Source organism: Phocoena sinus, chromosome 4 (assembly GCF_008692025.1).
Source record: "Phocoena sinus isolate mPhoSin1 chromosome 4, mPhoSin1.pri, whole genome shotgun sequence".
NCBI lineage: Eukaryota > Metazoa > Chordata > Mammalia > Artiodactyla > Phocoenidae > Phocoena > Phocoena sinus.
Genome location: NC_045766.1, coordinates 98,480,594 through 98,759,972, shown reverse-complemented (window position 1 = coordinate 98,759,972; position 279,379 = coordinate 98,480,594). Strand labels below are relative to the sequence as shown.

The following is a 279,379-nucleotide window of genomic DNA, read 5'->3' as shown; positions in this document are numbered from 1 at the left end:
GGGCAGAAGACCTAAATAGACATTTCTCCAAAGGATATATGCAGATTGCTGACAAACACATGAAGAATGCTCAACATCATTAATCATTAGAGAAATGCAAATCAAAACTACAATGAGATATCATCTCACACTGGTCAGAATGGCCATCATCAAAAAATCTAGAAACAATAAATGCTGGAGAGGGTGTGGAGAAAAGGGAACACTCTTGCCCTGCTGGTGGTAATGTGAATTGGTACAGCCACTGTGAAGAACAGTATGGAGGTTCCTTAAAGAACTAAAAATAGAACTACCATATGACCCAGCAATCCCACTACTGGGCATATACCCTGAGAAAACCATAATTCAAAAAGAATCATGTACCAAAATATTCATTGCAGCTCTATTTACCATAGCCAGGAGATGGAAGCAACCTAAGTGTCCATCATCGGATGAATGGATAAAGAAGATGTGGCACATATATACAATGGAATATTACTCAGCCATAAAAAGAAATGAAATTGAGTTATTTGTAGTGAGGTGGATGGACCTAGAGTCTGTCATACAGAGTGAAGTAAGTCAGAAAGAGAAAGACAAATACCGTATGCTAACACATATATATGGAATCTACGAAAAAGAAAATGTCATGAAGAACCTAGGGGTAAGATGGGAATAAAGACACAGACCTTCTAGAGAATGGACTTGAGGATATGGGGAGGGGGAACGGTAAGCTGTGACAAAGCGAGAGAGAGGCATGGACATATGTACACTACCAAACGTAAGGTAGATAGCTAGTGGGAAGCAGCCGCATAGCACAGGGAGATCAGCTCGGTGCTTTGTGACCACCTAGAGGGGTGGGATAGGGAGGGTGGGAGGGAGGGAGACGCAAGAGGGAAGAGATATGGGAACATATGTATATATATAACTGATTCACTTTGTTATAAAGCAGAAACTAACACACCATTGTATAGCAATTACACTGCAATAAAGATGTTAGCAAAAAAAAAGTGCTATTTTCTCAAATCTGCCACCTCTGTGTGACTCCTCACCCAAACATATTCTAAGCCTTTTATCGCCAACTCTCTCATTGCACCTTCCCACTTTGATCACAGTTCTCACTGGTGATCTGACCTCATCCTTTTGGGAGTGAATATTTACTGTTGATTTCTCACATCTGCCACTTCTAGGACCCTTCTGCACATCCTGTTCTCACAAACACCTGCAGCACTGTTGTGGCTTCCTGAACTAAAACTTATGACTTCAGATGCCCAAAACCTTTATTATCCGGGATACTTAAAGGAAGAGAGTAGAGGAGAAAAAATCCAGTAATAATAGATGTCATATGGAACACACTAAAATGTTTACTTCCTAAACGTGAGGAATACCCCTTGAGTGCAAAAATCATATCATTTGTCTGCTAAAGAGGGTTCAGGAATAGGGCTATGCTGACAGAAGGTCCTTCGGGAAACATTAGCTACATAAGTGCAAAAAGACTCACGAAGACAACCTGAAGTGGATGAAGGTTGGATTGGATTTTGTGACTACTGAAAAGAGAGATACTGGGCTTCCCTGGTGGTGCAGTGGTAAAGAATTCACCTGAATGCAGGGGACATGGGTTCGAGCCCTGGTCTGGGAAGATCCCGCATGCTGCGGAGCAACTAAGACCATGAGGCACAACTACTGAGCCCGTGTGCGACAACTACTGAAGCCCACGCGCCTAGATCCCGTGCTCCGCAAAAAGAGAAGCCACTGCAATGAGAAGCCCGAGCACCGCAATGAAGAGTAGCCCCCGCTCCCCGCAACTAGAGAAAGCCCGCGCGCAGTGGCAAAGACCCAATGCAACCAAAAATAAATAAAAATTAAAATAAATAAATTTATTTTTTAAAAAAAGAAAAGAGAGATACTGCTTTAGAAAAAAATATCAAAATCACTCAGCCTAGATTGCTATCCTGGTCCTTTCTCACCTACAGGAAATTCTTGCAAATGGATGATCCAGAAATCTCCAACTCAAACAACAACGATAAATACAAAAGAAGAAGGAGTTGAGTTATCAAGCAGGGTGGTTCCTCCTGGAGACTCTAAGGGAGAAACTCTTTCATGCCTCTCTCCTAACTTCTGGTGTTGCTGGCAATTCTTGGCATTCCTTGGCTTGTGGAAGCATCACTGCAATCTCTGCCCCCATCTTCACATTGCCTTCTCCCTGTGTTTCTCCCCTTCTGTCCTCTGTAAGGACATCTGCATTGGATTTAGGGCCCACTCTAACCCAGCATGATTTCATTTTGATCCTTATCCTAATTATATCTACAAAGACCCTTATTGCAAATAAGATCATATTTTGAGGTTCTGGGTAGACATGAATTTGGGGGGACACTATCCAACCCACCACAGCATCCATAAAGCCTCTTTGCAACTAAGACACTAGCACCCCTATTTATCACCTCTAAATTGATTTGTTCCTCTTTTATCAAATACTATGTGACAGGCACTGTTCTAAGCATTTCACAAATAATAACTCATTTAGGAAGATGGCGGAAGAGTAAGACGCGGAGATCACCTTCCTCCCCACAGATACATCAGAAATACATCTACACGTGGAACAACTCCTACAGAACACCCACTTAACCCTGGGAGAAGACCTCAGACCTCCCAAAAGTCAAGAAATTCCCCACGTTCCTTGGTAGGGCAAAAGAAAAAAGAATAAACAGAGACAAAAGAATACAGACGGGACCTGCACCAGTGGGAGGGAGCTGTGAAGGAGGAAAAGTTTCCACACACTAGAAGCCCCTTCGCGGGCGGAGACTGCGGGTGGTGGAGGAGAGCTCAGCCACAGGGTGCGGAAGGCAAAGCGGAGAGATTCCCGCTCAGAAGATCGGTGCCGACCAACACTCACCAGCCCGAGAGGCTTGTCTGCTCACCCGCCGGGGCGGGCGGGGCTGGGAGCTGAGGCTCGGGCTTTGGTCTGAGGGCAGGGAGAGGAGTGGCGGCGTAAACACAGCCTGAAGTGGGCAAGTGCACCACGGCTAGCCAGGAGGGACACCGGGGAAAAGTCTGGACCTGCCGAAGAGGCAAGAGACTTTTTCCCTCTTTGTTTCATGGTGCGCACGGAGAGGGGATTAAGAGAGCTGCTTAAAGGAGCTCCAGAGACGGGCGCAAGCCGCGGCTAATAGCGTGGACCACAGAGACGGGCATGAGACACTAAGGCTGCTGCTGCTGCCACCAAGAAGCCTGTGTGCGAGCACAGGTCACTATCCACACCCCCCTTCCAGGGAGCCTGTGCAGCTCGCCACTGCCAGGGTCCCGTGATCCAGGGACAACTAACCCGGGAGAACGCATGGCGCGCCTCAGGCTGGTGCAATGTCCCGCCGCTGCAGCCGCACGCTCGCCCCGCACTCTGTGCCCCTCCCTCCCTCCGGCCTGAGTGAGCCAGAGCCCCCGAAGCAGCTGCTCCTTTAACCCCGTCCTGTCTGAGCGAAGAACAGACGCCCTCAGGCAACTTACAAGCAGAGGCGGTGGCCAAATCCAAAGCTGAACCTGGGAGCTGTACGAACAAAGAAGAGAAAGGGAAATTTCTCCCAGCAACCTCTGGAGCAGCGGATTAAATCTCCACAATCAACTTGATGTACCCTGCAACTGTGGAATACCTGAACAGATAATGAATCATCCCAAATTGAGGAGGTGGACTTTGAGAGCAAGATATATTATTTTTCCCCTTGTCCTCTTTTTGTGAGTGTGTATGTGTATGCTTCTGTGTGAGATTTTGTCTGTATAACTTTGCTTTCACAATTTGTCCTAGGGTTCTGCCTGTCCATTTTTCCTTCTTTTTTTTCTTTAACTTAAAAAATTTTTTTCTTAATATTTGTTTTTTATTTTAATAACTTTATTTTACTCTATCTTACTTTATTTTATTTTATCCTCTTTCTTTCTTTCTACATTTTCTCCCTTTTATTCTGAGCCATGTGGATGAAAGGCTCTTGGTGCTACAGGCAGGAGTCAGTGCTATGCCTCTGAGGTGGGAGAGCCAACTTCAGAACACTGGTCCACAAGAGACCTCCCAGCTCCACGTAATATCAATTGGCAAAAATCTCCCAGAGATCTCCATCTCAACACCAACACCCAGCTTCACTCAATGACCAGCAAGCTACAGTGCTGGACACTCTATGCCAAACAACCAGCAAGACAGGAACACAACCCCACCCATTAGCAGAGAGGCTGCCTAAAATCATAATAAGTCCACAGACACCCCAAAACACACCACCAGACGTGGACCTGCCCACCAGAAAGACAAGATTCAGCCTCATCCACCAGAACACAGGCACTAGTCCCCTCAACCAGGAAGCCTACACAACACACTGAACCAACCTTAGTCACCAGGGACAGAAACCAAAAACAACAGGAACTACAAACATGCAGCCTGCAAAAAGGAGATCCCAAACACAGTAAGATAAGCAAAATGAGAAGACAGAAAAACACACAGCAGATGAAGGAGCAAGATAAAAACCCACTAGACCTAACAAATGAAGAGGAAATAGGCAGTCTACCTGAAAAAGAATTCAGAATAATGATACTAAAGATGATCCAAAATCTTGGAAATAGAATAGACAAAATGCAAGAAACATTTAACAAGGACCTAGAAGAACTAAAGATGAAACAAACAGCAATGAACAACACAATAAATGAAATTAAAAACACTCTAGATGGAATCAATAGCAGAATAACTGAGGCAGAAGAACGGATAAGTGACCTGGAAGATAAAATAGTGGAAATAACTACTGCAGGGCAGAATAAAGAAAAAAGAATGAAAAGAACTGAGGACAATCTAGGAGACCTCTGGGACAACATTAAATGCACCAACATTCGAATTATAGGAGTTCCAGAAGAAGAAGAGAAAAAGAAAGGGACTGAGAAAATATTTGAAGAGATTATAGTTGAAAACTTCCCTAATATGGGAAAGGAAATAGTTAATCAAGTCCAGAAAGCACAGAGAGTCCCATACAGGATAAATACAAGGAGAAATATGCCAAGACACATATTAATCAAACTCTCAAAAATTAAATACAAAGAAAAAATATTAAAAGCAGCAAGGGAAAAGCAACAAATAACACACAAGGGAATCCCCATAAGGTTAACAGCTGATCTTTCAGCAGAAACTCTGCAAGCCAGAAGGGACTGGCAGGACATATTTAAAGCGATGAAGGAGAAAAACCTGCACCCAAGATTACTCTACCCAGCAAGGATCTCATTCAGATTTGATGGAGAAATTAAAACCTTTACAGACAAGCAAAAGCTGAGAGAGTTCAGCACCACCAAACCAGCTTTACAACAAATGCTAAAGGAACTCCTCTAGGCAAGAAACACAAGAGAAGGAAAAGACCTAAAATAATGAACCCAAAACAATTAAGAAAATGGGAATAGGAACAAACATATCGAGAATTACCTTAAATGTAAATGGACTAAATGCTCCCACCAAAAGACACAGATTGGCTGAATGGATACAAAAACAAGACCCATATATTTGCTGTCTACAAGAGACCCACTTCAGACCTAGAGACACATACAGACTGAAAGTAAGGGGATGGAAAAAGATATTTCATGCAAATGGAGATGAAAAGAAAGCTGGAGTAGCAATTCTCATATCAGACAAAATAGACTTTAAAATAAAGACTATTGGAAGAGACAAAGAATGACACTGCATAATGATTAAGGGATCGACCCAAGAAGAAGATAAAACAATTGTAAATATTTATGCACCCAACATAGGAGCACCTCGATACATACGGCGAATACTAACAGCCATAAAAGGGGAAATCGACAGTAACACATTCATAGTAGGGGACTTTAACACCCCACTTTCACCCATGGACAGATGATCCAAAATGAAAATAAATAAGGAAACACAAGCTTTAAATGATACATTAAACAAGATGGACTTAATTGATATTTATAGGACATTCCATCCAAAAACAACAGAATACACATTTTTCTCAAGTGCTCATGGAACATTCTCCAGGATAGATCATATCATGGGTCACAAATCAAGCCTTGGTAAATTTAAGAAAATTGAAATTGTATCAAGTATATTTTCCAACCACAACGCCATGAGACTAGATATCAATTACAGGAAAAGATCTGTGAAAAATACAAACATATGGAGGCTAAACAATACACTACTTAATAACGAAGTGATCACTGGAGAAATCAAAGAGGAAATAAAAAAATACCTAGAAACAAATGACAATGGAGACACGACAACCCAAAATCTATGGGATGCAGCAAAAGCAGTTCTAAGAGGGAAGTTTATAGCAATACAATCCTACCTTAAGAAACAGGAAACATCTCGAATAAACAACCTAACCTTGCACCTAAAGCAATTAGAGAAAGAAGAACAAAAAAACCTAGTTAGCAGCAGGAAAGAAATCATAAAAATCAGATCAGAAATAAATGAAAAAGAAATGAAGGAAACGATAGCAAAGATCAATAAAACTAAAAGCTGGTTCTTTGAAAAGATAAACAAAATTGATAAACCATTAGCCAGACTCATCAAGAAAAAAAGGGAGAAGACTCAAATCAATAGGATTAGAAATGAAAAAGGAGAAGTAACAACTGACACTGCAGAAATACAAAAGATCATGAGAGATTACTACAAGCAACTCTATGCCAATAAAATGGACAACCTGGAAGAAATGGATAAATTCTTAGAAATGCACAACCTGCCAAGACTGAATCAGGAAGAAATAGAAAATATGAACAGACCAATCACAAACACTGAAATTGAAACTGTGATTAAAAATCTTCCAACAAACAAAAGCCCAAGACCAGATGGCTTCACAGGCGAATTCTATCAAACATTTAGAGAAGAGCTAACACCTATCCTTCTCAAACTCTTCCGCACTATAGCAGAGGGAGGAACACTCCCAAACTCATTCTACAAAGCCACCATCACCCTGATACCAAAACCAGACAAAGATGTCACAAAGAAAGAAAACTACAGGCCAATATTACTGATGAACATAGATGCAAAAATCCTCAACAAAATACTAGCAAACAGAATCCAACAGCACATTAAAAGGATCATACACCATAATCAAGTGGGGTTTATTAAAGGGATGCAAGGATTCTTCAATATACGTAAATCAATCAACGTGATAAACCATATTAACAAATTGAAGGAGAAAATCCATATGATCATCTCAATAGACACAGAGAAAGCTTTCGACACAATTCAACACGCATTTATGATAAAAACTCTCCAGAGAGTAGGCATAGAGGGAACTTCCCTCAACATAATAAAGGCCATATATGACAAACCCACAGCCAACATCATCCTCAATGGTGAAAAACTGAAACCATTTCCACTAAGATCAGGAACAAGACAAGGTTGCCCACTCTCACCACTCTTATTCAACATAGTTTTAGAAGTTTTAGCCACAGCAATCAGAGAAGAAAAGGAAATAAAAGGAATCCAAATCGGAAAAGAAGAATTAAAGCTGTCACTGTTTGCAGATGACATGATACTATACATAGAGAACCCTAAAGATGCTACCAGAAAACTACTAGAGCTAATCAATGAATTTGGAAAAGTAGCAGGTTACAAAATTAATGCACAGAAATCTCTGGCATTCCTATACACTAATGATAAAAAATATGCAAGTGAAATTAAGAAAACACTCCCATTTACCACTGCAACAAAAAGAATAAAATATGTAGGAATAAAGCTACCTAATGAGACAAAAGGCCTTTATGCAGAAAATTATAAGACACTGATGAAAGAAATTAAAGATGATACAAATAGATGGAGAGATATACCATGTTCTTGGATTGGAAGAATCAACATTGTGAAAATGACTCTACTACCCAAAGCAATCTACAGATTCAATGCAATCCCTATCAAACTACCAATGGCATTTTTCAGAGAACTAGAACAAGAAATTTCACAATTTGTATGGAAACACAAAAGACCCCGAATAGCCAAAGCAATCTTGAGAACGAAAAACAGAGCTGGAGGAATCAGGCTCTCTGACTTCAGACTATACTACAATGCTACAGTAATCAAGACAGTATGGTACTGGCACAAAAACAGAAATATACATCAATGGAACAGGAGAGAAAGCCCAGAGATAAACCCATGCACATATGGTCACCTTATCTTTGATAAAGGAGGCAGGAATGTACAATGGATAAAGGACAGCCTCTTCAATAATTGGTGCTGGGAAAACCGGACAGGTACATGTAAAAGTATGAGATTAGAACACTCCCTAACACCATACACAAAAATAAACTCAAAATGGATTAAAGACCTAAATGTAAGGCCAGACACTATCAAACTCTTAGAGGAAAACATAGGCAGAACACTCTATGACGTAAGTCACAGCAAGATCCTTTCTGACCCACCTCCTAGAGCAATGGAAATAAAAACAATAATAAACAAATGGGACCTAATGAAACTTCAAAGCTTTTGCACAGCAAAGGAAACCATAAACAAGACCAAAAGACAACCCTCAGAATGGGAGAAAATATTTGCAAATGAAGCAACTGACAAAGGATTAATCTCCAAGATTTACAAGCAGCTCATGCAGCTCAATAACAAAAAAACAAACAACCAAATCCAAAAATGGGCAGAAGACCTAAATATACATTTCTCCAAAGGGTATATACAGATTGCGGACAAACACATGAAAGAGTGCTCAACATCATTAATCATTAGAGAAATGCAAATCAAAAGTACAATGAGATATCATCTCACACTGGTCAGAATGGCCATCATCAAAAAAATCTAGAAACAATAAATGCTGGAGAGGGTGTGGAGAAAAGGGAACACTCTTGCCCTGCTGGTGGTAATGTGAATTGGTACAGCCACTGTGAAGAACAGTATGGAGGTTCCTTAAAGAACTAAAAATAGAGCTACCATATGACCCAGCAATCCCACTACTGAGCATATACCCTGAGAAAACCATAATTCAAAAAGCATCATGTACCAAAATGTTCACTGCAGCTCTGTTTACCATAGCCAGGAGATGGAAGCAACCTAAGTGTCCATCATCGGATGAATGGATAAAGAAGATGTGGCACATATATACAATGGAATATTACTCAGCCATAAAAAGAAACAAATTTGGGCTTCCCTGGTGGCGCAGTGGTTGGGAGTCCGCCTGCCGATGCGGGGGACGCGGGTTCGTGCCCCGGTCCGGGAGAATCCTGTGTGCCGCGGAGCGGCTGGGCCCGTGAGCCATGGCCGCTGGGCCTGCGCATCCGGAGCCTGTGCTCCGCAACGGGAGAGGCCGCAGCAGTGAGAAGCCCGCGTACCGAAAAAAAAAAAAAAAAGAAACAAATTTGAGTCATTTGTAGTGAGGTGGATGGACCTAGAGTGTGTCATACAGAGTGAAGTAAGTCAGAAAGAGAAAGACAAATACCGTACGCTAACACATATATATGGCATCTACGAAAAAAAATGTCATGAAGAACCTAGGGGTAAGACGGGAATAAAGATACAGACCTACTAAAGAATGGACTTGAGGATATGGGGAGGGGGAACGGTAAGCTGTGACAAAGTGAGAGAGTGGCATGGACATATATACACTACCAAACGTAAAATAGATAGCTAGTGGGAAGCGGCCGCATAGCACAGGGAGATCAGCTCCGTGCTTTGTGACCACCTAGAGGGGTGGGATAGGGAGGGTGGGAGGGAGGGAGATGCAAGAGGGAAGAGATATGGGAACATATGTATATGTATAACTGATTCACTTTGTTATAAAGCAGAAACTAAGACACCATTGTAAAGCAAGTATCCTCCAATAAAGATGTAAAAACAAACAAACCAAAAAAAAACAAAAAAAATTCAATAACTATTCAGACAACTTCTATTTATCCTTTTTTTTTGAAGTTTTGAATTGTATTTTTTTTTTATACTGCAGGTTTTTATTATGATCAATTGTATACACATCAGTGTATACATGTCAATCCCAATATCCTAATTCATCACACAACCACCCACACCTCCGCTTTCCCACCTTGGTGTCCATACATTTGTCCTCTACATCTGTCTCAATTTCTGCCCTGCAAACCAGTTCATCTGTACCATTTTTCTAGGTTCCACACACATGCGTTAATATACGATACTTGTTTTTCTCTTTCTGACTTACTTCACTCTTTATGACAGTCTCTAGATCCATCCACGTCTCAGCAAATGATCCAAATTCGTTTCTTTTTATGGCTGAGTAATATTCCATTGTATATATGTACCACAACTTCTTTATCCATTTGTCTGTCGATGGGAATTTAGGTTGCTTCCATGACCTGGCTATTGTAAATAGTGCTGCAATGAACATTGGGGTGCGTGTGTCTTTTTGAATTATGGTTTTCTCTGAGTATATGTCCAGTAGTGGGATTGCTGGATCATATGGTAATTCTATTTTTTGTTTTTTAAGGAACCGCCATACTGTTCTCCATAGTGGCTGTATCAATTTACATTCCCACCAACAGTGCAAGAGGGTTCCCTTCCAGTATTATTATTGTTTAAGACATTTCATATTCATTTAGATTTACCCATGTATTTATCCTTTCTGTTGTTCATTATGTCTTCTTATTTCATTTTGCTTTCTATCTGGAACCATTTACCTTCTGACTAAAGAATTCCCATTAGTATTTCTTTAGTGTAAGTCTACTAGTGAATAATTTTTTCAGTTTTTTTCATGTGAAAACATCTTTATTTCACTTTCATTTTAGAAAGTTATTTTTCAGTGGGTGCAAAATTCTAGTACAGTTATTTTCTTCTAGCTCTGACATTAGTTGTCACTTTGATGTTTGTGGCCTACTTTCTTTTGTTGAGAATTCAAGCATCAGTTTTATTGCTGCTATTTTAAAAATCATACATCTTTTTCCTCTAGCTTGTATTAATATTTTCTCTTTGTCTTTGGTTTTGAAAAATGTTACTATGATACACCTATATGTATGCTTTCTCTGTATTTAATTTAAATGATGTTTATGGTTTCCTGAATTTGTGGCTTCATGTTTATTATGAACATCATTTTGATCTTCAAATTTTATCTCTGCTTCATCTGTCTCTTCTGAATTTGTTTTGGTTTGTTTTTGGTAGGATTTATATTACATATATGTTAAATACTTTCACTATTTCCCATATATCTCTTATGCTTCCTCTTTTTTTTTTTTTTGTATTTTCCATTCTGTTTTTCTCTCTGTGCTTTGTACATAAGATTTTCTCCCAAGGTATGTTCCAATTTACTAATGCTCTCCTAAATTGCTTCTAATCTACTGCTCTTAACTTTTTAATTTTAGTTATTATATTTTTTCAGCTCTATAATTTCATTTGAAGAATTTTTATATTTTTGAGTTTTATGCTGAGATTTTCCATTTTGTGATCTTATTTCTGGAACATATTAATATGTTATTTTAAAGATCACATATAATAATTCCAATATTTGGATCTCCAGTAAGTATATTTCTATAATCTGTTTTTCTTTTATTTTTCAGTCATGTGGTTTTGCCTCCTAGTAATTTTTCATTAGCAGCTAGAAAATACATTTGATAAATTGTAGTGATATTTTAAGACTCTAGATAATATCTTCTAGAGAGCATTCATTTTTGTTTGGTAGTTAGATAAAAGGAAGATTAATTTTAATTAAATCAAGGATTAAGTTAATTTAATGTCTAGCCCTTATAGAGTTGTAAGTTAAAATTGGAATGGTTGCCTGAGCCTCTCCTTGGTTGGCCTGAAGTCCAATTTTTGACCACCAGCACTATAAGACTGCTAGAAATTTTGCTCAGCTTCTCAGCCTCCTGGCTTCTACTTACAAACAGACAAACATCTAAAAGGAGAACTTAGGGCCAAATTGGGCTCACTGCTCTATTCTTGCATTCTGTCTTAGCCTAGGTTCCCTAGAAAATAGATCCTGAGGTAAAGGTTAAGCGCTAATTTTTAACAGGGAGGTATAACTCTGAGATAGTAAAAGTAAAGGGAAAATAAAGTGGGTAGAAAAGGAGGAAAAGGAAATATAAGCTAGTGTATTACTGCAGATGACCACAGCTTCATGAAGAGAGGCTCACTGTATAGAACCACTTTGTCTTGGAGTAGTCTGATAGAGGGATAAAGAGAGAGGAATTTATTCAATGGCTCCCTCTATTTACTGGCTTAACTTTCATTGGTCAAAATTTACCCACAAGACATTAACTTCTATGCATTCCTGATGTTTCAACTGGTCTCTTCAGACCCACCAAGGAAACTGAATCCCATACCCTACAACATGTTGATTCTTCTAACTCCAGAACTAGTGAGAGTAATCAGATCCTTGATGGGTATGGCGGGGCCTGGTGCCATAGCTGCAGCAACTCATACCACATCAGGAGCAATGGAGTCTATGTGGAGACTAGCACTCACCTTGGGGGAGGCTGAAGCAGCCTGCAAAGCTTGTTGAAGAAATGGTTGTGACCTTGTGTCCACAGTAAGTTTGAGGACCTGGAGAACAGATAGGGCCTAGAAGATTTAAGGAGGTTCCTCAATGTGTCCAATGCACCTTCTCCTGGGAATCTTGACCTATCAAAGCCCTTAGTAGCTTCATAGTTTCCAAATGTCTTTAAGCAGTGGTTTTATGTATTGTCCAGCATTTCTGATTCTCAGGGGAAGGTTTAATCTGCAACCAACCACTCCACATTACTAGAAAAGAAAAAAAAAAAGGCACTGCTATCTTTTAAAGATCTTATAATAGTAACATATAATGTTAACCACAGGCACAACTGACACCCAAATATAGCTAAAAAACTAGTTGACATCAGCTGCAGAGTAAAACTAGTGGGACACCAAGAAGCCAGGTTCTCACTTGTTAGATATAAATCACCCCTCACCTCTATGTTGACTCCTCAGATAAGTTCAGTTGATATTTTCAAAGTCAACTTGCCCTTGATTTCCTCAGATTAGTCACTGTTAGTATTACTCACCCATTGGAAAGTCCCATCCTCAGGAAACCACTAATCACGGGTGGGGCCATAAGAGAAGGGCACACAATATACCAATTATATCATCTCTGAAGCAGAGGGTTCACAAGTGCCTTTATTTTTTTTCTGAATGCATAAATTCCTTTATTGAAAATATTGGGTTAGCACTGTAGTACATATACTCAATATCCATAACTCAAGGGCCACACATTTCTGATTGGAAAATACTGTTTTAAATAGAGAACACAGCATCTGGATATGCTCTCACAAGTATAATATCATGGACTAAACTAGGTAGGAGTGAACTATATGCAAAATGACCATTTTGTTAATAGCATATGTTTGCAAATGGCATAAATGGTAAATGTGGTCATCATGAGACATTCTTGGTGTCTCACACCAACACATAATTTAACAGGCAGATTAAGGTTAAACTGCCAATAAGTTGTTAATTAAGAGTTCTCAGTAGGAGAACTTGGGTGAAAGTACACCCAGTCTATAGATTTAAGATTTTATAGCATTCATTTAAACTTGCATGGAATGTGAGTGGAGTAAAATAATTGTTGATTTGACAGGAGGCCACTTGGCAATTTGTTTGTTCTCTTTTATATATACTCTAAAATAAGAGAATATCTAGCTAAAGGAAATATTCTGTCAGCTTAAGGCCAACATTCTAAGAACTGTTTACTTCTTTAAAATGTTATATAAACACTACTTTTCATTAATTTTTCCTTTCAAAGATCACTATGTGTTTAATTCTGACTGCTGCAAAAACTCAACTCACACTAATCATTATCTCTTCTTCCTTTTCCCAGCTAAAGTCTATCTCTGGTCTAACCTACAGTCTATAATTCAACTTCTTGTGACATACTCTAAGAATTTCAGGATCTCCTCATCTGCTGCTGTTCCAAAACATTACTGACCTATATGAACCCTGTAATTTTTAGCCTCTTCCAAATTAGGCCAAAGATTTTAGCTCTTAATTAAACCTCCTTATAGAAATTTACCATTGTATCTTTTCTATATTTTTATGTAATATAAAAAACAGGAAGAATCAGTGGAAGGAGCTCATTAGGACCACTAAATAAAGGTCTTCTCTTATATTTGCTACCTTCTCAGGGCACTTAGATGCCTCTCTTTAGAAAAATGTCACCCTTTGGAGAATGGTAAGAGATGCATGCTTAATCATACAGTTCATGGAAATTGAGAAATGTTTCATTAGCTTCATCCAAAATAACAATAAGTTTACTACAAAGGTTTTAGGATAACAACCTTTCTCTACTTCCTCCCAATCTGTCATTGTCACCACCATGGGTCATCCTTGCCACAGCAATCTGAATATGTGTGGCCAAAGGGAAATGATGACTTTTCCAAAGGGAAGAGGACCTTTCTTCAGTAAAGGGAACATACACGGCTCTGGTTTCCTGCTAGAGCTTAACGTATAGGCCCCATTCAACATCAAGAAATACTGTATCACAAAATTGTGTATGCAGTTAAAAAACTATGTGTGCAGTATGATCTCAGTTATACAATATGTGTGTCTATAAAACATGTATGCATGTATGAGGATATATAGTAAAGTGTTAACCAATTATGAATCATGGAATTATGGGTACCAGCTAATTTCTATGCACTTATTTGTGTTGTCATCATTTTATTTATTGGACATGTAATATTTTTTTCAAAAAACTTAAAAAAAAAACTGTTTTGTCAGATGTTGTGCTCTTCTAGGTACGTAAGTCAGTAAATAAACATGAAATGCATAGAACAAGCAAATAGCTTGTTCTCAACAAATGTTAACTATTATGGATACAGCACAGGAAATTAAATTTAACTTTTTCATGAAATGCAATTTTAAAATATCTATATTTAAAGGCATGGGTCTTAAAAGAGTGTACAGATCTACAAAGGAACCAAGTAATCTACTAAAAGTGCTTGCCTCCTTTTTTATTTTTTTAATTTAATTTAATTTTATTTTATTTTGCCACATTGTGCTGCTCACGGGATCTTACTTCCCCCACCAGGGACTGAACCCAGTTCCCCTGGAGTGGAAGCCCAGAGTCCTAACCACTGGACTACCAGGGAGTTTCCACTTGCTTCCTTTTTTAGAATGAGGTATAACTGAAACAGGAAAAAAAGACTTATAATGACTATTAGGCAGAGGACTATAAGAGATTTGAAGTCAACAACTCTTTAGCTGTGAGTGCTGCCCCTCACTGGCTAAGGTTATAATCTGGGTAAAAAATAATGAAAAAATATTTGGAGAGAAAAATGATGAGCAAAAGAAGACTAGAAGAGGGAAAAGAGGACAGGAACGGAAAGGAGAGAAAAAAGTTAGATCTAATTATAATGATTAATAGGAGAAAAGAAAACAATAAAATGAATAACAATTGGAGGGGACTTCCCTGGTGGCACAGTGTTAAGAATCTGCCTGCCAATGTAGGGGACATGGGTTCGAGCCCTGGTCTGGGAAGATCCCACATACTGCTGAGCAACTAAGCCCATGTACAACAACTACTGAGCCTGCACTCTAGAGTCCGCAAGCCACAACTACTGAAGCGCACGCACCTAGAGCCCCTGCTCCGCAACAAGAGAAGCCACTGCAATGAGAAGCCCGTGCACTGCAACAAAGAGTACCCCCACTTGCCGCAACTAGAGAAAAGCCCGCGCGCAGCAACGAAGACCCAACATGGACAAAAATAAATAAATAGATAGATAGATAGATACATAAATAAATAAATAAATTTATTTTTAAAATGAATAACAATTGGAAGAGTGGCATCTACATAGACCAATTAATGTTACAAATGTCAGGCCTTCTGCTAAGTGTTTTATAAGAAGTATCTCATTTAGTTTTTAAAATTGAAAACTAAATATAGAAATTGGTATTAAATTGTCCCTATTTAACAGAGGAGAAAACTAAGATTTTCAGGGTTTAAGTGATTTTTCCCCAGATCATGTATTAGACCTCTTTAATGAGGTATGTCCTGTCCTTTTGAGCTTCACTTTGGCCTGATTTGTCTTCTTGGGGTGTGATGTCCCATCTTCCCAAATTATAAAATAAATGAACAGAATATCTGTCCCTTGTTTGATGTCCTCTATATTGTCACTATTTTCTATAATCCTGTGAATTAAGCAGGCTTAATAGGGCTCAAAATAACTTAATGTGAAGACAAATGCAAAGATCTAACTCTAATACCATATTCATATTTTCCAAACTAAAACTTAAATCATTAATTCTATGACATTATACTTGCAAATTTATTACATATAAAATTTTACTAAAGTATAAAGAGAAAATCACAGAATACTTTTTTGAAAAGCATCAAATTAAACAAAATGTGTTTGGCACCAAAATTTTACTGTTGTCACCATAAATGCTTGACATCTGCATCATCACTCACTTAATAAGGAATATTTTCCCCAGAAGAAAACTAAATGGGAAGAGTGTCTGCTGTGAAGTTTTATACTTTTCCCAATATTTGGATAAAAGAGTTCTGGATTGACAGTCAGAGTCTGGGTCCAGGTTTTAGCTCCTGCTCTGTCAGTTGTGCAGTCTTTGCCCCAGCCCCTAACTTCACTGGGTCTTAGTTTTCTGATCTGTATAATAAAGTTTTGAGCAATATGTTTGGAAAAACCCTATAACTATATAGCTTATAAAAAAACAAGGCAGGAAATTACCAATGGCATTTTTCACAGAATTAGAACAAAAAATTTTACAATTTGTATGGAAACACAAAAGACCTCAAATAGCAAAAGCAATCTTGAGGAAAAAAAAAAAACACGGAGTTGGAGGAATCAGGCTCCCTGACTTCAGACTATACTACAAAGCTACAGTAATCAAGACAGTACGGTACTGGCACAAAAATAGAAATATAGATCAATGGAACAGGATAGACAGCCAAGAGATAAACCCACACACCTATGGTCACCTAATCTATGACAAAGGAGGTCAGAATATACAATGGAGAAAAGGCAGTCTCTTCAATAAGTGGTGATGGGAAAACTGGACAGCTACATGTAAAAGAATGAAATTAGAACATTTCCTAACACCATACACAAAAATAAACTCAAAATGGATTAAAGAACTAAATGTAAGGCCAGACACTAAAACTCTTAGCGGAAAACGTAGGAAGAACACTGTTTGACATAAATCGCAGCAAGATCTTTTTTGACCCACCTCCTAGAGTAATGAGAATAAAATAAACAAATGGAACCTAATTAAACTTAAAACTTTTGCACAGCAAAGGAAACCATAAACATGACAAAAAGACAATCTTCAGAATGGGAGAAAATATTTGCAACTGAAGCAACTGACAAAGGATTATTCTCCAAAATAAACAAACAGCTCATGTAACCCAATCAAAAAATGGGCAGAAAACCTAATTAGACATTTCTCCAAAGAAGACATACAGATGGCCAACAAACACATGAAAGGATGCTCAACATCACTAATTCTTAGAGAAATGCACATCAAAACTACAATGAGATATCACCTCACACCAGTCAGAATGACCATCATCATAAAATCTACAAACAATAAATGCTGGAGAGGGTGTGGAGAAAAGGGAACCCTCTTGTACTGCTGGTGGGATTGTAAATTGATACTGCCACTATGGAGAACAGTATGGAGGTTCCTTAAAAAACGAAAAATAGAACTACCATATGACCCAGTGATCCCACTACTGGGCATATACCCAGAGAAAAACATAATACAAAAAGACACACGCAACCCAATGTTCACTGCAGCACTATTTACAATAGCCAGGACATGGAAGCAACCTAAATTCCCATCGACAGATGAATGGATAAAGAAGATATGGTACATATATACAATGGAATATTACTCAGCCATAAAAAGGAACGAAATTGGGTCATTTGTAGAGACGTGGATGGACATAGAGAAAGACTGTCATACAGAGTGAAGTAAGTCAGAAAGAGAAAAACAAATATTGTATATTAACTCATATATGTGGAATCTGAAAAAACTGGTATAGACAATCTTATTTACAAAGCAGAAATACAGACACAGATGTAGAGAACAAACATATGGATACCAAGGGGGAAAGGGGGGAGTGGATGAATTGGGAGATTTGGGATTGACATATATACACTATTGATAGTATGTATAAAATTGATAACTAATGAGACCCTACTGTATAGCACAGGAAACTCTACTCAGTGCTATGTGGTGACCTAAATGGGAAGGAAATCCAAAAAAGAAGGGATGTATGTATACGTATAGCTGATTCACTTTGCTGTACACTAGAAACTAACACAACATTGTAAAGCAACTATATTCCAATAAAAATTTATAAAATAAATAAATTAATAAACAAAACAAGGGCTTCCCTGGTGGCGCAGTGGTTGGGAGTCCGCCTGCCGATACGGGGGACGCGGGTTCGTGCTCTGGCCTGGAAGGATCCTGCATGCCACGGAGCGGCTGGGCCCGTGAGCCGTGGCCGCTGGGCCTGCACGTCCAGAGCCTGTCCTCCGTAGCGGGAGAGGCCACAGCGGTGAGAGGCCCGCGTACCACACACAAAAAATAAATAAATAAACAAAACAAAACAAGGCAGGAGCTCTCCTGTGATAAGAACTAGATCATAAAGAACTCTAAAACTAATATTTTAATGTCTCTAATACTTTGTTAAAATTTTTTTCCACATGTTTAATCATTATTGTTGACTTTTACTTGGTGCCATAAATGATAGGAGATAGGAGTAGCCAAGATGGTGGAGTAGGAAGACACTGAGCTTACCTCCTTCCACAGGCAAACCAAAATTACAACTATTTACAGAGCAACTATTGATGAAAAAGACTTGAAAACCCACAGAAAAGATTTTCTGCACCTAAAGATATAAAGAAGCAACCACAATGAGACAGGTAGGAAAGGCAAAGACATGGTATAGTCAAGACACTTACCCCCAGGTGAGCAACTGAGAAGCAGGAGGATAATTAAAACTGGAGAGGTTCTCCACAAGGAATGAGGAGTCCAAGCCCCACATTGGGCTCCCCAGCCCAGGGTTCCTGCACCAGGAAGGTGTGCACCCAGAACATTTGGCTTTGAAGGCCAGAAGGGCTTACTTTCAGGAGAGCCAGAGGGTGTAGGAAGTAGAGACACCACTCTTAAAGGGTGCAAACAAAATCTCAAACACAGGAAGGCTAAACAATAAACATAAATAAGAATAAAAATTCAAACATAAAAGTAAACTAAACAGCTAATCGATCACTGAAGAAATCGAAGAAGAAATTAAATACCTAGAGACAAATGAAAATGAAAACATGACCCAAAATCTATGGGACACAGCAAAAGCAATTCTAAAAGAAAAGTTTATAACAATTGAAGACTACCTCAGGAAAAAAGAAAAATCTCAAATAAGCAACCTAACCTAAAGGAACTAGAAAAAGAAGAGCAAACAAAACACAAAGTTAGTAGATGGAAAGAAATCATAATGATCAGAGCAGAAACAAATGAAATCAAGACCAAAAAAAGAAAGAAAAGAAAAAAAAAAGAAAAGATCAATGAAGCTAAAAGCTGTTTTTTTGAAAAGATAAACAAAATTGATGAACCTTTAGCCAGACTCGTCAAGAAAAAAGGAGGGCCCAAATATATAAAATCAGAAGTGAAAAGGGAAAACTTACAAACAATACCACAGAAATACAAAAGATCTTAAGACATTACTGTGAACAACTATATGACAATAAAATGAACAACCTAGAAAAAATGGACAAATTCCTAGAAATGTATTATTTTCCAATCTGAACTGGGAAGAAATAGGAAATATGAACTAATTACCAGTAATGAAATTGAATCAGTAATTTAAAAAAAAGAAAAAAACTCCCAGTGAAAAAAAGTCCAGGACCAGATGGCTTCACAGGTGATTCACCAAACATGCAGAGTCAATACCTTTCCTTCTCAAACTATTCCAAAAAATTGCAGAGTAAGGAATGTTTTTGACTCATTCTATGAGGTCAGCATCACCCTGATACCAAAACCAGACAAAGATATCACAAAGAAAGAGGATTTCAGGGACTTCCTAGTGGTCCAGTGGTTAAGAATCTGCATTTCAATGCAGGGGACACTGGTTTGACCCCTGGTTGGGGAACTAAGTTCCCACATGCCACAGGGCAACTAAGCTCACGTGTTCTGGAGCCTGCATGCCACAGCTAAAGAGAAGCCCATGCACTGCAACGAAAGATCCCACATGCCGCAACTAAGACCTGATGCAGCCAAATAAATAAATAAATATTTTTAAATCGTGTTAAAAAAAAAAAAAGAAAGAGAATTACAGGCCAATAGCACTAATGAACATAGATGCAAAAATCCTCAACAAAATACTAGCAAACAGAATCCAACAACACTTTAAAAGGATCGTACACCATGATCAAGTGGGATTTACCCTAGGGATGCAAGTATGCTTCGGTATCCCCAAATCAATCAGTGTGATACACCACATTCATAAACTGAAGAATAAAAACCACATGATCATTTCAATAGATGCAGAAAAAGCTTTTGACAAAATTCAACACCCATTTATGATAAAAACTCTCCAGTAGGTGGGCATAGAGGAACATATCTCAACATAATAAAGGTCATATATGACAAACCCACAGCAAACATCTTTCTCAAGGGTGAAAAATTGAAAGCATTTCCTCTAAGATCAGGAACAAGACAAGGATGTCCACTCTCAGCACAATTATTCAACATAGTTTTGGAAGTCCTAGCCATGGCAATCAAAGAAAAAGAAATACAAGGAATACAAATTGGAAAAGAAGAAGTAAAAACTGTCACTGTTTGCAGATGACATGATACGATACATAGAGAATCTTAAAGATGCCACCAGAAGACTACTAGAGCTAATCAATGATGTTAAATTTGCAGGATACAAAATTAATGCACAGAAATCTCTTGCATTCCTATACACTAACAACGAAAGATCAGATAGAAAAATTAAGAAACAATCCCATTTTCACCATCACAACAAAAAGTATAAAATACCTAGGAATAAACCTACCTAAGGAGGTAAAAGACCTGTACTCAGAAAACTATAAGACACTCATGAAAGAAATCAAAGATGACACAAACAGATGGAGAGATATAACATGTTCCTGGATTAGAAGAATCAATATTGTGAAAATGTCTATACTACCCAAAACAATCTAGAGATTCAATGCAATCCCTATCAAATTACCAGTCACATTTTTTACGGAGCTAGAACAAAAAAATCTTAAAATTTGTATGGAGACACAAAAGACCCCAAATAGCCAAAGCTGTCTTGAGGGAAAAAAATGGAGCTGGGTAAATCAGACTCCCTGACTTCAGACTATACTACAAAACTACAGTAATCAAGACAATATGGTACTGGCACAAAAACAGGAATATAGATCAATGGAATAGGATAGATAGCCAAGAGATAAACCCACACACCTATGGTCAACTAATCTATGACAAAGGAGGCAAGGATATACAATGGAGAAAAGACAGTCTCTTCAATAAGTGGTGCTGGGAAAACTGGACAGCTATATGTAAAAGAATGAAATTAGAACACTCCTTAGCACAATACACAAAAATAAACTCAAAATGGATTAAGACCTAAATGTAAGACCAGACACTATAAAACTCTTAGAGGAAAACATAGGAAGAACACTGTTTGACATAAATCACAGCAAGATCTTTTTTGATCCACCTCCTAGAGTAATGGAAATCAAAACAAAAATAAACAAATGGGAACTAATGAAACTTAAAAGCTTTTGCAAAGCAAAGGAAGCTACAAACAAGACAAAAAGATAACCCTCAGAATGGGAGAAAATATTTGCAAACAAATCAACGGACAAAGGATTAATCTCCAAAATATATAAACAGCTCACGCAGCTCAATATTTAAAAAACAAACAACCCAATCAAAAAATGGGCAGAAGACCTAAATAGACATTTCTATTACAGATAGCCAAGAGGCACATGAAAAGTTGCTCAACATCACTAACTATTAGAGAAATGCAAATCAAAACTACAATGAAGTATATCCTCAAACCAGTTAGAATGGGCATCATCAGAAAATCTGCTAACAACAAATGCTAGAGCAGGTGTGGAAAAAAGGGAACCCTCTTGCACTGTTGGTGGGAATGTAAACTGATATAGCCACTATGGAGAATAGTATGGAGGTTCCTTAAGAAACTAAAAATAGAATTACCATATGATCTAGCAATCCCACTACTAGGCATATACCCAGAGAAAACCATAATTCAAAATGACACATGCAACCCAATGTTCATTGCAGCACTATTCACAATAGCCAGGTCATGGAAGCAACCTAAATGCACATTGACAGATGAATGGATAAAGAAGTTGTAGTACATATATACAACAGAATATTACTCAGCCATAAAAAGGAACAAAATTGGGTCACTTGTAGAGACATGGATGGATCTAGAGACTGTCATACAGAGTCAAGTAAGTCAGAGAGAGAAAACAAATATCGTATATTAATGCATATATGTGGAACCTAGAAAAATGGTACAGATGAACTGGTTTGCAGGGCAGAAATAGAGACACAGATGTAGAGAACAAACGTATGGACACCAATGGGGGAAAGTGCAGGGGAGGTGGTGGTGGTGGGATGAACTGGGAGATTGGGACTGACATACATACACTAATACGTATAAAATAGATAACCAATAAGAACCTGTTGTATAAAAAAATAAAATAAAATTCAAAAATATTAAAATAAAGACTACCTTTCTTTTTTTTCTTTTTCTTTTTTTTTTTTGGCCACACCATGCAGCATGTGGGATCTTAGTTCTGCCACCAGTGATGGAACCCGTGCCCACTGTGGTGGAAGCAGGGAGTCTTAACCACTGGACTACAAGGTAAGTCCCAAAGACTACTATATATTTTTTTAAATAAATTTATTTATTTTATTTTATTTTTGGCTGTGTTGGGTCTTTATTGCTGCACACGGGCTTTTCTCTAGTTGTGGCGAGCAGGGGCTACTCTTCGTTGTGGTGTGCAGGCTTCTCATTGTGGTGGCTTCTCTTGTTGTGGAGCATGGACTCTAGGTGCATGGGCTTCAGTAGTTGTGGCACGTGGACTCAGTAGTTGTGGCGCATGGGCTTAGTTGCTCCACGGCATGTGGGATCTTCCTGGACCAGGGCTCGAACCTGTGTTCCCTGCATTGGCAGGCAGATTCTTAACCACTGCACCACCAGGGAAGCCCAAGACTACTATTTTTAAACTCTTTCATTTTTATTTCATTGTATCAATAGATTGAAAAAGTGGCCACAAATGGTATCCATCCTGCACACGTGTCCCTTTGCAAAGGTCACTTTGCAGTGATTCCCATGAAGAGGTAAAGTCTATTCTTCTAAACCTCGAATCTGCACTTGACCATGTGGACAATGGGATGGTAGAAATAATTACACAAGCAGAGACTTGAAAAGTAGTTGTACGTTTTCAAGTACAACTTGATTGCTCCCTTGCTGCTCTTGGGAACCCTGGAACCACTGCATGTAAATAAGCCTAAATTAGCCTCCTGGATGATGACATGTGGCCCAGTACCCATATGAGAGCCAGCTAACTACCAGATATGTGAGTGAGGCCACTGACTGCCCTCTGACCAGGAAAGCATAAGCAAGACCACCTGAGACCAGCAGCAGACCTTTGCAGCTGAGTCCAATCCAAAATGCTAACCCACAGTATCAGGAGCTGGTAAATAAATGATTGCTGTTTCAGGCAAGTTAGTTTTGGATGGTGGGCTACACAGTAAAAACTAACTGATAGAGAAATTAGCACCTAGAAATGAGTTGCTATAGTAAAATGGGTTGCAAAAACCCAAAACATGTGGCCTTGGGTCTCTGAATTGGGCAGACACTGAAAGAACTTTAAGAACCCAGAAGCAAAAATGAGAAAGAGGGTGAGCAAACTATTAGTGGTAGCTGGAAAAACAGTGAGGAAATTACTATAACAGGCCAGAAAAATGGCAACATGTATCATGTACTTAAAAACAATTGGCACAATGGTTGCCTGCAGAACTTTGCAGATTTTTTAAAATACATATTGCTAATGAACTTATGGACCTTGCCAAATGATTTCCTGGCAAAATGCTGAAAGTGTCAATTGGTTTCATTTAGCTGCCTAAGAAGAAAGAATTTAGAGGAAATATACAGGAAATAGCAGTTTCTCATCCCTGATCTCTTTAGCCAGAAAATCCTCCAAGTGAAAGAAGCCTGAGGTGAAAGATCATATCAAGGTGTGGCTATTAAAGCTTTATTAAGATATTTGAAAGAATTAAGGTGGCATCCAGTTGATCCTCTTAACTGTAAAAAGGTGGGGTTGTCTAAGAATATTAAGGCTGTTATCCCACAGATAACAGACTGACACACCCACATAATTCTCTTTCTAAAGAATGTGGGTGTGGCTTTCCTTGGACCTAGTAGACTCCAGTCAGATTCAAAGGAAAACCAAAAAGGTTTTTTTTTTTGTTAACATCTTTATTGGAGTAAAATTGCTTTACAATGGTGTGTTAGTTTCTGCTGTATAACAAAGTGAATCAGCTATATGTATACCTATATCCTCATATCTCCTCCCTCTTGCGTCTCCCTCCCATCCTCACAGTTTTAAGAGTTGTACTGATGAAAGCACCACATAAAGGACTGAAGAAATTAGATTGCTCAAATTACAAAATATGAGTCCTTCCTTACAGAAAAGTCTCAGAAGACAGCCAAGAGCTCAGAAGGTAGAGCTAAGAGCCCTGGAGAACAATAAAGCAGGGAGATGAAACTAGACCTAATCAAAAAATATTTCCTGCCCCCAGGATGGGGAGACTAGCAACCCATGTCCTGGATTTCAGAATTGTTATAGACCAGCAGCTGCTATGTGTTTCAGATCCTTCCCCTTTCTGATGGCAGTGTCTCCTGTAATGATCCTGTCCCTGCCCAGTCATGTATATTACTGGGTGTGTTGAGGGCAGATAATCAGTCTTTTTTGGTTCACAGGTTGCCAGACAAGAGGAGCCCCTCTGAGGATCCTCATCTGATCTGATTTAGATCACAAGATTCCATACTAGCCTGATGCCATAGTTAAAGGAGATCTTGAGGGTCTTACGTATGGAAGGAATGATAAAATTATTTTGTTCAAAGGACAGACTGCTAGATTGCAAAAATGGCTATAATACATTGTAGCTTCTTCCACGAAGAGATGTTTATTTCTCCACCCTTTGAATCTAGACTGGTTTTGTGACTTATATCACCATTAGTGTGCAACAGAATTGATGTTGTACCAATTCCAGGGCTACAGCACCTTCACTCTCTCTGATCATGTCAACCATGTGAATATACATGGGCTACCTGCTGCATGACGACAGGTATGTGGCCCAGTCACCATTGTCGCTCCAGCCAACAGCTGACCAACACAGAAGCAGTTTTTTAGCTGCTCAGAGACACTCGAGGAAGTTAAATGAGCTAGTTGAGAAGAGCACCCAATTGATCCCAGCCCAAATTGCTGACCTAAGAATTGTGAAATAAACACATGGTTGTTATTTTAAGGACATCAATTGGAGGTAGGGGAGGTTGTCACGCAGCAGTAGGTAAGTGACACAGACACCTAAATGTCACAGAGCCATTTATCGATGTCCTGTCCTTTCTCCTCTGGTCTTCAATTCTCTCTCTGCCATGGATCAATTGTGCATAAATCGGTGGGTCTGTTTTGGGCATTGCAGTCTGTTCCAGTAGTCTATTTATCTGTGTCTACACCAGTTCGACACTATGTTATTCAATGTAGCTTGATATCTGATGAGGCTAGTCTCCCACAACACACCTTTTTCTTCTTCCTTTTCTTCTTCAAGAGAGCCTTGGCTATTCTTAACCTTCTGTTCAATTCTGTAAATTTTAGATGAGTTTATCGAGTACAATAGGAAAAAAACACTCTGCTGGGATTTTTTTTATTGAAATCTTATTAAATCCAGAGGTAAACTTGGAAGAATTGGCATTTTTTAAAATTGAAGTACAGTTGATTAACAATGTTGTATTAATTTCTGCTGTACAGCAAAGCAATCAGTTATACACATATATAAATTCTTTTTTATATTCTTTTCCATTATGGCTTATCCCAGGACATTGAATATAGTTCCCTGTGCTATACAGTAGGACCTTGTCCATCCACTCCCTAAGTAGTAGTTTGCATCTACTGACCCCAAACTTGAAGTCCATTCCTCCCCCACCACCCACCCCCTTGGCAACCACAAGTCTGTTCTCTACGTCTGTGAGTCTCTTTCTGCTTTGTAGATAGGTTCATTTGTATCATATTTTAGATTCCACATATAAGAGATATCTTATGGTATTTGTCTTTCTCTTTCTGACTTACCTCACTTAGTATGATAATCTCTAGTTGCATCCATGTTGTTGCAAATGTCATTATTTTGTTCTTTTTTATGGCTGAGTAGTATTCCATGGTACCACATCTTCTTTATCCATTCATCCATCAATGGACATTTAGGTTGTTTCCATGTCTTGGCTATTGTGAATAGTGCTGCTATGCACATAGGGGTGCATGTATCTTTTTGAATTATAGCTTTGTCTGGATATATGCCCAGGAGTGGGATTGCTGGATCATATGGTAATTCTATTTTTAGTTTTCCGAGGAACCGCATACTGTTTTCCATAGTGGCTGCACCAACTTCATTCCCACCAGCAGTGTAGGAGGGTCCTCTTTTCTACACACCCTCTCTAGCATTTGTTATTTGTAGACTTTAATGATGGTCATTTTGACTGGTGTGAGGTGGTACCTCATTGTACCTTTGATTTGCACTTCTCTAATAATTAGCGATGATGAGCATCCTTTAACGTGCCTATTGGCCATCAGTATGTTTTCTTTGGAGAAATGTCTATTTTGGACTTCTGCCCATTTTTTGATTGGGTTATTTGTTTTTTTGTTGTTGAGTTGTATGTGTTGTTTGTATATTTTGGAAGTTAAGCCCTTGTCAGTCACATCACTTGCAAATATTTTCTCCTATTCTGTAGGTTGTCTCTTCGTTTTGTTTATGGTTTCCTTCACTGTACAAAAGCTTGTAAGTCTGATTAGGTCCCATTTGTTTATTTTTGTTTTTATTTCTATTGCCTTGGGAGACTGACCTAAGAAAACATTGGTATGATTTATGTCAGAGAATGTTTTGCCTTTGTTCTTTTCTAGGAGTTTTATGGTGTCTTGTCTTATATTTGACTTTACTTGTGAGTTTATTTTTGTCCATGGTGTGAGGGTGTGTTCTAACTTCATTGATTTACATGCAGCTGTCCAACTTTCCCAGCACCATTTGCTGAAGAGACAGTCTTTCCCATTGTATATTCTTGCCTCCTTTATCAAAGATTAATTGACCGTAGATGTATGGGTTCATTTGTGGGCTCTCTATTCTGTTCCATTGATCCACATATCTGTTACTGTGCCAATACCACACTGTTTTGACTACTGTAGCTTTGTAGTATTGTCTGAAATCTGGGAGGGTTATGCCTCCTGCTTTGTTCTTTTTCCTCAGGATTGCTTTGGCAATTCTGGGTCTTCATGGTTCCATATAAATTTTAGGATTATTTGTTCTAGTTCTGTGAAAAATGTCATGGGTAATTTGATAGAGATTGCATTAAATCTGTATATTGCTTTGGGTAGTATGACCATTTTAACAATATTAAAGGAACTGACTTATTTTTGATATTGATTTTTCCTATCTACAAACATCTCTCTATTATTGAAGTGTTCTTTGGTCTCTTCTAATAAATTTTTACGTAATTTCCCACATAATTTTTTTTTTTTTTGCAGTACGCGGGACTCTCACTGTTGTGGCCTCTCCTGTTGCGGAGCACAGGCTCCGGACGCGCAGGCTCAGCGGCCCACAGGCCCAGCCACTCCGCGGCATGTGGGATCTTCCCAGACCGGGGCACGAACCCGCGTCCCCTGCATCGGCAGGCGGACTCTCAACCACTGCGCCACCAGGGAAGCCCTCCCACATAAATATTTTGTACATCTTTTTAAGATTTATTCATAAGTACTCTGTATTTTTATTATTAATATAAGTTAGATTAAAAAAAGTTTTTCCAACTGACTATCAAAGTGAAAATGACTCATTAATTGTAATAATTTGTGGGCATTTGAATATTTTCTATTTAGGAAATAATCTAAAGAAAATAGCTCTCTCTCTACCCCTTATGATTGACAATGGATGAGTCCAAAACAAGATTTGCAAATACAAGAAGAAAGAGAGGGAAGAAAGAGAAATAAAGCCAAAAATGTCCCCTTCTTTCATTACAAGTTTGTAAGTCTGAAACAGACTGAGTGGAGGCAAGGAGTAACTACTTAGATAAGAGTACGTAGTTTTGATATTACACTTGCAGGGAAAGAAGGCAAATTATTATAAGACCAGATGAAACTTTTATTTTCTAAGAGCAGCTGTAGGATTCCTGGCACAACAGGACATTTGCTATCCTAAATGTCCCAATCAATGAAAGCAATTTAAGCTAACAAAGAAGACAGTCAGATAGCCAACAGGCACATGAAAATATGCTCAACATTGCTAATTACTTAGAGAAATGCAAATCAGAACTACAATGAAGTATCACCTCACACCTGTCAGAATGCCATCATCAAAAAGTCTATGAATAATAAATGCTGGAGAGGGTGTGGAGAAAAGGGAACCTTCCTACACTGTTGGCAGGAATGTAAATTGGTGCAGCTGCTATGGAAAACAGTATTGAGATTCCTTAAAAAACTAAACAATAGAGTTGCCATATGATCCAGCAATACCACTCCTAGGCATGTATTCGGAAAAGATAAAACTAATTTGAAAAGATACATGCACCCTGATGTTCATAAGAGCACTATTTACAATAAACCCGAGACATGGAGACAACCGAAGAGCCCATAAACAGACAACTGGTTTAAGGAGATGTGGTATATATATATGTATACACACACACACACACACACAAACACACACACACACACACACACACACACACACAATGGATTATTACTTAGACATGAAAAGGAATGAAATATTGCCATTTGCTGCAACATGGATGGACCTAGAGATTATCATACTAAGTGAAGTAAATCAGACAGACAAAGATATGATATTATATTACTTATATGTAGAATCTAAAAAATAATACAAATGAAACTATTTACAAAACAGAAACAGACTCACAGACATAGAAAACCAACGTATGGTTACCAGAGGGGAAAAGGATGGGGGAGGGATAAATTAGGAGTGTGTGATTAACAGGTACAAACTACTATACATAATATAGATAAGCAACAAGGATCTACTGTATAGCACAAGGAACTATATTCAATATCTTATAATAACCTATAATGGAAAATAATCTGAAAAAAACTACATGCATATAACTGAATCACTTTGCTGTACACCCAAAACTAACACAATATTGTAAATCAACTATACTTCAATTAAAACAAAAAATTTAAGCTTTATGAAAAAAAGTATAAGATATATTTCATGTTTTTCTGAGATGGCAAGGAAACTAAAGTATCCATAAACACCAACATCAAAGTAAAAGTGGGAAACCTAAGAGGAAAGCAAGAACCAAAACCAGCATTTGTCTGAAGGCGTCTCCAGAAACCCTGGTGGCTTTGAGTTTCGGTTTTCATGTCTGGCCAATTCTGGTGATAAATGATAAAGCTCAGGGACCTCCAAGACTGGGAGTCTAGTTAGATCACCCCGTACATTGCTGAGGCCCTGTGGGGCAAATAATGGCCCTCCAAATGTGTCCATGCCATAATCTCCTATACCTGTGAGCATGCTGTTACACGGCAAAGGGGAACTACAGTTGCAGAGGGAATTAAAGTTGGTAATCAGCTGACTTGAAGATAGATTATCCTGGATTATCCAGTGTAATCATAAGGGCCTTTTAAATGTGGAAGAGGGAGACAGAAGGCCGGAGTCATAAAGGGATTTGAAGATGCTATGCTGCTGACTTCAAAGATAGAGAAAAGAGGGCTTCCCTGGTGGTGCAGTGGTTGAGAGTCCGCCTGCCGATGCAGGGGACACGGGTTCGTGCCCCGGTCCGGGAAGATCCCACATGCTGCGGAGCGGCTAGGCCCGTGAGCCATGGCCGCTGAGCCTGCGCGTCCGGAGCCTGTGCTCCGCAACCGGAGAGGCCACAACAGTGAGAGGCCTGGGTACCGCAAAAAAACAAAAACAAAAACAAAAACAAAAGATGGAGAAAAGGGCCAGGAATCAAGGAACGTACATGGCCTCTAGAAGCTGGAAGAAACAAGGAAACAGATTCTTGCACACAGACCTCCAGAAGCAGTGCAGCACTGATGACATTTTAATTTACCTCAGTGAGATTCATTTCAGATTTCTGACCCCCAGAACTGTAAGATAATAAATTTGTGTTTAAATCATGTAGTTGGTGATTATTTGTTACAACAGCAATAGAAAAGTAATACAAACCCCAAAGGGATAATATATTTCCAGAACATTTTCAATATGGGATTCTGAGGGAAAATTATGGCTATGGAGATGACAGAATGATTTCTATAATAAATGTTAAAATGAACACAAACATACTCAACCCATTCAGGAGTTTAACAAACAAAAACAACTTATTGAATTGGATTTAATCAAATTAAAAGCATTATTTTCCTCTGGGAAAGGTAAGGCAAGTTTCATTAACAATTACAAGGCTTCCCTGGGGGTGCAGTGGTTAAGAATCTGCCTGCTAATGCAGGGGACATGGGTTCGATCCCTGGTCCGGGAAGATCCCACATGCCGCGAAGCAACTAAGCCCCTGCGACACAGCTGCTGAGCCTGCGCTCCAGAGCCGGTGAGCCACAGCTACTGAAGCTCACACGCCTAGAGCCCGTGCTCCACAACAAGAGAAGCCACCGCAATGAGAAGCCCACGCACCGCAACGAAGAGTAGCCCCTGCTCACCGCAAGCCAGTTCACACTGGCTGTCACAATCCTGCTTTCTTTGGAAGCTTTGCGGAGGGTAAGGTGCATGGGGTATGGGTTTCAGTCCTCTATGAGAAAGACATGAGACAATATATTGGGCTTAATTTGGGCTTTTTACTGATAGCTAAGCCTGCAATAGGTTCAACCAGAGTTATCAATAGAAAAGAATTTTAGAATCATGAAAACTTCAAGCTGTAGGAAAGCTCATAATACCATCTTTCTAATTCCCTGATTCTTGGGCATAATGTGGCATCATTCTTGTTTTACTTTTTTATGTGTTTATCTATTGATGAAGCACTTAGAGTTTATTTATTTATTTATTTATTATTGGAGTATACATAGTTGATTTACAATGTTGTGTTAGTTTCTGGTATACAGAAAAGTGATTCAGTTTTATAAATACACACACACACACACACAATTTTTCAGATTCTTTTCCATTATAGTTCATTACAAGATATTGAATATAGTTCCCTGTGCTATACAATAGGACCTTATTGTTTATCTATTTTATATATATAGTAGTTTGTATCTGCTAATCCTAAACTCCTAATTTTTCCCTTCCCCCAGAGTTTAAATAATTTTCCCAAAGTCACTTTCAAAAAGTGGGCTTTTCTAAAGAATATGAAAATTTCCCAATTAGCCACTCTAATTGAAATTAAGACTGATATATATTATATTTCTAATATCCATCATATTAGAAAACTGAGAAAAATTTAAAATATTTACATATATTTAGTTATTAATTCGATTAGAACAACAAAAATAAGCCCATTACCTGTTATCATAATGTACAATTTTGAAAAATAACTATCCTTTCCAAAACAAACAAAAAATAAGACAGTTCAAAGAGTGAACTGTTTTACAGTTTTGCAAATCTCTTTAATGTTTAGCTTAATAGACAACTAGATTCTCATATCTGTACTTGCATTCAATCTGCTTCTCTATACTGTTTTGGCTGAAATAAATGTAGAAAGTCCAGTCATACACAGAGGAGTAATTGACATAGAAAGAGGTATTTAATAGCCTTTTCAGACAATTGATGGTATTATTCTTTGCTACTACATCAAAACTTGACTCATCTTGAAGAATGGTTTCAATGTGGAACCTGAAACAATCTGTCGAATGTTATAACTCATATTTTAGGTTCTTTTTTCCCAGTCTCATATTTTATAACCCCTCATGTATGTATGTCCATATATATGTCATATATACGTGTCATAAATATATATATCTCATATACACACATGTGCATGTAGCAGGCACTGTCCTAAGCTCTTTATAGGTATACCTGATTTAATTCTCACAACAGCCTTATAAAGGTAGACATCCATATCTCCATTTTGTAAACGGAGAAACTAATGTAAATAAAAGTAAAGTCTCGGGACTTAACTGGTGCCTCAATGGTTAAGAATCCGCCTGCCAATTCAGGGGACATGGGTTCAAACCCTGGTCCGGGAAGATCCCACATGCCATGGAGCAACTAAGCCCGTGCACCACAGCTACTAAGCCTGTGCTCTAGAGCCTGTGAGCCACAACTACTGAAGCCCACACGCTTAGAGCCCACGCTCGGCAACAAGAGAAGCCACTGCAATGAGAAGCCCGCACACCACATCCAAGAGTAGGCCCCGCTCACCGCAACTAGAGAAAGCCCACGCGCAGCAATGAAGACCCAACGCAGCCAAAAATAAATACATTAAATAAATTAAAAAAAAAAGTCTCTTCTCAGAGTTTGCCAAGGTCACATAACAAGTAGTCTTAGACCCAGAATATGAATCCATTATGCTGTTGACCCCTACTAATACTACTTCCCTTACTACGGATGGAGTAAATACTAGAAAGTAAGTGATTATATCAAACATATGTCATCAACCCCATTTTGCACCTAAGGAAACTGGGATCTAGACAAGCTAAGTGAGTTACTTAAGGTCACAGAGGTTGTTAGAGGCCCAAACTGGGAACTATTGCCTTCAGTCTTCTACAATTCAAGAAATCCACAACACAGTAGTCACATAAAAAGGAGACTACAATTTCTTTGTTCATCTATGTTAGGAATAAAGTGGCTAGTATAAATGGGAAGGGTTTTCATTTTCTTCAGAAAAATATATAGACAAATTCTATTTTTCGTTCACTGTTTTGGTCCAAAGTTATTGGATAAAAATTAATATTTTATAAGCACAGGTTTGTACACATAAACAGGCACATAGAAACTGGCACTTTAATTCTAAATTTTTATTTAAAGGATTTAATCACAGCAAAAAAAAGTCTACGTCACTCAAGATTTCTTTATTAATGAGTCAAAATAGACAAAATCTAAAACAACTAGAAGAGTTTCATATATGTGCTACAGTCAGATCTTTACAATTTACTTTCACTGGTAAAGTCACCCTTTCTGTCAGAGTCTCTAAGTGAAATCTGGTTCTATCCTGAGCTTCTGAACACATAACCTCCTGGGCAGTGCCTTGTATTGGGTTGCTAGAGTCTTTCTTGAGATTATTTTACATCTGCAAATCATCTAACTTTCCCCTGATGAGCAATAGTTAAAGGCCCTTTATAAAGTTACTGAAGGGACTTCCCTGGTGGTGCAGTGGATGGGACTTTGTGCTCCCAATGCAGGGGGCCAGGGTTCGATCCCTGGTTGAACTGGTGCCCCTGGTTGGGGAACTAGATCTCACATGCATGCCGCAACCAAGAGTTTGCATGCCACAACTAAGGAGCCCACCTGCTGCAAGTAAAACCCAGTGCAACCAAATAAATATTTTTAAAAATAAAGGTACTGAAAACAGATCAGAATGAGCCATTTCCTTCACTTAACGCCCTTTAAAGCTACCACATGACCAAGAATCTCCAAATTCTCTACACATTATTCATGGTCCTCATGATTCTGAGAAACTAATAAACTGTCTTCATGGACTCTCCCTTGGCTCTCATGGGCCACACAAGGTGGTTCACCATTCTCTCTAATGACCTTGTCATGACATACACCACTCAGCTCTTGTTCTCTCTTCTCCTCTCACTCCACTCCCAGCCAGTCTTGACTAGTGGTGAATAATACTCACTTCAGTGTACCATGACCTCAGAAACATGCCCACAATAAGCACCCCGCAACCATCCCCCCTTCTCTTCCTTGCATTTATAGAGAAGCATATCCGTGCCTCTTTCGTAGCATGAATTACTATTAAATTTGCTTGTGTGCCTGGAGCATGAGCTCTGTAACAGCAGAGATCTGTTATTCATCTTTACTTCCCCTGCACAAAGATTAGGGTCTGACGTGAAATAGGGAAGTCTGCAGAACTATTTGGTGAAAACTGTGTTTGCTGGCTTGATCCACTTCATAATGTTACATTTCTTCCAAACTGAAGGTTCTTAGTCTAATAGAAAGAACGAAGCCTGGGATCCATTCTCTGGTTTGCTAGACATAGGACTTTAGGTAAATTTTTTAACCTTTCAGCATCTGTTTTCTGTGAGAGTTTTGGAAAAGTAGTAGATAGTATATTGAAAATATATAAAGTACCTATCATTGTGACACATCGTAGGTGTTCAATGGAGTGTGGCTATTATTTACTTTGTTCCTGTGGCCCCTGATGGTCACACCCCTACTAAAGGTTGTGTGTGGGCACGTTACACACCTAGCTGGAGAGAGGGCAGCTATCACCTGATCAACACATGTTCTTTAGAAAATTTCCTGGTCCTAACTTCTCACTAGGATCATTTACTAATCAATGACACTATTTAATATTGCCATAATCCCTTGTGCCCTTATTTCAGTGATAGTCATAACCTACGGAGGTTATATTTTTCTTTCTTTGTCTGGAGATTTCTTGTTCTGACACGCTTGCTATTTCACACTGAAATTATTCTGTACATGTATAAAAGAATCAAACTTTAAAATGAAGGGGGCTTCCCTGGCGGTGCAGTGGTTAGGAATCCGCCTACCAATGCAGGGGATACGGGTTCAATCCCTGGTCCGGGAAGATCCCACATGCCGCGAAGCAACTAAGCCCCCGCGCCACAGCTGCTGAGCCTGCGCTCCAGAGCCGGTGAGCCACAGCTACTGAAGCCCACACGCCTAGAGCCCGTGCCCCGCAACAAGAGAAGCCACCACAATGAGAAGCCCACACACCGCAACAAAGAGTAGCCCTTGCTCACCGCAACTAGAGAAAGCCCGCGCCCAGCAATGAAGACCCAATGCAGCAAAACATAAATTAAAAAAAATATACATATAGGGAATGTTGTCTTTTCAGAACCAACCCTTAAGCACTGACTAAATGATGAAATTTAAATTTTCTTATCATTATAAATGCACGGTAGCACTCTCTCTATATATATATCTCCCAGTCATAAAAAGTAAATAGGTTTCTTTGCTTTGAACTGAGAGATACTTTGGTTAAAAAGCATCAGTTGTGAGTAAACCTTACTTGCTTTCACAATACAAAGAACTATCTGGGCCTCCATTAGTTTAGATGGTCAGATAACTGATCACAGGTTAAATGTTGAGGGCAAGAGAATGACCATTTATTGTAGCCGCCAGACAGAGAAGAGCGCCTGTCACGAAACAGATAAGAAAACTCTATGAACAAATGCATCTTCTCCAGCACTCAGCTATTACCAAGCCCAGCAGGAATTTGGACCTAGGCTTGGCTGACCCCAAAGCCCGTGATCCTCTTACCCTTGCCTCTCCCTGTCTCTGGAAGGCAGGATGCAGTATGTGAGTGGTCCTTCTAACGTGTTGTCCAGCTGCCATTCCTCATATCACAAAGTACAAAATCTATAACCCATTCCCCTTCTCACTACAATATTGGTAACCCAGTTTGTCACTCTACCAGAACTACAGAAGGAAGGGAGGGCTTAAAAGAAGTCATCCCCCCAAAGAAATTTCTATTATCTCAAGTATATTTGGAGCGAACTGGAGACTAGAAAGGCAGGTAGTTTCTCGTACATCTATAGATAAGAGTGACCCTGGTAAACCATTTCCTGAAAACAATTTTTTGGTGCTGATCTGAAAGTGAGTGGTTCTGTTTGGTCTCGTGATGGTTTGTGGGTGGTTGGTTTAGGATGGGATGAACCATTTTTTCTTTTAAATTTTTATTTATTTATTTTGGTTTCTCCGTGTCTTAGTTGCGGCATGTGGGATCTCCGTTGCAGCATTTAGGATCCTTAGTTGCAGCAGTATGAGGGATCTTTTTTTAGTTGCAGCATGTGGGTTTCTTAGTCACAGCATGCGGACTCTTAGTTGTGGCAAGAACGTGGGATCTAGTTCCCTGACCAGGGATCGAACCTGGGACCCCTGAATTGGGAGCACGGAGTGTTACCCTCTGGACCACTAGGGAAGTCCGGGATGAACAATTTTATGGTTAAGGGTCTGTGGGTGAAGATCACTGCCTTCACCCCTCCTCAGGCTTGTCAGACCGGCTTGTTGGAAGGGATGAGCCTGTCAGTTGCAGGCAGCAATCTTCAGGCTATATGGACTGTAGAAGGGATTTGAATTAATCCATTATTTCCCAAACTTGACCTCCCTCTGACCAACTTCTGTCTGGCTAACCGTCTAATTTCCCTGGGGGTTTTCCTTTTTTAACAAAACAACTTTGTTTTGATTTAGCCTAGGACTAGGCTTGGGTTTTAGGGAGGAAACGTCTTTAAACAACTTGCATTTGAAATGAGGAAGTGAAAAAAAAAAAATGACGAGGCAAAGCCAGCCGTTTCCTACAAACCCTTGATAACGTGCAGCAGTTCATTGTCCTTCTGCCCCAGTGGAAACGGGCTTCCGCGCTTGCCTTGTCTGCTGCTTTTCCAGCCTCCCTCACCTGTCCAGACAGCTGTAACCTCCCCACTGGTCATCACCCCCGCAAGGTAAGATTCTGAGATACGTGTGTGAGCTCTGGGACAACTCGGTCTTTACTCAGTTTTGAGCAAAGCTACACTTTTCTTACAATGGTTGTGATAGGTGACACTTTACAAATACTGCCTCCTTTAATCCTCATAGCTCCCCAATGAGGAAGACTGTATTATTATCCTCATTTCACAGAAGAGGGAAGCGAGACTTAAGCCGTGTGTCCAAGTCATTTTTCTGATTCCAAGACCTGTTCTCTGAACCAGAGGGTTTCAAAATGTCTTCCCATCAGCAGAGTGCTGGTTAGGAACAGAGATTTCCAGGCAGCCAGCTCAGAGATCCTGACTGAGTAAACGTGGAGTGAAGCCCGGCAATCTGTTTTAACGTCTCTGATGGAGGCAGGATTTAAATCTTTCCAGTGATGTTCTCCGCCTTTATATGGCCTGCTTGGTACAGCCCCTTCACACTTCTCAGCGCTGATTCATCACTCCCGCCGGGTTCTCAGAGCACTCTGCTCTCACGGCTAGTATGTGTTAGCTTACTAACAGACAAGGCCACGGTGTGTTAAAATTTGCTGGTTTTAGTTCTGTCTTCCTGACTAGTTGGGAGCTACTTGATGCCGGGGATACTGTTTCTTTTTGACTTCCTCTTCCTGAATTGCTTCTTCCACTGATCTTTACATAGCTGGGTTCTCCTTATTATCGGGGCTTCAACTTAAACGTTTCCTCCTCAGAGAACCTTTTATAATGACCTTAAGAATTAATTCAGCTCATGCAGCTCAATATTAAAATAACAAACAACCCAATCCAAAAACGGGCAGAAGACCTAAATAGACATTTCTCCAAAGAAGACATACAGATGGCCAAGAAGCACATGAAAGGATGCTCAACATCACTAATCATTAGAGAAATGCAAATCAAAAGTACAATGAGGTATCACCTCACACCAGTCAGAATGGCCATCATCAAAAAATCTACAAACAGTAAATGCTGGAGAGGGTGTGGAGAAAAGGGAACCCTCTTGCACTGTTGGTGGGAATGTAAATTGATACAGCCACTATGGAGAACAGTACGGTGGTTCCTTAAGAAACTAAAAATAGAACTACTATCCGACCCAGCAATCCCACTACTGGGCATATACCCTGAGAAAACCATAATTCAAAAAGAGTCATGTACCACAATGTTCATTGCAGCTCTATTTACAATAGCCAGGACTTGGAAGCAGCCTAAGTGTCCATCGAGAGATGAATGGATAAAGAAGATGTGGCACATACATACAATGGAATATTACTCGGCCATAAAAAGAAACGAAATTGAGTTATTTGTAGTGAGGTGGATGGACCTAGAGTCTGTCATACAGAGTGAAGTAAGTCAGAAAGAGAAAAACAAATACCGTATGGTAACACATATATGTGGAATCTAAAAAAAAAAAAAAAAAAAACGGTCATGAAGAACCTAGGGGCAGGACGGGAATAAAGATGCAGATGTGGAGAATGGACTTGACAACACAGGGAGCGGGAAGGGTAAGCTGGGACAAAGTGAGAGAGCGGCATGGAAATATATACACTACCAAATGTAAAATAGATAGCTAGTGGGAAGCAGCCGCATAGCACTGAGAGATCAGCTCGATGCTTTGTGACCACCTAGAGGGGTGGGATAGGGAGAGTGGGAGGGAGGGAGACGCAAGAGGGAAGAGATATGGGGATATATGTATATGTATAGCTGGTTCACTTTGTTATAAAGCAGAAACTAACACACCACTGTAAAACAGTTACACTCCAATAAAGATGTTAAAAAAAGATTATATCTCAATAAAACCAGAAAGAATAAATTAAAAAATAAAATAGTTAAAAAATAGAATTCAGAACCCCACCACTCATTCACTGTCGTATCACCCTATTTTCATATAGCGTAGAGCACAGAGATTTGCATAGTAGGTGCTCAATTAGAACTAGATTATCCAAAGCCAGATTAAGTACATGTGTAGGACACCAGGAAAAGAGGTACCCTGTTTTATTTTTAAATAGAAATCGACATATAATTATATATTTTTTCTTTTTCTTTTTTTTTTTGCGGTACGTGGGCCTCTCACTGTCGTGGTCTCTCCAGTTGCGGAGCACAGGCTGTGGACGCGCAGGTTCAGCGACCATGGCTCACAGGCCCAGCCGCTCCATGGCATGTGGGATCTTACCGGACCGGGGCATGAACCCGTGTCCCCTGCATCGGCAGGCGAACTCTCAACCACTGCGCCACCAGGGAAGCCCTATAATTATATTTTTAAACTGTAGAAGTCATGTGGAAAAAAAAAAAATTAGGATTTTCCTGGTCTCTCTTCCACTTACATTATGGCTTAAAATTATTTTTATATAGAATTACTTATTGAAAATGAGCTCCATAACATGTGGAGTCTTTGAGTCTCTAAAGGTTTTAAACTAGCACTGGTATGTGTTTAACATCTTTGGTTTCCAAAACATTTTGAAAATAAATTGGGCAGGTATTATTATTCAGTCCCATGCTGAAGAGGTGGGGAAAAAAAAAAAAAAAGGAAGAAAAAAAAAAAGGAAGAAAAAAAAAGGGAAGAATAAGCACACAAAAGAGGATGTAGCATCAGATCTCACAGGTTAAAGGCTCAGTCCTACAAGAGTGCCCCTTCCTCCCCACTTCAGACAGCAGTCACCAAGTCCCGGTTGTCACCTATGCTTCTGATCTATAGATTGGAGGTTCCAATGACCCCCTCCTTGGGTTTGGTTTATTTGCTAGAGCAGCTCACAGAACATTTTACTTACTAGATTGCTGGTTTATTATAAAAGGATGTAACTCAGGAACAGCCAGATGGAAGAGATACATAGGGCAAGGAATGGGGAAAGGGTACAGAGCTTCTCCAAGCACACTGCTCTCCCCAAATCTTCATGTGTTCACCAACCTGGAAGCCCTCTGAACCCCATCCTGTTCCGTTTTTACAGTAGGCATAATTGATTAAATCATTGGCCAATGGTGACCGAATTCAATCTTCAGCCCCTCTCCCCTCCTGGGAGGTCTGGGGGTGAATCTGAAAGTTCCAATCCTCTAATCACAGAGTTGGTTCCCTTGGCAACCAGCCCCCATCCTTAGGTTAGGTCTAAAAGTCACCTCATTAACATAACAAAAGACGCCTTCATCACTTATCGCTTAGGAAATTTGTGCCAGAAATGGGGACTAAGACCAAATATATATTTCTTATTATAAATCACAGTATCACACCTGTCAGTGAGGCCCCAAATGCAAGGGCATCAAGAGTACAGAAAATAAGAAAATATAGCTTATATGGTTTAGTCCTGTAAACTCCAAAAAATGACTGAAACATAGCTGCAGGCTTCTGGAAATCCTCACCTTCTAACTGGAAGAGAGCCTGAGAGAAGTGGGAACACCTTGTCTTCTTCCATTGTCTTAGACTTTGTAATTAAATTTTGACTTGACATTCTTCCCTTGACTTGGGAATGACAGAACAAATTTTCTTGCTCTGTCCGTTTTTAAAAGAAAGGATTCTTGTAAATGTGTCATACTTTACCAGTATTCTTAATAAACTTTGGCAAGGATGTGGCACAGAATGAAACTACTCTTTTCAGATGTAAATGCAGGCATAGGTCCTGTAAAATCTTTAAAGAAAAGTGATGGGAGAAGAGAAAACATGTCTCTGTTATCTCTGAGGAGCTGTCCCTTTCCAGAACCTAACCTGGGCCAGTAAACTGTTCCAACTCATCCTGATTGAAAATAAGAATGAGCTGGAGGGGATAGAGGTGGAAATGGAGAAGTGAGAAACTTAAGGAGATTGTAAGGTTATTTAGGAATATATGGTCCAAAAGGACGTTTAGCAGAAATCAGAGGGACAGTTCTCTCTTCCAAAAGGGAAATAATCTTTTGCTCCTGTTGGCATATTTTCCTGAGTATCTCTTGGTTGAATTTCTGCAATAGCAAAATAATCAGTTTATCAATATGTAGTGGGTTTAGTGCATTACTTAGAAATGTTGATAGCACAGACTCTTAGACTTGTGGAAATTTTAGGAGTTAGAAAATTAATCCTTCACCTATGCAGGAATTCTGAAAAAGTTATATTGTTAATACAGGCAAGTTATTCCATCACTAGACACCTTGTGGTGTTAATTTAAATGGCTGGATAAGTACCTAGCCCTTTAATGATATGGTTTGATCCAAAAGATAAAATTGAAGATAAGTAGAGAAAAAAATGAACCAAGAAATGTGTCTAACAGAATCTCCCACCTGAAAATCAGGTCAGTAATCTTAATTTAAAATTAGTTCTCAAAGCCAACATTTCGATAAACCATAGAGAGACCATGCTTCTTTTCTTTTCTTTTTTTAAAATTTCTTTATTGCATTTATTTTATTTTTTGGCTGCGTTGGGTCTTTGTTGCTGCCCGCGGGCTTTCTCTAGTTGCGGCGAGCGGGGGCAACTCTTCGTTGCGGTGCATGGGTTTCTCATTGCGGTGGCTTCTCTTTGTTTTGGAGCATGGGTCCTAGGCGCGCGGGCTCCAGTAGTTGTGCATGGGCTTAGTTGCTCCGTGGCATGTCGGATCTTCCCGGACCAGAGCTCAAACCCATGGCCCCTGCATTGGCAGGCGGATTCTTAACCACTGCGCCACCAGGGAAGCCCCCATGGTTATTTTCTGATGAGAGCCTGGATTGTCAGGGTTCTAGACTGCTAGTTGTATATGCGGGATGATTTTGGGGCTGTAAGAAGGAAAAATGTGACTGACTTTAACACTGAATGTATTTTAATATATTACATATTAATATAATGAAAGACATACTTTATAACGATTCCAGGGTCAGATCATTTAGCAGCTGGTCCACCTCATCAAGGATCCACCTTTCTGTCTTCTTGTTCTGCCTTCTCCAGATGCTGGCTTCATGTCCCTCAGCTGGAAGAGGGACAGAGAGAGCACTCCCTTTCCTCATTTATCTTCTGAAGAGACTAGGAAAACTTTTCCAAAGGCCCTCCTCCCTTATCGCATTGGCGAGAATCGTGTGGCATGCTGGTTCCTAACCTCCTCAACCCCAAAGGCAGTGGCTGCCATGGTTGGTTCAAACCCATCCTGATTTACACCCCTGGGACTGGGAGAAGCCCAGTCTCCCTTAAAGTTTATGGCCAGCCAAGTCCTTAAAATCTTTGGGTTTCTATTGACAAGGGTACAGGGAAAAATGAATTTAAGACAGACCATTGCATCAAGAAGGCAGTGTATTTGACAGTCAGTGGAGCACAGAGTAGGGTTTATATGATTCCACCCACCCCATTAAAGGAATCCTTATTATTCACAAGTTCTTTCAAATATTGAGATGAATGCTGTTTTTGTCATTTCACTTGGGCTTGGATATTTTTCCGGATAGAAGAAAATAAGCCTAATTTCTTTCTGTTGTGTCAACTGCCCAAGCAACAGGATTTAAATGTAGCTCTCACGTGACTCCTAACTCTTTTCCTAAAGTTCCTAAGCTAAATTCGCCCGTTCTGCTCAGCCATACCTTGTGGTTTCCAAATCTTTCACTATGTCTTCTCACTGTACATCCCTTATCTCTCCTCAATGAACTACAAGAAACTCAACTTTCAAGACATAGCTCTGGAAAGCCTTTCCAAATTCCGCATGGTTGTCGGGTGCTCCACAGTCAACATTTACTGAACTCTACATGCCAGTCATTATGCCAAAGGCTTTATCAAGAACCTCACTTAGGAATCCCCAGGCAGTCCAGTGTTTAGGGCTCCATGCTTCCATTGCAGACGACATGGGTTCAATCCCTGGTCAGGGAAGTAAGAGCCCGCATGCCATTGGCGTGGCCAAAAAAATAAAAAAAGAATCTCACATAATCTTCATAAGAACCCTATGGGACTGTTATAATTTTATCTCAGTTTCATAAGTAACAAAACTGAGGCACAGAGAGATTAAGTAATTTACGAGGTCACACAGTATATAAATGGTGAGGCCAGGATTCAAAACCAGATGATTAGACTCCAGGGTCCTGGCTCATAAGCATTATATCCTACAGCCTCCTATGCTCTTATCGGCATCTCCAGAGTTCTTCTCGCCCAGTGCCTGGCACATAGTGAACACTTCACAAATGTTTGCTGAGTGAATGAATGATTCATGATTTTTCTCTTCTATAGAATATCATTTATCAATTTCCTCCTGAAAATGTGATGCCCAGCATTGAAAACACTACTCCAAGTGGTTTTTGGCCAGAACAAAATAAATGGCACATGTAGGAAGCCAGATAATGTCTCCACCCCGTACCCCCCAAAATTGTCCCCAGAAACTGTGAAAATGTTACTCTAAATGGCAAAAGGAACTTTACAGACATAATTAAGGAGATTGAGAGGGGAAGATTATCCAGGTGGGCCCAATGTAACTACAGGGTCTTTATAAGAGGGAGGCAAGGAGGGTCAGAGTCAGAAAAGAACATGTGTTGAGAGAAACAGGTGTCACAGAGAGACCTGAAGATGCTACGCTGCTGGCCTTGAAAATGGAAGAAGGGCCACAAACCACGGAATGCAAGTGGTCTTTAGACACTGGAAAAGGCAAGGAAACTGATTCCCCCCTGGAACCTCCAGAAGGAATGCAGCCTTGATGACATCTTGATTTTGGACTTCTGACCTCTAGAACTGTAAGGAAATAAATTTGTGTTGTTTTAAGCTAATAAAGTATGATTTGCTGTAACAAAGCTTAGCAGCAGGAGGAAAATAATACAGCATAGATACTTTTCTTGATGTAGTTATGTTTCTATTAATAACAGCTTAGCAGTGTAGCCCTCTTGATATTAGGCACATTGAGTTTTCAGACTGCAGGCAGATTAATCTAAAAATATAGATTCTCTCTTTTCATTTTTTTTTTTAAGACTCTTAGTTGGCATCCGTCCCCTTCATGTGGCCCAGACCTCCTGTCTTGTCACCACCATCCTAGTACCTTTTGTTTGCTCTCATTGATGCTGTGTTAGAAGTTTGTTTCCCAAGAGGCCCATTCACAAGAAATAACAAATTCCCGCACATCCTTGGGACTGTGTTCTCACCACAAAATCTAACATTATGTTACTCGTTTGGATGTAGTCAGAATTTTTTTTTAAAATCTAAATTTCTAAAATGTCTGTCTATGGAAGAGGAAAAGAAGAGTTATTTCAAGTTAAGCCATAAAAGCATCTCAACCTCTAAGTATTTTGAATCCTGATAATCAGTGATAGCAGATTTCTGACTTCAAGTTAATAGATTCTTGCATTTAGGATATAAAATATTTATTATTTTATTTTGCCTGCCCATCTAAATTTGTATTTTATTACTAACCCATGCCTTGTTATTCCTCCTATGAATCAGAGATATCATCTGTCTTGCAGTCCTTTAATAATGACTTTAACTTGAGCAGTTGGTATATTTAACTCCCTAAACCATGCTTATTAAAGTGTGGTCCTTGGACAGGCAGCATCAGCAACTTCTGGGAGCCTGTTAGAAATAAAAATTCTCAGGCCACACTCTAGTCCTGCAGAATGAGAGACCCTGAGGCGGGGCCAAAAATCTGAGGCAATAATTAGGGCTTGGAACTATGTTAGGTGATGGGGTCAGAGTGTGAGACCTCTACAGACCTTTTGGAAAAGTCATTCATATCTCAGTGACTAAGAATCCTTGGGTAAGATTCTCTTCTGGCAAATTCTAAGTACATGCATGTCTTATTTTAAGCAAAGGTAACACTAGAAAAGGAAAACCTTTTGGAAAAAAATAAGGAAGATTATTTTCTGCATAAAGCAAATTACAAATATCATGTTCCCGAATGCTCCCAGGAAGTTGTTTCCTCTAGTTCCCACCACGCTGTTTATGTCCAACAGTTACAATACCCTGACAAATAGTGTTTGTCTACGTGTCTGCTCATCTGCAATCATCATCAAGGTGGAAAATCTGTTCATTCACCACTGTTCTCTTTGAACTTAGCCAATGCATGACACATAGAATCTCAGTAAGTGTTTGTAGTCTTAATGCCTATCTCCCTCATATCATTTCTCAAGGCAGGAATTCCAATGTCTAGGATTCTGTATGCCTGATGCCTGGAATGCCATAGTGCTGGGTATATAGTAGGTTCTCGATAAACATATAAATGAATAAATCAATGAAATCATGATGTATATATCCAATTCCATTCCCCCTATTAACATGATCATTTCACATTGTGATGTGCTATGAAGTCTTAGTAGAAATAAGTAGGCGTGGGTTGGTGCCAAAGGAATTTCTGTTGCACTAAGATTTTGATTGCCAAAACATTGGGCATTGCACAAACTACTTCTGTAGAGATGAAGAAAAGCCAGCTAGCGAAAAGATAGAGGATTTCAGAAATTAACCTGAATTTTGACCAGAATTCGTCTTATTATATCTGAACCAAAACACACGTTATTGAAAAAAGACTAATTGTATTAAGTACTAACAGTAACATATTAAGAAATGCTGATAACCGTATGGTTCCTAGAGCAATAGGAAGCAATTTTATATTAAATCTGTCACGGCAAGTTTGCCATACGATTTTTTTTCTAAGAATATTTCTCGTGAAGTAAGTGACATTCATGTCCAAACTTATAGTCATGGTTGATTTTTATGAAAAGATCCCAGCCCTTGGTTTTCTAACTGGATATACAGAGAATCAAATCTACAGCAATTTTGTCTCCTGTTAACTGGTTTGGGGAGATAGAAGAGTAGATTATAATAGAATACTGAAGAAGAGTCTTTTCCCCCACAAAGACAAGCTGTTTTTTTTTGTTTGTTTGTTGTTTTGCTGTACACGGGCCTCTCACTGTTGTGGCCTCTCTCGTTGTGGAGCACAGGCTCCCCACACGCAGGCTCAGCGGCCATGGCTCACGGGCCCAGCCGCTCCATGGCATGTGGGATCTTCTCAGACCGGGGCACGAACCCGTGTCCCCTGCATCGGCAGGCGGACTCTCAACCACTGCGCCACCAGGGAAGCCCTACAAGCTGGTTTTAAATTTGTTTAACCACTAAGCAAATTTAAACACCGTTCTTTATTGTTGTTTTTATCTGATCCTTTGATATGCTAATATGTATTGCTTGTGGCTTGGAGGAGGGTTAGAACTCAATCTTATTTGCCTCAGATCTTGTATTCTTTTTTTTTTTTAATTTTATTTATTTTTGGCTGCTTTGGGCCTTCGTTGCTGCGTGGGCTTTCTCTAGTTGCGGCGAGGGGGGCTACTCTTCCTTGCGGTGCGCTGGCTTATTGTTGCTGTGGCTTCTCTTGTTGCGGAGCATGGGCTCTAGGAGCGCGGTCTTCAGTAGTTGCAGCACTCGGGCTCTAGAGCACAAGTTCAGTAGTTGTGGCGCAAGGGCTTAGTTGCTCCAGGGCATGTGGGATCTTCTCGGACCAGGGCTCGAACCCATGTCCCCTGCATTAGCAGATGGATTCTTAACCACTGCGCCACCAGGGAAGTCCTGAATCTTGTATGCTTGGAACTCAGATTAGCATCTCCCAACAACACAGTTTGGGAACGGATACTCAACTCCAAAAGCAAGTATTTAATTCATTGTGAAATAACATTTATAAAGGGAAGAACTAAAAAGGCCCACAGAACACTGCATCAGACTCTGTTTCTACCTGTTAGGTCACTCCTGGATGGATCTTTATGTTTAAGGACAGTAAGAAGAGCATCATTTCTACTAGGGAAAAAAATAGAAATGATAATGAAATGGAAACGTTGGTGTTTAGCTTGAAGATAAAGAAAAATTAAAGACAGAAATGGATCATTATTTTATCAAAATCCAGAAACTTGGGGATTAAGTTATATCTGTGCACTTTAGTTTTTTTCTGTGTATGTCAGTCATTTGAGGGATTTCAGGACAAAAGCATTAGGTTCCTCTCTCTCTGCCAAATGAATGCATGTGCCAGGGATCAGGACCCACCCAGACCTAGGCTTGAATCTGGTTTTGTTCCTGTTTTTGTCCTCTTCATGCTATCTCAGTAATATTTAACTCCCAGGTTTGCTATCATTAAATGTGATCATGAATGCCAAGTCCCTCCTTAGGGCTCAAGAAATGTTACTTTCTTTCTGCTTCACCTACCTCTCTCTCCTGTCTAGGGTTTTGATTCATTTGGGGCTGCCGTACTCTGCCTTGTGTTATTAGGTGACTGTTAATAAGAATTTGTTTTAGGGCTTCCCCGGTGGCGCAGTGGTTAAGAATCTGCCTGCCAATGCAGGGGACACGGGTTCGAGCCCTGCTCCAAGAAGATCCCACATGCTATGGAGCAACTAAGCCCGTGCACCACAACTACTGAGCCTGCACTCTAGAGCCCATGAGCCACAACTACTGAGCCCGTGTGCCACAACTATTGAAGCCCGCGTGCCTAGAGCCCGTGCTCCACAACAAGAGAAGCCACAGCAGCGAGAAGCCTGCCCACCGCAACACACTAGCCCCTGCTCGCCGCAACTAGAGAAAGCCTGTGCCTAGTAACAAAGACCCAACTCAGCCAAAAATAAATAAATAAATAAATATTTTTTAAAAAAAGAATTTTTTTTAAACCTCTTTATGTTTCCCCATGAATCCCTGCTATAAATATTCATCCCTCCTCTATCTCTAGAAGGTAACCATGCTTTGGTGTTCTGTTGTTCAGTGAGTTTTCTGTTACAGGATAAAAAGACAAAAGTTACCAAATCCCTAAAAGATGACTGAAATATGTTTTCAAAAGCATAGACTGATGGAGGCAGAGAAGGTGGAGTCCACTGTTGTTCTCTGTTTGGGTGGGGCTGGGAGTCAGGGTGTTCTAGAGAGAAAGGGAAGAGAGGCCTAAGCAGAGTTTGGAGAGATTTGCCTAATGTTGGGAAGTGAAAGAGCAAGATGTGGGTCTCCAGGATATGATCACACAGAGAGCTGCTCTAGGTGGTGGGATGTCTTATGGGGTGGCCCTGGGTATCTAGGCTAGGGGGTGGTGGTGTTGAAATAAACACCATGTGAGAGGGAAGCACAGGTGAAATGGAGATGAAGGGCTCAACAAGATGAGGTTTGAAAGCTCTTTCAGGACACTGTTAATTATTAGAATATAAGCTCCAGGAGAGCAAGGATTTTTGCCTGTTTCCTCACCGGCAAACTGTATTCCTAGCACCTTCAACAGTGTCTGACATATAGCAAGCACTTAATCAATATGCATTTGATGACTGAATGTGGAGTGTTAATGACATGAAGGATAGAAGTTCAGGTAAGATGGGAGAAAAGAAGGAGAGGTCAAGGATGACAAGCATTATCAGTAATAATGAGTCAGTTAAGAGAAAAGGCTGGTTGGTGTGGAAGACTAAAACATTGTTTTCTATTTGTAGACTCTGCTTTTTGTAAAGTACTTTGCATACAGTGGGTGCTGATAAATGCATGATGGACGGGATGCTCAGCAAGCAGTTGGGAGTACACGATTGAGAATTAAGAAAGTAGTCGGAGCTAGAAATGGAAGACTCCCCAGTCCCTCTGTGGAAGTGGTGAGTGGGTCCCAGAGAGATCTCAGATATAGAGTAAGAGCGGGGGGGCAGGGGGGTGACAACTGCAAGGACATGCGCATTTCCTGAAGCAATGTACAAATGAACTTATGAATCATCTTGGAGTTAAGTACAATTTAGGGACAACTTCCAAATATTTAGTATTGGATTTTTATTGCTTTCCAGTCTGTGGATTAGAATTTTATCTGAGAGAGTCTCAGGGGCAGGACTCTTGGTGTTAAGGGACCCAGGAAGATTCAACGGTATTCAGCTTTTAAATCTATAGACAGTAAATGTTTTATCAGTTACACAAAACTTGGGGGATCCAACGTCTAGGATTTGGCTTGGTTAAAATGCATTGATTTATCTTGTAATAGGCACAGAGGCATACAATTAAATCCTGCTTACTCCCATCCCTCTCTCCAAGCAAAACCAAAATTATATGTGCTTCTTTTCAGTCCCTTAGGCAGGGATTCAGAAACCCACAGTTTTATGGAATAATACTAAAGTGATGGTGAAGATGAAATGTATCAGTATTTGCCACTTCTGAGGCACTGCAGACCGTTGCTTGGATGGTCAGTATATCACCATGTGTTAATAGACTTGTAATAATTAACAGTCATGAGCAGGATTTGAAAAAACTGCTGCCAATCTGAACACACACAAAATAAATTAAAAAGCTGACAAGAAGATACAGTAAAAATGAAAACTGTAGTAAAACAGACTACTAGTTTAAATCACTGGGAAACAATTGTCAGTTTTAACCCTTCATTTACTTCTACTTCAGATGTTCATAAGTGGTTCCTGTATCTAGAGGTTTTCATTACTGATACTGGTCCTCTTTTATTCATAATGTCCTGTAGTGTAGTAAACTATTCCTAGCGAGGAATAAAAATAAAGAATTGAAGTACTGGGTATGCATGCTTCCAGGAAGCCGCTGAGCATGTTTTCTTTGTGATGACCCTGATGCCATTATAGCTACTGCTTCTACTACTATAATTACCTTAAAAATGGGATCTGTCCCCCCAAGTGACTTCAGGTGTGAAAGAGAGCAGACTGACCTGGGAGGAATGATGGCTAGGGTTCTGATGAAAGGTTTCAGTAACTTACTTTCTGTATATCCCTGGAGAAAACATTCTGGGTTTTTGGAAACTGGAAATGACTACAATTCCATTTCAGTTGACATTTTGATACCCATGCACAAAAGGCTAATTAAGCCTTCACAAGATTCTCATTCAATTAACCATGGTTGTGTTTTCCCAAAATGTCCCACTGTAGCATGTAATTGATTTTCTCACATTCTTCACCTCTTGAATAGAAAGGCACTATGTCATGGGTGTGAAGAGTTTAATATGGGTTCAAAGTTTAGATTTGGGCCCTTGGACAAGCTGTGTAATTTCTCTGAGCCTTAATTCCTTATCTGGAAAATGGGAATAACGATATTTAGCTTACGGGTTTGCTATGTGTGGTAAACAATGCAGTCTATAAAATCACCTAGCATCTGGCAGGAGTATAATATGTCACACTAGAGTTGTCAACTTTAATAATATAAGCAAAAACGAGTTTTTTGGGGAATAGCCAGAAGAACTGCAATTCTGTATACACAAACCATGGCAGACCATAGGCAAATCCGAAGAACAAGGAACGGGAACCTGCTTTTATAGCGAAGGGTGAGTGGGGGATTGGGAAGGGCTATTATAACCAAGGAGTCCATTGGAGGAAGCTGGGAGTTCAAAGTATGGAGGCTTTTCATGGGTTGGGCTGCTAGTTTATGATTGGCTGGGCTGGCCTTGGGCAAAGAGAAGTTTTCTTCTTCCTGCTGGATAGTAAAGTATGCAAGACCTTTCTGTTTGGAGTAATTGGAGATGCATGGCAGATCATGAAAGCTCCCACTACAGGCCTGTTCTGCCTCGAATTTTAGCTGAAGTGTCTTTAATTAACCCTAGTATATCCAGCGGTTCCACCTTGCCCTTCTTTTTTCCCCTACCCTCTTGAATCCCCTATGTTTATCTTCAGCTGTGGTGGCGGAAAGCTGGGAGAGGTTCCTAGTTATGCAGGGGCCGAGGTTCCTGGGGGACTCTCTAGAACCAACTTGGTATCCCACCAGTGTCTCTCTGCTTGACAAGTCAGTCTCTTACAAACATTCTTTGGTGATGTAGAATTCCCTTCAAGTTTGAAATTAGATGAGTTCCTTTTAATTCAAAGGTTGAGAATAATAGAAACCTAAAACACTGTCACTATCAGGGTTCTGATGAAAATGGTGTATAATCCTCCCTTTACAACAGAGTAACCACAGACCCCCCCACTCCCCAACAAGCAAAGTTCAGTTTGATATGTTTCCAAGCAACTGCATGTAAAAATTCCTAAAACATAAAATGCTTTGAAATTTCTACTTTTTTTTTTTTTGGTTACAAATGGCGCTTATTGTGAAAATCAAACATTCTGAAATGAATAATTTAGAAAGGAAAGTCCTCCCATGAATGCATCCTCCAGAGATAGCTAATGTTCATGTCTGGTGTGTATCGTATCAGATACTTTCTGTTTGTGTACTAACATAAGCTGTACTATAAATATCATTATTTCTATTTTTTGTATATCTAACAGTAACAGGATCCTACTAGGCAACTTGCTTAGCAACTTGCTGTTTAAATTTAATAATATCTTGGACATTATTCCAAGTCATTAGATATAGGACTAACTCATGGTTTTAGTGACTATACAGAAATCTACAGTATATGTGAACCCTATTACTCCAATCCCTTACCAATGGCTGTTTGAGTCATGGTGTCTCTCCATTATAAGCAATATCTAAATGGCAATTCTTAAACACAACTTTGTATAACTAGGCAAAGATATCTACAACAAAAGTTTCTATCAGTGGAATTTCTGCAACAAAGTATATAAATGTTTAAAATTATAACTGATTTTGCTAAAATATCCTCCAAAAAAACCTGACCAATTTGCATTCTCACAAAAAGCACAGGAAAGTACTTATATCTCCACACTAAGTTTTTTTTAAAGGTTTTTATATTTTTTTAAATATTTATTTATTATTTGGTTGCATGGGGTCTTAGTTGTGGCAGGCGGGCTCCTTAGCTGCAGCATGTGAACTCTTAAGTTGTGTCATGCGTGTGGGATCTAGTTCCCTGACCAGGGATGGAACCAGGTCCCCTGCATTGGGAGTGTGGAGTCTTATCCACTGTGCCACCAAGGAAGTCCCCACACTGAGTTTTAATAATCATTTTTACCAATAAGTGCAAATGATACATAAATTTGATTAGTGAAGTCAAGACTCTTCAAATTTACTAGAATGTAAGCTCCACAGGGGCAGAAATTATTGTCTGTTTCCTTCACAGCTATATACCTGCTCAGAACAGTGCCTGGCACATAGTAGGTATACATATTTGTTTAATTAAGTAATGTTTATTTTTCTCTTCAGAGTGCTGCTTGTTCATGTAGTTTGCCTATTTTTCTATTAAATTCTTGGGGTTTTTTTGGTCCCCTAAGAGCTCTTGGTATAATAAGTAACCATTTGCTGTGTGCTGCAAGTATTTTTTCCCAACTTGTCTTTTTATTTCTTGGTGCGTTTTGCCTTTAGAAACTACATTTTTATGAGTTCGAATGTATTAACCTTTTTCTTCAAGCTTCTTTCATGCCTAGTTTTTTTCCACTGCACAATAAAAACAAGATTCACATAGGTTTTCTTCTTGTTCTTTCAACATGGGCTTAAGGGTTTTGTTTTGTTTTCATCTGATATTTCTATTTGGTGTCTACAGATTGGAAAAAATGCATTGTATAGAATAAAGAGCACACAGGTAGGGAATCGCCAAGTTAGAGAGTTCAAATTTGTACCTAAACACTGACGCATTTTTATTTTGGATTTTTTTTTTACTCTCTTTCCCCAAACACATAAAAATAACTTTGTTAGTGCCTTTTTAAAAATTACAAATATTGCTCATGTACATTATAAATACTTCAAGTTAGATAGATTTAGGGTAAGCAGCAAAAATCCCCTTCTTTCTCTACCCCTATAATTCTAGAAGAAATCTCTGTCAACATTTTGGTGTGTAGGCTTCAGGACCTTCTCTTATGTACTCACAAGTACATACACACATACCAGTGGTCCTTTATTTTTCTGCTTGATATAAATGAATCACACTGTATGTGTTTTATGAATGTAGAACTTCTAAAGCCAATATACTGTAGCTGTCATCATATCAGTATATGTATATATACATATTTATAATAGCTTTGCAACAGTTGCATTCATTACTAGGATATACTACCATAATCTAATTAGTCACTTTCTATTCGTGGGCATTATTTTCCTGTTTTTAAACATCACAGGCAATGCTGCTGTGACCATCCCCATACATATTTTTGTGTTCCTGTGTAATTAGTTCTGCAGGATGGAGTTCTAAAAAATGGAACTGATTTGAAAGGTACACGCATTTACAGCAGACTGGAGTTTGCGAAATGCAGAGAAGCCTTTGTGCCACTCACAGCCCACTGTAATGACTCCACCTTGCACTCTGCCTCAGGAGTGCTATAGAAAATAGCTTTTTGCTTTTTGTTTTTTAAGCATGAAGCTTTGAACATGAAAATATAAAATAGTTAATTATTTGAGTGTAGGTTTATGTACATTTTGCCCAGCAATTCCACTTTTAGGGATCCATCCTATAACAACACTCCCATGAAGTGAAGTAGCATAAGTTCAGCTCCATAAACCAGTTATGATGAAAGAAAGTTGTTAAAAATGTTAAGTATCATTAATGCGCTAAGTGAGTACTCTGAGTAAAGTGACCCAGATATTTTGTCTCAATTATCAGTCATGGGACTGGAAATTAGGAGAGCATCTCCACAGACAGATGGTAAGGGTGAGACATCTCCCTTCTCTCCTCTGAGGAGAGAAGGGACAGTGGTCCAGGCTTCTAACATTTCTCAGGATTGAATAAGAGCTCTGAGCAAGCTGCTCCAAGATACAGCAGCTTTGTACACTGCTCCCACCCCCTCGCCCCGCCCACACACAATTCGGGGAGGTGTCCTACCATCTGGCGGTCTGTGCAGGGAGCTACCCAGCAACCAGAAGGGCCAACCTCTTTTCGTTGTCGGGGTAACTAGGAGTCAGGAAGAGATCTCAGTTCCTTTCCCTCCTGGTCCTCATTCCTAGATCACTTGGCTTGAGGCCAGAACTGCTTTCCAGGGAGATAAGTCAAGGAACTTTAGCATAACCACCGAATTGCCCTCTAAAAAGGAAGTAGTACTTTACACTTACTTGAATAGCTTCCTTGCCACCTTTGCTGGAAACTCACTAATTGACTCTTTAATCTTTTTAGTTTTTGCCAATCTGATTTCTCATTACTGTCTAGTTTTTCTTACACAGTGTTATTATAAAACAGACACTAAATTTTTTGCACATGTTTGTGGACTATTTGTCTTTCTTCTGTGAATTGCTTGCTTATGACCTGTGTCCTATTTTTAAATGGGTTGTCTTTATTGATCCATAGGAATTCTTTATATATATTCTGGATATTAACCCTTTTTAATAATACTGCAATTGTTTTCCATCAGTTGCCTTAATTACGGCTCCCACCACATAGATATTGACATGCTCATGTGCTTAGAACTTTCTGAACCCCAGTTCCACCTTCTCCCTTCCCTCCCTCTCCAGCTTGTGGAAGGAGAGTAAATGCAGTTCCTGACAACTACTGGGCCACTAAGACCTCTGAAACCTTGACAGGACTAGTAGAATAAGGAGAATAAGGAGAATAGGAGAATAAGGAGACACTATCATTTATGAAGTGGCAAATAAGCTTTCTGGTAGATGTGAATTCCTTTTTCATGAACTCACAATACTGGGGAAAACAACACAATGGTTATTTATATATGCAAACGTGTAGCTGAGCCCTTGCTCTGGAATGGAGATTTGGAGAAGATTGGGCTCTGCTTGAAAGTACTAAACTGCCATTTGCTAAAGCAATAGTTTTTCTACACTGTAAGCAGACTCATAGCTCTAAGTTAGGATTTAGACTCCTTACACACTGGCTTATTATTTTTGAGATGCACATGTCCTCGATTTTTTTTTTTTTTTTTTTTTGCCACACCACGCGGTGTTTGGGATCTTAGTTCCCCGACCAAGGACTAAACCCATCCCTGCAATGGAAGTGCGGAGTCTTAACCACTGGACTGCCAAGGAAGGCCCTGCACATGTTGTTTAAATAATTGCTTGCAGGAGATAAAGACAGGGCTGGCAGGATCTTTACGTAGAGTTGGAGGAAGGATTGTATATAAAAAGGGTTAGCTTGGTCAAGCTCAGTCCTGAGTCAGATATTGTTTAAAACTGAACACCCCAAGATTTGAGAATGTTACGAAAACTTTTTTTTTAAATTATTATTAACTTATGAGGGGATATTGTGCGAAAGTGGCCTCTTTTCACTTTGTGGGTATCTCCAGTCCTGGGGTTCATCTACTATGATCTGATGTGACTTGCTGACAGCACACCCCTACAAGTAGGTCTCTTCTGCATGGAGTAGACAGTCCTACATCAATCATGCCAAGAAAGCCTGCACTTGGGACGGGGCATGAGAATTTGGAAGGCAGGCTGTATACTGGGGTGAAGAAGAAATACTACTTTCTTGAACCTTACTCTAGACTGTGATTCTACAGAGTGCTGAATGGTACCCCAGGGTAGTGCGGGGAACCTGGCTTTCACCTGTCCCTGGATACCCTGGGACACATCCCATGAGACAATATCATTTTAATTCAAAAAGATTGCACCATCCATAATCAAAAAACAAACCTAGCAAACAAGGCCAGCCCTATGTGTACAATGCCTAAATATTATGATTTCAGGGATCTTTAAAAGACCCTGCATGTCCCAGTAGTCCTGGCCCTTCCCTTCCCACCTTATTAGAATAAATCTTCTACACAAAGGCTGAGTTATAGTTACATTGTGAAAACATCCCTCCCCCCGCAAAAAAGTTACCAAAAACACTATCCCAGAGACGGCTACAAATTCACCCTGTTTAATTCTTTATCACCCTCCACAAGAATTCAAAATTTTTACATAGTTGCAATAATGTGCCCATGCAATAATGTATCCTGCATAGTTGCAATCATATGCCCATGCAATAATGTATCCTGCATTAAAAAAAAAAAAAAAGTTTTACAGGTCAAAAGCCCTTACACCAGATAGTTACATAGTGATATGACATTCCGGAAAGAAAAATGATTTTGGTTTCGGGCACTTTCATTCGAATCACTGCTCCAAAATAGGTGGTATGACCTTGGGCACATTACTTAACCTCTTGACCCCATTTCATCATTTTTAGGTTGAGATTATTCTGGTTTGCAGGATGAATGAGAGAAACAGACATGATACATGGAGGGTAGCTGACTCATGGTGGGAAAGGACTGGCAGCTAATATTCCTACTTCCTGGATTGATGTTTCTTTTGAGATGAGCACTGTGCTGAGAATTCTCTATGTTGTCATCTATTTTAATCCTCCTAACAACCCCTGAAGATAGGTTGTACTATCTCACTGTAGAGGCGGCCAAAAGGAAGTATACTGAGGTTAAGTCACTTGCTCAAGGTCACACTGCAGGCCAAAGGAGGAGGTGGAATTTGAATTAGGTTAGGGTGAACAGTTCCTTCTTGGTCACTGACTATGAAGAAGCACAAATGTCACCTAAGAACAGTGGATTGCCTCTCCCCTTAGCACATGACGTTACAGATTCAAAAATCCTAGGAAAGCCAGAGGGGAGGAGGTATACCACTGCTTTAATTCTGAAAATCATGAACAAGAGAAGGGTAATAAACTCAGGAGAACCTAAAAGAGCAAAGTAACCTCAAGAAAAATGGGCCCAGATGGACAAATTCCCTAAACATCTTTCACGACTCTGATGTCTCAGGAACCACCTTTAAAATGACAAAATCTGTGTGGGTTCCTTCAAAGGCAATTTGTAGAAAGGGAAAGGGATAGGAATTTTCTGAACCCTCTGGGTTTTTTGATAGGAGAACTGGGAAAATAACAAGTGCTGCCTCCTAGGGCTGTTGTTAAAATTAATACAAATACCAGAAGGTCCGTCACAGACGGAGGACTTTGTTTCAGTGCCTGACACATTACTCACTTTGAATTGCACCCAAGTCTGTGGCTCTTCTCCCTGGGGTCATTTGATGGCATGTGATTTATATCACAAACACTGAAATTTAAAAAATATTCAGAGGGAAGAGATATGGGGACATATGTATATGTATAACTGATTCACTTTGTTATAAAGCAGAAACTGACACACCATTGTAAAGCAATTATACTCTAATAAAGATGTTAAAAAAAAAGTATTCACAGCTATCCAAGTATGAAGACGCTTTTCTCAAGGGAGACCTACTTTAATAAGAAAAGAAAATGCACGTCTCACCTTTGTTCTTCTCCCTAAAGTAACGTTTCCTCCAAAAGATAAAAAGCACTAACACATTTGTCCTTGAAGGGCCGAGCCCAGGAATTCTGGTCTCTCTGAACACCCTCTCCCTTCCTGCTGGCGACCAAACCGCCTGCCCGGCCTCGTGTCACAGAAGTCCCCCCACGCGCCAAGCAAAAAGTGTTTACTTCTGCCGCCTGCCAGCCCGGCGGGGAGGGCGGGGGAAGCACCCGAGGTGCCCCTCACTTTCGCCCCTGCAGCTTTCCAAACAAACCAGGGCGGGATGGGAGTGTCTTCTTGGCTGTGGAACTTGATCCTCCTACCTTGTCCTGAAGCCACCCGCCGCTTTCCCCCGGCCCCCTTCGCGGTGATTTTCCTGTTCGGGACGCCCGGAGAGGGCGCGCGGCTGGTGTCCGCCCAGCCGGAAAGGTAGGGGCTCGGCCGCGCTCCCACCTAGCCGGCCCGGGGACGGGGAGCCCCACCAGCTCCCTCCGCATTGCACCTTCCTCCGCGAACTCTAGGGCGGCCGCGGCCACCACGCATCAGGCGCAAGCCGCCGAGCGGGAGGAGCTTCTCCGCGGCTCCGGAGACGCTAGGCGCTTTCGCCGGAGATCCGAACCCGGGCGCGGCGGGCAGCGCACGCGCCGGCGGACGCCTGGGACTCCGGGCGGCGCCGCGCCCTTCCCCGCTCCCCCGCCGGGTCCGAGGGAGACTGAATCCTTCCCGCGCCGCCCCTTGAACCGCGCCACCTTCCTCCGGTTACCGCCGGCCGCAGGCTTCGGCGGCTCGATGCTTCAGGCGCCGCGGGAGAGGCAGCAGCCGGCTGGAGCGAGCGGCGACGAGGGAGCCGAGAGCAGCGGGCCTCCGGCCCCGGAGCCCGGCACGCCTCTGCGGTCTTCGCGCCGGGGCCTCGGCGGGTAACTCTCCCCCGTCCGCTTCGCTGCGGGTTTGTATCGCCGGGGGAGGGAGGTTGGCGGAGTGGAGAGATCCGCGGGCTTTGCAGCCCCTGAGGCTGAGGATCAGGGGCCGGGGGCGCGCCTCCACGCACCAACCCCCCCTCCCCCCAGGAGCCTGCGTGCGCTGGTCCCGTACCCCCGGGTTTAGGGTGTAAGGGGCGCTCGGCCCCAGGTGCTCTCCCGGGAGGGGCGGGAGGGGCGGGAGGGGCGCTGGAAGCTTGCGCGCAGGGAAGGCCGACTGGGGTGATGGGCGCTTTCCTCACTATTGTTTGCCTGTAAAAGGGTCTGTACGCGAGCAGGGGCGAGAGGTCTGGAAGGTTCTCCCGTTTTACCTTAGAAAATTTTGCTAGAAACCCTTCTTCCCGTTACGGTGGAACTAGACCTAGCAAACCCAGCTCCGAGGCAATTTGGAGGAAAGGGCGGCGGTGAGAAAATTTCCGTGACCTGGGCTGCCGTTAGTTTAGGGGGTAGGCGAGAAGACGCTTGTGGTTTTGAGGCGGATTGTTTCCGAGCTCCCTGGCGATCTCTACCCCTGTGTGCTGTTCTTTTGGCTTGAAAGAAAATCTATCAAAAGCTATTTTCAGAAACTAAAAACAAACCCAAAACAGTTTTTTTGGGGAGGGTCTTCAGTAGAAGGGCGGGGAGAGAGGTTGGGGACGGGGGTGGGCGTTGCTGTTCAAAGATGATGGTTCAGAAACGGTTCTTGGGAGTGGTGATGAGAAAGACATCTTGCATGCCAGCATATCAGAAACTACGTAAACTGCAGATTCTAAACAGCAAAGTCGCATGTGCTTAAGAGGAGCGCCGCCGGGGGTAGATAGTTAAGCAAATTGCTGATCGGCCAGAAGCCTCTCGCCCTCTGGCCCCAAGTTCACAGTAACCTTCTGGTCTCTGATAGCAGCTTTTACAAGGCTAGCTTGGATATTTGACTTTCCGGTCATAAAACTTTCTCTCCCGGCTGCAGGCCATGAAACTATCTTTTTATTTATATGGAGATGTTAAATATTTAGGAGGATCTGGTCAGGGTGGCAGGTTATTTTCCGTTCGAAAGCATGCTGATTTGACATTTGTAAAGTGATTCGTTTTCGTTTCCTTTTCCTTTCACCTACGACTGCTTTTAAATACGAAGATCTGCAAAGAGCCACTCTTAGATTGTTATCTATTGATAGTTTGTCGTCTCTGAATAAGGCTAATTGTCCCGGAGGCACTTTAGATAATGGCAACTTTGGTTTATGAGGAGAGAACTCTTCTAGAAACTGTTTTCCTGTTCTGGCTTCAAACTGTCCTTAATCCTGGAGGGGGAGGGGAGGTCTTCATTGGTTGCCCTTGGGGCTTCTCTTGAGCAGTATTTTTATCAGCTTCACTCTGATTGCCAACCCGCAGATTGTACCGTGTCTCCGTATTATGGTGCAATAAAGCAAGACTGCTGTTTTGATCTTTTCAGTAGATTTGTTAGAAGTACGCAATTTATTCTTATGCCCCGAATCAATACAAATCTTCGGGGCTCAGAAAAGAATAGAGGAACAGTTTTGGCAGAAGAATGCCATTAAATGCTATTTTATTAAATCTATGCTATTTTATTAAATCTTCCCAACCACCCTATGAGACAGGAATGCTTAACCTTATGTTATAGTTAAAAAAACGGAGACTGCCCAAGGTTAAGTGACCTAGAATGGATCACAGGAAGGTCACTTCACCTCTGCCTTACACCATTCCAGGAAGCCTCTGTAGCAGACGTTCTTCACCAATTCTTCCATTCATTTGCATATCTTTCTCCTTTGCCTTCCACAGTGCTCATTTATATACCCCCTGATCGGAACACAGATTAATTCCTTTTTTTCAGAACTATTTATTAATAGTATTAGGCAGAAATATATACAGAAAACATACTCTGAATAATGGCTACACATATAATTTTCAGCAGATACTTACAAATATTCATGTCTCCCTTTCTTTTGATTAATGTTTTTTTAAACATCTTTATTAGAGTATAATTGCTTTACAACGGTGTGTCAGTTTCTGCTTTATAACAAAGTGAATCAGTTATACATATACATATGTCCCCATATCTCTCCCCTCTTGCATCTCCCTCCCTCCCACCCTCCCCACAGATTAATTCTTAATTACCCCTCATGCTTGGCTTCTTGAGCAGGTGCTCTGCATACTTTGTCTTTCCTTCTGATTAGCTCCAGACTTTCAACAATTAGTTATCCTCTATCTTCTCCACACCTTTGACATGGCCCTTGGGTGTGCTGTGTCTGGCCAGGTTTACAAGGTCATGTTATCTCCATTGGTTTATGTTCTGAAAGTTCTTTTCATTCTGAATACGTGTATATTCTCACCGAAGTTCCTGCTCATCCTTCTTGCCTGGAAGAAATCTTGCCAGGGCTACAGCCCTACCCTCACAGCTGAAATGAATCTCTCCTGTTTCTCCCAAATACAGTGGACAACAGCACACACCACGATTTCCATTCGAACCCTGATAAGTTAGAAATAAAAAGTAGTTTGGAGTGAGCTTGATGTATGGAACAGGCTGTCTGCCTTGGACATTACAGTGTTTCAGTAGAAAACTGTATTTATGATTCCATGTCAGGGTGTTAGAAGCACAGTTCCCTCACCACAGTGGGGTAGCAGGCGTTCTTTCCCACGATGGTGACTGAATTGGTGGAAGTGTCTCAGACTCGGTCAGGAACTTGGCTGCCATACAGTCAGGCTAAGAAGCGATAATATTATGGGGGTGAGGTTATGAGGGTAAAAGTGCGGAGCAGTAGGATCTGAGTCTCATCCATATTTCTTTTTCCTTTTCTTCTTTTTTTTCGCAGGGGTCAGATCTTTTGGTCATCCAGCTTCCCATTTACTGTCACAACCTTCTGCATCTGATCAGGGCTTTCCTCTTCCTGGACCATTGGGAAAAGGCGAAGGAAAGCACCCAACCCTTAGGAGATTTTCTTACCTTCAACACTGGAATGCTGAGTGAAGAGGATCTCTTCTTCTGCATTCTCTCTTCCCCCTTACACTTGAAACACAGTGGGCCAATGCCATCATTTCATCCAGTAGCACAGAGTAATGCTGGTCTTTGAAGGATTCTTTAAACATTGATTTACTTTTTATGTGGTTGGGAATGGAAAGGTCTGTGGGAGATGAGGGAATAAGGCCTCCAGATGAGGAAATGGAAAGGAAGCTGGAAATTTCTCCAAGGGAAACAGCGTTACTCTCGCCTTCATGGGTTGTGGAAGCAGGCCCAGAGTTGGTGTAGCTGTGGGTCATGGTCACTATGCTTTGATGGGGCAACGAGGGAGCAGAGAGTGGTTTTGCAGTGGCTCTTGCGTGACTTTCCACAGTCATCTATATGGTGGGACTTGAGATTTAACCAATATTTACTGCGTACCCACCATGTAATAGATGTTCTAGGTAGGTCATGCGGCGTTGAACAAAACAGATGAAGCTCCCACTCTTACAGAGCTTGTGTTTCTGTGGGAAATGGAATCAATAAACCAGATACAAATAAATGGAAAAACGTTTTTCAGATAGAGATGAGTGTTACAAAGACAATGCAATGTGGGCGCGTGCCAGACAGGGCATGGGGGAAGCCAGTTTAGAGCAGTCAGAGAGCTGCTGTGAGGAGGGCATATTTGAAGTGAGATGTGAAAGAGCAGAAGGAAGAGCATTCTAGGCAGAGGGAACAGCAACTGCAAAGGCCCTGAGGCATAAATGAATTTGGGATGTCTGGAGGACTTGTAGATGGAGAAGAGTGCAGAAGGGCAAGAGAGGAGATGAAGTCAGTGAGGCAGGCGGAAGACCGCTTATGTGAAGATTTTAAGTCCTAGAAAGGAGTTTGAATTGTGTTTTTATTAGAATGGGCTGCCACTGGAGACTTTCAATTAGAGACTCAGTCTTCACCTGGTGGGCAATGGGCTTCCCTGTTTCTCTCTCTCTCTCTCTCTCTCTCTCTCTCTCTCTCTCTCTCTCTCTCTCTCTCTCTCTCTCTCTCTCTCTCTCTCTCTCTTTCTCACACACACACACACACACATTTTCACTCTCAGTTTTTCTTCTCCCCATTAATTGTCCATCACTGATTTCCCCTTCTTTGCCCTAGGTTAGAGCACAGGCATATCCACACTGAAAAGCAGGGCTCACAGGACTGTGGACAGTGTTCCTCTTACCCTCTGAAATAAATCCATATACTCAGTTTCAATTTCAAGCATGAAACTCCCCATCACTAGCTCTGATTTCTTAGCCTCTCTCCAGACTGAATATCTAGTTGTCTCTAAGTCTCTGGATTGGCTGGTGACATCTGAAACTAGATACTAAGAAGTATCTAGTCAAATCAATCATAGTTGGTATCTTTTGCAAGACAATGATTGTCCCAAAAGGGGATATTCTGTGTAACAAGAAGGTCTTGCCTTTTCCAGAGCTCCCACTCTCTTTCCCCAGCCTATGCAGTCTGATATGAGAGGTAGTTTCAGTGGAAATGTGCAGGACTCTTATAATAGTTGCCATGGGACTAGACTATGCCTCAGAAATTTCATTTCTATTGTTCTTTGTAGATGATCTTGTCAGTCTTAGAGTAACACTTAAATCATGAAAGCTTATGTCCAAGTCGATATCTCCTAGTAGCACTGGTTTATCAGAAATGAACAGAAGCATTTTATCAGTTATCCTTTGATTCCAGGATAGCTCATTATTGCCAGTACATAACTCTCTGGGGAAGCTTGGTATACTCTTTAGAGAGAAAATTGCTTTTGAGATTATTTAGCCAGATGCCCTGCTCATTTATTAATTTACATACTTAACATACGTAGTATAATTTACATACTATTTCATATATAGCACAACTCACTTTCAGCTTTTCGTGTCTGTTTCTGTCTGATGTAGTGGCATAAAATCTGGAACACGTTTCTATTTGAGAGGGCAGCAATTATGTCTTGTCTTGTTCGCCCCTGTGTCCTCGGAACCTGGTGTGGTGTCCAGAACACTATAGATGGCCATGGATTAACTCACAATGTGAATATATTGGCTCAGCTGTAACATCTTTATAACTCTTAGGATTATAACTATTAGTATCATCAATTTGTCATCTCAAAAACTTAACACGTTGGAGAAGACAGGTGAAAGGTGAATTCATTACTGTGGATTAGTCTATATTAATTAAAACTCTTCTGGTTTTGAAACTCTTCTTTTTGAAAATAATATAGTATACTTAGGCTGACACGTAAGAGACCGGTATGTGAATATTATCAGGTGGATATTCTCAAATTTGTTTTCGTGTACAGTAAACTTTCAGAACAGTTTCATAATTCATAACTTATGATAATTTGAGTTGGGTTAGTCAGTTAGCTGGGTATGTGATTACATTAGTGAGGAAATAAGTGTGCCAAGAGCATGGATAATGGAATCATTTCCCTCTTTAATAGCCCAGTGTCTCACATCCATGATGTCATGCCCTTTAGGAGGCAGAGATTTGCACCGCTTGAGTTCCAGTGCTTATTATGATATTTCTTAGGTTTCTGTTATGTATCATTTTACCTAACTGGAGACACACACAGCTGCCCTGGGGATAAAAAGCTCTCCTCATTGAGATTGCCAGAGCTGGGAGGAGTCCCTGCCTGGCAGAGGGAACTGAGAGGGGCCCAGCTGTGGGCTTTTGCTGAGACTCATAGTGACAAAGTTTCTCACAAAGAACGGTGCCTTCAGAGGGCATTTTCCTGGTTAATACAGATATTCAAGGACATGCTGTTACATAAACAAAGCCTTCTTGTCTTCGAGCTGATTTTACGGAGTCTCCCTCCCCCTACCCCATCATATTTTAGTCCTCAGAGAAGTTATCAGCCCACTGCTTCAGACAGCTTGGAGGAGTTTTCTTCTTAGGAAAGATTCTATTGCAACTATTTAGGCCAGCACCATAGAAGGTGCTGCTTTTATTAAAATAATAAAATAAAATATGTATAAAAATACAATATAAAGTATAACAAATGAAATAAAATAAAATGAAATGCTTTTATTAAAATCTGTACAACCCTTTAGTATGTAAGAGTCCTTCATGTATTAAGGGATAGAAGAGGCAAAGGTAAGGGAATATGTACATTTTCTATGTTCAGCCTAGAGCCAAAGAATAAAAGATCAGATTATTTTTTTAATTCCCTGACTTCTTTTTAGGGATAATATACAGCTAATATAAAATTAGATAATGTAATATATAATAATTATTATAATATAATAAAGATAATATAAAGTTATAAACTGCACTTAAAAATTGAGAAATGGGTTATCCAGTTGCATTTAGACAAGAGCAATGAGATGATAATCCAGTTGCATTTCAACTGGATTTTCAACTTCTTTTCAGCAACAGCAACTAATTTAATTTATAATTTTATTTAATTGACAGACTCTGCAAGTTAAAGGAACTCTGTTGTAAATGTAAATGATCTTTGTAAGATGAAGAATACTGCTTTCAAGATACTTTTGATATTTGGAGCCAATATTTCAAGTATATGTCAAAAGAAGTTAGCTAATCACTCTTGTTTGATCCCAGCTATGCTACAATTAAATTAGAAATAATTGGATTTTTTTCTTAAGCAGGATGTTAAGGGATATGTGTAATTTCTGATCATGAAGTACCTGTAAATGTTTCGCAGGCCCGGATTGTTTTTGGAGGACAAAACTGGCCCACCTATTGCAAAACAAAAACAACTCCCTCCACCAACTATTTTTACAGAATCGGTGTGTAGGGCTCTTCTGCTTTAACCATAAGTAATATAATCATATTCTTATAAAAAGCTTCTACCCAAGTTCTCTACCTATGACCACCAATATTCCTGTCCACACACCTTTTATAATAGCATTCCTCAAGCATGGGTTTTATTATGGAAATTTTTTCTGCTCAAAAATCCAGAGAATTTCTCCCACAGGTCTTTGAAGTTTTCTGCCATCTCCTGTTGCTAACTTTCTTTTCACTCTTCCATTTGCACTGCAGTCACTGCAAGCCTCCTGGCGCTGCAGCTTGCTAGGGTCCTTTGACACTTAGTGCCTTTCTCCTTCCACTCCACACTCCCCCTCCCCCATCCAAGCCAGGTGATAACCTGCCTTCGTTTCCCAGCTTCATGGCTAACAACTGCACGACTGTGAACGCATTGCCTAACTTCTGTGAGCATCACTTTCTTTATCTGTAAACTTGAAATAATGCCCACATCACAGTTATGATAATTAGAAAGAAAACACGTATAAATAGTTCAGCATAGTTCCTGCCAAATATCAAACATTTAATCAATGTTGTTACATGACTATTATTATTATAACTCTATTATTATAGCTGTTCTTCCTCGAATAGTTAAAATTTGACTTTCTCCAGAAAGTCTTTCTGTTTGGCCTTCTCTAGCTCTAATTTTTTCTCCAGTCTGTGTCCTCTTAGACCCTGACTTCACTTTGGACTCTATTAATCTAGTCATGTTGTATTTCTTTAATTATTTTTCAGTGAACAGCAACAAATATTTGGGCACCTATCATGTGCCAGGCACAGTGCTATTTACAACATAGAGATCCATGGGCATGCAGTGGAGGGATACAGTGTGTGTGTGTGTGTGTGTGTGTGTGTGTGCGTGTGCGCGCGCGTGCGCACACACACACAGAGACACACACCACACGGGCTTCAGGTGAAGATGGGGCGTGAAAATCTGTTGGTTGAATAGCACTGTGAGTTTTTCAGAATAAGCTAGGGTTAAGAAGTAAAAACTACTCTATTCAGATGTCCATTAAAAAATTAACATCTTTTCATCTTTTTCTATAGTATAAAAAATGATAGTTATAGTTTCTGTATTCTTTTTTTTTTTTAAAAGAATGATATTGGAGGACAACTTCAGATCACTTCTTTTTTTAAAAAATTAATTAATTAATTTATTTTTGGCTGTGTTGGGTCTTTGTTGATTGGCTCGGGCTTTCTTTAGTTGCTGCGAGCGGGGACTACTCTGTTGTGGTGTGCAGGTGTCTCATTGTCGTGGCTTCTCTTGTTGCGGAGCACGGGCTCTAGGTGCATGGGCTTCAGTAGCTGTGGACCGCAGGCTTTAGTAGTTGTGCCTCGTGGGCTCTAGAGTGCAGGCTCAGTAGTTGAGGCTCACGGGCTTAGTTGCTCTGTGGCATGTGGGATCTTCCCGGACCAGGGCTAGAACCTGTGTCGCCTGCATTGGCAAGCGGATTCTCAACCACTGCTCCACCAGGGAAGCCCCAGTTTCTGTATTCTTGAAAAAGCTTTACATGTGCTTTCTTCCTTAGAAGCTCCTCTGTCCTCATCCAAATACAGGGTAAAGGTAGAAAAGGAAGTCTTCCTTGAAGAGCAGAATCCCACTAGACCATTCCAGTTTATGGCGGGGAGGGCAAAGGATGGGAGGGAACAATCCAGGCAGCAGGAACAGCATGATCAAAGGCACTGAGGCATGAAACTGTGTTGAGTAGGATGGAGAACTGTGCAGAATTTCGTGCTCATAGAGCATAATGTTCAAAATCAAGCATTTTGGGAGATGATGCAGTAGAGAATGTAGGGGTCAGCTAAATCAGACTCAGAGCCCTATGGCCTATATGTTTACATCTCCCTATAAGGATACGCAGTTGGGTAGGTCTACATAGACAATTTTAACAAATTTATATATAACAATTTATAACAGTCAAATTCTGCACATTGCTTCTAAAGTTGCACTTGGATTTTACATGTGGCATGGAATACATATCTTCCATTTGCTGTTTTCATAAGAAAAATGATGAAAACATTAGTTACCTGTAATATATAATTGATATCAGAGCTCTCAGTTTTTAATAACTTAAGTGTTTGAAAGATAGAAATGTGAAGGAGTTACCTGGTGGCCTAGTGGTTAGGATTCCAGGTTTTCACTGCCATGGCCCAGGTTCAATCCCTGGCTGGGGAACTGAGATACTGCAAGGCATGTGCAGTGCAGCCAAAAAAAAAAAAAATTGTGAAGTATCATTTGAGACTTCTGAAGCCTGGGTTTCTATATGAAAGTTGAGAGTAGAGAGGAACTTCAACAGGACAGAGACATCCAAGAACAGACCAGAGAGAGGATCATTACAAATTCGTAGCCTTGAAACTTTCAGTACCTCCCTAATACATTTCACACCCAAGAAAGCCACAGCTTCGTCTTCTATAATTATGTGATTGATAATTTGTGTGTATAATTTGATCAATATTTGATTTTTGTTTCTTTGTTTGCATTGCAGTTAATGTTTGGCTTCCTTTTCTCCCTCTCCACTCCCTTTTTTTACCCCTCTCCTCCTCTCCCTCCCATTTTTTTTTTTTTTTTTAAACATCTTTATTGGGGTATAATTGCTTTACAATGGTGTGTTAGTTTCTGCTTTATAACAAAGTGAATCAGCTATACATATACATATGTTCCCATATGTCTTCCCTCTTGCGTCTCCCTCCCTCCCACTCTCCCCATCCCACCCTTCCAGGCTGTCACAAAGCACCGAGCTAATATCCCTGTGCCTTGCGGCTGCTTCCCCCCAGCTATCTACCTTACTACGTTTGTTAGTGTGTATATGTCCATGACTCTCTCTCGCCCTGTCAAAACTCACCCCTCCCCCTCCCCATACCCTCAAGTCCGTTCTCCAGTAGGTCTGCGTCTTTATTCCTATCTTACCCCTAGGTTCTTCATGACATTTTTTTCCCTTAAATTCCATATATATGTGTTAGCATACGGTATTTGTCTTTTTCTTTCTGACTTACTTCACTCTGTATGACAGACTCTAGGTCTATCCATCTCATTACAAATAGCTCAATTTCATTTCTTTTTAAGGCTGAGTAATATTCCATTGTGTATATGTGCCACATCTTCTTTATCCATTCATCCGATGATGGGCGCTTAGGTTGTTTCCATGTCCTGGCTATTGTAAATAGAGCTGCAATGAACATTTTGGTACATGACTCTTTTTGAATTTTGGTTTTCTCAGGGTATATGCCAAGTAGTGGGATTGCTGGGTCATATGGTAATTCTATTTGTAGTTTTTTAAGGAACCTCCATACTGTTCTCCACAGTGGCTGAACCAATTCACATTCCCACCAGCAGTGCAAGAGTGTCCCCTTTTCTCCACACCCTCTCCAGCATTTATTGTTTCTAGATTTTTTGATGATGGCCATTCTGACTGGTGTGAGATGATATCTCATTGTAGTTTTGATTTGCATTTCTCTAATGATTAATGATGTTGAGCATTCTTTCATGTGTTTGTTGGCATTCTGTATATCTTCTTTGGAGAAATGTCTATTTAGGTCTTCTGCCCATTTTTGGATGGGGTTGTTTGTTTTTTTGTTATTGAGCTGCATGAGCTGCTTGTAAATTTTGGAGATTAATCCTTTGTCAGTTGCTTCATTTGCAAATATTTTCTCCCATTCTGAGGGTTGTCTTTTGGTCTTGTTTATGGTTTCCTTTGCTGTGCAAAAGCTTTGAAGTTTCATTAGGTCCCATTTGTTTATTTTTGTTTTTATTTCCATTACTCTAGGAGGTGGGTCAGAAAGGATCTTGCTGTGATTTATGTCATAGAGTGTTCTTCCTATGTTTTCTTCTAAGAGTTTGATAGTTTCTGGCCTTACATTTAGGTCTTTAATCCATTTTGAGCTTATTTTTGTGTATGGTGTTAGGGAGTGTTCTAATCTCATACTTTTACATGTACCTGTCCAGTTTTCCCAGCACCATTTATTGAAGAGGCTGTCCTTTCTCCACTGTACATTCCTGCCTCCTTTATCAAAGATAAGGTGTCCATATGTGCGTGGGTTTATCTCTGGGCTTTCTATCCTGTTCCACTGATCTATCTTTCTGTTTTTGTGCCAGTACCATACTGTCTTGATTACTGTTGCTTTGTAATATAGTCTGAAGTCAGGGAGCCTTATTCCTCCAGCTCCTTTTTTCGTTCTCAAGATTGCTTTGGCTATTCGGGGTCTTTTGTGTTTCCATACAAATTGCGAAATTTTTTGTTCTAGTTCTGTGAAAAATGCCAGTGGTAGTTTGATAGGGATTGCATTGAATCTGTAGATTGCTTTGGGTAGTAGAGTCATTTTCACAATATTGATTCTTCCCATCCAAGAACATGGTATATCTCTCCATCTATTTGTATCATCTTTAATTTCTTTCATCAGTGTCTTATAATTTTCTGCATACAGGTCTTTCGTATCCTTAGGTAGGTTTATTCCTAGATATTTTATTCTTTTTGTTGCAATGGTAAATGGGAGTGTTTTCTTGATTTCACTTTCAGATTTTTCATCATTAGTATATAGGAATGCCAGAGATTTCTGTGCATTAATTTTGTATCCTGCTACTTTACCAAATTCATTGATTAGCTCTAGTAGTTTTCTGGTAGCATCTTTAGGATTCTCTATGTATAGTATCATGTCATCTGCAAACAGTGACAGCTTTACTTCTTCTTTTCCGATTTGGATTCCTTTTATTTCCTTTTCTTCTCTGATTGCTGTGGCTAAAACTTCCAAAACTATGTTGAATAAGAGTGGTGAGAGTGGGCAACCTTGTCTTGTTCCTGATCTTAGTGGAAATGCTTTCAGTTTTTCACCATTGAGGATGATGTTTGCTGTGGGCTTGTCATATATGGCTTTTATTATGTTTAGGAAAGTTCCCTCTATGGCTACTTTCTGGAGGGTTTTTATCATAAATGGGTGTTGAATTTTGTCGAAAGCTTTCTCTGCATCTATTGAGATGATCATATGGTTTTTCTCCTTCAATTTGTTAATATGGTTTATCACATTGATAGATTTGCGTATATTGAAGAATCCTTGCATTCCTGGAATAAACCCCACTTGATCATGGTGTATGATCCTTTTAATGTGCTGTTGGATTCTGTTTGCTAGTATTTTGTTGAGGATTTTTGCATCTATGTTCATCAGTGATATTGGCCTGTAGTTTTCTTTCTTTGTGACATCCTTGTCTGGTTTTGGTATCAAGGTGATGGTGGCTTCGTAGAAGGAATTTGGGAGTGTTCCTCCCTCTGCTATATTTTGGAAGAGTTTGAGAAGGATAGGTGTTAGCTCTTCTCTAAACGTTTGATAGAATTCACCTGTGAAGCCATCTGGTCCTGGGCTTTTGTTTGTTGGAAGGTTTTTAATCACAGTTTCAATTTCAGTGCTTGTGATTGGTCTGTTCATATTTTCTATTTCTTCCTGATTCAGTCTTGGCAGGTTGTGCATTTCTAAGAATTTGTCCATTTCTTCCAGATTGTCCATTTTATTGGCATAGAGTTGCTTGTAGTAATCTCTCATGATTTTTTTTATTTCTGCAGTGTCAGTTGTTACTTCTCCTTTTTCATTTCTAATTCTATTGATTTGAGTCTTCTCCCTTTTTTTCTTGATGAGTATGGCTAGTGGTTTATCTATTTTGTTTATCTTCTCAAAGAACCAGCTTTTAGTTTTATTGATCTTTGCTATTGTTTCCTTCATTTCTTTTTCATTTATTTCTGATCTGATTTTTATGATTTCTTTCCTTCTGCTAGCTTTGGGGTTTTTTTGTTCTTCTTTCTCTAATTGCTTGAGGTGCAAGGTTAGGTTGTTTATTCGAGATGTTTCCTGCTTCTTAAGGTGGGCTTGTATTGCTATAAACTTCCCCCTTAGAACTGCTTTTGCTGCATCCCATAGGTTTTGGGTCGTTGTGTCTCCATTGTCATTTGTTTCTAGGTATTTTTTTATTTCCTCTTTGATTTCTTCAGTGATCACTTCATTATTAAGTAGTGTATTGTTTAGCCTCCATGTGTTTGTATTTTTTAAAGATCTTTTCCTGTAATTGATATCTAGTCTCATGGCATTGTGGTCGGAAAAGATACTTGATACAATTTCAGTTTTCTTAAATTTACCAAGGCTTGATTTGTGACCCAAGATATGATCTATCCTGGAGAATGTTCCATGAGCACTTGAGAAAAATGTGTATTCTGTTGTTTTTGGATGGAGTGTCCTATAAATATCAATTAAGTCCATCTTGTTTAATGTATCATTTAAAGCTTGTGTTTCCTTATTTATTTTCATTTTGGATGATCTGTCCATGGGTGAAAGTGGGGTGTTAAAGTCCCCTACTATGAATGTGTTACTGTTGATCTCCCCTTTTATGGTTGTTAGTATTTGCCTTATGTACTGAGGTGCTCCTATGTTGGGTGCATAAATATTTACAATTGTTATATCTTCTTCTTGGATCGATCCCTTGATCATTATGTAGTGTCCTTCTTTGTCCCTTTTAATAGTCCTTATTTTAAAGTCTATTTTGTCTGATATGAGAATTGCTACTCCAGCTTTCTTTTGGTTTCCATTTGCATGGAATATCTTTTTCCATCCCCTTACTTTCAGTCTGCATGTGTCTCTAGTTCTGAAGTGGGTCTCTTGTAGACAGCATATATAAGGGTCTTGTTTTTGTATCCATTCAGCCAATCTGTGTCTTTTGGTGGGAGCATTTAGTCCATTTACATTTAAGGTAATTATCGATATGTATGTTCCTATTTCCATTTTATATATTGTTTTGGGTTCGCTACTATAGGTCATTTCCTTCTCTTGTGTTTCGTGTCTAGAGAAGTTCCTTTAGCATTTGTTGTAAAGCTGGTTTGGTGGTGCTGAACTCTCTCAGCTTTTGCTTGTCTGTAAAGGTTTTAATTTCTCCATCAAATGTGAATGAGATCCTTGCTGGGTAGAGTAGTCTTGGTTGCAGGCTATTCTCCTTCATCACTTTCAGTATGTCCTGCCACTCCCTTCTGGCTTGTAGGGTTTCTGCTGAGAGATCAGCTGTTAACCTTATGGGGATTCCCTTGTGTGTTATTTGTTGTTTTTCCCTTGCTGCTTTTAATATGCTTTCTTTGTATTTAATTTTTGACAGTTTGATTAATATGTGTCTTGGCGTGTTTCTCCTTGTATTTATCCTGTATGGGACCCTCTGTGCTTCCTGGACTTGATTAACTATTTCCTTTCCCATATTAGGGAAGTTTTCAACTGTAATCTCTTCAAATATTTTCTCAGTCCCTTTCTTTCTTTCTTCTTCTTCTGGAACCCCTATAATTCGAATGTTGGTGCGTTTCATGTTGTCCCAGAGGTCTCTGAGACTGTCCTCAGTTCTTTTCATTCTTTTTTCTTTATTCTGCTCTGCAGTAGTTATTTCCACTACTTTATCTTCCAGGTCACTTATCCGTTCTTCTGCCTCAGTTATTCTGCTATTGATCCTATCTAGAGTGATTTTAATTTCATTTATTGCATTGTTCATCGTTGCTTGTTTCATCTTTAGTTCTTGTAGGTCCTTGTTAACTGTTTCTTGCATTTTGTCCATTCTACTTCCAAGATTTCGGATCATCCTTACTATCATTATTCTGAATTCTTTTTCAGGTAGATTGCCTATTTCCTCTTCATTTGTTAGGTCTGGTGGGTTTTTATCTTGCTCCTTCATCTGCTGTGTGTTTTTCTGTCTTCTCATTTTGCTTATCTTACTGTGTTTGGGGTCTCCTTTTTGCAGGCTGCACTTTCGTAGTTCCCGTTGTTTTTGATGTCTGTCTCCAGTGGCTAAGGTTGTTTCAGTGGGTTGTGTAGGCTTCCTGGTGGAGGGGACTAGTGCCTGTGTTGTGCTGGATGAGGCTGGATCTTGTCTCTCTAGTGGGCAGGTTCACGTCTGGTGGTGTGTTTTGGGGTGTCTGTGGCCTTATTATGATTTTAGGCAGCCTCTCTGCTAATGGGTGGGGTTGTGTTCCTGTTTTGCTAGTTGTTTGGCATAGGTTGTCCAGCACTGTGGCTTGCTGGTCGTTGAGTGAAGCTGGGTGCTGGTGTTAAGATGGAGGTCTCTGGGATATTTCCACCGTTTAATATTATGTGGAGCTGGGAGGTCTCTTGTTGACCCTTGTCCTGAAGTTGGCTCTCCTACCTCAGAGGCAGAGCCCTGACTCCTGGCTGGAGCACCAAGAGCCTTTCATCCACACAGCTCAGAATAAAAGGGAGAAAAAGTAGGGAGAATTAGTAGAAGTATGAGTAAAGAAAGAAGGAAAGGAGGAAAGGAAGGAAGAAAGAAGCAAAGAAGGAAAGAAAGGAGGGAGGGAGGGAGGGAGGAAGGAAGGAAGGAAGGAGGGAAAGAAGGAAAAAAGACAGAAAGAAAGATGATACAGTAAAAATAAAATAAAGTATAATATAGTTATTGAATTAAAAAATATTTAGAAAAAAAAAAAAAAGGGACGGATAGAACCTTAGGACAAATGTTGGAAGCAAAGCTATACAGAGAAAATCTTACACAGAAGCATACACATACACCTTCACAAAAAGAGGTAAAGGGGGAAAAATCATAAATCCTGCTCCCTGAGACCACCTCCTCAATTTGGGGTGATTCGTTGTCTAAAGGAGGGAAGGAAGGAAGGAAAGAAAGAAAGAACGAAGGTAAAGTATAATAAAGTTATTACAATTAAACTTAATTATTAAGAAAAAGAATTTTTAAAAAAAAGTCATGGACGGATAGAGCCCTAGGACAAATGGTGGAAGCAAGAGTATACAGACAGGATCTCACACAGAAGCATACACGTACACATTCACAAAAAGAGGAAAAGGGAAAAAAATCATAGATCTCGCTCCTAAATTCCACCTCTTCAGTTTGGGATCATTCCTTGTCTATTCAGGTATTCCACAGATGCAGGGTATATCAAGTTGATTGTGGAGCTTTAATCCGCTGCTTCTGTGGCTGCTGGGAGAGATTTCCCTTTCTCTTCTTTGTTCTCACAGCTCACAGGAGCTCAGCTTTGGATTTGGCCCTGCCTCTGCGTGTAGGTCGCTGGAGGGCGTCTGTTTTTTCGCTCAGACAGGACGGGGTTAAAGGAGCCGCTGATTCGGGGCCTCCGGCTCACTCAGGCCGGGGGTTGGGGGATGGGGGTAGGAGGGGCACTACGTGCGGGGCGGGCCTGCGGCTGCAGAGGCAGCGTGACGTTGCGGCAGAGGCCGGCGTGATGTTGCACCAGCCTGAGACCCGCCGTGCGTACTCCCGGGGAAGTTGTCCCTGGACCCCGGGAACCTGGCAGTGGCGGGCTGCACAGGCTCCGCGGAAGAGGGGTGTGGAGAGTGACCTGTGCTCGCACACAGGCCCCTTGGTGGCGGCAGCAGCAGCCTTAGCGTCTCCCGCCCGTGTCTGGGGTCCGCGGTTTTAGCCGCGGCTCGCGCCCGTCTCTGGGGTTTGCGCTTTCAGCCACGGCTCGCGCCCGTCTCGGGGGCTCGCGCCCTCAGCCGCGGCTCGCGCCCGTCTCTGGGGTTCGCGCTTTTAGCCGCGGCTCGCGCCCGTCTCTGGAGTTCCTTTAAGCAGCGCTCTTAAACCCCTCTCCTCGCGCACCAGGAAACAAAGAGGGAAGAAAAAGTCTCTTGCCTCTTCGGCCGGTGCAGGCTTTTCCCCGAACTCCCTCCCGGCTACTTGTGGTGCACTAACCCCTTCAGGCTATGTTCAAGCCGCCAACCCCAGTCCTCTCCCTGAGCTCCGTCCAAAACCAAAACCCGAGCCTCAGCTCGCAGCCCCGCCCGCCCCAGCGGGTGAGCAGACAAGCCACTCGGGCTGGTGAGTGCCGGTCAGCACCGATCGTCTGTGCAGGAATCTCCCCGCTTTGCCCTCCGCACCCGTCGCTGTGCACTACTCCGCGGTCCCGAAACTCCCCCCTCTGCCTCCCGCAGTCTCCGCCCGCGGAGGGGCTTCCTAGTGTGTGGAAACTTTTCCTCCTTCACAGCTCCCTCCCACTGGTGCAGGTGCCGTCCTTATTCTTTTGTCTCTGTTTTTTCTTTTGCCCTACCCAGTTACGTGGGGAGTTTCTTGCCTTTTGGGAGGTCTGAGGTCTTCTGCCAGCCTTCAGTAGGAGTTCTGTAGGAGTTGTTCCACGTGTGGATGTATTTCTGGTGTATCCGTGGGGAGGAAGGCGATCTCCGCGTCTTACTCTTCCGCCATCTTCAAGGTCCCCCCCCTTTTTTTTTTTAAAGAAGATGTTGGGGGTAGGAGTTTATTAATGAATTAATTAATTATTTTTGCCGTGTTGGGTCTTCGTTTCTATGCGAGGGCTTTCTGTAGTTGTGGCAAGCGGGGGCCACTCTTCATCGTGGTGCACAGGCCTCTCACTATCACGGCCTCTCTTGTTGTGGAGCACAGGCTCCAGACGCGCAGGCTCAGTAGTTGTGGCTCACGGGCCTAGTTGCTTCGTGGCATGTGGGATCCTTCCAGACCAGGGCTCGAACCCATGCCCCTGCATTAGCAGGCAGATTCTAAACCACTGCGCCACCAGGGAAGCCCTCCCCGCTCCCATTTTTAAGGCAACATTCAGTTTGTTTTTTTTTTAAATTAATTTATTTTATTCTATTTATTTTTGGTTGTGTTGGGTCTTCATAGCAGTGCGCAGTCTTCTCATTGTGGTGGCTTCTCTTGTTGTGGAACATGGGCTCTAGGTGTGCGGGCTTCAGTAGTTGTGGCTCACAGGCTCTAGAGTGCAGGCTCAGTAGTTGTGGTGCACGGGCTTAGTTGCTCCATAGCATGTGGGATCTTCTTGGAGCAGGGCTCGAACCCGTGTCCCCTGCATTGGCAGGCAGATTCTTAACCACTGAGCCACCAGGGAAGCCCCATCAGTTAGTGTTTGATACATCAATATGTTATTTAGAGCTTATGCAATGTCTGATGTTAAATGTCTGAATTATATTTAATTCTAGAAAATCTAATGTGTTTTTATTACAGAAATATGTTTTCTACAAAGTCTGAGTGGTGTCCAGTGTAGTTTAACTCTGTCTTTTGGTGTTGATTTCTCTTGCTTAGGAATTAAGCAATAGGACTGAAAACTCCCTAAACATAAGAGTGTAAAATTCCCGGAAGAAAATTAGATGCGAAAGAAAAAAAAACACTGGAATTTACTTGAGGTGTAATTAGCCTGAAAATGGAATGTGTGGGAGGGGTCCGCAAGGAGGCTAGGAAAACAGAGGGCAGATCAAAAAGTGTCTTACTGCGTTTCCAGCACTACTGAGGGAAGAATGTATCCTTATTATAGGTCTGTGGTTATCAAACAACTTTTCTTATCACCCAGGGATTTGCCTCTAGAAGTTGTCAGTCTTCCAGTTTAACTATATGTACTCCTTGGCTCTTATATTTTTCTCATTATAAGTGAATTACTTTGGCATTTCCATTTATACACCAGCTCCTGGGAGCTGAACATCTCAGGTAAACTGACCACTCAAATGTCTGAACCAGCACAGATGAGCAGCTAACTCTTGGGTTGGGGCTTCTCCCAGGTAATGCCTTTTTCTGAGGTTCTGCCTAGGCTGCCAACACCTCTATTTCTTGGACAGCTCCAATTTCTCTCTCTCTCTCTCTCTTTTTTAAAGTAAAGTTCTTATGGAAATATATTGGACATACAGAGGAATACACAAACCATCAAAGTATAATTTGATACGTTTCCTCGCAGTGAACACACCCACGCTACGTGCCTCTGGATGAAGAGCTAGAACATTACCTGCCCTCCAGGAGTGTACCATGTGCTCCCACACAGTCACTGCTCCCCTCCTTGAATGTAACCACCATTCTGACTTTTTTTTTTTGTGGCCTCTCCCGTTGCGGAGCACAGGCTCCGGACACGCAAGCTCAGCGGCCATGGCTCACGGACCCAGCCGCTCCGTGGCATGTGGGATCTTCCCGGACCGGGGCACGAACCCGTGTCCCCTGCATCGGCAGGCGGACTCTCAACCACTGCGCCTCCAGGGAAACCCTCTTTTTCCTTTTAATTTGAATTAACACCCAGGTATTCTGAATGACTCTAGAGCATCAGGGTCCCTCTGGCTGAGAGTACGGACTAGGCATCAAGAAGGGTGTTATAGGTTCAACTGTGTCTCCCTAAAAAGGCACGTTGAAGTTCTAACTCCCAGTACCTCAGAATGGGAACTCATTCGAAAATAGGGTCATTGCAGATGTAATTAGTTAAGATGAGGTCATGCTGGAGTTGGATGGACCCTTAGTCCAGTGTGACTGGTGTCCTTATAAGAAGCATCTGTGTGAAGACAGACAGAGAGCACTGTGTGAAGGCAGTGGATTGGAGTGATGATCTATAAACCAGGGAATGCCAAGGAATGCTAGCAAACCACCAGAAACTAGAAAGAGGCAAGGAAGGTTTCTCCCCTACAGGTTTCAGAGGGAGCATGGCCCTGCCAACACTTAGATTCTGGACTTCTAGCCTCCAGAACTGTGAGATAATACACTTCTGTTATTGTAAGCCACCCTGTTTGTGGTACTTTGTTGTTGCAGCCCTAGAAAATGAATGCAGAGCATCTGCGGCAGGCCTGGTGCCCTGACCCCTCTTCTCTCTGTCCCCCAGAGTGCACCTGATCCTTGGTTGTGGAATTGCCCTGGTTACACCCTTTTGAAGCTGCTCCTGTCCTAGCTCACAGAGTGCCCTGTCTTGCCCCTGGTTGTTCCACGACTGTGTTGTGGAAGACAAGGTTTCATTACATTCGTATGACTTTTTCTTTATTTCTTCACTCTGCTCTTCCCTAGTATTTTCAGACTGAATCAGTTTGGTTTCCTGACATACCCCAGACCAAGCTTTGTAAATCAGCCCTCTCTGCTTTCCCACCATTGCGTATCTGGGTCTCTGCTGAGGTGTCTGTAATCCATCCTCCCAGACCCAGACTGAGCCACCGTCTCCGTCTAGTGTTGTCCTCAGTTCCTCTGATCCACAATCCTCTCTGATAGGAAACAAAAAGAACTTTATTCTTTAAATGAAATCCCTATTTCCAATAGTATGGCATGCTGTAAATAAAGGTTTCATTTTGTTGTACTTACGCATATCAAAGGCTGGTTCTCGTTTCAGAAAATAAAAAAGCCCTCAGATCAAAAAGCAGCTCAACAATTAGGCTTTAGTTAGTAATAACGAACGAGGCAGAGCCTATTCGATGATGGAGTATTTTTTTCTTCAGCAAAGGATTGGTTTTAGACTGCCTGACAGTAACTTATCGATTTCTTATTCTGGGCTGAGTTTCTGGTGTGAGGGGAATGATAAGGATGGGACTGTTGTTAAGTCCCCAGGGTGACTTCATAGACTCAGGCCACTTCCTTTGTTCTTTTGTACTGTTGCTTCAGGACCTAGGGATTCTGGTGGCTTTTGTCTTAAACGCTCTTAGTACAGACTCTCCCTTCACCTTATACGTCTGTAGCCTAGGGTGGTTACAGAGTGCATGTGCCTTTTAACTGCCCCTGCTTTTTGTTCAGAGGCCATTGTTTACTGCTAGTAACTACTGGGGAAGTCTCCAGACATTTTAAAATATCACAAACATGGGGAAGTTTCAAAAGTTTAAGCATTTCAACTTTTCGTTCCTGGCTTATTGGTGATTCCTTATTCTCTTGCTAAGAATCTCTCAACCTCTAATTTCTGCTGTTCATACAATATGTTTTGCCCTTTGAGGGAGAATGCAAAAAAGTTGCATGTTTTAGGCTTCTCTCTGTGTATTCTCTATAATATACATATTATTTAATTGAAAAATAATAAGAGAGTACACTTTGAAACTACAGGTAAGAGGTTAGAATTAGGCAAAATGTTACGTTCGGTATGTTTAATCGTCTATGTTTTTATGGACTTGCCTTTAGAGCATCTGTGTTGTCAGCTCAGACAGTCCTTGTTCCTTGAGATCTTGTGCCATGTGATGGATGAGTAATACGTATCTGTGTTGGATGGATGGATGGACAGATGGACAAGTGGATGATGGAGCTGCTCCATTTGCTTGGCCTGTTATTTCACTGAACTACTGGTAGGATGATTTTCTGTTGAGTTCAGAGCTGCCTCCTGAAGCCTGGGTAGGTTTTCCTAAGCCGAGGGGGTTTTCTTGGGCTGGAGACCAGGGATCTAGAGGAAGTGATATCTCCTTGACTCTCGCCTGTGGAATGTGCTAAAACATTTGGCTAATTGTGACCATGGAGTCAAACAGTCTGACTCCATTGTGATCCCCAGTGCACTGGAGTTACTTCTTTCAATGGAAACCCAGATTTCTTTTTTTATTCACCTTCTTGGGGATGGTGTACAATTCTTTGGAAATCTGCTAGGAGAAGAGATGTTTCTTCCCCCTCCCTTCAAAGAGAATGCTCTTATTCAAATTTCCTTTGCTCCTTCTAGACTAGGTTTTGTTTTGCTTAGTTTTGTTTTTGGCTGAGCTGCGCCTTGCAGGGTCTTAGTTCCCCAACCAGGGATTGAACCCCAGTCTTGGCGGGGAAAGCGCCAAGTCCTAACCTAACCGGACTGCCAGGGGATTCCCGAGACTAGGTTGTTTTATAGTGTAAAGAATGCAGCCATTAGTAAACATTTATCTATATTTTAAAACATCTGCCTTTTGAGGTTTTCTCAGATTCTTTATAGAAAATGATGCTAAAGGGATAGGAAACCCATAGACGTAGACTTGACTTCAGTTTATGCTGGATGATAAACCTTGTTACAATGTCCTTGAGCTAAAAATTTTCATTAACGTAGATAGATCATTGTGTATAGTCACACTGTTTATGGGTCTAAAGACTTCAGGGTGAAAGACCTGGCATTTCATTGTTTTGCTTAATTGTCCACTTTATTTAGCATTGACTCTGGCTCATAGTAGGCACTTCCCAATCCCTCAGTTCTAAAGAGAAATTTAGTTATCTTTCTGTGGGGTTGTACCTTGGATTATGTTCTGGCCAAAACACTGAACAAAGCATTCCAGAGAGACCTTTGGTTTGTTTATCTACTTGCTCAAATGCTCTAACTTTTCTGCCTAGTCAGTGTGGTTATCAGAAAAAGAAAGTGATTGTAAGAAGGCTATTTTCAGCATCCACTTTTTCTTCAGTGTGTTTTGTTTTCAACAGGATGATCATAGATTCACCTTACCTAGAAATGTACTTTTTTACTTAAAATACTATTAACTAATACTATTAACTTCCCGTTTTCAGAGAGTCATGGTATTTTAAATATCTACGTAGTTTTAAACAACTTGAATGATCAAAGTTAATGTTTTAGAAAAAAGACTCTATGCAAAAGTGAAATTTCAATTTTAAAGTATTTCTAGCAATTTGTAAGTTTCACTGTCTTAGTAAACTTTTTTCTAGATTGGAAAAAAAAAGATTTTGCTCCAAAATGACATTTAGATTAGCAGTTCTCTGAAAACAACCTAAATGTCTCTGGTAGGGAATGGAAAGCTTTGTGATATATTTGGTTGATAGGATACTCTACAGAACTTAAAAAGAATGAACAAGACCTTTATGCTTCAATATGGATGGACCTCAAAACCAAAAGTGTAGCGTGAAAAACGCAAATTTCAGAATAGTATGTATTTGTTATGTCAATGTTAAACATTACTTTAAACAATATTACATACCACATAATGTTTTTGAATGCATGTGGGTGTGTACACATGTGTGAATAAAAAGTAGATAAATTTGTGATAGTGGTTGCCTCTCAGAGAAGAGGAACATGGTAAGGAGGGGAACATAAATCTCCATTAAAAAAAAATTCCTGAGAAGATATGGCTATTTTGGTTAATGGGTTCATGGGCATTTGTTATATTAACATTTGGACTTCTGTTAATGGGTTTTTTAAAAAAAATATTTATTTATTTGGTTGCGCTGGGTCTTAGTTGCGGCTCACCTGCTCCTTAGTTGTGGCACACGGGCTCCTTAGTTGTGGCATGCAAACTCTTAGTTGAGGCATGCATGTGGGATCTAGTTCCCTGACCAGGGATCGAACCTAGGCCCCCTGCATTGGGAGTACGGGGTCCTAACCTCTGCGCCACCAGGGAAGTCCCTGTTAACATTTTTGTAATGAAAAAATTCCATGTAATATTTCCTAATGAGATAGATTCCAACCTAGGAACCATACATTTATGAAGACTCTGGGAATAGGACTGAAGCTATTCCAATACATCTATATTTCACAATATTATTCTGTGAAAAATGAAAATTGACAGAATGAATCTTGAAGATGAGGAAAGCTCCAAGTTGATCTGGCTCCTGGAAAGCTAGAATAGCTTACAGATTCAGAATAATCTGAATTATTAGATTACTGCCTAGATTACTGCCTACAACTGCCTAGCCAAACCCCTTGTTTGACACCTAACTTTGAGACCTTGGACAAGTTAACTTCTCTAAGCCTCTCAGTTTCCTCATTTACAAAATTAGAATAACAGGCCCATCTCAGCACTGTTGTGAGGGTTCTATGAGTTCATGCATGTCGTAGGGCATGCAACAAAGATTAGCTCTTATCATTTTCATGCTTACTCCTATTATTGGCAACCTCAATTCTTCTGGTGAACTGTTCTCATTTTCACTTCAGAATCTTCGCAAATGCTGTTTCTTCTGACTGGGATGCTTTTCATTTCCACCCTGATTTCTTCTGGTTAACTCCTTCTCAGAGGAGTTCTCTGAATTTTCTCAAATTCCTCTGAGAAGCTCCCTGTCCTTCCCCACCTGGGTAAGTTTCTTGTCAGACCACAATTGTAATTTAATACTTACTTATATAGTAATAACTCTAAGTACTATTACTTAATAGTAATAAAACTACTTGCTAATTTCTGCTTCTCTCCTGGATTGTAGACTGTTTTTCTTCTTCACTTCTGTATCTTCAGTGCCTATGACAAGGGCTGGCATTAGGAAATTAATTATTGACTAAATCAGCAAAGTTATAGTAGAGGTAAAAACTTTCAGAGTTAATTTTACTAGGAAATGAATTGACTCCCTTTGCCTAGAGGATTCATTTAGCTGGTATTCGGAAGTAAATCTAGGACTATATGATTTAATTAAAAAATATGTATCCCATGTACTGGTTTATTTGTAATAATAATTAGAAGATACCCCAAATTAAGATTCACATCATATTTGTAATTTGACTTTGGAGGGTCATCTGATGGATAGTAACATAAGTATCATCACATACTTTCATTTACTGTGGAAAGCAGGAACATTTCCAATTGCTTTAATCTTAAGATTTGATACATGCTCATCTGATCCTTTACCCTCAAGCTAACTGACTTTTTTAAGAGTAGCAAAAGAGGAATTAACAAACAGGAAATGATATGTCTCAAGGAGCAGAATAAGCTAGGTTCATTCAGAATAAACTGATGTAATAAGTAGCTTGAAAAAAAGGGCTTTTGTAAGTCAGATGGAATGTTACTTATAACTTTTAAGCAAACTATAAAACAGTAAACCCTTTGGAAGGAGAACTTACAGAGTAGGAGGAAAGACAGGAAACTGGTTCCTTCTTAGTTGTGGGTTTATTTACTCTGGGAGAGAAACCTAAGAAGGCTTTACAGTTTGAGGAAGGTCTGTGTGTTCAGATATTATCATATTTCCCCAGGAAAGACATCACACAGAATTTTGAACTGATTAAAAGCCCAAATTTATGAGATAAGTAGGGAGCTGAGCAAAATATGAACAAGAAAGAAACTTTCAAAGCATTGAAAGAATTTTTTGACCCAGATGGGGTGGTGGGGAGGTGAAATTTCAGGGCTAGGAAAATAATGCAAGGCCCTATGTTGAAAAAGAAGACTACAAATGTAGCCTTAGGAGTCTACCCTCGCCACCTTTGGAGGCAAATGATTTTGTAACAAATCACTGGGAAAAATTACTTTATAGCCATATTTTGTCTTATCCTACTTCTCTGTTAACTATTGTATACTGAAATCATAAGTAACTGCATTTTTTTTTTTTTTTAAAAGAACAGATTTATTTATTTATTTATTTATTTTTGCTGTGTTGGGTCTTCATTTCTGTGCAAGGGCTTTCTCCAGTGTGGCAAGCGGGGGCCACTCTTCATCGCGGTGCGTGGGCCTCTCACTATCGCGGCCTCTCTTGTTGAGGAGCACAGGCTCCAGATGCACAGGCTCAGTAGTTGTGGCTCACGGGCCTAGTCGCTCCGCGGCATGTGGGATCCTCCCAGACCAGGGTTCGAACCCATGTCCCCTGCATTAGCAGGCAGATTCCCAACCACTGCGCCACCAGGGAAGCCCAGTAACTGCATTTTTAATGCTGAGCATATACTCATTCATTCATCAGGACACGCTTATTTGGTTTCAGTTATTTACCAAGCTTGGAGTAAAAGCATCATTTTTTAATCCTTTTTTAATTGAAATGAAACATGTATTCTTTAAAATTGGACAAAATTAGTTATTGTTCAAAAGTTTCACCTGGGGGGTACTGGAAGATACCACCATACACCCTTTTTATTTTTAATTTGAAGGTGTGTGCCTGCACAATTCTGCTAATAACTACTTTACCTATTTATTCATCATCTGCCCCCAAATCAGGGTTGGAGTACTTTTGAAGCCATATGGTTAGAAGATTGCACTTTGGGAAACACTGGTTTAAATAACATTCTAATGCTTGTAACCAAGCTACATCAGCATTGGCACCACCTGGGAACTCGCTAGAAATGCATATTCTTAGTCCCCACCTGCCCTACCGAATAAGGAGCTACATTTTAACAAGATGCTCAGGTGATGTTAATGGACATTAAAGTTTATTAAGCATTACTATCCAAAGCCCTCCCAAGTGGTTTTAATTAATTAATTTTTTCCAAGTGGTTTTTAAAACAGAGTTATCTTCAGTAACAAATGACTCGTTATCCAGCAATGGAACCTGTATTATCTTTAGGCAACCTAAGCAACTTCTTCCGTGTGGAGCTCAGAGTCCTTGAATATTGCATTCACTGGCCTTGGCTTAACTCCCTGTAGCATTCAGTACCAGGCTAATGCCTCTTTTTCATGAAGGCCATACAGACATGAGCATAGCCATTTTTGTTTTCCTTCCTTGATTTAAGCTTCTCCAGGTGTAACTAAATCCCCATCCCTCTAGTTGTTCCTGGTGTGACATTGTTTGGGGTTTCTTTACTAACCTTTCCATTTCAAATTTGTGATTGCTCCTTTACTCCAGCTGGTAGTAGCTAGTAGTAGGTTGAAGATCATAGGAACCCAGGAGTTGTACTTTCTATACATTTAGGGAGAATGATTTTGAGGCTCAACTTTATCATTACCCATAATTTCCTTAGGTTCAAAATTCTGTCTTGTGGTGGAGACTTCTAATTATAATAATTGCCACTAAAGAGCACCGCTTTGCCTTTCTTCTAGTTTCTAAATGCAACAACTGCTTAGCACTTCAAATGCCGGGGTCAGTCAGCATATACAGATATATGCTGCATATAGATATATATGCATATAGAGATATATGAAAATAAGCATTTTCTGTTTCTCCATAAATTTTAAACTTTTAAGAAAAAAAGTCCCCTGTAATCCACAATTCAGCACATCAACTGATTTCTTTTTTTTTTTTTTTTCTGGTATGTGGGCCTCTCACTGTTGTGGTCTCTCCCGCTGCGGAGCACAGGCCCCGGACGCGCAGGCCTAGCAGCCATGGCTCACGGGCCCAGCCGCTCCGTGGCACGTGGGATTCTCCCAGACCGGGGCACGAACCCGTGTCCCCTGCATCGGCAGGCGGACTCCCAACCACTGCGCCACCAGGGAAGCCCGATCTATGATTTTCTTAATTAAGCATAATCACTTTCTTATTGTAGGACATCAGTTCGTCAGTGGGTTCTGAAATAAAATATTGGCCATATTTTTGTTGGTTTTGTTTTTTGATATTTGTTTCCTAAAATTTTTTTTTTAAATGACACTTTCTACTAACCCAAGAAATACAGAGCATGCAGTTTTGTTTGTTTTGTTTGTTTTTGTATCAGGATTATTTAGTCTTGTGTAAGAAAAGCTATAGCAGGAGCATTTGAGATTTTTTTTTTCAAAATTTTTTGGAGAAAGTAGCCCATGGCACATTGTTAAAGTAGTTGCTGTTCTAACTTGTCACACTTCCTTTCCCCTCACTTCCTTCTGGATATTTTTGTTCTTCTTGACCTTCCTCCACATTCTCCTGTCTCTCTCCCTCCCTTTCCTCTTCAGAAGGTTTTCCAGCAGCTCCTTCTCTCAACTCTGCATTGAACAATAAAGCTGTGTGTACGTGTGGAGAGAAGCTGAAAAAGAAGACAGATGGTTCTTTCATTACCGGGTTGTTCTGGATTAATTGAGCTGGATATGTTATTTTTTTCAAGGAGACTAAGCTGGATCGCATGCATAACCAGTCATGGGCTACAGTCATGTAATATATGCAGCCGGTTTTGCTGTTGGATTTTTGTTTTTGTTTTGTTTTTGGTAATTACATCACCCTGCAGAGCATTTTGGGACGGGCCAGTAGTGAGTTTACTAAAGTAGTATTTTCATTCAAAGTTTTTTTTAATGGCTTAAGATTTTTCTCGGGTAGCCGAACCATCCTTATAAGCATGCTACCTTTGTGTTTTATTTCAGCACTTACAAGTGAAGAAGCAGCACGACCTTTTTGTCTTGGATAATTTCTAGTGGAGAGGCTCCAAGAATTTAGCAGCAGCCTCCTGGGCCTCCGGCACCCTTACCACATTCTACATCCTCAGGGGACAGAGGGCCTTTGGGAACAGACCCCTAAAAGAGTAGGTAAGCAAAGGCAACAGGACTGTCTTCTCAGACTTCCTAGCTGTTAAGTTGGAACACTTGAAATATTTTTATACAGTGTTTCCCTCTGGCAGGTGACTTTACCCTCTCCTTCTTTGTATACAGCTGCCTGTTAATTTATCTCTTACTAGTTTAACAGGTGACCAGAGGGCCTATGAAACTACATATTAGGTAACCAGTGACTCTTTAGCATATCCCAAAATTGAGCTATGAAAGTTTTCATTATTATTTTCATTCTCAGTCTAAATGGGCCTTTTTGGGACTGTTCTAAAACAACATGGAAGTGAAAGAGTAAGTAAACTGAAGTTACAACTAGAACGTTACATGCATCACAACTATTGTAGCAAGTGCTGTTAACCAGTGTTGTTAGAACGAATTCTAGTTCCCTCTCTGTCTTTAATGCTACAATTAGTAATAATTTCATTGAAGTACCTTAATATAATTTGTGTGTATATTCTCCTTACTATGCCTGGAATCCCATGTACAAATTTACACCTATTTATAAATTCATTCTGAGAAAGCTCTGGAGCTCAAATGTCTTCTAGGAATTAGCTCTATGTTTTACCCATGAATCCATAGCCTTTCTGATTTGTTGAGGTTCATCAGAGAACAGTTATTCTACTAGCAAATTTGTTACTGCTAGCTACTGCTAGTTACTAGAAACTACTAGTTACTACTAGCAACTGCTTTGTTTGGAAATCATTTTATGAAGGACACTTATTGACTTACAGTATTATGCTTTAGTACTGTTGGTACATCTGGGCATTTACAGTGGTTTTGGGATTTAGTCCTTGGGAATCTCTTGAGCTCTTCATTGTTCATACCAAGATTTTGAGTGGATTCAAAGTCCTTCCCTAGTGTCCTGAGGCACTGGTCTTGCAGAACTTTTGAGCACTGTGAATGTAGGCTGAAGGTAAGGCTGGATCTTCAGGTTTCTTACTGCCAGAAACATCTTAATTGAAGGAAATCTGGGCTATAATCATCTTGGAGATTTCTGGAACTGCCTTTCCTGTCAATCTATACATCTGCTTGCGTCAAGAATATGGAAATATTTTGAGTCCTTATAGCCTAATGGTGAAGAGCATGGATTCTGGTATGTGCCTGGGTTCAAATCCCAGCTCCATCACTTACTACTTGGGTATCCTTGGGTACATTATAACTTCTTTGTGCTTTAGTGTCTTCATCTGTATGATAGGAATGACCTTTCTTAAGGGATCATTTTGAGGATTAAAAGAATTATATACGAAGAGCATTTAGAAAAGTTTCGTCACATAAGTGTTCAGAAAATTTAACCTAGTTGTATTGCCGTCGGTTGCACTGTTTTTTCTTCTTCCTCCATTCTCTAGTCTAGGGCTAACAGGTATTCAACTCTTCATCGTTAACTTGTTAGATGTTGCTGACTGACCCTGGCATTTGCTTCTGAGCCTAGAGTACCATATTTGAATCCTTCTCAACATTTTTTTTTTTTGCGGCACGTGGGCCTCTCATTGCTGTGTCCTCTCCCGTTGCGGAGCACAGGCTCCGGACGCGCAGGCCCAGCGGCCGTGGCTCACGGGCCCAGCCGCTCTGCAGCATGTGGGATCCTCCCGGACCGGGGCATGAACCTGTGTCCCCTTCATCGGCAGGCGGACTCTCAACCACTGCGCCACTAGGGAAGCCCCTTCTCAACATTTTAATGGATCCAAATCAGAGTGTAAGGTGAAAACTATTTGCCAACTCAGATTATTTGTAAAGTTCTTGATTTTCTTTCTTGCTTCAAGACATAAATTTGATATGCTGATTACAAACCTAGGTTGTTTGGTTTTACTAGGACTCAGAGCAGTTTTATTATGAAAAGCATAGGAAGGTATGGCTTCTATAGCCAGAAATAGGGTCTAAGATGAGTTTTGCTAATGAATTACTATTATCTTGAATGCCTTTTGTTTTACATTTAGAAGCAGATGGGTAAGCCTTCCTATCACAGATACTTTGAAATGTTTAAATAAATGTGGAGAAATAATAGCTAGCGTAGTAATGGAAGCTTAATTTTCTTTCTTTTTTTTTTTTTGGCTCTTATTGTACACTGTCATGAATTCTTCAGTATCTTTACCAGGATGTTATGAAGTTAGTTCTGTTTTTTGTTTTTAAAATAAATTTATTTATTTATTTTTGGCTGCATTGGGTCTTCATTGCTGCACGCGGGCTTTTTCTAGTCGTGGTGAGCAGGGGCTACTCTTGGTTGCAGTGTGCGGGCTTCTCATTGCGGTGGCTTCTCTTGTTGCAGAGCACGGGCTCTAGGCACGTGGGCTCAGTAGTTGTGTCTCACAGCGCAGGCTCAGTAGTTGTGGCACACCAGCTTAGTTGCTCTGCAGCATATGGGATCTTCCTGGACCAAGGCTCGAACCCATGTCCCCTGCATTGGCAGGCAGATTCTTAACCACTGTGCCACCAGGGAAGTCCCCTGAAGTTTGTCTTTTATTGAAGCCTTGGTGTATGGGCAGCTTATACTTTATTAGTTTTAAAAGAAGAATTAAAAACAAGATTAGGAGAGTCCTTACCACGTGCCAGACATTTTTCTAAGTGCTTTATATTTACAACTTAAATAGCTCTATTAGGTACTATCTTTATTCCCATTTTACAGGTGAGGTATAAAGAGGTTAAGAAACTTCCTAGGGTCATACATCTAGACAGAGGTAAAGCTGAGACTCAAACCCAGGGTGTCTGATTGCCAAGCAGACAACCTTAACACCTAATTGCGCTGCTACCTGCAGAGAAGAAATTACATGAAGAAGATGAGAAGGAAGATCGAAGGGCCAAATTAAAGAAGTCTTAAATGCCAGGCTGAGTGATTTTATGTGTATTTGGCAGACAATGGGATAACACTGAAGGTTTTCCTGTGGGGTGGATGACAAAATGAGAGCCGGGCTTGCTTTGAGGAGTTTATGCCGGTGCAGCACATGGGCTGATTTAAACGCAAGATAGATTAGAGATCATTGCTAGTAGCTGAGAAGTAATGAGAACATGGGTTTAGGAAATAGGATTAAGATAAGAGCTTGAGGGCTTCCCTGGTGGCGCAGTGGTTGAGAGTCCGCCTGCCGATGGAGGGGACACGGGTCCGTGCCCCGGTCCGGGAAGATCCCACATGCCGCGGAGCGGCTGGGCCCGTGAGCCATGGCCGCTGAGCCTGCGCGTCCGGAGCCTGTGCTCCGCAGCGGGAGAGGCCACAACAGTGAGACGCCCGCGCACCGCAAAAAAAAAAAAAAAAAGATAAGCGCTTGAGAACACCTGTATTTAGGTGTGCCAAGGAGGAAGAGAAAGATTTAGAAGCTCAGGCAGCAGTCGTGAGACGCAGTGTCACCCGAGGGGTGTTTCAGGAATTGAAAACCATAGAGATTTGAGAGGATTGGAGTGAAATGAAGACTAGTGGGTTATTGTTGTATACCCATGATGAGCCTGGAATCATGCTGGAGGAAAATCCACGTAAAAATGTTCTCCTGCACTGCCTACTCTGCTACTTATGAGTGAGGTCACCTTTGGCAAGTTTTTACTTTTTTCTAAATCCTGTCTGCTTCTTCTGTAATGTGGTGACATAAGACCTTACTCTGTCTAAATGCCCTGAACTCTTGCAGTCTTTCCAGCTCTAAGATCTGTAATTCCTGGGTCCCAGGTGTGAATAGCAATAATGGGAAATGTTGTGAGTGAGTGGTGATTCAGTTGGCCCTTTTAGGTGAATCAGAAGGCGATGCAGGATGAAGTGTGTGTCACGTAGATGTAATCTGTATATTTTCTCTCAAAAATAGCAGTGGTGATACTGGTAGTAGATGGAAGGTGAAAGGATAAGGCTGTAAACAATATAGGAATGAAAATATCCAGGGAATTTACAGAGAGACCACAAATATCCCCTAGAATGATGATGGAAATTTTTCTGAAAGCCACTTATTTTCAAAGAGAGTCTCACTAGTTTGTTCAGGGAAAATTTTGTTGATTGGAAATTTTAAAAATTCAAGCCCAAAAGACTCTTAAAAGAGGTAGCATGGAACTTAGAATGAGCTTTCACTTCCTCTCAACAACTGTTTTTTGTGGAGCCCTGATCCTCTCCATGGGCTGTGATTCCTCTTTCTTCTGACCTTCTCCAGCAGTGCTTCTCAAACACACAGATCACCTGGGGATCTTGTTAAAAGGCACATTTGACTCAGTAGATCAAGGGGTGGAGCTGAGACTCTGCAGCTCTACCAAGTTCCCAGGTGATGCCAATACTGTTACCAAATGCAAGTTCTCGTGCCTAACGCACTGTGAGGCCAAATAAACCGAAGTGTCAGAGTTTGGAGCAGAGAAAGGTTTATTGCAGGGCCAAGCAAGGAGAACAGGTCCTTGTGTTCAAAAACCCCGAACTCTCCAGTGGTTTTGGGGGAGAAGTTTTTAATAGGCAAAATTTGGGGTGAGGGCTGCAGGGTGTGTGAATTTCTTCTGATTGGTTGGTGAGGTAACAGGGTGGTGCTCCAGGACTCTTGTGCTCAGCCTGAAGTTACCATCCTCCACCTGGGTGGGGGCCTTAGTTCCTGCAGAAGAATTCAAAGATATATTGTTGTGTATATTCCTTGAAGAGGAACCAGGACCCTGCCCCAAGTCTGCACTGTTGTTTCTTGACTGCTCCTCCCTTGTCTCCGCATTCCCTCCCTTCCCTAATTAGCAACTGTTTGAATCTGCCCTTTGGAACTCAGGGAAGGTCTAGGAGGCAGAATGAAGCCTATTTCCTACAAACAAATGGGGGACACAGAAAGGTTTTGTACCAGGGAGGGACCCACAGGGTCGGGCTTGGTTTCAAACCACTGCTGGTTTGTGGACCACACTCTGAGGAGCAGGGGTCTAAAATATTTAATTTTACTTCCCACAACAGATAATCATAGTCATCCTGGAACAGTGTAACTTCCTTCACCAGACTGTGAGCTCTGTTTGCCATGTCTTTAAAATAGAGTACACATGCTTAATGAATGCTCAATAGTAATAGATGAATCCATTCTTACCCCTGTCAGTGATCTGTATTATTCAGTGGTGTCAGTAATTTGAATTGTTACAGATAGGGGCTTTTTCCTTTTAACTGAGCAATCGAAGCAAATCTGTTATTCAGAAATAGGCACCGGCATGTAATATAAAATTTTCATATAAAGTTAAAAATACATTTACTATATGACCCGTGAAAACACATGCCTACCCAAAGTCTTGTGCTTGAATTTTCAATGTAGTGATGCCAAAATCTCGGCCTCTGTGCTCTGGTGCCAAATTGAATCCTGGAGACATTTTGGGTGAAATAAAAAAGAATAGCTTTATTGCTTTGCCAGGCAGAGGGGAACGCAGAAGGCTGGTCCCCACCTGGGAGGATTTGGTGAGGAGTTCTATAGCAGTAGTTCAAGGGTGGGGTTGCTGATAAGGATCAGGGTGTGTGCAGGTCCTATACTCCTTCAATCTAGCCTCATGTGCTCTTCTGTTGAGCTTTGAGGTTATCAAACTTGTGATCTTCTCTCTGGAACATCTTGCATTTTGTGGGTGTTTTAGTTCTACAGAAGAGCTTAAAGATATTGTTATGTGTGTCCCTTGAGGCAGAACCAGGACTCTGCTCCAAGCAGGCTGCACCACTGTTTCTTGACTGTTCCTCCCTTGACTCTGCACCCCCTTCCTTCCCTGATTAGCAACTGTTGGAATCTACCCTTAGGAACTCAGGGAAGGTCTTGGAGGCTAGAGTCTGTTCCCTACAAACAAGGAACAGGGGACACAGAAATGCTTCCATGCCCAGGGGCTCCATAGGGCCCTGCTTGGTTTCAGTAGCTGTACTTATAATAACTAAAACCAAAAAGTAACCAAATGTTTATTAACTGGTGAATTGATAAACAAATTGTGATCGTGGTATAGCCATACAATGGAATACTACTTAGCAATGTCAACTGATTTTAAAAAGTGCACAACCTAGAAGCTGAGAATTATGTTTTATTCAGTGCCCTTTCTGAGGACTGCAACCTGAGAGACAGCACCTTAGATAGCTCTGAGGACCTGTTCCAAAGAGGTAAGGGAGAAACCAGGATATAGAGGAGTTTTTGCTGAAACAAACATACAGATGTAGTTGAACATCAAAAGATTACTGCTAAAAAACAGACATCTCAAGTTAATGATTTTAGTACTTTTCTATGTGTGGGAAGATGCAAAGTCTGGACTCATTGAAATTATTCCTTTGATATACAGCTTAACTGTCTAGGGCCCATATCCTGTTTTTCTCCACCTCAGGGTGCACTGTTGGGGGACTGGGGGGGTGTTGAGGGGGCGGTGGCTGCAGTGGCTGATGGTTTGCTGGTGGGCAACATTGCTGTTTGCTGAAATGGTAGGCAACCTTTTTTTCTTTTTCTTTTTTTGTCCACAGTAATAAAAAGGAAAAAGGCATGAATTCCTGGTAGAAGTAACAACATGAACAATTTCTTTCAAAAACATTATACTAATATAAATAAGCCAGAAATAAGATACATACTGTGTGATTCCATTTATATGAACCTTTAGAGAAAGCAGAACTATGGTGATAAACAGATCAGGGGCCAGGAACTAGGGGAAGAGAGTTGGCTGCAAAGAGGGACAACACAGGAACTTCCAGGCTTGTTGGAAATGTTTAGTATGATTTTGGTGATTGTTACACACCCTTACAGATTTGTCAAAACTCATGAAATTGTGCACTTAAAAGTGGTGGGTTTTATTATAATTTTCTTCCCTCTATACAGTTAATTTTAATTTAATTAATTTTTTAAAAGTTTATTTATTTTTGGCTGCTTGGGGGCTTCATTGCTGCGCGCGGGCTTTCTCTAGTCGTGGTGAGCGGGGCTACCCTTCACTGCGGTGCGCGGGCTTCTCATTGTGGTGGCTTCTCGTTGCAGAGCACAGGCTCTAGGCACGCGGACTTCAGTAGTTGTAGCACACGGGCTTAGTAGTTGTGGCTCACGGACCCGGTTGCTCCACGGCGTGTGGAATATTCCCAAAGCAGGGATCAAACCTGTGTCCCCCGCACTGGCAGGCAGACTCTCAACCGCTGCGCCACCAGGGATGTTCCACAGTTAATTTTAAAAATTGGCCACCGTCAGTAACCTGTTAACAATATCTATTACTCTTTAGAGTCTATCTTATCAATAGGGCATTAATCTAAGAAATAGAGAAAATTTCCACTCTGGGAAAAGAAATGGGTCTCTGGGAGAAAATATGAATAAACAGTAGGACCATAAGAAGTTCCCTTAAAAGCTTCTTTGTGTATTTTCAACGAAGCTGAGGCTAAAGGGAGAGATCTTGAAAACAGGAACTTCAGTTCATTTATTTTTAACGTCTAATATAGTGTGCTATTAGCTGAATGATTTTAGTCTGTCCTGCTGTGCTATTAAGGAACAAAATTCTGCTGAAACATCATTTCTCTTCTTTTTATATTCTTTGCAGTGAGCATACCCAATTTTGGGGGCAGGATTTGGTCATCTGCTTTGGCAGTGACAGCTTAGCTTTTATTAGCTGAAAAGATCTGTCTACATAGGCTAAGGATGAACTCTGGGAAAAGCATTGGCTTTCTTTTATTTATTTTTTAAATTTTATTTATTTAGTTTTTATACAGCAGGTTCTTATTAGTTATCTATTTTATACACATCAGTGTATACATGTCAATCCCAATCGCCCAATTCATCACACCACCACCACCACTCGCCATTGCCACTTTCCCCCCTTGGTGTCCATACGTTTGTTCTCTACATCTGTGTCTCTATTTCTGCCTTGCAAACTGGTTCATCTGTACCATTTTTCTATATTCCACATACATGCGTTAATATATAATATTTGTTTTTCTCTTTCTGACTTGCTTCACTCTGTATGACAGTCTTTCTCTACGTCCATCCACATCTCTGCAAATGACTCAATTTCATTCCTTTTTATGGCTGAGTAATATTCCATTGTAAATATGTGCCACATCTTCTTTATCCATGCGTCTTTCAATGGGCATTTAGGTTGCTTCCATGTCCTGGGTATTGTAAATAGTGCTGCAGTGAATATTGGGGTGCATGTGTCTTTTTGAATTATGGTTTTCTCTGGGGATATGCCCAGTAGTGGGATTGCTGGGTCACATGGTAATTCTATTCTTAGTTTTTTAAAGAACCTCCATACTGTTCTCCATAGTGGCTGTATCAATTTACATTCCTACCAACAGTGCAAGAGGGTTCCCTTTTCTCCACACCCTCTCCAGCATTTGTTGTTTGTAGATTTTCTCATGATGCCCATTCTAACTGGTGTGAGGCGATACCTCATTGTAGTTTTTTTTTTTTTTAATTAATTAATTAATTTATTTTGGGCTGTGTTGGGTCTTCATCTCTGTGTGAGGGCTTTCTCCAGTTGCCGCGAGTGGGGACCACTCTTCCATCACGGTGCGCGGGCCTCTCACTGTTGTGGCCTCTCTTGTTGTGGAGCGCAAGCTCCAGACGCACAGGCTCAGTAGTTGTGGCTCATGGGCCTAGTTGCTCCGTGGCATGTGGAATCTTCCCAGACCAGGGCTCGAACCTGTGTCCCCTGCATTGGCAGGCAGATTCTCAACCACTGTGCCACCAGGGAAGCCCCCTCATTGTAGTTTTGATTTGCATTTCTCTAATAATTAGTAATGTTGAGCAGCTTTTCATGTGCTTCTTGGCCATCTGTATGTCTTCTTTGGAGAAATGTCTATTTAGGTCTTCTGCCCATTTTTTGATTGGGTTGTTTGTTTCTTAAATATTGAGCTGCATGAGCTGTTTATATATTTTGGAGATTAATCCTTTGTCCATTGATTCGTTTGCAAATATTTTCTCCCATTCTGAGGGTTGTCTTTTTGTCTTGTTTGTAGCTTCCTTTGCTTTGCAAAAGCTTTTAAGTTTCATTAGTTCCCATTTGTTTATTTTTGTTTTTATTTCCATTACCCTAGGAGGTGGATCAAAAAAGATCTTGCTGTGATTGATGTCAAGCAGTGTTCTTCCTATGTTTTCCTCTAAGAGTTTTATAGTGTCTGGTCTTACATTTAGGTCTCTAATCCATTTGGAGTTTGTTTTTGTGTATGGTGTTAGGGAGTGTTGTAATTTCATTCTTTTACATGTAGCTGTCCAGTTTTCCCAGCACCACTTATTGGAGAGACTGTCTTTTCTCCATTGTATAGCCTTACCTCCTTTGTTGTGGATTAGTTGACCATAGGTGTGTGGGTATATCTCTGGGCTTTCTATCCTGTTCCATTGATCTATATTTCTGTTTTTGTGCCAGTACTGTATTGTTTTGATTACTGTAGCTTTGTAGTATAGTATGAAGTCAGGGAGTCTGATTCCTCCAGCTCTGTTTTCTTCCCTCAAGATTGCTTTGGCTATTTGGGTCCTTTTATGTCTCCATACAAATATTAAGATTTTTTATTCTAGTTCTGTAAAAAATGCCACTGGTTATTTGATAGGGATTGCATTGAATCTGTAGATTGCTTTGGGTAGTATAGTCATTTTCACAATGTTGATTCTTCCAATCCAAGAACATGGTATATCTCTCCATCTGTTTGTCACTTTTGATTTCTTTCATGAGTGTCTTATAGTTTTCTGAGTACAGGTCTTTTACCTCCTTAGGTAGGTTTATTCCTAGGTATTTTATTTGTTTTGTTGCAGTGGTGAATGGGATTGTTTCCTTAATTTCTCTTTCTGATCTTTCATTGTTAGTGTATAGGAATGCAAGAGATCTCTGTGCATTAGTTTTGTATCCTGCAACCCTACCAAATTCATTGGTTAGCTCTAGTAGTTTTCTGGTGGCATCTTTAGGATTCTCTACGTATAGTATCATGTCATCTGCAAACAGTGACAGTTTTACTTCTTCTTTTCCAATTTGTACTCCTTTTATTTCTTTTTCTTCTCTGACTGCCATGTCTAGGATTTCCAAACCTATGTTGATTAATAGTGGTGAGAGTGGACATCCTTGTCTTGTTCCTGATCGCAGAGGAAATGCTTTCAGTTTTTCACCACTGAGAATGATGTTTGCTGTGGGTTTGTCATTTATGACCTTTATTATGTTGAGGTAGGTTCCCTCCATGCCCGCTTCCTGGAGAGTTTTTATCATAAATGGGTGTTGAATTTTGTCAAAAAGCATTTTCTGCATCTATTGAGATGATCATATGGTTTTTCTCCTTCAGTTTGTTAATATGGTGTATCACATTGATTGATTTGTGTATATTGAAGAATCCTTGCCTCCCTGGGATAAATCCCACTTGATCATGGGGTATGATCCTTTTAATGTGTTGTTGGATTCTGTTTGCTATTATTTTGTTGAGGATTTTTGCATCTATACTCATCAGTAATATTGGTAAGTAATTTTCTTTTTTTGTAGTATCTCTGTCTGGTTTTGGTATCGGGATGATGGTGGCCTCGTAGAATGAGTTTGGGAGTATTCCTTCCTCTGCAGTTTTTTGGAAGAGTTTGAGAAGGATGGGTGTTAGCTCTTCTCTAAATGTTTTTTAGAATTAACCTGTGAAGGCATCCAGTCCTGGACTTTTGTTTGTTGGAAGATTTTTTTTTAATAATTTTTTAAAAATTTACTTATTTTTGGCTGCGTTGGGTCTTTGTTGCTGCGCACAGGCTTTCTCTAGTTGTGGCGAGCAGGGACTACTCTTTCTTGTGGTGCATGGGCTTCTCATTGCAATGGCTTCTCTAGTTGCGGAGTGCGGGCTCTAGGTGCACATGCTTCAGTATTTGTGGCTTGTGGGCTGTAGAGCGCAGGCTCAGTAGTTGTGGCACATAGGCTAGTTGCTCTGCAGCATGTGGGATCTTCTCAGACCAGGGATCGAACCTGTGTCCCCTGTATTGGCAGGCAGATTCTTAACCACTGCACCTCCAGGGAAGTCCCGTTGGAAGATTTTTAGTCATAGTTTCAATTTCATTACTTGTGATTGGTCTGTTCATATTTTCTATTTTTTCCTGGTTCAGTCTTGGAAGGTTATACCTTTCGAAGTATTTGTCTATTTTTTCCAGGTTGTCCATTTTATTGGCATAGAGTTGCTTGTAGTAGTCTCTTATGCTTTGTATTTCTGCGGTGTCCCTTGTTACTTCTTTTTCATTTCTGATTTTACTGATTTGTGTCCTCTTCCTCTTTTTCTTGATGAGTCTGGCTAATGGTTTATCAATTTTGTTTATCTTCTCAAAGAACCAGCTTTTAGTTTTATTGATCTTTACTATTGTTTTCTTTATTTCTATTTCATTTATTTCTGCTCTGATCTTTATGATTTCTTTCCTTCTACTAACTTCGGGTTTGTTTGTTCTTCTTTCTCTAGTTCCTTTAGGTGTAAGGTTAGATTGTTTACTTGAGATTTTTCTTGTTTTTTGAGGTGGGATTATATTGCTGTAAACTACCCTCTTAGAACTGCTTTTGCTCCATCCCATAGGTTTTGGATCATTTTGTTTTCGTTGTCATTTGTCTCTAGGTATTTTCTGATTCCCCCTTTGATTTCTTCAATGATCTCTTGGCTATTTAGTAACATATTGTTTAGCCTCCATGTGTTTGTGCTTTTTACGTTTTTTTCCCTGTAATTGATTTCTAATCTTTTAACGTTGTGGTCAGAAAAGATGCTTGATATAATTTCAGTTTTCCTAAATTTACCAAGGCTTGGCTTGTGACCCAAGATGTGATCTCTCCTGGAGAATGTTCCATGTGCACTTGAGAAGAAAGTGTAAACTATTGTTTTTGGATGGAATGTCCTATAAATATCAATTAAATCTATCTGGTCTATTGTATCAGTTAAAACTTGTGTTTCCTTATTAATTTTCTGTCTGGATGATCTGTCCATTGGTATAAGTGAGGTGTTAAAGTCACTATTATTGTGTTACTGTTGATTTCCTCTATTATAGCTGTTAGCAGTTGCCTTATGTATTGAGGTGCTCCTATGTTGGGAGCATATATATGTATAATTGTTATATCTTCTTCTTGGATTGATCCCTTGATCATTATGTAGTGTCCTTCCTTGTCTCTTGTAACATTCTTTATTTTAAAGTCAATTTTATCTGATATGAGTATTGCTACTCCAGCTGTCTTTTGGTTTCCCTTTGCATGGAATATCTTTTTCCATCCCCTCACTTTCAGTCTGTATGTGTCCCTAGGTCTGAAGTGGGTGTCTTGTAGACAGCATATATATGGGCCTTGTTTTTGTATCCATTTAGCGAGCCTGTGTCTTTTGGTTGGAGCATTTAATCCATTCACGTTTAAGGTAATTATCGATATGTATGTTCCTATGACCATTTTCTTAATTGTTATGGGTTTGTTTTTTTGTAGGTCCTTTTCTTCTCTTGTGTTTCCCACTTAGAGAAGTTCCTTTAGCATTTGTTGTAGAGCTGGTTTGGTGGTGCTGAATTCTCTTAGCTTTTCTGTAAAGCTTTTGATTTATCCGTGGAATCTGAATGAGATCCTTGCCCGGGTAATCTTGGCTGTAGGTTCTTCCCTTTCATCACTTTAAATATATCATGCCACTCCCTTCTGGCTTGTAGAGTTTCTGCTGAGAAATCAGTTGTTAACCTTATGGGAGTTCCCTTGTATGCTGTTTGTCATTTTTCCATTGTTGCTTTCAATAATTTTTCTTTGTCTTTAATTTTTGTCAGTTTGATTACTATGTGTCTTGGCGTGTTTCTCCTTGGGTTTATCCTGCCTGGGACTCTGTGCTTCCTGGAATTGGGTGGCTATTTCCTTTCCCATGTTAGGGAAGTTTTTGACTATAATCACTTCAAATATTTTCTTGGGTCCTTTCTCTGTCTCTTCTCCTTCTGGGACCCCTATAATGCAATCGTTGGTGTGTTTAATGTTGTCCCAGAGGTCTCTTAGGCTGTCTTCTTTTCATTCTTTTTTCTTTATTCTGTTCCACGGCAGTGAATTCCACCATTCTGTCTTCTGGGTCACTTATCTGTTCTTCTGTCTCAGTTATTCTGCTATTGTTTCCTTCTACTGTATTTTTCATTTCAGTTATTGTATTATTCATTTCTGTTTGTTCTTTAATTCTTCTAGGTGTTTGTTAAACATTTCTTGTATCTTCTCGATCTTTGCCTCCATTCTTTTTCCAAGGTCTTGGATCATCTTCACTATCATTATTCTGAATCCCTCTTCCCTGTCTCCACTTCATTTAGTTGTTTTTCTGGGATTTTATCTTGTCCCTTCATCTGGTACATAGTCCTCTGCCTATATATTTTGTCTTTCTGTGAATGTGGTTTTCGTTCCACAGGCTGCAGAATTGTAGTTCTTCTCGCTTCTGCTGTTTTCCCTGTGGTGGGTGAGGCTATCTAAGAGGCTTGTGCAAGCTTCTTGATGGTGGGGGACTGGTGGTGGGTAGAGCCAAGCACTGGCTTTCTTGAAAGACTGAAAGAGGAGATGTGTGTATACATATAGGAACTAGCTGCATAGCATGGTATAGCAGAAGAATTGGGGGGAAGAAGAGAGAAAGAAAATTATGCATATTCTTCTTCCGCTATGCAGAAAGGAAAAGACTATGTATTTAGAAATCAGCCAGAATGTATACAGTTGGTCCAATTTGTTGAAACTATACTAATAGCTTTTCCAGGGAGGAGGTACGTAAATCAAATTATAATTTTCTATTAATTTACTCAGATTTTTTCCCCTTAATTTGTATTAAATAACAGTAGCTCAGAACTTCAGATTTAAATTTAGCTTTTTTAGGTGGTGTAATATTGCATACTGAATTTTACATGTGCTATTTTTATTTTTAAATTTTGGCCTCTTGAGAATTTTCAGGTCCTTCTAGTAGAAATCTGATCAACCAGACTAATTCCTTAAGATTTATCTCTTTAATTGTGAAATGAACAGTTTTTTCTTTTGTATTTTAATGTTTCTAAGTATATTTTAATCAATGCCTACTTTAATGTGTATCATTCCCTTGCTTAACAAGGTATTAAGTAACTATATTAAGTTCATGCTGTTATAGTTAAAAAATACAGTGATCATAGTTCTCCAGAATGTATAATTTAGAAGTTTCCCATAATATACAATATAAAAACCCAGAAAGATCTCTTGAGTGGGGATGATAGCACCCCTGTTTTCATCATCGTATGTGAAAAGGGCTTAGTGCAGTGCTGGGCATTTTGTAAGTACTTAATAAAGTGTGCTATTGTTTATATGATCATCAGCACCAGAGGGTGGAGGTCCTTAGTATATAAATGAGGCTTCTGGACACATTTGGATCATACCATTAATGATAAGGATCATTACTTGAAAGAGGGGTAATAACTGACTTAAAGAGGACTGAGGCCTTTCCATCCATTGCTGCGAGGTCCTGTGTGTCTTCTTTAAGGTTTGGGCTCTATGGAGACGGCTAGATCTAGGAGGCTTAGGGGACCCGTGGGTCTGGACTAAGAGACTTAGACATTAATGCATAGGTAGAGCTGCAGTTCATGCTCACAGGGGCATGTGATTGCAGAGAAGAGTCATAAGCTGAGCAGTAAATACGAAGAGGAAGGAAGGCCGGATGTAAGATCTGTTGCCAAGTTCAGACAGTCTCAAGTATGTGTCAGTGTGAGCTGAGGTCTGGTGGAGACCTGAATGAAGAAGAGTCTCTCCCAGGGTTGAATGGACACAGGCTGAGAGCAGGGCCACCTGGTAAGATTGTGGAGGTGAACCTTGAACAGGGGCACCTGGCTGAGAGGCAAGTTGTGGTTGAAATCCTGCCCATGCCAAGCTATGTGCCCACAGGGCTGTGTGGAGCCAGATTGGGTGTCCTTGTCTATTTTGCACAAAGATGCAAGTTATCGAGTATTTTTGTTGAGCAGAGGTATGCTGGATGAGAGAGGAGACCGAACAGCAGCAGAGCAAGACCTCTGTCACTGGGGAAGCAGAGGGTATCGAGGGATAGAGTGGATGAGTACACGATGTAGGATCCTGGTTACTTAGGATTGGATGTTTGCTTGCTGAGCTGCTGGGGTAGCTGAGAGAGAGAAGAATGAAGACCTTGGAAAACTAGGATGTAATTCAGGGACCCGGCAACGGGAACTCAGGCCAGGTGAATGACATGTCCAAGTGTGGGATCAGTAGGAACCTGACCAAACTGTTGAGCTGCCGCTGGAGGCTTCTCAGGCTCCCTTTCCTTTGGGCCAGGATCAGGCTCAGAGGTTGGGGTGGAGCTGAGCCTACAGATGGGCACCGGGGTGTGTCTGCAGCTGAGCCTAGAGGTCACTGGGTGGAGAGAGGCCGGGCAGGCCGGGTCCGTCTTGAACCATGTGTGTGTAAGCATGTTTCTTTCTTGGAGCCATGTGATATTGACTGAGATACCCACCGGGTTTTTGTGCTTAGAGAATAGAATGATGTTTGTAGAATTATTGCTGAATATGCTTTTTTCTAACTGGTTGTTGGAAAAACAAGCCTCTTTAGGTTTGAAAAAGCATTAGAGAGTCTAAAAATAAGAATCTGACCATTTTCAAGTGTCATGCCATAGGGTTTTTGTTTTGTTTTTATAAGCAATGCTATTATGGTTGCCCTGGGGCTCAAGAATGTGCATTGAAATAGGAATCCTCCAGTTTGATTCTTAAGCATACTGAAGTTTTGAGGATCACTGCTCCAGGGCACTCAATAGAACTATGGAGGAAAAACAAAATGGATTTACTGAAATCCAAAATAGGGTGGGGAAGAACAAGGGTGTGAGTAATAGGGTGTTATTTCAGCAGTCTGTGACTATAAACTTTATTTCCATTTTATCAATTCCTAGAATTCATACCGCTTAGGGAGCTGGTAGGATGGGCAGATGAGACATTCTGTCACGTTCAGTCTGTTATCAGAAGGCTGGACCTTGCACCAATTTGTAAAAGCTCACATCTGGAGAGCAGCAGTACAGTGTGTGCACTCTGGTCTGAGAGATATGGGTTTGAGTCTGTTCTGCAGTTTATTAGCTCAGGTAAGTTAATATTCCTCTCAGAGCTTCAGTTTTCTCCTCTGTGAAATGGGAATTGTAAGTTTACTATTTCCCTCACAGGGTGGTTGTGAGGATTACATGAGATAATACACCGAAAGCATCTGTCGGGGGGCCTTGAACGATGCTAAGCACTGCAATATCTTAATGATTCTAATCAGCCATTATTCATTACCATGTGGTAGGCATTTTGGATAAAAAATCAATACAAAGCATCTAGTTATGAGATCTGTAACTACATTCAACGATTATCCACGTAACATCTTCTGTGTGACATGTATTGTTAGAAGTAGATAAACAAATGCAAATAAAGTGATTGACAAATCCTGCTCTCATGGAGTGGGGTCATTATCGTAACATCTGTTATGGTCTCCGTATTTCAGTACATTCCTCGATGGTTCTCTTGAGAATCCTAGAGCAGTGATTCTCAAACTGTAGTTTGGGTCGGCATAAGAATCAGACTGGAGTGTTCTTGTTTCAATACACTTTTCCAAGCCCTAGAGACTCAGATGAAGTAGGGGCTCAGGAACGTGCATGTTAACAAGCCCTCGGCTGGTGCTGACCCTCGGAGCTGCCATGTCACTTTGGGGAACCCTGCCCTGCAGCCCTCTCGCTGCAACCCATGTCTGTATTTGCCCTTTGGGAACTCTGCCCATCAACAGCGCACTGTCAGGAAGTTGTCAATTAGAATTTTCTCTTTTGGGTTCCCCTCATGTATTTTGTCTTGATAGACAGGATGACACCAGGAGTAGAACTGTGAGAAAGAAATGGTCAGGCTTAAGTCTGTTTCTGCCTCTTAGACTGTGTGAGCTGGGACAACTCACTGAATTGCAGAAACTTTCATTTCCCTCATTCATCAAGAAGATGATGCCTGCACATCTGGTTTTTTTTCTTTTTTTAACATCTTTATTGGAGTATAATTGCTTTACAATGGTGTGTTAGTTTCTGCTTTATAACGAAGTGAATCAGCTCTACATATACATATGTCCCCATATGTCTTCCCTCTTGCGTCTCCCTCCCACCCTCTCTATCCCACCCCTCTAGGTGGTCACAAAGCACCGAGCTGATCTCCCTGTGCTATGCAGCTGCTTCCCACTAGCTATTTATTTTACATTTGGTAGCGTATATATGTCCATGCCACTCTCTCACTTCGTCCCAGCTTGCCCTTTTCCCTCCCCGTGTCCTCAAGTCCATTCTCTATGTCTGTGTCTTTATTCCTGTCCTGCCCCTAGGTTCTTCAGAACCACTCTTTTTTTTTTAGATTCCATATATATGTGTTAGCATACGGTATTTGTTTTTCTCTTCCTGACTGACTTCACTCTGTGTGACAGTCTTGCACATCTGGTTATCAAGCTTGTTTTGAGCCTTAAATGAAGTGATGGACATACAAGCCTTTTATGAACTTATAAAATATACTGTTATTATTAAAGAAAAGGAAAACCTGTTGCCAAGATTGAGCTCACTTTGGCATATGCAGATTATTCATCTATTGGGTTATGTATCATAATTGGGGAAGAAATAAACATTTGATCTCTGCCAATGATTCCTGCTCTCCCTTGACACCCTCTACTCACACTTTCGGTGAATAATTGCTTTATGGCTTAAACTTTGTGAAGGATGTTTTAGGGACTCTGGTCTTAGCAGCATCTGCAGCTAAGAAGCTGATATGTGTTGTTTAATGTCAAGATCTTGAAACTTGTTTGTTTTGGTAACTGAAGCGATATTGAAGGGACTTTTTTTTTTTCCTCCCCTTAAAGCAGGCACTCTGTGTTAAATTCTTACTGGTGTTCCTTTGAGTCTTTTGCTCAAAGCAAAATGGTTGTTTCACTTATAGACTTATAATTAGAGAATTCATTTATTTGTGGAAGTTTTTGCTGTGAGCGAGCAGAGGACCTCTACGTGTTTATCACAAGGATATCCTGGCCGGCCCCAGTTTGCTTTGCAACTTGAATATGGATGCTTTGAATTGCCCATGACATGTGAGAGTGGTAAAGCTTCCAAAATTTTTCTCAGGTGGTGTATGCAGTAGCTCTTCACAAGTAGGTTCATTTTACTTTTTTTTTTTTTTTTTGCGGTACGCGGGCCTCTCACTGTTGTGGCCTCTCCCGTTGCGGAGCGCAGGCCCAGCAGCCATGGCTCACAGGCCCATGTGGGATCCTCCCGGACCGGGGCACAGACCCGGTGTCCCCTGCATCGGCAGGCGGACTCTCCACCACTGTGCCACCAGGGAAGCCCTCATTTTGCTTTTTGAAGGAAAAAAATGTTTTCTCACACTTCTTTGTCTTCAGCTAAACCACAAACTGCTGAGGAAAAAAACAACATCTCGCTTAGCATACTTTCGTGCTCTGTAAAGTGATATATAAATTTCCCAAAGAATATGTTTTGAGGGACAGATAAGCAAACTGAACTGTAAATACTGAGTTCTTTCCCTAGGCTTTCATATGCTATCTTACCTTAGATGTAAATATGTTTTAAAAAAATTTCTGATACTGATAAGTGGCATCCTTGTTGGGTGTTTGCAAAACTGATGTTACTCTGGGTGGAGTTTTAAATATTTAATCTGAGGATTTAAGCAGATTGTTTGGTGACTGTTTTGGCCCATGGTTAAATGTCTTCCAGGACAGTCTTAAGCCTGGTATCAGTAATTTCTAAAACTTTCTCTGTCCAAGTCTAACTTGTGGATTCTAGAACTTCCAAAGTGTCTGAACACCCCTGATATCTGAGGCTGTCCAATGTACAACAAAAGAGGCTTAATGATAGTGTATTTTCAGCTGAGTCACAGTATAGAAAGAATTCCATTGTGTTCTCTGGAGTCTTTTATATTTATCCTACATTCATGTTTGTGTGACGCATGAATGAAAAACACAAAAAACGTTTTGCAGAGGCCAGTTCAGTCAAAGGGCTGAATGAGCCAAGGCCAGGCCACACCAGCTCCCTATGTCCTGCCATCATGAATCATGACTCGTGGCCTCTGGCCAAAGTGTTTAATATTAGCACTTCTCTCACACGTGAAGGGGAGGAAGCAGAGCTAGCATTTGTTGAACATGTCATAAGGGCTGGGCTCTGGGCTAGCTATCTCGCTGTCTTTGTTTCCTCAATTAACCAGTTCAGTGATGTGTCCCAACATCTCCCATGCCTCACTGTCTTAGACTTTTACTCTGATCATCCCAAACCTTAATTCTCTCCATTACTTGGATTTTACCAATTATTTCTCAGGAAGCACAGAACCATACTTTTTCTTTTTTTTTTTTCCCCCACTAATGATCATGCAATTTATTTCTTGCTTTTTACCAAGAATTTAAGGTGATTTCTAAAATAATGCACAATACATCAAGACATATATTGCAAATGGGCAAGGAAGACAGAGAATAAAGTGGAAAGGGAAGCACAGGCCTGAGGTGATCTACGAGTCCTCTCTATGTTTACTCCCTTTGCCAGCAGAGGAAGTGGCCTTTCCGCCACAGCCACACCCAACTGACTCTTTCTGTCAGACCAGTAAGAATACTGCACAGGCTACATTAAGGGCAGGCCACGTTTCTCTTTGGTTTTCTCAAAACCCATGCATTTTATTGTATAGAAAAAAAGCACAGCTGGCTTTAGCTTTAGAAAACAAACAACCATAAAATATACAAACTTATTCAGCACATATTTTTGTGTCCTAGGTTACGCCAGACGCCCATCATTTTGGCCACTCTAACAGCCCAAAGAGGTTGGCTGTGTGTTCTCACTCCTGAACGTGTGAGAACAGTCAGGTTGGAAAAGGGGAGACTGATTTACCTAAGGCCCCCCTCCAAGCCAGGAATTATGTGGAGTTGGGCCATGATTCCTGTCTTCTGATTTCTAACCAGTGTTGACTCTTCACGGGGATTATGTCTGCTAAATTAGAAGTATGTGTAAACTAAAATTTGCTCATTTAACACATTCATTTGCTTCCTCTTGACAGTCTTCATTTCTAATTAATTTATAATAGTGGCACATGGGGGTGGTGGCTGCCTTAATTGCAGTGAGAAGCAACAGCTGACACCAAGGGCGGTGTGCTCAGCAATCTGCATGGGATAAGCCCTACAGTTTAGGGTCAACTCCAAACAGCCCCACACCCTCATTAGCTCCAGAGGGTCTCAACCCTAATGGAGCCCAGAACGATTATTACATTAGTTACAATGACCTCACATGATCCACACAGCTTCATTTATGTTTAGTAGATTATACTTAAGAAGGCAATGGAGCTCTTTAAGAATCTAACCAATCAACTCTACTTCAATAAAATTTAAAAAAAAATAAAAGAATCTAACCAGACTCACACGTTCGACACTGCATTGCCCCAATTGAGGTTAATAGAGACGGACGGGAGTGAGCCGAGTGGTACATTCAAGTATCTAGATGGACCAGAAACTTGATAAGAGATGCAAAGAAATAGTATATCTGTTTAAGCAACATGCATTGAAATAGAAGATCTAGTATAGAAACATATATTAAATTTGTCTTTTGCATTTAATTACATGTAGAAGTGAGGACATACTCATTTCTGCCTTTGAAGCAGAAGTGGGAACTAAAAATGTTTTAGGCTATAAAAAATATATTTTGTAAAGGGTTTTTTTTTTGTTTTTTGCATTTATACTCTAGAGAGGATGGTGTCCAGGTTTGTGTCTGTCTATAAATGTGCAGTGAACTATACTGTCCATTTAGTATAAAAACAAGCAAATAATTAGCTAAATTTACCTGTGCTGTGATATGGTGCACCTAAAAGTGTGTAAAAAGTGAGGATGTGGGAGGACTTCCCTGGTGGCACAGTGGTTAAGAATCCAGCTGCCAATGCAGGGGACACGGGTTTGAGCCCTGGTCCGGGAAGATCCCACATGTCATGGAGCAACTAAGCCTGTGCACCACAACTACTGAGCCTGTGCTCTAGAGCCCGCGAGACAACTACTGAGCCCACGCACCACAGCTAGCTACTGAAGCCTGCATGCCTAGAGCCCATGCTCGGCAACAAGAGAAGCCACTGCAGTGAGAAGCCCGCGCACTGCAGCTAGGGAAAGCCCGTGAGCAGCAATGAAGACCCAAAGCAGACAAAAATAAATAAATAAATTAGTTAATTAAAAAAAAAAATTGAGGTTGTCGGAAATATTTTTTAGTAGCTTTTTTCCCCCAGTTTTTTAAAATGAGAAAATGACTTTTAGCATAAATAGCATTTAAAAGTCATTTCGAGCAATGACAAAACAAAATGTTTGTTTACATCTTAAGGCATATATTCATTTTCTCTTGAGATAGAGAAAATAGGTATTTTTTAATATTTCTGAAAAAAGTTTTGGATTTGAAATAGATGTGTAAAATTTTGTTCTGAATGAATTGTTTTCCTATCTGACATGGGAAGGTATTGGTCTAAACATGAATCATGTTGTGTTGATTAAAGAGGATGAAGAGAGACAGAAAAAATATTCACCTTCTGAAAATTTAGTAGGTGTTTCCAAAATAACAGGCTGATGTCAGTTTCTTATACTCTTCTCTCTGTATGTTTATTCACTAATGCTTGCATGTAAGCCATTGTGTGAATCACCTGTATAATGATCTTGTCTTTCCCTTGGCCTTCATCCCCTGTGTTTCAGGTGGGCCAGCCATGAGAGGGTACCTTGTGGCCATCTTCCTGAGTGCTGTCTTCCTCTATTATGTGCTGCATTGTATATTGTGGGGAACAAATGCCTATGGGTAAGTTTTATTTTTGCTGTTTAAAAATGACTACCAAACTGGTGTTTCACATAGACCTGCAAATGGTATTAGAGGGACCTATTAAAAAAAACAAAAAACAAACCCTGTAACGCTTTGAACCTTTTCTAGCTTTTCCATTATAAATTGGAGTTTTACCATTCTAGTATCTTATACATTACATCTAACAGTTTAAATATTGATAAACAACAACATCTTTTTATTGACTTTTCAGTGAAGCAGTGGTGTTGACCGTCTTTGGGGCATCACATTCTTATTTATATAATTCATCTTTTTGAATTGATGGAGTAATTCTTAGACTCAGTGGCACTTGATTCTTAGAGTCTAAAATGCTTGGATAAGAGACTTTCGATAAAAGGTAGACACTACATATGGTTCCTTTTGTTTAAAAATATTTGGTGAATAATGATGTATGTGCAATTTGAAATGACTTCGACTTGAAATGTCACATATAAAATTTGAAGAGGCACAGGTAGTTTTATTAAAGAGAAAACTTCTATAATAAGATTTTTATCATTTTTCCTTTTTTTTTCTATTTTGAAAAGTACTGAGTTTGAATGAATTAATTGCAAATAAAAAATTAGCTACAGTTTATAGCCTGAATAGAAATGACTAGAATAAATACCACACAGGACTTGATTTCCTTGCATTCATCACAAAGCATGTGACAATCTAGAAAACTTCAAAATCAATTATATTTCTTTGAAAAAGGAGTAACAGCAGTTACTGATACATCACAACTCGTCAACTTATAATACAAGCTTCCTGACATGCATTTCCTGAGTGAACCCAAATGATCATTTTTTCAAACAAGGACATTTTGACAAGTTGAAGTGAAGTAAAACAGTTCATGGCTTCTAAGCAACAGGTTTTGTTTTTTAAAAACCAAAAGAAAATTCAGAACAGCACTGTAATAGGATAAATTAAAGCTATGCTACCACATACAAAATTTTCCTAGAGTCAATTGAGTATAACACTTTTCGAACCAAAGGAAAACAAATCAAGAGATTAAAAAAATGATTCTGTCTAATCTAAAATCTACTGATTTCTACAAGTGTCACAAAGGGTTTGAGGTAGCGCAACTGTTTGTACTTTCCTTGTGGTATGTTTAAAAAAAGGGGGTGGGGTAGGGGGAGGGGAGAGGAAATGTTTTCTTGCTTCTGAAAGCAAAGAACTTATTGGAATTAGAGAATAAACTGACCATGCAAGTATGTCCCTCCACTTGGCTGTCACTGGTACTCATCTGCCAACCAAACATTTCCTTGCGTCCCACTGTGGCAACTGTCCTTTTAGGATTCGGGCCCACAGTTAAGGCTGGTCTGTTAGATTAACAACAACAAAAAAAGAGCACTGTGGTCATTCAACCCTTTATACCTCCCTAAATTTCTTAACACCTGCATAAGTCCAAATACAGGAGAGCTGATTAAGCATTTCTTTTTCTAAAAGCAAATCGAGTCACTCTCCTTTCTTGTTAATTTATGCTTTTTCTCATGAGAATGATTTTTTTCTAGAAAAGTGAACAGATGAACCACAGTTTATATCTAAAAAAATAAACTTGCCAAATGTTGCTGATACTAAAAACAGATTAGTTATCATGGGAAGAAAATTAGATAATCTAGATTAAATTGCCTACTCAAAGGTACATATAAAATGTTTCGTAGCATTAAGTTTTTGTTATAGTACTACACTCGGGAGAAACATTAAGGAAAAAATCTTTCCCGATTCTCTTCAATGTGGTTAAAAACAAAACACCTCGTACATAATGGTAATTAATATGAATTTGTTTTTACAAAGTATTCTAATTTACCAAATTTCATATTTAGATGGGGGTGGGGAGAGAGGCTCTCTTGTCCCTCTTCCTAACTTTGCAAATCCTTGAGCTATGCTTTGCTAAACTACCATTCACACCAAGTGTGAGACCATCGTTACCGTGCTACTCTATCAAGAACATTCTAAGATATTTTCTATAATAAAGATAAATAGAGAAAATGTTAATATATATGTTGCTGTGTTCTACAATGTTTGCAACAAACTGTAAACTAACATAGTTTGAACCAACAGTACCCTCAGTTATACAAAACAATTTTTCAACCCTGAGGATGGGTGATTCAAAAACACTAAAGGCATCAAATTAGACTATGTCTATTTCTCCTCAAAATATATTTAAAAAACTCAGAATTCAGAAGTCTGGTACTTTTGGAAATTCCTTTGCTTGAGTTTCCCAGAGTTTTGCTCAGAAATTGCTACTATGTATTATAAATGTTTAAAAAAATTCTTCATCTTAATGCAAATGACCAGAGCAGAAAAACTGACATGGACAACGGGTTGGAAAACCCAAATCACTTCGCTTATAAATGTATAATGTAATCCTGGAGGACAACTGTTAGTCTAGAGGTATCCTATTTCCTATTGTCAGTCCTTTGGTGAGGAATCAAGTTTTGATGACCTTTAAATCCTGAATGAGTGGTGAGTATAGGATGTCAAAATAAACCACATAAAAACTTCCTGTCTTAGACAAAAGTTCGGTACTTTTTGCCAGTGTTTGAATAGTAGATCCTAGATCATGTTTTTAGGTTTTGTTTTGTTTTGCTAGATTAAAAAAATGATGCTTCTGCATTTAACTTCATCACTGGTTGATTGTAATGCTCTTTATGGAAGGAAGTTAGGCAAATCATTGTAATGCTCTTTACGGTCACTGAAAAAACCCAATGCCAGGTGGGTCGGTTTGGACACAAGTTTTGAGGTTTTGGACTTAAATAATGAGCCATAGATCTTAGAAGTCTGATTATATACCACATGAGGATCCTACTGCAGGCATCTCTCCCTCCATCTCTGCCCCTTTTGTCTCTGTCCTGTACTTAGTAATGGAAGACAAGAACAGAAAAGAAAGCACGACGTTTACTAGATTGCTAAATTCCCTGCAAATCCTATTCTTGGTCACAGGGGAAATGATAAAGAAGACAATGAAAAGGGTCCAAATTCAGCACTTTTTTCTTGTCATCAGAATTTGAGGAACGTTCATGTCACTCCTAAGCTAACACATTACTCCAGACACAGAAAGTATCGTGAAATTACCTTGGATGCTGGTAATTACCTCGGAGCTGGAAATTACCTCGGAACTTGCTTCCTTAAAAACTGTTTAAGACAAGGAATTGTCTTTTTTTAAGAAAAAACACCCACAGTCTTCACAATATCCCCAAATAGTTTGTTTTCTGGTTTAATAACCTTAGAAACCAAGTAATATCTTATACTTTATTTTGTCCTCTGACTATAATTTGGTTTTTGTGGCTTGGTGTGCTGGCCCACCATATTTATGTACCTTCCTCACATATAAATCTAGATTTTTTTTTTTTTTTGCCATTTGGGGTATTTACAAAAGATGATTCTCTGCATCTGGCCTCAGAGTTCAGAAAGCTAGCAGTTTTAACTGTGGATTTTGTACCAAAAAAAGTTTAAAATTGAGTCAATCCATGAAGGGTTTAGGCTGTTTCTCTTTGAATCCTGTGATTGCAGAAGAAAATTGATTCGTTTTCTTTTTTAGATTAATGCTCCACACAACTGATGATCATTAATAGTTTTTTTTTTTTGCGGTACGCGGGCCTCTCACTGTTGTGGCCTCTCCCGTTGCGGAGCACAGGCTCCGGACGCGCAGGCTCAGCGGCCATGGCTCACGGGCCCAGCCGCTCCGCGGCATGTGGGATCTTCCCGGACCGGGGCACGAACCCGTGTCCCCTGCATCGACAGGCGGACTCTCAACCACTGCGCCACCAGGGAAGCCCTTTAATGGTTTTTTGTTTTTTGTTTTTTTTAATGGTTTTTTATATTAGGCTGTTTGCTCTTTCCTGGCTGAGTCTGGGTCCTGCTGCCCCCTGTCCCCTTCATTTGTTTTCATTGTTGTGCTCTGTCTTGTATCACAATACGCTTTGAAATTGTGGAGACAAGTGCTCCATTCAGGGGACACACAAGCGCCTGACCTGTGCCAAGAATAGAGGGGAGTTAGATTTGTGACTCTAAATGGTGGGATTTGGGGCGTCCCCGGGGCACGGGCAGGGGCTACGCAACCTGCTCGGGGCAGTGTCTCTGTGGCGTTTGCTGCCCATGGGTGTCCCCGCGTGTGGCACGGAGGACCTACATAGCCGTGTGCATTTTTCAGGCTTTTAGGAACTTCTAAACTGTGAGTCTGGTCTTGGCTTCCACAGTGTGATGATCCCAGTTCTTCTCAAAGGGTCCTTTGAGTCACTGCTCTTGGACCCTTCTGGGTCACTCGTTACCTCAGCCTTTTCCAGTCTCTCGCTTTGCATCCATGAATCCTCAAATGTGTCCAGGACTTAGGAGAAGCTTCTGTCATACGTCAGGGGCTGCGGTGAGCGTTTCTTTTCCCTGCCTGAGAAGCCTCTCACTGGTGGCACCGCGTGGGCTCCCAGAGCATTTTCTTCCCTTTGGGCCGTCTTCCTAGTTCTGGTTTCTGACTGACGCTATTTTTGTCTCATAGGGTGCCACCTGTGGAAATGAAGAAGAGAAATAAGATCCAGCCTTGTTTATCAAAGCCAGCTTTTGCCTCTCTCCTGAGGTAAAAATACAAAAGAAACCGTGGCACACAAAATGTTCAAAATGTGTTTGTAATCATTCTCCACACTTGTTTGCTTTTTTTCATGCAAATCTTAGCAGTGTAAGTACATAATATGGTTATCCTACATTTAAGGAAGAGCTTGACTATTCTGTGTCTTTTTGTGCTTTTAGTCAGAACTCTGCATATATTTTAAGAAAAGGCATTGAAGAACTCAGTCAGACCAGTATTCTTTTCACACAGGTGAGATTAGAGAGGTCTGTTTGTGTTTGATCATAAAAGAGTGCACTGTCCTTTTAGGGTTTTCTTTCCCTACCCTTGTTCCCATGTTATTTTCCACCCTTGTTATTTTTATTTAACTTCTAGGTTAAAGTTTACAGTAGATATTTTCCTTTCACAGACTTTTAATGAACTACATAGAACGTAGATAATAATTGTTCATTATGGTTGTCAGGACTTGTAGAGAATTTACTCTTCCATCCATAAACATTCTTTTTCTTTGTCACCACTGCTTTGATAGAGTGCTGGTCAAATGCTTCCAGATTAATAGAAATCAATGACAGTCGGGTCTGGGCATGTTGAAGCGTGTAAAGCACATACAAGCTTTTCAGCATTTTATCTTTTAAGGATCTAAAATTAACATTGTCTTTTCTTATTTTCTTTTATCGTATTACTGTATCTCTCCATGACTGGTTCTTAACCTTTTGGGGCTACAGTTCCCTTTAAAAATCAGCCACCCTTCTGGAAAACTTTAGATACATAAAATATTTTTACATCTGACTACAGGTGTGCCACGGCTGCTTGTAGTCAATCTGTGGGTGTGTGTCCAGTTAGGATCACTGCAAAACTAGAAGAGTGATGTTAAACTTGTTTTTTTTTTTTTTTTTAACCATGACCCATAGTAAGAAATACATTTTGCTTTGGAACTTAGTATCCATACATATTTATAATAAAAAAAAAAGAATTTTTACCTTTCCTACTCCAGATACCCTGTATCCTGTTCTATTCACTTTTTAAAAATGAGCTGACCATGACTCGCAAAATTGACTTCATGAGCCACCCGTGGGTTGCAGACTGCAGCTTCAAAGTGCTACTCTAGAATCAAAGTACTCTTCAGCTTTCGAGAGAAAAGGCATTTTCTTTCTGAGAAAACCCAAAGGGGTTAGAGTATTTATGAAAGATTGCTCAGCAGGTGTGTAAGTCTGCACATTTGTCAGTGAATAGTATTCCCTGGAGGCAGAGCTCCCTCCTTTGCAGTAGCCAGTAGGAGAAGCTCTGCTGGGACTCCAGATAATAGTTACTTCACTTTTTATAGCTTCGGTTTCTTTGTCTCGTCGACTGAAGAAAAAAAAAAAAAAGCACAGCCTAAAAGTTGAGAATGTTTTATTTGGGGACCTTACGGAGGACTGTAGCCTGGGATGGCAGCCTGTCAGATAGCTCTGAGGAACAGTTCCAAAGAGGTAAGGGAGGAAATATTGGAGTTTTTGCTGAAAAAGACAGACATGTAGTCATGTTGCAGGAAGGGAGACCCCTTCCAGGGTCCTAGAGTGAGCTGTTGTGTAACACTCTGAAATGTATTGTCTGAGGAGACACACGTGCTGACAAAGCAAGAGACGTTATTGCAAAGGGGCGCCGGGCGGAGAGCAACAGGGTAAGGGAACCCAGGAGGATTGCTCTGCCATGTGGCTCGCAGTCTCGGGTTTTACGGTAATGGGGTTAGTTTCCGGATTGTCTCTGGCCAGTCATTCGGACTCAGGGTCCTTTCTCGTGGTGCACGCACCACTCAGCCAAGATGGATTCCAGCGAGGAGGATACTGGGAGGTTGGTAGGACACGTGGACTGGCGTCTCCTCTGTCTTTTTGACCTTTCCCGAATTCTTCCGGTTGGTGGTGGCTCATTAGTTCCGTGTTCCTTACCAGGACTTCCTGTCGTAAAATAACTCATGTAAATTGTTACTGTCTTTGCCTGGTCAGGGCAGGCGGTTTCAGTCAGTGTTTCCCTTAACTGTCAGGTATCAAAAGATGACTGCTAATCACAAAACAGCAGACATCTCACGTTAATGATTTTAGTGCTTCTCTATGAACAGGAAGATGCAGGAGTCTGGGCTTATTGAAATTATTCCTTTTGATATGCACCTTAACTGTCTAGGGGCAGCATCCTGTCTTTCTCCACCGTGTATCCCCCTCGGGGGGTACCATCTGGGGCGGCTGCAGTGGGCTGAAGGCTTGCTGGCCTCAACATCCTTTGTTTACTGGAATGGCAGGCCACATTTTTTTTTTCCACAGTCTAAATTGGTTAGTAGAATTTACCTTCCTTTCCAGGCTTTTGTAGGAGTAACAACAGCAAAGATGATCATTATAATGTAATATAACATACTGTAATATAATACGATGTAATATATAATTATTACAGATAAGGCAGATACTTATTGAGCCCCTACTCTGTGTGAGACATGGAGTTATCGACTAAAAAAGAAAAGCACAACCAAAAAGTTGAGAATTATGTTTTATTTGGGATGTTACTGAGGACTTAAGCCTGGGATACAGCCTCTCAGATAGCTCTGAGGGACTGTTCCAAAGAGGAAGGAGCCAGGATTTGTAGGAGTTTTGGGGAACAAAAAAACAGGGAGTCGAACATCAAAAGATTACTGCTGGACTTCCCTGGTGGCGCAGTGGTTAAGAATCTGCCTGCCAACGCAGGGAACATGGCTTCAAGCCCTGGTCCAGGAAGATCCCACATGCCATGGAGCAACTAAACCCGTGCACCGCAACTACTGAGCCTGCGCGCCACAACTACTGAGCCTGCGCTCTAGAGCCCACGAGCCACAACTACTGAGCCCATGAGCCACAGCTACTGCGCCTGCGCTCTAGAGCCCATGCTCCGCAACAAGAGAAGCCACTGCAATGAGAAGCCTGCAACGAAGAGTAGCCCCTGCTCACTGCAACTGGAGAAAGCCCATGTGCAGCAACGAAGACCCAACACAGCCAAAAATAAATAAAATAAATAAATTAAAAAAAAAAGATTACTGCTAATTAAAGAAAAAACAGACATCTCAAGATAATGAATTTACCCCTTTTCTATGTGTGGGAAGATGCAAGAAACTGTATTATTGGAATTATTCCTTTGATACGCACCTCAGCGATCTGGGGCCAGTATCCTGTTTTCCTTCCTTCTAAATTCCCCTCAGGGTGCACAGTTGGGGGGCGGCTGCAGTAGCCAAGGCTTGATGGGCTTCAACATCCTTTGTTTACTGAAATGGCAGGCCACGTTCTTTGCCACAGTGCTTAACAGTTATTTCATTTAGAAATAAAATGTAAGTCACCTAGTACAAGGTCTGACTGGCAGTAGACGTTAATCATCAGTTACCATCATTATCACTCCCACCAACTCCGAAGAATAGCGTCCTTTATTGCTTTCACCTCAAGGTGCAAAGTCATCTGTGGTTTACTTTCCCAAGGAAGCCTCGGAAGATCTTGAATCTCCTCTCAACCTTAAGTCAGGTGACCTGACACTTCCTCTTCCCAGAGCAGATGCTAAGCTTAGGGATTAACCCTGATACAGATAATGACCTTTTGAAGTTGGCTGGACCCCTGAGGCTGCTAACACTTGTCACAACTGAATCTAGCACACACGCCCTTCTCGAGTAGGAAGGGCTAGTTTCTCACCTCTTTGCTTAGTCTGAATATGGTATAAGTTCTTAGCTCAGCTCTAAAGATCTTGCGCTCCTGTGACTTGCCAAGGTTAGTGGTTCCTGGGTAGCAAAGCCAGGATCAAGCTGAAGCTAATTTGTCCCTACTCTACTGCTGTTTATTTTCATTTTGTCATGCAGCCTCTGAAACCCCAGGGGCGCTCTGATCTCCACCTGCAGTCTTTCGACTAAGGAAGAACAAAACTGATAAGGCCGGAGAGAAGGGGCCATGTGTTGGGGATGGGATAAGGGTTAGCTTGACTTGCTCTGCAGTACCTAGTCCTGGTAGGTGGAAATGGCATTTTAATATGTGCTTTACCTCTTCCTTATCTCTCTCTCTCTCTTTTTTTTTTAAAACCCCACATTTATTTATTTATTTTTTTGTCTGAGTCGGGTCTTCGTTTCTGTGCGAGGGCTTTCTCTAGTTGTGGCAAGCGGGGGCCACTCTTCATCGCGGTGCACGGACCTCTCACTATCGCGGCCCCTGTTGTTGCGGAGCACAAGCTTCAGACGCGCAGGCTCAGTAGTTGTGGCTCACGGGCCTAGTTGCTCCGCGGCATGTGGGATCTTCCCAGACCAGGGCTCGAACCCGTGTCCCCTGCATTAGCAGGAAGATTCTCAACCTCTGCGCCACCAAGGAAGCCCCCCCCCCTTTTTATCTTGATGTGGACGTTTTCAAAGTCTTTATTGAATTTGTTACAACACTGCTTCTGTTTTATGTTTTGGGTTTTTGGCCCGGAGGCATGTGGGATCTTAGCTCCCTGACCAGGAATTGAACCCGCACCCCCTGCATTGGAAGGTGAAGTCTTAACCACTGGACCACAAGGGAAGTCCCTGTTCCTTCTCTTTAATTAAAAAAAACTTACTTCTTTCTAAATCATAGTGGTCCCATAAAGAATTAGTTTGGAGTTGAAATTCATTCAGTCATTTCTTAAATGTATGTTGTCTGCCTACTCTGTGCCAGGAGCTAAAAGTGAGGGAAAAAACAGAAAAAACAGAGGCGCCTCATCAAACATTGTTGTCTGAGAGAGTACCCGAGTGGAGCAGGGGGGCAGGACAGGCAACAAGAAGACAAGTATCCGTAGTTTTTGTTCTTGAGTAAATTTTAATTTAATGACCTTAGGGAAGAGTTCAGTTCTAGCTACCTCTAACTTTCAGTGTGTTTTTATTTTCACAGCTGACAACAGCTTTATGGTACCTTTTCTTCTGGGAGTGAATCAGCATCTGTACTTTTACTTTCCCTTATTTCTTCCTTTGTCTCTTCCCGTAGATGGCTGTCACTGGTGTTTGCTGGTTTTTAAATTTTGTGCCCCCCCCCCCACTCCCCACCCAAAGCTGTTACATAATTTTGGTTTTACTACTTGGAAGGCGTTTCCCTTCCGGGTGTGTAGTTCCAGTGCACATCCCATTCTAGGTAATATTTAAATAGTGTTTAAGATGATTTTTTTTTTTTTTTGCGGTACGCGGGCCTCTCACTGTTGTGGCCTCTCCCGTTGCGGAGCACAGGCTCCGGGCGCGCAGGCTCAGCAGCCATGGCTCACGGGCCCAGCCGCTCCGCGGCATGTGGGATCTTCCCGGACCGGGGCACGAACCCGCGTCCCCTGCATCGGCAGGCGGACTCTCAACCACTGTGCCACCAGGGAAGCCCTTTAAGATGATTTTTAAAGAATCTTAAAAATAATTATACATTCATGTATAGTTAATACAATAGGAATGACATACTACAGTTATTTACAGTTGTGATTTTAAAAACATGCAAATATTATACACATTTGGGAAAATCATTCTTTATCCTTTTCTTCCAGGTTTCATCAGTTTCACCCTTTTCTGTGTGCAGCTGATTTTAAAAATACTGCTTCCTTCTATGGTAGCGATAAGTTTGATTTGCCCTATGGGATAAGAACATCAGGTCAGTAATATTATTCTTACCCTGCTCTATTAATATGAGTGGTGTTTGATGTGAATCACATGTTTATATAATTTTAAGGCGTTTTAATCTTTCTGTTTCATAATGATTCCTAAGGATATGATTTGGGGATTGGGTGAAAGGAATTAAATTTTAATACATAAATCCCCATTCATTTTGAGTCAGTGTGGAATAAAAGAATGAAAAAAGGTAGACTTTTTTGTTTTTGAGAAACTGCTTTTCACTTTTGTTTTGCCACCATATTATTCATGAGTTCCAATGCCTTACTTTATTCCAATTCAGAATTAGTAAGACAACCCTATGGGTTAACTTCCTCCCTATTTCCCATTTCACCTCTTTACCTATGAGTTTTATTTTATGTCATCAGCACATTCTAGGTCCTTGGTCAATCTTTTAATTTAATCAGAGGATATTTTATTTTTGCTAAATTTAGAGAGGATTACTCCATTTACTAATGATGAAACGATTTTCCCTCTGCTTGTTAACAGCTGCTTTGCCTTGCACAATTTTATATTCTAGATTTTGAGAGAACCTGAAAGCCTAGGAGGTGACAAGCCTATAGTTTCCTGAGTTAGACTTTTCTTATTCAGCTGATCCTGGGTGTGTGTGTGTGAGTGTGTGTGTGTGTGTGTGTGTATGTTTAAAATACATTGCAGAGAGTTTGATAATCTAATAGGTTTAAAGTTGCAGAATATTGATTTCTATACCAATGTCAGTTTCACAATCATCTGATATGATTAATTTTTGCTTATGATTGTTTTTAGATTAAGCATCTTATTTTTCTGGGGTTTTTGGAGAATGTCCTTAGAGCATTTACCATCTTGAGTGTGCCTGTTAAGTAGTGCTGGCTAACTGCAGTTGTAACATGAATTTTCACCACAGAATAAATCACAGGTGGCCATGCCAGTTTGAAGTGGGTTTTGGGGAGGGCAGTGGATAAGGTGGTTTACTGTGTACCTAAGAAGTCATGATTGCTTTCATTCCTAATACTCCATTTGTTTTCTAGCCGAATACTTTCGACTTGCTCTTTCAAAACTGCAGAGTTGTGATCTCTTTGATGAGTTTGACAAGTGAGTTTGTTTTCTTCTGTTTTACTTCTCTGTTTTAGTTTTAGCTAAGTTGATTCAAAACATGTACCCCAGTGTAAAATATATTCACTCAGGAAGATTCCATATCATTTGTGCATAAATAAAATGCCTAGGAGTTATTTCTATGACACTTGAAGTAAACAGACTACAAATATAGTTTAGAAGTTGCATAATTAGTTGGCTCAAAAGATTGCAGACAGTCTTGATGATGTGCCATGCTAGTCCCAAGTCAGGACATTTTTAACTCACGTTCATCTTTTCTAAGTTGTTGTTACTGAAGAATTAATTCATACGCCCTGTTAATCAGCTCACAGCCTCCTTCCGTGGCATGGTTCCCATACCTTCCCATACGTCTTCTAAACTGCTCCCTCATGAGGATCTTTTCTGTTTCACTTGAATGTTGGATTTCAGAAGCAGCTCTCTTCCTTTTATTCAGAATTACATTTGAGGGAAGTGAACAGCTTGCTTAGATACACATTTTCTGACTACAAAAGGCAGTTTCGTTTTTAGAAAAATTTGGTGTCCATTTAACCCCTTAGGGATTGAGTTGCCAAAGACAGACTTCTTAGCACGTCAACTTATTTTACAGAGGTGGACTTATTTCACAAAGTTTTAAGCTGTACTTTAGAATTTGGCCAGTTGTCCAGTGGGATGAGAAGGGTGATCTGCAGCTGTGAGGCCTCCATTAAAAAGGAAAATGGCAGAATTCCCCCTCTTATCCAAGAGAATAGAGGTGCTTTTTGGTGGGTGCAGAAATGGGGGCAGCAGACGGAGGTGTGAAAATGGAGACAGTTTACAGAACAGAGCTGGAGGAGCAGTGCTAGATTTTGTCTGAATTCACCTAAGTTTTCTCTGTCAGGGGCCCAGATTATTGAGGTGTAGATTATGTAATAATGTTGGTTCATTTCAGTTTGTACTTTTTATAATTTAAAACTATGCCATCAAACTAATCGATTTCAAGTTTTGATTGCATATCCACAGCAACCATATATATTCTTTTCTAACCAAAATTTATATAGCTCTCATCTGTAGGATATTGCTTTATGCAGACCTTTGGCATGCGTGCTTTTTATCAGTTCTTTTTTTTTTTTTTTTTTTTTCGGTACGCGGGCCTCTCACTGGTGTGGCCTCTCCCGTTGCGGAGCACAGGCTCCGGAGGCGCAGGCTCAGTGGCCATGGCTCACGGGCCTAGCCGCTCCGCGGCATGTGGGATCTTCCCGGACCGGGGCACGAACTCGCGTCCCCTGCATCGGCAGGCGGACTCTCAACCACTGCGCCACCAGGGAAGCCCTCTCTCTAACTTTTTACAACCACCCTGCAAAGTATGGTCGATGATCTCCATTTTTTAAATTGAGAAACTGAGGCCAGGCAAACATATATAGTTTGTTAGAACTGGTAAATGTCAGAGCCAGGATGTGAACCTGGGTGGGTCCATCCAGGGGTGGATGTTTGACTTCACAGTGCTAATGATTATACCTTAAATAATTGTAGCAGGTATCTGCAAAGATTTTTAAAAAATCCTTGGCCCTGTAAATGTGAGATACTGTCAGGATTCTTTTTTTTTTTTTTTTTTTTTTTTTTTTTGCGGTACGTGGGCCTCTCACTGTTGTGGCCTCTCCCGTTGCGGAGCACAGGCTCCGGACGTGCAGGCTCAGTGGCCATGGCTCACGGGCCCAGCCGCTCCGCGGCATCTTCCCGGACTGGGGCACGAACCCGTGTCCCCTGCATCGGCAGGCGGACTCTCAACCACTGCGCCACCAGGGAAGCCCTGTCAGGATTCTTGATGGGACGTGACTGGAACTTTTGTTCTTGCCTGTTTTTTTTTTTTTTTTAATTTTTATTTATTTATTTTTGGCTGCGTTGGGTCTTCATTGCTGCGCACGGGCTTTCTCTAGTTGCGGCGAGCGGGGGCTACTCTTCGTTGCGGCGTGCAGGCTTCTCATCGCGGTGGCTTCTCTTGTTGCGGAGCACGGGCTCTAGGCGCGCGGGCTTCCGTCATTGCCTGCTTTTTATCTTAGAATTAGCCGTGCTTTATTTGGTTGCTCTCAGAGCCTCTTCCTGCACAGGTATTCATCATCTGTATGTGCCTCAGCCAGGCTACCTCCTCTCTTCTTGCTGACTTGGTCTGGCTGCTCCCCACCCTTTCCTCCTGCCCCCCGCTCCCACCATCAACCCGCGTCGGGTTCTCAGGATCACTAGCCTTGGGAGGGAGGTGGGTGTGGGTGGTGAGGAAGCACTGAACATCATGCTGATGGCACAAAGGTTCCTGAGTCTGACGTTGTTAAGAGATGGAAGTACCATCAAGGTACAAGCGGAAACTGCAGGTATACAGTGAATGGAGACTGTCCCTGCAGGACCCTCCCAGGGTGGGTACAGTGATGCCCTAGACACTCGGCATCGCTGAACTGCTTGTGTGACGCGTGCAGACTTGCTCCCTAGAGACTTCAGAAAGAGTGTTTTGAAAGTGGATAAGAATATACTTGCGACAATACTATCTTCATTTAGATATTAACTTTTAGGAGGAGTTCACGTGTAATAATAAATTTTACCTACCTTTATGTAAGTCATTCTACATTTGTCTGAAACCCACGGTGCAATCCAAAGATCGTAACAGGCCAGCCCCTGCCTGAGCAATAAATATATTTTAGGTAAAAACCCCAGAAAGGCGGAATGCACTAACCTGCCTATCGCTGCCTCGGAGTCAACTCAGTCTACCCCAAATAACCTCATACATTTCCCATTTCTCCTCTCTGCCTGGGGAAATGCCGTGGAAGAAAGAGGTGTGAGAACAGTCTGTCCTTCTCTGGCAGAGGATCTGGACCGCCCTTAGTCGGGGAGTCCTCCCTGAGCCCTCACTGTGGATCCGGGAGCTGTGGCCCTCGTGTACCAGGAGGAAGCCCTTCTGGCCGAGGCTTGCTAATTCTCTGTAGGGGTCTGTAGGTCAGAGAGGAGGGGCTCAGGTGGAGAGAGGTGAGAACCTCCTTTTCAAGTCCCTTCCCCCTTTGGCTGTTCTCTTTGTCCCTCCCACAAAGGTTCAGACATTTTTTTGTTGTTTCAAATCTGAATCCTTTACTTATCTCATTTAGCATGCATGATGCCCGTGGTTGGGATAGATTTTACTGTGAATGGGAAGACTCCAAATATCGGTTGCATTTGCAAGATACAACTTTTCCTCTTTCTTGCAATTGTCATGTAAATGAAGCCTGCGGTTAAGCAATCTCAGGCCAGCTTAGCAGCTGTTAATCATCAGAGACCAAGGCTTCTCTATTGTGACTCTGTTATTCTTCCTTATGGTCCAATCTGATGGCTGGACTTCACCAGTCATATGTACATTCTGGCCAGCAGGGAGGATGAAGGGGGAAGGGCACGCCCCCAGCCATTAAGACTTGCCTCCTTCTTTTTTTTTTTTTTTTTTTTTTTTTTTTTCGATGCGCGGGCCTCTCACTGTTGTGGCCTCTCCCGTTGCGGAGCACAGGCTCCGGACGCGCAGGCTCAGCGGCCACGGCTCACGGGCCCAGCTGCTCCGCGGCATGTGGGATCCTCCCAGGCTGGGACACAAACCCGCGTCCCCTGCATCGGCAGGCGGACTCTCAACCACTGCGCCACCAGGGAAGCCCCTTGCCTCCTTCTTTAAGGATATTTCCCAGAAATTACATATAACACTTTATTACAGCCAGTGATGTGCTGGAGCCTGTTGGTACCAACTTGTGAGAGCTGCCTCTCTTCCCAAGTCCGTGTTCAGTGTCATCCAGGTAGAAGCTTGAAATTAGCCGTGGTGGGAATATATTTATACCTTGGAAATTGGCAAACACTGCAAACTAGGGCTTCCCCATCACTCCCCTCTCTCCCAAAGAGGACTGATTGTTAAAAATTTTCTAGCAACCACCAATTATATCCCATTGGCTAGGGGTATAATCACAAGGCCTTTCTGGAAGGTGGACTGGAAAATGTAGCCTCTATTCCATGTGGCTGTGCACCCACCTTAGAGAGAGAGAGAGAGAGAGAGAGAGAGAGAGAGAGAGAGAGAGTCCTATTTTAAGAGACAAATGAAACATAGTTATTGAGGGGCAAGTAGCAGTCTTTGCCAGTGTTGTCCACCATTTTCTGTTTCTGTGCCTGGAAATATTCAAGATTCTAAAGTCAGTTACATAACACTATACCAACTTAGCTCGGTGCTAGAAGCAGCCAACTGTGGTTTCTCTCTTGAAGATGAAAGCTGTTGAAACATATTGGGGTTGCAGATCATTTTGAAGCGGGGTTTCTTATGAGGTCTTATTTATGCCACCTTTGTAGGTAATGTGAGTAAAGTAACTCAGTGAGGCAGGGAGAGCCTTTTTCTAAAGTCACTACCATGAAGAACTTGGGCCAGAGATAAAGAGCGAAGGGAACAGAAGTGTGCATGTTTGGCCGTAACTCTGTGTGGCAGAGCCCAGGAATTTTAAGAATTCCATGCTGCTTCTTTGCTCTACCTCCCCTCTTCCCTCTATCCTGCCCGCCCCCCCCCCCCCCGTTCTTTTTCAAAGTTTTTGGTCACTTAGTAATAATCGTAATAATTTGCCTCCCTTCTTGTAATCACATCTGTTAGAAAAAGTATTTTCATTATAGAAAGTTGCCTTTCGCCCTAATTTTGTGATAGGAGTTCGCAATTTTCCCTGTGAAAAGATGAGAACACATGATAGGCCATTTACATACCCCATTGTATTTTATTATGTTATTTATCTTTTTGGTATGTAGTTTTAATAGAGGGTTAACCTTGGGCTTTTTCTTTTATATTCTTTCTGAGTTTCTCTCCTGAGCAATGGTACAGCAGGTTGGGATGGGGTGAATATTGAGGCTGCTAAACTGTTCCCTAAAGAATCCCAGTTACCTCACCTCACCTGTTCCTGCTCAGTTGTGTGGACTGAGGGCCAGACCCAAAAGCACAGTAAAGTCACAGAGAGGGTCAGAGGCAGGAAGGATGGAGATCGGTAGTCCAGTCCCCTCACTTTAAAGATGAGAGGACCGAGGTCCATAGAGGTTAAGAGGAGGTCTCCAGACTTCCACTCTTCTCCAGTTACTCCCTTTGCATTTAACCAGCAGAGCAAAGACAGAAGACTCCACAATTAAATGTCTTAGACTGAGTGTCATCTGAAGAGGTAAGGGGAAGAGAATTCCGGAACTGTGAATTCTTTTGGGTATATTCTTTAGGATTTCCAGGGCTATAAATCGCCCACCCACCCCCATTATGCAATGTGGCTTCTGCCTTTATCCTTAACCTCAAACCATTTTTAATACTTTTACAGGGCTAAACTAAAACATCTCCAGGGTACATGTGTAAATTCACCAAAACAGATGTACGTTAAATAGGGTTTTTCGTCTGTTTTTTGTGGGTTTTTTTTGTTTTTGCCTCTTAAAGATAAATGATCTGGATAGAATCTTCTCTGAATAGATACCGGCAAATGACAGAGAAGGCCAACTGGCATATTTACTGTGCATGATCGTCAGGATGAGAGTTAAGAAAAGGAAATATTTTCAGTACTAAGCCAGAGGATCCTAAGTATGGGAAAAGGAAAAAGTCTCAAAGAAATGTTGACAAATCATTTATTTTCCTTGTTAAGGTGAAATTCATACAACATAAAAGGAACCGTTTGAAAGAGAACAATTCAGTGGCACTTAGTACATTCACGGTATTGTGCAGCCACCACCTCTAGCTAGTTCCAAAAAGACAAACCATTTAAAAACAATGATTAATCTTTTCGTGTTTTCTTTTCCGTGTTCCTCCTTTTATGGGAACACTCAAACTAGCTGTCTGACCAGAACTTCGGCAGCAGGGGAGCGATGCTAAGGGTAGAAAAGGATAGCTTAGAAAAGTTTGTTTTTATTCTTTTGCTGGGGAGAGGGGAGGGCAGGTGGTGGGCATGGGCCATCTGAAATAGAGGGGCGGTACTGGTGAAAAGTCGCTAGAGTCAGCAGGTCAGGCGTAACTGCTCTGGGACCTTGGGCAAGTTTCGGAGTTTCTGAACCTTGGTTTTACAAAAGAGGAGGTGGATCTGTATATGCACATTATACCAATGTCAGCTTTACTAGTTAATAAAGTTAAGTTAATAAATTAAGTCAGTGTAACCACTGGAAGAAACTGGGTGAAGGTTACACAGGACTTCTCAGTACTATTTTTGCAACCTCCTGTGAATCTAGAATTATTTCAAAATAGAAAGCTTAAATTGAAAACATGGGCTTCCCTGGTGGCGCAGTGGTTGAGAGTCCGCCTGCCAATGCAGGGGACACGGGTTCGTGCCCCGGTCCGGGAAGATCCCACATGCCGCGGAGCGGCTGGGCCCGTGAGCCATGGCCGCTGGGCCTGCGCCTGTGCTCTGCAACGGGAGAGGCCACACCAGTGAGAGGCCCGCGTACCGCAAAAAAAAAAAAAAAAAAAAAAAAAAGAAAACATGACCACGTGAAACTTGTGCACGAATGTTCATAGCAGCATCATTCATAATAGCCCCAGAGTGGAAACAACCAAATGTCCAGCAACTGCTCAATGGATAAATTAAATGCATATCCGTACAATGGAATGTAATTCAGCCGTACAAAGCAACGCAGTACTGATTCCTGCTGGGGCATGAGTGAATCTTGAAAACAGTTTTTTTTTTTTTTGCGGTACGCGGGCCTCTCACTGTTGTGGCCTCTCCCGTTGCGGAGCACAGGCTCCGGACGCGCAGGCTCAGCGGCCATGGCTCACGGGCCCAGCCGCTCTGCCGCTCTGCGGCATGTGGGTTCTTCCCGGACCGGGGCACGAACCCGTATCCCCTGCATTGGCAGGCGGACTCTCAACCGCTGTGCCACCAGGGAAGCCCTTGAAAACATTTTGCTCAGTGAGAGCTGTCAGTCACAGAAGATCACATATTGTATGACTCCATTTATATGAAATGGCCAGGATAGACAAATCTATAGAGATAGAAAGTGGATTAGTTGTGCCACAGACAGGGGTTGGGATGGGGGTGGAAATGGAGAGTGACTGCCACTGGCTGTGGGGTGTCGTCGTCGGGTGATGAAAACGTTCTGGATTGGATAATGGTGATTGTGGCGCAGCTTTGCGAATATGCTAAAACCTGCTGAATTTTATTATTTAAATGGATGAATTTTAGGGTGTGTGAATTATATTTCAATTTCAAAAAACGCTTTTATAAAGCAGGGGTATGGTTGAGGTACCCTCTAGATTCCTTTCTAGCCACTTTGTTCAGAGGGCACCATGATGCCACACCTAGAACAAACGGTTTGGAGTGACACACCTCTAGTTCTCTTGCCATCGTTTCCCTACGCTGTCGCTCTTGATTTCTCGGGACTCGGTTCCTTGTTAATCTCCAAAGCACAGCTCACACAATTGTGGCCATGCTTTTTTATAAACTTCACTAGTGATGGAGGATATTTTAAGGGAATTGCATCACAAAGAATACCTACAATGTGCCCATGTTGTGAGATCCTGACCCTTCCTGACTGTGTGTGGAGCTCTGTAGCACCAGCTTGCACCCTGGTCCTGGAGATTGCTGCTTTCTCCTCAGTGGGAGCACATCCTCCCACAGCCAGAGCAGCGAAATCCTGGATCACAAAATCTCTGCTCTCGCTTAAAATACAGGAACCAGCTCTCCTCCCGCAGCCATCACCATCGCATTCCGCAAGCCCGCCAGATTCTGTGAAGAGTGCTTGAGTCCTGCATAGGTGGTTATAGAGTAACTAAGCAGAAATATCTTACTTAATGGAAGCACCTGTGTTAAGTCAGTTGCTTGCTAAGTGGATGGGGATTTGTGAAGGCTGCCTAGTTGCTCATCCGGGCAGAATCCATTATGTTAGCAGTGGCAGAGCCAGGTTACATCGGCAACCAGCCAGGGTGGGAGCATGGTCTTTGACAACTTACGACGTCAGCAGTGTATTTATTAAAAAGAGCCCAGGCTCTATAAGGGATATCAGTGTCTGCATCACTGCTCTGGCCGTCCTCCTGCTTTGCAGTTTCTTTACATGGCAGCATTTTCAGCCAGGAGGAGGACTTGAGGGTGAGGGGAGGTTGTGATTCTTCATCAACAAAGTAGTCATTTGTGGCAGAGAGGAACACATACGTGTTCTGTAGCAACTGCTGTGGTCAGATGTTGGATAGAGAGAGATACAGAAACCATGGTACACATGCCGGAGGAACTGACGGATGGCTCTGTGTGACACAGGTTGACAACATTTGAGACCTCAGTGATTCCCCTACTTTGTAAAAGGGCATGCTGAGATCCAAGAGGTTAGGTCATGAGGCCAGGCTCCCAGAGGTGCTGAGTAGGGGAGCCACAGCTAGCAGTGAGATCTCCACCCCACTCCAATGCACAGGGTTTTAGGATCTCTGGGCTGCAAGTAGCACTATTCCTAACTAAGCGTGATTTGAACTAAGTGGATGGTTATTATCTCCCATATCACATAGATGTGTGGATTCAGATGTATAGAATCAGGTTTGTGGATCTAGCTCACAGGGCAGGCCACGTATGGCTGCACAGACTGGATTGCACAAACCGCGGGAGTGCCGACGTACTGGGTACCACCTGCACGTCTGTATGGATTGGCTCCAGTTATGGGATTGAATTAATGGCTCGGTAATGTCAGGGCAGCTTCTTGGTGGCTCTCTCTAGCTTTCCCTCTTTGGTGCAAGATGACTACAGCCGCCCTAACCTTGTTATCGCATGTCAGTATCTAAGCAGAAAGGATGGGTAGATAAAATCAGTGTTCTGCTCAAACCATTCTCTTCCTGGGGCTAAAATCTTTTCCAGGGCATTTAACAGACTTCCCTAATATCTTATTGCCCAGGGATGGTTCATGTGACCACATCTAAACCAACCATTGGCACAGGAATATACTCACTACTGTTAGGCTTGTGAAAGCGGGGCTCTGCCAGCAAAGGTACAAGGGGTAATGGGTGTTGGGAATATGACCAGTGGGATCTGCCAGAGATTGCTACATTGAAGATGGAGTGATACATTTTAATGTATACACTGTGCTGCTGAAAGGAGTCATACAGCATTTAGAAAAGAAGACAGATCACAGATCACTGCAAGTGGGCAGTTCACGTTTACTTTCTCTGTATTGATGGTGTTGATGTTTTACTCTGCACAGGCTAGTAACTCTTCTGGATCTGCCTGACTTGATGAGAAACATGGCTTTCACCTAGGGGAAGTGTAACCTCTTGCCATCACTATTTCAGCAGCTTTCCAGATTTTCCATTAACAGGTTCAGGCACTCTGGAATGATCTTGTTTTCTGGGTGAGCAATTTGAGGCACATGGATTTCCCTACCTGTTTCCAGAGTGGAAGAAGGAAGAACGGCTACCTGTTTCTCCAGCTACAAAGTCACACTTAAGGTGACAACCAAATCAGTTTCTAAAATGCACAACCTGTGAATCAGGAAGTTTTAGATCGGAGGATGCAGAAATGTAAATATGTTTATAAATAAAATATAAATAACATATAAAATTTTAGATTAGAGGATGCAGAAATGTAATATTCTTGCCCACTAGGGATTCACAATTCACTGCGGCTGATAGTGAACGAAAGTTGTGTTAATTAAATATCTTGAAGGTATACAGTCACCCAAAGGACACTGGAAGTTATGGATTCACGCTAAGGAAACAGGGGAAGCCAGGAGCCCAGGCCAGGTGGATGAAGCCAAGGAGAGGATGAATCACTCCTTTGGTAATATGGGGGTACCTGCTGTGGAGGGAGGGAAGCAGTGAATTACAAGGTATGTGGTTCAGACCGTGGATCTGTTCCATTTCACATTTTCCAGCATCACGGGGGGGCTGTGAATACCAGCTGCAGAGGAGATGTTCTTGCCTAAGAGTAGTCTTAGGCACACCCCTTGAGGAGTTCCTAGTGTCATGTATGATATTCAGAAAAATGTGTGGATCTTTGCAATATCCCTTGCCAAGAGGAAAAGTAAAATTTCATTGACGAGATTTCCTTTTGAAGACATCAGCACACTTTTCCTGTGGTGAAGGGCCCTCCCCTTTCCACCTGCCCCCTACAAAGCTGACAGAGAAAAAAACAGAAAGGGAAATTTAAAAAATGCGGTGACCATGGAACTGTAAAGCGTCTTTGGAACTGGAGTTCTCTTGGGTGAGGCAGTGTCCATATGATTTCTTTTCATTTCTCCCAAGCGGGCGGAGGCTGAGTAGAAGGAATGACCCTCTCTCTGTAACCAATCCTTGGGGCTCCTGTGAAACAGATCTGCTTACACCCTTAACTCCCCCTTTTCTTTTGGCTGGAAGGCTTGTTAGGGTTTGTGAGAGGAGGTTCAGGACCTTGAGTTTGAGAGGGGACCAGGGATGTGACCTGAGTATGACAGATGGTACCTTCTTGTATTGCGATGCTCTTTTGGCCACGTGATCTGGGGCTTGATTATGAACTGTAATCCCGCCTGATACAGATAACACTGAGGGAAACTTCTGGCCGAGTGTTTATGCAACTGGCTGTGTCTGGGACTGAGCTGAGTTCCCTCTTTCTGGGGTCAACTGCAGAGATTAGGCCTGTGGGGCAGGAGTCCTTTGTTGAGGTTCCAAGATAAGAACTCTGGGGACACACAGTGGTGGCCTGTGCTCCTGGCCCCGCCCCGGCATGTTCGGTGGTATTGGAGTCAGGCAAGCCTGGTTCAGGCTGGGGACCCCAGTCCAGGATGGTTGCTGGGAGGGGAGTGGCCTCCAGCCTTCTTTGAAGGGAGAGGGTTAGTCTACATGCCATAAATTATAGATATTCCTCCTTCACCTCCACACAGGTGACCTCCCAGGAACAGAGCTGTTATTTCCATCCTGTCCATTCCTAGCCACTCCCTCCCTGGTGCCCAGCCTCACTTAGCGTCCTGGCAGGGAGACGGGGCAGCATCTGGAGGGTCAGCCTCTGGTTTTGCATTAAACTGGCTGTGAGGTCATGGAAGGAGGAACCACACAAGCTGTGTGTGTGGGAATTGCTCCCTGCTGTACAGCTCTCATGGGCTAGGTCTGCTCAGGAGGATGGCCGCAGACCCAGAGAGAAAAGCGTTTTGAAGTTGACCAGCATCCCCATCTTCTCCGTGCCACCTGGCTGCAGAGCACCGTGGACAGAATAGCTTCCTGGAATTGGGATTTATGTCAAACTTGTATATAAGAGCACCTAGAAATGTTCCTTTCATAGTTAAAGACAAGCAGATTTAGGAAAGAAACTTCTAGAACACATTGTGACATGTCCATCATAGGAGGTCTGGGGGTACAAACTCAAGGAGGGCCTGTTGGATGGTTGCCCCCCAGCCTCCATCAGTACCATCTGTGAAACCCTGGATCTTCTTGTTTTTGTAACAAAGTAGACACTGATTATGCATGACTTTTTAATATTTGGGAGCTGAAAGTCTCAAAACATTAAAAAAGTGTTTTTAAAAAGTTTAAGGTGTGAGGCTTCCCTGGTGGTGCAGTGGTTGAGAGTCTGCCTGCCGATGCAGGGGACACAGGTTCGTGCCCTGGTCTGGGAAGATCCCACATGCCGTGGAGCGGCTGGGCCCGTGAGCCACGGCCGCTGAGCCTGCGCGTCCGGAGCCTGTGCTCTGCAACGGGAGAGGCCACAATAGTGAGAGGCCCGTGTACCGCAAAAAAAAAAAAAAAAGTTTAAAACATCAAGCAAATAGATGAACTAAACAAATTCTAAATAAAAAAGGGAAATTTACATGTGTAGGAATGTGTATCTTGTCTCTCCTTAACCTGACAGGACCAACTCCTGGCTCCTTTCAGTAGTTCCTGTATTGCTGTGTTCTCTACGTTTAAATATTCTACAGCATTTGTGCAATTTTGCTACTGATTAATCTCCTAAGAGCCTTACGGTCTGGAGTTCATCTGGTCTGCTGATTTCATGGTTCTTAGAGAAACAGTTTTTTCCTCATACTTCCATGTCATGAGGGCCCTGCAAGGACAATCTCAACAGCCTTCTCCTCTGTAGTTTTCTCCCCGAGAGGAGAAGGACATGATCTGTTCTGTCATTTCTCCAGGCCTGGCCGAGTGGTGGTGAGAGCTTGGAGTTGGATGGGCCAGGCCATTTTTTAAAAATTAATTTTTATTGGAGTATAGTTGTGTTAGTTTCAGGTGTACAGCAAAGTGAATCAGTTATATATAGACATATATCTACTCCTTTTAAGATTCTTTTCCCATATAGTTCATTACAGAGTATTGAGTAGAGTTCCCTGTGCTGTACAGTAGGTTCTTATTAGTTATCAATTTTATATGTAGTAGTATGTACATGTCAATCCCAATCTCCCAATTTATCCCTTCCCTGTCCCTCTCCCCCTTGGTAACCATAAGTTTGTTTTCTACAGCTGTGACTCTTTTTCTGTGTTATAAATAGGTTCATTTGTACCACTTTTTTAGATTCCACATATAAGTGATATCATATGATATCTTTGTCTTTCTCTGTCTGACTTACTTTACCCAGTATGACAATCTCTAGGTCCATCATGTTGCTGCAAATGGCATCATTTCATTCTTTTCTATGGCTGAGTAATATTCCATTTTGTGTGTGTGTGTGTGTGTGTGTACCACGTCGTCTTTATCCATTCCTCCATTGATGGTTGCTTCCATGTCCTGGCTATTGTAAATAGTGCTGCAGTTAACACTGGGGTACATGCATCTTTTTGAATTTTGATTTTCTCCGGATATATGCCCAGGAGTGGGATTGTTGGATCATATGGTAGCTCTGTTTTTAGTTTTTTAAGGAACGTCCATACTGTTCTCCATAGTGGCTGCACCAGTTTATATTCCCACCAACAGCGTAGGAGGCTTTCCTTTCCTCCACACCCTCTCCAGCGTTTATTGTTTGTAGATGTTTTGTTGATGGCCCTTCTGACCGGTGTGAGGTGATACCTCATTGTAGTTTTGACTGGCATTTCTCTAATAATTAGCAACGTTGAGCATCTTTTCACGTGCCTCTTGGCCATCTGCATGTCTTCTTTGGAGAAATGTCTATTTAGATCTTCTGCTCATTTGATTGGGTTGTTTGTTTTCTTGATATTGAGATGCATGAGCTGTTTATTTTGGAGATTAATCCCTTGTCCGTTGCTTCATTTGCAAATATTTTCTCCCATTCTGTGGGTTGTCTTTTTGTTTTGTTTACGGTTTCCTTTGCTGTGCAAAAGCTTTTAAGTTTAATTACGTCCCATTTGTTTATTTTTGTTTTTATTTTCATTACTCTAGGAGGTAGATCAAAAAAAGATCTTCCTGCGGATTTGTGTCAGAGAATGTTCTGCCTGTTTTCCTCTAAGAGTTTTACAGTATCTGGTCTTACACTTAGGTCTTTAATCCATTTTGAGTTTATTTTTGTGTATGGTGTTACAGAATGTTCTGATTTCATTGTTTCACATGTAGCTGTCCAGTTTTCCCAGCACCACTTATTGAAGAGGCTGTCTTTTCTCCATTGTATATCGTTGCCTGCTTTGTCATAGATTAGGTGACCATAGGTGCATGGGTTTATCTCTGGACTTTCTATCCTGTTCCACTGACCTATATTTCTTTTTTTGTGCCAGTACCATACTGTTTTGATTACTGTAACTTCGTAGTATAGTTTGAAGTCAGGGAGCCTGATACCTCCAGCTCCGTTTTTCTTTCTCAAGATTGCTCTGGCTATTTGGGGTCTTTTGTGTTTTCATACAAATTGTAAAATTTTTTGTTCTAATTCTGTGGAAAATGCTATTGATAATTTGATAGGGATTGCATTGAATCTGTAGATTGCTTTGGATAGTATAGTCATTTTCACGTTATTGATTCTCCCAGTCCAAGAACATGGTATATCCCTCCATCTGTTTGTGTCATCTTTGATTTCTTTCATCAGTGTCTTATAGTTTTCTGAGTACAGGTTTTTTGCCTCCTTAGGTAGGTTTATTCCTAGGTATTATATTCTTTTCTTTTGCAATGGTAAATGGGATTGTTTCCTTAATTTCTCTTTTGGATCTTTCATTGTTACTGTATAGGAATGCAAGAGATTTCTGTGTGGTAATTTTATGTGCTGCAACTTTACCACATTTATTGATGGGCTCCAGTAGTTTTCTGGTAGCGTCTTTAGGATTTTCTATGTATAGTATCACGTCATCTGCAAACAGGGACAGTTTTACTACTTCTTTCCAGTTTGGATTCCTTTTATCTCTTTTTCTTCTCTGATTGCTGTGGCTAGGACTTCCAAAACTATGTTGAATAAAAGTGGTGAGAGTGGACATCCTTGTCTTGATCCTGGTCTTAGAGGAAATGCTTTCAGTTTTTCACCATTAAGAATGATGTTTGCTGTGGGTTTGTCATATATGGCTTTTATTATGTTGAGGGCCAGGCCACGTTGGATGAGAGCTGAACAGTAGATAAGCCACTGGCCTAGGCTGATTCTGGCCAGCAACGGGAAGTCCCACTTCATGTCCTACTTTAAAGCTCTTTGCCAGGAACACACAGTAAACTTTTCATTTGTATTGGTTAAGCTCCAAGAACCAGTACCCGTTTGGGGAATTGAAATGAGCACGGCAGGTACAAGGAAGCTGCACTTTGCCGACCAGATTCTATACTGTCTGTCTCCAAACTTGTAAGACGCAGCAGTAACCCAGAGCTGGAATCTCAGGGGAATGGGTAATGCTGATGGAAAATACATACACATCTAATATGAAACACACTTGTATCAGTATTAACATGCAGAATCCTATATTGAGGGGTATTTTTGTAGTCCAAAGGTCTGGACTCAATCCTAATTTTACCTCTTTGGAGTATGACTTTGAAATGTCACCTAACAGTTTTTTGAATCTCTTTCTTCATTTGTAAAATGGGAATATCAGGCTTACTTATCTCAGTGGGTGGTTATGAGAATCAAATGAGGGGATGTATATGAACTGATATGTGTTAATAGTTGCTAACGATGATATACTTCCTATGGAATGTTATTTCTTGAATCTTATATCTTTCTGATATATCCCTAGACCTGTAAGTTACAACTGGTTCTTTTTCTACTTGTGCAACAAGTGAAATCTTGTATTGGGTTCCTCAAAGTATGAATGGGTTCTTGGAATCACCCGGTTTTGTAAAAGATGGCTGAATCTCTCTCTTGTCATTTGCCCAACAGTGTGCCATGTAAAAAATGTGTGGTGGTTGGTAATGGCGGAGTTTTGAAGAATAAGACGTTAGGAGAAAAAATTGACTCCTATGATGTAATAATAAGGTAAATATATCTTCTATTTGCTAACCTGGAATTGTTTCAAAAGAGTATAGTTTCCTGCTTTAGTACCGCTGTGTTTTAAAAGGAAGTAGAGTCGCTGTAGTATGTTTAAGTACATTACACGTTACTTGAGTTGTTGGCTGGAGTAGGCCTAGATTTCAGGTCATTTATTTAGCAAATATTTATGAAATCCCCTTAATATGCCAGGCACAGTCCTAGCTGTAGTTCTAGCACAGTTCTAGGGGGATATAGCAGTGAAAAAGAATAATATTCTTGCTCCCCGTGGAGCTTCCATTCTAACGAGGGGAAGAAAACAGTAATTAAAGAAAGAAATGTAGTAATAAATGCCATGCAAACAATTAAAACATGTGTGATAGAGAATGACTGAGTGGCTATTTTTGAATTGATGACTGTTTTGAAGGGGAGACGTCTAAACTGGACCTAAGACCACACAGTACCGGCCGTATGAAGACTAGGGAATACAGACAGAGAGGATGTTTACTGCAGGTCTCCAGGAGGGTATGATGCTAGGTTTAAGAGCAGCAGCAAGAAAACCAGTGAGGTTGGAGGGCAGCAGGCTGGGGAGGTGGTGCAATTGGCAGCGAAGAGGTAGGTAAGGGGCAGGCTGTGTAGGACTTTGTAAACTACGATTAGAGCTTGCGTTTTATGTTAAGTATAACAGAAAACTTTTGAAAATTGTTAAGCAAGAGAGCAACTCTATCTGGTTATGTCTTTAAAATACCCTGGTGATGGCATGGACAATGAAACAGGAAGGACAAGCTGTGGAAACGAAGAGGCCAGTTAGATTGCTGCATTTGGGTAGATGATGGTGGCTTGCAAAAGGACTGTCATGGTGTGGAAGGAGATAAGGGGCTAGACTGAGGCATGTTTTAGAGGTAGAGTTATCAGGATGTTCTGATGCATTAGATGTGAGCAGAGATGGGAATAAAGGAATGCAGGATACCTCCTCCTAGGTTTTCAGCTTAAGAGATTGGCTGGATAGTGGTACCATTCATTGAATTGGGGAGGACTAGGGTAGGAACAGGTTTAGAGGAGAATCAAGATTACTGTTTGAACATACCAAGTTTGATATGCTTACTAGATTTGCAGTGGGTAAGTCAAGTAGGCAGTTAGATAAACAGGTTAAAATCTTCATTGCGAACAGCCTGTAAGTTGTACTTAAACCATGGACTGGGTGAGATTTCCCAGGGAGAGACAGAGAAGAGGGCCCAGGACTGAGCTTTGAAGTAGTCAAAACTTAAAGGTTGAGCAAAGAAAAAGGAGTTACAGAGTTGGAGAGGATCTACCAGTGAGGTAGGAAGAAAGACAGGAGAGGTGATCACAAAAGCCAAGAGAGCACAGTGTTTTAAGACAGAGGGAGGTTTCATGCATGACAAAGGCTGGTGAGAGGTCATGTAAGATAAGGACAGAGTTCACCATTGGACTGGCAAGCTGAAGCTCACTGTTACTCTTGACAGAAGAAGACTTGGAGGCACGGTGCGGGGGAGAAGCCCAAGTGGGGTGGTTTGAGGAGAGAATGACAGGTGAGAAAGTGGAGAAACCAGTAGAAGCAACTCTTTAGAGAAATTTCACTGTGGAGTTGAGAAATGAGATAGTCGCTGGAGATGATTATGGACTCAAAGGAGATTTTCTATTTTGTTTCCTTTTATAAAGATAGATTCTAAAGCATATTAGTAAACTGATGGAAATGAATAAGGAGGTTGGTGTGGTAACAAGAGAGGGGATGGGGTCCAAACACCAGTGTGGTTATCTCTGCAGTGGAAGGGAAAGCTGGGATTGTGGTTACAGCTACCAAGTCCCGTAGGTGTAATGGTGGGGAAATGCGGACATTTCGAGTGCTGTTTTCTCATTGAAAGGGTGAAGATGGCTATGAATAGTCTTCTGTAGAGTGGGAAAGCTTTGCGCTGGGCAATGCATTAGGATGACCTGGCAGTGCTTGGGCATTTTGCTGGGTTACAAGCTGAGGGTTTCTGCACAGCGTGGTCACCTTATTTTCTGTGGATTATTCATTTTGAGGAAGCTGTGAAAATTTATCCACAAAACAATGTTGAAGCACTCACAAATTTCTTTATAATTGTCTAAAATCTGGTCACCTAGAACCACACCAGGCCCTTGTGGGAAAATGCCATTAAAGACATTATGAAAGTCATTTCAGGTGTTACTAAGGCTGCCTTATATCACAGTCAGTGGCAAAGGGTCAAACAGTATTTATCTCCTAGGGGACAGTGTTTTGGGAACAGTGCATTCCTTTTCATAGCACACCTTCATGGTGTGTGCATAAATAGTATATGTCTAACCTTGGCTTTGAGTATCCACAAACCCAACACTGGATCCTTTGTGGTTCTTTGGTTCACACCAGAGATAGTCATTCATTTGGTTGTGCTTGGGTATAAATATAGCAATTTTATGTTGTTACTTTATTTCAGAGCACAACAATTTTGGTGGGTTTTCAAATCACCTTAACTGTGACTCTTGCCTGTCAGTCACTGAGACACACGTCCACCTGCTACATGATTGTGTAACCCTGGGCAAGTAACTTTCTCTCTATGTACATTGGGGCCCTCATCTACAAACACAAGGGGTTCTGTCTGGATGTCCTGCCATGTCTCTTTTAGCTTGAGTATTCTGTGGTTTTATGTTCCCATTTGTTTCATTTTGTCTTCAGTTTTTCTGGAGGTAAGAATGAATTATCAGGTCCCCACAGTTAATTTTCAAACACAAATGAATGTTTCTGCCTTTGATCAAACAGCTGTTTCACGAAAGGGAGTTATTTCCTTGGCTGTTACGTGTGAAAGATTGACGGATTGCCGTGTGGCTTTAGAGCCCTGGCTACACAGCTGACAATGTCTGTCCAGCTCTGAAAGCTCTGAGAACTGTGATGGACGTGACCCGTACTGCGCTTGATCTACATATCTTGTGTGTTTTACTACCCACAGAATGAATAATGGTCCTATTTTAGGACATGAAGAGGAAGTTGGGAGAAGGACTACCTTCCGACTTTTTTATCCAGAATCTGTTTTTTCAGATCCCAATCACAATGATCCTAATACTACGGTGATTCTCACTGCTTTTAAGCCACTTGATTTAAAGTGGCTGTGGGAATTGTTGACAGGTGGCAAAATAGTAAGTTGGCAAAATTGATCTGGCTTCCAATTACCTTCACTTTTTTTTCATTAAAAAAAAGAGACAACAACAAGTTGTATTTTTATTTTCTTACTTTATTTCAGAACACTAATGGTTTTTGGAAGAAACCAGCATTAAATCTGATCTATAAACCGTATCAAATCAGAATATTAGATCCTTTCATTATCAGAACAGCAGCTTATGAACTGCTTCATTTCCCAAAAGTGTTTCCCAAAAATCAGGTATGTATTTTCCTTTGCAGTTTCAAACTAAAGACCTCACTGGGGTGGGACAGAGGGTCCTGGGGGCTCTTGGAAACTGGATGAGAACCACAACTTGTGAGGTGGCTTCACTCATGCCTGGGTTAGTGAAATCACATTATCTTTGGATTTTAGCTTTATGTTTTTCATGTTGCAAGGAAAAGAACCTTAAGTGTGTGGGGGGTTCTGCCATTAATTAATTCATTAATTATTTTTGGCTGTGTTGGGTCTTTGTTGCTGCCCACTTGCTTTCTCTAGTTGCGGCAAGCAGGGGCTACCCCTCCTTGGGGTGTGTGGGCTTCTTGTTGTGGTGGCTCCTCTTTGCTGCGGCACACAGGCTCTAGGTGCGTGGGCTTCAGTAGTTGTGGCTTGTGGGCTCAGTAGTTGTGGTGCACAGGCTTAGTTGCTCTGCGGCATGTGGGATCTTCCTGAACCAGGGCTCGAACCTGTGTCCCCTGCATTGGCAGGTGGATTCTTAACCACTGAGCCACCAGGGAAGTCCCTAATTCTTTTTAATTATAAGGAATCTCGTTGACTCTGACTCTTGCAGCCCTGTTTGTCTACATTCCCTAGGGAAAAAATAGTCTTTAGACCCATACAGAGGCAGGCTATGTTTTTCACTTGAAGCTTGAGTAACTGTGTAATGTGATATCTCAGCTGAAATGAGGCTTTCCCTTTTGTAACTGGGTAAAATCCAAAGAAATAAACACGTATTTTGTATCTTTTCTTCAGCATGATAAAGAAATTCTAAAATATTACATGCTTAAAATCAAACAGCTTTTACAAAGGAGTGTTTTTTAAAAAAGGAAATCATCCTTTTCTCTTCTCTCCATAACTCAGATTATCTCCCAAGCTTTATTGCCTTTTATATCCTTCTAGACTCTTGTCTATGCATTTACAAACACAAGCACTGGTTTTTTTAAAGTTAATTTTTATTGGAGTATAGTTGCTTTACAATGTGTTAGTTTCTGCTGTACAGCAAAGTGAATCAGTTATACCTATATCCCCTCTTTTTTTGATTTCCTTCCCATTTAGGTCACCACAGAGCACTGAGTAGAGTCCCCTGTGCTATACAGTAGGTTCTCATTAGTTATCTATTTTATACATAGTAATTATATATGTCAATCCCAATGTCCCAATTCATCCCATCCCCCCTTCCCCCCTTCCCCCCTTGGTAGCCATGTTTGTTCTCTACATCTGTGTCTCTATTTCTGCTTTGGGAGTAAGTTCATCTGTACCATTTTTCTAGATTCCACATATAAGCTGTATTATACGATATTTGTTTTTCTCTTTCTGACTTAACTTTCCTCTGTATGACAGTCTCTAGGTCCATCCATGTCTCTGCAAATAGCACTAGTTCGTTCCTTTTTATGGATGAGTAATATTCCACTGTATATATGTACCACATCTTCTTTATCCATTCCTCTGTTGATGGACATTTAGGTTGCTTCCATGTCCTGGCTATTGTAAATAATGCTGCAGTGAACACTGGGGTACATGTATTTTTTTGAATTATGGTTTTCTCCAGGTGTATGCCCAGGAGTGGGATTGCTGGGGCATATGGTAGTTCTATTTTTAATTTATTTTTTTATTTTTTTATTTACTATTTTTAATTTTTAAGGAACCTCCCTACTGTTCTCCGTAGTGGCTGTATCAATTTACATTCCCACCAACAGTGCAAGAGGGTTCCCTTTTCTCCACACCCTCTCTAGCATTTATTGTTTGCATAGACTCTTGTCTATTCATTTACAAACACAAGCACTTTTTGTTTGTTCAGTATAATTGTGATTATACTATAGATACTGTTCTGCTATTTCCCCTCTCCATTTAATTAACCCTTCTCCTATTTATAGACCTTTAGTTTTTTTTTTTTTTTTTTTTTTTTTTGGTACGCGGGCCTCTCACTGTTGTGGCCTCTCCTGTTGTGGAGCACAGGCTCCGGACGCGCAGGCTCAGCGGCCATGGCTCACGGGCCTAGCCGCTCCGCGGCATGTGGGATCTTCCCGGACCGGGGCACGAACCCGTGTTCCCTGCATCGGCAGGCGGACTCTCAACCACTGCGCCACCAGGGAAGCCCAGACCTTTAGTTTTTTTTTTTTTTTTTTTTTTTTTTTTTGCGTTACGCGGGCCTCTCACTGTTGTGGCCTCTTCCGTTGCGGAGGACAGGCTCCGGACACGCAGGCTCAGTGGCCATGGCTCACGGGCCCAGCCGCTCCGCGGCATGTGGGATCCTCCCAGACCGGGGCACGAACCCGTGTCCCCTGCATCGGCAGGCGGACTCTCAACCACTGCGCCACCAGGGAAGCCCCCAGACCTTTAGTTTTATATCCAGCTTTTATCCTCTATAGGTAATGTAGAAATGCATGTACTTACAGAGATTTTCTGCACACTTGTGTGATTTCTGTAGGAAGGACATCTGGAAGTGGAATTCCCAAGTCAAAAAGCATAAATAGTTTAAATTTAAACCCTATTTCGTAGTAATTTTGAGGGGAAAGGACAGCTTCTGAATGTATATTTTGTGACTTTTCAGCTCTTACTTTCGTACGTGAAGTAAGATCAGATTTGTTCCTTGATTTTTGTTTTAGGTGGTGCACAGGAAGACCCTGGTCTTACTTAGAGATGATCCTAGAACTAGTTGTAAGTAGACTGAAGTTCTAGTAGGACCCAGTGTCCCAGAAGCCAAGGGAGGGACACAGCTGTATTTCAGAGAGGTCAGCTATGTCAGATGCGGTCCTGGAAACATGGAGGTCATATTGATATGGACAAGGGTAAGAAAGAGAAAGACAGCCTGACTGAACTGGGTTAAAGAGAGAGAACATGGGACACGAGTGAGCGGAGGCAAATCTTTAATGGATTTTGCTAGAAAAGAAAGCAGAGAAATGGTTGGAAGATATAGGCTCAAGAAGGTTTTTTTTAATTTTAAAGAAAGATAGATGATATGTTTGTGTGCTGAAGGGCATGATTCAATAGAGGGAAATATTGATGATGAAGAGAGAAAAGGGATACTTGTGAAAGCGAAATTGTTGAGAAAAGAAATGTGATAAAATGGAGTGCACTAGTGGAGAGGTTGGCCGTAGGTAGGAACAGGGACATCTTCATCCACATAGGAGTGAGCACTGAAAAAATATGGTTAAAGACGAAGGTAGATTTGGAATTGGGAAGATGATGTAGCTCTTGTCTGATCGATTCTGTTTTCTAAGAAAAATAAGGATTAAACCGACAAAGTAGGAAGAAGGGTAGAGCTGTTGGATAGAAAGGTATGAAATTGTCATCTTGGAGAGTAGGAACGGAAACTTACTAGGGGAGTGAAATGTAAAATGGATGGCTAGTGGGAAGCAGCTGCACAGCACAGGGAGATCAGCTCCAAGCTTTGTGATGACCTACAGTGGTGGGATAGGGAAGGTGGGAGGGAGACGCAAGAGGGAGGAGATATGGGGATATATGTATGCATATAGCTGATTCATTTTGTTATACAGCAGAAACTAACACACCATTGTAAAGCAATTACACTCCAATAAAGATGTGAAAAAAAAAAAAGACTTAAAAAAAAAAAAGGCTGTTAGGCTTGCAGACAGATTTGCTTCCTGGAGTTTATCTGATTTTATTGTGCTGCTGATTTTTTTCTTTTTCTCAAAATCATAATCATATGTAATTTCCATGGGATCTGTAAGAAACATTTAATCAAAAGAAAATCTCCTTGAATTTTTGTATTAGTAAATTTAAGATATATCTTGTTTTTGCCTCTGAAGGCCATCCAACAAGAATGAAAACTTTGACTGCCAAGACCCTTCTGCCAAACATCTATTATAGTGTTTTTCAGGATATATGTACATGTGAAGAGGATGCTTGGTTTCTTTCTTTTTAGTTAAAATTTAGTTAAAATTATAATCAATTTAAAAACAAAATTGAGATTGTGACTTTAATCTGTATATACGTCTAGAATCTTTATTTTCTAGTCAGATCATTACCATGGCAATTTGTTATTGAAGTTACTTGATTAAAGCCGTCTTTCCCTAGAGCTAAATTATCAGCATTATAAAATAGAACCATTTTAAGGCTAAATTATTTGAAGCCTTTTAGCATGATCTTATCCGTTAGTGAATTAAGCTGTCCTTATGTTTCATACGTGGGTTTAACATTCTCAGGCTTTGCTTTTTCCACAAGTTGCTTGACTTTGGTGTGTTTTTTTAAAAACAAGGCAGCAGCATCCTTTTCCTTAAAGGCTTCATTTGATAGCTGTCTTCTGGACTAGTACTGCAGTTAAGTTTGACCTGAGAGACTTTCTAAGATTCCAAGCAACACTTTATATTCAGAGTTAGGATATTAACTTTGGGGCTTGAGCCTTAGGGCATGACAAGGATTTAACTGAAGTATTTCTGTCCTGATTAAATGTTCAGAAGATGCTTTTTTGTAAGATTAGGTCACCCAAATGTTTTGGAAACAGGTACCTTGTTTGGATTTTTTTCCTAAATTTTCATTTCCTCCTCCAGAAACCCAAACACCCAACAACAGGAATTATTGCCATTACATTGGCATTTCACATATGTCATGAAGTTCACCTTGCTGGTTTTAAGTACAACTTTTCTGACCTCAAGAGTCCTTTGCACTACTTTGGGAATGCCACCATGTCTTTGATGAATAAGGTAAAATATATATATATATGTGTGTGTGTGTGTATATATATATATATATATACATACACACACACACACACACACACACACACACACTTTGGTATAATCTTTGATCTTTAGAGTTGGAAAGCTTATATTCTCCCTTTTCACCCTGTCATTTTACTGAGGGAACAGGTTTTGAGGGGATGACGGCTTGATAAGGGTTTACAGAGATAGCACGTGCTGAAATTAGGACTCAGGTCCAGAGTTCTTACTACAGCTCCCAATCTGTTGGCCTCAGACCCCTGGGAGAAACTCATCAAACCTATATAGGGACCAAGCCTTACCCTAGATACTGTATCATATTTGCACTATTTGAATATATAGAAACCTGCTGTTTGAGATATTTCAAATTCACCTAAAAGCATGGCCATAATCATACGAATTATTTTCATGTAGTTTTTCAGTTAAGTCGATGCGAAGGTCCATAACATTTTAACCTCATGAAAGAATCTTCATGGTCAGAAAAGTTGTAAACCTCTATACTAGATCATTCTTTTCTTCTCTTGAATGGGGATTAATGGTGGTGGATTTGCTCCTTAAGATTTTGACTTTAACTGGTTAAATGGGAAGGAATTTCCTATTTTCCTAATTATAACTTAGATTAGTGACACAGTGATAGGATTAAAATGTTACCTGTACATTTTAAATATTGAACTGTGAATGATTTGCTGTTAAGTATATGGATATATCCCATGACATGAAACCAGTCCCCTTAAATCTTCATCCCTAAGTACTATATAAGCTGAAAAAGTGATATTATTCAGGTTAGAGCTTAACACTTTCAAATTCTGGTTTCTAGATTTATACCATAATTCAGTAGACTAGAAGATGATGTGAGGGAGCCTCTTACTTATGTGATGGTTTAAGTGGAAAGAGTGGGCTTTAGGGAAAGCTCTGGCACAAGAATGAGCAATGAAAAAGAAATGAGAAAGATAAGTTAAAAATCCATGCCACTTGTTACTTGAGTTTTTAATTAAGCTTCTTAGATACAGCATATTCCGTTGCTGCTGTTGTTAACATTTTGAGATTGGGATAGATGGTGATTTTATTTTATTTTTCTTCTTTAGAATGCGTATCACAATGTGACTGCAGAGCAGCTCTTTCTGAAGGACATTATAGAAAAAAACTTTGTAATCGACTTGACTCAAGATTGACCCTACAGACTCAGAAGACGATGTTAACAGTATTAGTTTTATTTTTACACTGCAATTTTAGTTTCTTTTTAAATATGTTGGATGTACTTGTCAAGAAATTAAGTCTGTTGCTGCCTGGTGCTTCATAACCACCGGCTTAATTTCTGTGAATATATTTAATTTATGGAAACCAAGACATGCTAAGATATCAGGGAGAGTGAACTTCTTTTCATTGCATTGTTTTAAAAATAAGCTAGTTTTCTGAGGTGTTTTTAAGCATCTTTTTATAGTTGTTACTTCATCTTAGACTTTTGAAGGGATGTGACTTCCTAATAAGTAAGGGGATTTAGTTTACCACAGCAGATTTTGAATGTAACGTGACATTTTGAGAGGTTTATCTGCCTCCTGTAAATTGGTGGGGAGCTGGCATGCAGCGGTGCCTTGAATGTGGCATACTGGAACCACTTCAGGCCTCTGTATCTCTCTCTGGATGATTGATTGTTTGGTTCCTTTTTGTTCTACCTGAGGAACCTGACTGGAATCTTAAACCAGACCCTAAGCATGGATGTTTAGGGAAACCTAAGATCATACTGGCTTAATTAAGCATTTTTTTTCCTACAGTTAAGTTAAACCATGATTATGACGAGTAGTTTGGTAGAATCAAGATGTTTTTTAAGTCGAAGGAAATAGGATAAATATGAAACGCTGGGTAAGTAAATAACCAAAGAAAGAATGCAATTCCTAAAGTCTGGTGACTGCATTATTTTAAAGAAATAAAGTTTATACAAAGAAGCTGAACTAGGCAAGCTCAAGAAGGAGAAAATTCTTAAAACATTTTTTGCCTGGTTTAATTTATTCATTAAAATTTCAAAGTTTATTGGAAGTAAATTAGGAAAGACATGAATGAGTAAACCTTTAGGAAGAGTCAAGCTTTTTCTGGATTTAAATGTCATTTTCATGAAAAACCAATTGTCCACATGATTAAATCGCATCTTCAAATGGAAAGCTTACCTAGGGTGCACCAGAGAAGACTCTTGTGGGATGCAAACAAGCCAGTTGGACAAAAGTGGTGAGCTAGTCATCTCCCTTTTCATTTTAATGTCTGACTATAACCAAAGGCTATGGGGAGGGAGGGGGACAAGGGGTGAAGAGAACAGTGGAGGTTATAAGGCTGGAATCAAGAGCTGTCAGAAGAGGTAGGAGTGGAAAGAACTGGCATCTTTTGAACAATAATTATCACTGGGAGACAATGATAATTATCACTAACTAGCCTGCATCATCTCTAAGGAGAGTGTATAAATACTATTAGATCAGAAACAGAAATAAGTGACTGACATACTTGAAAGTGGTGTAAGGGGGACAAAACTAGTAGCTGATGTAACCCAGACCTAGGCAATAAATATGGACTCTGTTCTGTTAATCCCAGCATATGTTTGTTTGCACCGTACCAGTCTCGTTTGATTTTTCTGATAACTTCTTTGAGGTGGAAAAGGCACTGCTGTTCAATGTGAACTTTCCCTTATACCACACAGCCATAGGCTGCAGCTGGGCTGCTGAAGCTGAGTTTGATGTAAAGTAATTCGGGCTTCAGAAAGGATGGTGCTGGCTACAGAAAAAGTCAATGTCAAAAGCCAACGGTAGGCACTTCCCTGGTGGTGCAGTGCGTAAGAATCCGCCTGCCAATGCAGGCAACACGGGTTCGAGCCCTGGTCCGGGAAGGATCCCACAAGACGCAGAGCAACTAGGCCCATGTGCCACAACTGCTGAGCCTGCGTGCCACAACTACTGAGCCTGCGTGCCACAACTACTGAAGCCCACGCGCCTAGAGTCCGTGCTCTGCAACAAGAGAAGCCACCGCAATTAGAAGCCCGCGCACCGCATCCAAGACTAGCCCCCGCTCACTGCAACTAGAGAAAAGCCCCCGCGCGGCAACGAAGACCTAACGCAGCCAAAAATAAATAAATGAATTTATAAAAACAACAACAAAAAAAACCCAAACCCCCCAATGGTGGCATTTTCAAATGTTACTGTAAGTACTATAATACTGGCCATAAAAACCTGATCTTAAAATTGAGGGATCTGGCATTTTGCATGGTATGAGAAAGGTTACAAACCTCAAGGTTGTTTTATTTAAGCAAAAAACAAAAAACCTGAACAAGACATATATACAATTTATTAAAAACACATGAACACATTAAAATCTCACTATTTGTACAGTCTAAATTCTAGCAACATATACAAATACTGAGTGACTACAGTACATGCCGAGGTAAGAAAAGTACATTCTGGGAGAATATCACTGACACTCAAGCCATTTTTATTTCCAATACGTATTTCAATACATGTTTTGTTTCTACCTTTCCCAGTGCCAAAAAAGAGGAGGAGGAGATGAGAAGAAACTAGTCACAAGTTGGATTAAATGAGAACTGGTGCCACAATTGACCTAAAAGTATCCAACTCTTCCTTAGATTTTGCAGTTTAGGGACTTCAAGTTCAGAACTGAAAGGCAGAGCCAGTAGGTAATTTTTTTTTTTTTTTTAAATAAGCAGAGCTTCATTGATTTAAGAGGGGCTGAAAAGCTTTTATTGTCCCACCTAATCTATTCATTCTTTCGAATTGTATTATCTGACATGGTTGTTTCTGTAACCCTCTTGCTCTCCAGGTAACAATGTGGGGCCCAGGGAAAGAAGTTCAAGCTTTATCACATTCCATAGAATTACAGCCACATTCATATTTAAACGAGCTCATTTTCTGCTCCCTCCAGTGCGAGGGTCGGGGGGAGGTGTGTTGGGGGGGAGGGCAAATGTATACGTAACATCCTAATTTCAGTTACTGAATAAATCCTCTGCTCGAACCATTTCAACAGCGAATAAACCCATTGTTCAATACAAAGTGCAAACAGTGAAACGTGAACTTAAATAACTGGGCTAGACCCTGCATACGCAATAGGATCTATTTAGATTTACAGCTTTCAATAAAATATAAATCAGCATTCACAATATCTTCCCTTTAACTGTGCCGGTTCCCAAGATCAAGTAACAGCGAAGCCAGTGTAATTTTATGAAACCTTAAGGGCCACATTTCCTGCACCACTGTCTGATTCTACTTTTGTAACTGCATTAACGGGAAAGAATTTAATCCAATAAGCCACAGTGAGTTAAATCTTTTACATGTTTCAAGCAAAGAATAAAAATTCCAAGGGAATTCTGTAAAAGATGGTTACTTTCACATTTTCAGTTTTTACTTGATTGTCTCCAAAGCTGTATATATAGCAGACATAGTAACATTAGGAAAAAAAAAAAACAAAACCCAAAACAAAACTCTAATATGAAAACATACGAATTAAAAGAAAAAGTACAAACCAGTACAACCCTTTGTATCAGGCTCAGCTCTTCATTTGGAAAGTAAAATATATAATAGTAGTAAAAACTAAGTATTTTATAAAAATTATTGGTAGTTCAAAAACAGCACAGTGGCAATATATGAATCAAGTCTTAAAACATGCATTATTTAAGAAAACATTTGCTTCTCAAAAAAAAAGTTCTATGGGAAAACAATCAGGTACACACAAACAAAAATAGCAAGCATCTTTGGAAAAATGAAATAGTTACTGAAATCATTTCTCTTAAAGCTTCGAACAGGCATATGATTTGAGAAAAAGTATATTTTTGTATACTAAGGACGAATAAAAAAATAAAGCAATTGGTTTACTCTCTTCCCACCTGAAAGGGGATGACTGCATTAATACATGTGCTTCACACATTCATAGGTTTTAATAAAAGTTCAACATCTGTGCTTTTTGTTTCAAATATTTTGAAACAAAATGTGTATTGGTTTTTCAGTGAATAAAATTATGCCTCAAAAGTCTGTTGGAAAAAAGGAAAAGCCACTGAAAATAAGACCAAGAAAATCATACAACTAGAAGGCAGGGAGGCCGTAGAAATAGGCAGTTCTGTTTTGAAGCAACGTTTTACAATACTGATAGACTCACGGAAGCAAGCAAAATGAACACTGTACATCATTAGTCAAATTTAGCATATTCTGCCATCATCTGGTGGCACAGGCTAAAAGAAACAACTAGAACCTGATGGGAAAGTATATTTCAATATAAAGTCTGCAAACTAAGGTTTATATTGATTGATAGAAGAGGGGATGCCAAGTTTCTATATTTTAATCATATGGTCAGCTTCCATATCATCTTACCAGTCTAAAGACTTTTAAAGATGGTTTCTACACTAACGCTACTAAGCTGCACGTGGTTTCTATTTCAGTCATTTAAACTAGTTCTGGGCAAATGGTGACAAAGAAGTTGCCCAGAGGTATCAAAAACAAGACAGGAAGTTTCCATTGCTAGGATGCTGAAACATTTGTTCCCTAGGTATATAAAGGACTGCACCCCCTACCACATAGATGGCATAATCACACAGAGCTGAAAAATACATGCTGGGTTTACATTTCTTATAGTAGTTTACTGTGGAAAACAAGTATTTCTTTATTCGACTAAAAACAACAAATTACCTTGAGATTCAAAGAATAACCTGTATACGTAAAACCAAAGAGGACAAATTCGGTTAGTTTTTTTGGCGGTGGGGGGTGGTAATTTATATGACTCCCGAGGAGTCATGATTTTGCCTTTCACCGTGATAAATATAAGTGGGTACTGTTTAGCGTTCACTTTTAGAAACCCTCAACTTTTCACAACTCTCCTAGGAAAAATTCCATTGCAAGTAAAGTTCGGGGCAGGAGAATCTCCTTTACAGCTTTTTTAATTTGTAAAGTTGTTCTGTTTCCACATGGAAACATTAGGGGATCTGAAATAATGAGGTTGATAAAGCAAGCATCACCCACTGAAAAAACTCAAGCATTTATAAACACAAGAACGGGGCTGGCCACCAAGGGCCCCAGGTGGAACAAGCAGGGATGAGGCCAAGTTATGTACTATGAAATGTTAAAGCTCGTTAGGGTGTCAGAAAGTGAAAAATCACTCTGCTCACTACAGGTCAATTTCCCAGCTATAGCTCTTCCTAAGGAAAGATGGATAAGTATATATGACTGCAATCAAAACAAGGATTATGTCACTATTTTTTTTAAAAATTCAGAAAGCAATATAGGAATAGAAGAGGAAGAAGTCATGATAGTACCCACCTTTCACAAAGAGCAGAATTTCAAGCCATCAGACATTTTATAACAGTACCGTGCGTTATTGCCAGAAAGGCTTACAGAGCCATCTCGAGTTCATCAATGTAACTGCAGCATTGGTAATAAATACTCTCAGTGATTTTTAATTTCTTTGAAGTGCATAGTAGGGAGCTTTTTCTGTATAAAATAGTGTTTTACAGTAGTAACAAACAGGATATTTGAAATTTAATAGGCAAGCAGTAACTGTGCTACAGTAACACTTTTAAAGCAAGATGGCAAGATTAGTAGTTTCCTGTACCTCGGTCATCACATTTCCCCCAACCACGTCCGTGACAGATATGTAATACGTTCTATATATTACTACCACTAATACAATTTTAAAAAGGCCATGTGCTTTAAAATGATGCTTTGTAAAAGGCAGCATCACCTTCAAAGGGTTTCTTTAGAAACACCACACTCGCCAGCCCTCCCTGCTCCTGATACCCCCTGTGCGCTCTGTGGCACTTGGTATACCAACTCGTCTGGGGCACTTGGAGCTGGCTTCCCACCTTTTGGCGTATCATACTGGGCCTGGGCCGAGGAGCAGCTGTCAGTCCTGGAGAGAAGAGTGTTGTATGTTCCCACCAGAGGGGGAGGTTGGTTCCCTGCAGCTTTGAAAGTGGACGCTGAGGGCAGGCCAACCGAAGCTGTGGGGTGCCCGGACATATCCACGACAATTGGGGTTGCGTACTCGGGCCCAGTAACCGGGAGAGGTTCAGCATAGGCATGATAGACTTCCTGCACAGGGGAGCTGTAAGGGTCTAGGTCAGCATAGCCTGCTTCTTTGCCTTCCTCTGGTTTAAAGGTAGATCTCTGATGGAGTGTGCCAACAATTCCTCCCACAAGTGGCTGTGCATACTCTGTGGGTATCGCAAAACACAGACAACAGAAAAGTTATCTCATTAAGGCAGGGATCCTATAATTCAGGGTGGCAGCTGCAGGCTTGCACCGAAAACAAACACCTCTTTATGGCACGTTTGTTATCAACGGAGACTGATGGATCTTCCCGCAACAACTAACTTCAAAAATTAAAACTAAAGACGTTACCCTATATCTCATGGTAATAAGTCGATGTGCCAGAGAGCTTCATTCATGGAAGTCTGCATAAAGAGTGTATATGTTCTTCAGATTTATAGACAGTACTTCATTGGAAAATAAATATTCCATTACTGAAATAATATTCGTCTTGGAAAATAATTTCATAGATTTTTTTTTCCTTTTTCAAATATTAGGAAATGTTTAAAATATATTCTACGTTAATAGGATAAATACTGTGAGGCCACTGTGTCTTTCCTGCTCTCCTTTTAAAACCCCCAAACGCCCAATAAAACCAAACGGAATTTCAGGTAAACAGACAAAATGCCTAAAGTTTTTAGAAATGAGTACCCCAGTTTTATGGACAGAACATCTAAGACACAGAAATGACTCTCTTGAGGTCTTTTTAAAAAGTGGTTCTATATTTGGAAACTAGTTCATCTCCTATACATGAAACAGATAAAGGGTACTGCAAATCTCACATGACTTTACAGTGAGCGCGGCAGCTTCTCCTTCCCATGGTGGCTGCACTAGTTACCTGCAGAGTCAGCCTGCAGCACCGTGGTGACTTCTCTAGGACTCAAGTGATTCACTTCACTACTGCTGTAGCGAACTGGGGTTTCCTCGTGCTCCACTGATTTGGCAGGAAGAAACTGCTTCATTCCTTTCCACCAACCTTCATTGTGATCGTAAGTAAAAGAGACCATTACATAGAAAGCTATGTTTGAAATGATAACAGTATATGAAGGGAGCAATCCTGTTGCATTTAAGCCATTTCTATAACAAATATTTATATAAACCAGCCTTTGTGTTCAAGGTTTTTTTGGTTTCTTTGGTAGTTGTTCTGGTGGTAAAATACACACAACATAAAATTTCCTATCTTAACCATTTTTTTTGGCCACGCTGCACGGCTTGCAGGATCTCAGTTCCCCGACCAGGGATGGAACTGGGGCCACAGCAGTGAAAGCCTGGAGTCCTAACCACTAGGCCGCCGGGGAACGCCCTGAACCATTTTCAGTTGAACAGCTCAGTGTTATTAAACACATATTCACATTGTTGTGCAACCCTCCCTACCGTCCATCTCCAGAACTTTCTTCACCTTGTGAAGCTGGAATTCCATACCTAGTAAACCGTAATTCCTGATTCTTCCCCTCAGCCCCTGGCAAGCACCACTCTACTTTCTGTCTTTATAATTTTGAGTACTCTAAGTACCTCGTATGAATGGAATCATATGCTATTTTTCTTTTTGCGACTGGCTTATTTCATTTAGCATAATTGCCTCAAGGTTCATCCACGATGTAGTATATATTGCAGAATTTCCTTCCTTTTTAAGGCTTAATATTCCATTTTATGTGTATAACCACATTTTGCTTATCCATTTATTTTGGTGGATAGATACCCAGATTGCTTCCATGTTTTAACTATTCTGAATAACGCTGCTATGAACACGGATGTAAATATATCTTTTGAAGACTCTGCTTTCAATGCTTTTGGGTATATACCTAGAAGTGGAATTGCTGGTTCATATGGTAATTCTATTTTTAATTTTTTGAGGAACTGACAAAAAATTCTGTTTTCCACAGAAGCTGTACCATTTTACATTCCTGCCAACAGTGCACAAGGGTTCCAGTTTCTCCACATTCTTGCCAACACTTACTGTTTTCTGTTTCTTCCTATTCTCTATTTTGTTCCTCTCTTCTCTAATCTTTATTACTTCCTTCTTCCCTATAGCTTTGGGTTTAGTTTGTTCTTCTTTTTCTAGTTCCTTAAGTTGTTCAAACTTATTTTTTGCTTTGATAAGACTATCCAGTGCAAAGCAGAACACGGTAGAAATCTCTATCAAAAGCATATACTGAAGCAAATCACGGCTATTATAGTGCAGCCAGATATAGTTTGTTATAGCAGTGGTCTTTAATAAGTTTTAATAAGCTTAAAAAATTCTAAGATCAACCCTGCGGGGGGGCGGGGGGACGACGGTGAGAAGTAGCAGCCCAAGACCTGCCCCCATCACTGCTCTTTTCTACCCTCGTCACAGTGAATTCTTTTGACCCCTAACAGTCATTCCAGTGGTGAGACTGGGAAGTGGGAGACCCACCCGCAGAAGGCCCCTGGTGTCACCTGCAGCAACCTGCCACCTGCCACAGAGAGCAGGAATTCGGAAGATGACAACTCATGGCAGAGATAGCAGACTTCACTGACTCGTAAAACGCTGAACTCCACTGCGGTAAATATCCACAGCAGAGTGACACACACATACACACACACACACACACACACACACACACACACACACACACACACACACACACACACTGTGTCACCAGGACTGTAATCCTCTGCTTCTTACCTAGTGTTCACGTACACCACACAGAAAGCTGGTCTCCTCAAGACCGATACATACATGGGACAAACCAGACAAATTTTCCAAAAGGAAAAGAATAGAGCATGTGTTATGAGAAATTCTTACTTCCCATTTCATTACTTACAGACTAGAGACTTTATAGAAAAGTAAAAATGATCAGAACAGAAGAGGAATGCCATGTTTCTAACAGTGCTAGGGAGTTTATGTGGGCCTGAAAATGGTTTTCCTCTTTCACTGCTGCCAGCTGGTGGGCAGAGGCTTCCCTCTGATGGAAAGAGATGTAAAGCCACAAATTACCTGCCCGGTCCCAGTAAGGTAAGTCATAGCTGCCTTCAGCTTTTTTCTTTCTGGAAAAATACAGAAAAAAAAAAGTTACCAAATAGAGTTAATTCACTAGTAAGAAAGCTCTGAAACTGCAGGATAAACACCAAAATTAATAATTAGTCAAGAGTACACATTTCTACTTGCTGATTTCCCTGGGAGACCTCTTTCACTTGACTTCTGAAGTTGCCACTGCTGAGGCTCATGAATTCTGGACTCTCAATAAATATTAAACTATCTCCTGAGACAGTTATCTTGTTACCCAACTATTTTCCACTCAAATGGATAAAGGGATAAAAAAAAAAAAAAGACTATGTAGATAAAAACCTTGAATCAAATCAAAGACCCAACCCTGACACGTGGATTATTCTGGGGAAATCATGTTAGGTTTGTTTTGGTTTCAAATACAAATTTCACAAATCAGTCAATTCACAAAGTTCACAGGACACAACAAGAGCAACAAAACCCCCATATTTTCTTCTACATTGTTACTTTTTTTTCAACTTACTTTTTTTCTACAGTCCTTTGCCCCTGAGAAGTTTAAAGTGTCACACACCCTTAACTGCATAGACCTGATTCCTCCACCCTGTGCAAGATAAGCCAATGCTGTCACTAACAGTGAGGGGACCGAGGGCCACGTGTGCAACGAAGAACGTTCTCCCCCAGCCTGCTCCTCAGAATTCTGACACATCCTCCCCTGGAGAAACTTCTGTCCCTCCCCAACATTAAGAATTGCTATCTACTGTGAGCTTTTTAAAAAGAAAAAAATCAAGCACACAAAAGGACATTTTCTGATGTACACCTAATTAAAATAATGCACTGCAAGCTAAAGAGAAAGTTGTTCTAGTGTTGTCAACGAGGAAAAGAGGGTTATGTGACTTGCTGAAGATCACAAGTGGGGCTTTCTCAAAGAGCCCAAGCTATGTGCTTTTCCTGCTTCGAAACATTCTTCTCTAGTATAAAACTATGTTTTTATTATTGATACTAAAAGCTCCCTCATTTTAAAGTCTGGCTGTATTTAAAATATAATACTTCATTATTTCAAAGTAAGGTATAGCGTAAAATTTGTGGACGAGATGGTAGGTGCTGAAGCTGTCCAAGGGTTGTACTATAAAGGATTTCATATTCTTGATCTCCAGTGACAAAGCTGCAGGTGATTTATTCGTTACATGTAAAGTACTTAGAACAGTGCCCTGTATAGGTTAGGGATTCAGTAACTTGCAGCTGTTTTTATTATTACTTTTCTCCTGGCTATTTTCCATAAGCCCCTTAACGGCGCTTCCTCTTTACTCCTTGTCACAAAGCCAGTCGTCAGCAATTTCATCCACTACGTTTGTAGAAGTAACCTCAATTCTGCAGCTCAGACCTTTTGTCCTGAACAGGCTCGTGTTCCATCTTGCCTCTTGGGAGTCTGAATGTCCAGAGTCCTTTAAACGTCATCCCACACTGATCTCAGGACTTGCCTCCTGCCTCTCAACAGCTCTACTCCCCTGTCCTCACCCCCACGCCCTGGGGCTTTAACCGCAGAGTAGTTAGACTTGAACTGCCAGATTGATCAGAGGCTGCAGCGGCTAACAGCACGGGCTCTGAAGCCTGGACCAAATCTCCACCCTGCCATGTGCTGACCAGATGACCTCGGACAAGTTACCTGTGCTCTCTCAGTCTCACTTTCCTCTTCTATAAAATGGGATTTATAACAACACCTGCTTCACAGGTTGTTTTAAGGATTAAATGAGTTAAAACATGTAAGGCATTTAGAAAAACGTGTAAAACCAGCATTTCATTTTATTTTCTATGAAACTGCCGTTGCTACTGTTCTCACCACTACTACTGTTGCTGTCCGGTTCCCTGAAAGCATCGTGAACTTTCCTTCCTGGACTCTCCCAGAGCCCTGTTCCCTCCTCCCCCGCCTCATGCTCTCATGCTAAGTTGTCAGTTCTGTACAGACAGCCCCCCAACACCAGGAATCCGGGACCCACGCCTCCTCCAGCTTACTTCCACCCGTGGAACAAACTGTGGTTGGCACGGTTATGATGCCTTCTCATCTTGGGTGAAACTTAGAGGATTTAAGCTATTTAAGACATGTTACGTAGTTCAAAATGGAGTCCCAGTGGCCAACACGAACTTGCCTGTGAGTTGTTTTGAAACATCCACTGTAGGACTGCCAGTGTCCTCGAATGATAAACGGAGAATATTACTTTAGACAAGAAGTTTGATGGGCCATGTATGGCACGGGAACAGACAGCAACTGAAGGAGTCCAGACTCTTCCCCTGGGGTAACAGTTATTCCTTAAGAGGAGACCATTGAACAGAGTGACCTGAAGGATCTTGGCTGGAGGCCCCCATGCTGCTGAGAGCTGTTCCAGATGGAGGCCGCCTGCGGCCCTGCTGGAGCCGGGGTGATTTCCCACTCTCACTTGTCATGTGCTGCTGTTGGTGCTGAGATGCCTCCTTCAAGGCTTCTCCTTGGAGTGGTTCGTTTACATCCTCCTCCCCTGCCCCCACCCCAACACTTTGCCTAACCTGTGTTGTGCGCTAATTATGTGTAGTAAACCGAGTGAGTCGTGAGTTGAATATTGGCTACTGTTTTATCTCCAATCCCGTGATCCCTACCTGCCCATACTGCTGGGCCCTGCAACAAACAGGTTCCACGGTGGAAGGTTTTCTGCAGAGTATCCTCCCCCATCCATAGACTCTGGGGTTCACCACTGGACTCCCAGCACACGGCTCAATACTTGGCAGGGAGTAGGAGGCTCAAATATGTGTTGGATGGCTAGACAAATGAAGTCCCTCCAAAGCTGTCAGTCACCAACTCTGTCCCTCCTACTCTGTTACCTCTACTCACGACATCTCTACCGGTCAACTGCACAAGCCAGAAACGTGAGAGAAACTTAGATCCTCCTGTTCCTTAGCAAGTGGCCAGTCAAGCCCCGCACTGACGCCTCTAGGAAACCTCTCCCCCTCCAAGTCTCTCCCTTTCCTAGAATTGCAGTATCATGTTCCTGTGTGGCCTTAATAGTTTCCTAACTCATCTCTCTGCCTCTTCTAGTCTCTCTCTCCTCTTCAATCCACCCTCCTGCCACCATTTTTCTACAATCATCTGATAATATCACCTGTCAGCTGAACCCTGCTCAAGGATTTCCCCATCTACAGAAAGTCCTTTCTGGTCCCAGGCCCAGGCTGCATTTCTATGGGTCTCCTAGCGCTCCCGCACGCCAAGCCCCTGTGGGATGACTCACTGTTCTGCCTACATTCCACAACTCTGTGCCTTCCTGCAAGCCATCCCATCCATCTGGGCCATTCTCTCTTCCTCTATCTCGCCAAATGTAATCCCTCCTTTAAGGCAAACCATGCCAAATTTGAGGAACACTCTTTTCTGAAAAAAAGGTTTCAGGTAATTCTCATGGTTCTTACGTCTGTGTTCCCCAGCACTTCATATACAACTCATCATGCCAAAGTATAGTTGTCAATCCTGCTAAACAATCTGGAGATAATAATTGTGTCTCATTCTTTCAAAGTGCTACTAAGTATCTATTATATCTTGCTGATGTGTGTAACCCATTGTATAATACAAAATTTGATACAATAAAGGTACTTAGTAACTGATTATGGAATTGAACTTACTCATTTTTTACAGGAATAAAGGAGAAGTATATATATTTTTATTCTAATGACTGTCTTAACTCTCCCTCTCAAAAAACTTCATCTTCTACATTTAGTTTCTATTTCACATTTGGAAACATCCCCTCTAGGACCAGTTGGGTGAACTAGTTTTGTACGAACCTGTTTCTCCAATGCCAAGCACACACTAGTATGAGAATGAGAGTGGTAAGGACCATGACCAGCACAGGGACAAGGACGGCGGCCAAGGCTACATCTGAAAAACAAAAACAAACAAAAACACATTAATACCAAAGGCATCATTAAGGAGAAGAGTACATATTAACCATATCACCATTCAGAGCTTTTCTATCTTAAAAAAATACCATAAACATAATTTATGCAATGAGAGTGGGCACGAGTGGTAATTGCAGAGGCCTTCATGGATACATGGAAGTGCGTCACATTATTTGCTCCACCTTTGCAGTTTTTAAATCACCAAGACAAATGATAAACTGGGAAAACGTATTTTCTGCATACGTGATAAAAGGTTAATATAGTTAATCTATTACAGAATTTACAAGTAAAAAATAAACAACAGAAAAATCAGCAGAGATGAAAGAGCAATGCATTAAGAGCACAAGTGACCATTAAGCATGTTCACCTCATTAGTAATCAGAAAGATGCTATTTTTGCTTATCAAATTGGCAAATATTTAAAAGAACAACTAATTGTTGAAGAGGGTATCAGGAAACAGGGATTTTGATGGGACTATAAATTGAAACTACCTTTCTGATTGGCATTTTGGGACAATATCTATAAAAACCTACTACTTGGCAATTCTCTATGTAGAATTTATTCCTAGGAAAAAATTAAGATGGGATTCAAAGATGTATCTTTAAATATGTTTGCTTCTGTATCTGCAGAAGACTGTAAAACTGGAAGTAATCCAAATGCCCAACAATGAAAGGGAATAAGTAAATCATGGTCTCCTTATAATAAAATATTATCCTTATAATATAATATTAAAATATCATCCAGCAATTGGTAGTGATGGCAAAATACTCATAGATGCAGGAAGATAATAATATAGTATTAAGTATAGAAACCAAATGTGTGTACTAACAAGGCAGAAACCAACACAATGCTGGAGCCTGCAGGGACTTGGAGATCACTTAATCCCCTTATCTCACTCCATAGATAAAGAATCCTGGGCAGAAATGGTCTGCTTAAGGTCAGTTGGGACACTAGTTTCTTCCTCCACCTCTCAACCTCCTCCTGGCCATGACGGTGATAACAGCAACAACTGCTGCTATTTACTGGGTGCTAAGCGCCAGACCTGCATCTTATTTACTCCTTATAATCCCACCCAAAGAGAGAAAGAAGCTGAAGGTACAGGGAGGGAGAGGATAATCAGTAACACCAGGCCTCTGAGAAGCTGTATGGATGGGAACTAGGTGAGTATGCAGGCTCCACAAAAAGGAAGTGCCCTTCGAATGGCTTCTACTTTGGGAAGCTGAAGATGTAATTGAGAGTGACTGAGGATCTCTGGGTCAAGGGTTTGAAAAATACAGAGAATGTTTCAAACAGCTACTGTTGAGAACAGACAAAAGAGCTAACCAGGGAAACAGAAAGACCACCAGCTGCTACTGAGGGCTCCACTGAAGGAGGATCTGTACATTACAGTGGCACAAATCTGACCATGACATGATTTGCACCAGCATCACTCTCAGCCTGGATGTAAAAATGGAGAAAAGAGAAGTGAATAAAACAGAAATCATGACTCAGGATAGAAAGGACTAAGAAATTAGAAAAGCAAATGCGCTATATCCCTAAAATTTGTGAAATCGTAGAGAGAATAATCAGGTTCAGATGGATACAGTCTGACTTAATCAGAGGCATTAAAATATATGCTTAGGTTCAAAAAAACAATAAAAAGTTTACATACTACTGTTCCAAAGAAAAGGAGACAGGAGGTCTTCAACCAAAAAGACCTAGATGTTCTTTGTTATTTTAAAGATTACAGGGATCCTAGTTCTGGAAGAAAATGCTTTAAGAACCCTTTTAGTCCTAAGATTTAAAAATTCTATAATCAGATTTTAAGATGAACAACACTTTTTTTTTTTTTGCGGTATGCGGGCCCCTCACTGCTGTGGCCTCTCCCATTGCGGAGCACAGGCTCCGGACGCACAGGCTCAGCGGCCATGGCTCACGGGCCCAGCCGCTCCACGGCATGTGGGATCCTCCCGGACCGGGGCACGAACCCGCGTCCCCTGCATCGGCAGGCGGACTCTCAACCACTGCACCACCAGGGAAGCCCTGAACAACACTTTTAAATGACTGTTTTTCCATCCGGGTATGTGGTCTGGGATTCCACCTGAACGCATGCTTTCTGTAAATGGATAAGAAGCTCTTTGTGGGATGCTGAAATTTCTTGTCTCTGTCAACTCTTGCTTCTCTCTAGACTGGACAAAATAAATGTTGCCCCTGCCATTTCAAAGAGTTGCCACCAAGTCCTCAGCCACTACTCCCACCCCATGACTGTGCACCCTGAGGGGAATTCAGGATGGAGAAAAAACAGAATACTAGCTCTAAACAGTTAAGATACATATCAATGAATAATTTCTATGAGCTCAGACTCTTGCATCTTCTCACACATAGAAAAGCACTAAAATCATTAACTTGAGACGTCTGGTTTTTGTGATTAGCGGTAATTTTTTGATGTGTGACTACATTTTTTCCAGCATAAACCCCTATAAATCCTGGCTCCTCCCTCTTTGGAACAGTTTCTCAGAACTATCTGAGAGGCTGTATCCCAGGCTACTGTCCCCAGTAAGAACCTGAATAAAACATAATTCTCAACTTTTAGGTTGTGAGGTTCTTTTTGTTTTTCAGTCAATACTAGCTTTTCCTGCAGCATGAGAAAGAAATTGGTCTCTTTGGGAATACTTCAGAAGATAGGAAGGAAACTGACATGTAGGAAGTTGTAGAAAGTTATCTGAATCCAGGCAAATTTTCAGAAAATGAGAATGATTAAGTGCTATGTGGCACAAGTTACTCTGAATGAACTGCTTTCTCTTCTCTGCACTGTCCTGAAAATTAGTGTGCTTTTTATCTGTCAACACTGAAATTAATTCCTCCATGCCACTGATGCTTTTTGTTCCTGAATTCAACAGAAATTTTGTTTTCAAACTAGTAAAATAAAAAAACTACTATGTTTTATATATGTTAACACCTTATATACTAATAATTAAAAGCAAAATTTGAAAGTAAATTGAAAGACACACTATTTATAATCTGAAAAACTGTAAACATTTAAAAAACAGAGACCAAATTTTTAAAATAAATGTTAACAGAGTATCTTTTTTTAAAAAAAAGTATGTATTTTCACCAAAACTTTTCTTCTCCTTCTTCCCTTTATCCTACCAACTTCCCTATCCAGCAAATTAATGTATAATCAGAAAAAAAGTTTGTTTCCTGCTATGGTTTTAGTTATTTCTAGAAAAATTATCTTCCTAAGCCTGAGACTCCACATATTTAGCTATAGAGGGAAAAAAAAATCATAAGAGGAAGCCTAGAATACAGCAGCCATCTCTAAATATTTAAAGAACCATTTTACATAGTACCAGATAATAGAACTTAGAGCAATGCAGCCAGCTTTTTCTATAAGGTATGGAATCAAATTTTTTGCTATACTTAAAAAACAGAGGGAAAAAATCCTGAGCGTTTAAAAGCTGGAAATGTTTCTGAAAACTTAAGTTAAAAACAAAAAAACTCACTACTATGAACAGGTATTAATTTTTGGGTTTGCATACCTTTGGTCACATTTGGAGTTATGGTGGTATTTTTGATTTCAGGAGTGGCAGTTGTTTGCTCTGTGTGTGCAGGGAATTCATTGCTACTTCGAGGTTGTAGTGGTTGAGTAAATTTGGGGGCACGACCTTGAAAAAAGTTTTAAAAACTTTTTATTCTTTAATCTATACCAGCTTGATTTAAATAGTTACTTTATAATGCTTTTAATATGTTTATGGAAAATTATACCACAAATCCAGGGAACATCAAATTCTCACATTTAAAGTAGGCATACCTTTGGCTATTTTTGGAGGGGCTGTAGTGTTTTTGAGGTCACTGCTGCTCCGAGGAGGTGGAGGCTGAGTAAGTTTTGGAGGACGACCTTGAAAAATGGTTTAGAAAAGTTTATACATTTTGCTTATAAAAATCATAGTTAAATATAGTAATTTTAAATGTCTTTAACATTTCCCAGAATACTTAATTCTGCACAGTAATTTTAAATCTCAGAGAGAAATACGTCAGAAGGATAAATATACTCTGCATGAAATGCACAAATATATTGGGATTTCTGAGTTTTTAAATAATTAAATTGTCCGAAAAGAATCTTCTTAGGAAGGAGAATAACAGAGAGTCAGATGATATTGAATGATAAAGCTGTAAAAATGTCGTCACAGTATAATATACTACTCATTCAATTCATTTAATAAATACTTATGGAGGGCCCACTATGTGTCAGGCACTATGGTAGTCTGGGGGGATATAACAGTAAACAAAGTATTAAAATATTGTATAATTTTGAAGGAAGTTATTCCCATTTTTAATTTATTCAAAGTAAAAGGCACTTAGGCTAAGGTGACTTACAATCACCAGTGCTTATATGATACAAATATTCTACTACATGAGACCTGATTAAAAATTATTAAGGTTGAGACTACATTTGGAAAGCAATCTCATTGCATTATGTCATCAATGACACCCTCTCTTTCTTCTTCCACTTGTAATTTTGGAAACCAGTTTGATATCTAATATGATATTTAACAGGGATAACTATTTCTTTTTAAAAATCCCTTTAAGAACATACTGTAGAGGATAAACACTTACATTATTATTAATTAATTTCTCAGAGAACAGCACAGTCATTTTTAATTAATCCAGTGAAAACCACATGCCTTAAACATACTGTTGCTTTACCTTTAGGAATAAACTGACATCCAAGCAGTTCCACTTTCATGGCAATTTTCTGCTGCCATTGGGTAGGATTCACTCTAATAAAACGTGCAATAATTGGTGGCAAAAAGTTATTACGCACATCCTGGTGATAATCTTTGTTTCCTTGAAATATCTTTAAAAAACAACAAAAATTGGTACTTTACATCAACAGAGGCCAGGGCTAAACTGCTCCACTGAAACATGTTTTTGGTTTTTGCTCTGGGCCTTAAATGAGTTCTGCAAAATGTGACATTAAGCGTTAATTTCTAAGAAAATAAATTAATCATAATTTGGTAAAACTATTAAGAAGCTGCACACTCTTCATAAAAATTTCATAGGAGGAAAATACTGAGTACAGAAATGATTTTAAGATGACTTAAACATAACAAAAGTTCTAACTTGGCAATTTGGGAAGAAGGTTTCGATTGCAGTGCACAGTACCTTGTATTAATAAATTAGTAACTCTAGTCCTGTGGAATCACCATTTAAATATATTAATTTTATTTTCAAAGTAAAGCATAATTGAACATTTGAGGTCTTAGAGGAAATGCTGTACTGTGTACCTTTCATAATTTTTCTCTCAATAAATAAACTGAAAGTGAACATACACTAACAAACACATAACAGATACATAGCTCCGCCTGCTGGAGAAACTATATAAACACAGTTCCCATATCATACATTTTCATTTCCTGCTATTTGAACCAGAAAAGTGAAGCTGCCCACTGCCTAATTTAATAATCATAACTAAATAGCCACAAATGCATCATATGAATAATCCTTAGGTAAAAATATAATTTCAGGTGACTATTTCAAGCAAATAATAATAGTATCTCACACTGGAACAGCTCTTAATTATTTACAAAGCATCTTCATATAATTAACTCAGATGTTCTTCATGACAAGCCTACAAAATAGGCAGAACCCAGAACACTGCGGTTTATACAATGTAAGTGGACTACATAGCCAGTCAGTTTACAGCAGTGATTTGAATCTGTGTCTTCTGACTTAACCATAGGGCTCCACTAAGCAAAAAAGAGCCCTCCTCATTTCTTCAGGCCAAATTACCTAGGCAGTTTCTAAAGACCATCAATAAACAGATACCTGCCTAAAATCCAAGTGGTTTTTTCTCAGTTAATGTGAGAACAAGTAAATGTTTAACTCCTCAATCAAGTTATTTCCAAATATAGCTATTTTCTTCCTGGCTGATTCAAATGGCATTCGACTATAACCTTCTAAGATGATTTAATATCCTTCATTTTTAAAGAGGTCTGAAGTTACAATAATCTCTGAACTAGTAAGCTTCCATTATTTCCTCAGATATTACTCTCAAGTAAAATGAAGGCGATTCCTTGCAGTCTATTATATTAGTGGAACAGGAACAATAACTAAACATCATCATCTTAGGACATAAAAACTATCCCTGAAATTTTACTCCATACTGCCATCTCATCTTCATAAAAAACTTAAAGGAAAAAGATTTCATAAAAACTAAGTAAAAAGGATTTTCATTTAATGTACAAGCATTTATTATGACCCCCCGTGTAATGTGGGGGCTCACAAGGTGCCACGAGGGTGAAATGGAAATGGAAGTTAAAGTTTTCACTCTCAAGGAACTTACATTTTATTGGATATTACCAAACACAAAAATGGCATACTATTAAAAAGCAATATATTATGAAAACAACTTGTATATACATTCCCATTTTCTGAAAACAAAACCAAAAGCAGCCTGAATCTTTGTGTATGTGCTCATGTATGTGTGCATGCTTAGAAAGGGTATGAAAATGAATACGTCAATTATCCCTGAGTTGGGAGTAGATGAGAGAGCAGATGGACAAACATAAGTGAGGCAAAAAACACTGTTATTTCATATAATTCAATGTAAGGACTTCCACTTCTACCCACGACAGACTAACAGGGACTGGATTTATCCTTCTGCCTTAAAGATCTGAAAAATCAGATAAAATATATGAAACAATGGTTTTCAAAGGCTGGACAACAGGCAGCATAGGGCAATACTCCCCAAGTGGAGGAAAACAAATGAGGTGAGCCCTTCTATTGCACCAGTATTGCCTGGAAAGAGCGTGGTGGTCTCCCTGAATTGAGGGAGAGTTCAGAGATGGAGAGGCTAAGGCAGCTAGAATTTGCAGGGCAGAGTGTGGGAGAGACAAGAATTACACAGAGACTTCTAGGGTCTGTTGGGGTTTCCCCTTACACCTTTAACTAAACTATCTGTGGATGGAAAAAAAACCACTAGAAAGGAACAGGAGAACAATTCTCAGGGCCATACAGGGCTGGGCCAGCTTATGTTGCCAACAGAGACTGGAGAAACCTCATATACATGGGACATTGGATTGAGTTCTTAGAACAGTATTGTCTCAGTAGTGGGGAAAAATTAGAACTAAAACTGCTCAGGTGCTGCCTAACAAACCTAAAATGTAAGCTTTGAAAAGATCACATGATTTCCAAGGAACCTAACTGCATCCCAGAATAAAGCTCAAAAATATTTAAAGGAGTAATAACAAAAAAAAGAAATCGAACACCAAGCAATATGAAGTTCACAATGTCTGGTAACCAATCAAAAATTACCAGGCATGTAAAATAGGACCCATAATATCTAACAATATATAAAGGCCCAGATATGACACGTTAGTATATAGTATTAGTAGACAAGGGCATTAAAAGGGTTATTATATACTCCATATGTTTTAGAGGTAAAGAAAAGCATGAGCATGTTAAGGAGAGACATGGAAGAAAATTTTAAAAGCCAAAAACTGAATATCTAGAAGTGAAAAATACAATGTTGGAGATAAAATACACCAGATAGGATTAATAGCAGATCAGACACTGAAGAGGAATAGATTAGTGAACTTAAAGATAAAACAATACAAATTTTCCAAACTGGAACATGGAAAGAAAAAGACTGGGAAAAAATAAACAGAGCATCAGTGAACTGATACATCTTCAAGATTCATAATCTTCACGTAGTTAGAATTGAGGAGGCAACATATTCAAGAAAAAAGGGCCTATAATTTTCCAAATCTGATAGAAATTATAACCCACAGATCCAAGAAGCTCAAAGAAATCCAAGCAGAAGAAACATGAAGACAACTACACAAAGGTACATCATAATCAAATTGCTTAAAATAGGGCTTCCCTGGTGGTGCAGTGGTTGAGAGTCTGCCTGCCAATGCAGGGGACACAGGTTCGTGCCCTGGTCCGGGAAGATCCCACATGACGCGGAGCGGCTGGGCCCGTGAGCCATGGCCGCTGAGCCTGTGCGTCCAGAGCCTGTGCTCCGCAATGGGAGCGGCCACAACAGTGAGAGTCCCTCGTATCGCAAAAAAAAAAAAAAAAAAAAAAAAAAATTGCTTAAAATAAATTCTTGCTGAAAACAATGCAGACTAGAAAGCAATGGACCAGCATATTTAAAGTATTGAAAGAAAAAACTGTCAACCTAGTATTCTACGCCCAGTGAAATTATCTTTCAAAAAGGAAGCCAAAAAAAGTTTTTCAGAAATATGATTCAGTGTTGTTAGATGTTTTAATAATATAAGCATGGATAATACTTATAATTTCAAAAAATTAACTATATTCTACAAGTATAACAAATATTATTGTACAAATAAATATGTATGTGCTAATAGTAAAAAGTAAGTTTGGGGGCATTAGGCAGAAGTAAGTTAGATTCAGAGACAATATTTTTATCTGCTTCAAGGGGTGGAGGCTCACCAAAGATTGAAGTTCATGTGATATCAAGCAGAAGAGAGGAAAGAAGGCCTTGAGTAACAGCTGAAGAGTTTAGATCCATACGAAAGATTAAAGGGAATCCCTGGAGTTTTTTGAACAGAGAGGTGAGAAAAGTGGCAAGTGAAAATATATTAGCATATCATGTATATGATAGAGAACTGATAGTATCATAAAATTGAACAAAACTCACAGGGAGGTTTCATTGAAAAAAATGTGCTCATAATTTCAATTCTAGATGAGAGGCATCCACCTTCCTTGGGGACAGGGACCCCTTGTGGTGGGTGGATCGAGGTCCAGGAGCCCAGGTGAAAGTAACAAACCTCTAGTTGATAGCCACCTCTACCTACTTGCTCTCTACCCCTAAGCATTGTCATTTCTTGCTAACTAGAACAGTTCATTATTACCACAGAGGTTAAGGAAATTCTTTAGGTGGAAAAAAAGTTGTTTTCTACGACAAAAGTTGGTGAGGTGATCTTGACATGACCTTTCTATAATATCCTACAATTTAATGCCCTTCTACCTTTAGCTCTTTTGTCCCCACCCCCGCTGGCCTAGAGTAGAAATCTAGGAACAAGTTAGGCTCTACATCATTCTGTGGATTGATAAGAAAAGCTTTTTAAGGACAAGAAATTAAAGTTCCTTTTTATTATTTCTTAATGAATTATTTAAACAAGTGAATTAAAATGTACTGGAAAAAAAAAATCAGGCAAGTACTTACCCTTACAATCATCAGAAGGGACCTAGAAGTACTGAGAATTTCCTAACCACAGGTAGAAGGGTAAGGCCAATAACTAACACTACCTAAAATAACCAGAAGAGGGCAGAGTAAGACCAAATGATATTTAATTTTTATATCACACAGGAAGAGCTTCTGTGGCTTTTGGCAAAGGCCACCTACCCCCCATCCCCCTTTTTAATGTTCTTTAAAAATACTCTGGTAATCATTTTACCTTATCCTGCTCCACACCAGGCTCTCTGTACACAGTCCATCTCTGCCCATCATCACTGTACAGAATTCTGTAGACTGACACATAGTAATTGTGCTCCACCATGGTGGAGCCGGTGGTTACAATGCCTGGGAATGGAGAGGTCCTTTTGTTAGTGCTCACAGTCTGATCTTTGAAGTTTGTTCATCATTGAAGCATTAACACCTAAAATGTACTGTTGAAACATTTTTGTCGCTGGCACATTACCATATCTAAGTGCACGTTTTCATCCTAATGGTAACTAAATCCTTGGCTTTGCTCCCTTGTAGAGACAAGAAGAATGATAGGCACACGTAAGGAAAGGACTATTGTATTTTGGCAGCTTGTGTTCACGACACTGCAAAATATAGTTCACCTACTGAGAAAGAATGACTTCCTGGGAATGAATAGATTAAAGAAGATTACTGGTATTATTTTTAGAACCAAAGCAAAATAAATCTTTAACAAAATTATCTAAACCAATCCTAACCAATTATTCTGACCATTTAAGTTGCTCTAAATAATTAAATTTATACTTGGCACATGTGGAATATTATTTGTAGCACTTAAAGTGGACTCCTTGAACACAAATTTCTCTTAATGACTATAGGAGATGGTTATTTCAGATGTCGCAAGATCCCTTCACTGAAACACGACCTTAAAAGAATCTCTTTACAATGAAAAGAAACACTAGTAAGAATCAAATACCAACTCCTCTCCTCTGCCATGCTTTATAAAACCAACTTCGGTCATATTAACACCAGTACACTAAACTTAAAACCACATAATTAAATTTGCAGTGACCTAATTTTCTATGAAATTCTTAGATGTCACTAGGTTTCCAAATGAAATTAGTATTATAAATCATCTAGAAAATTGTGTCTCTTAACCTGTGATCTTCTTTTCCTTATTCAGATCTATTTGCAACCACTGATATTCATCAGTGGCAAAAGCGGCCCAAGGAGGTCCAGGTTTTTTCAGCCTGGCCTTTTCGGGTTTCCAGCTGTTCTCCTGCCCTGTGTGGTCCGTCCACTCCAGCACAGATGATGCCGTTATTTGAGCATCGGCGATCACGCCAGATTCCATGCCCAGTGTTCCATAACAACCTGAAACAAAGAAGAAAGTAATTTGGCCTCCAGATATAAACTCAAAAATCTCTAAACACTTGCTCATTGGAAACTCTAATCGTTCCTTTAATTAACATACACTATGCTGACAATATACTGTACTAGAGGGCTTCAAAAGTATGCAAATGTTTCTTGGGTCTCTGTCTTCGTGTCTCATCAGAGAACGTACAGACATATTTATTCACAGCAGTAATCACTAGCTGAATGGCAACACATTACCCTCTCCCTGGGATACTCTCCCCAGAGGGCAACTTGCTCCCTTACCTCCTCTCCAGGTGTTTGCTCAGATGTCACATTCTCCATGAGGCCTGCCCCAACCCACATTAAACTTCGAACCTGTCCCTTCTGAACTGCCTGTCCTCTTTCCTTGCCTTATTTTCTACATCTTTTATAATATTGTAAACAGGACGTTATAAACATTCATTTACTTATCCGCTGTTTATTGTCAATCTCTCACTTCCAGAATGTAAGCTCCAGGAAAGCACAATTTTGTTTATTCTGCTCACTTTTGTTTCACTAGCACCAGAACAGTGCCTGACAAATGAAAAAAGGCACTCAATATTTTCTGTTGATTGAGTTAATTACTTCAGACATATTCAAAATTCCCTTTTTCTAAGGTAACTTCCATGCTTACATGATCATTTCTCTATTAATATAAAACCTCCAGTTTATTCCATTCATTAAATTATTAAGCACGTATTTTACCTCATAGAGTTATTCGTGATAACTAAATGAGAAAGTGCAAAAAAACCCCAAAACCCAAAACCCAACCTAGCAATTGGCAAAGTGCCTGATGTACAGTGTTCAAAAAATACTGGCTATTATACAAATTATGATAAGTTATAAAGTCCGTGAGAGACTTACCACTTGTCTTAAATGTAAAAAGACTTGTAGATAAGTGTCCCCTGAAAGAGAGAAAGACTTTTTTGGTGACACTCATATAACCACATGATTTCCTCATATTTGTCTTAGCAAAGCTTTCTTTTGCTTTTATTTCACTAAGCACCATCTATGGCTATCAGACAGCATAATCAATTTTCTCTACAAGTATCTAGTGCCTAGTTTCATATATGATTATGCAAGTGCATCCATGCAACCTTCAATATGTACTTATTTTATTTCTTTTTCATGAAATAAATTGATTCCTAAAGTGTTTCTGTGGCAATTGCTTTTTGGGAATATATAATGAAAAGTGTAATTCTCATAGAAAGAGGCTCAAGCTTCCTGGGGCAAACAGAAGAAAAGCTGGCTACTACTAAGAGAGACTGCATTTGTTACAGGAAATCAATGTATCTAAGAAAAAGTTTCAGTGTTACAATGTAGCACTGCATTTGAATTTCAAAGTAACCGGCAGAATAGGTGCTTAGGGAGAGTGGAGGGGTGGGATTATTAGTTATTAGTTCACCATATGGCAGGTCAAAGGGCCCTAAGGACCTTGGAGGGATAAAATCATCAAAGTCATCAGTGTATGCTCCTGCCTTTAGCACAACGCTCAAACCATCACAAATGGATGCAACCTGTCCGTTTTTTTAAATATGAAAGAGAGAACACATGAAAAAAATTCTTTCTAAAGGTATAACAGTGGAAAGGAATGAAACGATCCGCATAAAATCGTCCAGAAGAAACCAGAGGAAGGAAAGGTAGCTGACTCTAGAGCAGGGATGAGCAAATGACAGCCCATGCATGGCCTGTTTTGTATGGCCAGAAAGCTTAGAACAGTTTTTACGTAGTTAAAAAGTTGTAAATAAAACAAAAAAGAATGAGTGCCAGACATGTGGCCCATAAAGTCTGAAATATTTGTTAGCTGGCTCTCTACAGAAAAGGTTTGCTGCCTCCTGCTTTATACTGTCTTGAGTATGGATCACACTCTTGGCCTTCTGAATGAAACTGGCCTAGGACCTGAAGAGAAGCTGGCTTCAATTACGCTTATTGTCTGCAGGACCGAGCATGTCTAAGATGCAAGATTTACAAACAGATCACTCATACTATGTTTCTATTCAATGTTTCAATTTCTCCTGCTCTTGATGCCTAGTCTATGTTTTGTAATACAGTAGATCATAAATACCATGAAAATACATTCTTAAAATATTCTCTTGGGATGAGAGGGATTCATAATACTATCTGATTTATGTCAAAATTTGATTTATATTCAAAGCGTTTCAATTATCCTAATCCATCATGGGCCACACAGGCTATAAGGAACAGAGTAGTTAGTTATGCCTTCTGATCTTTAAAACGAAGTAAGGATTTGGCAATATACTTCTAGACTCACTCTGGGCTCTTTCAACACTTAGAAAAGAAGAAACAAATCACTCTTCCAAATGACTACCAACCTTTCTGACAGAGAACAAGCCAAGATAGCAAGACCTCGCCTGCACTCGTCAATACACTCAGATATCGAGCACACAAAGGTTATTTCATGAACACCATCAACGTCTGTCCTTATCACACAAAGGTTATTTCATGAACACCATCAACAGTGATACTGCTCAGGTCTAACTCATCCCTATCCCACCCCGTGAAACACGCTTATTATAAACAGCATATATACTTACACCACAGACGTTACGTTGTTAGCCAAAGAACTTTCATAGTACGGGATGCCTTTACTAATTACGACACTAATCCGGCCACCCAAAATGTTTGACACTACGCCTGCATGCACACCAGCCATGCACAATGGTGAGGACTTCAGGGAGGAAAGATAAAAGATTAGTTTAAAATTTTCTTTTGATAATTCATAAACAAGACACTTATACTTCTTCCTCTAGAAATTAATTGATCTGGGCAGTTTTCTTAATAAACATGGGATAGATTATTGATAATACAACACAGAACAGGTTTTTAGCAGAAGAAAAACAACAAAATGTTACATATTACTAAAAAGAAGTAATTCCTAGAAAATAAAAATCAAGATAAAGATACACAATAGATTACACATCTATCTATGAAGGAGTTTAAAAAAATGAAGTTTTATCATCACTTTAACGTAAGTCTATATCCAACTTACATCTCTATATCCATGAGGGATTGTTCCAGATATCTCAGCAAAAGGAAGCAGACAACCAGCGGGGCAGTATTTGCTGTGAAACAAAAACAAGTTAAAGGGTATATAGTGCTGTACTTTCTGGGGAAAAAGACCAAAAAATGTCACTTACCAGTTTTCAGTTCAATGTAAATACCATAATCTCACCACTCTGAGAGAACCACCACTTCTAAAAAGCCCTTAAGATTTTCTTCCAACCATTTACACGTCTTCACATACATATATACAAAAATTATTTCATATTCTACATACTGCTCTATTTTGCTTCATAATGAATGGCAGACATATTTCTACTGTAAGAGCTATTCATGATATTTAATAGCTACATTTGACTTGGTGGATGAGCCTCAATTTATTTCACCAGCTCTCTACTGATCAAATTTAAGTCGATTTAAAAAAAATGTTTGGCATTCATTTATTTACTCACTCACTCATCCACCTACCCACTTAACACATTTACATGAATGTCTATTACATTGTCTGTTAAGTGCCGGGCTGTGCTAGGTACCGGGTTTACAAAGGCCAACCAAGCAAATATGGTGCCATCCTCACTGGGTTTACATTCCTGTGGTGGGAGAATACATTAAATGGATACTTTAGATTAATTAGATTATGATTAATTAGATTATGATTATGCTATAAAGAAAAGGCACTCTATGAAATAACCGGGAGGAATATAACAATAAAAGTAATACAAACATTCAGCAAACTTACTATGTCCCAGGCAACATTCTAAGTACACTTCAAGTCATCCACATAAGAACCCTACATGGTAGGTATTATTATTATCCTCATTTTACAGATGAGGAAACTGATGAGCTGTGTGCCCAGGTCACACAGTTGTGTCGTGGTAGATGGGCTCCAGAGTTTGTGTTCATATGCAGGGCTCTGCACTGCCTCGGTCAGTGGACGGGGCTCTGACGAAGGGAAGCCTCAGCGGAGAACCACCAGCTGTCACTGGAACAGTGCAGGGATGTGCAACGCAACCAGAAGGAAAAGCATGTCCCTGAGGCAGGATGGCCTGTGTGTGTCTGGAACCGAGGACAACCAGTGCAGGTAGAGTGCAGTGAGAAAGGTAAGGTTAGTCTGAGAGAAGCTTGGAAGAGGGGACAGGGATCAGATCATGCAGAAGCCAGGGGGGCTGTGGTGAGGAGTCTTGGAGTATATTTCTAAGTAAAAAGAGGACGTCAACAAAGGATTTTGATGGTCTATACATATCATCTGATTTTTATTTTTGTTAAAAATTTATTCTGGCTCCTGGAAAGAAAAGAGACTGTAAGGACCATGAGTGGAGGATAAGACACAGTTAGGCAGTCCAGGCGAGAAAGGACGGCAGCTTGCATGTGGGTGGTGATAGACGGAGCTGGAGAGTGGAGGGTCCAAGACAGCTGATCCTCTGGCAGGGCCGTGTGACATACACCGATGCCAGGGTTACCGCTGCTGGCCACAACCCCCGACGAGGGCTGAAGAGCCCCACCAGCCCACAGAGAGAGAACCATTCCTGAAGACAAAATGAAGGTTCTTTGGGGAGCAGTAGCAAGTTGGGGGAGGTGAGTGAGATGGGTCTTCAAAGATGAGAATGAATTTGCTAAACAGAGAAGAATAAAGTGATTCCAGACAAAAGTTCTGAGAGCTCAGAGCAGTATAAATAATCCAGGGACGTTTCAACATGAGTAGGTTAACGTGAAACTAGAAAAATGGCCCAAAGACTACTTGTGAAGGACCCTGAGAACCAGGCTAATGAACAGGGATGGCATTTTGTCATAATAAGTAGCTCCTGAATATTTCAAAGCAGGGGAGTGAGCGAATACAGATTTTAGAAAATAACTTGGCAGAATGTGAATGGCAGAAAAAAGCCAGCAAAGGTTAGAAAAGGGAAACCAATTACAAGTTAATCCTAGTCCAAGCAAGAGACAAGGGTGTAAAGCAGGAAAATGGCAGTATTAATAAAAATGCCACCTGGGTAAGAACAGTGAGGAATTCTCTAACAGCCTAAATCATCCTGTTACTTCTTTTTGAGCAAAGATAAATGGATCTTCTACCTTTATTAGGAGTTTTGCCAGATTTTGAAGAGTGACTAGTCCTACTTTTAAAGTATATCCAAATTATACTTCCATTGTGGAGAAGATTCAAATGCTAAAAGTTAAGGCAAAATTTAAACATGGCAACTCAGTGGTTTTACATAAGCTCTGGTTTACTGATGTCTCAGAACAATGATTATGAGTCACACCATGTACATTAATCTTAAGTACATAAGATGAGGATGAAATAGATGAAGAGTAACATTTAAGAAAAAAAAGTCACAAATATGGTCATACCTGAACTCAGGTTCCAAAAAACTGGATGCAGTGTCTAAACAAGTAATTAGATCTAGGAAAAAAAAAAACAAAAACGGATTCAATAATAGGTTTATTCTTGCTGAAACACCAACTGTTTCCAAACCCATATCATATTGTTCTAAATTTCAAAATCTTAACAGCTATCAAGGTAGTACTTTAACTTTTTATAAGGTTTTGGCAATCACAATTTCTTTAAGTATCTGGACTTCTGGGGCTATGTCTGCCCAATATTGAATACACCACATCGCCTCATAGAATCACGTATCACACACATGGACGGCACACAGATAAGTATAATTTATAGCCCTGAAGTAGCTTCTATAAAATATATTGATAGCTTCTGAAGCAAATATTTCTTGTTACTATATGACTAAAAATGATCCTTTGCTGGTTACGCATGAGGGAAACAGTAACAAATGAAAGGTGAGTTAATTCTGTGGCTCTAACTAACTGCAACTCAAAATCTGGTCCAGGAGTAGGACCAGCAGCGGCAGTATCTTCTGGGAAGTTACTAGAAATTCAAAAGTTTGAACACCATCTAGACCTACAGCATCTCTTGGCAGTGGGGCCCAGAAAGCTATTTTAACAAGTCCTCCAGGTAATTCTAAAGCACACTCTGCATAAGACAGAACTTTAAAGTTTTAACATTTCCTATCTCAAAATCAAATCTGTGTAAGAGCTAACCTTGTCTAATTAAGACCTAGGTCACAGGCTTGTGTAAAAAGGTGGCTTCTGGTTCAAACATTTCAGTGGTTTCCTTCTGCTCTTAGGACAAAGGGCAAAGTCTTCAACACAGCCCCCAAGGTCCGACCTCAGTCTGGTTTTGCCCGTCTTGGCCTCTTTTCATACTAGCTTTCTTCCTCTTCCTCTGTGCTCTCGGCCAGGAAGGCGCTTCCACTATCCCTTCACCTGGCTCACTCCTCTCTAGATCTCAGCTTAACTGTCACATCCCCTCAGAAGCTGTTCCTGATCTTCGCAAGTCAAACTGTGCTAGCACACAGTAGGCACTTAGGGCTTTTTGGTTTAACGAATGGATGACTATTAGATGTTCTCATAGTACCATGTGTCACATAAGAGTGATCTGTTGCAATCATTTTAGTGTTGATAAGCAACATCATTTTATGATGCCTAGCCCATGGGTAGTGACTGAGGCTGTCAGTCTTCACCTTTGTATCGCCAGCAGCAATCACAGCATATGGCATAACAGGAGGCTTTCTATCAACATTTATTGAATAAATGGATGAATAAAAGCTTCTGATTGTTAGCATGTTTGGCTAAGTCCAATCATGGACTAACCTGTAGGGGGAAAACCTGGAAGAAGGTCCTAAGCCAATCACAAAGGTGAGTGATTTCACCTATAAATGCTAGCCAAACACTGTGCCGAGGGTTCCCAATACACTGACAGAGATAACACCTCGCATTCTTCTCGGCACACTGAAGGTGTACAAATATTTGTTAAATCAATGGCAAGCACAGAATAACTGATTATTCTATTTTACAATTCTGAAGAAAAATTATGTGTTTATTATCCAACTGGTATGTGTCTTGAAAGAACTAGAGCATAATAACTGTTAAACTAATAGGAAAGTGGTATTTTGAGAGAGATTACATGGATGAATATCTACATAGTATAGGTATGATTAAGTTAAATCTGTATTTTAGGAGTTTAAGAGGATACATGCCTGGATAGAGGTTCACTATCACCTGGTTAACTGACTAGGAAAAGCAGACAAACTGAATTACCTGTATATTCTATAGATATTCCTGGCAATCTTTACACAGCATCAATAAGAACTGATTTTCCACTTTCCTGTTCCACCAAAAGAGTTTCCAACTTCTAAGATTAGAAACTGAACTTCTAAGATTAATAGCCTGGGATGAAAAGGTACCTGTGTGGTCCAACATGGCATTCAAGCCATACGAAGACTGCCAGCTGGCCCTATTACCTTCAGGCTACATGCCAGAATCTCCTAGTCAACTATGGATATACTTGATTAGAAGAGGGCTTTATGATAATAAAGCCCATGCAGTGCTGAAACTCCAGATTTTGCACAAATGTATGCAACTCACTTGACCTTGCTCTCAAATTCCATGGGGGCTCAAAACAGCTCCCTAAGAGGAAAATATGAATTACAAATGGAAAGCTATAAGGAGAGCCAAGAAGACAAAAGAAAAAGAAAGAAAGTCACGATTAGAGATTTTGACCTTTACAACTCCATGAAGGCAAAGAAAACATCAATTAAGCAGGGAATTGAGAAACTTTAAAACGTGTCTTTCTAGAAAGCTTCTCTATTACTATCACTATTACTATAAGGCGCCCAGTTAACAAGAACACAGCCTAGGCAAGATGAATGCAACTCAAAGGGAACCATCTGACTCAAACTTCTCACAGCAATGTATAAGTTATCATAATGAATGGAATAGAACTGAGAGTCCAGAAATAAATCCTCAAATTTACAGTCATTGATTTCAACAAGGGTGCCAAGACAATTTAAGGGGGGTAAAAATAGTCTTTTTAACAAATGATGCTGGGACAACTGGATATCCACATGCAAAAGAAAGAAACCGAACCCCTACCTCAGATCATATATAAAAGTTAACTCAGGGCTTCCCTGGTGGCGCAGCAGTTGAGAGTCCGCCTGCCGATGCAGGGGACACGGGTTCGTGCCCCGGTCTGGGAAGATCCCACATGCTGCGGAGCGGCTGGGCCCGTAAGCCATGGCCGCTGAGCCTGCATGTCCGGAGCCTGTGCTCCGCAACGGGAGAGGCCACAACAGTGAGAGGCCTGAGTACCGCAAAAAAAGCGCAAAGAAACAAAAAAATAAACAAACAAAAGTTAACTCAAGGTGGATCTAAATTCAAGAGCTAAAACTATAAAACACTTAGAAGAAAATACAGGTATAAATCTTGACTCTGGATTAAGCAATAGTTTCTTAGATATGACACCAAAAGCATAAGCAAATACATAAAAACACATAAACTGATTTCATCAAAATTTGAAATTGCTGTGCTTCAAAGAATGCTATCATGAAAAAGAAAGATAAGCCAAAGAATGACAGAAAATATTTGCAAAGCATGTATCTGATAAGGATCTAGTATTCAGAATACGTAAGGAATTATTACAACTAGACATTAAAAAGACAACCCAATTTTTAAAAAAATATTTATTTATTTATTTGGCTGTGCCAAATCTTTAGTTGTGGCATGTGGGATCTAGTCCCTGACCAGGGATCGAACCCAGGCCCCCTGCATTGGGAGCTCGGAGTCTTAACCACTGCCAGGGAAATCCCTAACCCAATTTTAAAAGGAGCAAAGGATCTGAATAGACAGTTCTCCAATGAAGATATACAAATGGCTAATAAGCACATGAAAAGATACTCAACATGATTAAGTATCAGGGAAATACTAATAAAAATTACAGTGAGATACCGCTTTATACCCACTAGGATGACTAGAATCAAAAAAACAGGTAACAAGCGTTGGCAAGGATGTGGAGAAACTGGAACCCTCATATATTGCTAGTGAAATTGTGAAATGGTGCAACTGCTTTGGAAAATGGTCAGTGCCTTAAAAGGGTAAATACAGAGGTACCATATGACCCAGCAATTCCACTACCAGGTATATACCCATGAAAATTTAGAACATGTGTCCATACAACACGTGTACACAAATGTTCATCAACTGATGAATGGGTAAACAAAATGTGAAAGAAGTGGTATATTCATAAAATGAAATATTACCTGGCAATAAAAAGTGCTCATACATGCTACAACATGGATCAACTTCAAAAACATGCTAAGTGAAAGAAGCCAGTCACAAAAGAGCACATATTACATGATTTCATTTATATGAAATATCCAGAATAGGCAAATCTAGAGAGATAAAAGTAGATTAGTGGTAACCTAGGACTGGAGGGGGTTAAAGATTAGCAAATGGGTAGTGATTATTACTTGATTATTACTGACTACAGGGTTTCTTTTGTGGTGATGAAAACGGTCTAAAACTGACTGTGGTGATAACTGCACAACCCTAAATATACTGAAAATCAATGAACTGTACATTTTAAGTAGATGAATTGTACGGTATGCGAATTATCTCAATAAAACTATTAAAATCTTAAAAACAAGAAAGAAAAAGAAGCTATCATAGAAGTAGTAATAATTTCCTTTCATATACAGCATATTTGCATTGATGGATGAAATAAGCTTAGTAAAAGACAGAGCCAGGATTGGCAGTTTGTTTATTTATTCATTTGATCATGCATTCAACAGTTTTTAATAAGTATGTATTATGATCAGGTGTTCTTCTAGGTGCTATAGATGGAGCAAAGAACAATCAGACAAAAATCCCTGCATATATGAAGTGTACCTCCTGTGGGGGTAAGAAAAAATAGACAATGTAAATAAGAAAAATATATAGTGTATTAGTCGATAATAAATACACAAGAAAAATAAAGGAAGGAAGTTAGGGAAAGTTAAGGGGTTGCAATTTTAAGTAGAGTGGTCAGGGTAGGCCTTACTGAGAAGGAAGCATTTGAATAAAACTCTAAAATAGGTGAGGGAGTGAGGTATTAGGTATGTGGATAACGGAGAACAGTCAAAGGGAATCACAAAGGCCCTCAGAAGGAAGTATGCCCAGCATTGTTGAGGCCAGAGTGAACAAGGGGAAGACAAGTAAGAGATGAAGCCAAACGAGTCATGAGAAGCCATATCCTAATGGCGTCTTGGAGGTAAGGACACTGGGCAGAATGAGATGGGACCTTCGATTTAATAGGATCACACTGATCACTGGGTTGAGAGTAGACTGAAGGGGAGAAAGGGCAGAAACAAAGGTCGGGGAGAAAGGGCAGAAACAAAGGCCAGGGAGGAATCTCTTGCCATAACTGAGGTAAAAGTTGATGGTAACGTGAACTAGTGTAGCAGTGGAGGCCAAGAGATGTAGTCAAATTCTGATATACGTACATATATATTCAGAGAGGTGGTGATGGATGTGAAGTTTGAGACAGAGTCAAAGATAACTTGAAGGTTTCTGACCTGCGGTAATTAAAAGTATGCATTCCACGTAAAGTGCTTAGGGCAGTGATTATAATAGTAAGTACTGATAAAGTACTCATTGTCAGCTCAGTTATCAAGCTGGATCCACTCTAACACAATACTAGCACACAATACTAGAAAATCAGTGATATATGTTCACAGTGAAGAGCAGTATTTAATTCACTCAGTTCTCAACTAAGAGCTTCTGGATGGGAATTTTTTTTTTTTTGGTAATTTTACTCCAATATTTAATACATACAAAAGAATACTTATAACATATACATTACTACACGAAACACCAAATATACTGTGAACTTCATTTGGGTGCTCTGGACAGCAGGGAATGGCAGCAGTAGTAGTACGCAGAACGCCCTCAGGGATTCTGCTGAAGCTCACAGCACTCCATTCCCTCATTTCCCCCGCGCGGCCCAAAGAAGAGGTGGCATCTACAGTGCACATTCTACACTAGTTTTAGCAGCAGAGTCTAACCCAAAGTGAGTGTGATCATAATCCCTATAAAAAGAGCTGCTCTAACCTTTAAAGAGGAGGCAGGCCTCCATTGGGTTTTGAAGGCAGGATTATGTGACCATGAGGAAGAGCACAAGAAAAATACGAAAACAAAGATGAGCCAATAATCAACAACAGGATGACAGATTTCAGGGTTTTCTTAATGAAGACATCAACATCAGATTTTCTAAGACAGCTCTAACTTAGTTAGCAATATTACTATGAGGCATAATTGATATCCTATACACAGGGTTTTATTTAAAGTACAATTAAAATTTTTTCTAATATATAGTAACTGCATAGGCTTGGGAACTTCCTAGTTATTCCATGAAATATTTTTTAAAACATGATACCTAATGTTAACCCACATGTAATACCATGAAAATATGATATTTTATAAGTTCACAAATAATAAAAAATATCAGCATATTGGCTACTTAGAAATATTTTTGATTGACAGCACTGTCTATTCCTGAGATTAAAGGATTGTGAAAGAGATTTAGATTTTCCCCTAATTAATACTCTGTTTTGTGCTCTTGAATAAATTGAAAAGACTCTCAGCAGTGTCAGTACCCATCACTTACAAGAGTATATCACCAACTATATTAGCTGCAGGGTATAATTTTTGTCCAGCTGAAGCCATTTACTTCTGAGGGAAGGGATGCTTGAGTGCCTTTATTTATTCTAACTCAAGGAAGCATAAAGCACTGTAACTAAGTAATTATATTTACCAGAAAGAAGAAAATACACAAAGCAAGACAATGTATACTACAAATTCTTCTCCTTTATTTGCTCTGAAATTCTTTTAAATAACAAATTCCCCAGAAACTGAAGGGACCCGAGGTCATTCTTTCCCAATTCTCACTTTGTCAGCAACCTTGCATTGCAGGTGTACAGATAGCTACTTTGTTCAAGAGCTAGAGGATGTGGGACAAGGCTCATCTTTCTGCTAAATTCTTGTGGCAATATTATTGTGTGACCTTGGGAATAATTCCTTGTTTCCACGATAGGAACCTGGCACTGATTTGTACCATGTGCAATCTAGTGAAGGGAAATTTACGTATATAATAAAACATAATTTACCGTGATTCAGCATCAACTAACATTTACTAAGTGGCAGATAATTTATGTGGTACTTTACATCTAATCTCCTTTTACATACTGAGAATAGAGAATAAATCTTGTTTCTCTTAGAAATATTACAATGCCATCTATGGAAGCTGAGTCCACAACAGAAGCTCAGGGAAAATTTTCTCAGATGAAAACAATTTTTTTTTTTTTCACAGATGATGTAGGCATGGCTCAGTTGCCTAAGCAATAAGTCAAATAGGCTACAAGCTACATATGGATAGATCAAACCCTCTCCACACCTAAATTCCTATATACTAAAAAATGAACATAAGACATATTAAAGACATTATAAGACATATTGAAATAACATAAGACATCTTATATTAAAATATAAGAGACATTAAAAATATTAAAGATTGTAAGACACATTAAAATTCTTTTGTAACCTAGTATCGAGGACACTAATAATATCTTAGTAAGAGTAGCAGTGAATGAATTTGTCCCCCGGATAGCACAAGATAGCACAAACACATACTTAGCCCCTTAAAAGAATTGCTAACTTACTAAAAAAACCAAAAAAAACAAAACACATAGAAAACACTTAAAATCATTAAGGTGCTCTTGAGGTTATCTGTCAGTCTGAAATAAACTCTACCTCATAAAGGTGAATTGCCTCTTTGGGTTATACCACCTTAACAAATTAATTCTGTTTATAAATTTCTCTGCAAAATTGGTAACACATCAGCACCTTTGTTGTACAAGTTGACATCAAAATACAGATATTTTTCTGCGTGTATACACACAAACACTATACATATTCATTTGTGTATAAATAAGGACAAATCTAAAAATATGCATGTAAACTGAGACTTCATTAATAAAATCTTACTAAATAGTTTAAAAGTTTTAAAACGTTTGCCAGACACAACAACAAAAATTAGGAACGCAACAGAAAAACTAAAAATAGAAACATAGCTAAGTGTAGCACTCAAAACAGAAAGGATGCTATAAAATTACTGTACAATTAAGGTAGCAAAAAATCTAAGGAATTCATGCTCTATTTTCAAAACCAAAAACATCCCATGCAGGAAAAAAAAAACCAGTTACAGAAATCTGGACTCTATTAGAAAGGAGTTCTCTATTCCACCCTTAGGTTTCATTTACAAGTTAATATAATCCGATGGAAGATGGAAGAAATGGAAAATATTTGCAAAAAAATGTGGTTAAAGAATGTAGCAATTAAAACCTTTTATACTATTGGTGTTAAGTCTAAAAATAACCCAGCATATAGCAATAATAACCCTGTCAAATGGGAATATTTGTCAGGCTCAGCTGTCCCCAAGTCCTAAGCACATTGTCAGGAGGCAATGAATAAACAAGTGTTTATGAGTTCCAATTAGGCAGCATGTTAATACATCTACATTGGATCATTTTATTTCACATGTAATTTTAAACTAGTTCCTGTTTTTTCCTAAAAAAATAAAGGCAAACTTTAGAGTGACCAATACAAAATTCTGGATTGGTAAAATTTGAAGTAATGAGGTTTAACATTACTTTTTAAGTGATAATTCATGTTCTAAAAAAGGAATATCAGACTATCACTTTTCAGCTGGTCATACACATATATATGTGTACACACACACGGATACACACCCCGCCCCAAATTGATGGCACATAACAAACAGAGGCTGCCTTAAAAGACCAGAAGCTATCAATGCAAATGCAGACATGCCTTCTGAGCTCATTGTTCCGTAACTAAAATTACCTAAAAAATTATTGCCCAGAGTCATCCTAGAAATGTTGAGCTTTTCTTAGAAAGTGGTTAATGTTGAACAGATTCAAAACCAGGAATTTAGAGCAAATCACCTATAAAATTTATTTTATTTTTCAAGTCCAGTGGTAACTACTGTTTTTTACATTTACATTTTAGAATGAAAATGTCGGTATCATTTATTATTCTGGATTAAAAGAACTGAGTTACTGAGTCTGGAGTGGCTGGCTTTGACTCTCTCAGTAAGACCAGCAGTAACTAAGGAGTTTCTCTCTACAGAACTTCTAAACAGTGGTTGCTAATATGTTGCCCAGGATATGTCTAGGATCCACGTACATCTTCATTTTCAGATGAAAATTTCAATTTCAGAAAGTCTAGTTCGAATCTGATGGAATTATACCAACTCAGAGTAAATTACTAATCCTCTAATTATTACTGAAGTGTTGATTAATATTTTTATCTGTCTTTCTTTGCTACTCAATAGAAACAGGAAAACTTCCTTTCACTGGTGGATAAAATCTTTCAAAAGAGGTTTCCAGGTGAAAATTAAAAGTGGTAATTGTCAATGTAAAAGACTGGAAACTACTGCTCAAAGATCATTAAAAATAACAGAGAGGAATAAAACCATTAAAGTTATAAAAACTAGACCCTAAAGTGAAGAGCACACCAGGTACAGTGCTCCAGACATCACCGAGGCACTGTAGCAGCTCAGCACCTCATCCAAGAAGCTTCTTTGTATCTGAAGCCTCTTACTTCAACATAAACTCAGGTAGAATGAATATTAATCCTTTGAAATGTTTCCCTGTAGAAGATATGTCTGGTTCAAAAGTCTTTAAAAAGAATTAAATTAGAATCTGGCCTAATTCTGGAGCTACTTTTATAGCAAGATCTCTTAATTTGGTCATCTCTGATCCAGCCCCCTCTAAACAGCCTCTTACCTGGCCTCCCTACAATTCTTCCTCTCTCTCTTGGGCCCGTTCTTCACAGATCAGGGAATCGTAAAAACAAAAACATAAATCCAGTCACATCACTACCCTGCTCTAACAGCTTCCATGCACTTTTTTGGGGATAAAACTCCAACCCTTACATTTTCTGCAAGGCCCTGAATAATGTGACTTACCACTCATTCATTTCACCCCAGCTGTGCTGGTTATTTTTCCAGTTCCTCCAAAGCTCCTTCCCACCCTAAGGCCTTTGCACCTGCTGCTCTCTTCCCTACAATGTTCTTCCCTGTATGTCTGGAACCTCCAATTAATCCTTTGGTTCTGGGCTCAGAAGTGGTTTCTTCAGGAGAGCTTTGCTCTTCACCAATCTTCTACTCCCTGCACCCTTCTGGCCTCTCATTATTTGAATGTTTCCTTCATCATACTTATAACTGCAATTAAGTAACCATGTGTTTAATGCCTTTTTCCAACCCTGTACTGTAAGCCCTGTGAAGGTGTGATTGCGTCTGTCTCATTTACTGCTGTTTTCCCGGTGCCAGGCCTATTGCAGGAAATAAGGCACTGAAGGGAATATAATTTTGCAATGGGCTCTTGTAAGAAGTAATGAAAATTAGTCTATCTTACACAAAATCATGGCTGTATCAACCACACATCACACTATAACGTTAACAAGTCTTTGTGACAGTTTAACAAATGACGAAGCCAGTGAAGCAAGATTTTTCACAACTTTTTCATTCCCAAATACTCTAAACCGTTAACTAGGTTATTAAGCTGGGGACACGTAGTGATGTTCCTTGAAAATATTCATGGAATTCAGCGTGGCAGCTAAGTTTCCTGGATGGAAACAAACTGAGACTCTCAACCAAAGTGCACCAGCCTTCAAATGAATGAGCCATTAGAAGAAATTATGTCTGAAAGGCCACCCAAGAAGAAGTAATATGAAATTCAACCAGTGTTCTCTTGAACTTAGCCAATTCACTTCAAATGAAACAAATGCTTGATGGATGGGTAAGAACGCACAAAAACATTAAGAAAAAATTCAGGAGCAAGCTGTGAGATGAGGATTTCCCAAGATGATTATGACTTTGTAAAGTGTTACTATAAAGAAGTTCCTGATTAAGGTGGATATTTCGAAAAAATCTTTGGAAGCTAAGAGTCATCTAAAATAGTGACATAGCCATTTTAAATCTGGCATAGATGTATATAAGTCTACAATATACTGATTGTGGTATCTGAGATGATTGTCAATTCTTAAGAAACTCTAATAAGGGCATTTAGGTTTCCGTGGATCAAAAGCTCCATAATTTAAATAGCCAATGTAAGAAACTTTTTTTTCTAAAGAGGAGATACTTATTTTCCAGAAACCTTTAACTCAATAAATAACAAACAGAGAAAGGGGAAAATATGAAAACACAAAATAAATAATTTAACCTGATACTGTGACCAAGAAACTTAAGAAGAATAAGAAGCAAAGTAATTATCTTCTATCCTCTCACCCATCAACCCAAGACTTTCACAAAGTAAAACCGAAAGGATGGAAAGCTATCATTTCACTCTGTGTTTTCTACCTTACTCTTCTGATGGTGGCGGGTGGGGCAGGAGTGGGGAAAGTGAGATGTGTGTGTGTACAGTAGTCAAAGGGGGGAAACTAACATTTGTCTTCTGCCTACTATGTTATGTGCCTACAGACACTAAACATGTATTATTAGATTTAGTCCTCACAACTAACCCATTTACAGATGAAACTGACAGAGGTGAAATGACTGGTCAGAGGTCACTTGCTTAGTACATGGCAATGGCAGGCTTTGATTCCAGGGCTACCTAGTGCCCCTTCTACAACACCACACTGCCTTAGTTTTCCTCGTTCTGTCAAATATATTAATTGTTCATTTAGCATAACATTTCCAGTTCTTTTCTTTCCATTATTCCATGCAAATGAGTTTTCTTTTTCACTCTAAGGGATTTTATTAGTCTTCAAACATTGTTCCATAGCTTAGAAATTAAGGGAAAATAGACCTTTTTTCACATAGAACAGCTCTCCTCTCTCACACTCTTAATGAAACTTTAATGAGACAGATAGTGTGTATCTATTTCACTTAATAGCCTTGCTTTTAATTCCCCCCTTCAGATTCTAAATATTAACAATCTAGAAAATATCTCATGTTTATCTTGTAGTGTCTCAGAGAGCATTCCCCAGGTTATTCCTGGTGCTATGCAAGTCTCTTCTTTGAAAAGAATGGTAATATGGTTTTTAACACAGTAAGATGAAGTGGTAAACTGTGGATAATAAAGCTTTAAATTGATACATTTCAGTAACTGATTTTTTTTTTTTTTTTGCGGTACGTGGGCCTCTCACCGCCGTGGCCTCTCCTGCCGCGGCCTCTCCCGCCGTGGAGCACAGGCTCCGGACACGCAGGCCCAACAGCCATGGCTCATGGGTCCAGCCGCTCCGCGGCATGTGGGATCTTCCCGGACCGGAGCACGAACCCGTGTCCCCTGCCTCGGCCGGCAGACTCTCAACCACTGTGCAACCAGGGAAGACCCACTGATAGATATTTTAAAGTTATTATCATTTGTGTTCCAATCTTATAAAGGTGGAAAACTTAATATTTCTTCTACTAAGGAAAGGTAAGTATATAAAAAGTTAATATACTTAATTTTTAAAATTCTGAAACTGATCTAATTTTGTCAGATTTATATATGTCGTATTAACTGTTCAGTCTTCCTACTGTATTCCAAACTCAGATAACAGGTACTCAAAGAAAACATTGCATTTTTGTTTTCAGAAACTGTAAAATGTGGGAATCATGATATAAAGTGAAAATTACCTTGCTTATCTATAACCGAGTAAGAAGCCAAAAATCCTCGTCCAGAAACATGAATTCCACTCATGAACAGCACTGTAATTTCATTGCTTTTTGATTCAATTGAATGGTTCATTTGCAACCCCAGACCACAGTATTTGCCTAGGAATCAAAGAAAAGCAGATATTTGGTGTGATTCATGAAGTCAATAATATTTACAATGTAGGTAAAAGAATCATAATAATATACCAAAACGGGCATTAAATTAATCTAAAATGACTAGAATGTTTAATGATGAAAAACTCACATTACTCTGGAGAGAAAAAAATTCCAACTAATAACTGTTCAAATGATTCAAAAGGAAAAACAGTGTATACAGGCATCACTGACCTTATAATGACTCAGTTTCCTGTGAAATATATTTATACTCTTTAAAACTATGACAAGGAATTATAAAAAATTAACTTAAAGCATTTCATGCAGGCAGGTGGCTCATAAGTGAATTGACAGTCAAGCAGTAGTATTCTTAACATGTTCCCCAAGGGGGAACAGATTCTTGAGCTCCGGGCACCCCTTAAACCTTTTACAGACCTTCTCAAGTTTTCTTCCAAGAATTGTTGGACTTCTGTCAACCCCTTTAGGTGATCATATCTAGTCCTACAGCTTTAACTATGATATGACAATTCACATTTATACCTCTACATAGCCTCTTCCTTGAACTTCAGATGCATGTATCTAACTGCCTACCAACTTTTATCCTTTAATGTCTAACAGACATGTAAAAAATAACATATCCTCCCTCAGTACAGATCTAAGTTTATTAAGATAAAAGGGCAGAAAAAAAATTAGAGCAAGATATCCACCAATAACTAATAAAAATGGGTTTTTCTTTTTTTTATTCCCAAATTTCAGCCATTTATTTTTTTTCATCTTTTAATTCCTATGGGGTTCATCAATTCTTTATCAGTTAATATTCTCATTGACAAAGACCAATTTATATTAACTATAGTTATATATAACATATCAAGGGAGTACATGGGAAAATCAGAACACAAGACTTCATCAGCTAAATAGAGTTCAACTCAGTTTGCTGTTATGGAGACAAACAAGATAAATATATTGAAGCATAAACAAAATATTACGCTCAGAATAACAGCATTCCAGAAGGAAATGGAAAGCTGAAGATACAATAAACGTCTCTAATTTACAATATGTATAATTATATAATTTATTAAAATCAACAAAATTCATGTACAAAATATTAACATGGCAGCCATTAAGTTTGTTAAGCACTTCAAATACTGAAATGTTAAAACAGTAAAACTACACTAAGCACCTTTTGCATCAAGGGATCTAATCTAACTCACTAGTTCAGGTTGAACATTCACTCTCTGAAGTATTTCTTCAGGCATGCAAAAAACAGGGCTAACAGGTTTAATCTGTTCTTCTCCCAAAAGTGACAATCCAGCAATTCCAAATAGAGTGTGAAAAGGATCTACCACATCTCCTGGCCTGTCCGCAAATCCTCCCGTTTCTTCATCTTGACATGCTACTTGACATGAAACTGTGCAGTTTCTCTCTGTCAATCCAATGAAGCCTTCCAATTATCTTTAGGGAAGCCAACACCCACCAAGAATAGCATACATCTGGTAACTTCTCTGGCCTTCCATTGAGTCCACCTGATGGAAGCTGTCGTTCACAAAGCCACCAACCAAGTAAATCAGAATTTACTCGATGCAACTGACTAGTAATAGCCCGGAATCCTGCGCAGCATGGGATTCAGAACCTGGCCTGCAACCAAATCCACCATCAAAGTTCATACATGATAAAACAAATTCGATTGCCTTTTCCACATTAATAGCATCCAGCTTCCCCAATAGAGCCAAAGTTGCCACCGCACAAAAAGAGAATCTTGTGTTGATTTCTCCCTATTATATAAAAGTAGATTTTCACATCCCATGAAACAGCTGGACTCTCCTGCCTGCACTGCATTCAGCCCTTATCTTTTAGACTGGCCCCCTCTGTTCCAGTACTCCTGTACGCTGATATAACTAGCGCAGTGCATGCTGGAACTTCCAGCAGACGATTAACTCCAGTTAGACCAGCTGCTTAGTGGGACCCCAAATAACTCCAGTGAAAGAACCATCTTCTTTCTGTAGACTCTGAACATATTCCACAACTTTATTTACATCAATAACATTAATACTATCATAGAGAGTAAGAATCTGGACAGCACTAAGAGTGTACAAAAGATGAGGATCATGTCTAATACTAGCACTTATTCCACCACACTCGTGTTGACAAGACTTAATAAATGTCAGAATTTCTTCTCTATTCATGCGATGTAGCTGTCCCATGAGATCCATTACAGTCAGACCCCAATAGATGCCATTCATTCTCAAATATTCAGACATACAGTATTCATAATCATCTTTGAGCCATAGGATGCTATATAATCTGCAAGCTTCTCCACTAATAGGGTGTCGGGTGCATCTGACTTGATAATAACATCCTTCTGTGGTGTGCCCATGTCTGAGACCGAAAAAAGCAAAAATGGGTTTTTCTTATGTGCCTGGTAACTTTAACAAATTCTGAATAAAAAGTTCTAAAAATATTTTAAGTTGAACATCACTTGATGTCCATTTTCAAGGACTATACATTTTCATGTGAGTAGAAAATGCTAAATAATCAACCAAAACCCCCAACAGAACTGGTAAGGGAGATAAGGTCACAAGGTCGATCGATATACAAGTCAATTGTAAACAATAACCTAATCAAAATGGGCAGAAGACCTAAATAGACATTTCTCCAAAGAAGACATACAGATGGCCAACAGGCACATGAAAAGATGCTCAACACTACTAATTACTAGAGAAATGCAAATCAAAACTACAGTGAGTTATCACCTCACACCTGTCAGAATGATATCATCAAAAAATCTACAAATGGGCTTCCCTGGTGGCGCAGTGGTTGAGAGTCCGCCTGCTGATGCAGGGGACCCGGGTTCGTGCCCCGGTGCGGGAAGATCCCACATGCCGCAGGAGCGGCTGGGCCCGTGAGCCATGGCCGCTGGCGTCCGGAGCCTGTGCTCCACAGCGGGAGGGACCACAGCAGTGAGAGCCCCGCGTACCGCAAAAAAAAAAAAAAAAAAAAAAAAAATCTACAAATGATAAATGCTGGAGAGGGTGTGAAGAAAAGGGAACCCTCCTACACTGCTGGTGGGAATGTAAATTGGTGCAGCCACTATGGAAAACTGTAAAATAGAGCTACCATATGATTCAGCAATCTCACTCCTGGTAACATATCCAGAAAAGATGAAAACTGTAATTTGAAAAGATACATGCACCTCCCTCCCCCCGCCAATGTTCATAATATAGCAGCACTATTTACAATAGCCAAGACACAGAAGCAACCTAAGCATCTGTCAACAAATGAATGGATAAAGAAGATGTGGTATGGGACTTCGTTCGTGATCCAGTGGTAAAGAATCCACCTTCCAATGCAGGGGACGCGGGTTCCATCCCTGGTCGGGGAACTAAGGTCCCAAATGCCACGGGGCAACTAAGCCCGCGTGCCTCAACGATTGAGCCTGCATGCTGCAAACTACAGAGCCCAGGCACTCTGGAGCCCAAGCACTCTGGAGTCCATGTGCCCTGGAGCCCACACACCGTAACTAGAGACAGAAAACCCACAGGCCACTAGAGAGAGAAGCCCATACACTGCAACAAAGACCCGACACAGCCGGAAAAAAAAAAAAAAAAAAAAAAGAAAGAAAAAAAGACAAAAAAAGAGACGTGGTATGTATGTGTATGTGTATACACACACTACACACACACACACACACACACACACACACACACACAATGGAATATTACTCAGCCAAAAAAGAATGAAATATTGCTACCTGCAGCAACCTAGAGAATATCATACTAACTGAAGTCAGAAAGACAAATACATGGTATCACTTATATGAGGAATCTAAAAAATAATACAAATGAATTCATTATAAAACAGAAACAGACTCACAGACACAGTAAACAAACTTATGGTTACCAAAGGGGAGAGAGAGGTGGGGAGGGAAAAATTAGGAGTATGGGATTAACAAATACAAACTACTACTGTATATAAAGTAGATAAGCAACAAAGATTTACTGTGTAGCACATGGAATTATACTCAAAATCTTGTAACAGCCTATAATGGAATATAACTTGCAAAAAAAAAAAAAACCTGTCAATCACTATGCTGTGTACCTGGAAACTAACATAACATTGTAAATCAACTATACTTCAATTTTAAAAAATCAATTTTATTTCCATAAACTAGTGACAATCTGAAATGAAATTTTTAAAGCTTAATTTATAATAGCAACAAAAAGATTAACTAAAAGATACATTTAAAAAAAAGAAATTCAAAACCTGTACATTAAAATATGCAAAGCTGCTGAAAAAAATTAAAGAACTAAATAAATCAGGAGATATACCAAGTTCATGGACTAGAAGATTCAATATTGTTAAGATGTCAGTTCTCCCCAAGTTGATCTACTGGTTTTTTTTTTTTTTTTTTTTAGAAATTAACAAGTTGAACCTAAAATGTATATGGAAGTGCAAAGGACATAGAATAGCCAAAATAATTTTAGTAAAGAAGACAGTAGAGAGACTTACATTACCTGCTTTTAAACTTACTATATAAAACTACAGTAATCAAGAAGAGTGTGGCATCATCGTAAGGGCAAATATCTACATTAATCTGAATGGAGCAGAAGAGAGTCCAGAAATGAACCTACTTACAACTATCAACTGATTTCTGACAAAAGTGTCAACAGGGAAAGAACAGTCGTTTCAACAAATGTACTAAGCCAGTTGGATATCAATATGAAAACACAACTCAGAACTTCACAATATACACAAAAATTAAGTCAAAATGGATCATAGATTTAACTCTAAGCGCTAACCTTATAAAACTCTTACAAGAAGACATAAAAGAAAACTTTGTGACTTTGGGTTAGGCAAGGATTTCTTAGATTCAAAACCGAAAGCATAATCCATTGAAGAAAAATAATAATTAGGATTTTATCAAAATTTTAAATGTTTGCTCTTTAAAAGACACCATTAAGAAAATGAAAAAAACGACAGGTTAAGAAAAAATATTTGCAAAACATTAATCTGATAAAGACCTCACATCTGAAATGTGTAAAAACTCCTGTAACTCAATCAATCCAATTTTTTTAAATGGGCAAAAGATTTAAACAGACACTTTAACAAAGAAGATACACTCAAGGCAAATAAGCACATGAAAAGGTGCTCAACAGTATTAGTCATTAAAGAAATGCATTATTAAAACTAATGAGGAGATACCACTACATACCCACTAGATTAGCTATAATCAAAAAGACTGACAAAACCAAATATTGGTAAGAATGTGGAGAAACTGAAACCTTCATACACTGATGATGGAATCATAAAGGGCACAGCCATTTTTGAAAAACAATTTTGGCAGTTTCTTAACATGTTAAACATAAAATATACATATCATACATTTCATACAACCCAACAATTCCACTTCTAGTTATCTTTTATTTGCCCAAAACAAAAATGATGAACCTCAAAAACATTATACTAAATAGAAGAAGCCATTTATGATATTTCTAGAAAAGGCAAAAAAAAAAGATAAAACATAGGATCAGTGGCTGCTTGGGACCAGGGGTGAAGTGGGAACTGACTCTAAATGGGCACAAGGGAACTTTTTGGTGTGATGGGAAATTTCTAAACCTGCATTTTAGTGATGTTCACCCAGCTATATAAATATACTAAAACTCATCAAACTATACATTTAAAATAGGTGAAATTTATGGTATATAAATTGTATCTCGATAAAGCTTTCAAAAGAAATACAAACATTAAAACAATTTTTATTGTGAGGTGTTTTGCACAAAGAAAAAATAGGTCACAGAATCAGACACAGCAGAACAAGAACTTCAGAGATCTATTTCATGCCCCTTCTGACAGCTGAAAAAACTGAATACCAAACATCAAGGTGTGCATACACGCACGAGTGTACACACACACACACACACACACACACACACACAGGTCTTAGGTGTTTGCTATGGTGTTCAATATAAAATATGTCTTGCTCATCCTTTCTTTATTTTTTAAATATTTATTTATTCAGCTGTGCCGGGTCTCAGTTGCAACACTCCGGCTCTTTGTTGCCGAGTGCCGGATCTTTATTTGCAGCATGCAAACTCCTAGTTGCGGCATGTGGGATCTAGTTTCCTACCAGGGATTGAACCCGGGTCCCACGCATTGGTAGTGTGGAGTCTTAGCCACTGTACCACCAGGGAAGTCCTTGCTCATTCTTTCTTTAAAAACACCTACTGTGCAAAAAAAAAAAAAAAAGCCTTCTATTGCTAAATATGGAATGCAATTTAAATATAGCTATTAATATTTTTAACTTTCAAGTAAAACAACAAAGAACCCTATAACAGTTATTATCTGAATATACAAGAAAAGATGATTAAGTCTTTAGATTGTTTAATACTAAATAACTTAGAAACAGTCTGACAAATAGGACAAATATTAAATACTGTATTATTTTTGAATACTAAATATTAAAAAATAATGACCTAATATTAAAACAGAGCAATATAATATGTACTTCATGTTATTCCAAATATTACCTCAAATACTAAAAATATTAGACATTGTATAATTTGTTAGCAAAACCAAATGTGTGCAGAGCCAGGGCCCATCACATTAAATCTTAAGGCCCAGTGGGAATAGGTAAAAGGAAGAAAAATTGTATCAGCTAGAATCTTTACATAAACCAGTTAACTCTTGTAAAAATGAACAATAGGTTCAGCTGGGCTTACCAGCACTAGCTGTTCTTTGCCATTTAAGGATTTTATTACAAGGCTCATAAAGGTGCTCAGTACAAATACTGACTTTTCAGATACTTTTAGATACAAACAAAAAAGGTCATATTTAAATGATCATAAAGAATATGATCATGACACACAGAAGTATCCTTACTTTATAAAAATTATATCATGTATACAAATACCAGGAAATTCCAAGTTATTAGATTTAAAAGTGAAAGTGCTCTATGAAAATAAATAATTGACAAAAATATATTCTTGAAGTGACACAAAAAATTTTTTAACCCTTTTATAATATAGACATAATCATAAAAGTATTTTCTATTAGCATTGCAGTTTTACCTCTTGTTTATTTAGGGTTCTCTTGTCAACTGAAATGTGTATAAATTCAATCTGTGGTAGAAACAGAACATTTTTTTAAAACCCCTCTTTTTCTGTGAAACTCAATAGGCAGTCCTAAAGAATCCCAATTTAAAAAAATAACAAGAAGAAAAGAAAAGTACAACAGCTCTCCTTGCTTAAGTGAGATCAATATATACCAGATAAACACCTATTTTCACCTCTTATTCCCAGCCAGGATGATGGTATGTCTCCTCACTTGGCTTGCCTTTGATCACAGGTTTTACCCATTATACAAGTAATACAAGCACTTGGCAAAATACTCTGGGAAAGAAAGAAGAAAATTCATCCTTAATCTGGGCCAATATACTCGTTAATTCTCTAACTGCTTTCCCCAATTAGTTATTCAAAGGTACTCCTGAATCAACAAGAAGCATTTAACTGCCAACAATTATAGGTTCTGCTGATGGCTCTCAAAGCCAGCCAAATTTGTTAGAAGTTTCTCATGGATAAATAAGAGAAGAATTTCAAAAAACAGTATATGGATATAGAAAAATATAATTATAAAAGCTAATCAAATATTAATCACCATAAAACCCATGACACACTGGTTTATAGTCTAAAAGAATCCATGTTCTGGGCAAATAAAAATGTTTGAAAAATCATTAGCCCTTAGGAAACTAGAAAAAAAAAGCAAATTAAATCCAAAGTAAGCAGAAGAAAAGAATTAGAACAGAAATCGATCAACATGAAAACAGGAAAACAATGGAGAAATTAATGAAACTAAAAGCTGCCTCTTTGAAAAGAAAGTCAGTAAGCCTCTAACTAAGAAAAAGAGGACACAAATCACTAATATCAGAAATGAAAGAGGGGACATCATAATATTAAAAAGGATAATAAAAGAATACTATTAACAACTCTATGTCCACAAATTTGATAACCTAGACGAAATGTACAGGTCCTTGAAACACACAACTTGCCAAACACATACAAGAATTAAACAATCTGAATAGGCCTATATCTATTTAAGAAATTGAATCAATAATTAATAGTCTTTCAAAAGAGAGAACACCAGGCACATATGGGTTCACTGGTGAATTCCATCAAACATTTAAGAAAGACATCACACTAAATCTCTACAATCTCTTTTCAGAGGACAGAAGCAGTGGAAATATTTCCTAACTCATTCTATGAGGCCAGCATTACCCTAAAACCAAAACCAAAGACATTACAAGAAAACTACAGACCAATACCGCTCATAAAAATAGATGTAAAAATACTCAACAAAATATTAACAAATACAATTCAACAATGTACAAAACAATTACACACCATGATCAACTGTGATTTATCCCAGGCATGCAAAATTTGAAAATCTTGCATGCCTGGTTCAACATTTGAAAATCAATGCAATTCATCACATCAAGAGGCTATAAAAGAAAAACCACATGATCAAATCAATAGATGCAGAAAAAGCATTCGACAAAATCCAACATCCATTCATGATTAAAAAAACTAGGAATTGAGGAGAACTTCCTCAACTTGATAAAGCACATTCCCCCCAAAAACCTACAGCTAACATCACACTTAATAGTAAGAAATTAAAAGTTTTCCCAATATCAAGAGCAAGGCAAAAAATGTCCCTTTTCACCACTCCTGTTTAACATTATACTGGAAGTACTAGCTAACATAATAGGACAAGAAAAGAGGAAAAAAGATCATACAGATTGGGAAGGAAGAAATAAAACTCTCTTTGTTCATAGATGACACAATCATCTGTGTAGATAATCTAGAAGAAATAACAAAAACTCCTTTAATTAATAAGTGATTACAGCAAGGTTAATATACAAAAATCATTTGCTTTCCTATATATCGACAACGAACAAGTGGAATTTAAAATTAAAAACACAATACCATTTACATTAGCACCCTCCAAAATGGAATACTTAGGTATAAATCTAACAAAATATGTATAAGATCTACATGAGGAAAATTACTAAACTCTGAAGAACAAAATCAAAGAACTAAATAAATGGAGAGATGTTCCATGTTAATGGACAGGAAGGCTAAATGTTGTCCAGATGTCAGTTCTTCCCAACTTAATTTATAGATTCAATCTGAATAAAAGTGCCAGCAAGTTGGGATGATTAGATATTCATCTGTAAAAGAATGAAACTGAATTCTTATCTTATACCATTCACAAAAATTAACTCAAAGTGGACTAAAGACTTAAATGTGAGGGACTTCCCTGGTGGTCCAGCAGTTAAGACTCTGTGCTCCCAATGCAGGGGGCTCGGGTTCCATCCCTGATCAGGGAACTAGATCCCGCATGCCACAACTAAAGATCTCGCATGACACAATGAAGATCCCGCATGCGGCAATGAAGATCCCGTGTGCCACAACTAAGACCTGGCACAGCCAAATAAATAAATATTTTTTAAAGACTTAAATGTGAGACCTGAAACCATGAAACTTCTAGAATAAAAAACAAAGGCATAAAAAGTTCCTTGAGGGGCTTCCCTGGTGGCGCAGTGCTTAAGAATCCACCTGCCAATGCAGGGGACACAGGTTCGAACCCTGGTCCATGAAGATCCCACATGCCACAGAGCAACTAATCCCTTGCACCACAACTACTAAGCCTGAGCTCTAAAGCCCGTGAGCCACAACTACCGAAGCCCATGTGCCTAGAGCCCAGTGCTCCGCAACAAGAGAAGCCACTGCAATGAGAAGCCTGCACACTGCAATGAAGAGTAGCCCCCACTCGCCGCAACTAGAGAAAGCCCGTGCGCAGCAATGAAGACAGCCAAAAATTAAAAAAAAACAAAAAGTTCCTTGACATGGGTCTTGGAAATGATCTTTTGGACATGACACTTAAAGCACAAGCAGCAAAATAAAAAATAAACAAGTGGGACTATATCAAACTAAAAAGCTTCCCTAGAGCGAAAGAAACCATCAACAAAGTGAAAAGACAACCTATGGAATGGGAAAAATATCTGCAAACCATGTATCTGATAAGGGGTTAATATCCAAAATATATAAAGAACTCACACAACTCAATAGTAAAACAACAAAAAAAAACACCTCAATTAAAAAATGGGCAAAGGGGACTTCCCTGGTGGTCCACTGGTTAAGACTCCATGCTTCCACTGCAGGGGGCATGGGTTCAATCCCTGGTCAGGGAACTAAAATCCCGCATGCCGCCCTGTGCGGCCAAAAAAAAAAAAAAAAAAGGCAATAAAAAAAGTGGGCAAAGGACCTGAATAGACTTTTCCAAAGAAGATATGTGAAAGTACATGAGAAGATGCTCAACATAACTAGTTATTAGGGAAATGCAAATGAAAACTACAAAAAGATATCACCTCACACCTGTTAGAATGGCGATCATCAAAAAGACAAGAGGTAACAAATGCTGGTGTGGATGTGGAGAAAAGAGAATCCTTGTGCACTGTTGGTGGGACTGTAAACTGGTAGTGCTATTATGGAAAACAGTATGGAGGATCCTCCAAGAATTAAAAACAGAACTACCATATGATCCAGCAATTCCACTTTTGGGAATATATCCAAAGGAAACAAAAACACTAACTTAAAAAGGTATCTGCACTGCCATGTTCACAGCAGCATTATTAACAATAGCTAAGACATGGACACAAACTAAGTGCCCAAAGATGGATGAATGAATAAAGAAGTTGTGGTACACATACACACAAAAGAATATTACCCAGCCATAAAAGATGAGGAAATCCTACCACGTGCAACAACACTGATGGACCTTGAGGGCATTATGCTTAATGAAATAAGTCAGACGGAGAAAGACAAATGCTATATGATCTCACCTATATGTGGAATCGAAAACAAGAACAAACGCATAGAAAAAGAGATCAGACTTGTGGTTACCTGAGGTGGAGGGTGGGGGGAGGGGAAATTTGAAGAAGGTAGTCAAAAGGTACAAACTTCCAGTGATGAGATAAATTAAGTACTATGGATGTAATGCACAACATGATGGCTATAGTTAACATTGCTGCATGATATATAGGAAAGGTGCTAAGAGAGTAAATCCTAAGGGTTCTCATCACAAGGAGAATTTTTTTTCTTTTCTTCTTTTTTATTATATATACATATATAAACACACACACATGAGAAGATGGATGTTAGCTGAACCTATTGTGGTCATCATTTCACAATGTGTGCAAATCAAACCATCAGGCTGTATGCCTTAAACTTACACAGTGATACATATCGATTATTTCTCAATACATCTGGAAAAATATCCCAGCAAGTTACTGGATATCTACAAACAGATTCTAAAGTATATATAAAGACAAAAGAGCCAGAATGGAAAACGTAATATTGAAGGAGAACAACAAAGTTGGAGAACTGACACCTCTTGTCTTCGAGACTTACTATAAAGCTACAGTAATCAAGACAATGTGCTACCGGTCAAAGAATAGACAAACAGATCAATGGAAAAGAATAGAGAGCCCAGAAGATCCACATAAATACAGTCAACTGATAAAGGAGCAAAGGCAATACAACAGAGCAAAGATAGTCTTTTCAATAAATTGTGCTGGAACAACTGGACATCCACATGCAAAAAAAAAGAATCTAGACACAGACCTTATACTCTTCACAGAAATTAATTCAAAATGGATCACAGACCTAAAGGTAACATGCAAAACTACCAGACTCCTAGAAGATGACCTAGGAGAAAATCTGGATAATCTTAGGTATGGTTATGACTTTTTAGATAAAACAGAAAATGCAGGATCCATGATAGAAATATTTGTTAAGCTGGATTTCATTAAAATTAAAAATTTTGGCTCTGCAAAAGGCAATGTCTAGAGATTGAGAAGACAGGCTGGAGACTGGAAGAAAATATTTGCAAAAGACGTATCTGGTAAAGGACACATCTGATAGAGAACTCCTATCCAAAATATATAAAGAACACTTAAAACTCCACAATAAGAAAACAACCTAATTTAAAAATGGGCCAAAGAAGATATACAGATGGCAAATAGGCATATGAAAAGATGCTCTACATTATCTATCATCAGGGAAATGCAAATTAAAAACACAATTGAGATATCACTGTACACCTATTAGAATGGTCAAAATCCAGAACACTGACAACACCAAATGCTGGTGAAAACGTGGAGCAACAAGAACTCTCATTCACTGCTTATGGGAAAGCGAAATGGTACATCCACTTTGGAAGACAGTTTGTGGATTTCTAACAAAACTAAACAGTCTAACCATCCAATCCAGCAATCACACTCCTGGGTATTTACCCAAAGGAGTTGAAAATTTATGTCCACACAGAAAACTGCACATGGATGTTTATAGCAGCTTTATTCATAATTGTCTGAACTTGGAAGCAACCAAGATGTCCATTAGTAGGTAAATGGATAAACTGTGGTACATCTAGACCATGGAACATTACTCAGTACTAAAAAGAAATGAGCTATCAAGCCATGAAGAGACATGAAGGAACTTTAAATGACTAACACTAGTGAAAGAAGGTAATCTGAAGAGGCTACATATTGCTTGATTCCAACCATACGCCATTCAAGAAAGGCAAAACTATAGCAACAATAAAAAGATCAATGGTTGCCAGAGGTTGTGGAAGAGGGATGAATAAGCAGAGCACAGAAGACTTCTAGGGCAGTGAAAATACTCTGTATGATACCACAATCATGGACAAATGTCACTGTGCAACACCAAAAAAAAAAAAAACATTAGCCACTAAGGAAATGCAAATCAAACCCACAATGAGATACCACTTTACCCCTACTAAGATGGCTAGAATAAAAAAAGATAACAACAAGTGTTGACAAGCATATAGAAAAATTGGAACCCTCATACACTGCTGGTAAATGGTACAGTCACTTCAGAAAAAAGCCTGTCAGTTCTTCAAATGGTTAAACACAGAGTTACCATATGACCCAACAATTCTACTTTTAGGCATATACCCAAAAGAAATGCAAACATACGTCCACATAAAAACTTGCACAGGATAGCTCACGGCAGCATTATTCATAACGGCTAAAAGGTGCAAACATCCTAGGGTAAACTGGCACGGAGAGATGGTGATAAATCTGAAAGAAAGAATGGTGTGATCCTTTGGAAACAGAAGGAGCTGTGAGAATTGAGATGACCTATCTAGAGTCTACTACGGGAGAGAAGAAATCTCTTGCCTTCTGGGAGAAGGAAAGGCTGTATCTCTGAATGGGAAGAGATGTTAGATGTTAAGTGGATCATCTATGTGAAGGCCTGGATGCTGGAGGGGGTTGGGTGCATGGCTGTCAACACCACAGGAAACTTAAACAGCAGTAGAGTGGGAAGAAGCCTTTGAGGAGAAAGTGGCTAAGAAGTCCATGAAAGCTCCAAAGGAAATAGAGTTCAGGGGCCCAGGAAAATGTGGCAGGAGCTAGAACCAATAATCTCTTTGTAATAATTCTAAGTGGAAAAGTCATTGTTTATATAACGAATTCCTTTACCATAGAAATTCAGGTTTCTATTTTTTCCCATATTTTAGATAATGATGCAATAGATTTGTTCATATGCACAGCCTTTTTTCCCCATATTTAAAATGATTATTGAGGCCAGATTTTTTAAAATTACAGGGTCATGTTGCCTTCCAAAAGAGTTACACTGATTTACATCACTACCTCCAATATAGGTTGAGAGTTTATTTCAAGGCAGCCTTATTACCACTTTTTTTCCTGTTTATAAGTGCTTTTAAAAATTCTATAAACTTTATAAAAATTTTGAATATAAGGAGAAAAGAAAATCATTCTGATATAATCCTATTACACCAAGATAACCACTAGTAACACTCTGAAGGGTACCTCTCAATGCCTTGGCTCTCACCATCTGTTAAATGAAAATTATAGTACTATTTATCTCATAGGGTTACAGCCATCATTAAATGAACACACATGTGTATGTGTATATATACACACACAAGCACAGTATTCTCTCTTTATTCATCAATTCATATACTTGCTCTTATTTAACATAAACCACACCTACATAATTGCTTTTCAGAAAGGCTGTATGAATTTATTCTGCCCCCAGTAGTATTAGAGATAAAAGAAACTTGGTAATTTTCTATTTTCTTGATTAACTAGTGAAGCTGAATTTTCCCAATGTGCACTGACTTTTAGAATTTCCTCTGGTATGTGATCCTTTTATGCTACCCCTGACCCCTGGTTTTAAAAAAAATTAACTACTTCTATATTACAAATATGGCAAGAGGGAGATTTTCTTGGGTGGGCCTCACCTAGTCAGGTAGGCCCTTTAAAAGCGAGTGTTTTCTCTGGTTAGTCACAGAACTGGAAATTCAAGAGACGCATGCCAGCTGGCCTAAAAGAAAGCAAACATCTAGGTGGTGAGCTAGCACTCCATACGGCCTCTAGGAACTGAAAGCAGTCCCTGGCCGATCGGCAGCAGGAAAATGAGGACCAGAGTCTTATAACTGCAGGGAAGTGAATTCTGCCAACAACCAGTGAACTTGGAAGAGAAGCCTCAGGCCAAGATGAGAACCGCATCTCCAGCTGATATCTTGATTTCAGCCAGGCAAAACCCTGAGCAGAGAATCGAGTCATGCCAAGCCCAGACTTCTGACCTACAGAAACTGAGATAAGAAATTTTGTTTTTTTCCCCTCCATTCAAGATTGGCTTTTATTTTGCATAACTAAATATCCAAATACAAACAGTTTCTATGCACTAGACCCCAAAAGGTTATTTTCCAAAGAATCAATAAAAACAAAAATACATTTCCAAGTTTAATGTCTTTTTCCCCACTTTAATAGAACTTTTTTTAACAATATATCTAAGAATTTAGTCTGTTCAGAATATTTTTTGGCAAAAAAATCAGTCATAAAATACATGTAAACTTTGTCTACAGCCTTTTCTGAGTTTTCAACACCCATGTCCCTGATAGTAGAACACACAAATGAGTCAGTTATACAGAGACTTGATCAATTTAGTATTTTCTAAGTCATTTCATGTTTAATGTAGTTCAGATCCAAATTTCCACTCACCCTCTCGTCTTCCCAAGGATGGCATATAGGTTAGAACTACGTGAATTCCATATATCAGTGGGGAAGGAGTGTCTGACCCAAAGCCATCCCTGGTCATTGATCCATGAGCTCTTCCATTTCCTTATCTTGTTACATCTGTTGGTGCTTTTCTTAGTCATTCTCCACCCTTCTGGGAACGTTTAGATGCTCTCTCATACTTTTCTCTGGGGTTTTGACTGCATGTGTTCCTCTCCCACTGGGTCATGGAACCAACAGCAAACCAATGTTTCTTCTATTGCTCTTCTTTCAGGATCTGCTTCATCTGCAGGGCTAAAATCAAGGTATCAGCAGAGCTGATTTCTTCTGGAGGCTCTAGGGGAGAATCCACTTTCTTGCTCCTTCCAGCTTCTAGAAGATGCTGGCATTTCTTGGTTCCTGGCCACATCACTTCAGAAATTTTGACGTTTTAAGCTGCTCAATTTGTGGTAATGTTATAAAACAGAAAACTAATACAATGTGAAATTTACTTTGGTGTATAGTAAGAATACCTTGCTTTTGGATGATCAAATCTGAGATAAGTACTATAGTATGCAAATTGGAGTGTATATGTGGCTTAGGCCCTCAATTAGCAGACAGATGTACTTTACTTGCCCTTTTGGCCTGTATAGTTTTGAGCCTAAACTATTTCAAAAATGTTTGAAGTACTTGCCAAGATTTAAAAAATCTGGAAACTCCACATAAATTCTGAGTTTCTGGCTTCTCTTGAAACACCACAAGAAAAAAAAAGAAGGAAACCTGGGCTAGTTTTCCAAGTGGTTGTACCTAAGTAATGGATGTCCCTTTTGAAAGGGAAAAGTCACACTCCAGTTTGCCATAGCATCCACCATTCCCTAATGTCCCAAGTCCTGAAGCTCAGTTATCACTTATCATTGTGGCAATGCCGTTATTATAACCTAGTCCATTTCACTCATTTATTTTACCTGTCTGGCCTCTGTTGGCAGTATATACGTATCCACCTGAATAGAGCTTAGAGATCTTAAGGATATCATGCCTCTTCTAATACCCATACCAACTACACTTTAGGTAGATGATGAACAGCAACAAATTAAGCTCTGGAAGATGGTAAATAAAATACTCTGTATTCAAAAGAGAGGAGAGATCCATCTGATTTCAGATTGACTAGAGGTGGGGTTAATATTGTCATAAAGCTTAAGAAACCTGATTTATGTTCTCAACTAAGTGGAAGATCATTTAACCTATTGAGAGGTGTGCCATGGAACAATGCTCCTTTTAGGAACTTGCAACTTAGAAAGATAAGGTGAAGAATGGGGAATTATTTGAGAAAGCAAAAGCACCATCAACTGTCCACCTCTAATAGAAATGGAACTTGCTTAGAGAACATCACTCAATTTACAAACAGACTTGGGGACAGCTTTTTAGGGCCCATGTACAGAAGCACCTCTAATCTCAAAAACAAAACTTAGAATTCCCAAAGGAACTAATTTACTGAATATCCAGGCACTGAGCTAGGTATGTGCTAGGGATTCAGTGATGAAACCAGATAGGCACAGTGCTGCCCTCAGAAAACTTAGTGCAGTGGGACAGGGCAAGTGCACAGCTGAAGCCTCTAAAGTACAGAAGCCACTGCAGTCCCCAGAAAATGTTTAGAGAAGATTCTATCATTAAATAACATCCATCAGTACAGTTTCTTTAAGAAGTCGGGCTTCAAGGATCACTGCCTTGTGCTTGGTGGGCCAGAGCGAGTTTGAGTTGTAAAATTTAGCTGCCCGACTTCAAATGATTTTGTGTTCTCGTTTTGAATGACTAGGATGTCTTCTCATAATGATTCCTCTTATGCTGTGACTAACAATACGTTGTTTTTGGCTGGATTTAGTATTAGCTTTGGCTGCTTCAACAAAAATTCACCTGCAGAGGAAAACGATAGAAGGGTACAGATCTAATTTCCCTTTAAACAATTCAACTATTGGGTATATATTTAAAAGGACAAGTAACAAATATTTACTGTGTTTAAAAGGAATTCAGTAATACCTCTAAGAATGAATTTGCCTCTCCTTCTAAAAGATAGTGGTGACTACTTTAAGAGTACGTTTTTCTACAACACCATAAAGTCATTGTGCATCTTGATTTCAGGGAAGGTGGCTACTTCAGTGTTATTTTTTTCATGAATAAATGACAGATCCAGTATTTGCATGTTTTAAAATGAATACGGTCCATGTGGAAAAATGTACCTTGACACTTTTACTCCTACTTCACACATCCTACACAAAGATCAATTCTGGATGGATTGAGGATATAAATGTACAGGAGGGAACACAATAAAGCATTAGAAGAAAACCTTGAGAACATCTTCATGACCTGCAAGTGGGCAAAGATTTAAGAAGATAATACAAAAAGTACTAACCATAAAAAAAAATTTACTGTGAACATTAAAATTAAGTTAATGTCTGCTTAGCAAAAGATACCAATAAAGGAGTAAAAAGGAAGGCTATATAAAGGGAGAATACTTGTAATAAATATATCTAAAAAGAATCCATAACCAGAATATATAAAAGAACCCCTACAAATAAGAAAATAATCATCTGATAGAAAATAATATATAAAAAACTTCAAGATTCTTCACAAAAGAAGATATTCAATAGCTAATAAATAAATGAAAAGAGAACAATACCATTAGCCATCAGGTAAATTCAAGGCAAAGCTACAATGTGATATCAGTACACACAAACTAGAAGGGTGAAAAAAGAAAAAACAGAGAATAATAACTGGTACTCTCATACACTGGTGGTGGGCGTGGAGTGGCACTACCACAGATGCATTTGGCAGTATCTAATAAAGCTGACCATAGGCAAGCCCAGGGACCTAGCAATTCTTCTTCTTGATATAGAAATGTGCACTCATGTTCACCAAGACAGGTAACAGAATGTTCATAGCAAACAGTGACAGCCAAGAAGTGGCTATATGGTGGATATCCCTTAACTTTAAGTTTCCTTACTGTTAGAAATTTAGTTTGCTTCCAATTTTTCTACATAGTGAATAATGTTGCAACAAATATCTTCCTAACACATCTTCTTCTATCTTTTGAAATAGTTCCTTAGGAGTGATTTTTAATATATACTTCCATACGGCTACCCAAGTGAGTTATACCAATGAATACAGCCTCAGTATTAAAAAAGGACCAATTTTATCACACCCATACCAAAATATTAAAACTTAAATGTTTTTCACTAATCTAAAAGTCAGGGAGGCAATATACTTAGCTTTAAAAATTTTGCATTTCTTTGACTCTAAGAATAATTGCCTCCTCTAATATCCTCTTTCATAATGGTGTCATGGACAAAAGAGCATCTAAGTTTTTATTACTATCCATGACGGTGACCAAAGGGTCTTGATAGAAAATTTTATTGCGATCACAAGAACCAAAATATCCACAAAGCAATACCAATCTTCCCCATCAAATTTAGTAGGCTTTCCTTCTCTCTTGTGAAACTTCTACTTTAATTGAGAACTCTAATACTTTTCCTCTGGAAAACCAGCAAACTTCTGGATAGAAGAAAGCTCCATACTCTGCTTCTGTTTCTTCATAAAAATTCTAGAAAAGGTAATGACTCAAGGCCCTGGCTCTTATTAAGTTGACAGCTTCTTTCAGGACAGCTGGCAGAGTTTTCTCATACCGAGTACCCTAATGTAAAAAGCAATGAGTCATAACAGTGTACAGACTTCAGCAAAACCAGATGTGTTGCCAAACATCACAGGTGAGACATATACAGCATACCAAGAAATTTCTTTCAAAGATTTTCTGGAAAAGTAAACTTTTCACCACTTGGGAGATGTCAAAGACTTTTTAATATTTCCTATAAGGGCTCACAAATAGGAATTCTTGGATAGGGTCAGCATCGTGTAGATTACTTTCATCCAGTTGAATGCTGATGAGAAATGGGACAGCTGTCAATTCCTCATTAACCTGCCTCAAAACATTAGAGGAAACATTTTGAAGTAATGACATCATTTATAGAGACAAAGCTTTAGCATTTCTTTTCTGTTCTAGGCCACAAACCAAATTGACCATTCCAGGGTACAAAGATTCACTAAGGTCTTTCAAAATGTATATGGCTTCTATACTTTCCAACGCAACAAGCAACCTCATAGGATGCTTCTGCACTAGGGACAAGTCCACGTTAAATTTAAGTATCCATCAAGCCTTCTAATGAAAAAAATTCATAGTAATCAATGTATTTTCATGATAAACAGATATGAGATGCCCTTAGCCTTCCCCAGTTCATGCTTTCACAGGCCAGGATTTTATTTCACATGAAATTCTGTGGCTCTCACATCTACCAGGCAAAATACTTATAATCATTAAGATTAGATATCACTTCTTTAATTCCTGCCCAAGGAAAACTACTCTAAATGTAAACTGTTAACAATGATGATCATATTGTAATAACACTTCTTTCAAGTGAAATAATACTTCACACTTTAATTTGACATAAAATAATTATTTTTTTTTTTTACAAAGACAACTTTAAAAGAAACAGTAAGAAACTTCAAGAACAAAATTTATTTATTTTTACTAGGGTCACAGGTCCCTAAAGCATATTAATAGATTCCATGGAGTCTAAAAATAAAGTGGTAAAGGTTAATGAAAGACCCATTGGGGGAGACAAAGACAATTAAGATATCTTATGCACAGCCAGAAAATACTGAAAAAAAAAAAAAATCCACTGGTAGGTAAGAGCACTGACTTCAGAGAAGGAACTTAAGAGCAAAGAAATCCTGAATAGGGCAATTTTGGAAAGGAAATACTTTGGTGGGAGAAGTAGGTTAAAAGTAACAGAAATGGAAACTGTATGGTAAAGGTGGGGGGCAGGGGGAAAAACAAGAGGAGGAAATTTAGGATCCTGCAAGATTTAAAAAAAAAAAAAAGGATACATAACTCCTCCCCTTCTATAGCCTCTTCTCTTCAGGAAAAAAAAGAAAAAAGAAAAATTTACTGCACTAGCAGAAGAGGGCTATCATGAACCTACCATAAACTACAAAGCTAGTAAACCATTGCAAACCACCAGCACTGTCCACAGAAATACTAAGGCAGTCTTTATCTACTTAAAAAACATAGTATAAAAAGAAAACAAAAAATGAGAATCTCAACAATTCAGTTTTATGGAAACCCTCTCATCCCCCCAAACAATGGTAAAACAGAAGGAAACTGGAACACAACACTAAACTTAATTAAATGTCCTCAAACAAGCAACTGGGGATATGACAAAACACCTCGAAACAGAAACTCAAAAACTAAGAACAGAAATGGACAAAAGGTAGAAAAAAAAGTAAGAGCTGACTGATCTCAGAAAAGAAATAAGTGACAAAATTATGTCAGAAATAAAGACCATATTACAAGGTGCACAAGAAATAATAGATTCTAATGAAAACATGATAATGAATGTTGAAGGAGAAAACAAATACAATGAAAAGGAAATTTTAAAAAGTAAAAAGGATCAGTGAGAACGTGGTTGAAATGAATGTGGTTGAAATGGCAAACAAGGTCCAGTTTTCTTACAATTAAGCATCTAAAAAAGATACGCAAGACAATGGAAGAGAATATTAAAACTATAATCTAAGAAAGCTTTCTAGACTCTACATACTGAAAGAGCTCATTAGATACAATGAACACTAACTCACAGTGATAAATTTCAATACATATCCTTGTAAAACTATTTGACTTTAAAGATAAATAAGGAAACTTTACAGCCTTGATACAAAGATCAAATACCTTATAAAGGCAAGAGAATTCAACTAGTATCAAACCTCTCAAAAAAACAATATAAAAAGCCAGGCAATAATGGAAGAGGACTTTTTTTTTAAACTCAAAGAATGAACACATGAACCAAGAACTTATATATCAAATCAAGCTGACTCTCAAGGTTAAGAAAAAATTTTAAATTAAGCAGTTTTAAACATGCAAGATACTCTGTACCCATAAGCCTTTCTTAAGGAATCAATCTATTCAAAGATGAACTTCATCTATTCAAGATATAACTGAGAGAACTTAAAGCAAAAAGACTGGCAGTGAACATTTAATATGTTTAAACACTGATTGAGAAAAGGTAGAGATGGGTTGAAGAATAAGATATTATATGATATAGGCTATATGTTATGAATTTATGTTCTGTCAGAGTAAAAATGGAGAAAGAAGAGACAGGAAAAGAGGAAAGTAGAATAGTTCATTGAATGTTATATGAATAATAGATAGGAGTTACAGGCAATTGGTAGGAATTAAAAGACACCGTTAAAAATAGACAAAACAGATAGTAAAAGATGAAGACAAGAGGGGATTAGAGGTATTTAAGAAAGTAGAATTGGAAGGTTAAAACTTAAACTACAAAGCTTATTAAACTCCAAAAGAAGTTTAAATATAGAAGAAAATACGTAAAGAAATAAACATAGCAAATATAATACACACGATTATAACTTAAAATAATATGACAGAGTTAAGACAAAAAAGCTTTCAGTTTTACAAACAGATGCAAATGGGCTTAACTCAGTTATTTAAAAAAGTTTTTTCAATTTAGTTCACAAAATGAGACCCCCAAATATGTTATATATAAGAAACACATGGGCTTCCCTGCTGGCGCAGTGGTTGAGAGTCCACCTGCCGATGCGGGGTACGCGGGTTCGTGTCCCGGTCCGGGAGGATCCCACGTGTCACGGAGCGGCTGGGCCCGCGCGCATCCAGAGCCCGTGCTCCGCAACGGGAGAGGCCACAACAGTGAGAGGCCCGCATACCGCAAAAAAAAAAAAAAAAAAAGAAACGCACCCAAAACAAAATGATTCAGCAAGGCTAAAAATAAAGGAATGAGCAAAGACAGGTATACCAAGCAAATGAATATAATAAGAGATAAGGAGGACAGTGTGTATGTGATACTAATGTCAGACACAGAAGAATGCAAACTAAAAAGAACTAAATATGACAAAGGAGAAACTTTTTAATGCTAGAAGACAGGATTTAAAATGAAGGCATTATAATTATGAATAGCTATGCAATAACACTGCAATCATCTTTATAAAAGAACCCAAAGAAATACAGAAAGAAAAAAAGAAAAAAAATACACTAATAAGAGATCAAGTGGATAAAAATAAGGATATAGAAAACCTAAACAGCATAATAAGACATATTTTGGATACGTATTAAACTTTACATCTTAATATTACAGAATAAACCTTCCTCTCAAGCATACATGGGACATTCACAAAAAAGATTATATCTTAGGTTATACATAAAATATAAGCAAGTTCCATAAAGTAGAAATATTACAGTGTTTTCCAACTACAATGCAATAAAACTAAAAATTATTAACAGTAACAAAGGGTACCTCCAACTGAAATAAATCTATTTATCTATTATTTATCCAATAATAAACAATTAAAATTATTAGTGGTTAAAAGGGAAATACAAAACACAATTAAAGAATTCCTAAAAAATAATAATACTATAAATCAATCTGTGGTATATCAGTCTTAAATATGTGACCAAAGTAAAATCCACAGCTTTAGATAATTTTATCAATAAAAATAAAAGAATATAAATTAAATTCCTGGTTAAAAGCTAGGAAGAAATAACAAAAATAAGCCAAAAGCAAGCATAATGAGGAAAATAATAGAAGAAAATGAAATAATAATGGAACTAGAAACAGAGATTAGTAAGGCAGAAAACAGAAAAAGAACAGATCTAACTATAATTAATAGATCAAAATCTATTTTTTGAAAAATATCAACAAAATACACAAACCACTAGCTAACAATCAAAGTGGTAAAAAAAAAAAAAGAGCGAAAGCACAAATATACAAAACAAGAAATGATGGGGGGAAATATCCAGTGAAAAAACACTGAAATAACTTAGGAAAAAAATCATAAGAATCTATTTTGTAGACACTGCTACAAATAAATTTGAAGACCTAGGTGAAACTGGTAACTTGCCTGGCAAATAGTTTACTGAAACTGAACTCCTTAGAGACAGAATATTGAAACAGATCATTCTCCTCTAAAGAAAGCTATTAAGGACCTACCCTACCAAAAAAGCACCAGGTCCAGATGGTTTCACAGAGTGAAATCTTCAAAAACTAGCTTGTTAAAATGCTCTCTAAATTTTTGCAGATAAGTGAAAAGGAGGAAAACTTTTTATTTAATATGTAACATCAATACGTAAACCTGATAAAGATAATGCAAAATAAACTGTGCATTATCACTTATCAATTTATGTAAAAATACTAAACAGAATATTAGGAAACAGAATCCAATACCATATTAAAAGAATGACACATCATAATCAAGTGATATTTATTTCAGGAATACAAAGTTGGCTCAATATTAATGAATCCATTAATATAACACATATACTAAAAGATTCTAAGGAGAAAATTATATAATCATCTTCATAAAGGCTAAAAAAAGTTTTCCAATAAAATTCAACACTCTTTCCTAATGAAAAACACTCAAGAAAACAGAAATCAAGGGATATTTCCTGTGATGAACTGAATGTATTTCTCCAAATTCATACATTGAAGTCTCAACCCCTAGTGTGACTGTGTTTAGAGACAAGGCCTTTATGGAGGTAGTTAAGGTTAAATGAGGTCTTAAGAGTAGGGTCCTAATCTGATAAGACTAGTGTCCTTATAAGAAGAGACATGAGAGAATAAGACTCTTTCTCTCTCTCTCCTCTGGGACCTCTAGCCTCCAGATATCGACAATAAATTTCTCTTGTTGAAGCCACCTGGTCTGTGGTATTTTGTTATGGCAGTCTAAGCTGACTAAGACACTTAACATTTCCACTAAGACCAGGAACAAGTAAAAGATGCCCACCATCTCCACTACTGTTTAACATGGTATTGATTGGTGGTATTAGCCAATGTAATTAGATAAATCAATCATAGGCATAAGAATTGGAAAAGAAGTAGTAAAACTGTATTTGCAGATGTGATTGTGTACCCAGAAATCCCTAGTAAGTGAGTGATAAAACTAACTGAAACAATAAAATAAAAAAAAAACCTCAGTAAAGTGGCAGGATATAAAGTCAACATATAGAAATCAACAGTCTTCATGTAATTAGAAACTCGAGGACATAGTGGCAAAATAAAACAAAACAAAAACACCTCCACTTACAACAGCAACAAAGAAGATAAAATATTTAGGAATAATTTTAGCAAAAAATATGTAAAACCTACATGAGAAAAAGTTTTAAACACTCCTGAAAGACAACAAAATTAGATTTGAACAATGGAAAAAAAGCAGCTTATTCTTAAACAGGATGACTCAACCATCATAAAGACAATTTACAAACAATATAACCCCAATTTAAAAAATACCAACAACCATTTTTATGAAGTTGGACAGTTGACAGATAAATTAACAGGCCAGAATAGCCAGGAATATGCCAGAAGTGAATATCTATAATGGGAGACTACCCAGATGAGACATTAAGACACGCTATAAAGCCTCTATAATTAAAACTCTGAGGTTCTGGTATATGACTAAATAGACAAGTGGAACACAACAGAAAGTCCAGAAACAGATCCCAAGTACATACAGAATTTGAGTATATGATAAAGGTAGTATTTCAAACCACTGGGGCAAAGGCAGACTTTTAAATGCCTGATGCTAGGACAAGGGGTTAGTCATCTGGAAAAAATACAATTAGATCTACACTTCATACCGTAAAAGAGAATATCTCCAAGTGGACCAGGGATCTAAATATAAAAAAAGAAACCACATAAATGTACCAAAAGAAAACATGGGTAAATTTACGTTTAACAGGGATATAGGGAGAGGCTTTCCAAATATGACTCAGAATCCAGATGCAAAAGACTGATGAATTTACTACATTTAAAAAATTTTACATGGCAAAAACCCCCACTATAAATAAGCTTCATAAAGTCAAAAGACAACTGACAAACTAGGAGAAAGTGTTTGCATCATATATCACACAGAGGCTAATATCACTAAAAGATAAAAGAATTCCTAATACCTAAGAGAAACAAAGACCAAAAAACCTGAAAGAGTGGGCAAACAATTTTTTTTTTTTTTAAAAATGGACCTTCAACATATAAATAAAAGGTTCAGGGTGGATAAACAACAAGGTCCTATTGTACAGCACAGGCAACTATATTCAATATCCTCTGATAAACCATAATGGCAAATAACATGAAAAAGAATATATATGTATAACTGAGTCACGCTGCTGTAGAGCAGAAATTAAACACAACATTGTAATTCAACTATACTTCAGTAAAAATTTTAAAAAATAAATAAAAGGTCCAACCTTCCTCATAGTAAGAGAAATGCAAATTACAACTGTACTGGGATATCATTTCTCACCTATTAGTGGGCAAAACTTACCAAGCATGACAACACACTCTGTTGGCAAGGCTGTGGAAAAGCAGGCATTTTTATGCACTGCTGGTGGAAATGTAAATTGGCACAATCCTTGTAGAGGGAAGTTTGGCAATAGCTAACAAATCTATGTATACACTTACCTTTTGAACCAATAACTACACTTCAGAAACTTATTCTGAAGGTACACCTCCAAGAATACAAAAACACATATGCATCAAGTTATCTATTGCAGCAGTGTTTGTAACCACAGAATACCAGAAGCAATCTATATATCCAGATATAAAAGAGTGGTTGAACCACAGTACATTCACAATATGGAGCTCTCTGTGGCTGTAAAAAGAATAAGGACTATCTTTATGAACTGATGTGGAATGATTTCCAGGATACATTGTTAAGTGGGAGAAAAAACAAAGTAGGACAGAATATCAATAGTATATTAGGGTTTTTTTATAAGGGGAAATAAAATCTAAATATATCATTTGTATAAAAAAGGAAGTAAAAAAGATAAAACAAAGACTAATACAACTGGTTAGCTACAGGGGGTGGGTGGAGATGAGGTGGAAAGGACAGAAAATATGGAGTGAAGTAGGAAGGACTGTCACTCATCTATCTTTTTGTACAGTTCTAACTTTGAGAACCATGTAAATGTTTCACATTCTCAACAAAATAAAAAGAAAACTAACTAGAGAAAAAGCCTACAATGGAATATGAACAGAAGTCAATGAACCAAACTGTACTACAAATGGATAATAACATAACCACACTGGAGGGCAGGAGGTGGTGGGGGAAATCTAGCCCAGGCAGTACTGAACACAGTATTTAGATTAAAGGTCCTCAGGTTAAGACTAAGCAAGTATGGATTCTAGGTAGCAGGCTTCTTTGATTTAGAAGCATGGATTAGTAATTCTGAAACTACTTTCTGTGTATTATAGCACTAAACAAATAAGTGAACTAAGTACATATACTGTAGACAACAGGAGCTAGATACCTCACTGTCAGAGAAGTGATTACCAGTATGAAAAGAGAAGGAACAGAATGAACCTGGAGAAACTGGATTAAGATTAAAGGTATCAATATGAACTCATGCTTTTTTTTTTTTTTTTTTTTTGCGGTACGCGGGGCTCTTACTGCTGTGGTCTCTCCAGACGCACAGGCTCAGCAGCCATGGCTCACGGGCCCAGCCGCTCCGCGGCATGTGGGATCTTCCTGGACCGGGGCACGAACCCATGTCCCCTGCATTAGCAGGCAGACTCTCAATCACTGCGCCACCAGGGAAGCCCTGAACTCATGCTTTTTAATCAATATAGGTAGATAAATATAAAAAGATATAATGTGCGTACCTGTATATACATAAGTACATATATACATATATTTATCTACTAAATCTATCTGCTAATAGGGCATGGCAGCCAACTGGCCTGAAGTTACAGACTAGATATTGATTTCTAATACTATTTTCCACTAAAAAGAAACAGGATTCCTTGAAGAAATGGATGATTTCAGGGTTGAGACAGGACAAGTACAAGACAAATCTAGAAAATCCTGTGCCAGACCAGAAGGAAGTACTTAAAAAATGATGAGGACATCACAAAAGGAGAGAGGAGCTAGTTTGAAGAGGCTCTCAATGGAAATTTGGGACAATTTGAGAATCAAAACAAATGATAGTAAAGGATGATAAACAACGGACTAACACAAGAATCCATGAGTCCACACTGGTACAAACAAATAAATAGGAGAGAAGGAAAAGCTCATTTTTTCAGTAGGGAAGAAAAACCTAATCAACATAAAAGGAATGATGACATAAGAAAACCACCGTTGTCAATTATCATAACAACTGATTAAGAAAAGAATCATTAATGGAGTATTTACATCATTTCAAAGAGTCTCCCCACGATATGCATATTGATTGTGAAGGGAACATAGCTACAGTGTAGAAATCTGGGAGATATCACCTTAGTCAATAGATCAAAGTTAACATCACCAGTAATGAGACAAATCAAAATTGTGAGCCTCCTGATTGGAAGTACTGAGAACACATCTGTGGCATTCCTGCTAAAGTCTGTAACCTGAATCTAATCATGAAGAAACATCAGACAATCCAAATTAAGAAATATCCTACAAAATAACTGGCCTATCTATTTCAAAAATGTCAACGTAACAAAACACAAGGAGTGACCAAGGAACTGTCCACTCCTTTCTCCTTTCATCTCCAAAGTAATGGAGACTAAGAAGATGTGACAACTGAATGCAATACATAATCTGAGAATTTCTTTTGCTATAAAGGACATTATTTGTACAACTGTAGAAATTTCAGCAGCTCCTGTAGCTCAGTCCTACATCAATGTTAATTTCCTTAATTGTGATAACTGTTTTGTGGTCATGTAAAGAGAATGTCCTAGTTTTTAGGAAATAAACACAATATACAGGGGTAAAGGAACATCATGCTTGAAAGTACTCTCAGCTTAGAAAAAGAGTGTATGCTTGTGGGGGAAAGGGATATGGCAAATGTGATAAAATGGTAACATTTGGAAAATCTGGGTGAAATGTTTATGGAAATTATCCCATTTTTGCAACTTCTCTATTAAGTCTAAAATTATGTCAAAATAGGCAGCTCCCTGGTGACCTAGTGGTCAGGATTCTGGGGTTTTAACTGTCATAGCCCGGGTTCAATCCCTGGTCGGGGAACTGAGATCCCACAAGCTGTCACGTGGTCAAAAAAAAAAAAAAATGTATGCCAAAATAAATAGCTAAAAGGAAAAAGTTAATGTTTATTAAAAAGTTGCTATTTTCAACAGTTTGCAGTAAGGAGACCATGTAGTAAAAGATTAAGGAGTAATAGCTGGTATCTATTACTCTATAGTCTAGTGGTTGAGATTATGGACTTTGCTATTAGCCACACCTTAGTTCAAGTCCCAATTCTGCTTATATGACTTTGGGCGAGTTGCTTACCTTCTCTGATCTTCTATTTATCTGTTTTATGGGAATAATGTACAGGATTCTTGTAGGATTCAATGGTATCAAGTGTGTCAAGGGCTTACAGTAAAACACACCAATTCTGGAGCCAGACTGCTTAGGTTTGAATCCCACTTAGCAATTTGCTAGCTATGTGACCTTGAGGAAGTTATTCAACCTCTCTGTGCCTCAGTTCTCTCATCAGTAATAAATGGGGGTGATAAAAGTATCTATCTCAAGGGTTCTTGTGAGGACTAAATAAGTTAATTGATAAAAGTAATTTGAATAGTACCTGGCACATAGCAAGCACTGCATGCATGGTAGTTATTTTCACGATTAGCCTGAGCCTCTACAGAATAGGAATTCAAAAAATATTAGCAATCATTATCATCATTAAATACCTAATATTATCATCACTATAGCTTTTTCAAGAGGTTTGGTGGTAAAGAGAAAGAAAATTTATTTTTTCTCTTAAACTAGGAAGACCTAAGCATATTAGAGAGAAAGGAGACAAACAATACAGAAAGAGAAACTTTTCTGAAAACACAAGAGACACGGAATCATTTACCAGATGAAGCCCTGAGGACCTCAGTTTCCCTCTTTGTAAATGTCACCTGAAGATTTAAGAGACAACTTTAAAAGGTACTTTGATGAAGGTGTAAGACAGAATGTACATCTTTAAATATAACTTTGAACACACGGACACATTTACATTTCTTCTACAGAATGCATTTTCCTTTAATAGCTATTAGGTTTTAAAATATTTAGCTCCTCTTTTAGAGATCCATCCACAATATCCCTTATTCCCCAAAAAGTTCATTTAAAATGGAAATTTTAAGCAAAATCTAGGAAGAAAATACATACAATAGAGTGGGAAAAGGTTACACATAAGCAAAGATTTTTCTTTTTAATATGGTTTTAAATTTCATTTTTGGACTAGTTATCAACAATATCCATCAGGGAAATGATGCTAGTAGATGTCTATGGACCAATATGAAAAGATGTCTAAGTATTAAAAGAGAAAAAAACAAGTTGCAAAATAGTTTGGAGATATATATTTATATATGTACAGAAAAAGTTAAGATTAATAATGAATGATTTTACTTTAATTTTCATCTTTACAGAGCAACCACTATGTCTCAGACACCGGGGATTAAAGAATAATCAAAATGGAAAAGTAAAATTCAAGGCACAATGGAACTTTCTCATTCCAATACAATCTGCCTAAAAAAGGGACAGACCTAGAGAGCCAATCTTAACTCTATCATTAAACACATCCTGTTTGTCAGTGAAATGAGTACAACTACACTAATTTCACAAAGATTTCTGGACAGTCTAGCTATTTAGAAAGTTGTTGTATAAAATCATAATAAACTCATATATGTAAATAATATTACACATTATTGATCAATCCAAAAAAATAGAAAATAACTGTCCAAAAGTGCTTTATCAGTTAAAACACATTCTAATGAATTTATGATTTAAAAAGTGATTCCTTGAGAAACGATTCTTCTTTTCATTTTCTTTTCTTGATTATTCCATAATAACATCTCTCAGGGGAGAAAAGTCCCTAAAATTAACACCTATAGAGAAAAAAACCAAAAATCTAAGCTTTATACCAAAACAAGAAACTTTTTTTTTTTTTTTTTAATTCTATTTATTTTTTTAATTTATTTTTGACTGTGTTGGGTCTTCGTTTCTGTGTGAAGGCTTTCTCTAGTTGCGGCAAGTGGGGGCCACTCCTCATCGCGGTGCGTGGGCTTCTCACTATCGCGGCCTCTCTTGTTGCGGAGCACAGGCTCCAGACACGCAGGCTCAGTAATTGTGGCTCATGGGGCCAGCCGCTCCGCGGCATGTGGGATCCTCCCAGACCAGGGCCCGAACCCATGTCCCCTGCATTGGCAGGCAGACTCCCAACCACTGCGCCACCAGGGAAGCCCCAAGAAACTTTTTTTATAGGAAAATGCAGCTCATTTGAACCTGCTTCTGTTCAGAAGGGACCCTGAAAAAAGACAATATAGAAAAAAGAGGATTCCTTTTTTTTTTTTTTTTTTTTTTTTTTGGCGGTACGTGGGCCTCTCTCACTGCTGTGGCCTCTCCCGTTGTGGAACACAGGCTCCGGACACGCAAGCTCAGTGGCCATGGCTCACGAGCCCAGCCGCTCCGCGGCATGTGGGATCTTCCCAGACCAGGGCACGAACCCGTGTCCCCTGCATCGGCAGGCGGACTCTCAAACACTGAGCCAAGAGGGAAGCCCGAAAAAGAGGATTCTTTACCATAATCACTGGAATCTTGATACCCACATGTATTTGTTTCTATTCTGTAATTCCTGGCATATCTACTTTAACCAGAACAGTTATTCCTGAATGACCTTTATTTCTCTGCGATGTCAGGAAAGTTACTTTTCTACCACTAACCACAAACTGCTCCCCAAATGGAGGACCAGTGGATATACGGTAGGTGGTGATGGTAGGGGGAGGAGCAGAACTAAAGCTCAACAGGAACCATCATCTCTCGGTCCCCTTGACCTTTCTACAGCTTTCCATTCACCTGTATGAAGAGAGAATAAGGAAAAACAAAACCAATGGAAATAAGGGAGAGCTGAGTAGTGGACACCTACTACACCCCAAGCACTGCAAAATATTATTTCATTTACTCTTCCTACAGTACTGATGATGACTTTGAAGTCTGGGCTGATGACTTGTAGAAAGAATTCTCAGCAAGTAAGTCCTGGAGCTATGATGGGAACCCAGTGAGTGATTTAAAACCTGTGCTCAATATTTTTCCCATGCCACTCTTCTTGCCTAGCAACATGACACTACTTATTGTCCAAATACATAATCCTATGGTTTTCCTTTTTAACAAAAAGCACTTTCAATATGGAAATTTTCAAAACTACATCAAAGTAGAGAGATGTACTCCCATGTGCCCATGGCTCAGCTTCACCCGTGTGCCATTCTGGTTTCACCTGCCCTCTTCTTACCATTTTTTCTCTGAAATATTTAAAAACAAATCAGAGACGTTTTGTTTGAACTTCAAAGTGTCTCTCACAAATCAGATATTGAATACACAAAATATAACATTACCACAGAATTTGAGATTCTGCTTTTCTCAAAAATGTCCTCTCTCAGTTAGTTAGTTTGAATCAAGACCTAAACAAGGTCACAAGGTCCACACACTACTTTTGGAAGATGTATCTCTAAATGAACGACAGTTCCCTCGACCTCCTCTCCTTTACATATACGTGGCATTTTTTTAAAAAGGAGTCTTTATGGTTGATAAAGTGTGTTTCTCTAGCTCCTTTATTTCATGTAAACTGCTAGAGGCATGATCAGATTGTGGTTCACTTTTTTTATTATTGTTTCAAGACTGCTGAGGTGGTACCATTTACTCCCTACTGCATCTCCTCAGGAGGCACTTAATATGCAACTGTCTTCTATCAGTATTATAGTAATAGTGTTTTCTAAATCCTCAGGCGATTCGAGTTTCTAAAAGCTTATCCGAGACCATATATTTGTGGCAATCAAGCACCCAGGTTAATCAAGAGCTGATTGGGAGACAACAGAGGTTATCAATCAGCAGCCAGGTAAGCAGGCCAGGAACTGTTCCTCTCATAGATAAGAGGCCAAAAAGTGGAGAAGAGATGAAGGGTTTGACTAGAGACAGAGAGGAGGCCAGAAGATGAACATGATGCTTAAAGAACAAGATAGTGGGCTCCAATTATAGTTCTGAAAGACATTTTACACACCTGTATCAATAAGTCTTTCCAAATAAACTCACAGAGAATTTTAGAGTTCTTTATGTTATAATGTTATTTCACCAAGACAGCCTTACAAATTTTGCTATGTTTCCTGCTTCAGAGAAAGGTGCTGATCTCTAAGCCAAAGATTCTCAACTTGACCTCAAAGTATATTCTCCTGGGTAGCTTTAAAAATACTGAGGTGTGGATCCCACCGAATAAATTCTGATTGAACTGCTCTAGAATGGGGACAGGTACATAGTACTATTTAAAAGTCTTCCCAAATGACTCTAATATGCAGCCATAATTGAGAACCAGCTGCTCTTAGCTAAGAATAAAGACAACAGCAGCTAATATTTACTAAGCATATATTATATGTCAGGTACAGTTCTAAGCACTTTACATGTACTAGTTCATGCCCTATTTTACAAGTGAGGAAACAGAGATAAGGTAACTTGCCCGAGGTCACACAGCAAGCTAATAGCAGAAGTATTTAATATCAGGAAGTTTGGATCCAAAACCCATACTCTTAATTACCATGATATACTGACTCCTAAGCATGAATTATACTTACATTCTTTAACTGCAAGTAAAATGATCAAAGAAAAACAAAATGGGGCTTCCCTGGTGGCGCAGTGGTTGAGAGTCCGCCTGCCGATGCAGGGAACGCGGGTTCGTGCCCCGGTCTGGGAAGATCCCACATGCCGTGGAGCAGCTGGGCCCATGAGCCATGGCCGCTGAGCCTGCGCGTCCGGAGCCTGTGCTCCGCAACGGGAGAGGCCACAACAGTGAGAGGCCGTACCGCAAAAAAAAAAAAAAAAAAAAAAAAAAAGAAAAACAAAATGAACAAAAAAAGATAATTAACTTCCTCCTCCTCAGAAGCAGTAGAGTGGCATCTTGTTGCAAATGTACCAACACAGGCTTATTAGAAAAGTGAATAAACAGATAAGAATCTTCTCTTCCCAAAAGAAGATTCAACTTTGAGATTTCCACACATTTCAATAATTTCCTACATATCCTATACAGCATAGTTATTCAATGTTAAGTATCAAACACTGCTTCAGTTTTAAAACTTGGGGCAATGATGTATTGAAAATTTCCTACCTATTTCGGTTCTGCTAACTCCAATTCCATTATAAATTCTCAAGTAATTAAAGTGACAAGAATCAGAATCTTCAATGTCAAAGTCACCAAATTTGATGCGCACTCGCTCTCCCATCTTTACACGGATCTCCCATTCGCAAACAGTGCTGTTAGGATAGGTCTGTGGGTAGTTTATGGACGTCAGGGTTCCACTTTCAGGGCCTAGTACAGTATGTCCACATCCATCACCTTTAAAAAAAAAAGTTAAAAGGACGATAAATTATTCTTTACATCTTTAAGTTACACTACAAATAATCAGGATTTTTTGTGAAGATTTTAAAATATGTATGACGTCAGATATTTTGTACCACCAATACATTCCTTACACAAGATAAAACAGATAACATAGTTCTTAGTAGGTCTACTCACAGGAGCCAGGAGAAGCCAGGTTAGGTTAAAATAATCAATGATTACTGGTATAATTTATGAGTTCAAAGAACTTTCCAATCAAAATAAATAGAAGTAAACATAACTTAGCAATAATTATATATATATGTCATAATAAATCCAGTCTTTAAAAGAGTATCAATTCATAGTAATTGTTCAAAATAAATGTCAACTATAAAAATAAATGTATATGATCAGCTTCATCTATTTAGTTACAAATAGCACAAACCCCTTCAAAAATCCCTGTGAGAAGTCAAATGATTTCTAAAAACAAACTATACTAAAGATTATGCAGATTTCTGACCATATTACACAATGCAAGGCATTCCTTCTTGAAGGCATTAAAGCAATATTTCATTGTTTAATTTTATGTTCTATTGAAATTTGACTTTTCAGTTGTCCCTCTCCAAAAGCCTCATTTTCCCCTATAGAATGACGAAAAAAAAACAGTTTATAAGACTTATTAAAGATTAGTAAAATGACCTTCATATCTTGGTAGCAGCATTATTTGCTCCAGAAATTTCTTCAGCAACTGAATATGGAAACAGTTAACACATTGTTTGTAAAAATCAAATATCTGCATTCTTCCCTTTATCATAAAATTTGTTATTTTACTGAGCGCCTGGAAGGAGGAGTTAATACTGATTAAGAAGTTTTAGCTGCTGCTCCAATTGCACTGCTTAGCGTTCCTAACGATGGGATTCAAATGGATGTCTTTTTAATAGGAAAATGAATACATCCTTTCAAAATAATAGTATTTTCTCTTTCAAAAGAGCTATTTATAATCACCTTTTGGAACTTAAAACAAAGAAAACTATATTAGAAGTGACACTTCTGAGTTTTAACCTCAATATGGATACAGATGGGTGTAACAGAATTTTATACTGATTTTTTATTTTTAAGAACAGTGTAGTGCTGATATCATTTACTAGAACAGACGAAAGCTTTAAAAGCCTACTACAAGTAGTAGTTGCAAAATAAATGTTTATTAATTGAATAAGGAAACTGTACATTAACCTATGAAAAAGTTATCTCAAACTAGTCTCAAAACTAGCTTTAAGGAAGGAACAACTCTGTACCTAGATTCTGATGACAATACTTCGTATCTTTTGCTGATAAATTTTATTGCCAAATCCACACTAGTACTGTTACTTAGTCTGCTTTCACAGGTCAACCAGCAATATGGCTTCTTAAACAAATCTCTCTCACATAAAGCTTAGCTTTTAACCAACATTAAACTTCACCTATCTTCTACACTTGCCTTCACTCCACACACAAGAACTAGGCATAGCAGTTCAATAACATCATAATACAAAAAGCCACCATTAAATAAACCTGTGAGTTTTTGTGTGACATAGCCACTGATCTTTTGCAAATATAAAACTTAGAATGTTATACAACTCAGAGGAAAAGAAAAATAACCACAAATTTCCCCTGAAACTACCATGAAAATACCTTGAATATCTCTATTGGATATTATCTAAATTAAAAACATAAGGATATAAAAACCTCCCTTGTGAAAATAAATGAATTGTAATATAAAAAACTTTTGAATAATCATTAACATTTTTCCTTAGAGAAAAAGACAACCATCCTAAGACAGATCTTCTAAAAATATGAAACTAGTCAAAAATGTTCTGCTACTACTGAAAAGATGAAAACGAGCTTTCTGGAAGTGTTTCAATCTTTAAAAAGTAGCCCTGAATAAACGAAGTAACTCAAACTATAAATGTATTTTCTTTAGTAAGTATGAAACTAAGGCAGCTTCTTAAGTGATTAGAAGTGTTGATGGATTTCAGAAAGCCAAGAATATTGCTATTAACAGCTGAAGTCAGGACTTAGTAATGGCAGATTGTCGCATTTAATGTATTCCCCACAGGCTATTATTTAACTTAAAGTTGTCATGTTAAAATGAATTTTACAAAAAGATTACAAGCAGAGTGTTAGGAGCAATTCTTAAATATCTTTATGCTCATATTTATGTTTGATTCTCAATAAATGCACAAAATGTTTTCTGCCATTTCCTCCATACAGCACAGTTCCTACAAAAGTTAACAAAATAAATACTAACTGATGAAAAACAGGACTTTTGCATGCATGGTGATGAAGAAAACAATTAAAATGGAGCTGTCTTTTTTCAGCATCTTGTGTAGGGGGAGGGTATGAACAGTCCACAAGTAACGTGCCAAGAATGTTCTAAAATATGTGATGGAGTTCAGAGCTTCCTCCTCTCGCAAACAAGACGATACGCACCAGAAACTAAAGTTAAAAGAAAGTCTCAAATCTACTGCAATGCACAAATTTGAATGTTCCAAATTTCCAAGACTATTTGATAAGTGTAACCTGACTAGATAAATAGCTTAGGCTGGCCTGGCCAAATACCTACTGCTATGAAGTATATGTTTCGAATATTACAGTTGGAAAGGGATACTAGGCCAGCAGTTTTCAAATGTTTTTCTCTGTTATTCCAAAGTAAGAAATGTATTTTACACCTTGATTCAATAGTGTCTTAAATATATCTTCCTGACCCACTAAAGGGTCCCCACCTGTGCAATGAACAACACTGTACTAGGCATCCAAAGGTGACAATGTTGAATTCTCAAGTCAGAAAAAGATCTTGTCCTCACTTTTACCCCCAATTTAGAACATGTGCTTCCAGTTTATTTTTACAGCTCTTAAAAGCGAAGCCTATTCTACACCAAAATACTTAAAATAGGACAAAATATTTAAAAGTAACACTAAAATCTAGAAAATATTATCAACAAATCACCTAATATACTGAGAGCAGGGTTTCTCAAATGTGGGTGGAGGACACTGGAACAATTCTGGGGTGGGGGGGTGCCACAGGCATCTAGTGGGTAGAGGTCAGGAATGCTGCTAAAGTATCTTACAATGCACACGACAGCTCCCCAGAGTGAAGGGTGATGGATCCTAAAAGTCAAATAGTGTGGAGGTTGAGATGGGCTGACGTAGAGCAAAGGCTAGGACATCTCCAACAGAAGATCTGGGTTTTAGTTCTTTTTCCTTTGGCTCAAAGGATAATGCTGTTCTACTTGCTGAGGGTACAACCCAGGGAACAGTCTTCCCCACAAGGTCAAAGAAGTAAACAGAATGCTTTATTTTTCTTTAAGTTAAAGGGCAAAAAAGGTCCTTCTTATTAGTCTACAGCTCTCAAGTATTTTTCTTGGTCAGGGGCCCTCATTTAACATTGGGGTTTGAAAAAGGATGGTAATAGGGTCAGGAAGTAAGTCTCCAGATTTTCTGCTAAGCTTTGTAACTGGAAAGAATAATAATCTGTGACCAGGCTAATACCACCTACTATTACTCATTTTTACAAGGCAGAATTGACAAAGAGAGTGTAACCACTACTGGAAAAATAATTTTCAAAATGGGTATTGTAGGACCAATCCATACACTCACTCTCACGAACAACACCACATCGACAACTCTTTCTCCTTCTCCAACTCCATCATCACCACCATCACTGTCAGCTTCTTCTTCTCCTCCCCTGCCCCCCGCCCGCCGCCGCCGCAGATGGTCTCCACCAGACTGTAACTGACCATAAGGGGTAGAAGCCTGTAAATGTAATTTTTGAATTTTAATTTTATTTCAGTGGAGAAAAAACACTGGAATTTGATCTCACTGCCCCGTTGTTTGGCTGCAGATTTATCTAGGGGATTACTCATAGAACATGTGTTCGCTTCCTCTGAAGACTGTCAGGTCAGATGTGTTAAGCCAGATACAAATTTTGATACTGTTCCAGGAAAATAGCTGAGTGATTTTTTTAAACTACTTTTCCCTAGAGAAAACACAAAGAACATTAATTTAAATAATAATGAATTAATACAACAAAGAACACATGCTTATTTTAGGTTGCTTTCTAAACTTCAAACCAAGTGTGTTTTTTGGATAAATATGTGCTCATGATGCTGATTTTATGCGACTCTCCAGCTAACCCCATATTTTAGTCACATTACTATTAAAAATAATGTTATCTTAATTATTTAATTTTATTAACATGAACACCGTATGACTTCTAAAAATACTTTCTTTAACAAGAACAAAGACAAAAGCAGGAAGCTTGCACAAATATTCCAAAAATGTAGAGCAATGTAACTTTCATTACAATTCTTAGAAACTAGGAAAGGTTTATACTTTTCCAATAAGCTTTCAAGGATTTTCGTCACTGTGAACAGGTGAGTTTGACTATATACTTCCTCTAAATAAGTGTCATTCTGTCACATCTTGTAACACATCTGTGCAATCTTATAATAAACTGAAAAAAAAGGCATTTAGAGAGTAGAAAAGTGTTCAAAAGAATAACCTGCAAGCGTTAACAAGGATATCCTATTTCATTTGACTACAATGAAGATTTTTAATCTCTTATTTAGCACTACGAATTTTTAGACTAAAAAGTACTATACCAGTCCTGTTACTTTAAGATTTTAAAGTTGCATCACAACAATCTCGAAAAGATAATTCAAGGTCCTATTTTAATTCACTCATTTTTTTTAATACTGCCTAAGATGGATATGCACTGAGAGCCTAAAGAGGGTTACTGTGGCAATTTAAAGGAAAAGAAATAGCTCTCAGCTCAAGCTTTTTTAAGCCCACACTCATCTCTGCATGTGTGATAATTTACAAAACTGAATCACATGAAGGAATGTGAGATGTATAAATCCTCTTCGATCCCCACCAAGCACACACTCTATGTAGTACATAATGGTTAAGCAAATTGGTTCTGGAGTCATGTGATGAATTTAAATACCCTACCTACCACTCACTGTGACCTTGAGAAGGTTGTTTACTGATGCTAAAGCTGAGTTTTGTAAAATGGGTATACTAACATCTCAAACCACAGAGGGTAGGAATTTAAAGAGATACTGTATGAAAACACCTACTATCGAGGGCCTAACCCATACTAATGTGCTCAATAAACGTTTGAGGGTAATTATGGTCATAAAAGACCAGAAAGGCTTTTGCTCATCACACGTAGGTCCGGTGCGTTTGGCCACAACCTAGCTAAGGTATCAGAACAATGGCTCATTACTTTAGAAGATTTATATCAGCTTTAAAGCTTCAAGTACAGTGTCCTGTGAAAAGTGTAAATCATGAGAAAGTAATTCTCACTAATCTTCTCCCCAATGACCTCTACTTCACTTCGGTAACTCATGAAACCACAACCTAGACTGTTTTTGCCATTACCGGAGATTACTCCCACCTGTGAAATCTCAACAACTTTAATGTCTCACTCTTTCGGTCAGTCTCCTGACCCTTCTGCTCTCTTACACCCACTGCACACTTTCTGTGAACTTCTCTCTTTTCTCCCCATCTACTATCTTGCTCTAGCCTCATTTCTTTCCCTACCCAGCCTGGACTTCATGTCCAGTGTGTGAACTACACACTTCCTGGTACCTTCACTTCCTTGCCACTATGTCCTTCTTGAGGATCTGCCTGGCAAGCCCTCCACCCTGGATCATATGATCTCTCTTTGCCCAGGAGCTGAGCACTACTGGGAAAAAAAAATCACACAATCCAGGGAATAGTTGTCATTAGAGTAATAGGTTCTGATCTCAGATGGGCACTGAAAGCCACTCGGTATTCTCTTACTCAGTGGTTCTCAAAATTTAGTCAACATTAGAACCACCTAAGGGCTATTTAACGTAAAGGTTCTCAGGCCCCATCTCTGTCTCCATAGATTCTAATAAATATGTCAGAAACATTACCTGAAACTTGGAAATAGGTTAAAAAAATAAAGGTGAGCAGCAGATCCTTTACATGTCATAGAGGCCAAAAGCTAGGGCAAAATACTTAATTGGATTTGTTGTTTATCATTGATTAAAGGTCCCAGTCTTGGCTACACATAAACTTGTAGACTGTTGTCTTGTAGAGATGCATATAATATCTGTATAGTTGAAAAAAATAATCCCACATGTTAGAGTTTATGGCCCTATTGGCCATTAAACAGTTTTAGCCATCCAATCTAGCAATCACAGCCTAAAACTACCTATCTAAACACCTAGTTTCTCAAATATTCTTTGGACATGTTTCAACTTCTTACTGGTTCCTTCATTAATTAATAAGTTGAATAAAATCTTTGACATGTGTTAATTTTATATTTGCATGACATGTATAATTTTGCCTTTTTTTGCAAATTATATACTGGAAAGTAGCTCTGCAGTGGAGCCTAGGAAGGATCTGCACTTTAACAAATTTCAAAAACTAAGAGCAACAACAACCAAAAAAAAAAAACACACACAAAAAAATCTTTCTCCAGCCAGTGTTCCCCAACATCTACCACTTTCTTTCTCACTTTTTCTTTTTCTTTTACAGAGAGATTTTTTTCAGTTCTCTACATTCGATGTCTTCTTGGCTTCCCGTTCTAGGCTCAAAATACTGCAATTCAGCTTCCAAAGGGTTGTGGTTGGATTGTACTCTCCCTCCGCCCACCTCCGTCCCAACAACCAAATTATATGTTCCTAATTGCTGGTACCTGTGAATGTAACCTTATTTGGAAACAGGGTCTTAGCAGATGTGATCAATTTAAAATGAGGCCATACTGGATTAGGACAGACCCTAATCCAATGTCTGGTGTCCTTATAAAAAGAGGAAAATCTAGACACGGATACAGACACAGGGAAAACACCACATAACTACAGAGACAGAGACTGGAATGATGCAAAGGGATTCCAAAGACTGCAATTGCCAGAAACTAGGAAGGGGTAAGGAAGGACCCTGGTCTAGAGCCTTCAGAGAGAGCGCATTGCCCTGCCAATACCCTACATTCAGAATTTTAGCCTGCAGAACTATAAGACAATACATTTCTGTTGTCTGAAGCCATCTAAATTTGTGGCAATCTGTTACGGCAGCCCTAGGAAAGGCAGACCTACCTCTCCAATGTACCCTTCACTAAAGCGGTCTGTTTCTGAGCTGCCAAAAGTCAATACTTCCCCATCTTTATCATTTGTGACCTTTCTACAGCATGTGGCATCGCTGTCCCTTCCTTCCCTCCCACTTTCCTTCCTTCCTTATCTTTCCTCCCTCCTTTTTAAAACTCTTCTTCCCCATCTTAGTTCTTCTTTTGACTCTCTAATTGCAACTTCTCCAGCACCTTAGCTGACTTATCTTCCAACTACTGACTGCTGATGCTGCTGTTCTCCAGAGCTCCTTCCCCGCCCTCTGTGCTGCCTGGGCCATCTCCCCACCCTACAACTTCAGCTACCACCAAAAGGGAGAATGCTCCGTAGTCTCCAGCCTTTCCCCTAACCCTCAAACGTGTCATCTACTTCTGTACTGAGCTCCTCTGCTCAGAAATTCCACAGCACTTCAAACTCAACGTGCCCCAAGCATTCAGGGAACGTCCTCCATGTGCCAAGCATTGAACCAGGTGCTAGGGACAAGAGAAATGACAGACAAGGCCCCTGCTCTTACAGAGTTTACAGAATAGTACGACAGACGTAGTAAATAATTTCAGGGACGATGAGTGTTGCAGGGAAGTAATGGATATGATAGGGTGTGTGTGTGCACGCGCGTGTGTGTGCGTGCGTGCGTGTGTAGGATAAATAACAGTTAACTAGGCAGGAATACTGGTGGAAGAGGGAGGTGGAAAGCAGGGAGAAGAGGATTCCAGAAAGAAAAAAAAAACCAACATTTTAAAATGACCTTTGCTCTCTCAAATTTAACTGGTCATTAAGTTTTATACATTGTTTCCTTAATATCTCTAAATTTCATCCCTCTTAAGGAGTGCAGGCCCTTGTAATAGTTCTCTGACAGGTTTCCCCACTTCCTTTCTTTGCTCTAATCCACTGCCCACACTCCTGCCAGTTTCTTAAACACCAATTGGGTCACATAGGTCCCTTATTTAAAAATCCTTTAACTGTTCTTCACCGGTGATACAATAAAACCTCAAACTCTTCAGTAAGGATACAAAGTCCATAATAATCTGTCGCTGGACTCCCTTTCCCGTCTCATCTCTTGACTCTTCCCACAACCTCTCTGCTCCAGCTCTGGAACTGTGGGTGACGCCCTCTATGCTCCACGCTCTCTCTCCTCCGCCGCTGCACCTGCTACTCTGCTCTGCCGAGAATAAGGTCCTTCCTCCTCATATCCACCTGGCAAATACCTACCCAACGTTGTCTCTTTTGGGAAACCTTTCTGAAAGCCCTGGTCTTTCTCTCCCTTTCCATCATCAAAGTCTCTTTACTGTACCGAATATGCTTAATTATGCATACTTATGTCGCTTTGCCACACCAGCTGTAAAGCTCTGTCACAGACAGGCAATGCATTCTGTTCGCCTTGGTAGCCGCAGACATAGAAATAGGGCATACCAGCCTCTTAACACATGCTGCTGAATTTAGAAAATAATAAACCCAAACAAGCCAGTGGTAGGCACTTGGTAGGTAAGTGATAACAGTAGAAAAGTACATAGGCTTGGGAATCAGACAGACTTTCTGATTTAAATTCTAGCTATGCCAACTTTTGAGATGATCCTGGCACTTAACCTCTATATCCTCAACTATACATGGGAATAATACCACCCATCTCCCCAGGTAATTGTGAGGGTTTGGTAATAACTTATCTAAAAAGCACTATAATTCTATAAATGTGAACACTCACTTTGAACACTCTCTTTGAAGATGATGCCTCTATGTATCTAGTACCCCCATGTATCTAGTACCCCCCTTTCCTTCTGGGAACTACTCTGCAGTTTGCAACAGTTTTCATATGACTTCATGCCCCCTGGTTAGTTGACTGGTTCAAGGGTGGGTACTGACACTCACACTGGGCCAACATGAGGCCAACTTACCCTGCCCTCTCATTTCTGGACCTTGTATGTTAGGGAAACCCCAGAATCTCTCCAGTGTTGAAGCTACAAGCCTTGAGGATTGCCAGCAGCCATTATTTGTTCCATGCAGAGAAAGTGAGACTGTAACAAGACAGAATTAAGCTGAGTCCTTGGTGTCTGAGGTCCAGCTGCATCCCTGCTTTTTTTTTTTTTGCGGTACGCGGGCCTCTCACTGTTGTGGCCCCTCCCGTTGCGGAGCACAGGCTCCGGACGCGCAGGCCCAGCGGCCATGGCTCACGAGCCCAGCCGCCCCGCGGCATGCGGGATCCTCCCGGACCGAGGCACGAACCTGCATCCCCTGCATCGGCAGGCGGACTCTCAACCACTGCGCCACCAGGGAAGCCCCCTGGATCCCTGCTTTTCCCTGGGCTTAGGTTGGCTCAGTTCTTAGGAAGATTCCACAAGTTACCTCAGAATGGTCCCAATACTTTTCCCTTCTACTTTAAGCAGATTTAATTTTCTGTTCCCTATAACCTCACTAATCAAAACACTCTTCCTCCACCCATGCAACAGAATGTCTGTCTCATATCCAGACCTATAAAGTTAGCATCTAGGACAAAAAGAGTAACCAGAAACAGGGCATGCCAAGAAGAAAGGAATAAACCATGAACCTGAAAATGATCTGAGGGTGGAGAGCAAAGAAAACTAAAATCTATCAGCAGGTAGGAAGCTGGAGAGAGAAAGTAGAGGTCAAAAGGGAGGGGACAAAACCAGTATTACGGTCTGGGTGGGTTGGAGGCCAGGTAAGGACATATGTGAACAACCACGCCCTGCTGTCACACTCCTCCACTGAGCGGTCTGACCCCTCTCACTAAGTAAGCTAGGGGTGAACTTTCCTACACAATAAGTGGGATGGGGAAAAGGGGCAGAAGGATGGAGAAGCACTGGATCTCAGTAGAAAGCTAACACTTGAAAATGGAAATTTTAACTGAAGAGTAGGGAAAGAGAAACAAAATTTTCATTCACATGTTGTTTCACTCATTGAACCAAAATTTATCAACTACCCAACAGATTTGATCGCAGCCCTCATACGTTCTAGAGAGGTGAGTTATACATTTCAAAACACTGAGAGTGACATGCCTAGTATTTAAATCCAAGTATGTCTGACTCCAATATCTCCATACTTTCAAAGTCCACCCACGTAAAAAATAGTGAAGACAAAGAAAGCTCTCAGGTTTAAAAGAAAAAAAAACCTCAGTTTAAGTGACAGTTTCAGAAAAGCAGAAGCTAGACTGTGAGGGAATCATCGTTTAACAAATATCTTTTGCGTGCTAGACACTAAGAAAATGTACAGCACAGATGTAGTCTACTTGTCAGAAAGCTGATCATTGAAAAAAGCAGAGATATAAGGTACCTGGAAAGCAACCATTTGACAGATGTATATACAAGCCAGTGGCATCCTGAGCATGTTTCCAGGTACAAGGTAAGAAGCACCACAGAAGTTTAAATTATACTAAAACACAACTTGTATTCCCTGATGAAGCAGTGTTTTGGATAAGGTGTAAGAGATGATTTCAGGAAGAAGAAAAGGCAAGGCAGGAGGCAAAGTTTTACTGTGCTGAGCAGAAATCCCCACGTGAGGGTTGATTAGTCATCCTTATTGAGGCAGATCTAATCACAAAGGCCACATGCCTTTCTCCTGCAACCTTGAGCTGTCCAGAACCAGAGAAAGAGGACAGTGGGGACTGGCACATGGGCCAGGTTTGGGATCTGTCAAGGACAAGGGGAAAAGCATCAATGAGATGACTGACCTGGGCTGAGACAAGTGAACCTAGAGATGGACTGGGTAGAAGCAGAGATACCTAAGGATGATGTCATTGCTAACATCACAGGTACAAACTCTTCAGTCTGCCCCACAAGGAACGTTCTCCACAATCTTGTCCCCACTGACCTTTTCAGTCTGCTTCTCATTACTTTCCTGACACCAAATTATTGTAGCTACCTGAATGTTACCCAGGAATTTCGGCTGGCAAAGAAAAAGGAGGCAGGCAACTACTAGAACCAAAACTAGGGGGACTTTTATAAGGCTGGAGGTGGCTATTCAAATCAGAATCTGAAAGAGAGGGCAAAGGAGTGCACCCCACTTGCTGACACTGACTTAGGCTAGCACAGTTCTTAAAGACCACCTATTTGACAGGGGAGCACAGCAGTGTTTTCTAAGTAGAAACCATGGCTCTGTTCAGAGTTGCAGTTGAAGGAGAACTCCTCTCATTACAAAAGCAAAGGGGTCTAGCTCCTGGGAAGAGGGAGGCTGGGAAAACACTGGGCAGAATGTTAGGCCCTGTGCAAGTAGGTTAAGATTCCAGAAAGGGTTCTATTTTCATGAAACTAAGAAGCCCAGGCTCTGACTGCTAACTGAGGGAATCAGACAAAGGACAACAGTGTGAAGGGCATGCAGGTGCCCAGAGACTAACACCAAATAATGTGCTTGGGGCAGCAGATTCACTGCAGAAATGAGTTCTAAATTCTTTTGTTTTTTTTTTTTGGCACCGCCGAGTAGCTTGTGAGATCTTAGTTCCCGACCAGGGACTGAACCCGGGCCCTCAGTAGTGAAAGTGCCAGATTCTAACCACTGGACCATCAGGGATTTCCCCTAAATTCATATTTTTGAATGATGGACATCATGATAAGTATTAGAAATAAGAAAATGAATAAAACTCTCTGCCAGAAACAAATATTTAATATACATTGTGATTAATGACTGAACAGAGAAAACAGGAAATTACTATTGGAGATGAGTGGGTGTGGTGACAGAGAACTCTTCCCAGAGAGTATGATACCCAAGAAGGGTTTTGAAGGATGATAAGGAGGTTACCAAGCACACAAGGAAAGGGGCTCTTTCTCTTCAAGTGGAGAAAATGACACATGTAAAGAGATCAGTATCAGGAACAAGGCAAAACAGGATGAAATTATATATTAGAGGAATAAAAATCTCAGTCTTATACCTGAGCTGTATACAAAGGGTGAGGGATGCTGGCATGAGATTAAGTCAGAGAGAAAGGGAGGGGCCAGACTCTGAAAAAATTACATATATAATATGCAAAGGAGTTTGGATTGTATCTTATAAAGGGGCTGCTGGCCACACTATGGAAGTATTAACATAGCTCCAAGAGGGCAGTACCCCAGTGCACAGAACCCTGGTCCTTAGAAAGCAACCATATTTGCCCAAATATGGGGCAAGTCTGCAGGGTATGGGGCTCAAGGAGGAAGCAATGGGCCAGGACCAGAGGCAGAGGCATGCTACTCATTGCAGCAAGGATGGCTTTGACACTCACATGCTTTCCTGACTCCCTGCTGTTCTGATGCTGTGATCTTAACTCCTGAAATGTCTGCCATCCCTGTGAACTAGAAACCTACCAGTCCTAAAAGCTTACCTGCTTAAAATCATTTTATCAGCAAGGTTTTTCCTACTTCCCAGGCATTGTGAGCTCTCTCTCCCTTACAAACTCACAGCACTGTGCAACTTCCCTTGGTTATTTATCCGTATATTCCAACATGAAGATAATTATTTCCCCAACTAGCCTGTAGGACCTCTGAAGACAATGACAATATTTTACTCTATCGTAACTGTCTCAGGACTCTATTGACCGACGTGCACACATCCCTAGGAGCGTGTAGTTGGTACTCCTCCATGCTGAGAGTTTTTAATGAGAGAATGATAAAGAGTACCAGCATTTTCTCTCTTATCCCAAGCAATTAAGTTTGCACACTTAAACTGCAAACTCACATGCACTGTACTCCACAAAGGAAAGGAACTCCTGGCCTCCTCTCCTTAGAAAGCAGTCGAGGGAGCTTGCATCTGTGGTCCTCCCCATGATTCAAGCAGCTAACCAAAGTTCTTCTTTCAACTACATATCCTTTAGAGTGCAGGTGGATCTAGTAGGTGATGTTCTGGCAACCTTTTAAGATCACCCCGTTACACCATCTGCCTCAGTGGACACTGGCATTCATTCAATTCTAGTTTATTTGAATATCTGTATTTTTTGTCCTCATGGGAGTATATTGATTTAATCCACATAAGGACCTGGAAAATTAGCAGTATGTGTTTCTAAACTAATACTTTGAACTGACATACTTTCTCAAAGGTACTTTCTCAAAGGTCCTATCCTGAATGAAGAATTTAATCAAATAAAGAAAATAATGTAATAGCAGTTCTAAACAATATAATAATTACTTCACAAATAATGAATGTCCTGTGAAAAATTTTTAGATTTTGAAATTTTTGTCTTGCTGTATTTTCAAAGTATGCTTCTGTGTGCTAAATCAGCCTACAAATTAATTTTAACATGATATGTCTACAGAACTTAACACCACACTATTAAAATTACAACCACATAATATTATGTAGGTATGTGAATATGCACTAGAAAGGAAGACAAAAATTATAAATGGATAGATAAGGGGGTAGGACTGTGGATAATTATTAGTTAAGTTTTTGGTTCTGAGTAATTGTTATATAATTGTTATCTGTACAATATTTTTAAAATAAATAAAGTGCTAAGGCCATAAGGTTGTTATAAAGTAAACTGAATCCATGAGCAACACAAGAAAAACTGCCAAGCTGTCTCACTTCATATTTCAACAATCACATTTAGCAAATAACACTATTTACATTTAGCAAATATCACTATCTCTACAAAGCTTTTCCTGATCCTTATAATTTTATGTCATCATTCCACATCTTTCCAACTAGTCAAGAAGTGGAAGTGGAAACTACTTGCATGCATTCAATTAATACCCAGTATTACCACCTGAGCTTTCACACCCCAGGTTCATTTTGTAAAGTATAGTCCTAAATTTAAAATCTAACTCTATGTAAATCTAGCCTTTCCTCATCATACTATCTGATTCATTCTTTTTGGAAATTAATTAATTCATTTGTGTTTTAGTTCTGGTACTTTAACTCATACCCATTTCATTATTTTAAGTTTTTTTTTTTTTAATGTTGGTCTCCTAGAATGAAGCTTAGATGTTCAAATAGAACTATTAACTATTTCCAGAGGGAAATAAAGTTTTCTCTCTGCTGATAACATTGGGAAATCTACCTAAAAATCATTAACATGTAATTTTACAATTAATTTTTCATTTACAAGTTTTTAAAATGTGGATTTAAAATCTGATCATTAACACATATGGAATACGTGCTATATTTCTAACTTTCACTATGTAAAATTAATCAGAAATATAGCAGAAAAAGGATGCCTTGATTTTTGCCTCTGAACAGTAAGTACATATAAGAGCCCTAATGTTTTATCAGACCTAAAAAAAGATAACGGAAAATTCTAAATTAACAATGTCAATATTACTAATAATCACAAACGTTCTTTGCAGAGGGACATGTTCATTTCTGACAATTCACAAATAGTGTTCAAAAACTATTTCCCCACATCACAAGCAAATAAAGGCACTACTTGACAGACTGTATATTTTTTTCACACATTAGTTCAAATATCATTGTGAAATTGAATGATTCTTTTTAAGAAAGAAACTGATTTGTTTGATAGATAAATTAGCCAACAAAAATCACTACCTTCACAAACATTTCATGTTAATAGGCATAAAGTCAGTCTCAATGGATTTTTAAAATTAATCCCTCTGATATATTACCATATTCAAATAATACTCTAACCCAGAAGGTAGGCAAACCCTCCATGACACAAATGAGGAAGCTGAACTCCTAAGATGACGTGACACAAATTCCTACAGTCATGATGTAAACCGAGACTTAAATTCATTCACAGTAGACCCTCAACTTCCTATTAAGTTAATTTATTATGGTAACAAATAGGCAATCAGCATAAGTTCCACAAATTTAAGTTTTTTAGAAAGACATATATTCTACCGGAAAAAATGCTTTCAATAAAAAAGAAAAAGACTTTGAAGGTAAATTTAATATCAAACTTAGAACTCAAAATACACAAATACAAGCCATGCCTAAAACACCATCATAATTAAACAGATGTGAATAAACAGAATTTATACATATATTAATGAAATAAGGTTGGTTAAAATACATCTCTGTTGTGAAAGGTTGACAAGTTATCAGACCAATGATAAATTTTATTCTGGGCCAAATAAAAAGAAAAAACACTTGGTCAGCAGAAAATCTGCTGAGGAGTAGCTATGTATGTATGGCATTAATTGGAATGAGTGTAGTATCTTCTGCTACTTCAAAATGATGTCTGAAAGATTTAAAAAAAAATCCTGAAGCACAGTTCTACCTCAGCATACACATTCAATGCATTTCTACCTAGGCTGGCTAAGGGAAAAAAGAAATCTATATATCACAAAATTCTTTCACAGCTTATTTTTTATTGTGACTATATGTAAATTGCACAACATTTGGAAAAGCATAAAGAAATTATCTACAACTCTACCATCAAAAGACAACTGTTATCTTTTTTTAAATTATTTCCTTCCAGACTTCTTACCAAGACTTCTTATAAAGGAGAGTAAAAACTCCAGCTTGGAACTTAACATTACAATGTTGTAGACATTCCCATTATTAAAAATTCTATAGGCTTTTTAAAGCACTGCTTCTCATTTTGAAATTAGACTTCTTTTTAGGTTATGTGAAGAATCCCAGTGGACCCTAAAGCACATCTGTTAGACTAGTAACACTGACTACAGTTCCACCACAGACCGCATCAGGGTTCTTTGGGTAAGAAATATAATTTTTAAAAATTAGGGAATTCAAATCCCATACAATTCCTGAGTTTTCAGGCAATGTATACCTAAATGGCCCTTACTTTATCAATTTAGTAAGCTCAAGATTAACAATGATAGGGTCTTCCTTGGTGGTGCAGTGGTTAAGAATTCGCCTGCCAACGCAGGGGACACGGGTTCAAGCCCTGGTCCAGGAAGATCTCACACGCCGCGGAGCAACTAAGCCCGTGCGCCACAACTACTGAGCCTGCACTGTAGAGCCCACGAGCCACAACTAGTGAGCCCACGTGTCACAACTACTGAAGCCCGCGCACCTAGAGCCCGTGATCCACAACAAGAAAAGCCACCGCAATGAGAAGCCCGCGTACCGCAACGAAGAGCAGCCCCCGCTCGCCGCAACTAGAGAAAGCCCACGCGCAGCAACGAAGATCCAACGCAGCCAAAAATTTTTTAAAAACTAAAAAAAAAGATTAACAATGATAATCAGTTATAGCTATTTGTACTTTACCCTTTTCAAAACTCCTGTGTACTAGCATTTCATTTCCATCAAGCTAGGAAATAGGTATGTATTCTCTTATCAGTGATGTAGAAAACTGAGGTACAAAGAAATTAAATGATTTTTAGAAATTTACCCAATAAACAGGTGGACTAGAAATCAGGTCTTTTAAATTACCAGCATCATTTCTATTTGTGTTCATCTACATTGATGTTTATATAACATGACACTGTGAAAGAAAACCATGTTAAAATGCTTTGGTAAAAACTGAAATTAAACTTAAAAAAATAAGGTAATGTTGCATGTTTAATTAGACCAGGTTTAAGAAATTCTAAAAGCAAGGCAATTATCTCATTTGGAGGGGAGACATTTAACTGGTTCTATACTGCTCAAAAATTTTTTTAAAAACATGATATAAACAGTTTCAGATCTTGAAATAAGCAAACTGGTCAGAATATTCTTGTTATGTAATTAGAGTTCTGTATCAAGGTACCTTATTTTTTGTGTGTCTTAGTTTCCTTATACTTGAAATGGAATAACAATACTTATCGCAGATGGCTATGGTGAGGATTAAGTGAGTTAATAGACATAAATTACTTAGGGCTGTGCCTGACACAAAGTAAGACCCAATCAATCAGTGTTAGCCATATATAAGCCTGTTTTGCTTTTTCTACTAGGAGAAAAATAGAAGCACAGGTTCTAAAACTTAAATGGAGGAAAGGATTTCACGCTAATTTATTAAGTGCTGATGTTCAAGAATTCGTTTAAGGAGATGATCTAACTGAAACCTGAATGCTGCCTAGATCTGAAAGAGGTCAGTTTACCAAATACATTTTTCCCATTTACATTTTATTTCCACATGCCTGTCAAAGTTTCAGCATCTTCACAATGACAGGCTTATGGCCATGATTCCATACTTTACTGAAAACCATATGAGAGCAACATTAAGCTGGACTTAAATGTGGAGATCAACCCAAACCCAAAACCCAAAAACCAAAACCCTTCCCAGCGATAAGTAACAATCCAATCCTTATCCCTCTCACTGCAATAAAATGCAGTGAAATGCAATGGAAAAACGTGTTCAATAACTGATGCCAAACTGTTTCAAAAATTGCTTTTCGCTGCCTGAAAAAAGTACTTAGAAAGGGGAGGAAATCAGCCTGGCATTCTCTTTCCATTATGATTATTCAGTAAAGTTTTTTTTCAACGATTGTTAACGGAAAAAAGTTTTGTCACTTTCTGTAAGGGCTTGCCCTTTTAACACGGAACGCTCCATTTGGGCAAGAGTACGCTGCTTTGGGTCCCAGACCCAGTGTCTGACCCAGGCAATCTAGACCACCATCCTGAATAGGCAGGGACTGCAAAGAGCATGTTCTAAATCCAACACTCAAAGATAACCAGAATAAACTTCATTCGATTTTGAACCTGAGCACATTGACAAAAGATGATAATTATCATCACTTGCCTTCAATGGATTTAAATGCTATTTAATTACCTTGCATTTCTACTCTGTCCATCCATCCATTTAGCTTAACATTAGGGGTCGCATCTCCAAAACTTCTTTTCCTCTCCAAGACTTTCCCCAGTAGAAGAATACAATACCCAAAAGGAGGCCTTCACAGCAAGGTCTCAATTCCCTCTTTTCAGAAAAATGAATGGGATTCCCCAAAAGTAAAGCCGCGCCAACTTGGCGGACAACAGACAGCCCATCTCAGCAACTCAACCCAGCGAGTGCGGGGCCAGGTCTGGCCACGCACCGAAGCGCACCGCACCTACCCCGCGCGTCTGCAGATTCATTAACGGCCCGGACACCCGGCGCCCAGGAGGCTCCCCCGGCGCCCCCCCACCCGCCCCCACCCGGGGCTCCGCGCGCCGCGCACTCCTCGGGAACCACTCACCTTGCTGGGCTCCGGCGTCCTCAAGCAGCAGGAGCAAGATAAGTAAGAGGAGGAGGAACAGAGGCATGGGGAAGGAGGAGGGGGAGGAGGAGTTGGAGCGGGGAGGGAGGGGGTAGGAGCGGGAGAGGGGGATCGCGGCCCGGGCGGGGGCGGCGGCCGCGGCCCGGACTAGGAAACGATGAGGGCTGTGCCCGGCTCTCACCACCGCCCGGCTCGCCATCGCGGCGGCCGGCAGTCCCCCTGCATAGTGCGGGCGCCCCGGGGCCGCGGCACCGGGCGAGGAGGCAAAGGCAGCGGCAGGAGAGTGAGAGGCAGCGCGCGCTTCGCCCCGCTCCGGGACCCCCTCCGCCCCTCACTCCGCGAAACCTCCTCCTCCTTCGTCCCTTCCCTCCGCTCCCCGCCCGGAGACCCCAGGCCGGAGCGCAAGGGAGGGGAGGGAAGGAAGTGGGGTGCTCGAGCCGCGGAGGGCAGCTGGGGGACGCGCCTCCCGCGCCGCGTTCCTCAACCCGACCCCTGCCCGCCGCGCTCGCCCCGGACTCCGGCTAGCTGGCAGGGCGGTCGCCCGCTCCCTCGCGCTCCCTCTCGCGCGCGCTGGCCACGCCTTCACAGCACGCCACGGCCAATCCTCGGTCGGCTCTGGTCCATCTCCCTCTGCGTCACCCAATCAACACGCTCTCTCCTCGGTCGACCCGTTAGCTCCGCGGCCCACTCCTCGAGCTCCACCGCCCCTCATCTCTCTCCTCCAATCCCTGCTGCCTTGGGAAGCGTCCCACCCGCCCCCCCAATCCGGGTTCCGCCCCCAAACTCGGGCCCCCGGCAGCCCTCGCCCGGCCCGCGCTCCTGTTATTGTTGGGACCACAGCCCAAGCTGATCCGGCTGAGGCGGCTGCTTGCTCTGGTCAATGACTTCCGGGACTTCCCCCAGCTCGCTCTTCCCTGCTCCTCAGGCCCAGCTTGCTCATTGCTCCTCCCCCGCCGCACATCAGGCCACTGGAAGGGGTGGGAAACCGGGATCCTGGCTGGTTTCAGCTGGGAGCTGACTCTAAGGGACTTTTTTTTTTTTTTCAATAGCAGAGCGTGTTTTTTTTATTAAAACTACAGCCAGTGGTTGCAGCAACTCCAGATACAGTGTTCAATTTTAAAAATATATGTATTTCCTGCTTCCTATGCCTTTTACTATATTTACTATTGGGGGGGACAAAAACGTATATAACAAGATACATGCCCCTAAAGCAATTTAAACCTAACATCCTAACATGCATTGAGCGATTCTACCAAGACTTGTTGAACACCTGCTGTCTACCTGCAAACTCTTTGCTAAGAGTTGTGGGATTTGCAGTCATAATACAGAAATCTTCCAGGATCTTGTATTGGGACAGAGATGGAAATACATCATGACAGTCAGAATAAAATAAATACTAATCAGAGTCACAGGTAATCTGATGGAGACTGTAAGAAGATGGAGTGACAAAAAAGAACTGGTTTGGGGAAAGGGGAATCCACAGGACTAGGTGGAGATTAGTTTTAGGAGAAAGGTGCCATCTGGATGTTCTTAACATGGGCCTCTAGGAGGAGGATGGTGTCATTAATAAACAGGAAAGGTGGGTCAGATTGTGTGAGCAAGTGAGTTAATTTTGGACATACTGAAATGTATTTGAGATATCCACTAGCTTGTGTGTGAAGTTACATAACAGGCAGGTGGACATTTTAGTCTAAAGCTCAGGTTGAGAAGTACCTCGAAGTCATGGGTGAGGGTCATAAGTAGATGTGATTTCAAAACTATGGAAGGGACTAATATCATCAAATGAAAATCCGAGAATTCGAAAGGACTTTGAAGGTCATCTTTTTCAGTTCTCCTGCTGACCCCTCATACACTGAACCCTTCTACCAAATTTCTTAAATAAGCATTTATTGGATGCCTATTAAACCCTATTATGCTTAAGACCTAAAGTAGACAGCGGGCAAACAAAGTTCAATCAGAGGAGCCTACGTACGTTCTGCGGGGGGAGGCGAACATATAAACAAATCAATTGCTATCAGTGCCATACTGGAGGTGTGGACTGATGCCACAGTACCACAGTGGAAGGAGTTCAAGGGACCCATCACAGTGAGTGAAACTCCAGCAGAGTCCTGAATGTGACGACAAAGTGAGGAAGGTGATCTCAGGCCAGAGGCAAAGTAGGCTGGCTTACAGGTACCACGTGAATGGTGTTGATGGAGCGGAATGGGGTGAACAATTGCTGACTTAATGGGAGTAACTGAAGACCAGTGTGTAAAAGTGGGTAGGGGCAAGACCTAAGACAGGCTACGAAGTCAGGATTTTATTTCGTAACATTAAGAAACAACTAAAGGGCTCTAAGAAAGAGTGACATTATCAAATTTTTATTTTAGGAAGCTCAACCAGACAGGTAGGTGAGGAATGGACTGGAGGAAGAGCAATTCTGGAGGCCAGGAAGAGCCAGTCTGGAGACTGGCCCAGTGATTTTGTACAGCTAAAGGGAGTGACGGTGAGTCTGAACTGCAGTAGCAGTGGGCTTGGAAAGGGGAGACTTTCCAAGGAATATTTATGAATGTTGTACTGATTAGATGTGCGGAGTAAGGAGGAGTTGAGGAAGATCTCAGGTTTCTAGGTAGAAGGCGGTGCCTATCATACAACAAGGGAATGCGAGAAGGGAAACTGGTTGGAGGAGGAAGTAGAAGACAAGATCATGAGTTCAGTACTGGGCCTGATGAACATGATGTACTAATGTGGCGGGCCGTCAGTCATGTGCTAGGACTTCTGCAGATAGATAGTCTCTCTGAGACAACCCATCTTGTTTGTTGGACAATTCCTTTCATCAGGCATTGAGTGATAACCTTGAGGTCACAGAGGTGGTAGACAGAACAAGATATTATGAATCTCAGTATGGCATTCTATTGACTACATAGAACTGCACCAGAGGGAGAGGATTCACCTGTGAGCTAACAGGTTATAGAAGGCTTCCTGGACCAGGCAAAACTGGGCCATAGGCGCCTCTATTCCTTGTTAACAGAGGATGAAAAGATCCTGACTAGGTTTACCTACATATACCTAAAACAAGAGGTAGGAACACTTGTATTTTTTCATCCCTTTTTTCCATTCCTGTTTTATTGACCCTTTGGTATCTTAAAGGGTTATTAAAAGTGGAGAATAGATAGGTGAAGAGGTTCTAAATGAGGTCAGTGGTAGGAAGGGGATGAGAAAGAGACAAATTAAAGTTATACAGAGGTGAAATCAGACATTCTTGGTGACTGATACCATTTGACAATTTTGATATGTATTCTTATGCTTCAGTTTCCTGGGTTTTGCTTTGGAAATACAGAGAACAGAACTCTGGCTAGAGAACATCTGTGGAGGCCCTATTGCTGTCTGTATGAGGGAATTATAGGTATAGCACAGATGTGGGAAGGCACTGAAGCTCTTTCTGCCTCTATTCTCTCCCCACTTCTGGTCATTGTCATTCTACTAAGTTGCAAAAATGATGACAGAAGACTGCTCTGCGAAGACCAAAATCTTGTAAGACTTCACACCAGTGGAATATAACAGGCACTCATTTCTAGGATAATGCCTGGGTAGAGTGGAATTCTAGTTTATGTGAACTTTCTCACTGCCTACATGCTGCTCTGGCCAATTTTGTCACCTTCCTTGCCTCTGGGACTTGGTATGTTTAGGGGCTGACGTCTGCTGAAACAGCGGGAGCAGTACTTGTCCAGGACCATTAACCCACATGACCCAGATGCCTGGGCCAGGTCAGAACTGAGGATTCTTATCAGGACCCAAAGTGGATAGGTCTAGAGGAGGCCATCATCATAGCAGCCAGAGACCCCCAGAAGCTAAAGTGCTTCCACAAAGGAGACCAAGGTCCCAGCTCCTTCCTACAGAGTCTTAGAAAGATATGTGCTTTAGAGGTTTCCTTGGGGACAAGACCAACAAAGAAAACACAAACTGAGCAGTGTCTTCACCGCACAGGAGTTCATTGACGTGCACTATAACTTGTACGAGTCATGGTGGACTCTCTTCGTTGACTGGTAAATGAATTAATGCTTTGGATGAAGGCTCTCGGGAAGACTAAGGCTTTAGGAAAGACTTAGTGGGGTAGTTATATGTGAAATTCAAGAAAATTAAAATGTGTATTATTTTCATGTATTTGTTTAGTTCATGTTAAGAAATTTAAAAATAAGTATAGATTCTCAGCTTAAATTAATTCCCAGACTGTCCTCCCCTTTTTGTCCTCTCTCTCTTCCTCTTTCTCTCATTCTTTCTTTCTTCTCTCAATTGATAATGAGTGGTGGGATAGAGAAAATGGAATTGATCTGTAGAGAAAAGGAGAAATATGAAAAGAAAGGTTACATCCCACTGTTTCTGCTTCCAAATGAATCCCAGCTCTGCCACTGCTAAGGCAATAAGATGGAGGAAAAGAACCTGGGGGCTGGTGTCTTTGCTTCTGTCTGTACAGAAACATCTGGGTTTCAATGGTATGATACAGTAAGAATCATTGGCACCATCATTGCTATTAAATGTCTGTTATGCATTAATAAAACAGAAGAGGCTCATTTAATATGGCATTTATAGTGGAAACCTTGGGATGATGGTATGTAATGAATCACTGATGGGCTTTATCAGTGAGTGTGTATTTTTGGCAGGATAACAGAAAGAGGGAACAAAAGAGAATTTACTTTTGTGATCTTTTAGAGGAATAGGAGAAAGAAGAATGTGGCAGTTCTGGGGAAATATTTCAAACTTCAAAGACCAGAGCCCTAAGATCTGGTTACTGTTTTCACAGGAGCATTTGCTTTGTCCTGTTGACTGTTTGGATAAATGTTTACAACCAAGATTGTTACTAAATGTCTGAATTGTGCTGAGGAGACTTTCTTCTCTTCCCTGAAGGGGAGTGCTTTGGATACATTTTTCTATCTTGTAAGCTTCTTTCAGTGAGTCATATCCGTCAAATGTAGCTCTCAGGTTTATTACTCCTATTTCCTTAATATTTATAAATTATTTCTTTAGGTATCTGTTATGGCAAATTTAAGACAGAAGTGTTAGAACCTAATTTATAGAAGATATTGAATTTCTACTAGTGGATAATGCTGTTAAATAGTTTTTCTTGGCATATTTCAGCAACATGGCTGGCTGTGATCATTTTCCATTTGCCTCTTCCTCCATTACAAGCATTTCTCTCTCTTTCTACCTGTCCTTCCCCAACCCATCCTTGGTTTTTCTAGGAACATAAGAAATTTAACCAGTTCACTTTCTTCTGGGTCAGAACAAGGAGGCTTCAGCTTGACATTTTATCTCTGATGGAAGCTGCAAAGGATTTAAGGGAAAAGTGCCCTCCGTAAGATCAACATCATGCCGAGAAATCAGAGGATTAATTACACATGAATGGTTACCAGAGAACTGAAAATTGAAGAGTGAACATACCAGAGTATTTGCAATAATATGATTTAGGTGTGCAGTAGCTGCGTGCCTACCCTGCTCTATATGCCTGTATTCTTTCCTCTGGGACCTTTGCTGGCAGTACAGTCTAGAATTAAACATATAGAGATGAAATGTTGTTTGGCTTCTGAGAAATTGAGTTGTTTCATAAGCTCATGGAAACAGTTCTGGACCAGACAGTTGTATACAATTTGAAAGTGCTATATAACCTCCAGTAAGGCTCCTGACCTCTTTAGGTCTCAGTTTCCTTGTCTGGAGCAGAAGATGTTTAGGTCTCGTTATATGCATAAAGGTTGACAATTCTTCCAAATTCTCATTGTCTGCTGCTCGCTCTCATCTCACAGCCAAATTCTAAGTCCTTAATCCCTAAATCACTTCCTATTATAGGGGGGAGAGGAAATTGATGACTACAGAATTCCTGTCTGGGACAGCATTGTCTGTGCTGAGCAGGCGTGTGGTTTAAAGGGTATGCCTCACACCCGCTTATCCTGCCCAGCAATGCCTTTATGAACTGGGGCTGGGTGAAGAGCTCCAGTTCTGTTCTGTGAAAGGAGCTAATGGGACCTTGGCGGGGGAGGGTGATCTTACCAGGAAGGAGATGGGGGAGGCCAGAGGAGATAAAACTGGCCAGTGATTTGAACGGAAGCTGGAGCAGAGGAGAGGCGAGAAATAGTGCAAATTCCCCAGTGGTTGGAATGCAAAGATGCTTTGAAAGATAGTTTGATAAATAATTCTAGTTGTTTGAGGCATATGCCACCCCCATACCACCTTCCTCCCAAATTCTTCATTAAGTTTGCTATAGTCACAGCATAGATTGGGTGAAACTTTGGGAAAAGGGGAGTTGCACACAAGTTGGACAGGGCACAATCAGGTTGTAGAGCTTACTGATCCTATATGGAAAAGGGCTGCCTCCTCAGGAGGTGAAATGAGAGTGAAGATCAAAAATTCAGAGAAAGAAGGAGACTCCTAGAACCAGAGATTTGGTGAAACCTAAATCGCTACGCCACTCCCCATTTCTTGACAAGAGACTAGAATTCCGTCCCTAGGTAAGTCGGGATATTTGAACAATTTTATTGAAGTATTAAAGGACCAGTTGATTGTAGCAAGCTAGAAGATTTGGAATCATCCAGGTAGCTGACATCTATTATACTAGGACAAGTGAATAATAATACAATAATTCTACTTTTTATTTTCTAGGATCCAAGAGAATAGAATTAGGGATTTTTTTGCTATTTTTTTTAACATCTTTATTGGAGTGTAATTGCTTTACAATGGTGTGTTAGTTTCTGCTTTATAACAATGTGAATCATCTATACATATACATACATCCCCATATCTCCTTCCTCTTGCGTCTCCCTCCCTCCCTCCCTATGCCACCCCTCTAGGTGGTCACAAAGCACCGAGCTGATCTCCCTGTTCTATGCGGCTGCTTCCCACTAGCGATCTATTTTACATTTGGTAGTGTATATATTTCCATGCCACTCTCTCACTTCGTCCCAGCTTACCCTTCCCCTCCCCGTGTCCTCAAGTCCATTCTCTACATCTGCATCTTTATTCCTGTCCTGCCCCTAGGTTCTTCAGAACCCTTTTTTTTAGATTCCATATATATGTGTTAGCATACGGTATTTGTTTTTCTCTTTCTGACTTCCTTCACTCTGTATGACAGACTCTAAGTCCATCCACCTCACTACAAATAACTCAATTTCATTTATTTTTATGGCTGAGTAATATTCCATTGTATGTATGTGCCACACCTTCTTTATTAGGGATTGTTTTTAATGTGCATATTACTTCTTTCAATGATTCCTTTTGGATCCTTTAATTAAATTCTAATTTAGATTCTTTAAATGCAATAAGTCAGTAAAATAGGAACTAATATTTTAAATAATTGCAAGCCTTTGGAAATTTAGTGTTTAAAAAGAATACCTAAGTCTTCTAAAACAAGTATATCATCTCCTTCATATCCTATTCACAGACTAGCTAATGTTAGCCTACCTTTCAACACAATAAGATATAAATGAGATGCAGAATATATTATACATTTTCATTTAAACAGATCTTTTTTTTTTTTTTTTTTTTTTTTTTTATTTTTTTTTTTTTTTTTTTTGGTACGCGGGCCTCTCACTGTTGTGGCCTCTCCCACTGCGGAGCACAGGCTCCAGACGCGCAGGCTCAGCGGCCATGGCTCACGGGCCCAGCCGCTCCACGGCATGTGGGATCCTCCCGGACCGGGGCACGAACCCGCGTCCCCTGCATCGGCAGGCGGACTCTCAACCACTGCGCCACCAGGGAATCCCTAAACAGATCTTTTTATTTGGGGCATTCTATTAACCATGGTTTGTGAAGTGACAGATTGTGGACTAAAAGGAAATAATATATTGCTCAGATTAACCTGATTTGCCATGAGCTTCTGCATTAATCATCAGGTTTTAATACGAATAGAAGTAATGCTTTACATTTGACTGACATACACTATCATTTTGCTTATAGTTAACATACTGCACAAAAGTGAAAATGTGAGGGATTTTTCTGAAGGATTGATTGCAGACCAAGATAACTCCTAGGAGAGAAACAAAGCAGAATGTAATCTCCCTGACCTAGCTAATTTTATTTTTTTTAATCTGAAGGACAGTACATGCCTAGTGCTCATACAATTTTGAATAAATAAAACTATTTTCTCACCATATATATGGCATTATTTACTGGTGATCCCTTTAAATCAAAGCTTAGCTCCTATTTGTAGATCTGAGAATATGTAGATTCATTTTGGATAAATATAATCATTGTATTTGCTACTACTAACTTGACTAAAATGGAGAGTGAGAGAAGGCCTTGGTAAAATATATAAATTATTAAGTTACAAAAAGTCATAAGTAACAAAATCTCATGAATCTCCTATTTACCTTGATCTCATTTGGAAGATGCTCAGATATTAACAGCCCCATCTAATGATAAAGTTTAACTATTTGTTTAGCTGTTTGATTTGAAACAGTAAAAGTGATTTTATTTCCCCCAAATCAAATAGCAGACATAAGGTAATTCAGTATTCAACTTGGTCTTTTTGTCATGTACGATTATTCACATATATAAAAATAATATTAACAAAGTAATTCCTATCACAATATAAGTATATCCACTCGCTCTAGAAACCGTTAGATAGTCACATATGCATGGAATTAATTAAATCACCAACAAAATAATATCCCCAACAGAGAGCCATGCAATACTGTATATAATTAAATTGAAATTCTCTCCTAATGAACAAACTCTTAACAGCCATTCATACATGCTTATGGCAGCTTTCCATTTAGAGAAATTAAACATGGCCCAGAATGAAAATTTTTAACACCATCTGTGTCCTAATGAAAACAAAATGAAACAAACAAGGCATGTTTAAAGATCTGTTAAAATATTCCACTCAAATCCCATCTGTAATCACATATTCTCTCCTGAAAGTTACTTCCCAACATGTATGTCTATATATTCTGTGTGTAGAGAATTTAAGCCCTTCTTTACCTGTCAAGATTTTTTTTCACGGTCCTAGAATCATCTTCATAGTTGTGAATCTCATTCCATTCTATCATATGAAATAAATCCCACCTTTATTTTCCCAAACCAAATCAGTACAAGAGGTCGCTAACATTCATGAAAGGTAAAGTGAGTAATCTCTAAATATCTTTCTTTAAAAATTATCTTCATGGGGCTTCCCCGGTGGTGCAGTGGTTGAGAGTCCGCCTGACGATGCAGGGGACACGGGTTCGTGCCCTGGTCCAGGAAGATCCCACATGCCGTGGAGCGGCTAGGCCCGTGAGCCATGGCCGCTGGGCCTGTACATCCGGAGCCTGTGCTCCACAACAGTGAGAGGCCCGCGTACTGCAAAAAAAAAAAAAAATTATCTTCATGGACTTGGGGTAGCTAATAAATAAGAAAACTGTATTTAGGAGAAGACAGTATGAATTGTCATTGATAATATCTTGAGAATGTAAAATATCCTTGAAAAAAATGTAAAAAAACTCGGAATTCTACAGCTTACCAATGAATGTTAATTTTTTCTCCATCAGGTTTCCAAATTGATTTAAAAACAAGCTGCATAAAAATTATGACACAATTTCCTGGACTGTGGAATAAATGAGCTACTCTACTGAGATGGTGAGTTCCAACAGAGTCACCTGATGGGGCTTCACAAGTTCTGAGAGCCCCCTTATGTAAACCTGTGGACTCCTTTGAGTAGTGGTGGGGAAAATATTGAGAACCATTGGGCCAGAAGATTTAATTCTGACAACCAGGCAGTGTGAGTTCATTAGGGTCTTTGGCTTTTTCAGATTTACGCTGAAAAATCCTTATATGTCTGTTTCTGCCAAGCTTGTGTCCACTCTAAGCTGTATATCTTCCATCTTCTATCTGCTTTGCTGTAAGAGTCTAAAAGAAAACACTTTGATCCGTTAATGGAATGTAGTTGACCCAGTGCCCTCTCTGTCACAATGTTGATTCACAGCCGCCAGGAGCAATGGGCAGCAAGCCAGGCTGCAGGGCAGTGTCTAAAACCCTGGCAACAGGTCAGATGCAGTGCTTGCTTAATGGGCCCCTCGGTCTCCAGCAAGCAGCTTGCCTGTCACAGTGGGTACAGCTTTCTCATGGTAGGAATTAGTTGCACACAATTTCCTGTCACCAGGATTCATCATAAGGCTGTTTGTGATCAGGAACTGAAGAATCACGTACTCTAATACTGGGTCACCTCCCATGATCAGGGACCTCAGCCAGAAGAGGAAGAGAAGGGGACTCACATTTCGTGAGCATCTACCTCTACTAGGCATTTTACATGTTATTGATGTTTCATGGCATCTCAGTGAACTATAATTATTCACACACGGACACACTGGTTCAGTGTGATTAGGCCAGGACTCAGCTGGGTTGAGATTCCGAGCCTGCCTCATGTGAGCGATCGTGTTTTTTCCGCTTGACCACATTGCCTTCATATTATTCTGAGAATTTTGCTTATATCACTCAGTGACCTAGATATTTTCTAAAGCCTGCTACCAACAGGCAACAAGTACCTAATAAAAGTGCATTTTAATTTTTTTTTTACAAAATTGTCATTTGATACAGATGGTTATTTTGAAAACTGTGCTCGTAAATGTCCATTTTATCTCTTGTATTTTCTGAAAGTTCATAAAAAATTTGTCTTGAATATTTTGAAAGGTGCACAAGCCCAGGTCCTGGAGTTGTATAGCATTGAATTTAGTGTTCAGAGAATGTATTGGCATTCCTTATCTTTGCCGAACGGAGTCCCACAAGGGATTAAAGATTCTGAGAGATTAATTTCCAGTTAAAAATGGTGGATTGGACATCCCTGGTGGCACAGTGGTTGAGAGTCCGCCTGCCGATGCAAGGGACACGGGTACGTGCCCCGGTCCAGGAGGATCGCACATGCCGCGAAGGGGCTGGGCCCGTGAGCCATGGCAGCTGAGCCTGCGTGTCCGGAGCCTGTGTTCCGCAACGGGAGAGGCCACAACAGTGAGAGGCCTGGGTACCGCAAAACAAACAAACAAAAAAAAGTGGTGGATTGACCACAAATGTTTATTCCTGCCTCAAAATGATATTAAAATGACATTAGAAGAATTAGGAAAGTATATGCCAATAAGGACAAGGGCTAGAGTTTTGTAAATTGAGGGACTATCAGGCACAAGGGCTGGAATTTAAGAATCAGAGCTGAAAATGGGGGGAGAGGTGGTAAATAAATGAAAGTCTACATATTGAACTACAGGACTCTAGTGCCCTTTCACCATTCTGCTTTCACAATTCCAAAGACCAAGCCACAATGTGTATCTAAAAAATAAATGAGGGCTTCCCTGGTGGCGCAGTGGTTGGGAGTCTGCCTGCCGATGCAGGGGACACGGGTTCGTGCCCCAGTCCGGGAGGATCCCACATGCCACGGAGCGGCTGGGCCCGTGAGCCATGGCCGCTGGACCTGTGCGTCCGGAGCCTGGGCTCCGCAACGGGAGAGGCCACAGCAGTGAGAGGCCCGCGTACCACAAAAATAAATAAATAAATAAATAAATAAAAATGAAATGTTCCGAAACTTTCTGAGATTCTGGAACATTCTCCCATGCCAGTACTATGCTACTTAAATTTTGTCTTGGGCCTGATGAGGATCTCAGTGATGCAGGCTTGGTCAGTGGGTACTTTCATCCCATATCCCTGGAGTCCCAATGCTCTGTTTGCATTTTAACAGCTACTTACTAGGTGGGCGAGAGCATGTACTGACTTGGTGCCAACCTAAGTGGCAGGCTCTGAGTCAGTTTGACAACAAAACTGTGAAATTTTCTAATGAAACATATGAGAATTCTGTGATAAAATAAACTAAGTCCTGATGGCATTTCTTTTCAACTACCAGTAGATCTTAGAATAACCCTTCACTACCATAACCCCAAAAGGAACAATTTCTCTGTCAGAAGTCATGCTTGTGTCTCCCCTTTGCCCCACCTCCTTCCCTCCTCCATGCTTTCAGCTGCTTTGCTACATCCAATTGTGTGAAGTCCACCTACACCTCCCCACAGTGTGAATAAATGGCATGGTACAAACTATGAAAAGTTACTGGAAATCACAAATATCACTTTACACTGTTGGCTTCTCTTAGCCCAGGTTAAAGGTTTTCGAGAATCCCTTCTGGGAGCTTCATTTGTTTTTCCTTAAACCTTACTGTGAAGTGATCCATAGACCATTGCTTTTTTTTTTTTTTTTTTTAAAGACCTTTTTTTTTTTTTTTTTTTTTTTGCCGTACGCGGGCCTCTCACTGTTGTGGCCTCTCCCGCTGCGGAGCACAGGCTCTGGACGCGCAGGCTCAGTGGCCATGGCTCACGTGCCTAGCCGCTCCGCGGCATGTGGGATCTTCCCAGACCGGGGTACGAACCCGTGTCCTCTGCATCGGCAGGCAGACTCCCAACCACTGCGCCACCAGGGAAGCCCTAGACCATTGCTTTAAGATCACAGGGATCTTAAGATCCAGGCTTAACTGTGATTGTCATTCTACACACATGCTTACATTCGAAGTTACTAAATTTTTGTTGCTAGAGATCATGGACTATTTTATACTAATTTTAGTGTCTCTTGCCAGTAGACAGCACCATAGTAGGTTTTCAATAAAAGTTTGGTGAATTAATAATGTATCAATGAAAGAATCGTGACTCTTTTGACTCAGAAAAATTGTCTTCTTTTTTAGATTCTAGGTACCACCCTTCTATTTCCAGGTTTTGCCGCTAGTTTCTGTCCTAAAGCCCATGTTACAGGATAAAAATAAAAAATAAACCCCTATTTAGTAAAGTCTACATATTCAGGTTCCTGTTATTTGCAACCAAATGTAATCCTAATTGATGTGTATGTGTGTGGGGAGGGAAGCACCACAACCCTGCCGAAACAAAACATAAGGCAGGTCCACAGTGAACATATTCTGAGATGACTGTGTATTGAAAAGATTTTTTTGTAAATTGGCATAAGAGTTGCTTTCATGAATGCTGCATATAGAATTAAAGACTGCTAGTCCCTGTTTCCTAATCTGATTAAATGAATATTAAGTCATTTATAATATGTTTAAGCATATTCCTCTCAATACTATAGTAAGATACAAATATGAATAAAGAATGGCTCATAAGTTTGGGAAGTTTATTAGAGATGACTGGACAGCCATACAAATATATGTGATACAAAGTGGAGTCCTGTGCATACCATGAAATAGGTGTAGATGTAGTGGTTGGAGACATTGCATTTTGTTGGAGGAATCTGGAAAGCTTCAGAGAAGAGGCCTTGAAGATTAACAGGATTTCAGCAGGTTGAAAGGTTAGGACATGATCAGAGAAGAGAACGGTGTAGACAAAGGCATGAAGGTGGGAACATGCAAAGTATGATCTTAAGAATTACTAGCTACCATACAAACTATACTGTTTTTTTCCCACCTCCTGACAACTGTCAAAATATCATTTTAGGGCTTCCCTGGTGGCGCAGTGGTTGGGAGTCCGCCTGCCGATGCAGGGGACGCGGGTTCGTGCCCCTGTCTGGGAGGATCCCACATGCCGCAGAGTGGCTGGGCCTGTGAGCCATGGCCGCTGGGCCTGCGCGTCCGGAGCCTGTGCTCCGCGGTGGGAGAGGCCACAACAGTGAGAGGCCCGTGTACCGCAAAAAAAAAAAAAAAATCATTTTAGATCATTAAGATCCCTCATTTACATTTTAATTCAGCCACCCCGACCCTTTTGTCAAAGAAAATTTTATTTCTCCATTTAGTTCTAGCAACAAAAGGAGGGGCTTGAAGACATTGTAATTTGTGGGTATTAATGTAAATGAATTCCTGCTGTCTGTGAGAGAGTTTGGAATATACTAGTACTATATTTATTTTCCATGATGATTTGAAAGAAGCCTGTTTTAACGATATCAGGATTATAATAAATGCAATCTCCTTGACTATCCTTGCCCACCATATAACATGTGATGGTCTTTAATTGCACTCCTTGTCAAGCAAAAGAATATTATACAAAGGCAGTGATAGGGCCTGTGAACTGATAAGAATGTATTTTATGAATTTTCCCACAGTGTGGGAGAATCCCTAATGAATCTTTTTTTCACCACTTTATCTTATTTGTTTTTTTATTTAATTTGGTTTTTTTTAATTTAAATTTATTTCTGGCTGCGTTGCACGTTCATTGCTGCACACGGGCTTTCTCTAGTTATGGTGAGTGAGGACTACTCTTCACTGCGGTGTGCAGGCTTCTCATTGCAGTGGCTTCTCTTATTGCAAAGCACGGGCTCCAGGCGCGCGGGTTTCAGTAGTTGCGGTGCGCAGGCTCAGTAGTTGTGGCTTGCAGGCTCTAGAGCGCAGGCTCAGTAGTTGTGGTGCACGGGCTTAGATGCTCCGCGGCATGTGGGATCTTCCCGGACCAGGGATTGAACCTGTGTCCTCTCAATTGGCAGGCAGATTCTTAAACACTGCGCCACCAGGGAAGGCCCTTCCTTATTTTTTAAATGCAGTCTATGATATACTTTGTTCCTTGATGGTGGGATGGAGAGATTACCTTTCTTCAAGGCTGCCAAGTAATGAATACCATGGACTTCTTGGCACATAACCTGCATAAACCATATGAATGATTGAACAGACTGTAGGGATTTCAGAAAAGAAATGTAATTACTTAAAAGTGTGCATATCAAAAATTATATTCTCTGTGGGCACAGAGAAGCTGGAATAATGCTACTCTTGAGGCTGCCACATGTAGATTGTGTATTGTTCAACTCTAGAAAGTGGCATTCTCATCGTAGTCTGTGGGATGGCACCCTTGTCGCTGGGTGGTGCACAGCCTCCAAGGCCATACAAAGCAGCCCAAGCCATTCTTTGGGTTGTCTTTTGTTTTGCTTATTGTAGCTGAAGGAGTCTCTTGCCAAGTTTCCCTGTGTATTTTGCCTTTCCTCCAGCTCTTACTTTTCCTGGAGCTTTGGCAGTGGCATCTGTTGGCAGCCCTGTTATCCTGGGCTGTCTTTGGCTGTGTCCTTGAGTCCCTAGATTACCTTGAAAACTGACATTCATATACCCACAGTCTTTGCTGGGCGATTAGTAGGGATATTTTCTCTGTTACCATTTTTTTCTCTGTTCGGATGCCAAGGTCTTCCCCTGCCTGTGACTTCTTGCTTCAAAGAGAACCATAATTTGTCTTTGTGTCTTTTTATTAGGGTGACCGTATCATATACTGTCCAATCGAGGACACTTTAAAATATATCATATGGTCATCCTAATGCAAGGACACAAAGACCAAACATGATTCTCTAAGAAGGAGCTATTGATAATGACACTGGACTAACAAGTACAAACTGGACTGTCCTGGGTACTCTCGGGTATCTGATCACCTACCTTTCTCTTTCTCCAGGCTGATGTGTAGCAGGTTCACACCTTTGAGGGTAGAAGCTCTGTATGGGATATTTCTATTCAGTAAATAAGTAGCCAATGCACCCTCACTATCATGGCACTTCCCCCAGGACTCTCCAGACCGCTCCCTACCCCTTCTATTCTCCAGCATCTAAACAGGATGGGCTTGGCATGGCTGGAGGCCCTCTAGGGCCAGTACGAGGCCTAAGGTTTGCATCTGCTCTGATAGGGGCCTGTACCATACCATACTTTGGATATTACCCCAGTCCTTTTACTATCTACCTACAGAGTCTCCTTTTGTCTTACATTGTCATTCTCTCAACCTAGTCTCAGGACTGTGAAGATACCCAAGCTTCAGTTTTCTCTTTTATCCTTACATGCATGTGTGTCATATTCAATTTTGTAGCTGTTATTTATATACATCATAAATAGCAAGATATTTTTTCTGACTCAAGGAGAGGAGGGTATTTGATTTGGTTATCAACATCACAGAACCGCAGTGTGATTATAGTTACTTCAAGCAAGGGGCTTTGAAAGGAGAGCTCTGTCTCTCTTCATAATCACAGCATTTTAGAAAGATTGTTTCTGTCTGTGAATCCACTCCCCTGACTGGAATGTGGAGAAGACAATTGGTCTCCATGAATAAGATTAGGAAAACTAAAGGAGAGTTTCAGAGAGTTAGGGCTAAAAGGAGGGAAGAAAACAACTGTGGTTTTTTGCTCAAAAATCACATGCCAAATATTTCAGATTACTAGGTCAAACCAAGACCTTCTGAGAAGAAGTGGAGAAAAAGAAAAAATTGAAATTTTGTGATTGGTGAAAAAAAATTCCCTTTTTTGAGAGCATCAGTTATGAAACTGGATAAAATTCCCTACACAGCCGTTGCGAATTGAAGGATGAGCTCTGGATCAAGAACTGATATATTCATGGCTTTATATAAATATGAGACCTGAAATATTTAACATGCTAAGAGGTATTTAGCAAAGACTTCTTTGGAAATTTGGTGTCTTTTTTGTCATGCCCAGAACTGAGGTTGAGACAGGCATAAGGGGAGCATAGAAAGTCTAGGAATGTGGTGATGCTGCGGAAAGAGCACATGACCTAGAGTCAAATGAAAATCTGGGTTCAAATCCCAGCTCTGCCCCTTGCTAACTAACCTCTCTGTACAGCGACTTCCTCGCCTTAGAACAAAGCAAATAATAATTTTTCTATGAAGTTGTCAAGATTTTACAACTTAATGTACACAAAATGCCTACTAGCATGCCTGTTCCACAGTAAATGCTTAATAAATTTGTACTTTAGAATGTGGGATATTTTGATGCAGAATGTAGGTACTAAGGAAATAAATTTTAAGAAAGAATTTAAGGCAAAGAGAAAGGAAGGATAAATGTGATCTGAAAACTGGATGGGCATCCATGCACGGGGGGGTCTATGGGAGCATGTGGAGAGGTGAAGAAAAGCACAGAATGAAGGAAAGAGAAAGAATGAAGCTGGCACTCCTGGAGGAGTTGATTTCATATATCACGTTAAGACCAAAGAGCATCCTGGCATATACATGATGCCCTCACTTCTCTGAAGATGAAAGGGAGAACTGTGGCAATTTCTGGCCCTAGAGAGAGAAGAAAGGCATAATGTTAGAATGACTGCACCCCAAGTTCAGTGTTTAGATGAGAAGTTTATAACCTTGAGGTCTATGGACCCTTAGAGAAGGTGTTAAGTGTCCTTCAGGAGCTCCTGCGAACCCCCTGAAATTGTATGAAAACTTTTGGTATATATTTGTGTTTTCTGGGAACAGGCTCCATTGTGTTCCTCAGATTCAACAAGAGCAGTCCTGGTAGTTAACCCCCTCATTCTATGGCTCTCCACTGTGTAGCAGCGATATAGTTTTGGGAAATAATATCTGCTCTAGAGAGGTGTGCTTGACCTAAGGATAACCCTGCACCTCTTTGCAATAATTGGTTTAAATTAGAGAGAATAGAAAAATAAGCTTGATGTGCCCATCGCTGAGCATTTTTCCTAACTCTTGAGAGAGAAAAACTGTTCTTCAACTAAAGGCACATTCTGAGGAAGCATGTGGCCCAGCCTGGAAACCAGCCTACAACTATGAAAGGATGAGTCTGAGACTGTGGATCGAAGGGCAGAGAGATGCAAAGAACTGGCATCCTCATGACATTGTTGAGCCCCTGGTTCAACCATGTCCTGAAGCCTGACCTCCATCTGGACTTCCCCTCCTGTGACTGATAAATGTTATGTAAATGAACTTGGATAGGGTTTTCTGTTACTTTTAAACAATCATATCTGAATGGATATAGTGACCCCCAAAGTTGAGAGCCAGTGGCTTATACCGCATTAAAAGGAGAAGTATCATAGGGAATGTTTAAATGAACTGTTTCATGATTAAAGCCATTTCAGTATAACTGGATAATGATGGATTTGTGTACTTTACCTCATCTATGGTGGTTAAATAATTTGCGCTTTTCACTTTAATACAAGGAATGCCCTTGAACCCTTTTATAGTGGTATCGCATAAAAAGAGGTGGTGGTGGGAAACTTAGGGAGTGTGCATGGTGGGGGGGTTCTTTAATTATGCAGTGTATGCATTTATGGTTTCACAATGGTTCAGAAAAAGTCATGTATACAAGAAATGTAATCAGGAATGTCTATGAGGCAACTGCCTCAAGACATCACTGGGCAGGGAGCTATCTGCTTTTAGGTCTTGATCTAAGTGGTCCTTACTAGCCTTTTGCTCTAGAGGTAAGTCTTCTGATTTGATGCCATTGGCAATTGGATGGTCTGTCGGCAACAACCCAGCTTGAGTTCTGCCCCTGCCTTTACAATCTACAAAGACACAGCTAAATCCTAATCTTAGTGGAGGACTATCCACCCTGTATCTTTCTGATACCCACCCCTCGTTCACACTGAAGAACGCTGGAAAGGCACATCATCTTGCTTTCTCTCTAGCGTATGCTCACCTAAACCCCACATTCTACTCAGAGCCCACAGAAACTTTCGATTGCTCTCTGTACTAATTTAGGTCATGGAAGACTTGGGAAGTTGAGGAGGATTATTTTTGACCCTCTCATGGATAGATCTGCTGTGCTGCTATCTCTATAGCCTTCCCCATAATTCTGTGAAACCGCCTCTTCCAACATTCTAGACAGAAAGCTAGGCAACTGTCTCCTCTACCCTTAGAACTCAAACTTAAAGGGAAATCTGAGGGGAATTCTGTGGGTCTGTCCTTACTGCTATCCTATTTGCATTTTTATCAATGACTTGGATTAATGAATAGAAATCACAGTATTCTAGTCTACAGATGATACAATGCTGGGAGAAACAGCTGAACATAAAATAATAGCTGCAAACCCTTGTCTAGTGCTTACTATATCCATTCTTCTACATACTTTACACACATTAGCCCATTTAATTCATATTTCATAGACGGGGAACTTCAAGTCACTTGCCCAAGGCCACTCGGCAAGGAAAGGATAGAGTTAAGGTTTGAATCCAAGTAGACTGGCTGTAAAGTACATGCTCTTAGTCATTCTGCTTTGATGCCCTCATCATGGTGTAATAGTTAAGCCAATAGAATGGATATTTTAGATTTGCTAAAACAAATGGCAGAATACAGTAGGTAAGGAAAGGACTGATTTTATAACAGTTTATATGAAAAAGGACAAGGGTTTTTAGTTGGTCATAAACTGGATTGGAATAGGAATAAGCTGCTTCTAAAAAGGTTATCACGACCCCAGCCTTCTGGTAAAGAACAATATGATTCAGCAGAGAGGAGCTGAGTGTTCCACTGTATTCTAACTGCTCTGGCCAGTAGATTATGTTGGAATATTTCATCTTTCTGGTGTCAGAGTTCACGGGCAATGTTATCAGACTCAAGATGTCTAGGATATTAGCGAAAATGATGTTTGATCCAGTGACCACTCAATATGAAATGAGACAGAAGCTTGTCAAAGAGGACCTATAATAGCAGTTTTCATATATTCCAAGAATATTCACAAGGAAGAGGTATGGTGCATGGTATGGTTAATATCTCAGCTCAAGACCAAAAGGAATCATCTAAATATTCAAAGTCTTCTGCAATAGTCAGGGCTGCCTTATTAAGCAGTGGGCTTCTAGGCAATAGAAGGTTCAAGAAGTGTCTGGATGACCATTTGTTGAACATCTCATTCATGGGAAAATAATGTTAATTGGAATACTGTTCCCACAAAGGTGTTTTAGGAATCTGGCTTTTCAAACGTAGTTTTTAGCCAAAACTCAGCTTTCCACACAATTGTTAACTGGAAAATATCAAATTAGCAAAGCTTTTCAAAACTCATATTAAGCATATAATAATGAGCAATATTACCATGACATTTGAAAGAATAATACTTAAAATGAAACTCCTAAATTCCTTACCATATGTTTTACAAAAATATATAGATGTTTTCCTGCCACTTCAGTGTTTTTAAGTGCTTTGTCTTTGAGAAAATGCTGCAATAAATAAAAGTAGTAAAGTTAAGTGGCTGAATACCCTGTCAAGATGCCCTGTACAGCGAGTGCATATGTGATAACTGAGGAAGGGAGAAAAGGTTAATGTAATTAGAGAAATGAATTCGGGACAACCCCAAAGAACATTATGTGTGAGTCATCTATGTTCACATTTCTTTGAACTTTGTCTACCCCAAGGGAGATGAAGCAATTTCATAGACATAATGTGTTACCCTTTCAGTACAATGCAACCTGCGTTCCTCCATCCATTCATCAACATCAGTGGTATCTGTGTTCAGTGCTGTCATACAAGCTAGTTGCAAACAATTATAAAAAAGAAAACCCGAAAGGTTATGCATTTAGGAGATAAAGCAAAACCAATTTTCACAATGTGCTATGAAGATGTCAATCCATCAAGTGGAAAAATCACTAAGGAACTCCTCAAAGATACTCTCACATCAAGAACTATCTCCAGAGACCTAAGAAGTAAATGAAGTGATTATCTGTCACTCACAATTTCTCTTCTCTGAAATGGAATCCACAGTGTCTGTGATGTAGGGGCATAGCAGTTTCCCCTCTCCATTTGCTATTTTATCTACATTCTCATTCATTAATTGTGAAAGTCTTTTTCTCTGGACTTGTCCTCATTACCTGCTTTTTTTCTTCAAAAACAAACAAAAATACTCTGTATTTCATTACCATTTCGTACCATTCTACATTTCATGTAGAAAACATCCTGTCTGGCACAGTGTTAATACTATCCCTCCCAACTTCTTAGAAAAATAAAGGGAATATTTTAAATATATATATTTCTTCCTCTTAATCTCCTTTCCTCTTCTCTTCTCTCCTTTTTTTCTCTCTTCTCTTCCTCCTTTCCCTCCACTCCCTTCCTCTTACTTCTCCTTCTCCTCCCCCCCCTTCCTCCTCCTCTTCCTTTCCCCTCTGCCTCTGGAATTCATGTTTCCCTTCAAAATGAATTTTCTTCTACCCCAATTAATTTCTCAAACTACTAATAAAATGGCACTTATATAGTGCTTGCTATGTGCCAGGGAGTGTACTAAACACATTACATATATTGGCTCATTTAATCTCCTCAACAACCTGAGGAGGTATGCAGTATTGTTACATCATTCATAGAAAGAAAACCAAGGCATGGAGAGGTTGTATAATGTTCCAACAGTCACATGGTAATGAGATCTAAAAACAGGCACCATGGTTCAAAAGTTCATGCTTGAACCAGTGACATATACCATTTTTCTAACTTTAGGGTTTTCCAGAGCATGACTTCCTTAGACACTGATGAAGGGAACTCACGTATGCTGGGCCCCTAATTTGTGCCAGGCACTCAACATATGTTATCTAGTTAGATCTCTGCAACAACACTACGAGTTAAGCATTATGATCCCTGCTTTGTAGACAAGGTTAAAAAAATGCAAACTTACCTAATGTCACACTGTAAGTCACAGAGACAGATTTCTATCTAGCTAATTCTGTACATTACCCTCTTTAGGACATACTAGATTGTCACCTGTAACTCAAAATGGAGCAAGCAGCCTTTATCTGAGACCTTATCTTTGGCATTGTCTTCTCATTCTGATACCTTGACCTCTTGGACACTCTAGAAAAGACTTGAGTTAGCCAGTCAAGGCTTTATCTTTCTCTTTCAATTAGCTCTCAAGAATTTACTCTCTTATCTGGGAGACTTAGGGGACCTATGACTTCAGCTGGTTCTGAGTCATGCTGCTGACTCTGATCTACATCACACAGTTTTTTTTCTTTGTTATCCTGAATCCTGAAATGGGATATTGAGAGGCAATGATTAAAGAAGGACTGTATGCATCACATTATGAGAATTATTAGGTTGAACTACATGAAACAAAGTTTCATGTTTTCTTCATATAAAAAAACTAATGTTTTTGTAGGGAAAATAAGTCAAATAGTGAAATTAATATAGGTCAACTTTTTTTTTTTTTTTTAATGGCACGTGGGCCTCTCACTGTTGTGGCCTCTCCCATTGCAGAGCACAGGCTCTGGACGCGCAGGCTCAGCGGCCATGGCTCACGGGCCTAGCCGCTCCGCGGCATGTGGGATCTTCCCGGACCGGGGCACAAACCCGCGTCCCCTGCATTGGCAGGTGGACTCTCAACCACTGTGCCAGCAGGGAAGCCCAGGTCAACATCTTATGCATTTTATAATATGCATTTTTACTTTTATAATTTGTATACAAATAATTACAGAAAGTAGACCAATTTTTAAGGAAAGCATAATACTATTTTGAAAATATAATTGTCAGTATGTTTTATATAATTTTATTTCTTGTCTAAATCATTATTGGTGAACAAAGCAACCCTGGCAGCCTAGCATTTTCCATGCTGCTAAATCTCAAAGAAATTCAAAAAATACATTGAGTTTCATGAAAAATAAAATACAGCATATGTCAATTTGTGGGATCTAGTTAAAGCAGTGCTGAGAGGAAATTTGTAGCACTGGATACCTTAGAAAAGAAGAAAAGTCTCAAATCAATAATATAACTTCCTATCTTAAGAAATTAGAAAAAGAATTGTAAGATAACTGCAAAGCAAGCATAAGAAGAAAATAATAAATAAGGACACAAATAGATTGGTTCAAGATGATGGAGTAGAAGGACATGTGTTCACTCCCTCTTGAGAGAGCACCGGAATCACAACTAACTGCTGAACAATCATAGACAGGAAGACACTGGAACTTACCAAAAAAGATACCCACATCCAAAGACAAAGGAGAAGCCACAATGAGATGGTAGAAGGGGAGCATTCACAATAAAATCAAATCGCATAACTGCTGGGTGGGTGAGTCAAAAACTGGAGAACACTTACACCATGGAAGTCTACCCACTGGAGTGACAGTTCTCAGCCCCACGTCAGGCTTCCCAACCTGGGGGTCTGGCAATGGGAGGAGGAATTCCTAGAGGATCAGACTTTGAAGCTAGTGGGATTTGACTGCAGGACTTTGACAGGACTGGGGGAAACAGAGACTCCACTCTTGGAGGGCACACACAAAATAGTGTGTGCATTGGGACCCAGGGGAAGGAACAGTGACCCCATAGGAGACTGAACCAGACCTACCTGCTAGTGTTGGAGGGTCAACTGCAGAGGCAGGGTGTGGCTGTGGCTCACCATGAGGACAAGGACACTGGCAGCAGAAGTTCTGGGAAGTACTCCTTGGCGTGAATCCTCCCAGAGTCTGCCATTAGCCCCACCAAAGAGCGGGGTAGGCTCCAGTGTTGGGTCACCTCAAGCCAAACAAACAACAGGGAGGAAACTCAGACCCACCCATCAGCAGACAAGTGGACTAAAGTTTCACTGATCTCTGCCCACCAGAGCAACAGCCAGCTTTACCCACCACCAGTCCCTCCCATGAGGAAATTTGCACAAGCCTCATAGATAGCCTCATCCAACAGAGGGCAGACAGCAGAAGCAGGAAGAACTACAATCCTGCAGCCTGTGGAACAAAAACCACATTCACAGAAAGATAGACAAGATGAAAAGGCAGAGGGCTATGTACCAGATGAAGGAACAAGATAAAACCCCAGAAAAATAACTATATGAAGTGGAGACAGGGAACCTTCCAGAAAAAGAATTCAGAATAATGATAGTGAAAATGATCCAGGACCTCGGAAAAAGAATGGAGGCAAAGATAGAGAAGATGCAAGAAATGTTTAACAAAGACCTAGAAGAATTAAAGAAAAACACCTAGAAGAACTAAAGAACAAACAGAGATGAACAATACAGTAACTGAGATGAAAAATACACTAGAAGGAATCAACAGCAGAATAACTGAGGCAGAAGAACGGATAAGTGACCTGGAAGACAGAAAGGTGGAATTCACTGCCACGGAACAGAATAAAGAAAAAAGGATGAAAACAAATGAAGACAGCCTAAGAGAACTCTGGGACAACATTAAAAACAACAACATTCGCATTATAGGGGTCCCAGAAGGAGAAGAGAGAAAGAACGGATCCAAGAAAATATTTGAAGAGATTATAGTCGAAAACTTCCCTAACGTGGGAAAGGAAATAGTCACCCAAGTCCAGGAAGTGCAGAGAATCCCAGGCAGGATAAACCCAAGGAGAAACATGCCAAGACACATAGTAATCAAATTGACAAAAATTAAAGACAAAGAAAAATTATTGAAAGCAACAAGGGAAAAACACCAAATAACATACAAAGCAACTTGCATAAGGTTAACATCTGATTTCTCAGCAGAAACTCTACAAGCCAGAAGGGAGTGGCATGATATATTTAAAGTGATGAAAGGGAAGAACGTACAACCAAGATTACTCTACCCGGCAAGGATCTCATTCAGATTTGATGGAGAAATCAAAAGCTTTACAGACAAGCAAAAGCTAAGAGTATTCAGCACCACCAAACCAGCTCTACAACAAATGCTAAAGAAACTTCTCTAAGTGGGAACACAAGAGAAGAAAAAAACCTACAAAAACAAACCCATAACAATTAAGAAAATGGTAATAGGAACATTAGATATCGATAATTACCTTAAACGTGAATGGATTAAATGCTCCAGCCAAAAGACACAGGCTTGCTGAATGGATACAGAAACATGACCCATATATATACTGCCTACAAGAGACCACCTCAGACCTAGGGACACGTACAGACTGAAAGTGAGGAGATGGGAAAAGATATGCCATGCAAATGGAAATCAAAGTAAAGCTGGAGTAGCAATACTCATATCAGATAAAATAGACTTTAAAATAAAGAAAGTTCAAGAGACAAGGAGGGACACTACATAATGATCAAGGGATCAATCCAAGAATAAGACATAACAATTATAAATATATATGCAGCCAACATAGGAGCACCTCAATACATAATACAACTGCTAACAGCTATAAAGAGGAAATTGACAGTAACACAAAAATAGTGGGGGAGTTTAACACCTCACTTACACCAATGGACAGATCATCCAAACAGAAAATTAGTAAGGAACCACAGGCTTTAAATGACACAATAGACCAGATAGATTTAATTGATATTTATAGAACATTTCATCCCAAAATAGCAGATTTTACTTTCTTTTCAGGTGCACGTGGAATATTCTCCAGGATAGATCACATCTTGGTCAAAAATCAAGCCTCAGTAAATTTAAGAAAACTGAAATCATATCCAGCATCTTTTCTGACCAAAAGGCTATGAGATTAGAAATCAATTACAGGGAAAAAAACTTAAAAAACACAAACACATGGAGGCTAAACAATACGTTACTAATTAACCAAGAGATCACTGAAGAAACCAAAGGGGAAATCAAAAAATACCTAGAGAAAAATGACGATGAAAACACGACAGTCCAAAACTGATGGGATGCAGCAAAAGAAGTTCTAAGAGGGAAGTTTATAGCAATACAAGCCTACCTCAAGAAACAAGAAAAATCTCAAACAATCTAATCTTACACCTAAAGGAACTAGAGAAAGAAGAACAAACAAAACCCAAAGTTAGTAGAAGGAAAGAAATCATAAAGATAAAAGCAGAAATAAATGAAATAGAAACTAAGAAAACAATAGCAAAGATCAAAAAAACTAAAAGCTGGTTCTTTGAGAAGATAAACAAGATTAATAAACCATTAACCAGATTCATCAAGAAAAAGAGGGAGAGGACTCAAATCAATAAAATTAGAAATGAAAAAGGAGAAGTTACAACAGACACTGCAGAAATACAAAGCATACTAACAGACTAGTACAAGCAACTCTATGCCAATAAAATGGACAACCTGGGAGAAATGGACAAATTCTTAGAAAGGTATAACCTTCCAAGACTGAACCAGGAAGAAATAGAAAATATGAACAGACCAATCACAAGTAATGAAATTGAAACTGTGATTAAAAATCTTCCAACAAACAAAAGTCCAGGACCAGACGGCTTCACAGGTGAATTCTATCAAACATTTAGAGAAGAGCTAACACCCTCCTTCTCAACCTCGTCCAAAAAATTGCAGAGGAAGGAACACTCCCAAACTCATTCTATGAGGCCACCATCACCGTGATACCAAAACCAGACAAAGATACTACAAAAAAAGAAAATTACAGACCAATATCACTGATGAATATAGATGCAAAAATCCTCAACAAAATAATAGCAAACAGAATCTAACAACACACTAAAGGGATGATACACCATGATCAAGTGGGATTTATCCCAGGGATGCAAGGATTCTTCAATATACGCAAATCAATCAATGTGATACACCATATTAACAAATTGAGGAAGGAAAACCATATGATCATCTCAATAGATGCAGAAAAAGCTTTTAACAAAATTCAACACCCATTTATGATAAAAACTTTCCAGAAAGTGGGCACAGAGGGAACCTACCTCAACATAACAAAGGCCATATATGACAAACCCACAGCAAACATCATTCTCAGTGGTGAAAAACTGAAAGCATTTCCTCTGTGATCAGGAACAAGACAAGGATGTCCACTCTCACCACTATTATTCAACATAGTTTTGGAAGTCCTAGCCATGGCAATCAGAGAAGAAAAAGAAATAAAAGGAATCCAAATTGGAAAAGAAGATGTAAAGCTGTCACTGTTTGCAGATGACATGATACTATACATAGATAATTCTAAAGATGCCACCAGAAAACTACTAGAGCTAATCAATGAATTTGGTAAAGTTGCAGGACACAAAATTAATGCACAGAAATCTCTTGCATTCCTATACACTAATGATGAAATATCTGAAAGAGAAATTAAGGAAAAACTTCCATTTACCATTGCAACAAAAAGAATAAAATACCTAGGTGACAAAAGACTTGTATGCAGAAAACTATAAGACACTGATGAAAGAAATTAAAGATGATACCAACAGATGGAGAGATATACCATGTTCTTGGATTGGAAGAATCAACACTGTGAAAGTGACTATACTACTCAAAGCAGTCTACAGATTCCATACAATCCCTATCAAATTACCAACGGCATTTTTTACAGAACTAGAACAAAAAATTGTTAAGTTTGTATGGAGACACAAAAGACCCCAAATAGCCAAAGCAGTCTTGAGGGAAAAAAACGGAGCTGAAGGAATCAGATGCCGTGACTTCAGACTATACTTCAAAGCTACAGTAATCATGACAGTATGGTACTGGCACAAAACAGAAATATACATGAATGGAACAGGATAAAAAACCCAGAGATAAACCCATGCACATATGGTCAACTAATCTGTGACAAAGGAGGCAAGGATATACAAAGGAGAAAAGACAGACTCTTCAATAAGTGGTGTTGGGGGACTTCCCTGGTGGTGCAGTGGTTAAGAATCCACCTGCCAAAGCAGGGGACAGGGGTTCAAGCCCTGGTCTGGGAAGATCCCACATGCCATGGAGCAACTAAGCCTGTGGGTCACAGCTACTGAGCCTGCACACCTAGAGCCTGTGCTCTGCAGCAAAAGAAGCCGCAGCAATGAGAGGCCCACACACATCAACGAAGAGTAGCCCCCACTCGCCGCAGCTAGAGAAAGCCCGCACGCAGCAAATAAGACCCAATGCAGCCAAAAATTAATTAATTAATTAAAAATAAATAAATAAGTGGTGCTGGGAAAATTGGACAGCTACATGTAAAAGAATGAAATTAGAACACTCCCTAATGCCATACACAAAAATAAACTCAAAATAGATTAGAGACCTCAATGTAAGACTGGACACTATAAAACTCTTAGAGGAAAACATAGGAAGAACACTGTTTGACATAAATCACAGCAAGATCTTGTTTGATCCACCTCCTAGAGTCATGGAAATAAAAACAAAAAAAAACAAATGGGACCTAATGAAACATCAAAGCTTTTGCAAAGCAAAGGAAACTGCAAACAAGACGAAAAGACAGCCCTCAGAATGGGAGAAAATATTTGCAAATGAATCAATGGACAAAGGATTAATCTCCAAAATATATAAACAGCTCATGCAGCTCAATATTAAAAAAACAAACAACCCAATCCAAAAATGGGCAGAAGACCTAAATAGACATTTCTGCAAAGAAGACATACAGATGGCCAAGAAGCACATGAAAAGCTGCTCAACATCACTAATTATTAGAGAAATGAAAATCAAAACTACAATGAGGTATCACCTCACACCAGTCAGAATGGGCATCATGAGAAAATCTACAGACAACAAATTCTGGAGAGGGTGTGGAGAAAAGGGAACTGTCTTGCACTGTTGGTGGGAAGGTAAATTGATACAGCCTCTATGGAGGACAGTATGGAGGTTCCTTACTGGGTCATATGGTAATTCTAAAAATAGAATTACCATGTGACCCAGCAATCCCACTACTGGGCATATACCCAGAGAAAACCATAATTCAAAAAAATACATGCATCCCAATGTTCCTTGCAGCACTATTTACAATAGCCAGGTCATGGAAGCAACCTAAATGCCCATCGACAGATGAATGGATAAAGAAGATGTGGACATATATACAATGGAATATTACTCAGCCAGAAAAGGAATGAAATTGGGTCATTTTAGAGATGTGGATGGATCTAGAGACTGTCATACAGAGTGAAGTAAGTCAGAAAGAGAAAAACAAATATCGTATGTTAACGCATATATGTGGAACCTAGAAAAATGGTACAGATGAACCGGTTTGCAGGGCAGAAATAGAGACACAGATGTAGAGAACAAATGTATGGACACCAAAGGGGGAAAGTGGCAGGGGGGTGGTGGTGTGATGAATTGGGAGATTGGGATTGACATTTGTACACTAATATGTATAAAATGGAAAAGTAGTAGAACCTGCTGTATGAAATAATAAATAAAATAAAATTCAAAAACAGGACATGAATAAATGAACTTGAATACAGAAAAAGAGAAAAAATCAGTGAAACAAAGAACTGATTCTTTGAAAAGATTAATGAAATTAATAAACCTCTAATAAGATTAACAACAATAAAAAATAAAAAGAAGACACAAGTTACATAAACCAGGCATGAATCAGGAGATATCACTACAGACCCTGCAGACATCAAAAGGATAACAAGGGAATACTGCAAAGAACTCTACACACATAAATTAGATAGCTTAGTTGAAATGGACCAATTCTTCAAAAAGTACAAACTACCACAACTCACCCAATATGAAATAGATCAATTGAATAATCCTATAACTATTAAAGATATCAAATTCATAATTTAGACTATCCCCCCATCCCCAGGCCCAGATGTTTTCACTGATGAATTCTTCCAAACATTTAAGGAAGAAAGATGATCAGTTCTACACAATCTTTTCCAGAAAATAGAAGGGGAGCCTTTTCCAGTTCACTTTATGTGGTCAGCACTAACCTAATAGTAACACATGGCAAAGGCATTACAAGATTAACAAGAACAATGATAATAACAGTACTAGTACCATATGACTTCTATGCTTAGATCAGCTTCAGCTTCCTATGAGAATGCTTTTCATAAGTCGAGGTCATAAGTAGAGGCTTATTTTATGCAATTCTTTGTGAGTCTTTGTTATTGTTGTAGCAATGTATTTTCCCATCAATAAGTAGTAAGAGCAAAAACTGCTCTTAAAATCATTATGGTTAAAAAAATAATCAGTATGGTATGTGTCCATGTTCATAGCAGCATTATTCACAATAGCCAAAAGGGAGACATAACTCAAGTGCCCACTGATGGATAAAAGGATAAACAAACTGTAGCATATATATACAGTGGAGTATTATTTAGCCTTAAAAAGTAAAGGAAATTCTGATACATGCTACAACATGCATGAACCATAAGTACCTTATGCTGAGTGAAATAAACAGATACAAAAAGACAAATATTGTATCTTTCCACTTACATCAGATACCTAGAGTCGTCAAATTCACAGAGACAGAAAGTAGAATGGTCTGGGAGCAGTAAAGGGACTGGGAGCAGAGTAGAGGGAAAGGGGAAGGAGGGAATGAGTAGTTGTTTAATGGGTATTGAGTTTTAGTTTTGCAAAATGAAAAGCATTCTGGAGATTGGTTGCACAACAGTGTGAAATTAATTAACCCTAACGAACTATACACTTAAGAATGATTAAGATAGTAAATTTTATGTCTATTTTACCACAACTGGGAAAAAACACTATTTTAAGTATTATAGTGACATATCCTTTTTAAAATAAATTTAGGATAACTTCTTTAAAGTGTTGGGGTCATATTTGAAAGTGTTTGATGCATATTTCCAAATTGTTCATAGAAACATGGCACCAATTTATACTCTTATCAGAAATATTTTTTTTAAAAGCCTATTTCCCCACACTTTTGCCAGCACTGGATATTACCACTGGTGACAGAGTCTCAATAGCCATCTTCCTCAGTTTTTTTTTCCTTTTAGCTGGACACAAGACGGCTTAGAATAAAGAGTTCTTCTTCCAGCATCTCTTGCAGCTAGATGTGGCAATATAACTAAGGTCTAGTGATGGGAGCTAAAAATAATGGTATGTATAAATAAAAATAATGGGACCTAAACGTAATGATATGTGCAGTTTCTGGAATGTATTCTTTAAGTAAAGGGCATGTCTTCTTTCCCCTTTGTACCTGCTGCTCAGAATGTAGATATGGCTGATGGATCAGCCACCATTTTGGACACTGATTTCCACATGAAAGCCACACGTGGCACAGCAACAAGATAGAAAGGGTCTGAGTCTCTGACACCTGGGACTGCACCGTGGGCTCTGGATTGCCTGCCTCCAGACTGTTACATTGGAGACAAATACATTTCTAAATTGTTTAATCTATTTGCTGCTGAATTTATCCTTCAACTTTAGTCTTCTTTATCATATAGGTGAAAAAATAAGATCTTCGTTTTGTTATACATAGCTCTTTGTCCACTAAGAGATAAAATTCCTGGAGTTATTGCTACTTTTAGCTAAGCAAAGGAGAGAACACAGGGAGAGATTTTTCTTCCTTTCATATCTGTGATGGCGTATTGCTAGGGTTCTTCTCAATATTAAAGAGGAAATTCATTATCATCACCTTTCTCTTTAATTCAGAGATTGTCTGGAAGATAAAGTTGGTAAGATCAACAGATGTTTATTGAAATACTCTATTCATTTGATACTTGGAAAGAATGCTTAGATTTTAATAGTGATGCTTTAGAGGATTTTAATAAGGATAAAAAACTAAGGTGTCAGATCTTTCTGATTCTTTTAGTAAAACTGAACTGAAATTAGAAACTGGATCTAATATCTCTAGTCATTTTAAGCCTTGTTACTCTTGTGGGGTGGGTATGGGGAGGAAGCATGGTGAAACTATGAAATCTGTGTTGATGTTTTCAAACTTGAGTGTGTATTACAATCACATGGGGAGCTTTTTTAAAACACAGATTGCTGGGCCCCATGCCTCCAGGATTGGCTGGCCACATTCATTTTGTACAGGAAGAACAGCAAAATGAACAATTCTGGTGTACAGCTGCCTCATTCCAGGCATTTTGCCACCATTTTATGGTACCTCTGCCAACTCAAGGGGCCAGGCAAAATATTTAGAAGGAAACAGGAATGGCAAGAAGCATAGTGCATTGTACTTATTCAAGGTCACTGCTTGGTTTTCTTCAGGACTTTGGACTGATTTTCATCAGACTGATTTCTGTCAAATTTAAACTTCTTCTTATTCCCACAGTAAAAGCATCACGTAAAACCCAATCTCTGCTTCAGTGCATCCAGAGAATGTTCTCCTTTTGGTATTAGAGAGTGGAGCCACACGTCCTCATCTAATCTCTTTATAGATTAAATGACGCAACTGAATTTATGTCACACTGTCCTGGAGAACACTTAACCACTATAGCAGATATTCTTGGCTACATTTCAGCAACATGAAAATTGCTTTAACTACTATTCCTGACTCCACCAATCTCTTCCTCTTTACTGTCTTTAGCATTAACTCTGAATTAGGATGTATGTTGTTGAAAATAAATTTCCAGCCACAGGATGAATTTATAGATGAGGTCTCTTAACAGTTGTTTCCTTTAAAGAGGGCATTGCACATTATCAATATTTAACTTGGTGCTTACCCACTCTGAGTATTTTATTTACAATTATCAAGTTATTATACTGTTTGTCATTTCTATCGCAAATTTTTATCAAATAAAATACCTCCAAGTGGAAAGTTTTCATTCTCTCACCTCAAACTCTGCAGTCAGGGCAACAGCAGAAGGATAGATGAGACATAACTGATATTTACTGATGTGATTTATTTTCTTATATGGGTTGGAGATCTTATCCCATGAAAAAAACAGGGAAGTAAATTTAGAAGGCAGTTTAAAAATTGTTCAATTTAGCGATTTTGTCGTATAGATTAAAAAAAAAAATCTGAGATTCAAAGAGCTTAGGTAATTTGCTCAAGATCAGATGACTAGACTGGTACTGACTCGGTACTAGAAATGGGCCTCCTAGTGCTTTGTAAAATCAATATTGCGTGAAGTGAACTGAATCCTAACATTTCAAAGGATGTACAAATCATTATAATTCTCTTAGGTCTATTTGATGAGAATTTTTTAAAAAAAACTGATAATTCAGATACACTTTGGAAAAATGCACCAGAGGATTTAGATGCTGATGTCCTTCCAAACAGTTCACTAAAATGTTTGATTTAAAACAAGTAAAACCTATCATTAATGATGTATTCCTGCTGACTTATGAGGAACCATAAGTAAGTGATAGAGGGAGAACCTTGGATAAGTAAGTGATAGAGGGAGAACCTTGGAGAAGCGATGAAGATGAAGAGAAGCCATAGGGGAGATAAATGGCCCAGTTGGAATGGTTTGGAGTAAACCTTTTCCTTAATAACTTTCTCAACATTCAGCATTCTTATATTTCAGCAACTACATTTATTGTTCAGACTTATTTTCTGTTCACTCCATATTGTTTCCGTGGTTACTTAAGACACATATGGATAAATGTTAGCACTGATGACAATAATACACTTTCATGGCAAATTAGTATTCGTTTAACTGAATATAGTTAATAAAAATGATTGTGATTTCAAAAATACTTTAAATATTAAATTTTTATTAGTTAAGGAGTTATAAAGAATAATTAGGTTGCTAAGACAAGGGAAATTTTGAATGAAATTTGGCTTTAAATGACCAATTTTCATCTTGACAAGTTCTGTGGGCATACAACGATATGGCTGAATGAACTTAGGACAAAAGCAACCAATCAATTGTGCCAAATTCATTAACTTCAGCTAACCCACATGGCAGTTTAGTTAGATAAAACACAATCAAGTCAGATGACTGGAGTGAGAAATACTGATGTTTTATTTACTCAAGGCTTTAAGTGTAGGCTTGAACACATCACCGAAAGGGGAGCCTCCAAAAGAATGTCAGAAAACCATTTCTCTGCTTTCACCTTGTCTTTTTGGCCTTGCCCCCTTGTCTCTGCACTCTGAAACCATGTGGATGAAGTGAATTCACTTCCTTCCCTTTCTGTGACTGAGGGAAGAATCAGGTTCATTATCATTAGTCTGCTTCAAAGTTGTGAATTAGGTCAGACTATGGAAAATATTGGTAGCAGCTGACTGTTCTAGAAAAAGAATTACGTCAAAATCTATATGTTGTCTCCATGTTTGGCTCTTAACCTACAGAGAAATGATTGATAAAAATAAGATCTAACATGTATTTTGTGTTTACTATAATTATAATATATATAATTACTGCTTAATGCATATGTTATTTAGTCCTTAACACCACCTAATAAGGTAGATCCACTTATTATTAATATTTACATTTTACAGATGAAGAAATAAAGGCAAAATAAGTTTAAGCTACTTGCTTAAGATATGCAACTCATTGTTGGTAGAGTTAGAATTTAAAGCCAGAGATTTAAACCCAAATCTTAATCATTCTACTCTTCTTCTTGATCAGAGCTCAGGTTAGAAGTATTTGAAAAGAAAACAATTTGTGTGAATCAAATTACTCATGGAAATTAAAAACCCATGCAAAATAAGAAATATAGCAGATGCATTGAGATAATAGTCCATCTGGTTATTTGGAAACATGAATTGTAATTATAACTTCCATAAATAAAACCCTGAAAGTCTAGTATTTGAGAAATACAGGGAGAGAAAATATTTTATGAGATATTCTAACCCATTATTTGTCTTAACCCAAGGATGACTAGACAACAATCTTGAAAGTCATTTGAATTTCTAGGTTCTTTTTTCAACAAGTATTTACTTGTTAGTATTATGAACAGTTTAAAGAATTTTAAGATACAGTTCTTATCTTCCTGGAACCTACTGTTAGAAAAACTGGTCATTTATATTACACATTAGATGACCGTATGTAACAACATAGGGCAATTCTATTTAGTTAAGTATCACAATGAATACTACAGACAACATACCCTTGCAATCCCTTTGCTAGATGTATTCAAATAGGGGTAGAAGAATGTGGACCAGTTATGAGAAGCTTGTGAAGGAAGTGAGCTTGAGCTAGGACCTGAATGTTGGGTAAGATTAAGAGAGTGGCGAAGTGGGCATAATAAGTGGGAGGTAGGATCAGCTTGGTATGTTCTGGAGAGAGTGAGGAGACAGCTGTGGCTGGAACAAAGGAGTGTAGAAGGTACTCTTAGGCTTAGGAGTTTGGAGTAGACCTTAAAACAGCATGGAATCATGGAGATTTAAGGAGCTTTAAGCTTTAAGGAGATATTGAAGTGTTTTAGGATGATAATAGCAAAGATATGGAGAAAAGATTGAAAAGGGACAACCTCAAGTTAGGAGAATGGTTAAGGGGCTAGAACACAAATTCTGGTATGGTGCAGGAGATGTGAAATAGGATGAATTGTTTCTGCCTCCTAAAGCTTTGTCAGTCAAGCCGACTGATGTCAGGGCTATTTCCTGGGAAGATAAGGTGGAGCCACAACAAACTGTGTCAGGAAAGATAAGATCCATAACTCAAAAATTCAAGAGGGCAGATCTATTCTTCAGGTTATAGGGGCAAGCATGGGGCTGAGAACTAGAGATGAAGCCAAAAGGAGTTGGGTAAAGGCAAGATCTGACCAGGAGGTGAGGAGATAGTATGGGGCAAAGTGAGAAGGTTGTGAGAAGGTGAGAGTTTTCATGTAGGAATTCGTCTAAAGCTCTTTGAAGGGGGTGCCAGTACCATGACCGCTAACAGTCATTCTAAGCAGAGAATGAACAGACAACCATCACCATAGCTTATGAAACATTAGTGTATTGCAGTTGACAATAGTCTTGTTGGACATCGACCAGTCACAGTTTTAGGACCTTGTGAAACCTAAATCAGTTCTAGGAGCTTTCTCAGAGTTTTGTTTTTCTCTGAAATGACAGAATATTTTGGATGACCACAGGTTTTGCATGATACAAGTTCCGAACCTTAGAGAAGGTTGCAAGATGGGAATGAATTCAAGAAACTTGCAAAGCTGACTCAAAAATTTAAAAAATGGAGTAAAATCTAAAATTACAATCATATAATTTTAGATCAGAAAGAGACTTTAGAAATTTTTAATAGTTTTAATTTCTAAATTTTAAATTTAGAAATTAAAAAATTTTTTTAATTTAGAAATTTTTATAGTTTTAAGCTGGATTCTCAAAAATAACATTCACTATTATCCTTTAAAAGTGTTTTTATATCATCAAGAGTATTTCTGTATACTTTACAGTATTTAAATTTCTGTCTTTTATAACAATAGATTTGATTCACAGACAAATGTTAACATTTGCACTATCAAGCACTTTATTATAAATCCTACTGCTGTGATCACATTCATTGAGATAAAATAAATAGGGAGATTTAGATGTAGATGATGCTTTTTTAAAAAAAATCTAAAATCTATTGCCTAAAAATACAAAAACTTGTTTTAAATGATGTCTTGGAGAATTCCAATGAGAAATTTCTAGCCTAGCTAGTAATACCATCTATAGTTGTACTCTACATATAAGTAGGTGTGAAATATTTAAAGTGTAAAATCTCATCTGTTACTGCCAAGGAGAATAGCTGACAGGGCTACATGAAGTCATAAAGAGCCAGTGATGTCAGCCCCAGTTGGGAGACATTTTCAGGAGGCTTTGAAAAGAAATTTTTTACTTCGAATCTGAATACTGACCATGTGCATAGAAGGACAGGGATATTCTGCTATTATATTTTCTGTCTAGCGTGAGAAAATGAACAACTATAAAAATTAGGATGATGAAAAAAAATGATCCATGAAGGATCAGGATATATTTTCTACAGCAAAACCTGGCTAAGCTTCTTGTCAGATCTCTAGAGACAAAGTGACAATAACACCAGGTTCAAAAGAACCAACTGAATGAGTTCATATACATGTATTTATGTTTATAAATTAATAGAATTATAATCTTATTATTTTACTATCACTTTAATTGAGAGAGGTAGCATTTTTTGCAGGTCTTTTTTCTCTGCTTTCTTCTTCTTTTGTTCTCCTGTCTTGTGATCTGCTGAGTATCTTTAGAGTTATGTGAGAGAGGTTTTATTATAAGCCAAAGACATTGGATTTGTCTTTGTGACAGGTTTTTCTTCACCAAGTTGAGTACCTCCTGGCTCATTTGCCTCATTTTTCTTCTTACTAGTTTGGGCATGAGGAATATTCTTAAAACCATATTACAGAAGGAATCATAGAGATATATTCTGAAATAAAATCATATTTTTCTCTTCATAGAAAAAGACCACAGCAATTATCAATACATCCTAAACAATCTGTTTTCTCTGGAGAATAAATTTTCTGCTCACAAAATAGCTGTACATCCCATCTTGCTCTAATTATAGTTTAAGTCATATAATGAACTGTGAAAAGAATGTTCCATGCCAGTGTACCCTGGCCCCATACTAAACAGCTTTGCAGTAAAGGTTAGTTTATCATTCCTTCTTTAAAATGTGATTCCCATGGTTCCTTTGAAGGTAGCCAACTACAACCTCAATGTTACTAAATCATTCTTTGCTTCCTCTTTCAGCTACTGTGGGTGTCTTCAAATGTGTGTACCACTTTCCAATATAAGTGGCATTCTTTGATTTTTTATAATAAAAATATGGAAGTAAATTTATGAATTGTCTGCTCAGTGTACAAAACAGCATGATACATTTCAATTATTCTGACATCAGTGACTTGCTAGTAAGGTGCAAAGCTGCTGTAAGAAATTTTCTAAAAAAACACCCAAAAAACCTAGAGACAAATGACAATGAAAACACGACGATCGAAAACAGATGGGATGCAGCAAAAGCAGTTCGAAGAGGGAAGTTTATAGCTATACAAGCCTACTTCAAGAAACAAGAAACATCTCAAGTAAACAATCTAACCTTACAACTAAAGGAACTAGAGAAAGAAGAACAAACAAAACCCAAAGTTAGCAGAAGGAAAGAAATCATAAAGATCAGAGCAGACATAAATGAAATAGAAACAAAGAAAACAATAGCAAAGATCAATAAAACTAAAAGCTGGTTCTTTGAGAAGATAAACAAAATTGATAAACCATTAGCCAGACTCATCAAGAAAGCAAAATTGAAAAAAAAAAAAAAAAAAAAAAAAAAGCAAAATTGATAAACCATTAGCCAGACTCATCAAGAAAAAGAGGGAGAATACTCAAATCAATATAATTAGAAATGAAAAAGGAGAAGTAACAACTGACACTGCAGAAATACAAAACATCATGAGAGATTACTACAAGCAACTCTATGCCAATAAAATGGACAACCTGGAAGAACAGGACAAATTCTTAGAAATGCACAACCTGCCAAGGCTGAATCAGGAAGAAATAGAAAATATGAACAGACCAGGCTTCCCTGGTGGCACAGTGGTTGAGAGTCCGCCTGCTAATGCAGGGGACACAGGTTTGTGCGCCGCTCCAGGAGGATCCCACATGCCGCAGAGCGACTGGGCCCGTGAGTCATGGCCGCTGAGCCTGTGCATCTGGAGCCTATGCTCCACAACGGGAGAGGCCATAACAGTGAGGGGTCCACATACTGCAAAAACAAAAACAAAAAAAAAATGAACAGACCAGTCACAAGCACTGAAATTGAAACTGTGATTAAAAAATCTTCCAACAAACAAAAGCCCAGGAACAGATGGCTTCACAGGAGAATTCTATCAAGCATTTAGAGAAGAGATAACACCAATCCTTCTCAAACTCTTCCAAAATATAGCAGAGGGAGGAACACTCCCAAACTCATTGTACGAGGCCACCATCACCTTGATACCAAAACCAGACAAGGATGTCACAAAGAAAGAAAACTATAGGCCAATATCACTGATGAACATAGATGCAAAAATCCTCAACAAAATGCTAGCAAACAGAATCCAACAGCACATTAAAAAGATCATACAACATGATCAAATGGGGTTTATTCCAGGAATGCAAGGATTCTTCAATATACGCAAATCAATCAACGTGATACACCATATTAACAAACTGAAGGAGAAAAACCATATGATCATCTCAATAGATGTAGAGAAAGCTTTCGACAAAATTCAACACCCATTTATGATAAAAACACTGCAGAAAGTAGGCATAGAGGGAACAATCCTCAACATAATAAAGGCCATATATGACAAGCCCACAGCCAACATCGTCCTCAATGGTGAAAAACTGAAAGCATTTCCACTATAATCAGGAACAAGACAAGGTTGCCTACACTCACCACTCTTATTCAACATAGTTTTGGAAGTTTTAGCCACAGCAATCAGAGAAGCAAAGGAAATAAAAGGAATCCAAATCAGAAAAGAAGTAAAGCTGTCACTGTTTGCAGATGACATGATACTATACATAGAGAATCCTAAAGATGTTACCAGAAAACTACTAGAGCTAATCAATGAATGCACTCTGGCATTCCTATACACTAATGATGAAAAATCTGAAAGTGAAATGAAGAAAACATTCCCATTTACCATTGCAACAAAAGAATAAAATATGTAGGAATAAACCTACCTAAGGAGACAAAAGGCCTGTATGCAGAAAATTATAAGACACTGATGAAAGAAATTAAAGATGACACAAATAGATGGAGAAATATACCATGTTCTTGGATTGGAAGAGTCAACATTGTGAAAATGACTCTACTACCCAAAGCAATCTACAGATTCAATGCAATCCCTATCAAACTACCACTGGCATTTTTCAAAGAACTAGAACAAAAAATTTCACAATTTGTATGGAAGCACAAAAGACCCCGAATAGCCAAAGCAATCTTGAGAATGAAAAATGGAGCTGGAGGAATCAGGCTTCCTGACTTCAGACTATACTACAAAGCTACAGTAATCAAGACAGTATGGTACTGGCACAAAAACAGAAAGATAGATCAATGGAACAGGATAGAAAGCCCAGAGATAAACCCATGCACATATGGTCACCTTATCTTTGATAAAGGAGGCAGCAATGTACAGTGGAGAAGGGACAACCTCTTCAATAATTGGTGCTGGGAAAACTGGACAGGTACATGTAAAAGTATGAGATTAGATCACTCCCTAACACCATACACAAAAATAAGCTCAAAATGGATTAAAGACCTAAATATAAAGCCAGAAACTATCAAACTCTTAGAGGAAAACATAGGCAGAACACTGTATGACATAAATCACAGCAAGATCCTTTTTGACCCACCTCCTAAAGAAATGGAAATAAAAACAAAAATAAACAAATGGGACCTAAGGAGACTTCAAAGCTTTTGCACAGCAAAGGGAACCATAAACAAGACCAAAAGACAACCCTCAGAATGGGAGAAAATATTTGCAAATGAAGCAACTGACAAAGGATTCATCTCCAAAATTTTTAAGCAGCTTATGCAGCTCAATAACAAAAAAACAAAAAACCCAATCCAAAAATGGGCAGAAGACCTAAATAGACATTTCTCCAAGGAAGAAACTGTGATTAAAAATCTTCCAACAAACAAAAGTCCAGGATCAGATGGCTTCACAGGTGAATTCTATCAAATATTTAGAGAAGAGCTAATGCCCATCCTTCTCAAACTCCTACAAAAACTCCTAGAAAAAATTGCAGAGGAAGGAGCACTCCCAAACTCATTCTATGAGGCCACCACCACCCTGATACCAAAACCAGACAAAGGTACTACAGAAAAAGAAAATTACAGATCACTGTATCTGTATCACTGATGAATATAGATGCAAAAATCCTCAACAAGATACTAGCAAACAGAATTCAACAATACATTAAAAAGATCATACACCATGATCAAGGGGGATTTATCCCAGGGATGCAAGGATTCTTCAATATATGCAAATCAATCAATGTGATACACCATATTAACAAATTGAAGAAGAATAACCATATGATCATCTCAGTAGATGCAGAAAAAACTTTTGACAAAATTCAACACACATGTATGATAAAAACTTTCCAGAAAGTGGGCATAGAGGGAACCTGCCTCAACATAAGAAGGCCACATATGACAAACCCACAGCAAACATCATTCTCAGTGGTGAATAACTGAAAGCATTTCCTCTAAGATCAGGAACAAAACAAGGATGCCCACTCTCACCACTATTATTCAACATAGTTTTGGAAGTCCTAGCCACAGCAATCAGAGAAGAAAAAGAAATAAAAGGAATAAAAATTGGAAAAGAAGAAGTAAAACTGTCACTGTTTGCAGATGACATAATACTATACACAGAGAAACCTAAAGATGCCACCAGAAAACTACTAGAGCTAATCAATGAATTTGGTAAAGTTGCAGGATACAAAATGAATGCCCAGAAATCTCTTGCATTCCTATACACTAATGATGAGAAATCTGAAAGAGAATTTAAGGAAACACTCCTATTTACCACTGCAACAAAAAGAATAAAATACCTATGAATAAACCTACCTAGGGAGACAAAAGAGCTGTTGCAGGAAACTATAAGACACTGATGAAAGAAATTTAAGGTGATACGCACAGATGGAGAGATATACCATGTTCTTGGATTGGAAGAGCCAGTATTGTGAAAATGAATATACTACCTAAAGCAATCTACAGATTCAATGCAATCCCTATCAAATTACCAATGGCATTTTTTGCAGAACTAGAACAAAAAATCTTAAAATTTGTATGGAAACACAAAAGACCCCAAATAGCCAAAGCAGTCTTGAGGGAAAAAAATGGAGCCAGAGGAATCAGACTCCCTGACTTCAGACTATACTACAAAGCTATAGTAATCAAGAGAATATGGTAGTGTCACAAAAACAGAAACATAGGTCAATGGAAGAAGATAGAAAGCCCAGAGATAAACCCACGCACCCATGGTCAACTAATCTATGACAAAGGAGGCAAAGATATGCAATGGAGAAAAGACAGTCTTCAATAAGTAGTGCTGGGAAATCTGTACAGCTACATGTAAAAGAGTGAAATTAGAACACTCCCTAACACCATACACAAAAATAAACTCCAAATGGACTAGAGACCTAAATGTAAGACCGGACACTATAAAACTCTTAGAGGAATACATAGGAAGAACACTGTTTGACATAAATCACAGCAAGATCTTTTTTGATCCACCTCCTAGAGTAAGGGAAATAAAAACAAAAATAGACAAATGGGACCTAATGAAACGTCAAAGCTTTTGCACAGCAAAGGAAACCATGACAAGACGAAAAGACAACCCTCAGAATGGGAGAAAATATTTGCAAATGAATCAACAGACAAAGGATTAATCTCCAAAATATATAAACAGCTCATGCAGCTCAATATTAAAAAAACAAACAACCCAATCCAAAAATGGGCAGAAGACCTAAATAGACATTTCTGCAAGGAAGACATACAGATGGCCAAGAAGCACATGAAAAGCTGCTCAACATCACTAATTATTAGAGAAATGAAAATCAAAACTACAATGAGGTATCACCTCACACCAGTCAGAATGGGCATCATGAGAACATGTACAAACTACAAATTCTGGAGAGGGTGTGGAGAAAAGGGAACCGTCTTGCACTGTTGGTGGGAATGTAAATTGATACAGCCTCTATGGAGGACAGTATGGAGGTTCCTTACTGGGTCATATGGTATTTCTAAAAATAGAATTACCATGTGACCCAGCAATCCCACTACTGGGCATATACCCAGAGAAAACCATAATTCAAAAAGATACATGCATCCCAATGTTCCTTGCAGCACTATTTACAATAGCCAGGTCATGGAAGCAACCTAAATGCCCACCGACAGAAGAATGGATAAATAAGATGTGGTACATATATACAATAGAATATTACTCAGCCAGAAAAAGGAACGAAATTGTGTCATTTGTTCAGACATGGATGGATCTAGAGACTGTCATACAGAGTGAAGTAAGTCAGAAAGAGAAAAACAAATATCGTATGTTAACGCATATATGTGGAACCTAGAAAAATGGTACAGATGAACCGGTTTGCAGGGCAGAAATTGAGACACTGATGTAGAGAACAAACCTATGGACTTCATGGGGGGAAAGCAGCGGGGGGGTGGGGGTGGTGGTGGCGTGATGAATTGGGCGATTGGGATTGACATGTATACACTGATGTGTATAAAACTGATGACGAATAAGAACCTGCTGTGTAAAAAAATAAAAAAATAAAATTCAAAAATTGAAAAAAAACAAAATCCTGATCTGCATATGTTTGTATTTATGAATTAGCTAATTTAGGGAAATGGCTCCAAGAAAGTCAGGTGAGTAACATGCATGCTCAAGATGACAGAAGTATGTGAATCATTTCTATAAAAGTGGAGCCTGTCCCTCTAGTCTTGCAAATATTCAAGGCTGATTTTTCATGGGATGAAAGACAACATTTGTGCTTCGTTGTTTCAAAGTAAGAGCTGCAGATTGCAATGGCAGGCTTGCTACTACAAGGTTTCCTCATTAGAAATTCTCACTTATTGAAAAATTTAGCTACACACCCAGGCTTGAATTCAACTCCTGGGGGCTGAGTCACAGGCAATAATTACTCAGGATGAACTCTTATAGGAAATATCTATGGACCTTTCAGATTTGCAGGAATGAGAAAAGATGACCCAGGCTAAAAATTAGTTGTGAATAAGGGCTATGCAAAGGAAGGTGTCTTCTGGTGAATGAGGGGCATGCAGGGGATATTTGGTCTTCTTGTCTCTGTACTTTATTAAAATTGGTCATTCCACCAATATATGTCAAACCTCTATGAAGAAAATATATTAAGCCTGAAAATTAATCATTCCACCTCTCCAGTCTCCAGCAAGATGGAATGAACTAATTGACATTGATGGTGCTCACACTTGTCCAGTTGTGAACCCTTGAATTTGTGTGTATACATCTATTATAATGACTGAGATGAGAAAAACTGTTGCCTGAAACACAAACACCAGCAAATGCATAGATAAAGAGGAAAAGGGAATTTGAAATATTTCTGTACAATCAGAATGAATGACACTTTATCCTGTGATTATTTTTTTCTAAAACCTTTTTGGTTACAGATGTGAATGTTCTGAAATCCCACACTACATTGACCATCTTTCTTTGCTGTCTAGGAATGCAAAAGTTTAGAGTTTATGAGAATTCTGTTTTTGATTTAATGTCATATGGATATTGCTCATAAGAAAATATGATTTTGTATTTTTAAAAAATAAAAAAGTTAATAAATCCTTTGAAAACCAATCAGTGACCAGCAGGTAAATCTAGAAGAGAAGAGTGAGTCATCCTTTGGTGAATCTATACAGCATCATATAAAAAAAATTTATCCTTCAGTGGAAATACCCATTAAAATCCCACATGAAGCTACGGTTCAGTAAAAAAATCCCACATGAAGCTATGGTTTCATTATTGGAATTCCACCCCCCACCCGAAGAAGATAAAGATTAGAAAGCAATGGCCTCCTGGGGAAATTCACGTGTGGTAGATAGTTTTTTATTAACTTAAGATATTTTAATAATAGACATCACTAATGGAGTGTTTTCTATGTGCCAGACACAGTGCTAAGTGTTTAACATGCTGTGTACCAGGCTCTGTGCTAAATGCATCTCATTTAATGATCAGAGTAACACTATGGTGTCAGTGCAGTTATTATTATGTCCATTTGTAGGTGAAGAAACTGAGACCATAAATGGTAAATTAACTTGCCTAAGATCACATGGCAATGATTTGTATCTACATTTGCCTAGCTCCAAAGCATATGCATACATCAACATTATAGAAATTAGGGCAATAAAAACCCTTATTTATTAAAAGCAAACAAATTTCTTCAGTAGAATTATTTAAAGGTAGCAAAGTTTGATTCCAGTTCAATACTGCTACATCACTGAACAACATCACTATTCTTGGGAATCACATTCAACCCAGAGTATAGTTACTTATAAATAAGAATTATAAAGTTATTTGTTGTTCCCCCAATTTCTCCTCCTTTCTCTCCTCCTCACACTCATGTCATTATCCTCATCATTATACATTCTTGGCTTTAAGAATCATGTAGTTCAACACTTTCCAAAGTTTCAATTCTCCTTTCAACCTCCCCACCTAGTGCTTGAATACCTCCCATAAGGGAAAACTTGTTTCTACCGGTGCTGTTGATTCTATTTGTGGACTGATCTGACAATGAAAAAGTTTCTCTTAAAGTTAAAATTATCTTTCT

The 279,379-nt window shown here is 39.5% G+C and overlaps 2 protein-coding genes, 1 long non-coding RNA gene and 1 pseudogene across 18 annotated transcripts; 1 reads left to right on the top strand and 3 right to left on the bottom strand.

Annotated features, from left to right (window-relative positions):
- Positions 1–36,600: 36,600 nt before the first annotated feature.
- ST3GAL6 (ST3 beta-galactoside alpha-2,3-sialyltransferase 6) lies at positions 36,601–143,792 on the top strand. Of its 13 annotated transcripts, none has more exons than XM_032629521.1 (11): positions 36,601–36,726; positions 84,868–85,029; positions 106,570–106,669; positions 111,180–111,257; positions 116,748–116,851; positions 117,876–117,939; positions 133,062–133,157; positions 136,112–136,298; positions 136,403–136,540; positions 141,049–141,201; positions 142,302–143,792. In XM_032629521.1, the coding sequence occupies exons 3-11, from the start codon at positions 106,581–106,583 to the stop codon at positions 142,386–142,388; spliced, it is 996 nt and encodes a 331-aa protein (XP_032485412.1). In that variant the 5' UTR covers positions 36,601–36,726; positions 84,868–85,029; positions 106,570–106,580; the 3' UTR covers positions 142,389–143,792. The 13 variants fall into 13 exon arrangements, with proteins under 13 accessions (XP_032485412.1, XP_032485417.1, XP_032485416.1 ...); XM_032629522.1 differs by lacking the exon at positions 36,601–36,726 and adding an exon at positions 56,912–57,036; XM_032629520.1 differs by lacking the exon at positions 36,601–36,726 and adding an exon at positions 57,394–57,524.
- LOC116752751 lies at positions 41,247–58,064 on the bottom strand. 2 transcript variants are annotated; one of them, XR_004349570.1, is made up of 3 exons: positions 57,896–58,064; positions 41,511–41,621; positions 41,247–41,430 (listed from the first exon to the last, which is right to left on the bottom strand). It is a non-coding gene; the product is annotated as an uncharacterized LOC116752751 (long non-coding RNA). The 2 variants fall into 2 exon arrangements; XR_004349571.1 differs by lacking the exon at positions 57,896–58,064 and adding an exon at positions 56,931–57,023.
- A 722-nt stretch (positions 143,793–144,514) lies between the features above and the next one.
- On the bottom strand, positions 144,515–235,585 carry DCBLD2 (discoidin, CUB and LCCL domain containing 2). 3 transcript variants are annotated; one of them, XM_032630581.1, is made up of 16 exons: positions 234,993–235,585; positions 216,662–216,889; positions 183,249–183,386; positions 171,074–171,125; positions 168,720–168,792; positions 168,265–168,398; positions 166,574–166,614; positions 165,473–165,688; positions 164,568–164,692; positions 159,847–159,997; positions 158,951–159,037; positions 158,679–158,804; positions 155,047–155,140; positions 151,240–151,289; positions 149,119–149,256; positions 144,515–148,405 (listed from the first exon to the last, which is right to left on the bottom strand). In XM_032630581.1, exons 1-16 carry the CDS (start codon positions 235,210–235,212, stop codon positions 147,936–147,938), a joined length of 2,343 nt encoding a protein of 780 aa, XP_032486472.1. In that variant the 5' UTR covers positions 235,213–235,585; the 3' UTR covers positions 144,515–147,935. The 3 variants fall into 3 exon arrangements, with proteins under 3 accessions (XP_032486472.1, XP_032486474.1, XP_032486475.1); XM_032630583.1 differs by lacking the exon at positions 234,993–235,585 and adding an exon at positions 234,590–234,618; XM_032630584.1 differs by lacking the exons at positions 216,662–216,889; positions 234,993–235,585 and adding an exon at positions 198,484–198,924.
- Positions 184,478–185,754, bottom strand: LOC116753086 (annotated as a pseudogene).
- Positions 235,586–279,379: the final 43,794 nt, after the last annotated feature.

What these genes read in the sequence shown, in the direction of transcription:
- ST3GAL6 (XM_032629518.1), top strand. Translation starts at nt 99,570, where the DNA reads ATGTGTCAGTGTGAGCTGAGGTCTGGTGGAGACCTGAATGAAGAAGAG. An exon ending in TGGGGAACAAATGCCTATGG is followed by an intron (nt 106,670 to 111,179) that starts GTAAGTTTTATT and finishes TTTGTCTCATAG; the next exon opens with GGTGCCACCTGTGGAAATGA. An exon ending in CCATGTCTTTGATGAATAAG is followed by an intron (nt 141,202 to 142,301) that starts GTAAAATATATA and finishes TTTCTTCTTTAG; the next exon opens with AATGCGTATCACAATGTGAC.
- DCBLD2 (XM_032630581.1), bottom strand. Translation starts at nt 235,212, where the DNA reads ATGGCGAGCCGGGCGGTGGTGAGAGCCGGGCACAGCCCTCATCGTTTC. An exon ending in TTTTACATTTAAGACAAGTG is followed by an intron (nt 165,689 to 166,573) that starts GTAAGTCTCTCA and finishes TCTTTGTTTCAG; the next exon opens with GTTGTTATGGAACACTGGGC. An exon ending in ATGTCAGTTTATTCCTAAAG is followed by an intron (nt 159,038 to 159,846) that starts GTAAAGCAACAG and finishes CCATTTTTCAAG; the next exon opens with GTCGTCCTCCAAAACTTACT.